Genomic DNA, 288358 nt, shown 5'->3' with positions numbered 1-288358 from the left:
TTGTAGACTACCGCCGAACACTCAAGAATGTTAATAGAATTGCTGATCACCAAATAATGTTACTTATGTATATAAATTGAGTACAATAGATAAATAAAATAAGTCTTTTTTATTAATCCAAAGTATCATGTATTTGTATCAATAAAGTTTATGTACATCCACCGCCAAACGCTTGCTCTCCATCGCCGAACATCTGTATACTACCGCCGAACACTTAAGAATGTCGGTAAAATGTGATTTATAATATAAGGAATTTAATGTGAATTTAATATATAATGATATCATTTAAAGATATAAGGAAATACATCTATGCTTTATATAATTGTATGAATGAGGATGTCTGCTAATACCACTTGTAATTTGGGGGGATTTTTAAGAAAGCAGAAACAAAAATTCATATTGTGACATCATTGCCCAGCTCAAACCATATGGAGGTATCCTCATATTAGCCAAATTTTGAATAAAAAGTAAATATTTAAACCCAAAGAAAAAAATAGCCTAGATTTGTTTTTAATGAAAAATAAAAATTTGAACCCAAAGAAAAAACAACAACAGCAGCCTAAACCTTTATTTAATCAAATAATAGAATTTTAAACCAAGGAAAAAGAGGGCAGTATAAAATAGTGTTCGAAGAAAAACATTAACAATTTAAACCCATGACAAATAGAAAAAAGAAAAAAAAAATAACAAAAACAACCTTAAAAAATTAACCTGCTTCTTGAAATGTACAGATACAAATTAAATGAACTAAAGATAAAAAAAAAATTATTACTAAAAGAAAATAGAAAATAATATTTTTGTTCTTTTTTTTTTAAATGAAAAAATAACTTAAAATCAAAGGACCAAACTAGAAAACAATATGAAACAGAAGAAACAAATTAATCTAAAAAGAAGAGAGATTAAACTTACTAAAGAAAAAAATTCTTTTCGAAAAGATAAAAAGTAATTTTAAGCTCGAGGACCGAAACCACAAAACATACATTCAATAACAAAGGTTTATTATTATACATCTGCTTATGTACACCATAGATATATAAGATATGTACAATGAGAGAGAGAAAGAGAGAGAGAGCACTAAAACGAAACTAAATCTACTAAACACAAACAAATTGATTTTTTTAAAATTAAGTTTTCTTTGTTGATACGTATTGATACATAAGAGTCAGATTGTATTTGGTTAACTGTTCTTATCGTGTCAGACACGACGCTCTACCAGTGTCCAGACTCAGCTCCCCTCATGCAATCTAACATGTATACCTACGCTATAGGTCCCAAGCCAAATGACTGAAACCACAAAACATACATTCAATAGCAAACGTTTATATACCTGCTTATGTACACCATAGATATATATGATATGTACAATGAAAGAGTGAATGAATGATATTGAAGAGTCGGATTGTATTTGGCAAACTGTTCTTATCGTGTCAAACACGACGCCCTACCAGGGCCCATACTCAGTTCCCCCATGCAATCTAACATGTATACCTACCCTATAGGTCCTAGGACCTCTTAAATTCTTAAACACTGTACAGCAAGGTCCATAATCAGAATCATCGTCGCGTACTCGTTCTTTCCACTCTGGGTCTTTTCCTCTGTGCAGGCTTCTTTGCCACGGATTTAGCTTTATTTACAACTGCATACTGTCAATTGGATGCTATCACCATTTGCGCCTTCCTTTTTCTAGATTGGTCTTTAATGAACTTGTCAAATATGGCATCCTTTTCTTCTTTCCCCTTACATCTCCAAACCTGGTCCGGAATAAGATAATGTCTCTCTGATGACAATGAGCAATAATCCCCGTGACCATGGAGACTACCTCTCACATGAAGAAACTGGGTGGTCACGCAGTCATGTAATTTGTTGATCAAGTCTGGAGTTGATTGAGGCTTCCACTTTACAGCAACTTTAAAAACGTGATTTATACTTTCCGAGTTGTTATTTGTCCATAGTGTTTGTCGAACTTCGTCATTGTCTCGTCTTGGTATATTGACAAAAGATTTTAAACGCGGTTGCGCTTGCTTATCAAAGTATTCTGCTAGTTTTGGGTATTTGCGCAGGTCGTCCTTCAATGTCGTTGGCTTTTCTTTAAAAAAAAATGGTGGTGTCTGCATCTACAAGACCGTCGGGTCCAAAAATAATGTCCATGATGCGCAAACGTTCCTTACTGTCAATTCATATCCTGTCTTGCATGTAATGCTTTAAATTGTTCTTTAAATGTTTAGAGCATAGTCGTCTGGTGGTGTTTGGAAATGCGGATTCAATGGCTTTGGTTAGCGGTTTTTCATCGTCTGATCCAAATGTCAAGTCCTCCTCAATTCTCAATTCTAGATAGTCTAATTTGAATTCTGCTGCCAGGAAAGAGAAGAAACTGTTGTACGCCCGGAAAGAGGCGTCCTTGTGAAGAAGTAGAGGTCCAATGAATATCGGTGGTTCTTTTGTATCTTTATTTGAGAACACGAACACTTTTGTAAACGAGTCCCGTAACAAAAAAAACCTCCCAAGATTGAATGTTCGATCAGGGCCTACTGTTCCCCCCGTTATGGAAAGAAAAGTCTTGATGGCCACCATTTGTTCCTCGGTATAGCAAATAATGGATGGTACTTGGTCTTTCTTGTGTATAATTTGTTGTACAAACGGGTGATCATTCAGCATGGCCAAAACGTGCAAAATGTCATCGGCGATGTTGTTTGATGACGTCGGAACAGTCTTCTTATGTTGTCTGGCTTTGGCATTTTTTATATGTCGGATGTCGCGCGATGCTGTCATTTGGGTCATTTATTTTCATCTGTATGAATATCTCTTTTGGTTTGATGCTATTGTATGACTGTATTTGTCGTATGACCGTTGGATTTGTCCGAATTTCTTCTCTGTCCGTCAAAATATATCTTCCAGTATACTCGAAAATAGCAACGTCTGACAATGAACTGTTGTTTGCGGCTTTAAACCTTCAAACATGTTTCTTGAAGATCTCATTTGATTTAAGCACGGTCTCATATCGATGCATTTCGACGATGTCATCGATCATGTGGATAACGATACGGTTTGTCCTTTGATGCGTTGTTTTATACAATACATGTTTTTCTTGGATACTGTCCGGAAATTGTCTCTCAGAAAATACAGCTGTACATGTCCTCTCCCTTTGGAACTCTCCCATACGCCACAGTCGTCATAATAAGTCCGTTTGTTGTCGCTGGTGCTACCGCGTATGTTGTTAACAAGAAACCATGAATGCAAGGTGAAGATAACGAACAGTGATCAATCTCATAACTCCTACAAGCAATACAAAATAGATAGTTGGGCAAACACGGACCCCTGGACACACCAGAGGTGGGATCAGGTGCCTAGGAGGAGTAAGCATCCCCTGTTGACCGGTCACACCCGCCGTGAGCCCTATATCCTGATCAGGTAAACGGAGTTATCCGCAGTCAAAATCAGTGTGTCAAGAACGGCTTAACAATCGGTATGAAACACGTCAGACAGCATTTGACCCAATGTGAGGTTGCATTGACGAACTAGATCGTTATAACGACCATAGAACCTGCGAAATGCGGACTTCAATCGAGACTGTTGAAATTCTTGCACCATCAACCTGTTTGTCAGCAGCTTACCTCGAATTTGATTTATTCCCAGGGGGACATTCATCAAAAACATACTGCCTCTTGTTGATAAATTGGAAAATTTCTTTGACAGAGAGAAACTTGCCATTTGGTAGTTTATTGATGTTCAGCGGTGCTCGAAAATTGTCACCATCTCCATTTGCCATTTTCTGGTCGTTGTCGTTGTGGTCCTGGTTGTCTGCATTATCGGGAATGGTGATGTCTTGTTGCTCGTCTAATGATGTGTCATTGTGGTCCTCGTCTGTATTGTCGGCTACGTCGATTTCTTGTTGTTCGTTGTTGAAAGTTAACCGGTCCTTGTTGCTGTTAATGGACGTTCTGTCAAGGTTGATCGTTTCGTGTGATTGTGGCGAAGCGTGTGTGTTTGTTATTTTAGGTGAACTATGAAAAAAGGAGCAATTGAAAAATCGGGGTACTTACTGCTTTTACACAGTGGCACGAAATGGTTTGGAGTCCATGTACTGCTTTTGTTGGACATATTTGCGGTATGTGTCCATAAAAGATTTACTTGTGAAACAGGGGTCCATACAGTTGTAGGTACAAAGTCGTTGTTGAGTTTCTGGTAGGTTAAGTCAATGGTGGCGTTGATTGGTGGGTATTTAGAACTTATGGTAATGACAAGGGCGTCTGCTGCAGCCAGAATTGTCCAAACCGATGATGAGGTTCCTGATTTAGCGCACGCAATTGTAGCTTCCTCTAATGATGGCGATAAAATGAAAAGGTCCTTAGCATTTGGTCTCGTTGAATATGTATGTCCGTTCCTACACATATCTATACACGTGCGCAACCTAAGCTCTGTAGCGTGAGATTCATTGTCATATAGAGATGTTGAAATGGTGTTAAACGGGCAATTTCCGTCTTAACGTTCCGTGGTCCGTCATTTGATGGTTGCCCATGATGGTGCGAGCAACGTAGTCAGTGTTTAATAAATCGGAGTCGTAGGTAACGGGCTCCGGAATAGAATCTTTTGGCATGATGAGGAATTCTCGTCGAGCGGCATATCGTAGTGATTGGTATCCACCCTGTGATGCCTGACAAATAAATACACAATCCTCAAACACAATGAGCATACGTTGAAAAGATTGCTAGATGCATACTTATCCCGTAACTTTTAGTTACCAATGTAAACGAGGTACTTGCGCAACTTTTCCTAAGTTATACTATTTAGGATGTTTAAGCAATATTAAAGTCAACTAAAGCAATACTACAAATAATTTGTTTTTAAACTTATGTTTTCCAATCATTAAATATAAATATGTTCGGTAAATCACTTTCATAAAATTATGATTACAGTGCTTGAACATCAATTGATAACTTTGTGCTGAGTTTCAAGTGATACAATATATGTATACTTAACATGTATGAAATGTATGTATGAATTTGACATGATGTACACTGTCATGTTATTTTGATATGCAACCTTCTGTTTGGTACAGGGCATTTCAATCTACACTATCTATTGTGCAATTAGCTTTACCAATTAACGGACTGACATAGATGAAATATAAACACGAACTTTTAACAGGGATTTACGCTGTTGTTGTATTTCTTATCAACGATCGTGAGTTACAATGGTATCATAAATTAGCTTCCGATAGGTGGAAAAACCACATATTTCTCTATTTTGTTAAAAAAAACCCAGTAATGTTGAAGGAATTACTGTTAGTAATACTGAAAAAAAAATCAATTGGTAGATGATACATCAATATATGGTATCTCTATGTTATCTTTGAACCCAAGAATTGCACCACCACTCAGCAATAACTTTAATGATATGGGAACTTGTAGTTGCATTGCATTTATTGACTCTAAAAGAGCAAATTCTTTGTACTCCGTACTGAAAATATTCAAAGAAAAAATGATAAGCATTTTCAGTTGGTTGACCACACAAATCACAAGTAGCATCATCTCGTAGAAATTGACTATGTAAGTCAAAATTTAGATTACTAGCATTATTTCTCAATTGGCAATGCCAGATGTTTGCATTGCGTTTACCATGATTAAACAAAAGTGGTCCCAATATTGACTTAATACATTGGGAGGCCTGTAAATGATTCCAACAAGAATTTTTTTTACCGTTTGTATGAATTTCAGTCCATATAATTTCTAAATCAGGGGAAAGCAAGTCATCTCGTACAACGTAAGCAATTTTGTTTGATATGTACAGAGCAACACCACCACCATGTCTATTTCTATCTTTGCGTATAGGATTATGATAATCTGGGATTTTTATATCTCCATTGTTTATTGTATTAACTAAATGGGTTTCACTAATACCAAAAATGTCATATCCAGATAGTTCAGCAGCAATAATATATCTTTGATTTCTCTAGCTAGATTTAAGATACACGAGGTCAGGCCATGGTCAATGAAGCCTATTCTTTTATTAATTTTAGAAATGATGCCTTTCATTTACAATCAATATGACTAAATCCATGCGTACATTTAGCACAATAATTCAACATTATCAAATACGAATAAAATATTATTCAATTCAATATGCAGATAAGAATATATATAATATAGAAAATGTTATGAATCATGATCTTCAAATTCTTGAAGAATTGTCAAATAACTGAAATTTAATCCTAATAAAACTTAAGTTTTATTTTTTACCAAGGCAAAGCATAATGAAATAAGACATAAAATGGTAGAATTGTTTAAAAAGCGCGGTATTTGTAGAATAAGGACATTTCACTGGACACCGATAAAAGGAATTTACTTCATGGATATACTCAGATTTATATAATACTGGCATACACTGTGCTCCATGATATATGTACATTATAAATGTAACAATAATAGTCAACTCCCCCTGTATTAGGCATGCTACTGGTCATGATGATTTGCATTTGCAGTCTATCTACGAACACGGGACACCACTGTCGTTGCTATTTTTAAGGTCCCTATATCAATTCCTTGAACTGAATGAATAAAGTGATTGGTTTATGGATTTTAGATCTTGCGTTATTTTGGACAAAATTAATCATTCTATTAATATCTGGATAAAGCGTATGAGTTTATGTAACGCCGGACATCGAAAAATGACGACATCTGCTTGTATATAACTCCGTTATTGCCCATAAAATACGTGTAAATTATATTTTATATAAGCTATTGCCATTATTTTCCTAGCCATTGATGTATAAGACTTTGATAATCTACAAAATATACATCTGTGTAAACACAGCGGAGGTATTTTCTTATGCACGTATGAAAGTAACACCAGTACCGTGCGCGAGGTCCATGATTTATCAGCATGCATTAGTATTGTCAGTATGTGTCAGTAAGTATTATCAGTATGTGTCAGTATTATCAGTATGTGCCAGTAAGTATTATCAGTAGGTGTCAGTATTATCGGTATGCGTTAATATTGTCAGTATGTGTCAGTAAGTATTGTCAGTATGTGTCAGTATTATCAGTATGTGTCAGTATTATCAGTATGTGCCAGTAAGTATTATTAGTATGTGTCAGTATTATCAATATGTGCCAGTAAGTATTATCAGTATGTGTCAGTATTATCAGTATGTGTCAGTATTATCAGTATGTGTCAGTATTATCAGTATGTGTCAGTATTATCAGTATGTCCCAGTAAGTATTATCAGTATGTGTCAGTATTATCGGTATGCGTTAATATTGTCAGTATGTGTCAGTAAGCATTGTCAGTATGTGCCAGTAAGTATTATCAGTATGTGTCAGTAAGTATTATCAGTATGTGTCAGTATTATCGGTATGCGTTAATATTGTCAGTATGTGTCAGTAAGTATTTTCGGTATGTGTCAGTATTATCAGTATGTGTATGTAAATATTATCAGTAGGTGTCAGTATTCGCGGGTATGTTAAGGGAGGTCATGCTTCATTCATGCACGTAAATTGCATAATTTTTAAAATCGGTCTTGCATTGAGAGAGGGAGCTACTAACTCTTAAAAACTATTTTGGTTGTTTACATGAGAACACTTTGTATCATAACAACATGACAAACATGCGCTTCCGTATGACGTCATTGCATGTTGTTATAAATAGATCATGGAGGTACCTTAATAGGAAATGTAACAGTAACACATTATCCCAAAATTCAAATATTGGTCTAACTGGCGATAATGACGGTAAAACACACATAGTATATCAGAATTACTGATAGAATCCTACCACTTTCAATAATAAAAATAATTATTGAACATTTAAACACGAAACCATCTAGCTCATGTTTTACATTTTGCATGATGCTATGTAGTTTTCTTTAAAAAATTTCTTAATAGAGGATTCTATCAGTAATTGCCGTGTACAGTAGTTTATGACCTTTCAAACGGTGTATAAAAAGTCTCTAAAAGTATGCGGGCTAATGTGCTACTTTTGCAGTTTTATTTCAGTCTGTGACAGAGGAAAATCGGATCGACATGCTAAATGGAATGTTTTCTCCGTTATACAAAATTGTCAATAAATTATATCAACATACCTTCATAATATCAATAAATTCTCAGCGCTTCACATATATATTCCATATACCCAATGTCATATATTTCAAATTCTCTACATTTTGTCAATATTTGCATGGCACACACAAACAAATTCATTGCATGTGTCAACGTCACTCGATGTATAGTCATGACGTCATCAGTTTACTTTGATATCGATCAGACAAAAATTACACAACAGCAGTATAGCATTTCGAATTTCGTTGGATCTTAGTAGCTGCATGGTTTATTTTATGCATAAAGAAAACTTAAATAAAAAATAAAAACGGAATTTAATATATACTTAGTGTTATACTTATTTCAATTATGACGTCACATTGTTTCGCGGATTTTATCCCAGTAAAAATTTTCATAACCTGCCTTAACGTACCCGCGTTATCGGTATGCGTTAATATTGTCAGTATGTGTCAGTAAGTATTTTCAGTAGGTGTCAGTATTATCAGTATGTGCCAGTAAGTATTATCAGTAGGTGTCAGTATTATCAGTATGCGTTAATAATGTCAGTATGTGTCAGTAAGTATTGTCAATATGTGTCAGTATTATGAATATGTGTTAGTATTATCAATATGTGTCAGTATTATCAGTGTGTGTCAGTATTATCAGTATGTGTCAGTATTATCAGTGTGTGTCAGTATTATCAATATGTGTTAGTATTATCAATATGTGTCAGTATTATCAGTATGTGTCAGTATTATCAGTGTGTGTCAGTATTATCAGTATGTGTCAGTATTATCAGTATGTGACAGTATTATAAGTATGTGTCAGTATTATCAGTATGTGTCAGTATTATAAGTATGTGTCTGTATTATCAGTATGTGTCAGTATTATCAGTATGTGTCATTATTATCAGTATGTGTCATTATTATCAGTATGTGTCATTATTGTCAGTATTATCAGCATGTGACAGGCAGTATTATCAGTCATTATTATCAATATGTGTCAGTATTATCAGTATGTGTCAGTATTATCAGTATGTGTCAGTATTGTCAGTATGTGTCAGTATTATCAGTATGTGACAGTATTATCAGTATGTGTCAGTATTATAAGTATGTGTCTGTATTATCAGTGTGTGTCTGTATTATCAGTATGTGTCATTATTATCAGTATGTGTCAGTATGTGTCAGTATTATCAGTTAGAGTCAGTATTATCAGTATGTGTACGTATTATCAGTATATGTCAGTATTATCAGTATATGTCAGTATGTGTCAGTATTATCAGTATTATCAGTTAGAGTCAGTATTATCAGTATGTGTCTGTATTATAAGTATGTGTCATTACTATCAGTATGTGACAGTATGATTAGTATGTGTCAGTATTATCAGCATGTGTCATTATTATCAATATGTGTCATTATTATCAGTACGTGTCATTGTTGTCAGTATTATCAACATGTGACAGGCAGTGTTATCAGTCATTATTATCAGTATATGTCAGTATGTGTCAGTATTATCAGTGTATATCAGTATTATCAGTATGTGTCAGTATTATCAGTATATGTCAGTATTATCAGTATGTGTCAGTATTATAAATATGTGTCAGTATTATCAGTATATGTCAGTATCATTAGTATGTGTCAGTATTATAAGTATGTGTTAGTATTATCAGTATTTGTCAGCATCATTAGTATGTGTCAGTATTATCAGTATGTGTCAGTATTATCAGTGTGTGTCAGTTTTGTCAGTATGTGTCAGTATTATCAGTATGTGTCAGTATTATCAGTATGTGTCAGTATTATCAGTATGTGTCAGTATCATTAGTATGTGTCAGTATTATCAGTATGTGTTAACATTATCAGTATGTGTTAGTATTATCAGTATGTGTCAGTTTTGTCAGTATGTGTCAGTATTGTCAGTATGTGTCAGTATTATCAGTATGTGTCAGTATCATTAGTATTTGTCAGTATTATCAGTATGTGTCAGTATTATCAGTATGTGTCAGTATCATCAGTATGTGTTAGCATTATAAATATGTGTCAGTATTATCAGTATATGTCAGTATCATTAGTATGTGTCAGTATTATAAGTATGTGTAGGTATTATCAGTATTTGTCAGTATCATTAGTATGTGTCAGTATTATCAGTATGTGTCAGTATTATCAGTGTGTGTCAGTTTTGTCAGTATGTGTCAGTATTATCAGTATGTGTCAGTATTATCAGTATGTGTCAGTATTATCAGTATGTCTCAGTATTATCAGTGTGTGTCAGTATTATCAGTATGTGTCAGTATTATCAGTATGTGTCAGTAAGTATTATCAGTATGTGTCTGTATTATCAGTGTATATCAGTATTATCAGTATGTGTCAGTATTATAAGTATGTGTCAGTATTATCAGTATGTGTCAGTATTATCAGTATGTGTCAGTATTATCAGTGTGTCAGTATTATCAGACAGTATTATCAGTATGTGTCAGTATTATAAGTATGTGTCAGTATTATCAATATGTGTCAGTATTATCAGTATGTGTCAGTATTATCAGTTTGTGTCATTGTTTCATTATTATCAGTATGTGTCAGTATTATCAGTATGTGTCAATAAGTGTTATCAGTATGTGTCAGTATTATCAGTATGTGTCAGTATTATCAGTATGTGTCAGTGTTATCAGTATGTGTAAGTATTATCAGTATGTGTCAGTATTGTCAGTATGTGTCAATAAGTATTATCAGTTTGTGTCGGTATTATCAGTAGGTGATATTCAATCAACGTTAATAACAGCAATGATAGATTGAAATCAACCGTTGTGAACTGTAAGATAAACTTACAAAATGTCGTTCAACCTAATAAATAATATCAATACAAGCCTTGTAGATATGAGAATACTTATATTATCAAAATGTAATTTTAAAGATTTTGATTGATTGCCATTGTTAATAACAGTTATCAATACTTTGTTATAGGAGAGAGTTGATGTTCATAACAGTTATTGATAACAATATTATTATGTTAATAATACTCTGTTGCAGGAGACAGTTGATTCTTATAATAGTTATCAACACTTTGTTGTAGGAAACAGTTGATTGTTATAACAGTTATAAATACTCTGTTGTAGGAGAGAGTTGATGTTTATAACAGTTATCAATACTCGGTTGTAGGAGACAATTGGTGTTTATAACAGTTATCAATAATCAGTTGTAGGAAACAGTTTATGTTTATAACATTTATTAATACTCTGTTGTAGGAGACAGTTGATGTTTATAACAATTATCGATACTTTGTTGTAGGAGATCGTTGGTGTTTACAACAGTTAGTCATACTCTGTTGTAGGAGACAATTCGTGTTTATAACAGTTATTAATATTCTGTTGTATGATACAGTTGGTGTTTATAACAGTTATCAATACTCTGTTGTAGGAGACAGTTGGTGTTTATAACAGTCATCAATACTCTGTTGTAGGAAACAGTTGATGTTTATAACAGTTATTAATACTGTGTTGTAGGAGACAGTTGGTGTTTATACATGAAAGAGTTTTAAATACTCTGTTGTAGGAGACAGTTGATGTCTATAAAAGTTATCAACACTCTGTTGTTGGAGACAGTTGATGTTTATAACAGTTATCAATACTCTGTTATAGGAGACAGTTGATATTTATAACAGTTATCAATACTCTGTTGTTGGAGACAGTTGATGTTTATAACAGTTTTCAATACTCTGTTATAAGAGGCAGTTGATGTCTATAACAGTTATCAATACTCTGTTGTAGGAGACAGTTGATATTTATAACAGTTATCAATACTCTGTTGTTGGAGACATTTGATGTTTATAACAGTTTTCAATACTCTGTTGTAGGAGACAGTTGATGTTTATAACAGTTATCGATATTATGTTGTAGGAGACATTTAATGTTTATAACAGTTATCAACACTCTGTTGTTGGGGACAGTTGATGTTTATAATAGTTATCAATACTCTGTTGTAGGAGACATTTAATGTTTATAACAGTTTTCAATACTCTGTTGTAGGAGACAGTTAATATTTATAACAGTTATCAATACACTTTTGTAGGAGACATTTAATGTTTATAACAGTTATCAACACTCTGTTGTTGGAGACAGTTGATGTTTATAACAGTTTTCAATACTCTGTTGAAGGAGACAGTTGATGTTCATAACAATTTCCAATACTCTGTTGTAGGAGACAGTTGATGTTTAAAACAGTTATCAATACTGTGTTGTAGGAGACATTTGATGTTTATAACAGTTATCGATACTCTGTTGTAGGAGACAGTTGATGTTTATAACAGTTATCAATACTCTGTTGTAGGAGACAGTTTGATGAACCACATTGGACAAGAGTTCAGTACACAGGATCAGGATAATGATGAGTGGAGTAGTGGTAACTGTGCAGTGGACTGGCACGGAGCTTGGTGGTACTCTGCCTGTGCTTACACCAACCTGAATGGACAATACAGAGAGTCTGCTGTGTCTTGTGTCCAATGTCCGTATTGGGTAGATTGGAAATCTCAAACAGCGTTAAAAGGGACAGTGATGCAGATTCGACCGAAGAATTAACATCAATATATACCTGCCTTAACAGATCTATTAACATCAATATATACCGCGCTTACATGTAACAGTTCTGTTAACAACAATATATACTACGCTTAACAAATATGTTAACATTTATATATACCGCGCTTAACAGATCTGTTAACATCAATATATACCGCGCTTAACTGATCTGTTGACATCAATATATGCCGCGCTTAACAGAACTGTTAACATCAATATATACTGCGCTTAACAGATCTTTTAACATCAATATATACCGCGCTTAACAGATCTGTTAACATCAATATTTACCGCGCTTAACATATTTGTTTACATCAATATTTACCGCGCTTAACATATATCTTAACATCAATATATACCGTGCTTAACAGATCTGTTAACAGCAATATATACCGCGCTTAACAGATGACGAAATCATGACCTGGACTTACTTATTTAACATCAGATATCTATAATGATGAGGGATAATAATGGACGGTTCATACAATGTGAATATCAATGAAATGATCATAAGTTTTACATCCTAAATGTTTATTAAGTAGTGGACAGTAGCACACTGTGTAGAATGACTGAGTTAACTGTATAATATACTATATATCATATATTTATAAGCATAAGTCACTGATTAATAAACTCTGACAAATGATCAACACATGCTATGTACTACATGGTCTGTATTAGCTTGATCAACACATGCATGTTTATGGTGTATTATTAATTCTCATGATAAATGCGTGTACATAGTGTAAACATGTATGTCATTAAATAGCTTCTTAAAGAAATAGTTTGTATTCCAGATAATAATCATCATAAATGTAACAGAGCAGGAAGGCAGATGTTGGTTTCATTAATTTATTCAGTAGAAAATAAAGGCATTGACCAACAATAACAGAGAAATAATATTACAATGACCAAATACAAAAGAGAAAACCCCGTAATTGAAATATGATAATTGTAAATTGTACCCACAGTAAACGTTTTAGAAGAATATAAAAAAAATATATATGTACATGCGTTCCGTAAATAATCTAAATTAAGATCTTACAGACTAATATAATCATTACGACTTTGAATGCAACATAACAATAAAGTAGAGAACTTTCAATCAAAACAATTACTTAGATCAGCTCTTTATATAGAAATAAAACATATACTTGAATATAGAAATAACATACCATAAGAAGCGGAAGATATCAGCTGGTAAGTCATCAAAACGTAAACGCAGTAGATTTACACACATACTGATAGACTATTATTGGATAAAGAAATATGAATTGACCAATGAAATCACAGAACCATTGAGATAACAGAAAAAAGAATTACTCAGCCAACTCAATCCAGATTCACAATAGAACTTACGGTAAATTGAATTTTAAGATTGTATTTAATAAAACGGTAAATGAAAAATGATAAAACGAATAACTACATATAGAAATTCATATTTATACTATCACATAAAGACATATCTTTTGATACTGGTACCTATTTTGCATTGTATACAGATGAGTTAACGTAACCCGAATTTTGTAGAGTTACAAAACGGATGTTAATTATTTTCAGGGGTGGGTGAGTCGGGGGAGCATTTAATACCCCAGAGAGTATTTCTCGCAATAGAGTCACGTGATCATACCAGTCACACAGTCCGTAACATTGACATTTTGCATGTTTTTGCCTTTAATGTCTTTACAAATTGTTATGGTATCCATTTTTCATGAATGCTATGCAGTTGTAAAACAATGCGCGGATGAATCTTAACTTATCATTTGTGAAATATTTTCCCCTCATTAATGCTCATTTATCATTGTGGTATCAGAGATGGGGCGATTACATTGTAAATGTAATTGATTACGATTACTTTGAAAATCTATGATTACGATTACGATTACACATATTTTGAAAGTAATTGATTACAATTACGATTACTGTGAAAAGTAATCATGATTACATGAGTATCAGAAGTCCATGTCATAAATATTTATAGTGAAAGGTAGATCTACTCAGATGAACTGCTTAATCTTCAAAGGATTTTTCCAGTGATCTATGTTTGAAGTATTAGTATAAACAAATCCACAGAAAAAATGAAAGATGCTAATTAACAATAGAGCACAGTATAGTGAACTACTAATTAGGAGTGAGCTCATACTCATTAAGTAACAATAGATCAATGAGATGTACAGTAAATGATACAGGGTATACTAGTTCAGATTATTAAGTTTAATTTAAACAGATTTAGACCTTAGTTGCTATTGAATACATGCAAATACTGTAAGTATAATATCATATAGATATGGATAAATCTTATGATGGCACACATAACATACATAAGCTCTAACTGTTATCTATTAAATAATTATTTTATTATAAATATAAAGTAATCATTGTAATCATTATTGTAATCATAAATTACGATTACTTTGCCAAAGTAATTGATTACGATTATGATTACTTTGCTTTAAAAACGAATGTAATCAATTACGATTACGATTACTTAAAAAAATGTAATCGATTGTAATCAATTACGATTACTGATTACGATTACCCCATCTCTGTGTGGTATGGTGATTTTCTTTCTGGTGAGAACAACATGATGCTTTTTGTTAGATTTTAGACAAATATTCGTGAGACTGGGTGTTTTAATTTTGCTCCAAGTCAATATTCAGGCATTAAATTGTAACAATGTAAGGGATATGCATTATGGTATTATCATGCTTTCTGTCTTTTTTCACACTTATGAATATCTAAATAGTCATTTATACATAATATGACATATGTAATTGTATAATATGTATTTCGTAAATAAATTGCTTCTGCACAAGTTCAACACATTGAGTATTCAGTATTTCTATATGACTTCAACAGGTCCAACTTTATACTGCATTAAAAGACTTCGTAAACCAGCACAGTTACTAGTATGTAGAACCCAGACTTCTATGATAATGCACACTATTCAGAGTTATCTGTGCCTGTGCGGGTTCCAAAAAGCTGATGATTGATTATTTGTAGTAAAGAGGAATAAGAAATACACACCAAAGCTAACAAAACTGGTATGGCCAGGGGTACACTGACACGAAATATCTTTTTAAAAAAAACGTTTTTAAAAATAAAACTCTAATCATTGGTGTTATATCTCGCTGTACGCGTGCTTGTGGTGTGTGTGTGTGTGTGTGTGTGTGTGTGTGTGTGCGTGCGTGCGTGCGTGCGTGCGTGCGTGCGTGCGTGCGTGCGTGCGTGCGTGCGTGCGTGAGTGCGTGCATGCGAGTGTGTCAAAATTAAGTATTTACGTTGGAATGTTAAAGAGGAGGTAGTTGTAACCTTTACACTAGTCCATGTGACAAGAGGTGACGCTGCATTGTAACCAGGAGATGAGCCTGGACCGTGTACATCTATTTCTTACTGAGATATCATCCTAAAGTATATCTAATACTCGGAAATGAATAATGATTAATAGTTCATAAATGCAACATATCACTGGGTTTTTTTTTAACTCATAAAGAAGCCCAGCATGTTCTTCTATAGTTAAAGCCCGAGTTGTCCCACAGTTTGAAACCAGCCTTTAACTAAACATCAAGTATGTAAACTATATACAAAATTTAATGTTACATCAGGTTTTCCTCTGAAATCAAAGTTTATTGATTCATTGATTAAATATTGTTTAACGTCCCTCTCGAGAATCTTTCACTCATATGGAGACGTCACCACTGCCGGTGAAGGGCTGCAGAATTTAGGCCTATGCTCGGTGCTTAGGACCTTTGAGCATGGAGGGATCTTTATCGTGCCACACCTGCTGTGACACGGTACCTTGGTTTTTGCGGTCTAATCCGAAGGACCGCCCCATTAAGTCGCCTCTTACGACAAGCAAGGGGGTACTGAGGACCTATTCTAACCCGGATCCCAAGTGAAAAAATCAAAGTTTACGATACTGTATAATTGTCAAAGACTTCAATGTTAGTTCTGAGAGAAAATCATTTAAACAAACTGTGATGGCATGAGCTGCCTCAAATGCAATCTGTGTTCTCCCCCTCTTTTGTACTAGGCCTGACATCACCCTCTGCAGATGTGTTACACTAACTGAATAGTAAGGTAAAAAGTAAAAACAAAAATGTGTTTATGAAAAACTGATGCCCCCCGTATTACAAAACAATGGAATTGTCACAGGTCAAAGAGTATCGTATCAATGGAATTGTCTTGTCACAAGGAGTATACATACCAACTATAAAGCTCTACCTCTTAGGATGTGAACGATATGCTTTAGATAAAAGGTGATTTAGTAAGTCGAAGATAACGAAGGTGATCAATCTCATAACTCCTATAAGCCATACAAAATATATAGTTGGGCAAACATGGACCCCTGGATACACCAGAGGTGGCATCAGGTACCTAGGAGGAGTAAGCATCCCTTGTCGACCGGTCACACCCGCCCTAAGTCCTATATCCTGATCGGGTAAACGGAGTTATCCGTAGTCACAATCAGTGTACCAAGAACGCTCTAACAATCGGTATGAAACACGTCAGACAGCATCTGACCCAATGATAGATTGAATTGACGAATCCGTTGAGAGGTATAAACTCTATATGGGGGCGATATTGGAATATTGCTACATAAATATGGGAAGTTGACGATGGAGAAGCTGAAATCATCCTGTTTGTCATATAGTTGAGTTGTCAGTTTCCCATTTATGTCTACTTTCAATAAAATATTTTCTTTCTAGATTAGTTGATATATCGAATTGACATCTGAATGAAAGTTCTCATTGTTAATAGACAAAACGTCGTAAATATATCTAAATGTCGAATTTAAGGCCACAGCAAGAGAGTTTTTTAATAAATCATGATTCATATGAATATAAAAACAGTTCAGCAAACAAAGGAGCACAATTCCTGCCCATGGGAATTCCAACAGACTGTTGGAAGACCTGATCACGAAAGACCAGGAAGATGTTGTCAATGAGGAACTCTAGCATATTTTTTTATTTCAACTTCAGAGTACTTGTGCGTGAAATCAGAGTGGTGTTAAAAGAAGACATTTTTTGGATGACTGATCACTAGATAGGAATATTTCCGTTTTCGTTTTTGTCTGTGATGTCAAAAAGTCTACTCTTTCATTTTCGTGAGGAATGGTCTTGTAAAGTGTTAAGATAATTCATTTTGAAGATTTCCAAAACTAATTTAAAGGTCAATGTCATGGTCACAAGGTTAACAAGCAATATATCATTAAAAAGGTATTTTCACAAGAAATGCGCACGCTGAATAAAAACACAGTTTACCAGTTTACCATTGGAAAGATATGGCTTATATAGGATTTTTCTAAAAGTATGTCTATGTCAATGTTAATTTCACCAGATCAAATTATTTTAGATGTCAATGAAAAAGTCTTGTCACAAGGAATATACATATTAAATACTAAAGCTATGTCTCTTATGGTGTAAAAGATATTAGCAAGATTAACGATTTTGCCACAGACATATCAAAAATTATATGCCCCCGAATCTTCGAGTCTGGGGACATAAATACAAACACGCATTCCGGGATTTTTGCAGGCAATACAAAGTCCCCTAGCGGTAGGATATTTGAGTCAAAAGTACGGAAAGCGTAACGAAACTCAAACTTGATCTGTAATTAAACAAGACAAAGTAACATCAAATTTCAATTGATTAATTTCATTGGAGAAAAATCCGGAAACTATTTTTTGCAATTCATGAAGGGGTACAATGCAGTCGAAAGTGGGTCAAGCGTAACGAAACTCAAACTTGATCTGTAACTATCCAAGACAAATCCATATATAAAATGTCAGTTAAATATCTTCATTCAATGCGGAAAAAAGTCCGGAATACCTCGAGCAGAATTACATGCAGACGAACGGACAGACAAACCGAGGGTAAACTAGTGGTCTCCTTAGACAGACAGACGGACGGACAGACAGACAGATTGAGAGTAAACAAATAATATCCTTGGGCAAAGCCGACAGGAGACACAGAATGCAATATTCTCTTGCAATTACACCCAACAGCAGACTTTTTTTTTTTACAAATCTTATTTTGAATTTATGTCTGAGAAGAAGAATGACACAGATTTCTAGGTTGGTGTCCTTTCCCGCGACACGGTACATCTGTTTTAATGCCATAACCGAAAGACCCTCACTTTTAAATGCGGAGGGGAATTTACTACACACGTTTACCTTTTAGGTTTGAACCCGCGATGAAAATGATTCAAGATGTTAGATCACTTTGCAAATATATATATTCTTGAATGCAAACACTGGTATTCTGGCTTCGTTATTGATTAAGTAATGGATTGAGATCCCATCAATTATAAAATATGTAAACGTACAAAGACGTTCTTAGGTGAAGTTAGACTGTCTGGATTGCCTTTAATACATAATTACCCCGACATAAACTGGACATTGATTACCTAGCAAACAGATTCATTCAATGCCATGAGGAATCAATGTTCAACACATTTAAGGGAGAGTTCAAATTCTCAATGTCGGAAAAAAATCGAAATTCAAATACCTACGTTGAGGGGAGTGTGAGTTTTGGCTACCGGGTTCTATATAGTAATTGATTTGCCACCCTAATCTGCACTGTGTTAACCAGCTTAATGCAATACACAATATGAAGCGGTAATGCTTGGATCAGACAAACAAAAATGTCAAACAAAGACTGTAAAACCGATTAGAAAATTCGTGCAAGATGTTCTATCTACTAAATTGTCACCGCCTGTCCATAAAAATTTATAATGAATTCCAAATACTAGTATATAAGTATTTTTTGGGAATACCGCCTGGTCATATAGATTGATAATAAAATATTAAATATAATCACTAGTTCGGCAACCAACAGGCTCTTTTCCTGCTAAAAATGAATATTCATCAATCTTGTATAAATCAAAGTGCATGCGCATTTATTAATATCCGGACCCACCTTCCGAACGCGATTGGCTTTGCAAAATCACGACGGTGTGTTGTATGTTAGCGTGACAGTGCGACGGCGTGTTAGGCTGACAGCGTGATGGCATGTTGTGTATTAGCTTAATAGCGCGAAGACGTACGTGTTGTGTGTTTTTTTTGGGACAGCGCGACAGCGTGTTGTATATTAGCGTGATAGCGTGACGGCGTATTTTGTGTTATTGTGATAGCGCGATGACGTGCTAGCGTGACAACACAACAGTGTGTTGTGTGATAGCGCGACGGCGTATTGTGTGTTAGCGTGATAGCGCGTTTTAAGAAACGCACTATTACGATTTTGCACATGGTCCTATCCGGACGCAATAAAAATTCAAGTTACTATACGGGAGACCCTGTTTCTCTATACATCTTTCTTCTCCGTGATGAAATTCTTGCAATTCTTATCAAACAAAATCGTGATATAAAAGGTATAGTGATTAATGATAAAGAACACAAAATATCCCAGTATGCTGATGACACCAGCCTTGGCCTTGACGGTTCCGCTAGTTCTTTGTAATGCCCTTGGCACATTGGAAATATGTGCAAAATTGTCTGGTTTAAATATCAACAGTGCAAAAACAAAAATTGTTTGGATAGGTTAAAAAATTCTTCAGAAGTCTTTCATTACTCCAAATAGAAGGTTGAGGGGAGGGGGGTACATTTTTCTCTACTTGGAAGAACTTTCCCTGTGGACTTAGAAGAGAATGTAGATATGAAGTTTGAAGAACAATTATCAAAAATCTCTGTAATTATTCAACAGGGGAAACGCTGTGTTCTTACGCCCATTGGACGAATCACTGTTACAAAAACTCAAATCACCCCAACACTTAATCATCTATTTATCTCATTACCAAACGCCAGCCAGCAAATAGTTTCTAGTTTAATATAACAATTGTTTATATTTATATGGGGGTTAAATTGTAATAAAATCAAATGTACAGTCGTCACACAGCATCAAACATGTAGTGGTCTCAATATGGTAAATCTTAAGAATTTCATACTTTCACTAAAATGTCCGTGGATCCAAAAGGGTTGTTAAAGGTAGCCACCCATGTTTAAGTATTTTTGAAAATAGTTACGGACATGATGTTGTACATAAGCTGCTCAGTACGGGTAATGATATTTGTTGAACTTTTGAAATGTACTTCAAACAATTTTTGGAAAAATGTTTTGGAGTCCTGGTTATTTGTTACTACAAAATGTTTGTCAATAGAACGACTATTTTTATTAAAGAATGATATGATGAAGGACTGACAATTATAAATGATTTTTTGGATAACAATGGTCTTTTTTATACTCGAGAAAAAATTACTGAAAAATATAAGATTCCTCCTATTTGTTTTTGAAAAATAATAGCATTATTAGTGCAATTTCAAAGTTTCTAAAAGAGATACAATTTTCGAGGGACGGATTCATAAGGTTACTACTCCAGAAATTTGCCAATATTATACAAAATACTTTTGTTGACAGATAAATGCAAAAACTTCCTACCTTCTCCATCGTCAACTTCCCACATTTATGTAGCAATATTCCATTATCCCCTGCATTTGGTGTTTATATCTCTCAACGGATTCGATACGCAAGAGCTTGTTCCTCTTATGGTCAGTTTTTAAAACGAAACAGGCTATTGACAAACAAGTTGATAGTGCAGGGGTTCCAACAGTCTCGTTTAAAGTCAGCATTTTGCAAATTCTATGGTCTTTATAACGGTCTAGTTTGCCAATACAACCTATCATTGGGCCAAATACTGTCTAAGATGTGTCATACCGATTGTTAGGCCGTTCTTGGCGTACTGATATTGACTACGGATTACTCCGTTTACCTGATCAAGGTATAGGGCTCATGGCGGGTGTGACCGGTTGACAGGTTATGTTTACTCCTCCTAGGCATCTGATCCCACCTCTGCAAAATTCAGGGGTTCCGTGTTTACCCAACTATCTATTTTGTATTGCTTATAGGAGTTATGCGATTGATCACTGTTCGTTTTCTTCACCTTTCATAAAATATTGATACAAATTGTGTAGAGCCGACTGCTTTTTCAAAATGGAATGATGAAATGTGATTGAAAGGACATGCAGATATGAGATTAAAGGATACATTCAAAGTGTGCTTTATAGTAACTATCAACTTTTCTATCCAGTGGTTACAGTATAGAATTTTACATAGAATAATGCCTGTTAAATCATATCTAAAAAATAAAGATTATAGATGATGATATCTCCACTCTCTGTAATAGCAAATGCGATATCATTCTGCATGTATTCTTCGTGTGCAAAAATGTATTAAATATTTGGAATGATCTTAGTCTACATATTTATGATACTACATGAAAACGTACAGGGTATAACGCCAAAATTTTTATTTTTATAGATGTACCTTTTACTCAAAAAAAACTTTTGTTATAAACTTCATAATATTGTATGCAAGGTGAAGATAACGAACAGTGATCAATCTGATAACTCCTATAAGCAATACAAAATAGATAGTTGGGCAAACACTGACCCCTGGACACACCAGAAGTGGGATCAAGTGCCTAGGAGGAGTAAGCATCCCCTGTTGACCCGTCACACTCGCCGTGAGCCCTATATCCTGATCAGGTAAACGGAGTTATCCGCAGTAAAAATCAGTGTGCCAAGAACGGCTTAATAATTGGTTTGAAACACGTCAGACAGCATTTGACCCAATGCGAGGTTGTATTGACTGACTAGAGCATTATAGCGACCATAGAATTTGCGAAATGTTGACTTCAATCGAGACTGCTGAAACCCCCACACCATCAACGTGTTTGTCAGTAGCTTACCTCGATTTAAAAACTGACTATACGCAGAACAAGCTCTTGCATATCGAATCAGTTGAGATATATAAACACCATATGCAGGTGAAAATGGAATATTGCTACATAAATATGGGAAGTTGACGATGGAGAATCTGAAATCATCGCGTTTGTCATACAGTTGAGTTGTCAGTTTGCTGTTAATGTCTACTTTCAATAAAATATCTAAGTATGAAGCAGAAGTGGACGACTCTGTAGTGTTTTCAAGAGTCAATTATAATGTTGAAAATATATTTCAGTAAAGAATTTAGCTGTTGATAAATTTCATTACCTCTGGGAACAGTGGAAAACTATTCTGGAAGTATGATGACATTGTATGTATGTAACATAGTATACATGATACATGATTTCTATAGATTCTAAAATGTGTGCTGTTTACATGCATAAATGTATATGACTTACCTTAACATACCTGCTTTGTTCTTTTTTCTCAACATGGGGTTCTCCGGTGTAGGCATACAGGATTTGTAACATAAAACGTTTCTGGTTATTTCTTCCTAGATCTATGAAAAAAAGTTCTAATGATTTATAGTAATGTACAATATTTGGGTTCTTGAATGTATATTTCTAATGACGGTAAACAAATTAATCACATAGACATTAGTGAAAGTCATTTAGCTAATACATATTTCTTTAAAGTTTTCATACCAACATCATGCAGTGTCATTACCATCACTACAAGCATTGGAAACCTCTGTGGTAAATAAATACATGAGCACGTATGTCCTACTTCTTAGGAAAATGGGTATATTTTTTGCACTGGTCTCTCATTCAGTATACTTTTATCTGCTAAATACACATAATATCGAGAACCCTTCGATTGATAGCCATTCACACTTGGTACACTTATAGCTCTCACATAGTAAATAACCCCTATTGATTTGAGGTAACAAGGTCAAAGTGAATGATCCACAACACAAGAAATGTTTTAATTAACCTCAAACTTGGTAGAGTAGTATTATATAAATAACCATAACATAGAAGCACTCCATGATCCCTTCTGATGAGGTCAAAATCAAAATTCCCCTTCATAGGAAAATATTGGTCACTCAGAAACCAGAAACAAAATCCGATTCAGTTGTTGCCCTAACTAGTATCTGAACCTACCTGACACTGATTTAGGATATCTGGAACACCTTCTCAACATCAAGTATAGATTTCTTGTTTTCAAATGTTTTCTATGCTGCTGTACTATTTTTACTCTTTCTAAATAGCATTAAATATCAAATGCGTAATATGATTACTAGGTCCTGAAGTGTGTACTTTAGATAAATGTTTTATGATAAGCAATGTTCAAACTCACAAAAACTAAAGAAATAGATATCAAGGAACGCGAGATAAGTAATTAATTGTGTCCTGAACATTGATGTATATCTTATTTTATTATAAGTCACTGCAAAAGCCCAAGGAAATACTTAAAGTGGTGACAGGTGGGAAATAGATCAGCTCAACAAATATCGATCAAAGGAAGTGAAAGTAAGAGACAATATTACAAAAGAAAAGTTCAAAGTTGAACATGAAGTCTACAAAATTGAATGCAAACGACATTTAAACAATTATCAACACATAAATGACAAATTGTCTAATTCTTATATGGTGTATATTCAAGTTATTTCAACTGAAAGTGCTCATGTACTTAAATTCGAAAGGAAAACAACTTATGAAAAAATTAAACTGTAATGGGTTGAAATGAGTAATGAAGCTATCTTGACATCTGAAAATACATGTATAATATGACACATCATAGAATAGCTTAAATGGTCTATTTTATGTAATTTTGGGCTTTTCACCAACCCCTTTTTGGACGGAAAAGGTAAAAAAAAAACACAAAAAAACCATTCACACTCATGAGTCACAACCTTTCCCTTCCCACCCATAATTTTTTTTTCTTGATCTGTTCCTCCTTTGTAATTATGTCCCTTACAAATGTATTTGTTTGCTTATTTTTTCCTTTATGCCGTGTTTGGGTCGTTTAAATGTATAATTTTAAGAATTCAAGCTTCAAAGCTTCAGAGAACTCATCCATGTACATACATATATAAACAGTTTAAAGAGGATCTAAAGTTACAAGTTGCAACTCTTAACAAATCTTACAGATAATGGAATGAAGTGATGAAATAATTTAGAATTCATTTTCAATTATCTTTACATAAACTAGTATTTAAATGGATTATGTAAAACACAGATTTTTTTCTTTGGATTTCTGAATAATACTACCTGTAATCACACAACAACATTGTGCCATAACCATTAGAAAGGCGTCAACTTATATTTTTTTTTTAAATGTACATAATTCAATTAAAATAATGCCTTTTCTAAATTATGAAAGGTGACGATATCAAGTTAATATAAACCACCTTTTACTCTATTAATGACACACATGTCTGCAATTTCTCTTCTCATTGTCTTGTTTTCTCTTTGAACAACCACTTACATGCAAGGTGAAGATAACGAACAGTGATCAATCTCATAACTCCTACAAGCAATACAAATTAGATATTATACATTGTACGACTGTAAAAAGGTACATCACACTAAAGGATTTTGTTCTACGCTTACAAAGGATTTATAAGAAAACCAGGTATTAAAAGTTATATTAAAATTTGAGTCATCACATTTCGGTTATTGTTTAAAATTCATAAATGTCCAGATGTTTTGTAAAAAATACCTGGGGAAATCTAACTGGAATAGGTAAATAATAAACGAACTTTCAATTCCGACCCAAATTTCTGCTATGCATAGTTTCTTGCATTTGCATACATATATGCGCAGGTATGTCATGCTTCATTTATGCACGTAAACTGCATAATTTTTAAAAACTGTCCTACACACAGAGAAGGAGCTGCTCACTTTTAAAAACTATTTTGGTTGTTTACATGAGAACATTTTGTATCATAACAACATGACAATCATGCGCTTCCGTATGACGTCATTAAATGACTGTTATAAATAGATCACGAATGTACCTTAATAGAAAATGGAAAAGTGACACACTATCCCAGGATTTAAATATTGGTCTAACTAGCGATGATGACGATAAAACACCCATAGTATATCAGAATTATTGACAGAATCCTACCACTTTCAGTAAGAAATAATTTTGAAACATTTAAACACGAAATTATCTAGCCCATGTTTTACATTTTGCACTGATGCTATCCAGTTTTCTTTAAAAGTTTTCTTAACAGACGATTCTATTAATAATTGCCGTGTACATACGTTTATGACCTTTCACACGGTGTATAAAAAGTATCTAAAAGTATGCGGAGTAGTGTGTTATTTTTGCAGTTTTATTTCAGTGTGTGACAGAGGAAAATCGGTTTGACTTGATAAATGGAATGTTTTCCCCGTTAAACAAAATTGTCAATGACTGAAATCAACGTACCTTCATAATATCAATAAATTCTCAGCGTTTCACATATATATCCCATGTCGTATATTTCAAATACTCCTCATTTTCTTTGACATAAGAATAAGTTAAGGTTAAAGTAAGGTAAATAAATGTTTCTATTATTTATTATCCAGTAAAGTTAAAAGAGTTATCGTTCTTTGTACATTCAGGATCTAGAGTAGATTAGGAGTTAGTAGCCATTTGTGAACATGTGAATGTATCCGTAATAAAACTGTTAGTTCCATACGAGTGTCGAATTCTTCACTGTAGTATTTTTCTTCAAATGTTGCTGAAATCTTCTTTCTGCTTTCCTTTGTTATGTTCATCCAACATAATGTGTAAACAATAATGCTCTTGACTTCTAGAAATAGTATAGCAAATAGGAAATGAGATGTGCATTTTCAATTAATTAATTTAAATCATGAAAAGAAAATCTATATAATCAGAGATCATTTCTGTGAATTTTAATTATAACAAGTTTATGGCTTCATATGATTGTGATAGCATCAGTTACATTTTGTAATATGATCAATTTGAAAGATTGCACATGGATTTTTTAAAGGCAGATTTTGAACACTCATGGACACAATGATTTTGCGATGTGTACATGCATATCTCTATACCTGAGGAAGTTCCTAATATGATTTGTAATACTAATTAGTATTTCTTCTGCAATTTGTTTAAATGTAAGTTACCATAGGTCGACCTTTACAGCGTGGCTGTTCGTTCTATCATGTTTACAGGGAAGTTAAAAGGCACAAAATATTGGAAAAAAATTCTAGTTCAAACGGAATTCAAACTAGACAAAATAAACCGGTCACTCAAGTTTAAGCCTACATCTCCATTGGGGTAAGAGTGCATTTTAATGCAACCCATATCTGTACACGTTGTTTTTTTCTAAATCTAGATAATTCATTATAACAATACTTCATGATAGTTCATGATATAATCCATACTATATTTAAATAGATTGATCACTGCTCGGTATCTTCACCTTTCATTATTACATGTCATATTTCGATTATATTTTGAATCAACCTAGAATAAAGACATATTTTGTCATACTGCTGACCAAAATTCCATACATGTACCCATTGTTAAAATAAACTAGAATGGTATATTTCAATCATTATCTAACAGTAATTATAGTACCTCAATATGTTTACCAATGTAATTTGAAATGTATCCAACAGAAAAGCCACTTTTGTCCAGATCAGTCTTAACCCAATCGACTCCTGTTAAACAATTAAAATTGTATGCATTCATTTTGGATGCAAAAAAATCTGTTTTAAATTCTTATTACATGATCTGTTGTATTTCACATACATCTAAGAGCAATGGTTACTCCTCTTCTTTGAAGGTTGATTGTATATTGTTTAACGTCCCTCTTGAGAATGTTTCACTCCTATAGAGACGTCAACATTGCCGGTAAAAGGCTGCAATATTCAAGCATATGTTCGGTGTTTACGACCTTTAAGCAGGGAAGGATCTTTAACTTGCCACACCTGCTGTGACACAGGACCTCGGTTTTTGCGAACTCATCCGAAGAACAGTCTCACTTAGTCGTCTCTTACAACAAGCAAAGGGAACTGTGGACCCATTCTAACTCTGATGTCCACGGGATTGAGAAAATGAAAAACCTGACAGATGTCAGTTGTACATTTGTATGAAATTGGCATGTTTTGCAGGAGGTGCATCAATTTAAATGTTTAAATCCGAGACTTAAACAAATTTTCTACAGTTATATCAGAGAAGAAATTATGAGCAAAATAGTTCAGTAGAAAATCATACAAAACCTGTAACTGTGCATGTGCAGTCAGAGAATCCATGGGCGATTAATTGAATCAGTGGAACAAGATATTTTTAAACCGTGGATAAATTAGTATTCTGTGGTAATGACAAATGTACCTAAGCTTCATAAAACATGCTATATAAAAGCACCTGATCCCACCTCTGGTACATCCAGTGGTCCGTGTTTGCCAAACTCTCTATTTTGCATTGCTTATAGAAGTTATGAGATTGATCACTGTTCGTTATCTTCATCTTTCATGAAAAAGAAAAAGGTTAAAAGGGATAAGATAAATTGATGAGACGAAGATGTACTTATATGTTTTGAATTCCCTCCATTGTTTACAATAGTGCATTATCTTTGACCCAGGCGCCTAAGACAGGAATGGGTAATTTTTACTGTAGTAATAAAAGTAGGGGTGATAAGGGTGGTATAATATATTCTCTGCTATTATTATTGCAAGTAAAATTACCAGTTCCTGTGGTGCAGTACAAAATTAAAATATGGCAATGTACATTGCATTAGAAACTGCACGGTGCCTCCTGCATTGTGTTGCGAATTGAATGGCATAATGACACATTTCGGGATTCTTTTCATCTTAATAAATCTTTATATCAATGCTAAAGCATGATAAACGACAAACGTTGTTCTACAGTAAAGTCGCTAATTACGGAGGGTCACCAGTTCCAGGTCACCTCGCGGGTATGTTAAGGCAGGTCATGCTTCATTTATGCACGTAAACTGCATAATTTTCAAAATATGTCCTACACAGAGAGAGGGAGCTACTAACTCTTAAGACTGATTCTATGTAACTATCAAAATTCAGTGGCCACGGTATGTCACAGATTTTTATGAAACTTTGTGTGTAACAATATTATGATAGATATAAAGCAAAAGGGACATGCAAAGGTTTGACTTAGCAACGGTTGCCATGGAAACCGATCCTCTAACAACAGCTGGACAAGATATGCACATGTATGTTATATTATGAAAAATCAAAAATTAAACGCTATTGTTTATAAAAACAACAATTGTAAAAAATATTTTGAGCTAGGTTCTAACTTTTAGAAAAAATTTTGTATTTATTTAATCCTTGGAAACAATAGAAATAATTATTTTTATGATGTATAAGGGTTTGATATATGTAATTTTTAGAGAGGGATAAAATATATTTGCCCAGTCATTTGGTGTAAACTCACATGCTAGTAAAATGTATTGAATCTTACTTTAAAAAAGTACAGAAACACATTTGTGGAGAAACCAAAGGTAAACACATAAACCAGTAGTTTCCTCTGGTGCACAAACCAAAATACACCAGAAAGAGTTATTGCCCTTTGTAACACTCTCTTGTATTGGAGATATGAACAGCCTTCATTTGTTTTCAGTATGGCAGGAGGTGGACATTGAGTTTTTATTCAATTTGTTCTTCAGAAGTTTATCAATATCAGATGCTCTTTGTTCACTTAATTCACTACCACGATCTTTATCTTCAATTGTGCTAAAGGATTCCGGTTTATTTCATGGAATACAAATCCGTTTGACCTTTGCCATTGTCACCGGACTCTAGCATCCAATCGTCTACGTATTCGTAGAAAAAGTAAATGTTGTGGAATTTAACGCTTTATTGCATCACATCCGACTAAAAAAATGACCAGGGAAACAGAAGGCTGACAGACATATTCATAGAAAATATGAAAAAGCCCTGCCTGTTGCCGTGTTGGAACTTGTATTGACGTAAGTATTCTATTTGATTTAGAATCCAAATTCTAAAGTAAAGGCTGAATAAAATGTATCAGAAAATTTGGCTTTTAGTAAACATATGAGAACCCCAATTTATTTTATACTGCCAGCCAGGCTAGTCAGCTATAGTGGTATACATGTAGACTGAACATTGTAAGTAATCCTGTCATTTACTGCATGGGTGTACAATATAGAATACTAGTTAAGTATGTCCCCAACCTAACATTCACTCAGGGAGTTTCCTATCACATTTACACAGAGTTCAGGATCGGTAAAAATTGGGGAATACTTATAAAATCATGTTTCATGTGGAAATTTTCAAAAGGACTAGGCTTAATTTATGTAATCCTAAGTGATGACCTCTCTCTCTCTCCCCCCCCTCTCTCTCTCTCTCTCTCTCTCTCTCTCTCTCTCTCTCTCTCTCTGACTGTCAAGTTTACAATAAAAACAAACATGTGAATGCCTGTGTGCATTCTAGATAAAGATTGTTAAAATCATATATATTGGTGAGCCAGGCTACTTTCAAGTTTGTTTACCTGTGGTAACCCCCACTAATATGTGATCGTTCTAATCTACAGAAGAAATCACACAAATACTATTATGATTTAAAGTTTTCTCATCTCTGTAACTATGAACTTTAGGACACTTGATTTGGAAAAATTAAATGATGAAAAATTGATGATTTTGAATTGGGTCCTGTAACTGGGCCCTCAAATTTTAATACATGTAGGTCCTGTCAACTGAAGTAAATCAAAAAATATTAAATGTAAATTGTAAATATTCAAATACTTTTGAATTCTTACTTTTTCATCCAATAATCACATATTTTGGCCAAAGTACATGACCACTATTTTATGTAATTAATGTGTGCTTTTCTGTGTTTCAGCTGTATGAGCATCATACTGTGCAACTCTCCTAAAGATGGAGTTGACCAAGTTGCTGACTTTGAGGAGGTAAATATTCAGCATTAATACATACACATTGAATACATAATTTGAAATTCAAATTTTGAATCCCAGTATTATAAATCCTAAAACAAATTAATAGATGTGGGGAATGTGGTACATTGGGTTTAGTTTCTTGGTTATAGAGCCTGCATGGAAACTGAATTCTCTAGAATAATCGCAGGAGACCATCCATTTTTTATGCGACATGATGACTTGAAACGTTTTCATCACAACTTCCTAAAAAAAATTTATTCCTTCACTTGATTAGCATACTCAAAAAGACTAGTTGTTTTGTTGTCAATGACGCACATATATATGTACACATGTGTATGAGCTCAGTATCATTTGTAAAAATGATTAATTCTAATTAGGTCAATGTTGAGAATCACTCAAGTGACCTACATGTTGCTATTTGTGTGCGTCAGTCATCATAAGACGTTAATTGAACATTAATATTTTTTCTTGATAACCACCCTTCCAATTCTTTTCAAATTTCTTTTAAGCATCTTTGGAACAAGGGGAATTAACATAGATTGTAAATCTAAGGACTCTGGATTGATGGTAGTTTTAAAAATGCTCTATACCAAAATTGAGAATTTTGTTTTAGAACCAGGGTTTGATTTCTTCAATTTTATGGAGAAAACTTTTTCAGATATACACTTCGTTAAATTGTAAAGTTGGGGAAGGGGGGGGGGGGTTATAAGTGTATTTGACATTTATTTGTGTCCAAATTATGCAATTGATACTGAGGATTTCAGTAGTAGTCTGTTTTTAAAACAACAGACATCTAGAATTAAGAGCACAATGAAAGCATACATGTGATAAGGAGGGGGGGGGGGGAGTGACTTCATAATAATGCCTGAAAATTCTTAACAAGTAAATTTTAACAAAAATTTTACATTAGAGATGCCAATTCAAGATAATTAACATGCTTTGTTTATTGGCATCTGGTGTACATTTAGCTACAAGTAGTGTTGTTCATTGTGAAACGATAAATTGATAATGTACATGTATGCGTTGGTTGTACATGTATATGTTTTAGGCATATCTTATTGCATGTTTTGTTGTGTTTGGTTGTCGAAAATATTGATAGAAATTAATAATGAAGAATTGCTGATATACTAAGGACATCATGATTCTGATCTAAAGAAATTGAGGACTAGTTAATATTTACATACTTTGTTACATCATGACCATACATTGCTTGCAAGAAAAACACACATGGGCCACATACATGTAATCAGTGACTAAGACATTTTGTTCAGTTATACTGTTTTCAAGTCATTACACTTAATTCTTAGAAAAATTCCTTAACTGGCAATTGATTGCAATCAGAAATTGCAAATTTTCTATTTATTCCTTACTTGACACCATCGAATGACAGTAATGTGATGCACGCTCCCTGTAATCAGGGGGAAATAACTAGTATACATTGTGAAAAATGTAGCTCATTGATTATTCATATACGTTTGAAATATTTTATGGTTATACAAGATTTTTTACAATAACTATTGAAAAAGACTCGAACACAATTTATGTTCATGTTCTGCATAAATCTTATTAAATCATTGACTCCGCAAAATATTATGACATCACAGGAGAGTGGAACTACCTTAAATAAAGCTGAATGCTTATGAAGGAAAAACAGAAAGGGGTACCAAAATTGCGAATTTCGAAAACACAGGGTTGTGAATGTGGGTCCAAAAGAGTCATATAGTGTATAACATGGATTTTGTAGCCCTTAGAGCTATAGTGATACTTTGAATTTTTTTTTAAATTTGATTAATACTCAGGTAACCAATAAGGTTTGTGGACATCTTGTTAATTTATGAGTATTAACACTATTAATAGCTCTTCAATACAGCATAAACAAATGAATACAAACTGTATCAAAACATAACATCCTTTAGGCCAATTCAACTTAATTAGTAAGATTATCATCCTGGGTCACCAAAAAGTATGGGGCAGACTGTGGGAAGATTTTATTTTTTAATTTTTATTTTCTGAGAAATATATTGATGACAAACGAGTTTTTGTCAACAGAAGTGCATAATTTAATGCCAGATATATAAATCTATGTTATTTCACAGATGATTTTTGAGGGACGGGTGGGCGGGCATGATAATCTATCAACTAAGTAATTAATTAAGTGGTAAAATTACTATTCTAGCATCATGAATGATCTTGTACATGTAAATTTAGTTTAATCAAATTGAATTAGGTGTGTACTGTATGAAAATGTGAAAACTTTTCAATATTTGTTCAACATATTTTTTAGAACTTGAAGAGCAGAAGATGCATTCCATGACTCTTATGTGATATAGAAGACAAAGAAGAGCTCTTGAGAATGGGGAAAAAAACTGCGAGTTTTACAGTCAATGAACACACCTCACGACACAAGTCCATCCTGATTCAGTAAACTATTCTTCTAAGGAAACACCATGACTTAGTTAAGATCAAGTTTTGGTGTCAGAAGACTAATGCAGCTAAAACATTGCAAAATTAACCTGCAAGTGTCTTATGTGACCCTGATCAATAAGGATTCATAACTGAACAGTTGAAGGAAAATCACTATTATAATGATTTTTTAAAAAAGATGACTGTGTTGTTTGGATAACATTGTGATCCATGTTTGTTGAATAAACAACTTTGCAAAAATGAGTTGTTCTGTGTTAATATTATAAATTTACTAATTACTGGTATGTCAACATAGATTACAGTAACACTGAACAAACTTCAATAAATTTTAAAGTTTCATGCAGTTTCTGCAGTAGAAAATGACACCTATTGATTTTCTGGTCCAAAGGTCACCAGGTGCAATACAATACTCTGTACGATTGATGTCTGACCAGTTTCTTCAGAACCCTTTGATTGATAGTGATATTTCATACAGGGGTTGGTCACTGGTAGTATATGGCCCCCATTGATTTTCAGGTCAAAAGATTAAAAATGGCACTCCGCGGCCGAGTGTTTGGAGCATAGCGTTCAAAATTACACGGCCTCAGTCGGCGCGGGTTCGAATCCCGCTCGCGCTGGTATTAAGTGAGAAAGTTTCCCAATTTACTTTTGGAAGGTCGGTGGTGTCTTCCCAGGTACATTGTATCTGGGTTCTCATTTTCATCAATAAACACTGGACACCACCAGAAAACTGAAAAATTGTTGAGTGTGACGGAAAATATCAATAAATCAATCAATTAAAAATGACTAGGTGCAATGTAGCTAGTACTCTATGCAATGGTGTCCCCCCAATATCTTGGGCCTGTTGTTCAAGTATGATATTTCATATGTTGGTTGGTTATGAATAGTAGATGACCCTAATGATTTCCAGGTCAAAGGTCAACAAATACAAGGCAGTACAATGAACAATTTAATGGTATCTACCCAATATCTTGAGAAGACTTTTTATAGTTATTGATAATAGTTTACATGACAATACAGTACATGTAATATAGCTCGTTTATGGAAATGATTGCAAAATCTACTTGATGTTTGGGGAGGGGGGGGGGGTCCTACTGGATTACAGTTTATGTTTACATGGTTTTTTTAAAATCACTCTAACTAATTTTTATTAATATGTTAAACTTCTCCATGTCTATTTTTGAAATATCAATTGCTCATATTGTTCATTTTAACTGAAAATGGTGTAGGTTGTATTATTTGTCATTAGTGTGAATTTTTGGCAAAATGCCCAAATCTACAGTTTTCGTACTACAATAGATCAATTGTACTACATTTCACCATTAATCTTTTTATATAAATTAGGAGTATTTGATATGGACATCCTTTGATGACAGTTGATTATGCTGTATGTATTTTCCAAATTATATAAATTCATCAACGAAATCCAACAAAACATCCCGTTTTGGCAAAATGCCCAAATCTACAGTTTTCGTACTACAATAGATCTATTGCACTACGTTACACCATTAATCTTTTTATATACATTAAGAGTCTTTGATATGGACATCCTTTGATGACAGTTGATTATGCTGTATGTATTTTCCAAATTATATAAATTCATCAATGAAATCCAACAAAAAATCCCGTTTTGGCAAAATGCCCAAATCTACAGTTTTCGTACTACAATAGATCTATTGCACTACGTTTCACCATTAATCTTTTTATATACATTACGAGTCTTTGATATGGACATCCTTTGATGACAGTTGATTATGCTGTATGTATTTTCCAAATTATCTAAATTCATCAACGAAATCCAACAAAAAATCCCGTTTTGGCAAAATGCCCAAATCTACAGTTTTCGTACTACAATAGATCTATTGCACTACGTTTCACCATTAATCTTTTTATATATATTAAGAGTCTTTGATATGGACATCCTTTGATGACAGTTGATTATGCTGTATGTATTTTCCAAATTATCTAAATTCATCAACGAAATCCAACAAAAAATCCCGTTTTGGCAAAATGCCCAAATCTACAGTTTTCATGCTACTACAGATCAATAACATTACGTTTCACCATTAATCTTTATATATATATTAAGAGTCTTTGATATGGACATCCTTTGATGGCAGTTGATTATGCTGTATGTATTTTCCAAATTATATAAATTCATCAATGAAATCTAACAAAAAATCACTTTTTGGCAAAGTGCCAAATTATAATACATTGGTACAGCGGTCAGTAACACACTCTTTACCATAGGTGGATATAGATATCATAAATAAGGAGGGAAGTTTATGGGGAATCGAGATTTATGGAGAAAATTAGTTGTCTTTTTCAATTTTTTATATACCACAAGGACAAAACATGGGCAAAACGGGCTGAATTTTGCAGTTCAATTAGCCCTCATAGACTGCTGTCGGTTTCCATGGCAACGGATGGTAGAAATTCGGTGGTGGGGTTGGAATTATGTAAGATGGTGCAAGTAAAGTTAATACTGTGAAAATCAAAGAAATCTGTGACATTGAGTGGCCAGACCCTATCTGATTTCTTTGATTTTTACATAGAATTGATCTTAAAAACTATTTTGGTTGTTTACATGAGAACATTTTGTATCATAACAACATGACAATCATGCGCTTCCGTATGACGTCATTAAATGACTGTTATAAATAGATCACGAATGTAACTTAATAGAAAATGGAAAAGTAACACACTATCCCATGATTTAAATATTGGTTTAACTAGCGATAATGACGATAAAACACCAATAGTTTATCGGAATTACTGATAAAATCCTACCACTTTCAGTAAGAAATAATTTTGAAACATTTAAACACTAAATTATCTAGTCCATGTTTTACATTTTGCACTGATGCTATCCAGTTTTCTTTAAACGTTTTCTTAACAGACGATTCTATCAATAATTGTCGTGTGCATTAGTTTATGACCTTTCACATGGTGTATAAAAAGTCGCTAAAAGTATGCGGCACAAAGTGCTACTTTTGCAGTTTTATTTCAGTGTGTGACAGAGGAAAATCGGATTGACATACGAAATGGAATGTTTTCCCCGTTAAACAAAATTGGCAATGAATGAAATCAACATACCTTCATAATATCAATAAATTCTCAGCGCTTCACATATATATTCCACATATCCATATATATTTCAAATACTCCACATTTTGTCGATATTTGCATGGCACACATTAACAAATTCCTTGCATGTGTCAACGTCTCTCAATGTATAGTCATGACGTCATCAGTTTACTTTCATATTGATCAGACAGAAATTACACGACAGCAGTATAACATTTCGAATTTCTTTGGATGTTAGCAGCCGCATGGTTTATTTTATGCATAAATAAAACTTACATAAAAAATAAAATCGGAATTTCATATATACTTAGCGATAATTATACTTATTTCCATTATGACGTCACATTGTTTCGCGGATTTTATCCCAGTGAAGATTTTCATAAACTGCAATAACATACCCCCGTATTCTGTGTTTTGTCTTAAATAAAACATAACACATGTATAAGTTATACCTATCGTATAAATTAATTAATAAACCCGTCTTGGGATTGTTTTATCAGTAGACTAAATTAAAGAAAAATGAGCAAAAACACCTCCATAAAATGCTTCTCTAAATATAAAATTTTTGACTTTTTAAGAAATGTCCTTTTTCAGACTTTTTAGCATTGTCTTATCCTTGTAAATTAAAATCGATTTAAAGAATATTCTTCAGTGTTTAAAAACCTCTAGAATGTGCTGGTAGAGAAAGGGCTATCATGAAAAAAAACCCAACCGCAATTCAGAGCATTTCAAATCGTTCTGGAAGTCGATTAATTGTTTCAAAACAATTACTTGATATTTATTGCCCTTAGATGCTTGAAAACTATGGCATGTCAAACGTTGCATTATTTGATCTTTTCCATTTGTATTGTATAAGTTTCCATTTGTATTCTATATTTTTTTGTTTGCATTGTATAATTTCCATTTCCATTGCAAAATCTTTCATTTGTATTGTATCCGAGGGATTGCTTATTTTGATTTGTTACGAAGGATTTCATTAGTTTAGCTCCCACTTATATTTAGCCGTCACCAGCTGCAGGTGACGTACCACAAATAGACTTACTATGCTACATGTACGCGCACAGTGGCGTAGCAGTGGGGGTTCTTTAACGTGTCAACGCCTGTCGCAACACAGGATGTCTGCTTTTAAGGTCACAATTATTCAAAAGATCCGTGATTCTCACTATTAGATAGCAATGCGTATGGGAACGTATTAACTATATTTACGTCACGAGTAGAACGAACATGCGACTTCACGGTTACGAACCAAGGGGTATATGACTGAACTACCGCGATCGGTTCCATATAAGGACTAGTTGAACATACATGAAGCTAGCAATGAGGAATCTTGCGCTGGGAGACTCCCCTTCCCTTCACAAATATGATATTTTGTATATAGATGTCGAAAAAAGCATTCATGTACGTTTTAGTTTGTCAAAACGCACTTGTTCCAGGGGACTTCCAGGGGCGGATCCAGGAATTGAGGTTAAGGGGGCGTCACTTTGTGAGGCAGGGGATCTGGAGGTCGCCTTGAGGCGGCTCCCAGTGACTCCAGGGCGAATCCCTGGTAGGGGTCAAGGGAGCGAAGCCCCCGGAAGCTCCTGGATTGTACAGATTTGATAGGGCTTGAAATATGTCATTTTTAATAAAAGGAAATTAGTAAAATGACGCAAATTTTAAGGGTTTCTGGAAAAAATTAAGTTCTTTCAATAAAGTAATTCAAGAAATCAAAAGATTTTTTCATTTATTTCTCCGGGAATGGAAGAAATTATTGCTTCTTTTATCGTTTAATACATTTTTCTAAACAAGATACCAAGATTTATCTTAAATTTGAAAATGTTGAGGGTGGGGGCGCCGGCTGAGACCCCCTTAAATCCACCACTGACTCCCCTGCATCCCCAACCCCTCCACCAAGGCTTCGAATTGGACTCACTGGGGATCTTAATTTCAGTTAACGCCCCCAAAATTTACCTGTGTGGTGATCAATGATAAGTCGCTGGTCAATCAAACTTTTAACAATAGAGCTTAGGTTGATTGACGTTTGCAGAGACCGTGGTCTACATCTACATGTACCTGAGAAAGATGTTTTGATAACAATCATGGCTAATGCTGACCAGCAGTCTTTAGATCTCAAAGAAAGCCCCAGTATACCTGAGTTTTGATAGCATTGACTCGCACCTAAAATATTTTAATGGCTAACGTCCCTTACACAATGCAATTTATCATCGTATTTTCTCTCTCCATCTATATACATGTATTATAGATTAAACAATCAGAAATCAAACAATAATATTAATAAAAAAACAAACAAACATAAGTTATGGAAATATTTTCTATTGATGATTTATTATGACTTTATATTTATAAAAAAGGAACAATTCTTTATTGGCGCAGCACATCAACATGTAATGGTTATATTTTCCATGCGTTAAAATGTTACAGTAGTAAAAAAAAATGCTTCTGTTTGTGATACCACATAGATAATAAATGACACAATCAGAAATCAAACAATAGTAAAATAGCATAAATAAGTTATTGAGATATTTCTATTCATAACTTATCACGGCTTTATATTTATAAAGGGAGAGAGAGAGAGAGAGAGAGAGAGAGAGAGAGAGAGAGAGAGAGAGAGGGTTTTTTTTAAAATATTTATAAAGAGAGAGAGAAATGTGTAAAACTGTAGCAATAATAAAGATAGATGAAATAATATGGCATGACAATAGTGTTGCATACGTATGACAATAATTACTAATTTAGTCAATGATTGAGAGTAAGCGAGAGAGAAGGGGGGGGGGGTAGACTAGCTATGTGTCAGCTTCTGTTTGAGATACCATCGTTACACAAACACTACGTACACAGAAACCCTAAAGAGAGAGGGAGGATGGGGGGGGGGGGTAATAGACTTCGTGTCAGCTTCTGTTTGGGATACCACCATTACACAAACGCTACAGCCACAGCAACCCTACAGACAGTCCATATTGAGGGGTATCTTGATCATTCTTCATTTGGTTGTACATGTACACAGATTTATTCATTCTCTCGAAACATGAATATTTTACCTGCTACACCCACGACACCGCGAACTCCCTGGGCACCAGGAAGTGCCCGGAAACGCCGGGTAATATTATATTTAGGAAATTATTTATATACAATATATAACAGTTTAATTAGAAGTTTTAAAAAGCACAGGTTTAGAAATGGGCTAAACCTGTTATCTGCAATACATAAATATGACCAAGTTTGAAGGTTTACGGGAAATAGAAATGCGGTATGCATGTAGGTAGAAATTTTGATTATTTTTTTTTTGCACAAATCAAGACACTAAGCATAATTCGTGATAACCTGAAAAGTTTCCTGTGTATATCATAAAAATATACACAACAACTTATCTCTCGGCCAGGTAAATTCCAGGTAAATAACACTGAACATGGATAAGCTCCGCCCACATTCACTGATCCGTGGAGAAAAGTACGGTGTTTTTTTTGGGGGGGGGAGGGGTCTTTAAGACAGTCCACAGACATCCAGCAATTTACTGCATCCTTTCGTTCAGAATTATCTAGATCAGCCAATGGTTAAATATGAGACTAGTTTGAATATACATTAGATGCATAAAAGCGATCAATTAATGGGTGGTACACTTAGTAAATACGGTACATTCCTGCAAAACGTGACTCCTGAACTTTACCTCCTCAAAATCTCGCGCATTACCAAATTCGATAAACGATAACTTAAGATTAATCCATTGATTAGTTGTAACAAACCAAATTCGATGTTAACAATTGGTGGGGACCCAAGGGCCGAACTAAGTACCCCGAATCTACTGAATTCTGACTAAATAAAAATGTGCATGCTTTTCTGGAGAGTTCTATTTTTTATTTTAAATTGATCGGGGGGGGGGGTGCCATTACTAGAGCTAGCTACGTATTTTTAAAAATAACTAGTCCTGCATGGACCTGGTCGCGGTAGCTCAGCAATATATCGCTTGGTTTGTGGGCGAGAGGTCGAGAGTTCGAGAACCGTTACTGTCATTGCCGCATCAAACCTAAGACATAAACAAAGACAGTGATTGCTCATTTGCCAAACACTCGGCATTTAAAGGTGAGAATCACGAGTCCTTCTGTAATGACCTTGAAAAAGTATTCCGTATCTCTGCACAGGCGTTGGCAAGTTAAAGAACCGTCATTGCTACGGCCCTGTGTGTTAAACATGTCTACATATATACATGTACTTACATCAGTGATGTTAACTAATGAAATCCTTCGAAACAAATCAAAATAAACATTCCCTGGATACAATACAAATGAAAAATTATACAATGCAAATGGAAAATATATAATACAAATGGAAAATTATACGATACAAATGGAAATTTTACAATGCAAATGAAAAATTATACAATGCAAATGGAAAATATATAATAGAAATGGAAAATTATACAATACAAATGGAAAAGATCAAATATTGCAATGTTTGACATGCCATAGAAAACGATAAATGGATCTTATTTAAAATACACCTTTATCATTTGTTGCATTATCAAATGTTGAATATTTCAAATGTTTATTTTAGTATGTTATCTGATATTCCTTATGAATCCCAAGAAAGGTTGAATAGAACCTCTGAATTGTTAATGAACTTCAATAAAAGAATTCGTGCGCTCATTTGAAGTACCTTACCTTAAGTGGACAGGAACGAAACTGAGATTACAAATTGTCGTTTACCTTAAATACATATTTATATTAATTAGTTTTTCCTTTCTTAGTAGTCCCACGATACCTCGAACGTGATTCCAGAAACTACGTAGATATATTACCTGCTCTTATTCTATGACCTCTACATGTATATCAGCAAAATATCTTCTTCTTTTTTAATTTACTGAAATTCGCTGTTTGGAACCGCCATAAAAAACCGGCTGCAATTACCACAATCAAATTCCTCTCTTGTATATTACAAATACTTTTTGAACTTCATCCCTTTTACTTGCTTAATCATAAATTAAAGCCAAATTTCCCTCTAGCATTTCGGATCCACCATTTTCACTTGCTTACTCAAGAATGATATGTCTAGCAAAATGTATATGACTAAATTAGTGTATATTTTTTCTCTATGACATTTGAATATGAAATAATTTCCTGATTTGTCTTGAAGAAAAAAATGATATGAAAAGCAATGTGGAATCCCTCTTCGATTCGTATCAAAGCTATTCTCTCCATAGGAGGTCGGCGATTCGTGAATACTGAGTCTCTGACTATCTAGGAGGACTTCGCTTCATACTCGGCTTAAATCCAACAGACAGATGTTCAACTCAATGGCGTATTGTGACATTTATTAATTGCATGCACTTTTAGAAAACGAGGGGCCATATTTTTTGCATGGTCACTGTCGGTCACTCAGACTACAAACCATATCTTATCCGCTCTATATCTTAAGATTCTTTTGATTGATTGACATCTAACTTTGAACATCAGTCTATCTTAAGAAATTATTGACCGCTATTAAATATTTCTTGATTTTAGGGAGATGCTAGATTTTTATACAGACAGGAAGAATTTTTTTTTCAAAGAGAGAAATGGTAGCCGGAGGAAAAATTGTTTTCTAAAAATTTTGACAAGTAAAATTTAAACCTAAAAAGATGTATTTTGCCCAAATTTCACGTGAGTAAACGCGTAATCGGATATTCTGTTCTTACCGTACATCAGGCTCAAAGCGGTTTCTGTCTGGTAAGTTTATTAGCTCAAAATTATTGCGATTGACGTTCTATTAGGGCATGGCGACCGGTTTGCGTTGAGCCGTAAAGATCAAAAGTAAGAAAAAATGCGCCGATGTATTCTATATTAAATATTAAGTTTACAAGTGTAGAATTTACCAATTATGTTGGGTATTTTGGTCACAATTTGTTTTCTATATAAATCCAACCCGATGTTTTCTGCAATTTATCAAACCTTTACTTACTATCAACAATACAGCATATGGTCAGTGTCCGTTGACACAAGTGTTGTCAATTCAGAAGCACTAATTTTGAATTTAAGGTATTTATTGTACAAAAAAGGGTAAAAATAGAGCCCTGGTAACCCTATGATTTTATGTTCTAAAATTAAAATATGGGTCAAGACAGATTAAAGATTTAGGTAATCAAAGGGAATAACTCATTAGAAATCAAAATATACCAAACATTGCAAAATTTGCTACATGAAAAATTCATTTCTTCAAAATTAACACAATATTGATTTTTTTATTGTCATATTATTGACTAGAAAACACAAAGCCATAAAAAAAGTATTGTTTCAAGAACACAAACTGCTTTCAGATGAAACTCTGGTCAATTTTTACAAGGAAACGTTAGTTTGAAACTTTTTATCCTCCCGAACACAACAGTTTGTCATTACAAATATGCATATCTGTATCGGATATATCTACATGTTATAGATTGACATACTATAAAATATTCAACATAATATTTCATCATGATCATAATTATGCAAGTAACATACATGTAGTAATTTCCCAATGGACAATATCACGTTGCTGCAAAAAATTCGCATAATAATAACAACATTTTGTAACACTTTACCTGTTCCAGTCACTCGAGGTTTTCTTTCACTGGTTTTGGAAGAAAATGCACACATCAATCCATCTTCCCCATCTCGCTCATGGATCAACTTGAGGTGAGAGTGGAGTACCTGACCCTGTAATGTTCTCTGCGAGACTTGTTTTTGCTATGCCTTTGCCAGTGAGGACATTAAAGATCCTATATTCTTTGATTTCTCAGCATTGAAAATTTCTTGCTGAAAATGGAATCACTACTATATAAATGCTTCATAATGTCCGAATCACAAATGTTACGTCATTTACAGCATTGTGTGCATTGTATTCTAACAACTCAAAGTGGCGTGCAAAACACCCCTGCCTGTAGCTTTTGATATTTTCTTTTTCAAAACACTTAGAGAGTCAACAAATGCTGCTACAGTTTCTGTAAATACACACCAAAGTTTACATTTGCTGATGGCACTGCATAAATTACGGAATTCAAAAACCCTCCCATTGTGTGCAACGAGCACCACATTATCGAATTGTTTCAGCCTGTTCAGGAATCTATCTAAAGCGCCCGTTATGTTGATGGTATCCACTTGCTGTCCCCTCACAAAAAGACATGTCCCATCAAACACAATACCAGTGGCCTTTTCTGCATTAGGGTCCATCTGTATTCTTGGAAGAACATATGCTGAAAATTGGTCCTTACTTTCCGAATCACCACATACTAACTGGGTGATGTGGGGCGTACTGTTCCTAGATACTGATAAAATATATGTAAAACAGATTATTATTTGTATTTACATCACTGTTCGTTATCTTCACCTTGCATATCGCAATTTTTTTTTATATCAAATATAATAATGGTCATTATTTTGATAAAAAAGTATTATAAAAGAAGAAGAAAACATACTCACTCCAGTTGTCTCTAAATCCATAACTATCAAATGTGGTCTGCAAAGCTGTACTGGAGGAAAGGAAGGCTTTATCACAGGATATGGCAATTTGGTATTATCTACATCATTGTTCAGTCCTTATTAAGCATGACTAATGAGCACATTGCTTTGAATGCTTGATTATTCCAAGAAACATATATGCACTAGCATGTAATAATGAATGAAAGGTGAAGATAACGAACAGCGATCAATCTCATAACTCCTATAAGCAATACAAAATAGATAGTTGGGCAAACACGGACCCCTGGACACTCCAGAGGTGGGATCAGGTGCCCAGGAGGAGTAAGCATCCCCTGTCGACCGGTCACACCCGCCGTAAGCCCTATATCCTGATCAAGTAAACGGAGTTATCCGTAGTCAAAATCAGTGTGCCAAGAACGGCCTAACAATCGGTATGAAACACGTCACACAGGATCTGACAAAATGAATACATGGTTATGTAAGTAAGTATACCTGATTGGTATGTTGACCCCTCAGTAGCTTTACACGCCCCTTTATCGATGGGCCTTTCCTGCTTGAGGACAATCCTTCGTTTGGTGTCTGTGAGCCTGGTTTTTGCACGTTTCTTCATTCTGTACGAATCAAGCTTGGGGGAGTACTTCACATTGAAATGGCCTGGTGAAAAACCATTTCGTTCAAAAGTCTGAAATTGATGAAACAGACATGCTGATTGATGCTTATACATAAAATTGAATGTAAACCATAAACACTTATATTTTGTTTCACATTTGATTTTGATTGTATTACGTAGCAATCCCGTGGGGATCCGGGTCAGAATACGTCCTCGGTACCCCTTGCTTGACGTAGAAGGCGACTAAATGGGGCGGTCCTTCGGATGAGACCACAAAAGCCGAGGTACCGTGTCACAGCAGGTGTGGCACGATAAAGATTCCTCCGCAATTAGGTTAAGGGCTTCCATAAGAAAATGTACAATAATCATGGAGTGAAAATGCACCTCAAATTCACAGGTATCATTACACTTGTTACGGTTAAACACCGAAACGATACTCCCCATATCTTGACTGTGACTGAACTTTCGTAAATTCCCCTCATGGTAATTTCCCGTGACGTCAGTTGAATATCACGTAACACTTTATTTTTGGAAAACAGCAAGAGTCCCTACTTGTGAACAAAAGTTCATGCGTGTAACAAGCTGAATTTGTATTGATATACTCAGAAAACAAATAAAAATCCTTAACATGAAAAGTGTTGGGAGCAAATGAATACTCAAACTAAACATTCTATAATTTAACAACATATCAACAGTCATCAGCGAATTACCGGGGTTGTCCACATTCTTATATATATCATACCGTTAATATACAAGACAGAAATTGTTCTCCGCATTTTTCAAACGCATAAATATATCTAGATTATATATCAGAAAAATTGATATTGTTTTTTATAGCAGATGAACCTGAACTTTGCTACTATTTCTGTAGTATGAGATTATTTATGAACATAATATGAATATCACCTTCGTGCATACCATATATTAAACATGGAGAATGATTTGATGCCATAAAGGAATAATATATATAATCATTTGACAAGATAAGTTTACACGTATACAGCTTATCACTTGATAACAGTAGTAAATAACGACAAAATATTATGACAGTTTCCCCGCGATACAACTATCAGAACATGTACGCTGTGACGTACTTTTTTATTGTGACGGCATATGGAGCGAAGTGCACAGAGGTACATTTATAACAGCACTGTGATTTTTCTCAGATAGCCTTAACTGAGCTGCGTCCCTGCCCGAAGGACATAAACGCCGAGCATAGTCCTAAATATTGCAGCCCTTCGCCGGCAGTGATGACGTCTCCATAAGAGTGAAATATTCTCGAGAGGGACGTTAATCAATATTCAATCAATCAATCAATATTACGTAGAAGATCAATCATTATGATATTTATAAGTGTTAGTAAAACAATACATATAACTTCTTTGACAGCAAAACTATAGGCCCATTGATAATCAAAAGTATGGTTTATTTTCATTTGTTTTCACAATGGAAAAGATATAGGGCTATGGAGAACTAAAACAATTAGATATTCAATGAAATTCCTACACAGAATATAAGACATTTAAAAGTTTGAATTTAAAATTCATTTACTCCCTTATTGCATGTAAATGTGTCGGAGTGGGCCTTTAGAAAGTATTAATAAAAATACTAACACAAAATAAATTAATGCACAAATGATGAAGAAAGAATGATCAAACAGACATAACCATAAAATCAAAGTAAATCATCCAAGAACCAGCCACATAAAACCATCTGAACAGCAACATCAACATGGTCTGCTACTTTCACACAAGTACTTCCTGCCCTCATTGATATAAGCCGATGTTGCCTTTACCCTAAAATCCAAACTGTCACTTTCCCCATAATGACGATGCTTAGGTGCACGAAGAGAGGCCGCTCTATTTGCATGTTCACATGCTTGACTACAACCGAAATCGGCATAGATGACAGCTTTTTCAATAACAGGTACAAACACATCTGTCGACTGTGGATCATGCAACGGAACTTTGTGGGGTAAACTTTTATGGAGATATTTCTAGTCCTTTGACCTTTTATAACCACAGAAGCTTGCATGACACTTAGAATGATCCCCAAAATGAGGAACTAATGCAATCAAGTTCTCTCTCATGTTTTGAACATTTCCCTGACTTTTTGCAAACACATGCTTCAAGCATTTTTTAAGGTAGGTAATCACTTGATTGTTAATCTTCACATTTTGGTTTCTCAAGCCATAAAATGTTTTCACTATATTGTTGACACAGTGATTTCTATCAAGCTTCTATGTAAGGGAAATGCCTAACTGACTTTTAGCACGTGTAATTAGCGTATTATCTCCAAAACCTCTATAAGCTGCATTGGTGTACCTTGCTTTGCCATTTCCTTCACAGCTTGAAGTCCAGCTTCACTTTCCATTAGCTTAGAAGAACCTTGATGATTCCAAACACACTTATGAGCAGGGGGTTTCAGCCCCGGTCGGTTTCTTCGCCACCATTTACGTTTTCCACATGTTCGATGTTTTACTACTGTTCGCAGTACTTTGTTCTGTTTGCTGATGAAATATAAATAAATTAAAAATTTTAGACAATGGTAAAATCTTGCCCAAGTCATACTTATCTACTTTGAAAGGCACTATCTTATCTACCATCTACAAATAGTGATATCAGGTTCACAGTAAGAGAGTTAGTGAGGTATAACCAATATATCTGGTTTCTGTGACTCAGTGGCTATTACCATTTATAATTTTTCATTCCCATCAATTGTTTTTGTCTCAAGTTTTTTTTATATATACATGTATATTGTTCAATTTGACTGTGATTCAGACACAAATCAGTCGCTCATCCTATACCAGATTACACAAGTTTCACTGAATATATTACCAGTTAGGCTATCAAATCCTTTCTTCTGTCACACATGATCTGCACATATTACCATAACACTCCGCTTCATCGGCATAAATTTAAGCTTTTTCTTAGGGGGAATCCACTCTACATGGAGAGGTGGAAGGACGCCGTTCCTTGGTTTGTGAGGACGTTTCGTATCGGATTTGGACTGGCTCCAACTCTCCTCGTCACTTGAATATTCACTTCAATATACATCAAAACTTCTTACCCCTTTCTTTCTGATATGCTGATTGGCTCTCTTTTCTCATACATTCTTCAGCAAATTTTTCAATCAATTCTCCTACTCTCCATTCCATAACCTAAAACGATTTAACATTTTGTATTACCTGTGAAGTGTTTGTGGTTTTTTTTTTCATTTTTCATAAGATATAATGGATGGACTAGTAAAATACTTTGCTGACTAGTGAACATGAATAGTTGTTAGTCCGATTCCGTACGTACTTGTGCTTGAAAATATTTATTTCAAATCCTGTGCTAATAACAATAATTTCTACTAGTATCATCATTCATACAAATCAATGCATTATGGATTCACCATGTATGGTAAATGATACAATGTCACATATTGCATAATGAATATAATAAAACTCATATTTTTACTAGCATATTAGGGGCCTCTGTGGCCGAGTGGTTAGAGCATCGCGCTCAAAATCACACGGCCTCTCACCTCTGTCGGCGTGGGTTCGAATCCCGCTCGCGCAAATAAGTGAGAAAGTTTCCCAGTTTACTTTCGGAAGGTCGGTTGTCTCTTCCCAGCTACATTGTATCTGGGTTCTCTCTTCCACCAATAAGAACTGGGCACCACCATATAACTGAAAAATTGTTAAGTGTGGCGGAAAACATCAATCAATCAATCAATCAATACTAGCATATTTATATGTAATACTTCAAATTACCTATCAAATTCATTACAAAGTCCTACCTTCAAGCTGCTTTCTTTTATCGAAGGTAGGTTCAGTGTTGTTAATACATTTTTCATTTTCTGTAGGCCTCCAACACCATCAATCATTGCTATAAAAATAGAATTACATCCTACAGTGTTTCAGAATAAATGATTCGCATCAATAGACATATAATTATTTTTTGATTATTCCATTTTTTTTAAATACATCAATGAAGTTATCTCCTCGATTATGAGTATTCTGTAACTTACAATGACTCATAAGCAAACAATATGATAAACAAAGCTTATAGGCGCTTTCCTGTCCCAACCTTGGTGTTGACACTGAAATTCGTCGTTCCTTTTGATCATCTCAACTTGTGTGTTGTTCCGTGTGGGATTCAGTTTAGAAATAAGCAATTTCCACACTGTATATACAAATACCCACCCAACCCAAGCTTCGTTTTGCCTTTAATGGATCTGTCTATTAAATACAACGGTCCAATGTGACATTTGGTGCAGGATTGAAGGCCTTTGACGAGGACAAACCAGAGGTGGGATCAGATGCTTAGGAGGAATAAGCATCCCATGTCGACCGGTCCCACCCGCCGTGAGACCTATATCTTGATCAGGTAAATGGAGTTATCCGTAGTCAAAACCAGTGTTCCAAGATCGGTCTAACAATCGGTATGAAAGAAGTTAGATAGCATTTGACCCAGTGATAGGTTGTATTGGCAAACTAGATTGTTATAACGACCATGGAATTTGCGAAATGCTGACTTTAAACGAGACTGTTGAAATCCCTGTACCATCAACTTGTTTATCGATAGCTTACCTCGATTTAAAAACAGACCATACGCACAACAAACTTCTGCGTATCGAATCAGTTGAGAGATATAAACACCATATGCATAGGATCGAATCGACATATGAATGAAAGTTATTATTGTTAAAAGTTAAAACGTCGTCTATATATCTAAATGTCGAATTGAAGGCCACAGCAAGAGATTCTTTCTTCTCAGATAGAAGTTTTTGAATAAATTCTGCTTCATATGAATATAAAAACAGGTCAGCTAACAAAGGAGCAGAATTCGTTCGTAATGGGAATTCCGAAAGACTGTTGGAAGACTTGATCACCAAAGAGCACGAAGATATTCTCAATGATGAACTCAAGCATGTTTTCTATTTCAACTTCAGAGTACTTTTGCGTGGAATCAGAGTAGTGTTTTACAAAGTAATCTTTTGGATAACTGATCACTAGATATGAATATTTCCGTTTTTCAATTTTGTTGACGAAGCTCACTGCGGAAGTGACCGGTCGACAGGGGATGCTTACTCCACCTAGGCACCTGATCCCACCTCTGGTTTGTCCAGGGGTCCGTGTTTGCCCAACTATTTATTTTGTATTGCTTATAGGAGTTATGAGATTGATTACTGTTCGTTATCTCCACCTTTCATGATGTCAAAAAGTCTAGTATTTAATTCATCGTGAGGAATTGTCGTGCAAAGTGTTGAAAAGTCATCATACGCTTTTATGTTGTTGATTTCAGAAACGTTTTGCGATTTCAAGTTTACTAAAAGTTCTTTAGTATTTATAGAATCCACATTTGATTAACACCACTTCTGGCATATGTAGTCGCACATTAAGTTTGAAATGTCTCCTTCACAGCTGTTAACATTTTCATGAGGAGCAAATATAGGGGCTTGGTAAGGGACTTACTGGATCAGCAATTTATTTCTGTTGTAAGGTTTGTTATGTAGTTTAGGAATCCTGAATAGGGTGTAACTCATATTCATTCGACCTGTTGCCTGTAATATCAAATGTGTCTAAAACTGGAGCATGGTTTTGAAGAATTTTATCTTTTGAAAGAGTAGTTGGAGTATAAATATCAATAGAAAAAATGGAATTAATGCTAAGTTCGTTCAAAATACAGTCGTAATAATGAGCCTTACAAACAAATACAATGTTGTCACAAGCTTTGTCGGCTGGAACCAAAACATATTCCCCATGTAACCTATCTAATTCTTTGATCATTTCTGGTTTATCAAACACAAAAAGATAAATAGCACGTACTTTTGTTTTAATAATCTAATGCGGCATCAGGAAAATACTAAAAGTATAATGTACGTACACGTACGTCACAGAGGATGGTGACAGTAAAAGTAACTGCGCATGTGTGACATTACTGTTTATTTGTATATTAACCAAGGAAGAATAAAACTAATGTTTTCCTTTATTTTTGACGGTGTGCCAAATATGCAAACTTGAATTGGTTCATTAGTTTCCTGATTCATTGCGTCGGGGTATCGTATTAACCAATGGAAGTAAAAGGCAACAATATTAGACGTTGTTAATAATAAAACAACCGTACATGTATATAAAGCGACTGTAAGTCAAACAGGAGATAGTGAGGACCTCTGTCTTTGACTGTGCGGTTTTCTGATCATTACTTAATTAGATCTGTGTTAATAATTGTGTTGGCTCGTTTATTGACAAAATGAAAGCCGTCACTATATTAATTCGCTGTTTTCTGTACATTATTTTGTGTACTTTGTCAAAAGCAGATGTAAAAACCCAACGCTACACGATGGACACTTCACTTGACAATAAAATGTCGAATGTCAGCCTCATGGCAATACATCATTCGGAATCCCTCGCTAAATGTTCTGCTATGTGTGATGAACTTTGCGCTTGTTTTGGTTTTAATCCCCAACAACAGAATTGCCGTGTCCATCAGTCATGTAACCCATCAGACATGACCGTTATTGAAACAGGATGGAGGAATTTTTATGCTAACGGTATGTTGTCTCACAACCCTCATTTTTGGGACTTGAACTTTTCTAGGCCTTTACGCAATCTGTTCATGAATGTATACTCTCTCTCTCTCTCTCTCTCTCTCTCTCTCTCTCTCTCTCTCTCTCTCAGTAGTGAATGGACTGAATTGTGAATGGTAGCGGAAATGTTTGAACCGATGAAATGTACCCTTGTTTCTTTTAGAACATTTGGGATAAATAGGATAAATATATATTTTGTTTTGTAAGCTCGATATTTCCTTGTCAATGATTTCCAGGCGATGATAAAGTTAACGTCTTCTCTATGTGGCTCCTTGTATTAGAAAAACGGAAAGCAAATCATGCAAAACCTTTGCATTCTCATATGTTATACAAAAAATGTTTGAATCGACAATCGTATCAACACATCTACATCAGTATATGCATTAACGAGTACTACAACCTAATATTATTATTAACAATTAATAGTTGATCATGTATTTTTGCAGGGCGTAAGAATGTTCTGAAAAGTAGCTGCATGGAAATTTTACAAAGTGACCCAACTGTGAAAGGAAAAGATGGGGTATATTCGATAAATGTCACTGATCAAAAAAAGACAGTGTACTGTGACATGACTACAGATGGAGGGGGCTGGACGGTGAGTACCTGGAAAATGAGAAATACACACCGCATGCATTTCTATGGAAAACGAAAATAACGTTGTAGTCCCTTATAGTCTTTGTTAAATATATGAAGGATCTGAGCTGTGCATCAACAATTGCCTGCTCGTTCTGTTAATCAAAATAATGTGTACTGGATATTGAAAAAATATAAATATTGAATAATTACTAATGGTGAAATAACCTGAATCGATGGTTTGATTTACATCCACTATAAATACGAATTATCTGAGAGTTCACAGATACGTGTCGGTAGCAGACACTCTAGTAAAGAGGTCACCTTACCTCATTGCCAGTAGTAAAGAAAAACCCAGAAAACTTAAATCTCCCTGAAACAATACTTTGAGGAAGTGCTCTTAGGTGGGAATTTTTGTTTTTATCACAACACACATTTCTATAACAGACATCTTCACTTGTTCATTAAACACAATGTGTTCATATTCTATGAATCTATACAGCTAAACACAACATTGTTATGGGTCGGAATCACCTTTCTAACTCCAGCAAAAAAAATAACTATACACGATTCAAAGATTTAACAGTTTATAGGAGTTATGAGATTGGTCACTGTTCGTTATCATCACCTTGCATACAAACATTTGCAGTAAAATATATCAATGGATAAATCCCAACATACAATAGGCTAAACAAAAACATAAAGCAATATCCGATGTTGATTTACCACTTACCGTTACGAATGTGGCTACACGTGAATAAGGCAGTCTGAAAGACTGTTGTAAAGTCGTCATTAAGCCCAGTCCTCAGTAATAGAATTTACAATGTAGTTCTATCAAATTGCGTATATACTACCGCAAAATTTACAGTATATTTGTGTAAAAATCGAAATAAGATCCCCGAGAATTCTAGTATGTTTTTGAAATTATACCATTGTAAACAAACAGTTTATTACGTCATCGTATTTGAACTCTCCCAACGATCATTATATAATAGAGCATTTAGCATGTGGTATGTGTCAATATCTAGTACAAGCGCATTACACAATAATATGTTCAAACTAAGTTGACCTGTACAGTTAAATGCATTATTTTCTAATTTTTGATCTTCGCACAGTTAAATCGGATAAGATTATTGTTTTCAAGTTTCAAAGAATTGCAACAATTTTATCATATGTTGAGATTAGTTATATAAACTATACTTTTACTAGTAAAGAGAAGACAGCCATGAAAATGCTGTGAACATGACGTGGAGACTTGAACATACATGTAGTACACTTCAATCATGTGATTAGTATCCTGCCTATATATAATATGCAGATTAGTCTCTCATACAGAGTAAAACCAATCTAGAAAGCATCTATTTTAACGACTTTCAACGTGTTCGGAAATAGACGACGATAATTCGTACTAAGTGATGAAGGCTTCATATTTCCATTAAGGAGGTACTCTACATCGTCATAATGGCTGGCTTCCTTTAAAAACATGGAGGAAAAAGTCAATATGAGCAGTATTTGACTTTTCGTTTTCAATTTGAATACCTAGCCGAGTAGCTCAGTAGGTTAGCATACTGACTGCTAAACTGTAGGTCGCAGGTTCAAGTCCAGCAGGGGTTTTAAAAAAAATTCTGATTATCTTATATTAAAACTGGGGTTTTTTGACAAAATAAAGTAGATTTGAAAAATTTCAACTTCAAAATATTTTTGTACATATCCTCCACTTTTCATCTACATCAAATTTCTCTGGTGTAACATACCTCCTTAAATACTGACAAGTAATACGCTATTTCACTATTTGCATTGATGCATATAGGTCTTGAAATGAACTATGTATACATTTGATTACCTCACAGAAAAATGGAATTGGTAGGTTATATACTTTGTAGGTTATTCAAAAACGACAGGATGGCTCAACAGACCTTTATAAGACTTGGGCAGAGTACAAGAAAGGATTTGGAGACCCATCCACAAACTATTGGATTGGTAGGATTACTATTCATGTTACATGTACATGTAGAACGATTGAGATAGAAAACAGTTTGACATTAAAATATCATTGGATCAATTTCCCTATCCATGTTAACATGGTCAATAAGTAAATCTGAGAATACTTATGATATCAGGAAACATTTATCTCCCCAAGACTGGTAAATTTAAGTTGATCCCTATTATATACAACGTACATATAGCAAATACGTACTAATGTATCCATGGTTTCCTGGAGAAAAAAGTGATTTTGCATAAAGGAAATGACTTAACGAAAGTGAGATATTGCAGGGCCAGGAAAGGTGTGTGTGACTACATTGCACGTTTCGTGTATGAAAGGTGAAGATACCGAACAGTGATCAATCTCATAACTCCTATAAACAGTATCATTTTAAGTCAACATTTCGCAAATTATATGGTTGTGATAACAATCTAATTTACAAATACAACTTGTTAAAAGGTCGAGTACTTTCTGATGTATTTAACACCAAATGTAAGCCTTTCTTTATATACTAAGTTTTACTATGGATTTCGGGGGAGCATGTCGAGGGGATTTGTTACCATTTTTCAAAGAAAAGAAATAGATAAGATTCTTTACTTGTGGTTTCATACTTTTCTTTTATACGTGTACAAAATAGTCAAATGAATTTGGAAAAGACTTATTAATCGATGTATAACAAAATGAAACAATAATACTGATAAAAATATAGCTACTTATATTAAGCAAATTACTAGTACTCTAAGGCGTTTTCAAGGGTATGAGGAGGAATGCAATAATAAGACACAACTAAATGAAATTAAATGACCGTATGCCATAAGATCTTACATTTTTTGCCCAACTATCTATTTTGTATTGCTTGTAGCAGTTATGAGATTGATCACTGTTCATTATCTTCACCTTGAATCTGTAAAATTATCAAAATGAAAAACTAAGAATAAGATCGACAGTTAAAGTTGTTTCAAAGTAGAGCACTATGCAGGGTATTAGAAATTAACGAAATAAAACATTAAGAAAATTTAAATATTTGTATTAAAAACGTCCATTGAAAAAACAAAGAGCAAAAAAAATAACCAAAAAAAAAAAAAATCACAGCTAAAACGTCTGGAAATGCAATTTCAAAATGTGGGGGTTTCAAAAGTCTCAAAAGAATGAAAACAATACCATGCAACAATTAATGTATTTGAATATCACTAATAACCAATCACAAAATCTAATATTCAAGATTGCGATTATTAGATATAAATGTTTAGAATTTATATACGAGAAGAAAATCTGACGCTTGCCGTTATTAACGAATGTTCAATACCTGACCATTAACCTTGTAGTGGGTACTTTTTGTAAGTTTGGAATCCAAAATGCTCTAAAATTTTAGAAGAAACAATTAATACATTTCATGTCTGTAGAATACTTTTTTTTTTTTACATGTTTCTATAACAAACTGAATATGCATATCATTTCTTTCCATGTACCAATGGTTTTTTTTTTATTTCTTAAACAGGGAACGATGCAATTCACACTTTAACAATGAACAATCAGGAACTACGAGTGGATCTTTTGAGTTTTGATGACGCGACAGCGTACGCCCTGTACTCCGCATTTAACATTGGAGACGAGAGCAGTAAATACCGGCTTACATTGACGGGGTATAGTGGAACGGCGGGTATGAATGTTTTGCATATCATCCTAACTCACCACAAAAAAAGACTTGGAAATTACATTAACAATACCTTACAAAATTAGATTTGATATGCAAAAAGCTCACATTAATTGGTCTTTAGAATTCATTGTATTGCTTTGCACTACATGATAGATGAAAGGTGAAGATAACGAACAGTGATAAATCTTATAACTCTTATAAACAATACAAAAAGAGGGTGGGATCAGGTGCCCGGGAGGAGTAACCATCCCCTGTCGACCGGTCGCACCCTCCGTGAGCCCTAAATCTTAAGGTAAACGGAGTTTTCCGTAGTCAAAATCAGTGTGTCAAGAACGACTTAACAATCGGTATGAAACACGTCAGACAGCATTTGACCCAATGAAAGGTTGTATTGTCTAACTAGTTATATTGGTATATCCATCATACAAAATTAATTATTTGATTGATCAGTGTTCGTTATCGTCACCGGTTACGTTACATGCAGCTCAGTGGTAGAACGTTTGCGTCGTAACCGGGGGGTCCAGGGCACTTATTCACAAAATATCTTACGACTAAGATGAAAAAAAGAATTCTGTCTGGTAATGAAATATTGATCACAAGGTCACAAGTATGTATTCAACTTTTATAAACCATGGATGTACTTTACATATTAATTAAGAATGTCTACAAGAAATGTAAAATAAGGAAATTACAGTGTTTGTAAATTTTGATCTTAGTCGTAAGATATTTTGTGAATAGATGCCCTGAGTCCAAACCCTGCTCGTGCAATGGCCGAGTCAAACCTAAGATGCAAACATAGGAAATTAGATTCTAATTGACTTTATATGTCAAAACGTATTTTTTAATAGCAATCAATGTTAATTTCTATAACAGATATTTCTTATATAAGCCTTGTTGATTTTGAAAATTCTTTTGGTGAATCACTGTGTAAGTTATATCCTTCATTTGATATCAAATTTTGCAGTATATAACAATTCATTCTCGAGAAACAGATTGAGTGTTTTGTGGATCGGATGAATTAGATGCCAGATATCGTACACCATTAATGGTCATCAAGTTTTACGAACTTACATTGAATACCAACTTTACAACATTACAAAATCTATGTATGTTTATTTTAAAGAGAGATGATATAGTCCTCCAAACCTTCCATGTCTCTTTCCATTATAACATACTTTGTATACATTGTATATGTAGATGCTTGTAAATGAGTTGACACTTCTTACAAATGTACAACAATTTATTGCTCCACAAACCTCATCTTCCCAAGGGTGGAAACTAAAAGCACAAATACACAAAGACATAGCACAAATACAATATAATAAATTCAACACACAAATATTCACTCACTTGAAATTGTATCTAAACGTTTCAAGCAAATTGTTTCACTACAGGTCCGCCATATTTTTACACGAAAGATAAAAAGTTTTGAAAATGCACAAAATAAACAAATTGCACAATTCAGACTTATGTAACACAGATCAATAACTATCTAAATATCAAAATAATGTTAAGACTAAATGTACGCACTGTTTAGGGTGCACAAACACCAAAGTCAGCGTTGAAAAAAGGCACATGTCGTGCTCAGGAAACAACAAAGACACAATAGAATATAAACCAATCCAGGATAAATTTCCAGGCCAATACCTCCCCCCTCTGGCTTCAGAGAAGCCAAAATATACACATAAAGAAGTTCACAGTATTTCTCCAAGCAAGTGTCAATAAACACATATTACTTGCAAGGGGCCATTGATTTCTCGGAAGCGAGTCATCCCGCATGAGAACGACGTCGTCTTTGTGGAACGTGGTGCCTTCAGCTGACCACTTCTGACGGATTTGTAAGTTCTGTAGGTATTCTGCCCGCCATCTAATCCACACCTTATCGGCCAGATGCTGCACACGCTTCCAAAAACTTCTGACGGCATCCTTTCAGCCAAATTCTGGAATGCTAAGATGAGGTGTTGAATCAGTTTTCTGCTGAATCAACATAGCAGGTGTGAGAACCTGAAGTGCTTCACGGTCGGTCGGCACTGGTACAAGTGGTCTGTCATTTAGGATTGCACTTACTTCCATTAGGAAGGTGGCAAGGATTTCATGTGTGAGAGGTGCTTTGTGGTTCAGAAGCAAACTATCTAAGATTCTTTTTGATGCACCAATCATCATTTCCCATGTCCTATCAAAATGCAAAGCATGGGGAGGATTGAAAATCCAAGTCATGTGATTTTCTTCAAGATATTTCCTTAATACAGAGCTCTCAACAACCTCTACTGGTATACCTAGCTCGTTGACGGCTCCAACAAAGTTTGAGTCTGTCTTTGGGCAAGACGACCATCAACTGCCATCCAAGGCTTCCTCTCAATTTGCGACATGTGACACAGGATTTAATATCTGATCGTATGAGAGTTTTGTCACCAACAACCCAGTATCCACCAGAACGCAGGGCACCCTCTGTCAACAGTCGTCCGTGATGAAAAACTTGGTGGTGGAATCTGCGCACAAGTAACCTGGTGGCGTAGTGGTTCTTAGGCATTATAATAGGGTGAATATTGATATCTCCTTGACTGAGCGTTTTGCTTTTGTCTAGTTTACCTCCTACACAGAGCACACCATTTTGGTCAATAAATGGAGATAAGGTAAGGAGTGGGGGTCCATTTGATAAGGGTTGTCCATTTTGAATGATTCTTATCACATCACCATATGCTTCTCTCTGTGTTGTCTGCATGACAAAGAGTTTTGCATTTTTGTCAGCTTCACTAGAATTTACAACACCGTGTTTCAAATGTTTGTAAATAACTTGTCTCGAGCACTTTACTCCTCGGACAAGGGATCCCCATGTTGAGAATCTTGATAATCTATCTGATCCAATCTTGTGTACAGCAGGTTTTATACCGTCTATTTCAGCCTTGTTGCATGCAAGTTCGGGTCGAATTTCACTGTCATTGCAAGATTCCTCTCATGGGTATTGCCCAGAAGAGTCACTTTCAGCTTACATGCCTTTTGACAACCGACTAGCGTCCACTGATCTTGTTGCTAGATCTGCTGGATTCTGGTTAGTGGGAATGTATGTCCACTGATTAGGCGCAGCCGATACATGAATCCGGTTCACTCGGTTCGATACATAAACAGAATCTACGAGTGGTGTTTGTCAGATAACCAAGGACAACTAGAATGTCCGTGTAGAATCCGAAATCCTGTTTGGATATATCCAGTTCTTCCCTGATTATATCAGCTAGTTCGACTGCAGCACACAATTCCATTCCTGGAATGGTGTTGCCTCCATTGGGTGCGAGTTTTCGTTTACCAAGAAGAAAGCTAACACTAGGTTCTAAATCATGGGATCCGAAGAGTTGGAGGTAAGCAACAGCTCCAATGTCATATTTGGACGCGTTCGAAACGATATGTACGATACGAGTGTTGGACATCTGGAATGAGCGTTTAGAATACTGTCTAGAGAGATAAACCTGATGTTTATAACAGTTATCAATACTCTGTTGTAGGCAAAAGTTGATGTTTATTGCAGTTATACATACTCTGTTGTATGAGACAGTTGTTTATAACAGTTATCAATACTCTGTTGTAGGAGACAGTTGATGTCTATAACAGTTATCTATACTCTGTTGTAGGAGACAGTTGATGTTTATAACAGTTATCAATACTCTGTTGTAGGAGACAGTTGATGTCTAAAACAGTTATCTATACTCTGTTGTAGGAGACAGTCATGTCTTTAACAGTTATGAATACTCTGTTGTAAGAGAGAGTTGGTGTTGATGACAGTTATCAAGAATACTCTGTTGTCGGAAACAGGAAAGTCCGGACGTTTAGACGTACACTAAGACTCATAGCCTAAGATGATTTAGGCCATTTTTGTAACTCTGCATATCGTTTAAATCTGCGCAGATACCTATCCATTTCATCTTTCCCATCACAATCTAGTTCGTCAATACAACCTATCATTGGCTCAAATGCTGTCTGACGTGTTTCATACCGATTGTTAAGCCGTTCTTGGCACACTGATTTTGACTGCGGATAACTCCGTTTACCTGAACATGATATAGGGCTCATGGTGGGTGAGACCGGTCGACAGGGGATGCTTACTCCTTCTAGACACCTGATCCCACCTCTGGTATGTCCAGAGGTCCGTGTTTGCCCAACTATCTACTTTGTATTGCTTGTAGGAGTTATGAGATTGATCACTGTTCGTTATCTTCACTTTTCATCCTCAAAAGCTGGGATTTTCGGTCCCTTAAACTTAACACTCACCTCATCGATACCCGCGGCTCTAAGTTTCTCTTTCTGGTGCAGTATTTCCATTTGTTGCTGATGGACTAGTTGCTGCAGTTCCATATCTTTCTCCTATTTCTCTCTCGTTGGCGTATATTTTATCTCTTCTCTCACTAGCGTATATTCTAACTCTTCTCTCACGCGCTCCCTGTCTGCCAGTCGCTCATCGCGTTGAATATCCTGCTGAGCTTTAACAAATTATCTAAGAGTATCCTTCTTGTAATCTAACGATTCTCCATAGTCAATAATCTCTTTCAAAGCCTCTGCCATAATGAAAGTTTGTCTAACAGAAATTTATACAGACAACAAAATAAAGGCTACTGACATAGGAAATTTCCCCAAATACCAGTCGATACACACCTGAGTTTAGTACATTGTAGCAAAACAGTACATACAACTTTATTTTACACGCGCGTCAAATTACATGAAACGCTAACAACTTACAGATACACAACTTACTGAGGTGTTTCATCAATTTGGAAATTTAATTATATCAGCGCTAACAGCCGACCCCAAGGTCCCGTTTAACTGTTGTCCAATAATCTACAAAATTCAGCAATTCAATGATATTTAACTAAACAATCAATCAACGAGTATATCAAGTTAATATAATACAAGTTAGAACTTCAAACCAAATTTCTATAGATGATTGAAAATTTGAATTTGATACAATCATACAGTGAAAAGTTCAGAATTGAAAATCCCAAAAGTTCGTGCTGGTTAAAGAGTAACACTATTGCAGGAAAACATTTCGTCCATTTCTTTAACTTCAGCACCAATGTACGTAGATATGACTCCTTCAAAAGTTCAAATTATACTCGGACGTTGTTAGACTCGTTTTCATCTTGAAAATCTGGACTTTGGTTCCTTAGATAGACCCCCTCCTGATAGATGTTAACCATATGGCTGTGGAGGATTATCTGCGTCCGTTGGATTTGTATCCCACCTCTGACACCATTGTTACAGGTTGACGGGGTTGGCTTCAGGATTGACAATCAAAAACACAAGATTTCAAACGTTTTCATTTTATATTGCAGACATTGTACATAGTCATTATCCACTGCTGGTTCAGGAATTCCTTACTAGCAATGTTCACATTTGGTCCGGTTTACGTTGAACACCAAGTACCATGGGTCATTACACCGGGACCTACATACACAATAAATACACATTAAGTGACACACACATTAATACAAGTCATTACTCACATAGTCCACCATACGTAAGGGAAATTATGTAATTACACGTTGCAGCGGTGCATTACTTAAATCTTGCATAAAATGCTTACTTCACAAATTACACACTCAGTTCACTGGAAATTAAACTGCATTAGCTGTAACTTACACACTTTAAAATCAGTATGAATTACATTCACATTATGATACTAAAAATACGAGAGTCATACGAATACGTTCTACTCACTACTATTTCCTAAATAAATACACACTATACAAACGAAATAATTTATCAAACACAATAATAAACACTTCGAAACAACAGTTATCCCGTAAAATCAACACGAGAAAATGTAAAAGTAAAATGCTTTACTCACCTCAGAAGTCGTATCTGTACGAATTTCTAACTTAAACTTAGGAGTTTGACAAAAAGAGAATTTGCAGGAACCCGTGCTACTGTATTGCGTGAAACACGGTCCAAAGGGAGTGAAATCCTAAACTCAGGTGAATAAATACAGGTATCGAGGGGTTCTCTGAAGGTCTTTGACTAGAGGGGTCCTCTACAGGATAACTGAAAACATACTGTACAAACATGTAATACCGTAAATGTGACATAGGAGATAGCTGATTTATAACAAGTATCCATTATCTGTTGTACGAGACAGTTGGTGTTCATAACTTATCAATACTCTTTTATAGGAGACAGTTGATGTCTATAACAGTTACCAATAATACTCTGTTGTAGGAGACAGCTTATATTTATAACAGTTATCAATACTCGGTTATAGGAGACAGCTGGTGTTTATAACAGTTATCAATATTCTGTTTTAGGAGACAGTTGATATTTATAACAGTTATCAATATTCTGTTTTAGGAGACAATTGATATTTATAACAGTTATCAATACTCTGTTTTAGGAGACAATTGATATTTATAACAGTTATCAATACTCTGTTTTAGGAGAAAGTTGATGTTTATTAGAGTTATCCATACTCTGTTGTAGGAAACAGTTAATTTTTATAACAGTTATCGATACTCTGTTGTAGGCGACAGTTTGGGGTACCACAATGGACAGAATTTCAGTACATGGGATCAGGATAATGACGTAGACAGTCGTCACTCTGCGGTCGACTTTCACGGAGCCTGGTGGTACTACTACGGTGCTTACTCCAACCTGAAGGGAGAATACGCCGGGTCTGCTGTCACTAGTCACACACACCCCGTCTGGTTCAGTTGGAAATCTTATACAACGTTAAAAGGGACAGTAATGCAGATTAAGCACAAGAATTAACATCAATATGTACCGCACTTAACATCTTTTAACATCAATATTTACCGTATTTAACAGATCTGTTAACATCAATATATATTACGCTTAATAGATATGTTAACATCAATATACAACGCGCTTAACAGAGCTGTTAACATCATATACACCGCGCTTAACAGATCTGTTAACATCAATATATACCGCGCTTAACATATCTGTTAACATAAATATATATAGCATTTAACAGATCTGTTAACATCAATCTATACCGCGCTTAACAGATATGTTAACATCAATATATACTGCATTTAACAGATCTAATAAGACCCCTGAATTAACGTCAATATATACCATGTTTAACAGATCTGATAAGACCTAAGAATTAACATTAATATATACCGCATTTAACAGATTACGAAATTATATCCTGGATTTACTTATTTTACATCAGATATATATGATGAAGAAGGATAGTAACGGATAATTCATCAATATGAATGAAATTATCAGGCATTTCCACAATCCAATGTTTTATTGAGTAGTGAACATTTATTAGTATAAGTCACTGATTATTAAACTCTGACAAATGATCTATGTAGTACATGGTCTGTATTAGTTTGATCAACACATGAATGTTTGTGGTGTATTATCAATTGTCATAATAAATGCTTGTAAATATTGTAAATATGTATGCCATTGAATGGCTTCCTAAAGAAATAATTTGCATTCCAGAAAATAATCATCATAAAGACTTCTTATTTTGATGCAAGGTGAAGATAACGAACATAACAAATTTTAAAAATAAAAACAATTATCAATTGTGAACAATTATCGTCTCATTAATGATGATTTATTATTGTGGGGTGGTGAATATATTTTTGTAGAGAACAATATGCCTTTTGTTAGCTTACAGAAAGATATCCGTGATACCGGTCGTTTTCATTTTCTTAATATTCAAGCATTAAATTGGTACCGTACAAGTTTTACATTGTAACATTGTAAGCGATAAAAATATATGATAGTATCATGCTTTCTCCGCTTTTTTCACACTAATGAATATCTAAATAGTCACTTATACATTATGATAGTATCATGCTTTGTCTTTTCTCACACTCATGAATGTTTAAATGGTAACCTATATATTGTATGACATATGTAATTGTATGATCTGTATTTCGTAAATAAATCGCTTATGCACAAGTTCAACACATTTAGTATTCATTATTTCTATTTGCCTTCAACGGCCCCGACTCTACTGCATTAAAAGACATCGTAAACCAGCACAGTTACTAGTATGTAGTACCCAGACTTCTATCATACTAGATTACTGCCACCTTGAGAACAGACTCCAAAATAGGTCTGAAGTTGTTGTTTTTCTTGGTCAATCTTGGGGGTGAGCTGGTTTGTAAACTCGTTAAACATGGCACGTGATATGCACACTATATATCTGTTTTACACACAGTTCCAGTCCGCAGCCAAGCCGCAATACCCCGTCAACAGCGGATATACAGCGCATAGATTGAATATATATGTATTGCATATGGAAGGCGAACGTCATCCGCAACCAAAATTATGTCTAACTAAAAAATCCTGGCAATGGAAAAACGTGTCTCTGGCAATAATTGCGGAGGTGTACAGATGTCAGCCGACTCATACAAGCGTGTTTCACGAATATTGTGGATGTTTAGCGAATACAAACCAATTTTGTGCTCCGCTCCCGTAATGTAGGAAAGAATAACGTAAAACGATATCTATTAGACATGACTGGGGCTATGAAATTTTAATTACTTGTGAACATTAGACATGACTGGGGCTATGAAGTTTTAATTACTTGTGAACATTCACTTTAATCAATAGAGATGAAGTAGATCCCAGACAAGATCTGAACGGTTGTTTGTGTGTTTTGCGTTTCGTTGATAATTTTTCACTCCTCTTCAATAAGTACGACACATTTAGACCTGTGCTCAGCGCTTAGGGCGGTATTACACGCCAGGTAACCGGGGAATGCACTATGACTATTAACGCCCTGACAGTAGCACAGTCAATATATACTAGTAGGCCAAGTGAATGAAATTCGAAAGATGACATGAACCCGTAAACCGAAGGTACAGTCCAGTGAATTATATTAAACAAAATATGTATCCCCTCTCTCACAATGAACGATAGATTTTGAGCTTTTTGAGTGATTCTTTACGCTTTATATATATTTTACGGGTTTTCTTTTTAATCAATCAATTTATTTATTGATTCAACTATATACTTTACAATAGACAGGGTATCAATAATAACATACAAGTTCAAAAGTGAAAGGTAAAGATAACGAACAGTGATCAATCTCATAACTCCGGTAAACAATACAAAATAGAGAGTTGGGCAAACACGGACCCCTGGATACACCAGGAGGTGGGATCGGGTGCCTACGAGGAGTACGTATTCCCTGTTGACAGGTCACACCCGCCGTGACCCCTATATATGATTATATGTTATCCTTGAATATCATTATCCTTGTCTGAAGTTGCATATCGCTTTGTTGTTATTGTCGAAATTCCGAGTTCCAATTCCCTTCACCTTTTCTTATAAATATATACTCGTATTATGAGCTATAAACCCCTCAAGTTAAAGACTAAAATTCAATGCATTGTCTAGTATAGATTGGTTGAGGTATTTAAAGAAAGAAAAATTATATCGAATCCCGCTATCCTTCAGTAGATATAGTAAGATCAAACTTGTTGATTTCTCAGAAACGTCTGATAATACGACGGTCGTCCGTACTGAATACCCGCTTACAAAACTCAAACTTTGCAGTGGTGGATTTAAGGGCGAGAGGGCGCACCTGGCACCACTAACCTCCTAAAAAAAATTAAAATTTAAGGTAACTTATGGTCTCTTGTTTAGAAAAAAATGATAAACGATAAAAGAAGCAAGCTTTTCTCCACTCCCAGAGAAATAAAATGATATTTTGATATATTGTTACTTTTATTGGGAGAACTTATATATTTTTATTACACCTCATTAAACATGACAGATAGTAGTAAACATGACTACTCAGAAGACATATTTCAAGCCCAGTAAAATTTATAAAATCCAGGAGCTTCCGGGGGCTTTGTCCCCACCCACCCCCCAACCTGGACCCACTGGGAGCTTTAAGGCGGCCCTTAGATCCCTGCCTCAAGACCTCCCATTCCTGGATCATCCCCTGATTTCCTTAGAACAAAGGACGGTGATAGTTAAATGCTTTTCTATTGTGAACATCGACTTCGCTCAATGAGGATGAATGTTATCCACTTATCCCAAAATGGCGTTTTGAATATTGGTATCCGAATACCCGACATGTAGCCATGTGGGTCCTTTCTCGTGACAACACCTGCCGCGACACGGTACCTCGGTTTTTAATGTCACATCCGAGAGACCCATGATTCTCACTTTCAAATGCGGAGCATTTGGGGCGAAGGAACACTTACTACCCACGTTTACATTTTAGGTTTGAAGCCGTTATAGGATCAATCTGATGCAAGATGTTACGTCAGTCATCAAATATATATATTCTTGAATGCAAACACTGGTGTTCTGGCTTTTTTTTTTATTGATTAAGTAATGAATTGAGATCCCATCCATTATAATATATGTCAACGTACAAAGACGTACTTAGGTGAAGTTAGACTGTCTGGATTGCCTTTAATGCATAATTACCCCGACATAAAACTGGACATTGCTTATCTAACCAACAGATTCATTCAATGCCATGAGGAATCAATGTTCAACTCATTTAGGGGAAAATTCAAATTATCAATGTCGGAAAAAAATCAAACTTCAAATACCTACGTTGAGGGAAGTGTTTAAAACTCCCGTCAGTTTTGGCTACCGGGTTTTATATACTAATTAATTTCCCACCCTACTCTACCCTGCGTTAGCCAGCTTATACAATATGAAGCGGTAATGCTTGAATCAGACAAAGAAAAATGTCACACAAAGACTGTAAAACCAATTAGAAATTCGTGCAAGATGTTCTAATTATTGGATTGTCACCGCCTGGCCATAAATATTCATTGTGAATTCCAAATATATAATTACTATTTGGGGACACCGCCTGGTCATATACATGTAGATTGATAATAAAATATTAAATATAATCCATGACTGTACCTGTGCCTGATTAACAACATCCATGACTGTACCTGTGCCTGATTCACAACATTCATGACTGCACCTGTCCTGTATACACAAGATATTCTATATCCATGACTGTACCTGTGCCTGACGAACAACATCCACGACTGTACCTGTGCCTGATTAACAACATCCACGACTGTACCTGTCCGGTATAGACAAGTTATTTTACATCCATGACTGTACCTGTGCCTGATTAACAACATCCATAACTGTACCTGTGCCTGATTAACAACATCCATAACTGTACCTGTGCCTGATTAACAACATCCATAACTGTACCTGTGCCTGATTAACAACATCCATAACTGTACCTGTGCCTGATTAACAACATCCACGACTGTACCTGTCCTTTATTCACAACATATTCTACATTGTATATCCATGACTGTACAAAACTAGGTACATATCCATATATGATATAATATGATTTAGGTATTATAACAGTTAATCAGATGATTACAATGTAATGGTGGCAGTTTGAGATAGTATTACAGAAAAATTGCTAATAATATACTGCCTACCTGATTCCGGATGACTGTATGGATAGTACATGTAAGTGTATAATGTAACAACTTTATCAGAGAGATAGTCACAGTAGCATTACCATAATGAAAGAACCTCATTCAGAATAGCTGAATAGATATCAAAGTCAAGCAGGAATCATACAATTTTAAATTTAATGAGATAAACTCTAAAACTCGCAAGCAATGAGGGCAATGTTATCAATCAACAACAATGTCGGGCTTTTTTGCCTGTGGACTAACTTCTCTGTTTTCTGAGCTGTAAATAAGATGAAAACTAGTTAGCCTTCATGTAGCCACTATGAATACAATGTTCTTAACTTTCAAACAATATTTGTTCAATACACTCAGATAAGATGAATCGTTGATACAAATGTAAACAAGTGCGAGACAATTAATATTAGATATAGAGATATAGTTATATTAGATTTATAATCTGAAACAAATGGTTAAAAAAAATAAGTGGCATAAGGTATAGTAATTGTAAACTTGTTACATATTTCGATTGCATTCTCTTATCGCTTTTGATGGAAGTGTCCTGCTAAATCAAGCACTATAGATATTGTCTTGGAAAATATGCCAGAGCCCAAGTGGCAAATCTGCACCCGCCTAATACTAAACTCGGGGAAACTACACATGCCTTTGTTAAAACCATTCTTTGTAAAGATATTATCCTTATTTTAGAGAGATAAATGTCACCTGTTCGTTGATATGTTTACTATCAAAAATAAAATTCCTAGACGAATTTTTAAATCCCTATGGTAATTTTGGAATTCTTACGGGAGAAATATGAATTCCTGCAGGATAATAGAATTTCTATTTTCAGACAGGAAAATTGAATTCCCCGTAGGAATGATTCTAAAATTCCAATCGGAGAAAAATAAATCCCGTAGAATTCTTAAATTCCTGCAGGAATTTAAAAATTCCCATGAAGATGTAAATATAAATAATTCACCTAGGTGCAGGAATCCTGAAATTTATAACTTATGTCCCCCTTGTTCTAAATATGTTTCATACCAAATTTGAAAAGAGTTGGAATGATAGTTATCAAGAAGGTAAAAATGTATATTGTTCACACATTTAATAACTGACCATTTTGGCCCCACCCTGATACCAAAAGACCTACCCCTGGTATCATCAAATTTACAATTTTGGTAAAGGACTACCTGTTCTTTCTAAATATCTACATTTGTATTTACTTTCAATTTAGTATCAATAGCACAAAAGAAGATGTTATTTAAGTGTTTTACACATAAACACTATATACCAAGTTTGGCCCCGCCCTGGGGTCAGAACCCCTACCCCGGGGATCATGACATTTACAATTTTGGTAGAAGCCTACATCACTATGCATTTAGTTTGTCTTTCACGTGTGTGGGTCTTGAGAAGAAGAGTTTTGAAAATTGGTCAATTTTGGGCAGTTTCTGTCCCGCCCCTAGGGCCTCAGGAGTGCTTGAGTCCTGAAATTTACAATTTATGTCCCCTTTGTCCGAATAATGCTTCATACCAAATTTGAAAAGAATTGGAATAGTAGTTAATAAGAAGAAGTTAAAAATGTTCAATTTTTACGGACAACGACGGACGACAACCAATTGTAAGAGTAAACTCAGGTGACCTAATAAATACAGAAGCCGATAGGTGCCAAGGTACAGAATTTATATTCATCTAACTGGTGTATGTCTTTTTTATAGCTTAATCTAACTGAGAGAGAGAGAGAGAGAGAGAGAGAGAGAGAGAGAGAGAGAGGAGTTGAATAAATGAACTGACGGCCGCTGCTTGATTTAACTGGCGGCCACCACATAAATTAATGATAAGTGGCCGCCGCCAGTTAAATTAAGTAGCGGCCGTCAGTTAATTTATATGGCGGCCGCCAGATAATAAATGGCGGCTATGGATCGCCATCCTACCCACAATTATTTATTTACACTACCAGTAAAATTAATTTTACTACAAGTAAAAATAATTTTACCACCAGTTAAAATAAAACACTGGTCAAAGCTACCCACAATTAATTATTTATACCACTAGTAAAAATAATTTTACTTGTAGTAAATTTAATAAATATATACATGTATTAAAATAAATAGTGAAAGAATCAAAGTCAAAAGTATGTAAGTATATCTGGAGAGGTTTAGATTTCAAACGTGTACTTGTACGGGTACTTGTATAATATTTACACGTACAGGCACTCGGTTTTTTTCTGTTGAGATTTTCATGACGTGTAGAATAAACGTGTACGAGGACTTCGCGCAGTTAATCATTATATGGATAACCATGTTACATGTTCAAAATACGTGTAAATGAAGCTAGAAATTCTATATAATGTTTAAAAGTCAAATTCCCATTCATCAATCGGCTAGTTTTTATCGTAAAAGCTACAAGTTACAAATTTGTACTTACGTGTGAATGCCTCTCCTCAAGTTATGAGGACGTGTAGAAACCTTGTCATCACCAAAAGTGATGACGTAATACGCGAGTTATTTCGGTGATTCCCCTTATACCAGTATACACGTACCCGTACACGTTTGAAATCTCAGCCACTCTATTATTTGTACCATTATCTTACCTTTACCTTTGTTACAATCGATTATCGTTACTTTTCTTTTCTTTACTAAACTGTTCGAAAAGAGTGGTAAATTCAAATGATATATATAATATTTAGCATTTTAAATCAAGTTTAATTAATTTGAATGGAAAAGTAATCTTTTGGGTTGATCAAACAAAACAAAAACTCAATTTTATCTAAATTAATTATGTAAGCCAGAGCTTAGATATTTCATGATGTAAATGTAAGCTTAAATTTAGAAGAAAAAGCGAAGTCATTACATTGGTTACCTACAACCCAAAACATAAAGGAGATCTAAATGCTTTCAGATATTTAATCAGCTTCTCAAATTAAAATTTCAAATTGCGATTCATAATTCATCTTAGATGCATCCTGTGCTTGTCTTCTACATATTATAAAGATAAATTATTAAAGAGTAAGAATGAAAACTATACTTACCTCGAGAGATTGCCAACCAGCGAAGACTAGGTTTGGTGATGCAGCTCGGCTAAGAATCGCAGGCACACTTTGCGACATCAAAGACAATGTCAATCTTCGAACATGTTTACAAAACGTTCTTTGAATCGATGCATTTTTATTTCACTGCGAGAGGCTGATAGCTTTTAGGTTTAACCATAATATAGTGTAAACTGACACAAACACCACGACACCAGTAAATGAATTGAAACAAATAGGCCTAAACTTAAACGAACAATAGGCTAATATATTTCGGATTTTTTAAATGTGCGTATGAATGAAGATGTAAATCTTACATCATTCTGCAATACACTTAAACAATATAAATCAACCAAATAATGGCAAATTCATAAACGGACATTAGGTCGTGAGCTGGATATTTTTTTTTTTTATTATTTCTCATGATTTTAGATGAAACATCTCGCCGATCAGCAAGATAAATTTTTTCTTTGATCATACCGTTACCATGTCTTTTTAAAGGAAATTGAAAATCTAAATGAAGTACAATAGGATTTAACATGTCTAAAAAATTTGCGAAAATTAGTACTCTGATGAAAAAATTTCTCAGGAATTTTTTTTTTTAAAGTTCCGTGTATATATAACTCTATTTAGAGGAGTATTATCCATTGTAGTCGTTTTCATTATAAAATTGATAATATGTTGTAAATGAAATGAACCATGATTAAAACATCGACAGACGAATTACAACCTGAGTACACACTACTGCTAATTTGATAGCCACCTTTGATCAGAGCGAAGAAAAAATAAGTCAGGAAGGTACAAAGGCATTGTCACTGGTAGGAACCGCGAGGGTTAGTAGCTTTTTTGAGAAAATTTTATTGAAAAATCTTGTTCGTCAGATATAACAATCATCCAAATACTCACTTTTTTTTACTTGGCCAACCCTTTATATTTCATTCTTCTTCATATCACAACCTTTGATTACTTATCCGTTATTTTTTTCTTGTCATACTTCAACCACCTACTTAACCCCCCCCCCCCCCCCCCCCCGAATATCCTTCCAAAACGCCTTCTAAAATTCTTGACAGGTACATAGTTACATCATCATTGTTTCAAATAATCTTGGATGTTTAGTAGCATACATGTATGCAGGAAAGGTGGGCAAAGTAATAAATGTATAGAGTGTCTGGTGCAAAGGACAGCTACAGTTATGAACGTCATTCTTATACCCCCCCCCCCCTTTTTTTGGGGGGGGGGTCATATTTCTTTTCATCATTTATTTATCAATTCTTTTGAGTGTCATTTAATCATTGAATTGTAGATACATGTAGTATGATTGCACTAATCATTCCCAATAGGTCTTTGTTAACACAATAAAATGCACTATTCTATCCCAAAATGTTTTCAACTGTGTTTTGATACATTATTACACCTAATTCTTTAATATATCAAAATTCTTTTGATCCAAGATAATAAATTATTTCTATTTTTTTTAATCCGCCAACAAAGTCGCTGGGTATTATCATATTAGTTTACAGTTGGTCATACATGTAGGTCAAAGGTAAACGACAAATTTAAGTAAAATTAATAACGATAACTTGGTTATGAATAGACTCATTGCTGTCCGTTTTGAACTGATGATTGTTAATGATTCTTATTGATTTTCACGGTCAAATTTCAAAGTTCAAGGACACTCTAAAAGATACAAATTTGTGAGTGAAATTTACATTTTGCTGAATCATGGTACATATACTTAATTTTACAATACCTATTAGACCCTAACAAGTTTAAGGTCAAAGTTCACAGGTCAAAATATCATCTTGAAATCAATTATTCTCTTTTTTGATTATTGCGTGTAAAGGTTTCTTTCTTAGTCAAGATTTTATATCACTGGTTTGATTAGTCTCAGAAATTAATTTAAGGCTAAAATAACAAAAATTAAATTTTCTCCTGCATGTACTCATTATTATCACTTTGCAAAGTGATATTTCAAAATATGATGATGAAATACAGTCAATGTTTGTATGATTTTAATCCATTTTGAATGGATTAACTTACCATATTAAATCTCCCTTTAAAGAGTGAATTAAAAACAATTCAGAATAATTTATAAATACAATATAAAAATATAGCAATTTGGTAAACAAACTTCAAAGATACTGAAAGGAAATTATGATGGGTCTCTAGGGACTCGAAGTCAACATTTGATGCAGCAACCTGAAAGGTTAACTTGTCTATAATGTATTCTGTTAAATAAGACAGTGATTAATGAATAGAATTATCTGAAAGCAACTAGCAACTCCTTAAATTTGATAATTGAAGAAACATTTCATTAAATAGGATTTAAAAAACTAATTATCTTTATGTATTCACGAATGTCTCTTTTCAATATTGTTCATTTAAGGTGCTGAGATTAGCAGTCATTTCATTTGCCTTGTGATTCCAACACATTTAACATGTCTTGGTTTTATGGCTTGTGAAATATATAGGACTTAATAATAAAAAATAAACAAATGAAAGTAAATACGATGAAGAAGCATGCTAATTAGATAAAGGGCAATGAGAAATACTCTAACTGGTCTCTTGGGTTCAATTATCAACACTGGCTGCATGCAGCAGCTTGTAGGGTTAAATTGTCTGTAATATATTCTGTCAAATTACAGTTTAATCAATTCATAAACATTCATTGATAGCTTTTTCTTAATTTTATTACCACTGTCCATTGCTGAAAAAGATATATAGATATATAAGTTACTGTGGGCGGGTAAAGAAATTGCCACGTTTGAGTTGCTTTTGTTAATATTTTCTAATATCATGTTTTCTTGTCTCCTCCTTAGTATCGTTTTTTATGCTGGTCTGTTGATATTTGGAAAGAAGTCACTTTCTTCCAGATTTCCTGGGGGAACCGCCTTGTCATAATGACACAGCCACAAGTGGACATACGGTACTTTCACTAATCATGCCTTTTCCAAATCTGCGCAAAAACTCATTAGAAGTTGTGCTATCATGATATTTAATGATTACTGGATCCCGTTCCTCACCTCTGTAATTTAAATTTAGTCCAGACAAATTGAATAGTAGAGTGCAGGTGATAGTCTGTTTGTTTAGTGTTGATACTGCGTGCATGATTCGTTTAATCAGTTTTGATGACTCGCTCTTGTAGGCAAACATTGTTAAAATACATTATTGATTAAACCAGCTCCGTAGATGATCTCCTTATACTACCAAAGTCTGCGAGTAGTTCATATGCATGGGACGTGAACTTGTAAAACTGTTTTCAGTTCAATCTTTCTTTTGAAAACATGAGATAATTAAATAAACAATCAAGTAGAATTATTAATTTCTTTTTTGCTTTCACCACCCATTCATACCCACACATGTAGAGGAATACATTTGTTCACATTCATTGTTTGAACAGTACTTTTTTGAATTTCAAATAGTTACAAACAGAAATTTATAGCTGTAAAAAAAAAAAAAGCTTTTCGATATTAACCATTTATCTCCCCCCCCCCTCCTTTATGAAATTTCCATATCCACGTTAGAGTCCCAAGTATCAGAATTGCATTGAAAAGAATATTATATTCATAGAACATGGTGAACAACCAAGGAATATATCCAGAACCACAATTTTCGCGGGGAAAGGGTGGATGTTCCAATCCCGCTCTATACAATGCAGTAAATTTATACACGGCAGCTTTACTACCTTGGTCAATGTTACTTTTGGCGATAATGGCATTCCATACAGGCGATTTATGCATAGAAATCAAATCAAATCCAAAAATTATACACGGGGGTATATATCCATACAGTTTGCCATACATATTTACTACGTTGAACAATCCGGAAAATCTTGCTCTGACACTCCGACTTTGACATTAGTGTGCAGGTACAGTCATGGATGTCCGGTACCAGCACTGACGAGTACAGTGTGGGATGTTAGCTGACAGACCCCACTCCTTTCATCACTCCAGATGGAAACTAGATTGAGGGCAACATATTTTTCTCTATTAGGAAGAACTTTCCCTGTGGACTTAGATGAGAATGTAGACATGAAGTTTGAAGAACAATTATCAAAAATCTCTGCAATTATTCAACAATGGAAACGGCGTGTTCTTACGCCCATTGGATGAGTCACTGTTACAAAAACTATAATCATCCCAAAACTTAATCATCTATTTATCTCATTACCAAACGCCAGTCAACAAATAGTTTCTAGTTTAATATAACAATTGTTTATATTCATATGGGGTTAAATTGTAATAAAATCAAATGTACAGTCGTCACACAGCATCAAACATCTAGTGGTCTCAATATGGTAAATCTGGAGAATTTCATACTTCCACTAAAATGTTCATGGATCCAATGGTTAAGTATTTTTGAAAATAGCTACGGACATGATGTTGTAGATAAACTGCTCAATACAGGTAATGATTATTTGTTGAAACTTTTGAAATGTACTACAAACAATTTTTGGGAAAATGTTTTGGAGTCCTGTATATTTGTTACTACAAATTGTTTGTCAATAGTACGCATATTTTTATTAAAGAATGATATGATAAAGGAGTGAAAATTATAAATGATTTTTTGGACAACAATGGCCTTTTTTATACTCAAGAAAAATTTGCTGAAAAATATAAGATCCCTCATATTTGTTTTTGGAATATAATAGCATTATTAGTGCAATTTCAAAGTTTCTAAAAGAGACACAATATTCGAGGGACGGATTCATAAGGTAGCAACGCCCGTATTTGCCATTATTATACAAAATACTGTTGTTGACAGATAAATGCTAACAATTCCTAGCTTCTCCATCGTCAACTTCCCACATTTATGTAGCAATATTCCATTATCACCTGAATCTGGTGTTTATATTTCTCGGCTAATTCGATACGCAAGAATTTGTTCCTCTTATGGTCAGTTTTTAAAACGAGAATGGCTACTGACAAACAAGTTGATAGTGAAGGGGTTCCTACAGTCTCCTTCAAAGTCAGCCTTTCGCAAATTCCATTGTCGTTATAACGATCTATTTTGCCAATACAACCTATCATTGGTTCAAATGCTGTCTGACGTGTTTCATGCAAGGTGAAGATAACGAACAGTGATCAATTTCATAACTCCTATAAGCAATACAAAATAGATAGTTGGGCAAACACGGACCCCTGAACACACCAGAGGTGGGATCAATTCTTAGGCCGTTCTTGGCATACTGATTTTGACTACAGATTATTCCGTTTACCTGATCAAGTTATAGGCCTCATGGCGAGCGTAACCGGTTGACAGGGGATATTTAAGCCTCCTAGGCACCTGATCCCACCTCTGACATATCCAGAGGGTCCGTGTAGGCCAACTTTCTATTTTGTATTGCTTATAGTAGATATGAGATTGATCACTGTTCGTTATCTTCACCTTTCATAAAATATTGATACATATTGTGTTGAGCCGACTGCTTTTTCAAAATGGAATGATGAAATGTGATTGAAAGGACATGTAGAGGTGGGGTTAAAGGATATATTCAAAGTGTGTTTTAGAGTATCTACCAACTTTTCTATCCAGTGGTTACAGTATAGAATTTTACATAGAATAATGCCTGTTAAATCATATCTGAAAAATATAGAAATTATAGATAATGATATCTGCACTCACTGTAATACAGAATGTGAAACCATTCTACATGTGTTCTTCGTGTGCAAAACTGTATTGAATATTTGGAATGACCTTAGTCTACATATTTATAATACTGCATCAAAACGTACAGGGTATAACGCCAAAAATGTTATTTTTATATATGTGCCAACAATATATTTTTCGCTGTTTCAAATGCTGCAAATCAGCATATTTACTTGGATTGATACACCTTTCAAAAATCAATTATAATGTTGAAAATATATTTCAGTAAAGAATCTAGCTGTTGATGAATTTATTCCCCCTGAGAACAGTGGAAAACTATTCTGGAAGTATAATACGTGACATTGTATTTATGTATGTAACATAGTATGCGTGTCCAGATTCTAAAAGTGTGCTGTTTACATGCATAAATGTGTATGACTTACCTTAACATACCTACGTTGTGCTTCTTTTTCTCTCAAGATGTCGTTCTCCGGTGTAGGCATATGAGATTTGTGTAACATAAAGCGTTTCCGGTTATTTCTTCTAATGATTTATAGTAATGTATAATATTTGGGTTCTTGAATGTAAGGTGAAGACAACGAACAGCGATCAATCTCATAACTCCTACAAGCAATACAAAATAGATAGTTGGGCAAACACGGACCCCTGGACACACCAGAGGTGGGATCAGGTGCCTAGGAGGAGTAAACATCCCCTGTCGACCGGTCACACCCGCCGTGAGCCCCATATCCTGATCAGGTAAACGGAGCCATCCGCAGTCAAATGTATATTTCTAATGATGATAAACAAATTAAGCACATATACGCTTCACCTTGCATATACATTAGTGAAAGTCATTTAGCTAATGTCTATTTCTTTAAAGTTTTCATACCAACATCATGGAGTGCCATTACCATCACTACAAGCATTGGAAACCTCTGTGGCAAATAAATACATGAGCACATATGTACCAATCTACAGTGCACATACTTATGACAGTGCAAGTCTGATTAATTATTGTCCTACTTCTTAGGAAATGGGTATATTTTTTTGCACTGGTCTCTCATTCAGTATACTTTTATCTGCTAAATACACATAATCTCGAGAACCCTTCGATTGATAGCCATTCACACTTGGTACACTTATAGCCCGCACATAGTAAATGACCCCTACTGATTTGAGGTCAAAATGAATGATCCAAAACATAAGAAATTTGGTAGAGTAGTATTATATAAATAACCATAACATAGAGGCACTCCGTGATCCCCTTCTGATAATGAGGTCAAAATCAAAAATCCCCCTTTATAGGAAAATATTGGCCACTCAGAAACCAGACACAAAAACTGATACAGTTGTTCCCTGACAAGTATCTGAACCTACCTGAAAATGATTTAGAATATTTGGAACACCTTCTCAACATCAAGTATAGGTTTCTTTAAACATTTCTCGTTTGCAAAAGTTCTCTATGCTGTTTTTTTCTAACTATCATTAAATATCAAATGTGTAATATGATTACTAGCGAGAGGGCGCTGCTAACTTTTAAAAACTATTTTGGTTGTTACATGAGAACATTTTGTATCATAACAACATGACAAACATGACAATCATGCGTTTTCGTATGACGTCATTGCATGACTGTTATAAATAGATCACGGATGTACCTTGATAGAAAATGGAAAAGTAGCACACTACTACTAAGATTTAAATATTGGTCTACCTGGCGATATTGACAGTAAAACACCCATAGTCTATCAGAATTACTGATAGAATCTGACCACTTTCAGTAAGAAATAATTATTAAACATTTAAACACGAAACCATCTAGCCCATGTTTTACATTTTTTAACTGATGTTATGCAGTTTTATTTATAAGTTTTCTTAACAGACGATTCTATCAGTAATTGCCGTGTACATTAGTTTATGACCTTTCACACGGTGTATAAAAAGTCTCTAAAAGTATGCGGAGTAGTGTGTTACTTTTGCAGTTTTATTTCAGTGTGTGACAGAGGAAAATCGGATCGACATGCTAAATGGAATGCTTTCCCCGTAAAACAAAATTGTCAATGAATGAAATCAATATACCTTCATAATATCAATGAATGCTTAGCGTTTCACATATATATCCCATATCATATATTTCAAACACTCATTTTCTTTAACAAAAGATTAAGTTAAGTTAAAGTAAAGTACGTGACTGTTTCTATTATCCAGTAAAGTTAAAAGAGTTATCGCTCTTTGTACATTCGGGATCTAGAGTAGATTAGGAGTTAGTAGCCATTTGTGAACATGTACATGTCTCCGTAATAAAAAAAAAATTAGTTCCATACGAGTGTCGAATTCTTCACTGTAGTTCTTTTTATTTAAATGTTGCTGAAATCTCCTTTCTACTTTCCTTTACTATGTTTATCCAACATAGAACATAGAACATATTTTATTTTCCAATTAAGGGCCATCAGGGGGCAGCATGAAAATACATGATACAAATAATGTACATATACATGTACAAGTAAAGAAAGAAGTGATTAAATAACACATAGCTATATACAAATCAGTGTCATATATTATTTAAAATAAATTTTCCAGTTATATTTAGAATAGATGGCTCTTCAGAACATAGTATGTAAATGAATTTTAGTTCATCATTGAGTTTAGCAAAAACAAAATTAACTGTTTTTTCTATAGTACCATAAAAATATTTTCTTTCATGAACAAACTTTTCACATTTAATAAAAAATGAATCTCATGCCCTAATAAACCGGAGTTGCATTTGTTACATATTCGTTCATTCCTAGTAATACCAGAATACCTACCAACTTCAATCATTAATTTATGAGCTGATATCCGTAACTTACAAATAGATCTTCCAATATCAAAATTTTAAATTTTATTAAAATAGTTCTCAAAACCAAAGTGCTCCTTAAGTTTAAAATAAGTGCCCAGTTTTCCATCAATTAATTTATTTCGATTATTGTACCAGGTTTCAGTGTATTTATCACATAGTAATTTCTTTACAATTTTCTTAAATCTATACCGACTAAAATCTCTTAACGGATATCCAATTTTAACATATTCTAAAGCTTTTTCTAATAGTGAGTACCATGACAGTTTGTTGTTGAAATGTGAAGAATTACTACATATATAAGCATCCTTAAGTAGTTTAAATTCAATTTGGTTTTCAAGCCTGTACCAATAACAAATGATTGATTTCAAAATATCATGATGTAGAGGGAATCTCCCCAATTCTGATAGTACAGCAAAATTTGTACTTTTCTTATGTACACCAAGAATACATTTAGAATATTTTGATGAAGCTTCTAACAGTGAAGTGATTTAAAAAGTTTGTCTGGATCAAATGGTGATGATTTTAATTTATTCCATGAACCTATGTATCCACCCCATATTTCAGAATTAAATAATAAAATTGGTTTTATTGTGTGGTCAAAGAGATGAATACTTCTTTTAATTCCTGGTGCTAAGCATAAAAAATCTTTTTTTCAATTTATAAAAACCTTTGAGGGCTGTGTTATATAGTTCAGATTTAACGGTACCAAAACTGCCAGATGCAGAAGAAAAGATACTCAAGTACTTATAATAAGGCGTACATTCAATATGTTTGTTCTGGAATTTAAATTTACACTGCAGTATTCTCCCAGCCTTGTTAAAGACAATAACTTTTGTTTTCTTAACATTGACATTCAAACACCAATCATTACAGTATGTTTCTAAAATATCTATTCTCTGTTGTAAACCCTCTGCTGATGTTGACATTATTACTATATCGTCTGCATACATCAAACAATTGAAATTTTCTTTTTGACGTGATACAGTATCTATACATTTTTCGAGATATAATGGAAAATCATTGATGAAGATTTTGGACAGATAAGGACTTAAATTATCCCCATATCTTACACCAAGGTTAATCAAAAATGGATCAGTAAGAATATCTCCGATTCTAACACATGCTTTAGAATTCCTGTACATATCCTTGATAATGTTGTAAAAATAACTGCTAATATTATTATTCAACAGTTTAAGTTTCAAACCAATGTGTATTATACTATCAAAAGCCTTACGGAAGTCAATGAAACATGTATAAAGCTTATTTTCTTTGGTATTGCAATATTTATCTATCAAGGTTTTTAAGATAAAGACATGATCAGCAGTTTTTGCATGTTTTGTAAATCCTATTTGGGAATTAGATTATTCTTCCGAAAGTACAAATCTAATCTGTTATTAAGTATAGAATTGAAGAATTTACCGATGCAGCTTGTTATAGTTATGCCTCTATAGTTTGCTGGTCGTTAAGGTCCTCGGCTTTATAAATTGGAGAGATATAGCCATCGGCCCATATTTTGTGGTAAACCCCATTTTTAAAACAGGTATTGAATAGTTTTCTCAAACATGGGATTAAGTACTTTTGACTACATTTTAGCATTTCATTTGAAATTAGATCAGGCCCAACTGCTTTACCTAACTTGAGCTTTGCAAGTGCATTTATTATTTCTTTATCTTTAATTTTAAAATCAAGTTTATTTAATATGGCTTTCTTTTCTTTTCCCTGTAGAATATGTTCTAGCTCATTAAGTCTATTCTGAAATGTGTTATCAGTATTAGAGTGCAAATTTCTAAAATGGTTGACCCAAGTCTCAGAATCAATTTATGAACATGAAGAGTTCCCAGTTTTTGTTGATCCCTTGATATCATTTACCAGTTTCACGTAATGTTTAGGGTTGTTAGATTTCATCATATCAAGTTCATTTAGCATCAAGTTCATAAATAGCTTATATTTAGTTTTCCTGGATTTGTTGTACAATCTGTAAGGGAATGTAGCATAAAGTTTTCCAAGCGAGATCAAGTTTGTTCTCATTCTGTGTAAATCTTTATCAACCACTTATTTCTTTTTTTGCAAAATTTCTTTTTGTTGCATTGATTAGGTTTATACAATGACATATTTGCCACAGTGACAAAAATATTGGTTAGATCCCGAGCTTTGATATTCTTTTACATCTGAACAAAAACTTATTTTCAAAAAGTCATTAATTTGTTTTTAGATAGCTGGTAAATCAAGTGCCTGTTGGAATTTAACAGCAGAGTTTTCTGTCCATTTGTATTTAAATGGAGCTTTATGCCATTTTTCACTTGTTGAAAAGTTTTCATTGAATCTAGCTAAGATTTCAAATGATATTTTGCAATGGCAGTCAGAAAAAGTGGCTGAAAATCAGATGCTTTGAAATATAATATCTGATCTAATATATCTTCACTTGCAATCAAATAATCTACGGTACTTTGACCATGAACATCAAAACATGTAAACTGACCAAATAAGTCACCCATTGTTCTACCATTTACAATTCGCATTTGATTACATGTACTTATAAATAAATCAACAAGTTCTTGTCCTCAATCATCAAAACTTTTATCAAGGTTACTGCAACTTTTAATCTGAACATCAGGCTTGTAGGAATCAAACAATGGAAGATTCCTTGTGCTATCCTGATTTATAAAATCAACTAAATTTGAGGTCCTTGCATTCAGATTCCCCAGTAATAAGATATCTCCTTTTTGTTTATCAGTAATGTCATCCTTTTCAATACGTTCTATTAAATCATTACCAAGTGTTCTTGAATAACAAGAGTTGGCTGGAGGGATGTACGCTGCAAACAAATAAATATCATCTTTAAGATTAAAAAAATCCTTTCCTATCTTAATCCATTGAAAATCTTTGTATACACCAGGTAAAATGTTGATATGTTCTTTCGAAGATTTTCTTCGAAATATACCTAGCCCACCATAATATCTTCCATTCGCTGAGACTTGTCGACAGAGTGAAAAATAATTGAAGTCATCAGTATTGATATCAGCATCATATCCAACATGTGTCTTTGCAAAGATAACAATGTCAAAGTTTTTGATTTCATGTACAGTTTTCATCCTCTAACTTATGTATATTGTGAGTGTTAACACCTCCTATATTCCAATAGCATAATATAATACTGTTTTTTGTATGACAGTGGAAGTACTGTGACGTTTCATAATTCATGCAAATCTACAAATTATGCAAGTCTATGGTAATAATATTTGTTCAATACTGTATATATGTATACAATAAAAGAGAGAAAAAAGAAAGAAAAAAACAACCTTCAAGTATTCTCAAATGACAAGTGTTGAAATTTCAATACAATATTCCAAAAATAACACTGGAGAAAAGAATCGTAGTTTAACGATTGGCCCATCTAAGTTGACCTCTTTGATGTTGACCTTTTGGTTTGTAGTAGTCACCTGGTGGTTTGTAGTAACTATTGCTGTTCCAGTATTTACTGGTTGATCTTGGTTGACTTTTGATATCAAATACCTTATGTATTGCATTCTTAATATTGGAAGCTATCAATGAAACACCTCTGTCTGACAAGTGAAATTTATCAGTTTTTAGCAAATTATTCACTGACCTGGGTCCATGCCACATATTCAAATTGTCCGATATGTATACGTCCTTTTTGTCCATATAATCGCGTTTCAACAATTTCAGAATTCAAGCGAGCTAGACGACTGTCCGAACGTGGGGTGGTGAGCGACACGACAGTCTTTATGTCTTTCCATTTAGACTTGATGGTTTGGATCACATCCTGTAGTTTCCTCACTGTGTTGCTTGGTTCACTGTTCTTTACTTCATTGGTTAATGGGTGCAGGATGATTACATCTGGTTTCTGACTGGTTTTGTTGATAACCTCCTGAGTCTGTTCAATTGTATAAGTTATGATTTTCGTTGTGTCAACATTCGTCGAAAGTTTTTCAGCATTTATACCCGCTATATTTCATGTCTCGATGAGGAGTGTTGTTGGTTTACTTTTAGCTGGTTTCTCGTAACCATCATTAATTTGTTCGGTTTGCCGACTCGACTTTGTAGGTATACACATATTAGAAAGTTGGGATTTTAATTCCAGGATTTCTTGAATTGTGAATCGATCTTCTCCTTCATTTTTTTTTTCAATCTCGGATTTTTCTAGATTTGATTCACTGAGTTTATCTTTCATAGTCCTGTTCATATGGTCCATTTCTTCGATTCTGTGCTCTAGTTGATATCTCATCGACTGTGATTTTGATCTATCAATCATTCAATAATATGTAAACAATAATGTTCTTGACTTCTAGAAACAGTATAACAAATAGGAAATGAGATGTGCATTTTCAATGAATTCATTTAAATCATGAAAAGAAAATCTATAGAATCAGATAACATTTCTGTGGATTTTAATTATAACAAGAACAAATTAAAACAGTTTATGATTGTGATAGCATCAGTTTATCTGATCCATGAAAGGTGAAGATAACGAACAATGATCAATCTCATAACTCCCATAAGCAATACAAAATAGAGAGTTGGGCAAACAGGGACCCTTGGACACACCAGAGGTGGGATCAGGTGCCTAGGAGGAGTAAACATCCCCTGTCGACCAGTCACACCCGCTGTGAACCCTATATCCTGATCAGGTAAACGGAGTTATCCGTAGTCAAAATCAGTGTGCCAAGAACGGCCTAACAATCGGTATCATTCTCCATTTTACAAGGTGATCGTTCTCAAAGTTCTGGAATATATTCCTATAAGATCAAGAGGAAAACAGTGCATGGATATATGAGATTCATCTTCCTTTTATTCTCTCATGAGAAAAACAATTGCTAATTTGCTAGGCATGGTCTTAATTCAATGTATTTTTAAACCTTATGGACATGTTTCTTCTTGTGGATTCGATACACTCTTTATGAACTCGTTTATCTTGTTTTACCATTGCTGAATTGTCATTCCAAAATGAATCACCATTACTGATTGCTTATTCAGGCAGTTACTGTTTTAAGATCACCTTAACTAAGCTTTTCCCACGCACCATTTGTCAGTACTATCGGTACTTTGATTGATAATATACATGTATCTTACCGAATTGTATTCCTATGATATGGTACTATATAATTTTTCCATTATTGATCAATTGATTGATTGAATATTATTGAACGTCCCGCTCGAGAATTTTTCACTCATATGGAGACTGCACAGGAAAATACAGTATAAAATCACTTACAGTTAATAATGTGTTCATATGAAAATCTATAGTGTTTATATGTAAAACATCTAAATGATATCTTCTTCACCATTACCATTACCGGTGAAGAGCTATAAAATTTTGTCCTATGTTCGGCGCTTACGACCTTTGAGCAGGGAGGAATCTTTATTGTGTCACACATGTTGTGACACGGGGCCTCAGTTTTTGCGGTCTCATTCGAAGGACCGCTGCATTTAGTCGCCTCTTACGACAAGCAAGGGGTACGGAGGATCTATTCTAACCCGGATCCTTATGGAAAGTACTCTCACCTCGCCAGCTAGAGATGAAATAAGAGGTTAAACGTATCCCTGCTTTCAACTTTCTCAGACACCAGCTTCTTCAACCAATGTTTGATGCTAACCGATGGACCGCTTAAAATTGTATCAGTCAATCCGAAGGACTACATCAACAGGGAAGATAATTCCATCTATATGTGGTAACTTTCCCAAGGAACTGAAATACCTTTTTTATCATTTAATTTTACATTTTCCATGCTTTTTCATTGATTGAAAAATTATTGGAATATTGTATCCAACAAAAAAAGGCCGGAACTACTTTCTATTGGAATGTTGGGGATTTCTCTGGATGCTTTGTATTTATATAAAGAGATTAGGGAATCCTGAAAAGAAAAACTTAACAATTCTATCGATCAATATAAATTTATTAAACAAAAACTAACAAATATCAAATATAAATAATGATTAATTATGCAAAATGAAATAAACATGGCTATTTGAGGACACCCCCTAATATAACAACACACGTCTGCTTCTGCCACAGGGGGTATATATATCACTCTGATCAATCATATAACGGCTTATTGATAGAAATTCAGAGGCCTGTGGCTTCTGCAATTACGGGCTGAGAGTTAAATGTATTTAATCGGGGATGACAATAGTCCAGGTTGCACCTTGCGACAACGTCCTTCATATCATGAACCTAAATACCAGATACACTGCACACTGCCTCAGAGATACTGCAATATCGTAGCCCTTTAAAACGACTATGGTTTCGAACTCCGGCATAATATGTTCTTCCATAATCCTGCCAGGCACAGTAAATATCAAAATCATAAAAAATCCAGGAAAACGTCAGATATTTCGGACTAAATGTGTTTATGAGTGGGCACCGAAACGAGGCTTCCGTACGACGTTACAACAGCTGTGACGCCTTAGGAATTCACTGATAAAACTCGAAAAACACTTTGTAACACTCACTAGTCCACCTGAAAGCCGTGCTAACCCCCACAAGAACCCTACCTGACATCCTATAATCTTGATTATGCACGTGCCCCACGCTTTCCGTTAGTACCGACATCGAACTTTGCACTTAATTCCAGTTCCACTCAACAAAATTCCTGCAATTTTCTCCCAATAGGACTTATCTCTAACTCATCCTTTTTAAACCGCATTATTCAGTCCATAAGAAACCCGTATGCTCAACAGTAAACAACAGTTCGTGGAAGTCGCCATTATGTCTAACAAATTTAGCTTTTTTTAAAGTTGAGTATTCACAAATTACTACGGCCATCTCGAAATGACATAGAATGTAGTCCAAGAATAACTCGTTAATTCAACTCAAATCAAATAATGTGTTATCATATAAACTCAATGTTTCAAAATATTAAATGATAAGGAATGAATTTTTTATTTTTTCGTTGGATGAAGGAATTCCACGAAAAAAAGACGGAAAACGTTTGCATCATGCGCTACGCGCAATGATGCAGTTTTCCGTCTATTTCCCCCGTAGAATTCCTCCATCCAAAAAAACAATAATCAATTGATTTCTTAAATCTCCATGGTTACAAAGTTTGGTCAAACCATCTGTTTTGCTTCGTTAGGTTTCTTTTTGTTTCGGCAGATCTGATTTCGTTTCGGCAGATTTACGTTCGATTTCGTTTCGCATTTTACAGGTACTCCAAAAAAGTAGTTTATTATCAACAATTTTGATAAAAGACTACCTTCTCCTTCTAAATATTCATTTAATTATAGTATAGTATTAATAGCAGTGAAGATGTTATTTAGATGTTTCACATATAAACACTATAGATTTTCATATGAACACATTATTAACTGTAAGTGATTTTATACTGTATTTTCCTGTGTGGAAAATGTAAACCTTTGTTTCAGTTTTAAAATGAAGAAATAAAACGCGAGTATTTCATATCATTCCGGAAGGCGATTACTCATTGGTTATCCACAGCCCCTGGGTGCTCCAAAAACACGAACAATTGATCTCGTTTTAAATGCTCGTTTATTAAAGGTTGCATTTTAAATTTTTGACTTTTTCTATGTTACATAAAATTTTCCCCATGGATTCCAAGAACAGTTGGGTAAAAGATTAGAACCTCTGAATTGTTAATGAACTCCAATAAAGAAATGAATAGTTTCGTTTGAAGTGCCTTAACAAATGCACAAGAACAAAACTTTGATGACAAAATGTTATTCTACCATTAAACATTACATTGATTAATGTTTCCTTACCTGACATTCTCACGATATCGTGAGCATGAAAGTGATACCAAAGACTACGTACATCGAGTACTTGTTATTTTACCATTAGATGATTAAGTTAAGTAGTGTTTCCTGTCCTAGTAGTCACACGATACCCCAGAAGTGATACCAGAAACTACATAGATGCATTGCCTGCTCTTGTTTTATGATCTCTATGTCAGCCAAATATTCTTTTTTATTTATTTACTGCAATTTAATGTATGGAACTAGCACAAAACCGTCTACAAATACTACTGCTAAATTTCTCTTGGACTTTACATGTAGATTTTATAATGCTTGCATATACTTAAATTATGTTTAGCAAAATGGATATGCCCGAATCAGTGTCCACCTTTTTTATAACATTTTGATATCAAACCATCTCCTGAATTTTCTTTACAACACACAATGAAAACCAATGGAGAATTCCTCTTCGTAGCGAAGTTTTTCCCTTCACATTAGCTCGGTCATTCGTGGCCTGTGACTCTAACTTTTGGACACTGAGCCTCTTACTACCTAGGTGAACTTCGTTTTTGCGGGACTTGCAATCCAACGGAGATATTTTCAAATTTTATGAAGGTTTGTGACATTTTAACTCTACCCAGCACTAACTTTGGTTTCTGCGAGGTTCAGTGTGGTAGCAATATGGCAGTCTTATAATGATACTGCTCATATGTCAGTTTTTCAACAATGAATGAAAGATGATGATAAGCAACAGCGATCAATCGCATAACTCCTATAAGGCATACAAAATAGAGAGTTGGGCAAATGTGATTGGCTGGAGTATTATATGTAACATAGAAGTAAGAAAGGATATTAGGATATTTACCCTACGTTCTATGCACTTGCTCGGGTGTAAACCGAAGGAGCCCCTGATTACCTCTGTATGAAAATTCAGTTAAGTCAGATAAAACTCGAACAGATGTCAAAACTTTGATTTACCATATATTTACATTGTTCTGCCAGTAATATCACATGGAGTAAAGAAATCAAGGTGACTAAATATTTGGAGGAAGAGTTCCGAAAAACGGTATATAACATGCCCATCACAAGCTTATTTAGCTTGTTTTCTTAAGTCCTCAGTTGTAAATCTTTACTGAAGGTAGTCAACCTCCGATAAACTTTCTTTTGTATCTTATTTTAGAATTTTTTAATTTTTAATATTTATCATAATAAAGGGACTTAAGTTAAAAACCATGCCATCAGATAGATAGACAAACCAACAGATATGTTTGTAAAATATTTCCTCAAAATTATCTATCATCAACAACTTTTAATTTTTGTTTTGATATCAAAGAAAATTAGAAAATTCTTCAAAATCAAAATCCTTGCAATACGCACAACTTCAATGGGATTTTTTTCTCTTTTTCAAAATCATAACCTATTGATGTGCTAGAAGAGTTAAATTGATAAAACATGCATCGGCTTTGCCATATTTCCTCAAAACTCACCGAGTTCAACATCCTAGAATTTACTCAAAAACTGGCGAACATCAACTTTCTTCTCCATGCTCATTTTCAATACCCATACAAACCCTATGTAAGAAAAGAAAATATTCCCATGAAAACTCTAGTAGGAGTAAGATATGTTCATTTTTTATGAGAAGGATCACTGTTATCTTCATTTCCACGCACAAATCATGTACTCTCTATACAATATTTAATCAAAGCTGACTAAATTCAACAACCTGCCTGCATACTTTTCTCCAGACGAAAACCAAAATGCTTGTCATATGCACATCTTCAATACCCATACAAAAACCGTATAATAAGAATGTCCTCGCTCGATCGACAGTTATGTGACTTCATATAACATTTAATTTCAAATAAAACAGAGGAGGTCAAAATGGATCAAGTTTGCAATATGATCTAGAGTGACCATAATGAATTTTCAACTAGATATGAGAAAGAAGAGACCCATGGAACACAGCGCTCATGTGAGTCGCCTTAGACCTGCTGTTCTTGATTTATTTTTAAACAATATTCTTCATCAATCTTCCTTCCAATGAAAGATTGTGTCCCCATGTACCGTTTTCCTACCCTAGTCCCAAATGATCACAACATCATCAAAAATGACTTCACCTAATACAGATTCCTCAACACCAACATCATTAACATGATTTTTCTATTCTACATAGCATCGAGGTTACATGGTCATATCTGATCGCATCATATGAAATATCGTGCCCTAAGAAATCTACTTACAAAATATGAAGGTTCTACCTTTAATAGTTGAGGAGATATTTGAGAAGTCAAATTTTTATTAATAGTGGGTTATATTTCCAGGTCAAAGTCACAGAGCCAAATATCAAAATGAAATGTGGAGATAACAAACAGTGGTCAATCTCATAACTCCTATAAGGGATAAAAAATTGAGAATTGGAAATACACGGGTCCCTGGGTATACCAGAGGTGGGATCAGGTGCCTAGGAGGAGTAAACATCCTCTGTCAACCGGTCACGCCCACCGTGAGCCATATACTTTATTCAGGCAAACGCAGTAATCCGTAGTCAAAATCAGTGTGCCAAGAACGACCTAACAATCAACGTGAAAAACGTCAGACATCATTTTACTCAATGATCATTATAACGGTCATAAAATTTGCGAAATGCTAATTTTAAACAAGATTGTTGAAACCCCTGTAACATCAACTTCTTTCTCAGTAGCCTGTCTCGATTATAAACCCATATAAAGGCCTATCCATAAAGAATTTATATGCAAAATAAAAAGGTTCTACCTTGAATAGTTCAGGATATATTGATTAGGGCAGGTTATCTAAACAGTGGGACATGGCCACTAGATCAATGACAATTGCAGTACACGGTCTTGTCATAAAGAATCTATATAAAAATATGAAAGCCCTACCTTGCATAGTTCTTATGATATTTACTTAAACGTATGTTAAATTCCAAGGTTGAAAGGACGTAATATAAATAAAAGGTTTTGGCATAAGAAATCTATATACATGTACTCTGTATGAAAGATCTACCTTAAATAAAGTCCAGGAGATATTGGATAGACCCAAGTTTCAAAAAGTAGGTCCGACTCCAGGGTCACACAATACATATGTGAATAAAATATGAAGCATTGAGGCCCGAGATCAGACATATTGGTGCATGATGATGAATCTGAATTAGAAAAGTGTGGGCAAAAGAAGGGAAGGAGGTTAACAGTCCCCAAAGCTATCAGTATACACATAGAGGAGTGTGATTACTGATGTACATTGCTGTATTGGTATTTAAAATGTTTCGTTCATGAAATAGTTCTTGATACGATAATTTCGATTAACATTTTATTTCATTCGGTCTATTAGGAATGGTGGTTTGGAGGTCTTGACAAAAATACAAAGAACTCTTTGTATGTTAGATACAGCATTTTCATGGAAGCCGATAGGTGTAGGGGTAAATAAGTATTATTTCAAATTGCTACCAACAATTAATCCATATGTTGGCTGACAATTCAAAAACTGATTACTGCATTCTTTTGAGGTAATAATTTTAGGCCCCCTTTGAAAATAGATGGATCATATGTTTGTACCTGTCGGTGGGTCGGTCTGTAGAACAGGACCAAGTCTTCTTCGGTCAAAAAACCTGAGAACCCTTTGCTTGAGAGATATCAAACTTCGTACACTGGTGCATCTTAGCGAGTAGAATTTGATTTTAAAGCCACAGGGTCAAAGATAAAGGGTCAATTCACTATGGACATAAGAATTATATTGTCTGTTCAATACCTTGAATTATTTTGACAGTTTTGTGAATTACCTGATACATGTGTATAACCTTTTTTCGACGGGCATACATATTTTTCAAGCATTTCTTGGTTTTAGAAAATGTTTGGCTAGTATGCAGACAGGAAGAATCTTTTTTTAAAGAGAGGAGGGATAGCGGGAGGAGAAATTGTTTTCTAAAGTTCTTAACAAACAAACAGGTAAAACGCAAAAACTATCATTTGTCCAAACTGCATAGTATTATATAGATGAATCTTCGACCTTTCGTTTATGAATTAATTCAATTTTCCATGCTTACCATTCAATACTACCACCAAAGATGTGAGATGGGGACAATCAACCAATCTATGTGAACATAAGACACTTCGCATGTGAAAGTAACGGCAAATCACCGCTGTGAAAAATGGAAAGGGGACAGTGAATGGTACTTTGGTATATTTAGCACGCATAAAGTATTTTCTCGTGCGCATACATCGATCTGTAGACATTTTTTATCATGAAGGTTCATATAACTTTTAAATTTGACAGCTGGGACGACATACTTTGTTATTGTCTTTCAGAAAAATGAAAGGAATTTCATTGGTGGAGGGCTGGTCAGGTGAAGGGATACAATCCGTAATGTCTCCTCACACACAACGTGACAATTGTGTTATCTCCCTACAGACGATTAATTTGGCGCATTAGAGATAACTATAATAAAAGTATATCAAAAATATGCGGGAGCATTACTCATTAACTTCTAATGGCGACGTCCGTGTCAACATTAAAGGTCACAAATAACACGTGAGAAGATGGATACTCCCAATCTAATGCAAATTTGCTTTTCACTCGATGGTTACTTTTTTGGTTTATGAAATACGTTACGAAATTTTTACGCTCTCCAAAATAAAACTCAGCTCTCAACTGTGAGAAACGTAAGTGAACTATTTTAATTTTTAACCAGAAGTCTTAAAAATATAGATCTTTTTCACCAGGGGATGCTTACTCCTCCTAGGCACCTGATCCCACCTCTGGTGTGTCCTGGGGTCCGTGTTTGCCTAGCTATTTATTTTGTATTGCTTATAAGAGTTATGAGATTGATCACTGTTCGTTATCTTCACCTTGCATGTTAGACCACGGTACGATTTGGTTATTATAAAATATCGAATTCGATTACAAGACTATTGCGCAACTTTAATTTGCCTTTGCTCTTTTTATACTGGCTTTAGGAGACCGATGGTTCGGCTTCATATCTCATATTTTGCGTTTGTGGTGACCGCCATGCACGAAAATGTTTCCCTCATATAAACACGTCACTAGCTTTATGTACGTCTACAATATATTTTCCAATGCGGAAAAAATATACCTGTGTTTCAATTTTAAATAGAGCTCAATCCAGAGCATTTCAATTGTTTCAATATAATCACCTAATGTCCATTGCCCCTAGATGCTCCAAGTCACGATCAATTCATCTCAAATTTAAATTGCACATTTATGAAATGCTGCATTTTTCAAACTTTGACTTTCGGTATGTTAAAGAATATTTTCCCCGTGGATTCAAAAAATATTGGTAAAAGATTAGAATCTCTGAATTGTTTATAAACGCCAATTAAAGAAATGAATATTTTCGTTTGAAGTACCTTTCCATGTGGACAGGAACGAAACTGAAATGACAAATTGTAATTGACATTAGATAATTATATTGATTCGCGTTTCCTTTCCTCGCAGTCTCATGATACCACGAACTCGATGTCAGAAACTGCGTAGGTACATTACCTGTTCTTATTCAGTATATCAGACTGTCAGCTAAATATTTCTTTTTCATTTAATGCAATTTTCTCTACAGAATCAGCAACAAAGAGTTCAAAATCACCATAGCCAAATTCTACTTTTGATTATTACATGTAAGTTTTACATTATGACCCCTGGGTCGAGGCCTCTGCTGGTGGACTGTTAGTCCCCGAGAGTCTCTACAGCCCAGTAGCTAAGTACTTCGTTACTAGCTTGAAAATACGGATGTATATTTAATTGCTGTTATAAAATTTAGAAATTCATTTCAAAATTAAGGATTATCTCCCTCATGCATAGCTCTTATCCTTGGGCGAATTTGGCTCCACTTTTTTGGCACGCTGGTTTTGGCTATATTTAGCTCTAAAACTTCATAGTTATTTCGGATTTCAAACATTTCGGTTGAGCATCACTGAAGAGACATTATTTGTCGAAATGCGCATCTGGTGCATCAAAATTGGTACCGTATAAGTTTTACATGTAAACTTTAGAATCCACAACTGTTATACGCTTACCCATCAATTATGTCTGTGCCAAAACCAGTGTCCATCTTTTCTCTATGCCATTTCAAAATTGAATTATCTTCTGAATTTTCTTTAAAAGATGATAAGATAAGGAATGTGGAATTCCTCTTCGTACCAAAGCTTTCTTCTTCCCAAAAGCTCAGTGATTCGTGACCTGTGACTCTAACTTTTAAGTACTAAGCCTCCAACAATGATAGTTTCAACTCTTATGACGTATTGTTGCATTTGAATTCTACCCAGCACGAACTTCCCTTCTACGTGGGTTAGTGTGGTCTTTTAATGGTACTGCAGATGCATCATTTTTCAAAGTGAAGATAACGAACAGTGATCAATCTGATAACTCCTATAAGCAATACAAAATAGATAGTTGGGCAAACACGGACCCCTGGACACGCCAGAGGTGGGATCAGGTGCCTAGGAGGAGTAAGCATCCCTTGTTGACTGGTCACACCCGCCATGAGCCCTATATTCTGATCAGCTAAACGGAGTTATCCGCAGTCAAAATCAGTGTGCCAAGAATTCAAATGTATTCAAATGATAAATATGATTGAATGCAATATTATGCATGGAAGCAAAAAGAATACTAGGATTCGTAACCTGTTTTATAGGTACCTATACCGGTACGAACCGAACCCGCCCGTGATCATCTCTGTATCAAACTTCTGAGCATTTAAATGAAAGGTTAAGATAATGAACAAGTGATCAATCGTATAACTCCTATAACCAATACAAAATAGATTGTTGGGTAAAAGCTGACCTTTCGATATCCCATAGGTGGGATCAGGTGTCTAGGAGGATTAAGCATACCCTGTAGACCGGGCACACCCGCTGTGTACCTTATATTTTGATCAGGTAAACGGAGTTATCCGTAGTCAGTTTGCCAAGTATGACTTAACAATCGGTTTTAAACAAGTCAGACATCATTTGACTCAATGATATGTTGTACTCGCAAACTAGATTTTAATAACGACCATAAAATTTGTAAAATGTTGATCTTAAACGAGAGTATTGAAACCCCTGCACCATCAACTTGTTTGTCAGTAGCCTGCCTCGATTTAAAAGCTGACCATTTGCTGAACAGGCTCCTGTGTGTCGAATCAGTTAAACAATGTAAACACCATATGCAGGTGATATTAGAATATTGCTATATTCGAGTTCACATGGATATATCAAATTGACATATGAATAAAAATTAGAATTGTTAATAGATAAAACATCGTAGATACATCTAAATGTCAAATTGAAGGCCACAGCAATAAAATTTTTTCTAACGTATAATTTTTTTAATAAATTCTTCTTTATATGAATATAGAAAGCTCAGCTAACAAAGGAACAGATTCGTGCCCACGAGACTGTTGGAAGGCCTGATCACAAAAGACCACCAAGATATTGTCAATGAGGAATTCTAGCATATTTTCTATTTCAACTTCAGAGTACTTGTAAGGTGAAGATAGCGAACAGTGATCAATCTCATAACTCCTACAAGCAATGCAAAATAGATAGTTGGGCAAACACGGACCCCTGGACACACCAGAGGTGGGATCAGGTGCCTAGGAGGAGTAAGCATCTCCTCTTGACCGGTCACACCTGCCGTGAGCCCCATATCCTGATCAGGTAAACGGAGTTATCCGCAGTCAAATCAGTGTGCCAAGAACGGCTTAACAATCGGTATGAAACACGTCAGACAGCATTTGTCCCAATGTGAGGTTGTATTGACGAACTAGATCGTTATAACGACCATAGAATTTGCGAAATGCTGACTTCAATCGAGACTGTTGAAATCCCTATACCATCAACTTGTTTGTCAGTAGCTTACCTCGATTTAAAAACTGACTATACCCAGAACAAGCTCTTGCATATCGAATCAGTTGAGATATATAAACACCATATGCAGATGATAATGGAATATTGCTACATAAATGTGGGAAGTTGACGATGGAGAAGCTGAACTCATCCCGTTTGTCATACAGTTGAGTTGTCAGTTTGCCGTTAATATCTACTTTCAATAAAATATCTAAGTATGAAGCAGAAGTGGACGACTCTGTGGTGTCCTTTATTTCGAGCTCACAGGGATATATCAAATCGACATATGAATGAAAGCTATCATTGTTAATAGACAAAACGTCATCGATATATCTAAAAGTCGAATTGAAGGTCACAGCGAGAGATTTTTTCTTCTCACGTAGAAGTTTTTGAATAAATTCCGCTTCATATGAATATAAAAACAGGTCAGCTAACAAAGGAGAACAATTCGTGCCCATGGGAATTCCAACAGGCTGTTGGAAGACCTGATCACCAAAGACCACGAAGATATTGTCAATGAGGAACTCTAGCATATTTTTTATTTCAACTTCAGAGTACTTGTGCGTGGAATCAGAGTGGTGGTTAACAAAGTAAGTTTTTGAATGACTGATCACTAGATATGAATATTTCCGTTTTCCGTTTTTGTTCAAGAAGCAACTGTCTATGATGTCAAAAAGTCTAGTCTTTAATTTATCGTGAGGAATGGTCGTGTATAGTGTTGAAAAGTCATAGGTTTCAATGCTATTGATTTGGGGAAAATTCTGTGATTTCAAGTTTACTAAAAGTTCTTTAGAATTTTTTAGAGTCCACATTTGATTAACACCACTTCTGGCATATGTAGTCGCACAGTAAGTTTGAAGTTTCTCCTTCACAGCTGTTAACATTTTCGTGAGGAGCAAAGATAGGGGCTTGGTAGAGCACTTACTGGATCCAGCAATGTATCTTTGTTTGTAAGGGTTTTTATGTAGTTTAGGAATCCAGTATAGGTACGGTAACTCATATTCATTCGACCCATTGACTGGAATATTAAATGTGTCTAGAACTGAAGCATGGTTTTGAAGAATTTCATCTTTTGAAAGGGTAGTTGGAGTATAAATTTGATTACCAAGAGTGGAATTAATGTCAAGTTCGTTTAAAATACAGTTGTAATAATGAGCCTTACAAACAAAGACAATGTTGTTACTAGCTTTGTCAGCTGGAACCAAAACATAGTCCTCATGTAACCTATCTAATTCTTTTATAACTTCTGGTTTACTAAACACCGAAGGATAGATGGTACGTACTTTTGTTTTCATGTGTCTAATGCGGGATTTTAATATCCCTCTTATGCTTTTAAGCCATTCTGACAATGTATCAAGTTCTTTTTCATATTTAGCCCATCGTCTGGCATAATCTTCGACAAAACTCATAATAGAGATGAAGTTCTGTCGCCAATTAAAAGACCGAGGTTCTCTGTATTTAGGACCTTTAAGAATAAGTGATTTGAGATCCTCATTTTCAACTATATCAACATCACCAGTAATGACATGTCCAGCTGGACTGTAGTTGAAAGAAGATGAAGAACAAGAACATGTTGGTGGATTACGTATAAGATGGTCTATATCTAAGCACTGCAAAGTTTGTTTATAATTAAAAAGTTTGGATGCAATAGTAGAAGTATAGCTGTAGGAAATACAGGGTGTATACTTGAACTTGAAATAAGTTGGAATACACGACTGAACCCTTTTATGACGAAGAATGTTGCTTATGTTGACGGCATCTATTCCTTTGTTTGTAAATTTGAGCTTAAGGAACTGACGGCATGATTTGGAAGGAATATCATCCATGGTCCATGCTGGTTTATAGAGCCTGTGGTAGGCATCCATAATCATAGAGTTCAGTCTATATTCAGGTGTTGAAAATTCCAAGTATAGACTAGCCATAGCTTCTTCAAATAACGTATGTAAAACCCTCAATGGAATAGAGTAAAGTTTTGTACGAATATGATGTGGACCCAATTCTCTGTTGACGTGAGGCAAAAGTGAATCAAACGTGACATCATCTATACTTGGTCTTTTATATGAACGATGTCCGTGACTGCGTTTTCGTCTTGTGGAATCAGAGTTGTTTTTAACAAAGTAATTTTTGGATGACTGATCACTAGCTATGAATAATTTTGTTTTCCATTTTTGTTAAAAATTAAAAATTGTGTACCTGCTTCACGATTGAGAAGCTAAAGATATACCGTTTTCCCTAAAGTTGAGATGTTAGGTTGTTGTTAAAATCCATAATTGATCAGATATCTAAGTACAATTCAGATATGGAAGACCCCGCAGTGTCGTTTTTTTTCGAGTTCACTGGATCATTTTGAATCGACATGTGAATGAAAATGAATATTGTTAATAGTTAAAAAGTCATCAATAAACTTACTTTTTTAAACGCCACTCTGATTCCACGCACAAGTACACAGAAGTTGAATATAAAAAAAAATGTGCTAGAGTTCCTCATTGACAATATCTTCGTGGTCTTTGGTGATTAGCTCTTTCAACAGTCTGTTGGAAATCCCATGGGCACGAATTGTGCTCCTTTGTTAGCTGACCTGTTTCTATATTCATATGAAGCAGAATTCATTCAAAAACATCTACCTGAGAAGAAAATATTTTTCGCTGTGGCCTTCAATTTGACATTTCGACATATCGATGACGTTTTGTCTATTAACAATAATATCTTCCATTCATATATAGATTTGATATATCCCTGTGAGCTCGAAATAAAGGACACCACAGAGTCGTCCACTTCTACTTCATACTTAGTTATTTTATTGAAAGTAGACATTAACGGCAAACTGACAACTCAACTGTATGACAAACGGGATGATTTCAGCTTCTCCATTGTCAACTTTCCATATTTATATAGCAATATTCCATTATCACCTGCTTATGGTGTTTATATATCTCAACTGATTCGATATGCAAGAGCTTGTTCTGCCTATAGTCAGTTTTTAAATCGAGGTAAGCTACTGACAAACAAGTTGATAGTACAGGGGTTTCAACAGTCTCGATTGAAGTCAGCATTTCGCATATTCTATGGTCGTTATAACGATCTAGTTCATCAATACAACCTATCATTGGGTCAAATGCTGTATGACGTGTTTCATACCGATTGTTAAGCCGTTCTTGGCACACTGATTTTGACTGCGGATAACTCCGTTTACCTGAACAGGATATAGGGCTCACGGCGGGTGTGACCGGTCGACAGGGGATGCTTACTCCTCTTAGGCACCTGATCCCACCTCTGGTGTGTCCAGGGGTCCGTGTTTGCCCAACTATCTATTTTGTATTGTTTGTAGGAGTTATGAGATTGATCACTGTTCGTTATCTTCGCCTTTCATTCATTCGACCCACCGACTTGGACACCAATTGTGCCTAAAACTGAAGCATGGTTTTGAAGAATTTCATCTTTTGAAAGGGCAGTTGGGGTATAAGTGCGATTACCAAAAGTGGAGTTAATGCCAAATTTATTTTTTAAAAACAGTTGTAATAATGAGCCTTACAAACAAAGAAAACGTTGTCACAAACTTTGTCAGCTAGAACCCAAATATATTTCTCATGTAACCTATCTAATTCTTTTATAACTTCTGGTTTACTAAAACCAGAATGATCGATGGTACTTACTTTTGTTTTAATAGGTCTAATGCGGGATTTTAATATTCCTCTTATACTTTTAATCCATTCTGACAATGTATCAAGTTCTTCTTTTTCATATTGAGCACATCGTCTTGCATAATCTTCGGCAGAATGCATAATAGAGATGAAGTTCTGTCGCCAATTGAAAGATCGAGGTTCTCTGCATTTAAAACATTTTAGAATAAGTGATTTGAGGTCCTCATTTTCAACTATATCAACATCACCAGGTGGACTATAGTTGAAAGAAGATGAAGAACAATAATACGTAAGTGGATTATGTATAAGATGATCAATATCTAGGGACTGCAAAGTTTGTTTATAATTAAAACGTTTGGATGCAATAGTTGAAGTATACTTGTAGGAAATACTGGATGGAGACTTGAACTTGAAATAAGTTGGAATACATGACTGAACTTTTGTATGATGAAGAATGTCGCTGTTGTTGACGCCATCTATTCCTTTGTTTGTACGTTAAAAATTGAAAATCCCGCCATCTATAGAGATTGTCATGATGGGGAACTCTTTAGTATTCAAAACCACAAAAATCAATAATTTTGACGTCACACCGTCTGTTCTGGTTTTGATGAGAAAGATGTGCATGTGGAAGATTTTACGAATAAATAGGTTGATGCCTTCCTGTCAAGCAATTGATTTGACTAATGCGAAGGGGAGATGTTGGGTTTTTTCTCTTGAAATTCCTGACCCAACCAAGTCACCTGAAAAGAAAAAACTATATAAACTTTAGATCCATCATTTGCATCATGACAAGTTGAGGTTTGAGACATTTGCATGAAAAAAAAACGTGTACCGTCTACCTGGTCTACGACTCGACCGAACGTCTTCTTTTCTTAATTTCTTCTTGCGAAAAAATGGGCTCAAATCTATACAGCTCCAAACTTAACTGTTCGTGACTTGTCGTGTTTACAGTGCTACTGGTGAAATAAACCGGAACAGACGGTGTGACGTCATAAATTAAACTTCAATGGCCGCTCTTTTCGCGGTGAGTAATTTAAGATATATGATTGATTAATATTGATTTAATCGTTAAACAAGGATTTTTGTTGTTAAAGACTATCATTCACGATATCAGTAAGTAATACTTTAATCATAAAATCAACATTGTGGTTAGGGTTGCGTTTCCCTTTAAGAAGAGCATAATAGGGTCCATATTAAAATTAAAAGAAGAAAACGCAAAAAAAAAAATGAAACACATTTTTACTAGAAATATTAGAACATTTACTATGTTTTTCTTTTGCATAAAAGATATGGAAAATATTATTCCAAAAGTAAATTTGTAACTTTGAAAAATAATGATGGACATCTAGCGTATGTCATGAAATTCTAAAACTAATTTATGTTGGTTTTAGGATGACGAACAGACAGACAATTCGTTAGCATAACCATTAAACAATTGTCTATCGCGTGACTGTAAATGATTTCCCTATTACTTTATGAATTGTGCAATTTACAGAAGTGTCCAAAATGCTTTAAACATTGTAAAAGTGATTACGCCTCTTCAATTTCTAAACTGTGATAATTCATATTACAATTTTATGAAAATATGCAAGTGATATTGATTAATATGTCTACTGCGAGATGTGAGGCATCAGTGGAACACTAACTATGATGATAAATGTACATACACGTCACCGAAGAATAGTGACAGTAAAGGTGACTGCGCATGTTTGACAATATTCCTTATTGATATGCAAACCCAAGAGTAATAAAACTAAACGTTTGCATTATTTTTTACTGCGTGCCAGATACGCAACTTTAATTTGTTCCATTAGTTTTCTGATTCATGGCGTCAGGGTATTGTATTAAACAATGGAAGTAAAAGGCAACAATATTAGACGTTGTTAATAATGCAACAACCGTACATACATATAAAGCGACTGTAAGTTAGACAGGAGATAGTGAGGAACTCTGTCTTTGACTGTGAGTTTTTCGGAACATTACACAATTTGATATGTGCAATTAATTGTGTTGGCTCACTTACTGACAACATGAAAGCCGTCACTATATTACTTCGCTGTTTTCTGTACATCATGCTGTGTACTTTGTCGAAGGCAGATGTAAAAACCCAACGCTACACGATGGACGCTTCACTTGACAATAAAGTGTCGAATGTCAGCCTCATGGCAATATATCATTCGGAATCCCTCATCCAATGTTCCTCTATATGTTGTGGTGAACGTTGTGCATGTTTTGGCTTTAATCCCCAACTACAGAAGTGCCGTATCTATCAGTCATGTGACCCAGCACACATGACCATTATTGAAACAGGATGGGAGAATTTTTTTCCTGACGGTACGTTGTCTCATAACCCCCTCAATTTTAGGAGTTGAACATATATATATATATATATATATATATATATATATATATATATTAATAGAAGTACTGATTGAAAGGTGAAGTTAACGAAACAGTGATTAATCTCATGACTCCTAAATAAGCAATACAAAAGAGAGAGTCGGGCAAAAACGGATCCCTGGATATATCATAGGTGGAACCAGGCGCCTATCAGCCCTGTATTCTGATAAGGTAAACATAGTTCTCTGAGAACGTTTGAGACAATTTGGGTAGAATTACTCCTTGTTTTGTTAAATCTAGGTTTCCTTGTCAAGAGTTTCCAGGTGATTTTAAAGTTAACGTCTTCTCTCGGTGGCCCCTTGTGTTTGAAAAACGATGTTGTGTGCCTGATACTGTCATCATCAGTTGCCCAGCAAATCATTCAAAACCTTTTCATTTTGATATATTATACAAAAATGTATGAGTTGATAATCGCATCAAAATACGTATATCAGTATGTGCATTAATTAGTAATACAGCCTCATATCGTTAGCAGCAATCAATAGCTGATCATGTTTTGTAGGATGTGGGATTTCTCTGAATAGAAGCTGTATGGAGATTTTAGAATGTAACCCAAACGTGAAAGGAGAAGATGGGTTATATTCGATAAATATTGATGATCAGGAAAAGAAAGTGTACTGTGACATGACTACAGATGGAGGGGGCTGGACGGTGAGTACATAGAGATCAAGAACACAAACTGCAAGAATTTTTATAGAAAGCTAATATAACGCTGTAATCTTATGTAGTATTTGTTAGATATGTCAAGTATCTGAGCTTTTTATCAAAATTTGTCCGCTTTATAAATCGAAATATTGAGTAATTAAAATTGAAAAAAAAAGGTAAAGATTGAATAATTCTAACAACAGTATAAAAACCTGAACCATTAGTTTGGTTTACTGTGATATATCCTGAAGTTTGTATTCAGCTTCCTCCGCACGGAACTTTGAGGTAATTGTTTGACTGTCTATTGTCCAATCACAACATAGTAGGCGGAGCCAAGGCATCAGCGCAAGATAATCAAGATAATCAGCGCTGTCTCGTAGGAATAAAGCAGTTTTATAGGGGTATCGCGGTCGTGTTAATTTTTTTATGACTCCATGGAAGACAAATTAAAACAGCTAATGATCAATAAATCTAGATTTTATACATGTACATTTATTTTTTTTCATTCAGCAGTTCAATGCTTACTGCATAAAATATGCCTGTTGATTTTCATTATTAGAATGGGCTAACCAACGTTGAAAAACAAAACATGCATAGTAGCAATATTTTTGGTAAATCTTTGCGATTCTTGTGGAGCCTGCAAAGTAGTAGTTGGAGTGGGTGTCGCGGTCGTGTAAGTTATTGATGAATCCATGGATGTCTAATCAAAACTTTTTTTCTGGTTGAACGTGGTTCAACCCCTCCCCCCACCCCCAGTCTGGTTTGGTTTGGTTTGAACATATTTTATTGTAACTGAATTTACAAAGGGATTGAGTACAATATCTTAAAAATTAGAACGCTCTTTCTCATATACATGTATATACATGTATTAACAATCTATTTTGGTATGCATGGTAAAACAGGCATTGTAAATATAAATATTATCTAGCGCATGTTGATCGCTTACAGAAAAAAAACTAAGTAATGAGATATGGTCTATACTGATTAATCAAATCGATCATTATGTTTGAATAAAGCTTGTATGATAGTAAACAAATATTCGCCTTCACTATTACTCAGGGAATTGTCGCCCCAAAGAAAGATATGAGTATTGACAATATGCAAGTTATTGTTTACCATTAAAAAGAATATATCTGGCTTCTTTATACCTAGGACATGTAAAAAGAAATAATATTCATTCTCAATTGTTCCACAAGTACTTAAAGGACTATTAATGATGTTACAACGGAATAAATCTGATTAATATACAATTGTGCTTAAGCACTGTATGAATAATATTTAAACGACGGTTTCCACATGCGAAGTAAAGAGATGGTGGATTTTCTTCTTTCTTTTTTTTTTAATTTATTCATAAATATCCCCAGAGATTCACTTCGTTTGATTTCAACAGTTGGAACAAATGAAGTTTTATAGATTTGAAGTTTACATTTAGGTACATTGTAGTTTAGTGCATTTTCTGTGTTGTAGTGTGAAGTATTCAAATTCTGGTCCACTTCATACATTGTTTTTAATCGTGTTGTTTTCCTCCTAACGTGAAACAGTTCCCAACCCGTTTCCAAATAAAGAGATTCTCCTGATGCTGATAAAGTTAGTCCTGTAACTATTTTTGCTATACTTAATTGAAATTATTCTAACTTTTCAGATTCGTTTTAATTCATACATCTTCGAAAATCTTCGAAAATCTTTTTTTCAATGCGTCAATCAGCATATTTTTATTTTATTTTATATGTATCTTAAAGAGCATAATGGTAATTTCAATTATGTCGATTAAAGTTCTGAAGTGTTCGCCCTAATTTCAACTTTAACATCATATTTTTATTAGACCATATCGTATGTACTGATTCCACCCCTGGGACGCAGTCTCTCTCTCTCTCTCTCTCTCTCTCTCTCTCTCTCTCTCTCTCTCTCTCTCTCTCTCACACACACACACACATTGATATCGAAGTTAGTTGTGTCTAGTATTTACAGTGTACGCTTTTGCATTTGGGGTCCCTAAAGTAATTTTCTGTACTATTTTATTAGAATATTTGAATAATTCAGTGTATATATGTTGCGTTTTTCACATGCAATATATCCATAAAATTAACTTGGTCAATGCTCCATACGTAGGCATTGTCATGCATACTTCCGTTTCAACACACGAGTCGGAGAGATTATGAAAATAGGCGATATACCCAAAATCATTACAAACATTTAGAAACCAGTAAATGATAAGATTTACTGAAAATAGAGCTGCCATTTTCATTTATGATGCATGATTTTCTTCTCTTTTTTAACTTTGGTAAGCGCATTCTGATAAAAAGAAACATTAAACGCATATCCAATGTACATAATAAGAATTGAACTGATAAATAAGTAAATGTATAAGATTTAAATATGTTGGCCAACAGCTGTTTTAATCTGCCTCCCATGGATTCACCAGAAACTTACAAGTAACCCGACTGCAAAATTATGTTTTATTCACACGGCAGCGCTGATGCCTTGGCTCCGCCTATTACGTTGTGATTGGACGATAGTCAGTCAAAACAATTAGATTAAAGTTTATTGAGAAAGATCTTGACTCCAAACTCCAGGGTATGGAATAGTCGGTGATGTCACCGATACATGGCGGTAATAAACACTAAAGTAGAGTGGTCAACTTATCGGCAATATTAAAAACAGAAAACTTAAATCCTCCAGAAAGAAACTTGTGAGGAAGTGCTCTTTGACGAAAAAATCGTTTGTATCAAAACGCGCAGTTCTAAAACAGACATCACAGATTTACACATTCAAAACAATGTTTTCATGTTGTGTTGAGTTGTACAGTTCAATACAACATTGTTATGGGTCGGAATCACACTTTTCTAAGTCCAGCAAAAATCAATTACACATGATTCAAAGATTTCACAATTCATATACAAATATTTATAGTGAAATATATCAATGGATAAATATCGAAACAAAGTAGGCCTAATCGAAGTTCACAAAGCAGTGTCCAGTGTTGATTTACCACCTACAAGGAACCTGAATCCATGCACAAGAATAAGCCAGCAATGGAATATATAATGCCATTCTATCAAGTTGTCTATTACCACAAAAATAACAGTCTATTTGTACAAAAATCGAAATAAGACCCTAGAAAATGTTAGGTTTTGCAATTATACAATTCTAAACAAGCTGTATATTATTACGTCACCGCATATGAACTTTACCAAATATCGATTTAAAATAGAACATTTAAAATATTTTTATGTATCATGTGTCGATATCTAGTAAGAACGGACTACACTATCATATGTTCAAATTAAGTTGACTTGTACGGTCAGATGCATTATCTTTTAATTTGTGTTGTTTGCTCAGTTAAACATGATAATATGTTGAGTTTAGTTTGATAAACTATGCTTTCTTAGCTAGTAATGAGAGGACAATCATGAATATGACGTGGAGACTTGAATATAGTGCATTTCAATCACGTGATCAGTACCCCGCCTATCTATAGTATGTATATTAGCCTCCCGTGTAGAGGAAATAAAGATATAGAAAAGTCTATTATGAACGACTTTTAGCATGTTGGGATATAGACACGAGAATTCGTACCAATTGATGACATGACGGCTTCATGTTTTCTATAATAACATAAATATGAGAAGTAGTACGCTATTTTACACACTTTGAAATGAACTTTACACACATTTCATTAGGTGTCATCCATAATTGTCAACCATTTTCCAAAGTGTGCAAAAAACACGCTCGGGGTGAGGGGGTAAAAAATCGACAATTTTACCGTACGCTCTTTTTTCCCATCCGGATTTATTTTGTATCCGCGGAGTTCGGTTTTATTTTATCGTGATTTCATCTACTATTGGCTATAAAAACATAAAAGTATTGGTCATGTTACAAAAGTGTAATGCCTATAAAAAAAAAAAAAAAAGACGACAAGATAAGACAGAGACACAAGATTTGCACTTTTATAGAACATTATATCATTCATATATAACAAGAAATAGGGGTACCAATATTAAAGAACACATTGTTTGAACTAAATTGCTCATAAACGTGATTGTCGATCTTCTTGTTGGGAATTTGAATATGGTTGATGTACACTTTTTGAGGGGGTGGGGGGTCTCAAAAAGTGTGCTTTTTGCACACTTTGGAAAATGGTTGACAATTATGGATGACCCCTTACCTCACATTATATGAAATTTGTATGTTGTGTATTATGTAGGTTATTCAAAAACGACAGGATAATTCTACAGACTTTCAAAGAAATTGGACAGATTACAAGAACGAATTTGGAGACCCATCCAAAAACTACTGGATTGGTAGGTTTGCTATTTATGTTACATGTATGTTATGAGATTGATCACTGTTTGCTATATCCACCTTTCATGTAGAAAGATTGAGGTAGGAAAGAGGTTATTGGGTAAATGTCGCCAATCATGTTAGCATGGTCAACAAGTAAATCTAAATATCCGTACGATATCAGGAAATATGCGTATCCCCAAGTCTGGTAGATTTATGTTGGACCCTATCATATACATGTAACATGGTATACGCAGATTTGTGCTCCTGTATCCATGGTGTATTGGAAAAGCAAATAATTTTGCATGAAGGAAATGGTCTAATGAAAGTGAGATATCGCAGGGCCCAGAAAAGGGGAATGATTACATTTCACATATCATGTATAAACAGTCTCATTTTAAGTTAGCATTTTGCAAATTCTATGGTTGTGATAACAATCTAATTTACAAATACAACCCGTTAAAATGTCGAGTACTGGCTGATGTATTTTACACCAAATGTAAGCCTTTCTTTATATACTTAGTTTTACTATGGATTCCTTTGTTTACCTGACCAATATATGAGGTTCACAGCAGCTGTGACGGGGAAACGGGGATGCTTACTCCCCCATGGTGCCTGATCCCGCCTTTAGCTACAATATTGCTCTTATCCAGCATTCAGACAGTCCAAATCTTGGTTATCAACATAAAATGAGTTATATTTTCAATTGTTTCATGGGAATATTTGTATATTGATATGACCAATTAGTGGGACTGATTCACGATTTTTCCATAAATTTTATTTTTCACTTTAAATGATCAAAATCTACAGTCTAATATGTTTAGATGGTTTTACACAAAAATTAAAGTTATCATTACAGAAGCTCATTTTAGAGAGTTTATTATGTTTTGAAAACTAAGATGTAGGTGTGTTATTGTTTATGAAATTTTCAAAATAAATGGATATTGATCCAAGTTTATCATTTATTTCACATCTCAAGTATACTTTAGGTAAAATGTGTCATTTAAAAGTTAAAATTTGGGATTGTACAAAATAAAGATGCTTTCAATTACAAAATCAATTTTTCACTGGTTTGTTTGTTTCCATAAAAAGACTCGAGTCTTTGTTTACATAACACAGAACCAAAGCAACATTTTTAACGTCAAAATTGAAATATATTTCTTTCGAAAAACGTGAACCAGTCCCTTTACTTAAGATCTTGCTGTTCTTGAGAAATTCAATTTAAAAGATTTTCCACTATATCTCCATTTTATGCCTGTTTCTTACTATCACGCCATCTGTTACGAACGTTGCGCCACGATTGACCAGATTAAAGTTTTCTGGAATTCCGGGTGTTGATACGAGTAAATACATGCAGGGAATACTTACTCCACCTAGGCACCTGATCCCACCTCTGGTGTGCCCAGGGTCCGTGTTTGCCCAACTATCTATTTTGTATTGCTTGTAGGAGTTATGAGATGTATCACTGTTCGTTATCTTCACCTTTCATTCTTGTTTGAATTGTTGCGCTTTGATATGAAAATGTCACGATAAACAGGTGACACGATTTGAACACTGTTCAGATACGATTACAAACGTTCTGATAAGATTTTCCCGATCAAGTTCACGATTGGACCTCGATCTTATACGATCATAACGATCCGAATTCCCAATTTGGGACGATCATGTACGTGCATATACGTTCGTTTACGTTACGATACATTAATTACGAACCGATGTTGCGATAGCATACGATTGTGATCGCGATGTTTTTCACGATCAGGATCGAGATGATTAATGTTTGAGCTACAAATGGATCCCTGCAGGTATATGTACAGCCCGACTGACCATTGAATTCACTTCTTTAACACCCAGAAAGTAAACAATAGAACCCACACCACTGAAAATGGCGACAATTGAGGTTGATGACAACATCGCATTGGCAGCATTACTGTATGCTTATGTTATAGCTATCGTGACAGATCGTGGGACATCGCAACGCATCGCAAAAAAACGTGGTGTTTGCTTTGTAAAAAACTGACAAGAATCGTCACGATTTTTGAGCACAATTAGATGCGATATGCTGCGATTTATTACGATCCAATACGACCATATGCGATTATAACGAGTGAAAATTAATCGTGTTGATCGTATAAAAAAATTGGCTGTCAAAAGACGATTGTCACGACTGACGCCAAGATTTGGTACGATCAGCACGATTATTTCACGGTCAAGTCTACGATTTCAATCGTGCCGCGAAACCTGATAGTGGAACCTAACATAAACGTTTGACCCTTGTTGTCGCCCCACTCATTTTCTGAGAGTCATGATTTGTACAAATGTAATCTAATATCTTAAAGAACGCTTTCACATAGGTTTTGTGCTTTTACTGGTCCAGTGATTCTCGAGAACATTTTTAAGGATGTTATCATATTTTCACAATTTCTTGACTATCTCCCTTAAAGAAAGGGAAGACAATTCCATTGAACAATTTCGAATCTCCTTTACCCAATGATTCTGATATATCTGTTGGAATAGGCCCAGTGGTTCTGGAGGAGGAGTCAAAATAGGTAGAGTTTACAGAGAGAAGGAAAACAGGTGACCAACTAAGCTCACTTGAGATTTTGTCTCAATGATCAAAACACATATTAAACCTAATGATACATGTACCTGTAGGAGTAGAATTCTGATGTACTACTTTTGTATTCGACTTGGGTAAATGTAACCCTGTTTCGTAATACCACATATATGTAACCAGTCATTGCTTAATGAAAATAAATATTTTCAAAAAATAATACTTTATTTCAAGACGCTGACTAACTGATTAGTACACGCACAATACTTTTTAGAACCTCCAGATGACACATACAATTATATAGAAAAATAGTCAATCAATAATAATAATAATAAAATTCATAAAGCGCCTTATATAAAACAAATTACTATAAGGCGCTGTACAAGGGTAAGCAGAAAACTGCAACAATAAAACACGATTAAATGATCTCAAATGACAGTATGGCATAAGATCTTACAGCTGTAAAATTTTCAAAATAAAACACTTCGATCAAGTTCGATAGCTAAAGTTTTTTATATAGAGAATTTGAAATCAACGAAATAAAACATCAAGAAGATTAAGATATTTACTTCAAAAATGGTCATTTAAAAAAAATTATACTTTGTAAAACGCTAAACAGTCGGGGAAAGCACTTTTTTAAAAATTGGGGGTTTAAAACAGTCTCAAAAGAACACAATATTATGTAACAAGATTCAGCCTATATCACTTGATATAATTGAAGAGTATTAACAATCACAAATCTGATATTCCAGATCGCTTTCAAAAAACATAAATGCTTAGAATTTATATAAGAGAAGAAAAATTACGCTTGCTTGCTTAGAGCCGTTATTAACGAATGCTCAATGCCTGATTAAGTACATTATAATGGGCACTTTTTGTAAGCTTGGGATCCAAAATGCCCTAAAAATCTAGATTTAAAAAAAGAAGCATTTAATTTCTGTAAAAAGTTTATTTTGCATTTCTCTATAGCAAAATGATTATACCTATCATTTCTTTCCATGCATTATTTCCTAAACAGGGAACGATGCAATTCACTATTTAACAAACATAAATCAAGAACTACGAGTGGAGCTGTTGAGTTTTGATGACGAGAAGGCATACGCCCTGTATTCCACATTTCAAGTTGGAAACGAAAGCAGTAAATACCGGCTTACAGTGACGGGGTATAGTGGAACAGCGGGTAAGACTGTTTTACATATCATCCTAACTCACCACAAAACAAAACACATTCAAATCACAGAATATCATAGAAAATGAATTTAATATCTCAAACACGGTCAATGAATATGCACATTAATTGGTCTTTAGAACGTTGTATTGCTTTGTACCAGATAATAGATATATTGGCGTAACCATCAAACACAACGGATCATTTGATTGGTCACTGTTCATTATAGTCACCGATAGCGGTACCTAGCACAGTGGTAGAACGTTCGCTTCGTAATAAAAGATAAAAAGAGTGCTCGCTTCGTAGCCGGAAGGTCTGAGTTGAAGTCCCGCTCGTGTCATGGCCGAGTTAAACCTGAAATTAGGTAGGTATTGCTCTTACGCCAAACGCGCGTGTTGTGGCACGGTATGTAACAACGAGACGATACATGTATGTAACAAGTTGTAGTACAGCGTATCACGAATTGCGACAACATGCAACAACTTTATTTCTCTTACATAGCGTCGCCATTCGTGATACGATATGTCACAAATTGTTACATACTATGCTGCGGATTTCAACGGTACGTCACAAATTGTCACATACCGTGCGGGGACTACACCTTTTGGGGGGATTCCGGGAAAATAACAGTCTTGTAGATTCCTTTTATCCATTGGGTTTGTGAGTAGATAGGTATGTGTGACTTTCATGTGAACACACATTTAATATTTGTCTCATTCTGACCTGATGATGATAATAAGTCTGCGGTTATAACGACCGTCATTGCATAACCCCAAAATTATTCTTAGGGACATATCTTTTTGGTACCTTGTGTATGTCTATCTGTTGTGTATCAGTATGTCTATCTGCTGTGTATCAGTATGTGTATCTGTTGTGTATCAGTATGTCTATCTGCTGTGTATCAGTATGTCTATCTGTGTATCAGTATGTCTATCTGTGTATCAGTATGTCTATCTGTTGTGTATCAGTATGTCTATCTGCTGTGTATCAGTATGTCTATCTGTTGTGTATCAGTATGTCTATCTGTTGTGTATCAGTATGTCTATCTGCTGTGTATCAGTATGTCTAGCTGTGTATCAGTATGTCTAGCTGTGTATCAGTATGTATATCTGCTGTGTATCAGTATGTCTATATGCTGTGTATCAGTATGTCTATCTGTTGTGTATCAGTATGTCTATCTGTTGTGTATCAGTATGTCTATCTGCTGTGTATCAGTATGTCTATCTGCTGTGTATCAGTATGTCTATCTGTTGTGTATCAGTATGTCTATCTGTGTATCAGTATGTCTATCTGCTGTGTATCAGTATGTGTATCTGCTGTGTATCAGTATGTCTATCTGCTGTGTATCAGTATGTCTAGCTGTTGTGTATCAGTATGTGTATCTGTTGTGTATCAGTATGTCTATATGTTGTGTATCAGTATGTCTAGCTGTGTATCAGTATGTCTATCTGTTGTGTATCAGTATGTGTATCTGTGTATCAGTATGTCTATCTGCTGTGTATCAGTATGTGTATCTGCTGTGTATCAGTATGTCTAGCTGTGTATCAGTATGTCTATCTGTTGTGTATCAGTATGTGTATCTGTGTATCAGTATGTCTATCTGCTGTGTATCAGTATGTGTATCTGTGTATCAGTATGTCTATCTGTTGTGTATCAGTATGTCTAGCTGTGTATCAGTATGTCTATCTGCTGTGTATCAGTATGTGTATCTGTGTATCAGTATGTCTATCGGTTGTGTATCAGTATGTCTATCTGCTGTGTATCAGTATGTCTATATGTTGTGTATCAGTATGTCTATATGTTGTGTATCAGTATGTGTATCTGTTGTGTATCAGTATGTCTATCTGCTGTGTATCAGTATGTGTATCTGCTGTGTATCAGTATGTCTAGCTGTGTATCAGTATGTCTAGCTGTGTATCAGTATGTCTATCTGTTGTGTATCAGTATGTCTATATGTTGTGTATCAGTATGTGTATCTGCTGTGTATCAGTATGTCTATCTGTTGTGTATCAGTATGTGTATCTGTTGTGTATCAGTATGTGTATCTGTTGTGTATCAGTATGTGTATCTGTTGTGTATCAGTATGTCTAGCTGTGTATCAGTATGTGTATCTGCTGTGTATCAGTATGTCTATATGTTGAGTATCAGTATGTCTATCTGTTGTGTATCAGTATGTGTATCTGTTGTGTATCAGTATGTGTATCTGCTGTGTATCAGTATGTCTATCTGTTGTGTATCAGTATGTGTATCTGTTGTGTATCAGTATGTGTATCTGTTGTGTATCAGTATGTTTATCTGCTGTGTATCAGTATGTGTATCTGTTGTGTATCAGTATGTCTATCTCCTGTGTATCAGTATGTCTATCTGCTGTGTATCAGTATGTCTATCTGTTGTGTATCAGTATGTCTATCTGCTGTGTATCAGTATGTCTATCTGTGTATCAGTATGTCTAGCTGTTGTGTATCAGTATGTGTATCTGTTGTGTATCAGTATGTCTATCTGTCTGTCTGTCTATTTTCCTGTTTGTGTGGTTTGTTCTCCTAGTCCATCAAAACTGGCAGAATTTTAGCATAGACTCGGATATGAAGGTGGGTGTGTCTATTATCGTATATTAAACTTAATCTTTCATATTCCTATCTACCACAACAATTTACAAAACCGGAAATTACGTAAATTCTATATTACGAGGTATACAGTCTTACAACTCGTCAATTATTGTAATGTGGGATCACATTACAACCAGTTTTTGAAATAATTGATGAATGAGAGAAGTTTTAACATTGTTATTAGTCCCGTACCTGTTTGTAAAACTGAAGGGGACTATAGCTTTCTTCTCCATCTTTCTGTCTGTCCCTCTGTCTGTCAGTCTGTCCCATATTAGTTTTCCAGACTTTTTTCCGCGTTATGCTTGCGTGGATTCATTTGAAACTTGCAGTGTAGTTTCAGAGTGGCACACTACAGATCAAGTACGAATTTCGTAATGATGGACAAGTTTTGAAGACATTAAGTTCTATATTTTACGTTTTTCATTCATGGGGATCGGGATTGTGTTCCGATGGAAATGTGGTAAAAGTAGGACGTCTGAATAGGGGCAGTCAACGAACCTCGATCGTTGATTTTCTATATTAAAAAATGCATACTTCATTAATTTGACATTTCAAGCTCATTATTCACAAAAGGAACATATCATTTCAAATATATATCAAATCTGTTAATTACGCTAGTACTTTTGTGCAGTCAGTGTGCGAGATCTGATGCGTCGGCAGTTCTCAATTTACCGCATTCCTGCAGTCGCGGGTATATTCAAAATCGGCCTTCAAATAGTTGATAGTAAGTAGTATTTTGAATTACTTTATACGTATTTAGCATACAGATTAATAGAATCCTTCATTAGTACGAGTGTGGGATAGGGAAATTCCACCGAGGGGACAAGATTCGCAGTCTAGGACGAGGCTTTGCCGAGTCCTAGACAGCGAATCTTGTTCCAGAGGTGGAATTTCCCTACCCCACACGAGTTAATAATGAAGGATTATTTTTCTCACATTTTATCTACAGTTTAGTGCACAAATTTAGGAGCTTTAAGAAAATTCTGAATTATCAAAATCCTCATTTGAACTTCGATGCAAAAACTAATTAGATAGGCAGAAAGATCATACCCGAAAATGGTTTACACTGAAAGTGTAAACTAAAAACCCCAAGGTTGTCCAACAGAAAGCTATATACATTAAGATTTAAAGATAACAATGTAAAATATTTTACTTCACCGTGTAACGTAAATCTTCACCGTGTAACGTAAATCATAGAAAATATATGACGTCACAATCCAATGACGTCGCAGCAGTGCGAGACAGAAAAATCTCACATGGCTGTCTCACATGGGTAAAGTCGATCTCACACTGGTGATAATGTGAGAAATGAATGTTATATCGGTGTGGTGTTTTGTGTCCCATATGCACGATTATTTAAATATTCCCTCTACATATTTTGTTCAAAGGCTACTATTTCATCCCTGATAAAAATTGCATGCGTCAACTGTATGAACAAAAAACAAAATTAGATGAATTCGACACTGGTAAGCATGGTGACTTGGTACCAATATATCGGATCACAGTTCAAGGTCAAACAACATCAAATGTACATTTCCTCGAATATTAAGTACAGTCGTCAATGAATGGGGACGCCGGTAGGGGACATGTATTGCTTATGCAATACTTTCAGAATACTTGTTGTAGGGTTGCTTCTATAGCATTTATCATTAATGGGTGTTAGCATCAATATGTGTCCATAAGTTTTATCTATATAATATCAATGAGGCCGTCTCCATATGCGTGAAAAATTCTTGAAAGCGACATTTAACAATACGCAATCAATCAATCAATTGCAATATTTGTCAGTATTGTTAGTATGTGTTAGTAAGTATTATCAGTATGTGTTAATAAGTATTATCAGTATGTGTGACTAAGTATTATCAGTATGTGTTAGTAAGTATTATCAGTATGTATCAGTGTTATCAATATGTGTAAGTATTATCAGTATGTGTAAGTATTATCAGTATGTGTGAGTATTATCAGTATGTGCTGGTATTAGCAGTCGGTATTATCACTATAATTTAGTATTATCAGTATGTTTTAGTATTATCAGTATGTGTCAGTATTATCAGTATGTGTCAGTTAGTATTATCAGTATGTAAATAGATATTCAACCAATGCTAATAATAGCAATTATAGATCAAAATCAAACGTTGTGAACTGTACATTAAACTCGATGTTCCACAACAAAATGTCGTTCATCCTAATTAATAACGCAGGCCTGAAGGGCATGAGAATAGATATTATCAAAAATGTAATTTTAAAGATTTTGATTGATTATCATTGTTCATGGTTATACTCTGTTGTAGGAGACAGTTGATGTTTATAACAGTTACCAATACTCTGTTCTAGAAAACAGTTGATGTTTATAACAGTTATCAATACTCTGTTGTAGGAGACAGCTTATGTTTATAACATCTTCAAAAACTCTATTGCATTTACAGTTGATGTTTATAACAGTTATCAATACTCTGTTGTAGGAGACAGTTGATCTTTATAACAGTTATGAATATTCTGTTGTAGGAGGCAGTTGATGTTTATAACAGTTATCAATACTCTGTTGTATTAGACAGTTGATGTTTATAACAGTTATCAATACTCTGTTGTAGGAGACAGTTGATGTTTATAACACTTATTAATACTCTGTTGTAGGAGACAGTTGATGTTTATAACAGTTATCGATACTCTGTTATAGGAGACAGTTGATGTCTTAACAGTTATTAATACTCTGTTGTAGGAGACAGTTGATGTTTATAACAGTTATCAATACTCTGTTATAGGAGACAGTTGATGTTTATAACAGTTATCATTACTGTGTTGTAGGAGACAGTTGATGTTTATAACAGTTATCGATACTCTGTAATAGGAGACAGTTGATGTTTATAACAGTTATTAATACTCCGTTATAGGGGACAGTTGATGTTTATAACAGTTATCAGTACTCTGTTATAGGAGACAGTTGATGTTTTAAGAATTATTAATACTATGTTGCAGGAGACAGTTGATGTTTATAACAGTTTTCAATACTCTGTTGTAGGAGACAGTTGATGTTTATAACAGTTACCAATACTCTGTTGTAGAAGACAGTTGATGTTCATAACAGTTATTAATACTTTGTTGTAGAAGACAATTGGTGTTTATAATAGTTACCAATATTCTGTGGTAGGAGACAGTTGATGTTTATAACAGTTTTCAATACTCTGTTGTAGGAGACAGTTGATGTTTATAACAGTTACCAATACTCTGTTGTAGAAGACAGTTGATGTTCATAACAGTTATTAATACTTTGTTGTAGAAGACAATTGGTGTTTATAACAGTTACCAATACTCTGTGGTAGGAGACAGTTGATGTTTATAACAGTTATCAATACTCTGTTGTAGGAGACAATTGGTGTTTATAATAGTTACCAATACTCTGTTGTAGGAGACAGTTGATGTTTATAACAGTTATCAATACTCTGTGGTAGGAGACAGTTGATGTTTATAACAGTTATTAATACTCTGTTGTAGGAAACAATTGGTGTTTATAACAGTTATCAATATTCTGTTGTGTGAGACAGTTGATGTTTATAACAGTTATCAATACTATGTTATAGGAAGCAATTGGTGTTTATAACAGTTATTGATATTCTGTTGTAGGAGACAGTTGATGTTTATAACAGTTATCAATACTCTGTTGTAGGAGACAGTTGATGTTTATAACAGTTATCAATACTCTGTTGTAGTAGACAGTTGATGTTCATAACAGTTATCAATACTCTCTTGTAGCAGACGGTTGATGTTTATAACAGTTATCAATACTCTGTTGTAGGAGACAGTTGAAGTTTATAACTGTTATCAATACTCTCTTATAGGCGACTGTTGATCTTTATAAAACTTATCAATACTCTGTTTTAGGAGACAGTTAATGTTTATAACAGTTATCAATAATCTGTTGTAAGAGACAGTTGATTTTCATAACAGTTATCAATATTCTGTTTTAGAAGGCAGTTGATGTTTATAACAGTTTTCAATACTCTGTTGTAGAAGGCAGTTGATGTCTATAACAGTTATCAATACTCTGTGCTAGGAGACAGTTGATGTTTATAACATTTATCAGTAATCTGTTGTAGGAGACTGTTGATGTCTATAACAGTTATCAATACTCTGTTGTAGAAGACAGTTGATGTTTATAACAGTTATCTATACTCTGTTGTAAGATACAGTTAATGTTGATAACAGTTTTCAATACTCTGTTGTAGGAGACAATTGTTGTTTATAACAGTTATCAATAATCTGTTGTAGGAGACTGTTGATGTTTATAACAGTTATCAATACTCTGTGGTAGGAGACAGTTGATGTTTATAACAGTTATTGATATTCTATGGTAGGAGACAGTTGATGTTTATAACAATTATCAATAGACTGTTGTAGGAGACAGTTGATGTTTATAACAGTTATCAATACTGTGTTGTAGGAGACAGTTGATGTTTATAACAGTTATCAATACTCTGTTGTAGGAGACAGTTGGTGTTTATAACATTTATCGATACTCTGTTGTAGGAAACAGTTTAGAGTACTGCAATGGAGGGAAGTTCAGTACACGGGATCAAGATAATGATGAGAGGAGGGTTGGTAACTGTGCGAATCATAGGCACGGCGCCTGGTGGTACAGGGACTGTGGTACCGCCAACCTGAACGGGAAATACGCCGGGCCTGCTGTGACAGGTCATCATTACCTGATCTGGGCTAAATGGAAATTCCTTACACCGTTAAAAGGGGCCCTAATGCAGATTAGACCCACGAAAAAACATCCATACATGTATATATACCGCGCTCAACAGAGCTGTTAACATCAATATATACCGCGCTTAACAGACCTGTTAACCTCAATATATACCGCGCTTAACAGATCTGTTAACATCAATATGTACCGCGCTTAACGGATGACGAAATCATGACCTGGACTTACTTATTTTTCATCGGATATCCATGAAGAAGTGGACTAATAATATATGGTTCATACAATGCGAGTATCAATGAAATTATCATGAGTTTTACAACCTAACTGTTTATTAAGTAGTAAACAATATCACGCTGTGTAGAATGAGTTAACTGTATCTATATTTATAAGCATAATTTACTCATTAATAAACTCTGACAAATGATCAACACATGCTGTGTACTACATCGTCTGTATTATTTTGATCAACACATGAATGTTTGTGGTGTATTATTAATTGTCATGATAAATGCTTGTACATAGTATAGATATGTATGTCATTGAATATCTTCTTAAAGAAATAGTTTGTATTCCAGATAATAATCATCATCAAAACATACATTTTGATTGAGGAATCGTGCACAGATACGCTAACATAACCTGAATTCTGTAGTAGAGTTACGAAACGGATGATAGTTCTTTTGGAGGGAGGGGGGGGGGCATTTGATACCCCCCAGACAGTTTTCCTTTCAATAGAGTCACATGATCATAATAGTCACATATTCCGCATCATTGACATTCCCCATCTTTTTACCTTTAATGTCTTTACAAATTGTGATGGTAGCCATTTTTTCATGAATGCTATGCAGTCGTGAACAATGCGCGGATGAATCTTAACTTACATAAAATGTCTATTATAGCGAATGCAAGATTTTCCATGATAGAAAATTTATCAATTGTGAACAACTATCGTCTCATTAATGTTGGTTTATTATTGTGGGGTGGTGAATATATTTTTGTAGAGAACAATATGCCTTTTGTTAGCTTACAGAAAGATATCCGTGATACCGGTCGTTTTCATTTTGCTCCAAGTTAATATTCAAGTATTGAATTATAACATTGTACAATGTAAGCGATAAAAATATATGATAGTATCATGCTTTCTCCGCTTTTTTCACACTAATGAATATCTAAATAGTCACTTATACATTATGATAGTATCATGCTTTCTCTGTCTTTTCTCACACTCATGAATGTTTAAATAGTAACCTATATATTGTATGGCATATGTAATTGTATGATCTGTATTTCGTAAATAAATCGCTTATGCACAAGTTCAACATCTTTAGTACTCATTATTTCTATATGCCTTCAACGGACCCGACTCTACTGCATTAAAAGACATCGTAAACCAGCAAAGTTACTAGTATGTAGTACCCAGACTTCTATCATACTAGATTACTGCCACCTTGAGAACAGACTCCAAGATATGTTTTAAGTTGTTGGTTTTTTTGTGGGTTTTTTTGGTCAATCTGGGGGGTGAGCTGGTTCCCCAATTCGTCAAACATGGCCGGGGCATTCTCGTGAAGTTGTGAAAGGCACGTGGATCTTCATTACGCAGCTCCGCCTCTGGAGCAATAACTGGAAAAGTTGATTGTTATGTTGTTGGAGAGCAGCAACTATCACACGACGTCTTTGGGAATTCATCACTACATCTGAACTTCTCCACAGCTGCACTGGCAATGACGGGCAAATATGTCGATTTCTGCCATTTGTATAGTACTTTGGGTTTATGTGAAATGTTTGTTATCCACTCTCAAATTGTCCGCAAATCAGATGCAAAGCAGACGCAAATCAGATGCAAAGTAGACGTGATACAAACGCAATATTTTTGGCCAATCAGTATGCATTCGCTACAAATTATTTGAGTCCGTGATGTGCACGTGATATGCACACTATACATCCGTTTTACACACTGTTCCAGTCCGCAGCCAAGCCGCAATACCCCGTCAGTTGCAGATAACGGCGGATATACAGCGTATAGATTGAATATATATGTATTGCGTATGGAAGGCGAACGTCATCCGCAACCAAAATTTTGTGCAACTCAAAAATCCTGGCAATGGAAAAACGTGTCTCTGTGAATAATTGCGGAGGTGTACAGATGTCAGCCGACTCATACTTTAGCGAATATAAAACAATTTTGTGCTCCGCTCCTGTAATGTAGGAAAGAATAACGTAAAACGATATCTATTAGACATGACTGGGGCTATGAAGTTTTAATTACTTGTGAACATTAGACATGACTGGAGCTATGAAGTTTTAATTACTTGTGAACATTAGACATGACTGGAGCTATGGAGTTTTAATTACTTGTGAACATTAGACATGACTGGAGCTATGAAGTTTTAATTACTTGTGAACATTAGACATGACTGGAACTATGAAGTTTTAATTACTTGTGAACATTCACTTTAATCAATAGAGATGAAGCAGATCCCAGATAAGATCTGAACGGTTGTTTGTGTGCTTTACGTTTCGTTGATAATTTTTCACTCCTCTTCAATAAGTACGACACATTTAGACCTGTGCTCAGCGTTTAGGGCGGTATTACACGCCAGGTAACCGGGGAATGCACTATGACTATTAACGCCCTGACAGTAGCACAGTCAATATATACTAGTAGGCCAAGTGAATGGAATTCGAAAGATGACATGAACCCGTAAACCGAAGGTACAGTCCAGTGAATTATATTAAACAAAATATGTATCCCCTCTCTCACAATGAACGATCGATTTTGAGGTTTGTGAGTGATTCTTTACGCTGTATATCTATTTTACTGGGGTTTTTTAGAGAGGGTATCAATACTAACATACAAGTTCAAATTACTTCAAGTGAAAGGTGAAAATAACGAACAGTGATCAATCTTATAACTCCTATCAGCAATACGAAATAGAGGGTTGGGCAAACACGGATCCCTGGACACACCAGAGGTGGGATCAGGTGCCTACGAGGAGTAAGTATTCCCTGTTGACCGGTCACACCCGCCGTGAGTCCTATATATGATTATATGTTATCCTTGAATATCATTATCCTTGTCTGAAGTTGCATATCGCTTTGTTTTTATTGTCGAAATTCCGAGTTTCAAGTTCCTTCACCTGTTCTTATAAATATATACTCGTATTATAAGCAATAAACCTCAAGTTAAAGACTAATATTTATAATGCATCGTCTAGTATAGATTGGTTGAGGTATTTAAAGAAAGAAAAATTATATCGAATCCCGCTATCCTTCAGTAGACATAGGAAGATAAAACTTGTTGATTTCTCAGTCAACTCTCGATAAACCGCCACCTTTCGTTCTTTTGAATTTATGGCGTTATAACATTTTGGCGAAGAATTGAATTTCCGCCATATTGGGAAGAAAGAGTTACTTTTCTTGTATATGTAAGAGTTATCTATCCTTTATGTACAAACGTAATGTAAAAATATTCTCGTAATTATTTTTCCAAATTTCTCTAACATGATTAAAATAGTTTTATCAATAATAAGGCTTCATTTCAAAATAAGATGCATATACACAGTATGTTTCAAGTTATTTAAGTAAACTTTGTCCAGTATCGGTATTTAATAGCGCACCGCGAGGCTGTTTCCTGGTAGGTGAGCCGTCATTAACTGGACGAAGATCAACGAGTATTTCTAAGCCAAATGTTTTGCAGCCGAAATATCACTCATTGTCTTGCTTTTTATGGACTTTTTCCATGAAACAATAGAATAATTGGAGATTTCCTGTTGTGTACATTTCGGATGGTTTCCGTGGTATGCAATAGTTTGTTTATTTTCTTAGAAATTCAACAGAAACCTCTTTCGTGGCGAAGCCATATAGCTAATCTGTAATATTTTTCAATGAGGTAAAAACAACAAGACTACGGTTCATGTTAAGTAATTATCTTGTTTATTTAATACTAGGTACCTCCTGTCCAGGTGTACGCCGGAGATCGATAATGACCAATTTCCCGCATCACTGATCACGTGCAGTATGGCGGTTTATCGAGATAATACACACTTTGATATAGACTTTTGTAATAAAAAGACCATGGCAAATGGCGATAGCGAATTTGGCGTTTTAACGAGAATTTTAAGTAACAGGTAAAACGTTCTTAGAAAAATGCGGCGTTATAACAATGGCGACGAATTGCGTGGCGATAATTCGAGAGTTAACTGAAGTAAGGTCAAACTTGTTGATTTCTCAGAAACATCTGATAATAAAAACGGTCGTGTGAACTGAATATCCGCTTACAACACTCAACCTTTGCAGTGGCGAATTTAAGGGCGAGGGAGCGCACCTGGCACGACCACCCTTCCTCATAAATATTCAAAATTTAAGGTAACTTATGGTCTCTTGTTTAGAAGAAAATGATAAACGATAAAAGAAGCAATCTTTTCTCCACTTTCTGAGAAATAAATGATATTTTGATATATTGTTACTTTTATTGGGAGAACTTATATATTTTTATTACACCTCAAACCTCAGAACTTATATATTTTTATTATACCTCAAGCCCTGTAAAATCTATAAAATCCAGGAGCTTCCGGGAGCTTTGTCCCCACCCACCCCCCACCCCCAACCTGGACCCACTGGGAGCTTTAAGGCGGCCCTTAGATCCCTGCCTCATGACCTTCCATACCTGGATCCGCCCCTTTATTTCCTTAGAACAAAGCACGGTGATAGTTAAATGCGTTTCTGTTGTGAACATCGACTACGCTCGATGAGGGTGAATGTTATCCATTTATCCCAAAATGGCGTTTTAAATCTTCGTATCCGAATACCCGACATGTCGTCATGTGGGTCATTTCACGTGACAACACCTGCCGCAACACGGTACCTCTGTTTTTAATGTCATATCCGAAAGACCCGTGATTCTCACTTTTAAATGCCGAGTATTTGGCGGAGGAGCATTTCCTACCCATGTTTACGTTTTAGGAAATTTGAAGCTGTTAGAAACTGATTTGAGATGTTAGATCAGTTAGCAAATATATATATTCCTGAATGCAAACACTGGTATTCTGGTTCGTTATTGATTAAGTAATGGATTGAGATTTCATCAATTATATGTGTAAACATACAAAGACGTACTTAGGTGAAGTTAGACTGTCTGGATTGCCTTTAATGCATAATTACCCCGACATAAAACTGGACATTGCTTATCTAACCAACAGATTCATTCAATGCCATGAGGAATCAATGTTCAACTCATTTAGGTGAGAGTTCAAATTCTCAATGTCGGAAAAAAATGGAAATTCAAATACCTACGTTGAGGGGAGTATTAAAAACTCCTGTCATGTTTGGCTACCGGGTTTTATATAGTAATTACTTTGCCACCCTGCGTTAACCGGTGTAAAACAATATACAATATAAAGTGGTAATGGTTGGATCAGACAAATAAAACAGTCAAACAAAGACTGTAAAACCGATTAGAAAATTCGTGCAAGATGTCCTATCTACTGAATTGTCAACGCCTGGCCATAAAAATGTATAATGAATTCCAAATTTATAATTACTATTTGGGGACACCGCGTGGCCATATAAATTGATAATAAATATTAAATATAATCACTAGTTCGAGATCCAACAGGCTCTTTTCCTGCTAAAGATGAGTATTCATCTATCTTGTATAAATCGAAGTGCATGCGCATTTACTAATTTCCGAACGCAACTTCGGAACGCGATTGACTGTGCAAAATCTCGACGGTGTGTTATATATTAGCGTGACAGCGCGACGTCGTGTTGTGTGTTAGCACGACAGCATATTGTGTGTTAAGAGTGATAGCGCGTTTTAAGAAACGCGCTATTACGATTTTGCACATGGCCCTTTCCGGACACCATACTTTACAAACTTCTGCAGAAAAACGCAAGTTACTATGCCGGTGTGATTCGGTTTTCTAAAATACCGTATAGGGTGGTCACGTAGGGTTTATTTAATAAATTCTTCTACTCTTTGTGTAACGTAAAGACTGGTGATAATGTAAAAGTAACACTACTGGGCTTGACATTGGACTATAATTTTGAGTGGAGCGTCATGGACGTAATGATGGAGATGCCGGGGCGTTTGTAAAAACAGGAGATGGATTTTATTGTGTCAGGGCCACACCTTTGCGTATTGTTTTCATATTTGAGGGAGAACCCAGCCAGGAAAAACAGAATTTCTTTACAGATGGATAAGTTGTCCAGAAAAAGCAATAACATTCAAACTACAGGGCTTGGATTTCTCGAAACAATCTCAATCTTAAGTTTTGAGTTTTCTTTCATTTGAGTAGTCAAAATTTGGGTACAATCTCAGACTTAAGTCCAAGTTCTGACTTAAGTTTATTTCGAGAAATCCAGGCCGGGTTAGTGACTCGAATTTTCTCAGATATATCATGATGTTGCACGGGTGTAAAGAACATAGATCTAGACTAGTACCATAGACAATGATCTGTGTTGATCAAGTGTACATACAACATCTTCAGTGAAATACTTCGTGCACAGATTAAAGATTGATTATCGAAGATGTTGATTTTTAAGTAACTAAGTATGATATACATGTATATAGAGAGAGACAGATTTACCCTGTATGTCTCTGATATAGGTATATAAACCTGATTTAGTTTTTAAAATACATCTTGAAATTGTTTCTAAAATCCCATTACATGTAGATCAGACTTCTGCATCTTTGGTGGTATGGGAAATAATTGTTAACACCAAACAATTGATCATTAAGTGTCATGTTAATCATCTTGCTCAGGTACATTGTTAAAACTCACACATGTAAGTTTATCAGTCATCTGGGGAATAATAAGTTAACGCCTTATGAGTTAACTCCCGTTATGGAGACCAGCAATCCACTGTTACTTGCATACATGTGCAAAGAACGATAACTCGCACGGGATGCTCAATATTCGGTACCTAGTTTTACCTCATCACCAGAGCATGCGCACTACGGGTGCTTTCTTTTGGAATCTGTTGTCATAGGAGTTTGAAATTTCATCAATAAAGTCAATAAAATTCACTTGATTGACCAAGCCATGAGTTATGCGCTAGCATAGCGAAGAGGAATGAAACACCGTTTTGGAGAAATCTCGAGTTTCGTTTTGAACGCCGCGCAATGAATATAACTCGTAAGTATTTATCACCAACAACATTTGCCTACTTAAATTTGCCTCCTAACCCCTTTCTAATGCTGTCAGTATCCACTTTATTCGATACCATGTAAACATTGACTTTACCGAGGGCCCATTGCAATACGTCACATTCATTCCGGGCCTGACATTTTTGTATTTCAATGATTTCGCGCACATGCAACTTTCTACACAATTATCGCCCTTTGTTTTAAATCTGAACATAGTTTCTGACCTCAAAATATAACAATTGACATGATTGAGGATTTAATATGCTATGATTTATTTCATTAAAAAAATATGTGGAAGGATTAATAGCATTTTATTATTTTTTTTAACTTCAAATTGATAGAGATATGGGACCTTCAGAAATGATAAAATCTACAAACAACTGTCAGGGTCAAGTTAGTCCATTGACCTCGATCCCTGACCCTAGAACATGAAATTGGTATTACAAAAGAACCAGATCTGATAGAGATATGGGATGAAATGATAAAAGGGTGATGAGATCTACAAATTGCTCCAATGACCTTGACCTCTGACCTTGAACATACAAGCTCATGTAATTTTAGAACCGGAATTCATGGATATATTGGATCTTCAGAAAGGATAAGAGGATCATAAGATTTACAAACTAATAGCCAGGTCAAGTAGGTCCAGTGACCTTGACATCTGATCTTAGATCATAAACTTAAGGATTACTTAAGAACAAGGCCTGATAAAGAGATAGGATCTTCAAAAATAATAAAAGGATGATTGGATCTACAAATTGGTATCAAGGTTACGTGGGTATGTTAAGGCAGGTCATGCTCTATTTATGCACGTAAACTGCATAATTTTTAAAATCTGTCTTACACAGAGAGAGGGATCTACTAACTCTTAAAAACTATTTTGGTTGTTTACATGAGAACATTTTGTATCATAAAAACATGACAAACATGCGCTTCCGTATGACGTCATTGCATGACTGTTATAAATAGATCATGGAGGTACCTTAATAGAAAATGTAAAAGTAACATATTATCCCAAGATTTAAATATTGGTATAACTGGCGATAATGACGGTAAAATACTCATAGTATATCAGAATTACTGATAGAATCCTACCACTTTCAATAAGAAATAATTATTGAACATTTAAACACGAAACCATCTAGCCCATGTTTTACATTTTGCATTGATGCTACATGCTATGCAGTTTTCTTTAAAAGTTTTCTTAACAGACGATTCTATCAGTAATTGTCGTGTACATTAGTTTATGACCTTTCAAACGGTGTATAAAAAGTCTCTAAACGTATGCGGCATAATGTGCTACTTTTGCAGTTTTATTTCAGTCTGTGACAGAGGAAAATCGGATCGATATGCTAAATGGAATGTTTTCTCCGTTAAACAAAATTGTCAATGAATGATATCAACATACCTTCTTAATATCAATAAATTCTCAGCGTTTCACATATATATTCCATATATCCCATGTCATATATTTCAAATACTCCACATTTTGTCGATATTTGCATGGCACACATAAACAAATTCCTTGCATGTGTCAACGTCACTCGATGTATAGTCATGACGTCATCAGTTTACTTTCATATCGATCAGACAGAAAGAGCAAGGTACATTAAGGCCCAAATTTCGCCACAAAATTAAGATAAATTTAAAATGTGGTTTCACTTGGTTTAATCATTATGATTATGCACTAGGGCATTGGCCCTGATGATACATGTGAAAATTAGTCACATAATATGTTCTGTGACGTCATTTTCCTTCTCTCCGATTGACATGATTTACCGAAATCGCCGAAATTAGCCGTTTTTATGCCTTTGAAACCATTTTAAAAATAGAGCACATGCAATACCAAAAAGATATTTTGTGTACAAATTAATCATGTTGAAAGTCAGTAATGAGCAAAATTTCGACTTGGTTGGTAAATGAGCAGACTATTAAATTTAACGTTTAACCATTTCCCGCGTTCATCTGTAATACAAATTTCAACGTTGATGGTGTTCATATCTACAACAACAGTATAGCATTTCGAATTTCGTTGGATCTTAGTAGCTGCATGGTTTATTTTATGCATAAATAAAACTTAAATAAACAAGAGGCCCAAGGGCCACATCGCTCACCTGGGTCACCTTGGTCATTGCATGTAACACCGTAGTCCCTATTATGGCCCCAAACCTACCCCTGGAGGCCATGGTTTTTGCAAACTTGAATCTACACTATGTCAAAAAGCTTTCATGTAAATGTGAACTTCTTTGGTCCAATGGTTCTTGAGAAGAAGATTTTTAAAGATTTACCCTATATATTTGTATGTAAAACTTTGATTCCTATTGTGGCCCCATCCTACCCCAGGGGACCATGATTTTAACAAACCTGAATCTGCACTATATCAGAAAGCTTTCATATAAATCTCAGCTTTTCTGGCTTAGTGGTTCCGGGAAGATTTTTAAAGATTTTTCCTATATATTTGTATGTAAAACTTTGACCCCCTATTGTGGCCCCATCCGACCCCCGGGGGCCATGATCTTAACAATTTATAATCTGCACTATATCAGGAAGCTTTCATATAAATCTCAGCTTTTCTGGATCAGTGATTCTTGAGAAGAAGATTTTAAAAGATTTTTCTTATGAATTTGTATGTAAAACTTTGATGCGCCCCCCCCCCCCCTTGAGGCCCCATCCAATCCCCGGGGGCCATGATTTTAACAAACTTGAATCTGCACTATATAAAAAAAAAAACGAAAAAAAAGCAAACAAAAAAAACTTTGACCCCCTATTGTGGCCCCATCCGATCCCCGGGGGCCATGATTTTAACAATTTAGAATCTGTACTATATCAGGAAGCTCTCATATAAATCTCAGCTTTTCTGGCTCAGTGGTTCATGGGAAGAACATTTTTAAAGATTTTTCCTATATATTTGTATGTAAAACTTTGATCCCCTATTGTGGCCCCATCCGACCCCAGGGGGCCATGATTTTAACAATTTAAAATCTGCATTATATAAGGAAGCTTTCATATAAATATCAGCTTTTCTGGCTCAGTGGTTCTTGAGAAGAAGATTTTTAAAGATTTTTCCTATATATTTGTATGTAAAACTTTGATCCCCTATTGTGGCCCCATCCGACCCCAGGGGGCCATGATTTTAACAATTTAGAATCTGCACTATATCAGGAAGCTTTCATATAAATCTCAGCTTTTCTGGCTCAGTGGTTCTTGAGAAGATTTTTAAAGATTTTCCCTATATATTTGTATGTAAAACTTTGATCCCCTATTGTGGCCCCATCCGACCCCAGGGGGCCATGATGTTAACAATTTAGAATCTACATTATATAAGGAAGCTTTCATATAAATCTCAGCTTTTCTGGCTCAGTGGTTCTTGAGAAGAAGATTTTTAAAGATTTTCCCTATATATTTGTATTTAAAACTTTGATCCCCTATTGTGGCCCCATCCGACCCCCGGGGCCATGATTTTAACAATTTAGAATCTGCACTACCTAATAAAGCTTATCTATAAATTTCATCTTTTCTGGCCCAGTGGTTCTTGAGAAGAAGATTTTTTAATGACCCTACCCTATTTTTACCTTTTCTTGATAATCTCCCCTTGGAAGGTGGCCTGGCCCTTTATTTTAACAATTTAGAATTCCCTTTGCCTAAGGATGTTTTGTGCCAACTTTAATTGAAATTGGTCCAGTGGTTGTTGAGAAGAAGTTGAAAATGTGAAACGTTTACAGACGGACAGACGGACGGACACCGGAATACGGGTGATCAGAAAAGCTCACTTGAGCTTTCAGCTCAGGTGAGCTAAAAATAAAATCGGAATTCAATATACTTTGTGATAATATACTTATTTCAATTATGACGTCACATTGTTTCGCGGATTTTATCCCAGTAAGGTTTGCAACAACAGGGAAATAACTCTGGATATACCTCAGTGCACTTCGCGCTTTATGACGTCATAATGAAAAAATGCATCACGTCATAGTTGAATCGAGGGAAAATGTCATAATATTTACTTGTTATCTACTAGCGGTGTCAAGTGGCGTGTGTGTAACCCTCTATGACAAAATAATAATAATGTTTCTCAAATGATCATTTATACATTATTTTCTTTGATATTATGAAAGTCTACAAATTTTTATATATACATATATAGTATGCAATGCGCTACGGTTAATTTCCATTAAAATTATGTTGTGACCATGTAATCTCTGCGAATCTTGCTCAGTAGGGAAAGTAGGATTTATTTTGATGCTGTTATAATCGATCATTGTTTGTGAATAGTATCCTCAAAGACAAGGTTCGACATTAAGAATCTAGAGATTTTTATGACATTCACAAGCATTTTTAAAAATAAACCCGACAAAACTCTCTAATTACATGCACTTCATATTTCAATGCTATAACATCTACATGCGCTGATAGAGCGATTTATCGCATGAACTTTGAAATGTAGAAAACGCGACTTATCTGATCATGTAAAAATAAAAAAAGGGGTCTTCTCTAGTACATCTTAAAATAGTCTTAATTTTGTATGAGGAACATTTGCATAACGTCGACAGATTCATTAGTGTCATTTTTACTAACTTTACTAAATATCATTTTTGGGCTGGAATTGTATCTTATTCATGAAAATGCTTAATGCACTCTTCAAAAGTTGTACAATTATAAAACAAAGTGACCAATCGCATAAATGAAATAATTATTTTTAATCTGTTACCATGGAAACAAAGCCCGGTGGGTAGTAATTCCATATGCTTTCTTAAATATTTATGGTCCAAATATTATTTTTAAAGTAAATTTTTTCTGACGTAGATCTTATAAAGCTGTTCAATATACATTTTTGTTGCCATGACAACCAATTTAAATTTTATTCAAGATATAAAAAGTGCTATTTTTTTATGTTTTAAAATAACACCTTTCCACCAATTAGTATAATCTTATAGATAATACTCTTTTTAATAATTATACCAGCTTTTTACCCCATAAGTTTGCCTAGTGTAGTTTTTATACCACTAGTATTCCCTTTTGTACAAAGATCCCGAAAATGTAAAACATCACAAAAATAAGCCCATCTGGTCAAAAAACGACACGGACGATTGTTTTTAAAAAGTCAATTTTAAAAGATAAAGTCCTACTTAACATACTGATATGCAACATGTCTTTGTTCGCAACATGTCAAAATGTCGCAAACCTTACCTTAACGTACCCGCGTAAGTGACTCCAGGGGCCTTAACTTCTGACCTTTTACATAGTCTGTTATAACTTTAGAGCTACATACATGGAATCTCCAGAAATGATATTAAGAGGTAGTGACCTACAACAAACCAGTATTTACTGTGACCTTGACCTTTGACCATGATTATAGAAATTGTATAATTTTAGAATTTGGGACTGATAGAGAATAGGATCATCAAAAATGATGAGAGGGACCTACAAACTAGGATCAAGATCAAGTGACACCAGGAAGGAAATAAGCTGTTTGTTTGTTTGTTTGGTGGGTTTTGGTGTTTGTTTTTTTTTGTTTTTTTTTTTAATTAAAACATCCAAGTCCTCGTGGTCTGGATTTTTTTAAATGAAGTTCAAATTGGCATAGACTTTATAATCGGTAGATTATAACCATATATTGTTTCTTGTTGAATCTTTGAAAATACCATGTGACAATAACAAAGAAATGTGCCTTGAATCAAGTTTGATTTGTGTTTTAAGTAAGTTAGATATATGCCAAGTATACTATCTCAACTTAAATCAAAGTTATTGCTTATTTGATAGCATCTGTTCATTATGTCATAAATAAAACTTTTCCCCGCCTATGCTTACTCCATAACAAAACAGCTAGTTAACCAGTTTTGTCTTTACTGATTGATTGAATGTTTGTATATATGCATGATTGTTTGACTGACTGACTGACCGACCGTCTGAGTGACTGACTGACTGACTGACCGACCGTCTGAGTGACTGACTGAACGACCGTCTGAGTGACTGACTGAACGACCGACTGACCGATGAAAAGCTACAATAAACATATAAAGAAAAAGTAAATATGATGTACAATACACAGAAATATTAAAGTTACGAAAATCTGAAAAGTATCTAATTTGCAATACATTTGACACAAGAGATAAGCATACATATAACTTAAATTATATAGAAAGATAGGTTTGCAAATATTTAGCGAGCATATGCGAAAGAAATAAAATAACAAGCCACCCTGAATTTCCACGAAATATACTGTCATACTTCACACTCATTTTAGAAGAAAATAAAAATATAATTCCACAGCAGGAATAATAAGGAACATTATACAATGTTTATAATGACAAAAATATAGAATACTTACATTGTGGGCAGAGAAAAACAACTGTAACAAGACAGTATGACTGTACAGAAAGGAGGGGAGGAAAGCTCTGCGTGCTGCACGCATGGAAGCATCAGCGATAATAACAAAAGAAAAAATCTGAGCCGTGCCGGATAAAAAAAATTCCGGTTTACAAGTCGGTACATCGCCTTTTTTTTCAAAAAGAGCTTGTTAACTGTTAAATTTCAGATTTTTGCTTAGAAAAAGGTGTGCCCATCCGTCGAGCAAAAAGAAATTAACATATAGTTTGTACCAATAAAAGCTAATTTTAAAAATGTATTTGAATATGAATTTCCTCAACGCATGGGCTGTATGTTTTCCGAAAGGAAACCTCTATGAATTTATGATTTGTGTCGTTGATTTTGGTATTTTTTGATATTCTTTCATGACTTCACACTTCTGTCATGTAACACGAAGCAATTTGAACCAAATTAAACGTACATGTAGATTGGGTTTGCTTATATGCAAGGTGAAGATAACGAACAGTGATCAATCTCATAACTCCTACAAGCAATACAAAATAGATAGTTGGGCAAACACGGATCCCTGGACACACCAGAGGTGGGATCAGGTGCCTAGGAGGAGTAAGCATCCCCTGTTGACCGGTCACACCCGCCGTGAGCCCTATATCCTGATCAGGTAAACGAAGTTATCCGCAGTCAAAATCAGTGTGCCAAGAACGGCTTAACAATCGGTATGAAACACGTCAGACAGCATTTGACCCAATGATAGGTTGTATTGAAGAACTAGATCGTTACAACGGCCATAGAATTTGCGAAATGCTGACTTCAAACGAGACTGTTGAAACCCCTGTACCATCAACTTGTAAAATTTTGTCAGTAGCTTGCTTCAATGATATTTAAGAATAAATTTAATTTTTGAAAATGCACGAATATATAAACAGCTACACTTCACACCGGCATACGTGTACTTCATTAAGTACGTTAGTGTGCTATCAATTCTCTGTTATATACAATTTTCACTCTGGTCAACTACGAAAACATCAGAAATTGGCATTCGATGAAAACATCGGAATTGATATTCTATGAGAAAGCGTTTTAGTTAAAAGTATTTTCATGTTCTTCAGTTCAAACGTGATGGGGACTGTTTAATGGTGAACGGTAATGCGTATGGATATCTCTTCTTCAATTTGAACATATCAAATTACTTCTTTTTTTCATTTGAACATTCTGCGGTGCGGTGGCCTAGAAGTTAGAGCGTTCGGGTGTTGCTAAAACGCGGAACGGAAAGCGGAACAGAATGGAAAGCGGAAAATATTTTAAGCAATGTTATGAGGAGGTCAGCATTTTATAACATCAAAAGGCTTATTATGAACAAGGGAAGCAGAAATGATAGAGAGAACAGGAAGTCATTCTCAGAATCCACCATTTCATATTAATATCTTATATTGATTCATTATGTATTTTGAAACGGTGGATTTTGTGGGTGAATGTACTAACGTACAGGTGCTTGCTTAATATTTGTCATAGTAAGTTTTAATAAAAATATTAAGCACGTGCCTGTTGGTACCATCTCTTTCCCCGGCTTTGTCACACACACACACACACACACACACACACACACATCGGATTTTGACAGTGTGTTGATTCACAAATGAAGAAAAAAAGATAAATATACTTGTTGTGTTCAAGATCAAGCGAAACTATCTAAACATTGCGGAACAAAAGTTCGGGAATTCAAACCAAGACAAAATGTGATGGTTCGTGATTATCGCACCCCGGGTCATCGATGGATACCAGCAGAAATTGAGGCACAAAGAGGACCACTTTCATATACGGTAGATCCAGGATTTGGTACAACTTGGCGTCGGCACACAGATCAACTTCGTACAGGATAATGTACAAAAGAACCAGAAGTCGTAATTTCTGCTCCAGTGACACCAACAGGTGGCAATATTCAAGCTGAGGAACGATCTCCGAAAAAGATCTCAACTGAGAAAGAATCCGCACCAATCGCAAAAGCTAAAACTCCGGAAGAACGTTGTTATCCTAAGAGAGAAAGACGTGCACCAAATCGCTTAGATTTGTAGGGTCTGATTACACTGTGTTGAGGAGCACAATAATCTCCTGTGTAATCAGAAGAACCCAGGGTTCTTCATTTGTAAATGTGTTAAAAATTTAGATTTTATTTTGTGTAAAATCATTACATTAATGTAATTCACAAGAACCAAAGGTTCTTTTCATAGTTCATACTTTGAGTCATGTTGCAAGGTGTTCTTCCTTCAGTTTTGTGCAGTATTATAAAAAAAAAACTTTCAGTCGCAGGACAATGAACATTTACTGACATTTTTAGAAACTTAAACTCAATGAATATGTAATGAACCACTTTGTAAATGATGGGGAGGATATGTTATGTATTAGATCTATCCGGATTCTCGTACTATGTAATTCATATTTTAGTCATCTTGTGTATGAGTATTGACACATGCTTTTGGGTAATAAAAGTAGTTCCATGATGGCTGAAACACGTGTTTGTATATTTAGACTGCGCGCTCCGCTTGACCGTTTGTTCTTAGATGATATGGCGCCGATGTAATGTGTTGGATACCATTTTGCGCCAGAAACGTCTGGAATTCCTCTGAAATGAACTGATGTCCATTATCTGAAACAATCTGTTTTGGCAAACCATGCTGTGAGAACAAAATGCGCAATTTCTCAATAGTGGTACTGACTGTGGTAGATTTCATCGGGTAAATTTCCAACCATTTTGAATGTGCGTCGATAATAAGTAAACACATGGAGTTCAAAAATGACCCAGCAAAATCCATGTGTAAACGTTCCCAAGAATTGTTCGGCCAATCCCAAGGATGCACTGGTGCTGCTCGCGGCATGTTGCTCGTTTTCTGGCATCCTGAACATGATGAACATAAGTCTTCGATATCTTGATCCAGTTTGGGCCACCATACGTATGACCTTGCGACATATTTTGTTTTGACCATTCCGGAGTGTCCTTCATGTAAGTTTTGTAACATCCTCTGCCTCAGTGATTCAGGTATGACAACACGATTCCCCAACATAAGACAATCTTGATGACAAGATAGTTCCTGAAATCGGTTGCGATAATGACACAATACTTGTTCCGACGTCATCATTTCCTTGACATCCATGAAGGCTTTATCACACAGTGGCGTCCATTTCCAAGTCTTCTCCCCTTGTAGTAGTTCATTCAATGGTCCAAGCACAGTAAACAAATTGGGTAGGACGGACCTGTAGTAGTTAACTAACCCAAGAAATGAGCGAAACTGCTGTAGGTTCTCAGGTTTTGGCGCATTCGACACAGCATTCACTTTGTCTGGTGACTTCTGAAGTCCCTACTCTGAGATCATGTGACCACAATAGGTGACTTGCTCCTTGAAAAATTCACATTTGTCAAGATTTGCCCGTAGACCGAATCTTTCCAAACGTTCCAATACTGCTTCTAGGTTTGCCAAGTGTTCCTCATCCGATTGTCCACTGATGATCATGTCGTCCAGTTTGCATGATGTGAACAGTATTCCTTGTAATACTTGTTCAATGGCACGTTGCCATATGGCTGGGGCATTAGCTACTCCAAACTGTAACCTATTGTACTGGTATAGACCTTTATGTGTATTGATTGTAAGTAGTTTCCTACATGACTCATCTACTCGTTTTCCTCCAGACAGTGTAGCGAATATGTCCTGTATTCTCGGTAATGGATACTGATCGACTTTAAGAACGGGGTTGATCGACACCTTATAGTCTCCACACAGACTTGTCCATTTTTCTTTACGACTGGAACTACAGGTGATGCCCAATTACTGTGACTGACAGACGTAATTATTCCATCATTTTCTAAACGTTGAAGCTCCTCTTCCACTTTCGGCTTTAACGAGTAAGGCACTGGTCTCGCCTTATGAAATTTGGGCTGCGCGTTGTCTTCTAAATATGACTTCGCCACAATGTCTTTCAATTTCCCGATTCCTTTTTCGAACACTGGTTTGTGTCTAGCAAGTATTTCTTGTAACAGAGTCTCTGTATCCTGTCCTACCTGGTGTAACTTGTGTACCTTGATTTCCTATCAGTTAACTTTGAATAGTAGTAGTCCGTCTCGGCCAAATAGCGCTGGTCCAGTCTGTTTCACTACTATGAGGTTCATGATGTGCTCCTGTTGATCTAAAGTCACAGCTACTTCGATAGTTCCAAGTGGAGCTATGTATTCATTTGTGTAAGTTTTTACTTTCACCTTTGTTTTTCTCAAGGGAATGTCACTGAAATGTTTTTCTGTAGAAGTTTTCCGGAATGAGCGACACTGCCGACCCTGTATCTAGTTCCATTGGCAAAGTATGTCCATTTATCGACAGATGTAAAATAATCCGGTCAATTTTGTTGATGTTGTTGATGCTATGAACATGTAGTAATGGTTCAAATAAGTCATCATCCTGTCCATCAACATATTTCACTCTGGTTGGACCATGTTTTCTCGCGACATCTTTCTTTTTCTTGATGCATGCCTTCTCAATATGACCCTTCTTCGAACAGTAATGACAAACTGAATGTTCATGTCGACACTGTGCCACACTGTGATCACCTCCACATCTCCAGCAATGTTTAGCAGTTTTTGTCTGTGTAGATGATCTACTGTTAGTCTGTTTAGGCTGTGTTTTACTTTTCCCCTGTGCTCTAGTTCCCAGTTTGTGTACTGTAGCAGTAGATGCTCGCTGTTCCCTTAATTCAACGGCATCACCTCCTGCAGTTTCCATAGCGTGCGCAATTTTCACAGCATTGTCAAATGTAAGAGTTTGTTCTGCCAGTAATTTCTTCTGTGTCCCTTCATTACGAATTCCACACACAAATCTGTCTCTCAAAGTGTCGTTCAGATTATCTCCAAAATTACAATGAATAGACAGCTTCATAAGTTCAGCTACATATGTCATAATTGTTTCACTAGAACGTTGATCACGTTTATGAAATCGGAAACGATCGGCGATGACCGACGGTTTCGGGTTTAGGTGATTGTTCAAATGATCAAGAATTTCTTGGTATGTGAGCTCTGCAGGCCTCTGGGTGCTAACAATGTTTTTCAACAATCCGTACGTTTTAGCACCCACAATCGCCAAGAATGAAGGAACTCGGAGTGCATTCGGCACCCCTTTTGCTTGAAAATAGAGATCAACACGTTCTGTGTATACTTCCCATGTCTCGATAGACTCGTCAAATGCATTGATTTTACCGATTGATCTGGCCTGTATTTGCTGTTGATTTGCATTAGGTGCATCAACCTCAGGGTTTTCACCGTTTGCAACGATTTGATCGTCCTCCATATCACTGATCTGTAATGTCTATGGGTATAATTATCCCCTAGTATTCCATCCTCGTCGCCAAGAATGTTGTATTCCGTCTAAATATACACACACGTTTTTCAGCCATCGTGGAACTACTTTTATTACCCAAAAGCATGTGTCAATATTCATACACAAGATGTGACTAAAATATGAATTACATAGTACGAGAATCCGGATAGATCTAATACATAACAATACTGAAAAAGACTTGAATTATAATTGAACCCCTTTCAAATTGTATTACTTTATTCTGGTTGATACCCTAAGAAAAGATTTTATGAGCCTACCCGATGAATCAAGTTCCCCTCCCCTACATTTATCATTCTAATTCTTAAATTCCGTTCCGCGTTTTAGCAGAAGGCCGGGTTCGAATCCTGGTCGCGACAGACCTAAGTCGTTAAAACAGGTAGTGACAGTACCATCGCTAAACGCTCGGCATAAGGTGTGAATGTCATGGGTCCTCGCACAGGCAATTGCATCGCTTGGGGTTGAATTTACTATCTAAAGAGTAATGGTATAGAGCTCTTTATATGGGGTACCCAAGTTAGCCGATGTAAAAACAATAAACAAATTGATATAATATTTTACATTGTATTCTAATATATTCATACATAATCAATCTACATTACTACCGAAGTTCATCCCGAAATTTCGTATACTTCCCAAGATATGCAGAAATTAATTCGGAAAAATGCCTATTATTTTTTGGTCGACTTTTAGCTGATTTCATGATACACTACGAGATTTTTTTTTCTTTAACCTCAATTTTTTTTCAAATGACTTTGACGAACTTTAAACGAATACAATTAAATTCTCTCGAGCTTCCTACTCTTTTCAAAGTGGAATGTAAACCCCGTAAATATCAAATTAAATTGCAATTTCTGTAAAATATAAGCAGCAGTATTCCATTTCATCAATACGCTGTATTGAAATGCAATGTTAGAGAACTAACTACAATGTAAATGTAATATTGCCAGCACAAGTTATCATATTGCAGATAAAAGAAAATAGTAAAACAAAATTGGAAGTATCAAATTTGCAACAATATTGAATATAACAAAAGCGCATATTGATATTACAATTCATTATATCACCTCGTATTACATGCAAAAACAGTGTACTTCATTTTTGCAACCGAAAGCCGCATACAAATTAACTTTAAATGAAATAATTTATTGTTTGATAATTCAATTCTTATTGTATTCTAGTCTCTGATTGGTCAAATTGAAATTAAGAGCCGCAGGTTATTTTTGTATATCCTGGTCTGGTATGGGGACTCGCCCCCTGACAACCAATGGTCGGAACTTTTTTCCCTCTCTAAATTCACATCACAGCACTAATTGGATCTTCTATAGAATGCAAAGTCAACGTTTGCAATAAGATAATTTGGTTTAATACACAGATTGTTTTCTTGTTGTCAAGCAAGGCGTATAAGATTTACTTGTATGCAAATCACTGTTGGAAAACATCTTAGTCTGTATGATGATAGCATTAAATATGATATTATTAAAATATATTACGCATATACACTACACTGTTTGTAATACTAAGGTTCAACCCCAATCTGGGGTCAGAACCTCTACCCTGGGAATCGTAAAATTTACAAATTTTGTGGAGGCCTTCTTACTCTACATCACTAAGCAATTAGTTTTTTCTTGCACATGTACGGTTGTAGAGAATATTTTTCAAAAATGGTCAATTTTGGCAGTTTTTGCCCCGCGCCTAGAGCCCAAGGGGTGCAGAGGTCCTGAACTTTCGCTTTCTGTCCCACTTGTCCAAAGATTTGGAATGGTAGTTGTCAAGAAGTTGAAAATGTTCAAATTTTAGCACATTCAATAAATGACCATTTTGACCAAACTCTGATACCGAAACCCCTACCCCTGGGATAATCGAATTTACAATTTTGGTGAAGGACTACCCCCTCTTTCTAATATCCTTTTAGTTTTAATTGAATATTAATAACACTAAAGAACTAAAGAAGATGTTATTTGAATGTTTTACTACATATACACCATATACCAAATTTGGCCCCGCCCTGGGGTCAGACCCTCTACACCAGGGATCATGAAATTTATAATTTTGGTAGATACTTTCCTCCTCTACTTCACTATGCATTCATTTTTCCATAACGATATGCGGTTGTAGAGAAGAAATGGTTTGAAAATTCGTTAATTGTTGGCAGGTTTTCCCCGCCCTTAAGGTCCCAGGGGTGCATATATTTAATTGCTGTTATAAAATTTAGAAATTCATTTCAAAATTAAGGATTATCTCCCTCATGCATAGCTCTTATCCTTGGACGAATTTGGCTCCACTTGTTTGGCACGCTGTTTTTGGCTATATTTAGATCTAAAACTTCATAGTTATTTCGGATTTCAAACATATCGGTTGAGCATCACTGAAGAGACATTATTTGTCGAAATGCGCATCTGGTGCATCAAAATTGGAACCGTATAAGTTTTACATCCTACAATTTAAAATTTCGGGCCACTTTGTCCCAAAGATGCTTCATATTTGAAAGGGATTGAACTGGTAGTAATCAAGACGAAATTAAAAATGGTCTATTGTCCAATCATTTAATACTGATCATTTTGACTCCACCCTGATAGGAAAACTTTCCCCCATGAAATCATCAAAGGGCTACCTATTTCTTCGAATTATCCCTTTAGTTTTAATTTAGTACCAATAGCATTAAAGAAGTTGACATTTAAGTGTTTTACACATAAACACTATATACCAAGTACCACCCCACCCTGGGGGTCAGAACCCCTACCCCAGGGATCATAAAACTTACAATTTCGGTGTAAGCCTTCCTTCTCTGTATCACTATGTATGCATGTACCGGTACGTATATGTTTTCTAGCACATGTGCGGTTGGCACTTAAGGGGCCCGTTTTACAAAAGAACTTACGATAAAGTCGCAAGTCTTAACTTGTATTATACAGTTATTACTTTAAATGAATGAATTAAAACTTTTCTGAGGCTAAATTTTCAATATTTTCTTTTTAAAATAGTTTGCATTCCGGGTTTCAGTATGTAAAGTTTGTCGTAAGTCGTAAGATCTATTTACAATTCCACCTTGCACACTTGACCAATCAAATTAAGGCTTTCGCTAAAATGAAATGTTTGATTTTACATCAGAAAATACTTAGTATTTATCATACGTATGTCAATAATAACCGAGAAGCACGGGAGAATAATCTAAAGAAGATGGCGGCGACCATGAGCGATGTCAGAACACCACAGAAAATATATCTTAAAGATATTGAAACTCAATGTATAATATTGAAGATATTTCTTTGGTCTTCCTTTAACGCTGATATTTGAAAGTCTTACAAACCAAATACACTTCAGTACAGCGATTCCTGATCGGTCCTTGGTTTATTGTTAAGCTATTGTTATTGGTCGAATATTTCTTGCATTATTCATGAGACTGGGGTCAATAACATGACTGTTAGATCCTTCTCCAATGCAACGGTTATAAAAGATCTGTTTTAGTTAGATTGGTTATCCTTTCAGAATCGCGGGTAAAAGGCAGTTGTGCAGATTATGCATCTTTCTAGACTTATTTCCCGCAATTTCGGACTACACAGCAAGTAAGTTATTTACATGTGTGTCGTTAGTTTCCTATTCCATTATTAGTCCCCTACCGGTTTCTAAAACCGAAGGGGACTATACCTTTCTTCTCCCTCTGTATGTCTGTCCCTCTGTCTGTCAGTCTGTCCCAAATTGGTTTCCCATACTTTAAGATAAGATACTTTGGTTTAATATACAGATTGTTTTCTTGTTGTCAAGCAAGACGCACATGTATAAGATTTACTTGCACGCATATCACTGTTGTAAAATATCTTTCTGTGGATGATGATCGAATAGATTAATGATTTACCAGTGCCCATTGCCATGTTCATTTTGAAAGTTGGGTGTTGCTTCATTGCTTGATCCGCGTTTCAACATAGCAAAAAATAACCGTCACATTTTATATCAGATGACGTCAGTCACGTTTACATGTGGATTGCGATTTTTCACTTGCTTATACATATTTTCTTGTATCGGATTTACTATTAGCGACAACGTTGCATGCAAGGGTACGTTTTCATGAAGTAAGAATTTTCAAAGAGCTAAAAGCCGTAAATTATCTACTGATATTTGATGACTTATTTTGAGTAAGCCTAAATAATGCAATTCCACGTATTTTCTCTGTCAGAGCTGAGCTAGCTGAGCGATTTCAAAGTCAATGTTTTAAGGGTAGCGAAATACGCATTGCATGCATAGCCTACACATATTTCTGTCATGACAAACTTCAAACTTCACGTTCATTAACTACGTTTACAATATTTTGATAAAAAGGCTCTGTAGAACTAAGATGGCTGCCTTCACAGCTAGACACTTCGTCCTTGTTGCTAAGTGAATCACTGAGAGGCTCAATTGACTTGCATTGTTAAGAATTGATATGCATTCTGACAAATGAAAGTTAGTACCTTTGTATTTTGCATTAAATTATCAGAAATGACTTTAATTTTGGGACTTATTAAACAAGTGTAATCTTGTTGAGGTCAGTATTTTTTTTTATAATCCGCTACGCACATCTTCGATTTCTACACTGAAAGGGATTTATAAATCGAGGCAGGCTACTGACAAACAAGTTGATGGTGCAGGGGTTTCAACAGTTTTGTTTAACCCTTTCTCTACCGGTACATTTTAGAGGTTTTTAAAGACTAAATGACAGTATTTTTAAATCGATTTAAATCTGCATGGATCACGATTTGGGGTAGGCAAACAACATATAATTTTGTTAGGAATCGGACAGGGAACAATTTCTTATAAAAGTTGTCAATGTATCCCATGACCTCAAAGAAGTCTACGGGGTCAAAGGTCATATAAGTGCACATTTTTGCAATCTTTTCTCTCTGAAATATATATATTACGACCCCTCTCACTAGATTAGAGTCAAAAATAGGAAATTCTAAATGTATGAGCTAATGTGCCTTTTAAAATACTACAAAAACAACACAATCAAACTAATCAATTTTATTGACAAACAAATAATTTTGGTTGCTAAGTAGCAACACTCATAGTACAATTTTGACCATAATTTGCCTTTCTGCATCCATTCGACACAATTTAAACGTAATTACATTCCATGATGATTAGTAAATGTCACATTATTTTAAAAATATAATCTTTAGATAGATCTTAATCATTTTAAAAGGTTTTTAGCAAAAAATGTGATGAAGAGAATTAAGGTCAAAGGACATCAAATGGAAACTTCGTACTTTATATACTTGTCCATCATTTTCTAATAATATGACGTTTTGCCATTATGTTCCATTAAATAGAATAAGTATTGCAACATTAAAACAAAGATCTTTCAATTATTGTTAATCTAAAATAATCTATTTTTTTTATTCAATTATATTTGGTTGCTAAGCAACAACACCTTATCAAATGTTATCAAAAAGTACTAACCATTTTTCCTCTCCAAGTTCAACATAAACGAATGTTCAAGTACTTACTTTCAATCACTAGATTTAAATGTACCTGCATCATATTTAACAAAAGTGTTTTTATATTCAACCTCTTGAAACCTATTTCTAGACATAATTCTTGATAACGAGTTGTTCCGACAGGGGCATGCGTTGACCAATATCTGTCTATCGACTGGAACTTCACAGCAGGCGTGTATAAGATAATGAACAAAAATCTGGAAAAAAAGTATTTCTTAATACTTAGTCCTAAATACTAATGTATTGTCAAAGCTTTTGAATACTCAAATTGGCTCTGTAAATGTTTTCAATAATCCCTCTGAAAAGTATGCATTTAATTACTTATGAAATTTTATCAGAGGTAATTGTAGTACAGATTTAATAAATGAGTTACATTCACAGCCAGATTAATTTTGGTAAAGGTAATCTTTTTACTATGCATTTTATTATTCTTTTGAAACTGGAAATAACTGCCACAATATCGGTTTTTAAAACTAGTAATACCTGTACAGTTCCTCTTCAGTGAGAGGCTGCAAACTTCCTTGGGAAGTATATGGCAACCCTTCCCCCTAGATATGACTATCTCAGCATAATGGTTGGTGGCAACACAGATGGAGAAAACCAAATCTTCTGTCAAAGACAGCTTCATAAAATCTGCAGTTTTCCGAATAATAGGGCCCCATATCTGAAAGAAAATTGCAAATAAAATCAGTATTGGCCACCATACCTTAAAACGTGTCCTACCTTATAATTTTTTTTGTATGTATGCGATCCCTAGTTATGCAGCAAAAACAACAACAAAAAACAGTAGAATGGTACACACATATCAGTGTACCATAATGCCATGATTCCATTTGTGAATGTATTATCTGGATTTATTTGAATGTTAACCAAATTTATACTGATTTAACCCTATATTCAACCTCAAAGAGTCATACCAACTGAAAGCCAGGTTGTCACCCCGAATGAAATGCCACAGTTCTTGGATCAGGTGTCCCTGTGTCCTCCACATCAGCATACTTCCAATGCATGTCTGGATTTGCCAGTAGACTGTCGCTAGCGGATGATACCTGGGGACTTCCCACTAAATATTGGGATGCCAATACCCTTTTTAAAGAAGAAAAGAAATTACAATTAAAAATTGTTGGTTTATGTTTAAAAAGCAAAATATAAGTTTCACGGTAGCATGGAACAGTTTCGCACTTAAATTTATTTACTCAAATTTATTTAAAGATAAGGTAAGGAATTACATACATGTGTTAGAAATGAATCGAATATTTCATTATACATTGCGAGAGTAGCAGAGTGGGTAATGAAAAAATATATATGTATCATGTAGGTGTCTGCATTATGCCTAGCATATACATGAGGGCAAATACTGAAGAAATTCAGGTTAAAACCTACAGGGTCCAACGAAAATACTGAACCTCTGAGGGAAAGTGAATGACCCCAGATATAAAAGTAGAATTGAATTCAGTTATATGGTGGCACCCAGTTTTTTATTGGTGGAAGAGAGAACCCAGATACCTGGGGAGAGACCACCGACCTTTCGTAAGTAAACTGGGAAAACTTTCTCACTTACCGGCGCGAACGGGATTCGAACCCGCGCCTAGAGAGGTGAGAGGCCGTGTGATTTTGAGCGCAATGCTCTAACCACTCAGCCACGGAGGAGGCCGGCAATAAGGGGACACGTGCCCATTAGCTCATAGCATACAAGTACCAGCATGTATGGATCACATGTAATTTATGGTCATAAGCTACTAAGTGTATATAAAATACATGCATTTGGATAAAAGAGAAATCAATATGATTTTTCATTAGCCTGTCATAATCACTTTCATTGATGTTAAACCCCCCTCCCCCATTTTGGCCCAAACACACATTTTGTTTTTATTTCTGTTACAGAATAAAGAAAATAATTCAAATTATGATTATAAATTCTATTATTACAATAATACAAAGTGTGTTTTCCTAACAGATTGTGTTTTCTTTTCATAGAAAGATAAAAAAAAATTTATAAACATGGAAAAACTTGGAAAATAGCCTTCTCACCAGTGGTCATGAATGCCCAGTCTGATTAAAACCACCCCATCCCATTATACACTAAATCCACCCCCTTCTTACACTCGCGCGTCAGGTAAGGAGATAATTCTGGGAAAGGGGGAGGGGGGTAATCAAACTGATCAATGCCGGACCCGGACAGGGTGTTATTCACTTGGTTTAAATATCATATAATATAAATATTTTCTTTCGTGGAACGACAAATTATGGCATCAAATCGCGGTTAACTAATCGTGAATTTTTCATAACATGACAAAACCGCATTTTTTTTTCTTTTTAGTCGGCCTATGTGACTACATCAACTTACATGTACGTATTTATATTGAATGCATGATCGTTTGGGTCATCCTGCAACAGGAGATCCAGGGCATCTTCTTCTGACATCAGTCGTTTTAAAGATGTAAAATACAAGCGTTCGCTGTGACAATCACGGTGAAGCTGTGTTGTTTTCGTTGAAACGGAAACACGTGTGTTCTCCGTGCACACTTTCAGAAAACCCCGCGAGGCCCGCGATCCGGATCACGGAAAAATAAAAGTATATAGGCTATATATAGGCGAACTTCTTTTTTGTTTTCTTTCTTGGGCAGAGAAAAAAATTATTACTATTCCGAACAAATATAACGTTTATATCTGAATTTGAAGTACTTTATTTATCTTTTTTAAAATTCATTCTGCCGATGTAACATTCTCAATAGGTGTTTTATGAAGTTACATGTAGGTTGTGTAACTGTTTATATACCAATATTGGTTTTATGCTTTTTTTAAAAAGCAGAGATACCTGGCTGATTATTTCATACATGTATGTATGTTGTTTTATTGTATCAAAAGGTACTGAATTTACTAATAGAGGAGAATACAAATAGTTTTCACCACTTTATTGTGCGACGCGCGTCGATTGCTGTTAGCGACGTCGATTTGTCGCTAATTTTTAAGAAAACCGCGCAGCATGTCTCAATTTCATTTTATCGTAATATAAAAACTACCGAGAATTATAATATGAATAAGGGTCCATCAAAAAGAAAATTTCCTCTACTTTTACAGGCTGTATTTACTTTTCTCTATTTCCATATATAAATATAGATAAAACGCCGATCTGTTTAAACATTGAGAAATAAAATCGTAAAAAAATCGTACATGTGCAAAAAATTGCTATTTTCTTATAACTTTGCCAGGCATTAAAAATAATCATTATATGTACTGAAAGCAGGGAATATATGCTTTTCAAAAATATAAAAAAAAAAAAACATTGCATTCATAGGGAAAATTAAAAAAATGATAGCGAGGGGGGAAATGGCCTTGCGACAAAACGTTGTGTCATATTTAGACGAAGTCATCTTTCATTCTAAATGCTTGTTTTAATTTTATGGCTTTATTTACTCAATTGATTTTTACATAGTTAAAAAATATAGAAAATTTCCAAAAATATGATATATAAAACATATATATTACGTCCGTAGTTTCAAAGATTTATAGACACTCCTTTTGTGTAGCCCTGTTTTTACGCGCTATCGGTCATATTGACCGATACGGTAGAGAAAGGGTTAAAGTAAGTATTTTGAAAATTCTATGGTCGTTATAACGATCTAGTTTGCCAATACAAGCTATCATAGAGTCAAATGATGTCTGACGCGTTACCGATCATTAGGCCGTTCTTACCACACTGATTTTGATTAGGGATAACTCCATTTACCTTATCAAGATATAAGACTCACGATGGTTGTGACCGATCGACAGGGGATGCTTACTCCTAGGTACCTGATCCTATCTCTGGTATATTCAGGTGTCCGTTTTTGCCCAACTCTCTATTTTGTATTGCTGATAGGAATTATGAGATTGATCACTGTTCGTTATCTTCAACTTTTGAATGACACATTTTACATAAAGTATACTTGAGATGTGATATTTATAACAAACTTGGATCAATATCCATTTATTTTGAAAACGTCGTAAACAATAGCACACCTAAATCTTTGTTTTCAAAACAAATAATAAACTCTCCATTGTGAGCTTCTGTCATGATGAATAACTTTATTTTTATTTTTATTTTTTTGTGAAATCTGCTAAACATATTAGCCTGTAGATTTTTATCATTTAAAGTGAAAACAAAATTTGGGGGGAAATCGTGAATCAGTCCCTTTAATATCTACTTTCAATAAAACAATCTAAGTATGAAGTAGAAGTGGACGACTCTTTCGTGTCTTTTCTTTAGAGTTCGCTGAGATATATCGAATCGACATATGAATGAAAATTATTATTCTTAATAGATAATACGTCGTCGATATATCTAAATGTCGAATTGAAGGCCACAGCAAGATATATTTTCTTCTCACGTAGAAGTTTTTGAATAAATTCTGCTTCATAGGAATATTAAAACAGGTCAGCAGACCACAAAGATATTGACAATGAGGAACTCCAGCATATTTTTAGTTCCACTTCAGAATACTTGTGCGTGGAATCAGAGTGGCGTTTAACAAAGTAATTTTTTGGTTGTCTGATCACTAGATAGGAATATTTACGTTTTCCATTTTTGTTGAAGAAGCAACTGTCTATGATGTCAAAAAGTCTAGTCTTTAATTTATCTCGAGGAATGGTCGTGTAAAGTGTTGAAAAATCATACGTTTTGATGTTGATTTGAGAAAAGTTTTGCGATTTCAAGTTTACTAAAAGTTCTTTAGAATGTTTTAGAATCCAGATTTGATTAACACCACTTCTGGCATATGTAGTCGCACAGAGACTTTCCTACTCTACATCACTATGCATTTAGGTTTTCATACAGATATGCAGTTGTAAAGAAGAAAGCGTTTGAAAATTTGTTAATAGTTGGCAGTTTTTGCCCCGCATTTAAGGCCCCAGGGGGCGCAGAAATTCTACAATTTAAAATTTCGGTCCCCTTTGTCCCAATCATACTTCATAATGAATTTGAAAGGATTTAGAATAGTAGTAATCAAAAAGAAGTTAAAAATATTCTATTGTTCATGCATTTGATAACTGACCATTTTGGCCCCACCCTTATAGCAAAATTCCTACCCCTGAGATCATCAAATTTGCAATTATCGTAAAGGACTACCTACTCCTTCTAAATATTCCTTTAGTTTTAATTTAGGATCAACAACATTAAAGAAGATGATCTTTAAGTGTATTATACATAAACACTATGTACCAAGTACGACCCCGCCCTGGGGTCAGAAGCCCTACCCCAGGGATCGTAAAACTTACAATTTCAGTATAAGCCTTCCTTCTCTATATCACTATGTAAATATGTTTTCCTACACATGTACTGTTGACAATTTTTGGCAGTTTTAGCCGAAAGCCCCAGGGGTGTATTAGTTCTGAAATTTACAATTTCACCTTTCACACTTGACCAATCAAATGAAGGCTTTGCTAAAATTAAAATTGTGCCTTTATATCGGAGCATACTTGGTATTTATCATACACCTATCAATGATAACCGAGAAGCACGGGAAAATAATCTAGGAAGATGGCGGCGACCATGAGCGATATTGAAACGCCACAGAAAACATATCTTAAAGATAATGAATGCATCATATTTAAGATATTTCTTTGATCTTCCTTTAACGCTGATATTATGAATTCGTTGATTCGTTTCATTGATCGACGCCATTTTTTGTTAACTTACTAACCGAATACACTTCAGTAAAATGCTTCCTGATTGGTCCTTGATTCTTTGTTAAGTTATTGTTATTGGTCGAATATTTATTGAATTATTCATGAGACTGGGGTCAATAACATGACCTCAAATGCAATGATTTCAGATCCTTCACCAGTGTAACGATTAGAGAAGATCTGATTTGAATTAGATCGGTTGTCCTATCAGTATCGTGGGTAGAAGGCAGCTGTGTAGATCATGCATCTTTCTAGACTTATTTCCTGCAATTTCGGACTACACCGCAAGTAAGTTATCTACACGTGTTTCGTTATTTTCCTATTCTAGTAATAGTTCCCTACCTGTTTGTAAAACCGAAGGGGGCTATAACTTTCTCCTCCATCTGTCTGTCTGTTCCTCTGTCTGTCCGTCTGCCCCTATGTCTGTGCCGTGCGGGTGGACACGATTGGTCGCCAATTTTAGGCCATACCCGAGCACGAATGGTCGCCACCCAGGCCCAACTCCAAAACCCCAACTTTGCTTGTATCCTCCTCCTCCAACACCTATTCCCCTTCCTTCTCTTTCTCCCTTCTAATCCTCATCCACCTTCTCCAAATCCTTAATCAATTTTTTCCGGTTTGATCAAATCGAACGAGTCTTTTGAATTGACAGGTACCGGTAATAGCTATAAGGAGAATATGGCGCTTTCTAATAGCCTTCGATTAACAGTCTTATTCTGATTCGAAACAGCTCTTCAAACATTCGACATGTTTTAAGTGTGCAGAGAATAGGCCTAATCTTGCATTTGATAAATGTGACGTGAAAGGGAAGGCCTACAAGAGGAGCCCCTACAATCATCCCATGCAATCTATCTCTCTCTCTCTCTCTCTCTCTCTCTCTCTCTCTCTCTCTCTCTTCCACGCCAAATTCAATAACAGAGACACTGTGTTTCTACTACACACATTAAAAATTAATGGCTCTATTTTGAGAGAGCCAATTTCATGTTTGAAAAATGGTTCATGCCTATGAAGTTGCAAATTTATAGATTTGCTTACTCCACCTGTTCAATTTGATGCGTACTTTGTAAAAGTAGCTATTTCGTATTTTTTACCCCATTCTTATCGCTAGTATAGTAGTTGGCTTAAATTCCTTCTTCTTTTTTTTTTGTTCATCATGATAGTACTGATGGATTTCTTTTTTACATTAAGTTAACTTGGTAAGTGGTAAAGTGCTGTTCATGAATATTATGTTCACAAAAATTAGAACTGCACGCAGTGTTGATTATGCCGAATCTAAAGATTTCATTTTGTTTTTCAAACTATGATAAAAGGTAGTACTTGCTTTGTATTTCACTCTGTGTGCTAATGTATATTTGTGTGCGTGTTTGCGCACTCATACTTGTCAGAATGTATGTCACGCCATATTTAAATTTGCTCCTTTATAAATGTATATTATATAATATATGAGATATCTTCTATTTTAAATAAGATATCTAATAAATCACATAAGATATCTCATATAATTTGCAGTTGATAATATATCTCATAAAATATATAAGATATTTTTAAACTTTATAAGATATCTCATAAACTTTATAAGATATCTTGTATATTAAACAAAATATCTTATAAAGTTTATGAGCTATCTTATAAAATATAGAAGATATCTTATAAAATCTTTGTAAGTTATCTTATAAAACTTGAGATATTCCATATGTTTTATAAGAAGATATTTCAAAAATGAATTTTTATAAGATATCTCATCAACTTTATTAGATATCTTATAAAACATATGGAATATCAAATATGTTTTATAAGATATCCTATACATGTTATAAAAGTAAATTCATATTGTTTTGCGTCAGAATTACCCAAAAGCAGATTTACTATCAAAGGCAGTCAAACAAGTAATGACATTTATTTGCTATTATTGGAAGAAAATCATAATAATAACAACAAAGTACTAACTTACAATAGGTGACCAATAAACAATATCCATGCCGAGCTGAATCTGTATACAAAACAAATCATAAATCGGCTGTTAATTTCCAACGAAATTCCTAAATCCTAGTCCCAGTTATAGAATAATCCAAAATGCCTAAAGTGCTTGTCTAACCAGAGCTTATCATCGGGTAAATTCACATTGTATTCATAATCAGAATGAATTTTCTGGTACATTCTTGAAAGACACAGTTCGTCATCTTTCTACTACGTGATCAACATCAAACTCTAGAACAATCTAGGTCACAGGTGTCACTCAAGTGCAAGTATTACACAACAATATAATACTTTATGTAGTTTAAAACATATCTGATAAGAAATCATTTAATATGAAATATCGTACAAAAATATAAGATATCTTATAAAGTTTAAGAAATATATTATAAAACATATACGATATCTTATATTTTTACAAGATATCTTATAAAACAAATGACATATATCATAAAATGTCTTTTATAAGATACCTTATAAAAGTTATAGAATAACTTAGAAGAGTTAATGAGATATCTTAAATCAAAAACGTTAATAAGACATCTTATAAAGTTTATTAGATACATAATATACTATATAAGATATTTCGTATAAAAAACATATTAAGATATTTTATGTCTTTTATAAGCTGTCTTATAAGATTTATGATTGATTGATTGATTGATTTAATATTGTTTAACGTCCCTCTTGAGAATATTTCACTCATATGGAGACGTCACCACTGCCGGTGAAGGGCTGCAAAATTTAGGCCTATGCTCGGCGCTTACGGCCTTGAGCAGGGAGGGATCTTTATCGTGCCACACCTGCTGTGACACGAGACCTCGGTTTTTGCGGTTTCATCCGAAGGACCGCCTCATTTAGTCGAATCTTACGACAAGCAAGGGGTACTGAGGATCTATTCTAACCCGGATCCCCACGGAATTATAAGATTTATGACATATCTTTGAAGAGGAATAAATGTAAAAACGGCGTGCCATAAAGATGGTATGTAAGAGTATTGTCTTGTTAAAATGTTGCAACTCATGTGTTTGCGAAATAAATTCCCATCAATTCCATCCAGTAATGCCCAGATTTTTTGTTTGTTGGCTTTGTATCGTACTTGACTTGTGTAACAAAAGTGTGTACGTATGTGCGTATGTAATGCAAAACAAACTTTATTACACATGAATGCACACATACGCATGCATACGTGCATATATATACACACATGTACATATACGCACATGCATGTACACATACACGCGCGTACACACTCACACCATCGCTCAAATACACACAGACAAGCACGAACGAACATAAACACACATCCTTTTTGCAAAACAAAAGCAAAGTTTGGGATTTGGGACAGGGGGCTACAGTGGCGACCATTCGTGCTCGGGTATGGCCTTGAATTGACGACCATTTGTGTCCACCCTCACGACACCTCCTACGTGTTCTTGTTTTTTTTTCTTTCAACTATAGTCCAGCTTGACATGTCATTACTAATGGTGTTGATATACGTGTAGTTGAAAATGAGGACATCAAACAACATGTTTTTAAAAGGTCCTAAATAGAGAGAACCTCGATCTTTCAATTGGCGACAGAAGTTCATCTCTATTATGAATTCTGTCGAAGATTATGACAGATGATGGGCTAAATATGAAAAAGAAGGACTTGATACGTTGTCAGAGTGGATTAAAAGTATAAAAGGAATATTAAAATATTAACAATTAGTAATTTTTATTTACAATTAATAATTATACTAACTTACGGTAGGTGAACAATAAATCCAAACAGAATTTACACACACAAAAATAATAATTCAAAAATCGTAGTTCCCAGTAAAATAATCCAAAAAGCATGTAAAGTGTCTAACCAGAGCTTTTTTGTCAAAAGAATTTCAGTGTATTTATAATAGGAAGGAATTTTCTAGTACAATCTTGAAAGACCATGAAGCAACCATTACGTAATCTCTCTACTAAAACTAACATGTTTAGAACGATCTCGGTCACAGGTGTCAATGACAAGTAAACAAAACTCTCTAGAATAATTTAGTTTAATTTAGTGCAAATAGCAATACACAACACATTAAACCACCATAGAATTTCCGAAACGATTACTTTAAACGTTACTATTAAAATCCCTGTATGATCATTTTATTTGTCAGTATTCCAATTTCAGCATTGTATTAAAGTCCACATTCTATTTTCACTTCCTTTTTGATCATTCCCTGTTGACCAATTGCTCCAGACTTAAGCCCTCTATCTTGATTAGGTAAATGGATTATTAAGTCTTACTAGTAGTCAAAATCATTATGTAAATATTATTACAATGGTATTAAATCAATCCTCCTAGGCACCTGATCCCACTTCAGGTGTGTCCAGGGGTCCGTGTTTGCCCAACTATCTATTTTGTATTGCTTGTAGGAGTTATGAGATTGATCACTGTTTTACTTATCTTCACCTTGCATCAATCAGGAGTAAAAAACAAACATTCTACCTAATGACAGGTTTTATTTGCAAATACGATAATCATAGCGACCATAGCATTTGCGAAACAATTACATTAAAGTTGAAATCCCTGTAACTTATTTGTCTGTAACATTTTTTTCTGGAAACACCAAAAGTGGAATCAAGTGTCTAAGTGGAGTAAATATCCCTGTTGACCAGTCACACATTTCTTTGTTAATTCCTACATTCAATGTGAACGTTAAGATTGTGATTTTAATCAGTTCAGCATTATATTAAAGTTTACATCCTATTCTCATTTCTTTCTTGAGAAATCTCCCTCACTAGAGATTTATTGTAATTACAGGACAGAGAAATCCATGGATATTTTTTGGTCAGCACTTGCATATGTAATTCTTATCATTCGTGAAGCAAACCCAGCACATGAAGATCATAACATTGCGCAACAGGGAAGCGATTTTGGTTTCAACTCTACACATGTATTATTCCAAACCATTCTTCTTTGTGGGACAGATTTAATCTGTAACAAGTCTTTGCTGAATGTATTCGACATCCCAATCCAGTCAGTATCAGCTAAAGCACGATGTGGGAACTGTTCCTGCGATTGCTTCAACTTCACACCCGCAATCAATTGCTGCCCCGATATCATCTTTCAACATGGGCTTCTGGAATGCAAGGATGTACAAATTTTGTCCAACACATTTGACTTCAAAGAAGTTGTTGTCTCCTGTCCAGTCGGAACAAGCCCAAATTTATTACAGGAGTGTACAAAGGAACGCTCTACTATTGATGTACTGTTTCAACCTCCAGTAACTAGTGCTATAACAAACATTTCATATCTGAATAAAGAATGTGGTGCATGTAATCATGCAACCAACTTGAAAAAATGGAATATCACGTTCAGATGCTCAAATGATGTAGATTTGAATTACCTATCATCCTACCAAGAAATAGTAGATATGGCAAATGTGCAAGAATGTGATATTATATTTAATCCTCCCAATTCCTTGCAAAATTGTACCACGTATTTGCAGTCAAAAATATCATTTTGCAATTCCACAGGATCATGGCTGAATTATGATGTGCAAATAGAAAGAGCTTGTCATAGCTCCTATGTTGCTGTGATAGGTGTGTTCAAAAACATTTTTTGTGCTATGTGCAATCCACCAAAATTTAAAGAGGGATTCCTGATTGACGAATGTGACAATTCTACCAGCATATACAGGGAAACATGCCGGTTTCTCCCGTTTCAGGAAGCATCATTTCCTTACAAGAATTACTTTTGTTTTCTTTGCAACCATGGTGACAACAATACATTGTACTATAAAGATACTGACCTCATTGAATCACCATCTGAGTCATACCTACCTGTAGAAGAATATCCATTTCAGTTTACATTTACATTTGCTTATAATGCCGACGACATTAAACAGTACATGAACAGACTCTTAAAAACACCGAATCTAAATGAAACCGTTTCCAAGCCATCAACGGAAGAAACTATATATAGACGGGAAAACCAATTTCAATGTTCAAAAGCATTTGAAATTGGTGATCAATCAAGATTTTCAACACACATTAACTCAACTCCGGCCGAAAATGCATCTAGCTCAGATGTGAATACCTTATCTTCTATTAATATAACAAATCTAATTCGAATGAGTTTCGCGTTTTCGAGACATGGTACCTGTACACCAGGATTATTGCCAAACTACACCATTCCTCTGCAGAAACAATGCTCCTGTACTGTAGGATGTACGTCAGATTGTTGTGATGATTTTGCCTTAAAAGTTCCGTGGACTTGTATTGATGGTCGTTACCATAGAGATGGGAATAAGAAAGATTTTTTGGCGATTGGTGGATGTATGGAAGATCCAAACATGGAACATCTGTGCAGCGGTGACAAGAGCTATGAGTTTTTTCAGGCATTTCCTGTTACCTCAAAACACGGATATAGAGAAAATTACGTTAATTTCTTTTGTTATTTGTGCAACAGAAAGACAAATAAAAGAAATTATGCCAATGTCACTGAATATGTTACGAAAGAAATCGAAGTATGGCCTTTGGTTGTCCTTTGTACTGTATACGTAAATCACAGGAACTTCCATTCACTCCAAAGTCTGATTGAATATGTCAACCGGATCTCATGTGTATTGGAATTTTCACCACCTGCCAATTCTTCTAGATGTAGTGAAAATTGTAACGAAGACCAAACTGAAATAGTTGAAAAATGTAACAAATCTGGAACTTGGTTCACGTTTAATGAAGAAATCCTATATGCATGTGAAAATTCGGATTCATTTCGATTTCCCCGAATCAAGCTGGATAACACCATTTACAAAAATAAATTTTGTACAATTTGTAATCCTTTCAAAGGAAATTTCGCAGACAACTGCTATGGTGATTTCCCTCTACGTTCAAATATTAATCAAGCGTGTAACGAATTTCCGAGCATAAACGTTTGCCATCCATACAAAAATGTGTTTTGTGAAATGTGTCATAATGATGGCATTGAATCGTACTGTTATGAAGAATTAGATGCTAACACTTATTCTAAAGTTATTGTGGATCCCTTCTATCCTGAGTTTCCTTATTATGGGACTTTCAGATCAACTTTCACCTTTTCAGCATATGACACTTCCGACACTGTTATTAACGAGCCAAACATAAAATGCAAGGAATACCAGATCTTTGATGATTATCAGGTAGGTAGTTCTTATATTCTAACAATAACATAAACACACAGGAAAAGATCAGGGTGTTTAATGAAATCATTAAACATACATAAACGTTTGTTTTATCAGACATTATATAGACTGATTATATGCTACACAAGCATAGCTTACAAATAAACTTCATAGGCACCAGTTGCATGATTACAGATGACATAGGAATAGCAAATATAGACCTCACTATTGTCTATGATAACAAGACGCATTACTCTAAAAAAAATTATGTTTGTCATAAATGAAACAAGTGGTTATGTTTACATTCAAATAGCTGCTAGCGGATAAAATGCAAAAATAAAGTGTTCTGAAGTACAAGTAAGTTGTCCTCTGATTCACTAGATCTGCTCAGTGAATATTCATTAAATCAGAAAATCAGAACGATTACACTTGATTACACTGACAGACATTTTCGAAACTCGATAGCGATGAAAGAGAATATATCGTTACTAGCTTGAAAATACGGATGTATATTAAATTGCTCTTAAAAAATTTAGAAATTCATTTCAAAATTATGGATTATCTCCCTCATGCATAGCTCTTATCCTTAGACGAATTTGGCTCCATTTTTTGGCACGCTGTTTTTGGCTATATTTAGCTCTAAAACTTCATAGTTATTTCGGATTTCAAACATTTCGGTTGAGCATCACTGAAGAGACATTATTTGTCGAAATGCGCATCTGGTGCAACAGAATTGGTACCGTATAAGTTTTACATCTAACACTTTGATTTCAATGCTTACCGTTATCATGAAAATTTTAATTTTGTTTTTCACTTTCATTTATTTACAGAATACTTGCAAAAATTTGACATGCTTTCCTGGGAAGCTCCTGCGAAATGACACCTGCGTATCTTTCCTAATGGAGTCGTCTAATTTACGTTATACTTTGGCCTTGAAGCTGGAGTTTATTAATCTTGCACTAATTAACGCAACGGTTAAAGAATCAATAACCAAAATACGGGATTACATTTCCCATAATATCCATACCCTATTCAACACTTATGTCTTTGTTGAGGATTTCATATCAATGAGTAGAATCGGCTGCAGTGATGCATTTTCGAAGAATGGAGAAGTGTTGTTGTACTTAAAAATGTTCATAAATGACACTGTTAATAGAGATGAGATGGAACATAAACTACTCAGTTTCACTGACAGTCGTGTTGATTGGAATTTGTCAGATATGTTAGCACAAGATTGGAATGGATCTATTATGAACATCAGGGTTTCAAGAAGTCTGCAATCCTTATTCTTGCCTTCGTTTTTGTGGAAACTTGACAAAAAGACCCACTGCTTTGTTCTGGAAGAAAACCTGAGCCACGGTCCGGCAGTCTACAGAAATGTGTTGGTAAACCCGTTGTTGACATGCAAACAAGTTATTGTGAAGGACGGTGACTTTGGGGTGGGGTGGACAAACATAGCAACGAAATATTCTTTCCTAGGTTTCAGTATTTCTCCTCATCACTTTGCCTCGGCCGACAATGGTGGGGTACGGGTGTGCGCAAAAGAAATACCATTCTACACAAACAAAGGGACGGCATCAAAAAACGACCTGTCACCGTTATCAATCCTAACCCTCGTTTGCATCATCATTTCTTTAATCTGCTTGATCATAACATTTGTGACATACTGTATGTTCTCAAGTCTTAGAACCCTGCCTGGAATGAATAACATGTGTCTGGTCGTTTCTCTGTTTTTAGCGCAGTTGCTCATGATAATAAGACCCTCTTTCCGATCAAAATGGTTATCCATAGTTTCCGCATTGTCGCATTTTTCTTGGCTCTCCACGTTTCTTTGGCTTCAAGTCTGTTCCTTTCATATGTTTCGTGTCTTCAGTGCAAAAGGTCAATCTGAATTCAATGGACTGCAAAGTAGAAAAATTCTTGTTCAATATTCAGTTTACGCATACGGCATTTCTGCAGTTATAGTTCTGACTAATATCGCCATCACGTTGATCGTCACGATTGGAGAAAATACGGGATATGATAAAACATCCGCTTTGATGACGTATTCATTCGCATTCATTGCCACTCTAATAGCCCCGTTATCACTTGTTTGCGTGACAAATATCGTGTTTTACATTTTCACTGCGTATAAAATATATTCTACCCCAAAAATAGAGTCGACAACCGGAAGTAAGGTTCATTTTGGTGTGTATATGAAGTTGTTTACCTTGACGGGGCTTTCTTGGATTCTACAGATAATAGATACATTTCTGGAGATGTCTATTTTCTCGTATCTTGTTGCTATCCTCAACGGCTTACAGGGTTTGTTTCTAATGATCAGTTATGTATGTAATGGGCGAGTTTGGAGGATGTATCTTAAAGCGTGCTTCAAGACGCCCTCCGATTGGAATATCCCAAACGTGAGTTCGAAAACAAACACGACGAACATATAACTCGCTGTAAGAAATCAAATTTTGAGCTGTTTATATATTTTTAGTTGATGGCGATTGTCCTGAATGCTTGTCATGCACACATCTATAAATTCTCGTAATATTGTATGCATCTATTGCTTCTCAATCAAGGATATTCCACGTGTTGTTGATGATTTAATTGATGTTTTGAGATTTCAGTCGTTTTGAAATTTTTATTGTTGAATTAGATATATCCTGTGTGGAGAACTTTATATTGATTGTGTTTTTAACTTACATTGCACTTCTCTTATTATCTTAGTATTGGTTCATCATGTTAGAAAGTAGGAGGAGTTAAGGAAAATGGGCTTTTCTTATGTACTTTGACGGTATAATTGTTGTATCTTTCAAGGGTAGAACTTGGTTTATATTGTACAATTCTTTAGATATTTCCTAATTCCCAATAAAAGAAAATAAACTATATCATGTATTGACGTGTTCAATATGAGTAATACACAAATTCACGAAACAGCAATGCATTCCATGGATATACGCAACAGCATTCCACACGTCTCACATGTGTTATATCACATATAGGAATAGTGCAATATTGAAATTTCGTCCTTACATTGAGTAAAGAATGTCTAGGATACTAAACGATTTAAGCAACAGGGCAGTTCAGTTACTGTTAGCTTGAAACACCCAAAAAGACTGTGGCAAGATTTGCGAATGTCCACAAAAGTGCAATGCTTCGTCTCTACATACGATTTATATTGTTTGGTACAACGGTCTACCGCCGGAGGTAAAGAGGCCTCGTCAGGTTCGGTTCATGAGATTGCAGCATTTGTGCAACTGGTTTGTAACTGCATAAAAATCCAGATGATACACCGGGGAAACAGAATCTACGAATGAACCATTTTCGCTCATGTGGCATCAGCTGCGTCACGTTACAGTGGGAATATCCTTAATCGTCATCAACATGACGTTAAACTCAAGTAATTGCGACAAACTGCAACGATGATATCGTGTACGTTTTTATGAGGATACAAGATCCACGCTTTACCGCTCTCTCACTAATGGAACACATGTTAGATCGACACATTCGAACGCACCCAACTCCAACGGAGACTATACTTGCGTTTTCTTCAGACACTTCTGGAAAGGTGGCAGAACATTATAAAACAAACCAGGTAATGGACTCTATGCATCCACTGTAGTAATATCCAATGAAAGGTGAATATAACTCCTATAAGCAATATAAAATACATGTAGAAAGTTGGGCAAACACGAACTTCTGTATATACCAGAAGTGGGATCAGGTGCCTAGGAGGAGTAATCATCCCTGTTGACCGGCTCGGGAGATATTAATTAGGTCAGATTTTTAACGAAAGTAGGACAAGGTAACAAGATCAAATATGATTGTACCACAAGGCCATCCTGTCATCAATAATCTATATATAAAATATGAAAGCCCTACCCTTGAATAGTTCTGAAAATTTTTGATAGATTACATTTTCTCAGGCGTATGTAAAATCTCAATGCCACATGTCAAAGGTTACTAGAAATTTATAGACAAAATAATATGGAATATGTATCTTAAATAGTTCTGGATATATTGAATAGATCAGTTGGGTTTTTTTAAAAGCGGGTTCAACTCCCAGGTCAAGGTCAAAAGGTCAAACTTTACAAGACAAAGTAATGCATATACAAAATAGTTCCGTATTTATTTAATAGATAATGTTTTAAAAGTATATCAAACTCCGAATTCAAGGTCACAAGGCCAAACATCTTCGTGACTTCGTGATATGAAATGAACTGTCATGTCATAAGAAATATTGTATTGTTTATTGATTTTAAGTCTCACGGCTCATCAGCATAATACACATTCAATTACAGAGTAAAATAAAAAAAATGTATATAATATGAAAAGTGGAGTGAATAAGAACTATACATACAAAATAAGAAAGATCTAAAGTCGAGATATTGAATAGGTCAAAGTTTTATAAAAAGTAGGTTAAACTCCAGGTTAATGTCACAAGATCACAAACAATTCAATCACATGAAAGGTCTTTCCATAAAGAATGTTTATACAAAATATGAAAGCCCTAGTTTAAATCGTTCAAGAGATATTTTTAAACATTTTCCCTATATATCAGCATATAACACTTCGATCGATCGCCTATTGTGGACACACCCTACCCCCGGGGACAATGACTTGCACAAACTTGAACCTACTCTATGTCAGGAAGCTTTCTTCTAAATGTCCACTCTTCTGGCAGCGTGATTTTTGAAACGAACATTTTTAAAGGTTTCCCCTTAATACTTGTATGTAAAACGTTGATCCCCCATTGTGGCCCAACCCTATCCTCAGGGGCCATGATCTTTACAAACTCTAATTCGAGCTATTCTGGCCCAGCGTTTCTTGAGAAAATGGTGTGATGAGTTTCCCTATATAAACTTATATAAACTTTGATGGACTATTGTGGCCCCATCCTACGCCTGGAGGCCATGTCATTTTAACAAACTTAATTCTGCACTATGTCAGAAATTTGGTATGTAAATTTGAAGTTTCCTGGCCTAGTGGTTCTCAAGGACAATATTTTCCCATTATGGTTTTAACACACTTGCATATGCACTATGTCAGAAGGCTTTCGTGTAAATGTAAAAACAAAATTGATCCATTGGTTCTTGAGATGAAGATATTTGAACATTTTCCTTTTATATTGGTATGTAAAACTTTTATTCTCTATTGCGACCCCACCCTACATTCGGGGGCCATTATCTTAAGAAACTTGCATCTGCACTATGTCTGGAAGCTTTAACATAAATATAAACTTGTCTGGCCCTGTGGTTCTGAAGAAGACTTTTTTTATATTTTCTAATATATTTGTAAAACTGAGCACCAAACGTGATCCATCCTTTCCCCGGGGCCATATTTTAACAAACCTGAATCTGCACTATGTTAGGATGCTTTCATGTAAATGTAAACTTTTCTACCCCAGTGGTTCTTGAGAAGATTTTTAAATATTTCCCCTTTCTTTCACCGTGCAAAAGATGGTAATTGACCCCACCCTATTTTTGTATTTTCGCGATTATCTCTACTTTCAAGTGGACATGGCCCTTAATTTGAACAAACGTCAATTCCCTACACTCAAGGATGTGTTTTGCCAAGTTTAGGTGAAAATGGCCTAGTGCATTTGGTTCTGGAGAAGATGTCGAAAATGTGATAAGGTTATAGACAGACGGACAGTCGAAGGACAACGGGTGATCTGAAAAGCTCACTTGAGCTTACACCTAAGGTGAACTAAAAACCAATTTGTACAGTACTGCAGAATGTACATAGATTAATGGTGCCGGATAGCAGGGTTCCTCTATCTGAGTCCCGTCCCTCCTGTAATTAGTTTAATAACTGGATAACCATCTGATTCGCTAGGTCGTATTTTTAAAGCTATATCGTATCTGTTAATTACAATAAATCCCCTACCTTTAGACCATATCACAATATTGATTGCATGGATGAAGGATTTGTATTTTCCATGCACCAGTTAAAGTGAAAGGAAAGCAAAGGAAATGAAATGTTTTAAATGTTTATAGAATATGTCATTGAATTGATATATACCAAGCCAAAATGAACGTATTCATTGTAATTTTGTACATTCCTAAGACTTTTCCTCTTATGCGCCCTTGTCATGGAGCATAAAACGTTTCCGACTGAGTATTTTTTCCCAGATCTAATCAAATGATTTCAGGTGATTTATGGAATTGTGATACTTTATTTTTTCAGCTACAAGTAAGGATGGATATCATAAAACATCGAAAATTTGAATCGTCCAGTTCAGATTTCGACTAGTGTATGGCTGTGGGTGTCATAAAACTGAATGACTTGTTGATTGATTAATTGATTATGATATATTGTTAAACATCCCGCTCGAGAATTTTTCACCCGTTCGGTAAAGACAGTCGCTATAATTGCTGAGTTCAATAAACAATCGTTAGATGTTGATATCATCAGTTAACGACCGCCGAGGTGAATCTGGCGGGAATAAAAACATGCAGCCGATTCATCTGTCGGCGATGCCTGGTGAGCTGGAACAGGAATATGAAAGACAATCCGCATATCTCCAGTATTTATTACGGAAACAAACAGGTTGAAATTATTCTATTCTAATTTGACAAATGATAGCTGTTTCACGGTAGAATACCAAAGGGAATCCATAAATATAATTAAGATTGTTGAATATATTGAGAACATTATTATCATCGGTTTAAATAATTCTAATTTTAAAAATAATAGACGTTTAGAAACCGCTAATGCAACAATTAGCCTTAATGATGCAGACATCATTAAGGGGTGCAGTTCCAACACTTAATGATACAAATTATCGCAATAACGGTCTACAGTATAAACCGTTAACAATATAACGTAGACAATCCCCCTAATGATAAAATTTATCTACTTGCAGTGCCATTGCGACATTCAATGATAAAGCCACAGGTCAAAACAACAAGATATGGCATTACATGTCGCAATAGCAACGTTTGATGATACTTTCAATCAGAAAATGAAATTTAATTTTCATTTTTAATAATTTCGTTGACAATATTTTTTAAATCATTATAATGTTATCGACAGTCGTTTTGCCTTATATAGATACAGTTTTTCCAGTTTAGAACAAAAACACTGCACCAGTAACACCGGTACTACCGTCAATTCTATCTATAATTATAAGAATTCAACCACGAGAAGAGAACACTGAAAGTAGGAATCCAACATGACATTTTTTCGTGGTTTTTCATTTATTTTTTTTCCGATAAATTATATGGTTTTTCTTATATTATAATTATTTGCAATGGTTTCCAAAATTTTATTAATTATGAGTATCGCGATTTCAACATTTCAACAAAGTCCAATCATTTCAGTAAGGCTTATATAGTGGTAGTGTCTGTTTTAGAACTAGAGACAAACTTGTACACTGTACCTGTACAACATGATGTCACATACAGCTTCCATACCCGTCTGTTACAAACATAACTGACAAAGATAAACAGGCCTTGCAAGCCGTTGAGAATGGCAACAAAATACGAGAAAGCTGACAACTCCAAAAACATGTCCACCATTTGTAAAACCCAGGACAAACCAGTCAGGGTAAACAACTTCACATACACGCCGAAGTGAATCCTATTTCCGGTTGTGTTTTCAATTTTTGGTGAAGAATAAATGTTATATGCAGTGAAGGTATAAAATATGATATTTGTCACAGAAACAAAAGCTATGGGGGTTACGAGAGTTGTAATAAATGCAATTTTGTATGTCATTAAAGTTGACATTTTGTCGTATCCTGTGTTTTCACCATTAGTAACTATCAATGAAATAGAAACGTTAGAGGTAACAATAAAAAGAGAAACACCAAAAGCATACAAAACGTATTGGACTATCAGCTTTCTCCCTTTCCCTCCCAGAAATTTTGATCGACCTTTGGCATTGAAGACACGAAACATATGAAAAGAACAGACCTGTAACCATAGAAACGTTGACAGCCAAGAAAAATGCGAAAGAACAGAGGCTGCAACCAGAGATGATGAATGGAAATAGGGTCTGACAATCATAAGGAATTGTGCCAAAAAGAGAGATGCTACCAAAAACATATTGTTAATTCCTGGAAGGGTCCTCAGACTGGGAAACATGCAATACGTTATCAGGGTTAGAATCAAGCAAAGCAAAGAAACGATAATGCAAATCAAAGTAACGATTGTCAGAGATGAAAAGTTGTCATCTAATTCTTTTGATTTTAGTTCCTTGATATAGGATATGCTCCCAGCACATACTCGAATTCCATCATTATCTGAAGTGTGATGAAAGGACGGCGCCAAACTCAAGAAAGTATTTTCTGTTAGGGTGTTTTCCCAATCGAGTTCAGTTTCGTTTTCTTTTAGAAGAACTTGTGGACAAGTTAATAAGGGGCTCACAATCACATTTGCAAACATGGAAGCCAGGTAGTCTTCTTCGACATTTGCAACAAAACAGTGGTTCGTCCTCTTTAAATTCGACATGAGGGTGGACTTCAAAACAGGCTGTACAATTCTGGAAATCTGTATGTTTAACTCGATGGTATTTCCAATCAACGCTGAATTATTTGACAGATTCCAGATAAAAGACGATTCTGTGAAGTCAATCAATTTCTGCTCCAATTGATCACGATAAACATTCTTATCAATGAAAATCACTAAGTACAAATACACCTCACTAACATTAAAAAACATGTCATCACAGCTTACTGAGCTCATTAATGTGATATCTTCTATGAAAAAATCGGTACGGAGTAGTTGTTTCATTTTTGTCGTTACGTATTCTTTCATTCCTTCCATAGACTCTTGGACGGTTGCATTAATCATAATAAAAGTAGACAACTTAATCTTTACGGCAAGCGTATACCGTAAATTTGATGTCATTGGCAACAGTGAGACACAGGTTTCATTTTGAAGTAGCTTGCCAGGAAAGCATGTCAAATTCCAGCACGTTTGCTACAAAGAAAGGAGAAGAAAGGTTTTAGTGAAGTAGAACAATAACTAGCTTTTGGAGGGTTCTGTTTGTTAGTTTTACTTCCCTCCGAGAAATATTATTCATGTTCAGAAATCATTAGCTGCAGGTTAAGTATCACAAATTTTGACCTATGATTATCGCTAAGTGTCATAGCCGTGAGTGTTCTTTGGCTAGTTGTATTCGGTGCGTCGGCGCGCCCGCTCGTCAATAAAGGTCAATGTTTTCCAGTGAAATGATGCGGTAATAAACACTCAAATGAACTTGATTTTCATTACTTTTGAGCTTTATCGCTTGTTTTTTTTTTTTTTTAACGGAAATACCTAACTCGAATATCGAGCCCAATCAAAAGTTCGCAATATGTTTCACACACTAAATTTTTCCAAAGTCAACAAACTAATGATACTTTTTATATTTTAGCTATATATATATATATATATATATATATATATATATATATATATATATATATATTGCCTTAAATTGTTTATATTTATAAGAGAAGTCATAATTTTAGGTGAGAGGATACATCATACAGTGGTTTCCACTTTTATGACAAATATTTATTTGCTAAATAAATAAATAAATGAGAGTCCCTCCCTAGTGTTTCATGTTAATCACACGTCAGACTTTTATCAATGTATATAATTCATACTCAAATTGTTGAAATAATATTTTTTCAATATATTTACCTTAATTCTTGCCGGGGCCCACTTGAAGCCAGAACCCCCTCCCCATTCGCTCCTTCAGTACAATTTCTCCAAATGCCATATTAATCGAAACCGTGCATACAAGACTCTAGTTTGTACTTCATATATTCGGAAGGGTGTGATAAAATTCCCGATACAGTGGCCAGTATTTGTAATATAAGTGAATGGATTTTGATTATACATTGACGTACAGTTATAATAAACCCATGTTAAACCACAAGCCTTAGGGTATGGATTATGCAATTCCAACTTCATTCCCACCTAATTATTTCTTTTATCAGGGATCAACACATCTACTTTCTTTTTACTTATATTTTGTATATGTACATTAAAGTTTTTCATCTCTGTTGGGTATTAGTAAGGATCTCTTTGGCAGTGAATGCTATTATTTTTCGCTAAAAACTTGATTTTTACTAATATGGGGATGCTTACTCCTCATATGCACCTGATCCCACCTCTCGTGTGTCCAGGGGTCCGCGTTTGCCTAACTATCTATTTTGTATTGCTTGTAGGAGTTATAAAATTGATCACTGTTCGTTATCTTCACTTTGCATGTAACCGAGACTATTTTTAGATAATCCTTAATGTATATTTACAATTCAAAAGTAATGAAAAAAGGTGTGTCGATCCCATGTTAGGGGGTGTGTTGCATGGCCCATGCCCCAAATGCCTATTTATATATTAGAATATTCCTATTTCAATCCCACCACGTGCGACTTCCTTTGAAATATTGAACCCGAAGCGTACTATTTAGAATAAGCTATACATTTTCTTCACAATACAACTACCCTGTTCTCTACCGTACTAAGGCCTGTTGCGACTCGGGACCTCTGTTCATGAGGTCATATCCGAACTATCAGTATTTCTCTATTTGAAATGCCAATTGTTGGCAAAGGTGAAATCACCGTCTTTGTTTACGTGAAAGGTGAAGATAACGAACAGTGATCATAACTCCTATAGTTTTAGATTTGAAGTGGACATTGCATGAGTGGGGGCTCGAACTCATAGCATCCTGGTTACAAAACAAATGATCTACCACTGAGCTGCCGAAACCGGTCCTGAATATCAAATAAATAGCTACAATCTACTTTCTTATTATGAATGGGTTATTTGAACCATTGTCATATGCATGTTATAACGCATAATCTATAATTGATCTTTGATCATTGGTTTTTATTTCGTCTCTTCAAGAATTTTGCATATCGAGACGTCAAGAGCTAAAGGTGAAGTTTAACAAATATAGACCTCTCCATGACTCTCATTGCAGTGATAGTTCTTTTTTGTGCTGATCCCTGCTTTGAAACAGTATTTCGATTTCTAAGATATTTTCCTAAATACACATGCTTCTCACATCTGTATGCTGAGGGTTTTCCGTAGGAGCAACCGCTACCTAATTACGTCTTACGTTTGACACCATGTAAGGCTTAAAATAATGACCTGCTGTCAGGAAACTAATGGGTTAGAAATTGATTGATTTGATTGCTTTACGTCTTGTCGGGAATTTTCCACTCAGATTGAAACGTCACCAGCTGTAGGTGAAGTACCATATATTTAGACCTATATTTAGCGCTCATGGTTGTAGCAGTGAGGGATCCCTATTGTGCCAACGCTTGGCGCGACACGGGATATCCGTTTTAAGGTCATATTCAAAAGACACTTGATTCTCACTTCTAGATGCCGGGCGTTTGGCTATGAAGCAATCACTACCTATTTTAACAAGTTATGTTTGTCACAATTAATGTATATATTTCCCGATTATAGCTCCATAGATGTTAGGATCTTTCTCAAGTTAAATAATTAAATACCTCAATGTGTTTCCATAGTATGCGAATCGTTCACCAGCTATGCTTGTACATTTAAATCCCGTGCAGTTAGTTTGGGTGTAGCAATTGCCGGGTGCGGACGTGTTTATTCGCATTGATATTCATGTATTTTATCTAGTAATAGTCATCAAGTTTTGATACCTTGTGACCAGAGTCCACTACTTCTGAGGTAAGTTTACTCATTACTTCAATAGTTTTATTCCACATTTATTCCTAAAATGGCCAACGTACAAAGTTCTTTACAATTTATATTAGAATTTACTGTGATAGTTCTTATGAGTATACAATACATTCATATGATATTTTATTTCAAATGTATATGTATTTACCTAAACGTAAATGTAGAGTGTATATGCAGTAAAATGCAGCATGTAAAGTGTATATGCAGCAAAATGCAGTGTGTAATGTGTATATGCAGTAAAATGCTATTCAGTATAGTATAGTATAGTGAAGTATGCAGTAAAATGCAATGTGTAAAATGTGCCTGCAGCAAAATGTAGTCTGTGTAAAGTGAAGTAAAGTAAGTGTTGTATGTGTACTGTAACAGTATATCTGTATCTAAACTGTTTTTACAAATTTTATCGTTACAGATCCCTTCTTCATTTGACTCCTATTTGAAAAACGGTAAAGGATGAACATTTGTGTATAGCTTGAGTGTATTAAAACAGTATAAACCTTAAAACTCGTCTTCATAGTTTAATGCCTGGCGGCCATCCTGCGACAATGTTTGACATGGCACGGGTGGGTCTCGATTAATTGTATCTTATATAGCATCCCTCTCCAGAATTCTTTCAGTCATATGGAGAAGCTACTAGTACCGGTGAAGGGCTTTAAATTTAGGCCTATGCTCGGCGCTTACGGCCATTGAGCAGTGAGGGTTCTTTAGCATGTCACACCTACTGTGACACGGGACATCCATTTTTAAGGTCATCACCGAACACCCGTGACATTCACACCTGAAGCCGACTGTTTGGCGATGGAACTGTCATTACCTGTTTTAATGACTTAGATCTGTCGAGGCGGTGATTCAAATCCCGACCTTCCACATGCGGGGCGAACGATCTAACTCTAGACCACCGCGGCGGTCAAGTGGGACTCGATCTCAAGACCTCCCGGTTACGATTAGACATTGAACCAACGGAATGATGATGATTATGATGATGATGATGATGATTGTGAACACCGACGTTTACCTCAAACTCGTTGAGTATCTGGGTATGTTGACATGTTGCAAGTTTTTTCTCTTCATTGACAATTGACGGAGTATCATAGGATCTTAGACTGAACGATGATCTGAACGTCCAAAAATTCTGGGTGATAGGGGGAGGAACGGATGGGATCGGTCCTGAAAAACCTGTTCTACTATCTTCTTTGATCTTTACTTCTTGATAACATTGAGACTCAGAGATATTATTCATACACATTTCGCAGAACACATTCTCAAACGGAAAACAAGCATTGATGATCGGGAATTCTTGACATGCTTTCACAACATTAGCGTTCGAGTCTTCCGGAACGCTACTGCAGTTGTTACGCAATGGAGTTGCTTGAAAGGGATTGCAGATCTTGCAAAATTTGTTTTTATAAACAATATTGTCGACTTCGATAGGTGGAAATATGTATGTTCCCATATTCTCACACGCTTTAATGACGTCTTTGTCAAAATTATCCCAAGTTCCGGATACATTACATCTTATGACAGCGTTAACATCATCTTCGTAACAGGCATCACTGCATTTAGAAGCACTGGTGTGGGGTAAAAATTTCAGCACACACGACCTCCTGTTAAAATATGCAATCAGATTTTGTAATGAATGAAAATTTCTGTAATTTATAAATGTTTTGCACTCAACGTTCAATGGCCAAAGTTCAATTTCTTGTGTAAAGTTTCCAGTGATGGTAGTTTGCTTTTTATGGTTAAAGTTTTTGTTACACAAATAACAGAACACGTTTACATATGTTTCTTTGTATCCAGTGTTTGATGTCAAAGGAAACATGTGATATATTTGTGAGGTGACATTCCTCGTGCACAAATCATCTAAGTCCTTGTCGTCGATGCATCCTCCAATCGCTAAATAATCATTGCTATTCCCATCTCTATGGTAACGATCATCAATACAAGTCCAAGGAACTTTTAAGGCAAAATCGTCGCAACAATCTGACCTACATCCCACAGTACAGGAGCATTGTTTCTGCAGAGGCATGGTGTAGTTTGGCAATAATCCTGGTGTGCAGGCACCATATCGCGAGAACGCAAAACTCTTTCGAATTAGATTGGTTATGTTGGTTGGAGGGACTCCAATAATTGAGGATGGATCTTTCATGTATGAGAGGGAAGGTCTTAGAAATGGTGGGAACCGTGGGGCATGGAAGTTGCCTTGTCCCATTGGGGGGAGCATGTTATCAGATTTCGGTGAACACTCTACCTGATCTGTTTTATGTTTGTAATGCTCTGTAAACAGTGGCAAGGTCTTGTGATCTGCATTGGACGTCCTGAAGTATTGATCGATATAGTTATTTAAACTAGTATAATTATAAGCAAATGATATTGTGAATTGGAATGGATATTCATAGTTCTTGTTATAACTTTCGGATGTCCATTCAACATCAACGTCAGCAAAAATTACGGTATTGTTAAAACTTTGTTTGCAAGCAAAGCAAAAGTAATTCTTGTATGGAAACGAAGCTTCTAGAAATGGAAGAATTGTGCATGCCGTTTTGTTTACGCTGGTGGTGTTTTCACACTCGTCAACCAGGAATTCCTCATGAAATTTAGGTGGATTACATATGGCACAGAAAATGTTTTTGAAAATGCCCATTGGATGAACATAAGTGCTAAGGCATGCTTGTTTTACCTGCTCATCATAATTATGCCATGACTCTGTAACATTACAGGATGTAATCTTCCCATTTAAATCAAAGTCACAATCTGAAAGCGGCGCTGTGGTACTAGGTATTATGCTACATTCTTTTTCATATGCCAGGTCTATCATTTCTTGGTAAGATGAAAGGAAGTTGAAATCTGTTATTGTTTTGCATTGAAACTTCACACTCCATTCTTTCCAGTAAGTTGCTTTATTGCATATTGCGCAGTACTTATTTCTGTATGAAACCATTGTTACGTCACTAGCTACTGGAGGATGAAGAAGGGCGTCTACATCAAATCGATCCTCTGTACACTTCCCTGATAAAGTTAGGTCTGTTCCAATTGGACAAGAAGCCACCACTTCTTTGATAGTATCTCTTTTATCTAACAAAGGTCCCTTCGATAACACTTTTACATTCTTGCATTCTGGTAGCCCATGTTTGAAGAAGATATCGGGACAACAATTTTGACGAAATACACAATTGTCATTGCAGAAACATTTGCCACACCGAGTGCTGTCAGATTTCGATATGTTTGGAATGTCCAACAAAGTGAGCAAAGATTTGTCGCAGATAATATTAGGTCCACAAAAAAGAACGCTTTGTAAAACTATTTGCGATATGTTGAATAGAAAATCGTTCGGCAACATCAAATTGTTGTTTTTGTAGTTCCTTGCCTGTGTATCCTGGTTAATGGCAATCAAAAGGGTTAGCAGATACCAGATCACGGTCATCTTCCTTTACAAATCTGTAACTACAGTTAGTCATTCATTAGGATGTCATATTCTGAACAACATTTGATATAAAATGTGGAAATAAAAACTTATCAACTTGTTGAAATTTTTTATTCATACAGTTTACGAATTTTTAACTTTGTCTGCAATAAGAGTTGGATGATACGTTACATTCCTTCATTTGAAGCAAAAAACGTTTTAGGATCAGTTTAAACTTTCTATATTAAGACACGGTCTGTTTAATTTTGTTAATCTATACAAGATGGAAATTTCACCAGTTGATTAATTACTTTATTTTACATTTTCAAAGACGCAACACTCCTGCTATTGTCGTATGTATTAATGCATATCTTCAAACCTTGTTACTTTTTACCAAATAGTGAAATAACCAAGCGTTTTTGATTCAATACAATTGATGTTAACTTACATTTTCGGTGTACTCCGAGAGGATTGATAACACAAAACTGTCCGCTTAAAAACAAAGTGCCGTGTGCAGTTTCCTATAAACGTGATGATGGTGAGTAGTTGATTGTGTATGGGGCATTGCATAAACACAGTGCTGAATTCATTGGTGCAATTTGATGTCATATTATATAATTGTAAACTGGAATCATCTAATTATATTCTCACAACTATATAGACAATTGTCATTTGTTATCAGAGTATGCAGTGATATCCTGGTAAATGTTCATTTGCTTTCTGAAATAAATCATATAATAGAGATAATAGGCATTACTGAATTTGGTAAATTACATACAGATTTGTCGATTTAGTGTATTGTATATGTAGGCTAGTCTGATAATCCATGAAAAAGCACTGTATCGAATGGAGTGATGCTGATAAGTAACGGCGACTTTGTGTTTCGTAACTATAACGTGAAAAGGTGGAGATAACGAACAGTATCCTATAAAGACTACAAAAATAAGATAAGGGCAAACACGGACCCTTGGACATACCAGAGGTGGGATTTGGTGCGTAGGAAAAGTGAGCATCCCCTGTCTACTGATCACACCCGCCACGAGCCCTACAATCTTGATATGGTGAACGGATTACGCCATAGTCCAAACCAGTGTTTAAAGAACGGCATACCAATTCCTTAAAAAAACACGTCAGACAGCATCTCACCCAATGACAGCTTGAATTAGTAAATTACATTGTTATAACGACCACAGAATTTACGAAATGCTGACTTTAAACGAGATTTTTGAAACCCCTGTAACATCACCTTATTTGTCAGTAACCTGCCTGCTCGTAGTTTAAAACCAGTTTTTGAGAAGGAAATAAGTAAGTTTTCATTATCCCTTTTAATTAATTTTTTCTGTATTCTTGCTGACTTTAGATTGTGAAATCAAATAATTTACGGCAGTGCAATAGATGCAAAACCACAATAACCCAATCATCGCAGATTATATATACAAGTTTATAACCACCAATCTTCAGAGATTTTACGATAAAATGATACAATACTAAATTTTGTATAGCGCCCTAATCAATTTAAAATTTCTATAGCGCTTCGAATTAAAAGTATATCATTAACAAATTTAGAAACCATGCTTGTTGAAAGTTTGTTACAACCATATTGATGCATTTTCTAATCCGAAGAAAAATGGTTGTATGCTAAAAAACTTGATAGATATAATCTTACACCGTCTCTTTTGGATGGACTGTAAAGAATACCTACATATACAAAACTTTATATATAGAAAGTACTTGGCACACTAATTTTGACTACAGATTACTCCTTTTTCCTGATCAAGATATAGGGCTCGCGGCGGGTGTGACCGGTAGATAGGGGATGCTTACTTTTCTAAGCACCTGATCCCACATCTGGTATGTCCAGTGGTCCGTGTTTGCCCAACTCCTTATTTTGTATTCCTTATAGGAGTTATGAGATTGATCACATTTCGTTATCTTCACTTTTCATTATAGACACCTACTACAGGAAGTGAATTCATATTGGAAAATGAAGTTGAATCTTTAACTACTAACTTTAATAAGGAGGTCACTTTGTTAGGGTTTGGCAGGATAGAGAATCATTGAGAAACTTACAAGTATCTATATTGTATTGCTTATAGGAATTATGAGATTGATCACTGTTCGTTATCTTCACCTTTCATACAATAGGTACAAAAATGTGGATTTAAGGTAATGGATTGAAAAGAGGAATCATAAACGATTGAAATGATTCCCACCATCGTCACGATAGATAAGGAGTCGGGAAGTTATATGTTCGTGCATATTTAGGTCCCTACATGAAGAAGTCACTGTACCATTTTCCAAGAGTTCGGCAATGTGATTGAACCGTATCAGGGAGGTATTGGCAGGATAAAGAAACCTTCCTATCAGGACCATGCTCTGGTCGACGAGTGTGACTTTTCACCAGACGCTGTATGAGTGAAATATTCTTGAAAGCAACGTGAAGCAACATACGGGGACGATATATTGAAATGTCATGAAATTAGTCAATCGAGGGCTTCTTTTTATTAGATCCAACATTCCCAAACATACCATACTTATTAAATATAAATCATGTATTTGGCATCTTCTGAAAATTATGGGAGACATTCAATGTAGTTGAGGTCTGGGAGTCTAAATCTTAGATATACAGTGTTCGACGTGTGAAAAGTGAACAAAAAAGAATCTGATCTATTTGCACAAATATGGACATTACGGACGGTGCCTCGGGCACCAGAATCTTGTCACCTCATATGGAGTATCCCAGGCATCAGTCTCATCACTTCATAAAAAGTGCCCCGGCGTCAGTCTTGTTACCTCATATGACGGTGTCTTTAACTTTGTATTCCGTATGAAAGGTGAAAATAACGAACAACGATCAATCTCATAACTCTTATGAGCAATATGAAATAGATAGTTGGGCAAACACGGACCCCTGGACACGCCAGCAGTAGGATCGGGTGCCTAGGAGGAGTAAGCATCCCCTGTCTACCGATCACACCCGCCGTGAGTCCTCTATAGGAGTTACGAGATGGATCACTGTTAATTATCTGAACCTTTTCAGTTGACATCACATGCCAATATCACCGGTCATTCTGAAGAAAGTCTCCATGACTATTTCATGACTGTTACAACATGTTAACTGTCAAGCCCGGATAGTCCTCGGAAATAGGATATCACAATATGCCACTTTTGGGGGGAAATCATAACTAAATTCAATATGAAAATAAGCGATATCACAACTCTGAATCAATTTCATCCAACATCGTCAATATGGGTGTCTTTTATTGAAAACTTCTCGTCAGAACCTGCCTCCATTTGCAAATGATACAGCTGTACACCAAGTTAAAAGTCAAACTTCGATGCTTCATCAGATATTTTATTGTAACCATTGTATCCTGTGCTAATGTCGCACTACTCTAGTTCTAATGACAACGATTCGATGTATGTTTATTCCTACGCATATAGTATCCACCTTTTTCTCAAAGGATTACATGTATAAATTCTTGTATATGAAGATGTATAAAACCTCGTACCGCATTCGAACGCTCTAGACCACGCACTGTGTCCTTATTGTTTGAACATTCAATAATGGAGATGTTTATGCCATACACCAGCAGACGAATACAAAACGGTATGCCTTATAAGGTGGGGGGTCACGGGGTCAAAAGTTTGGCTTATCTTAGCAGTTTCAGTTCATGTCACCAAATATTTAATGGCTAAATGCACCAAATGTGTCTGTAATGATAATTTATATTTTCCCAAGAAAGATAACTCTGTGTTACAATTGTTTTATACCAAAGGTACAGTAGCATTTTTCAGCTTGGGAGATAACCAAATAACTCTTTTCCAGTTGTGTCTGACTTCAATGAAATGTTTTACAGATAAGTTATTAACGCTACACTGCTTATCCATTTCATTGTTTTGAAACTCCATAATTTTTACAATAAATTACGCTAAAATTATATATTTATATATTTGAGCTTAAGAAAGGGTATATTTTACAAACGCGGACAAACTTGCTATATGGTACTGTTCCAAAGGTTCGGCTTCGTAACATGGGATGATACGGAACATCGGACACAGTTATGTGCATCGACGATTATTTCATAAGACAGAGAAACTTGCAGAAAGATTTTCTAGAAATCATCTCAATGCAATCAAGAGACAATCATGATCTTATTTATGTGTTAAACATAGCATACAAGAAATACTATAATCAACCCATTCAAGGAAATGATAAGATATAATCTATGTACAGCATACAAACTCATAATTTAGGCTCACATTCTTGTTGTGTCTGTATTTGAAGACAGAGTTGACGATGGTAGAAAATCGGAAAACTTGCAGCAAATGTCTAAATCTTTTACCGTTTATCTTGCGGTTATTGCGGTTGATATTTTTTTTTAAAAAATGGAAATCGGACATAATTATCGACTGAAAAGAAAATCCTCAGCCATCTCTGAGAAATTGTGTCGAGAAAAAAAGGGGAAACTCTATTTAAAAAGTGAAAAGTCTTTTTTTTTCGAATTACTTTCCTGTTGTCTTTATTCACTTCCGGTCATGAGCGGAAGAGCTCCAGTCGAATAAATATTTCATTCTACACCTTAATAATTCTCAACTAATCATACTTTTAACTTTCGACAAAAATACCCATGTTTGAGACAACTTCCGGTTTGTCGGTCAGCACTTCCGGTGGACATATTTTACATGAACAAGACCTAATCATCATCCATATTAGCCCCAATATCTGTCCAAAAAAAAAACTTCAAAAAATTACATTTTTTAAATCGCTTTCTGTGATCGCAATAACAACGCTTGATGATACTTTCAATCAGAGAATGGAATTTAGTTTTCATTTTTAATAATTTTGTTGACAATATTTTTTAAATCATTATAATGTTATCGACAGTCGATAGATAGATACAGTTTTTCCAGTTTAGAAGAAAAACACTGCACCGGAAACACCGGTACTACCGTCAATTCTATCTATAATTATAAGAATTCAACCACGAGAAGAGAACACTGAAAATAGGAATCCAACATGACATTTTTTCGTGGTTTTTCATTTATTTTTTTCGATTAATTATATGGGTTTTTTTATATTATAATTATTTGCAATGGTTTCCAAAATTTTATTAATTATGAGTATCGCGATTTCAACATTTCAACAAAGTCCAATCCTTTCAGTAAGGCTTATATAGTGGTTGTGTCTGTTTTAGAACTAGACACAAACTTGTACACTGTACCTGTACAACATGATGTCACATACAGCTTCCATACCCGTCTGTTACAAACATAACTGACAAAGATAAACAGGCCTTGCAAGCCGTTGAGAATGGCAACAAAATACGAGAAAGCTGACAACTCCAAAAACATGTCCACCATTTGTAAAACCCAGGACAACCCAGTCAGGGTAAACAACTTCACATACACGCCGAAGTGAATCCTATTTCCGGTTGTGTTTTCAATTTTTGGTGAAGAATAAATTTTATATGCAGTGAAGGTATAAAATATGATATTTGTCACAGAAACAAAAGCTATGGGTGTTACGAGAGTTGTAATAAATGCAATTTTGTATGTCATTAAAGTTGACGTTTTGTCGTATCCTGTGTTTTCACCATTAGTAACTATCAATGAAATGGAAACGTTAGAGGTAACAATAGAAAAAGAAACACCAAAAGCATACAAAACGTATTGGACTATCAGCTTTCTCCCTTTCCCTCCCAGAAATTTTGATCGACCTTTGGCACTGAAGACACGAAACATATGAAAAGAACAGACCTGTAACCATAGAAACGTTGACAGCCAAGAAAAATGCGAAAGAACAGAGGCTGCAACCAGAGATGATGAATGGAAATAGGGTCTGACAATCATAAGGAATTGTGCCAAAAAGAGAGATGCTACCAAAAACATATTGTTAATTCCTGGAAGGGTCCTCAGACTGGGAAACATGCAATACGTTATCAGGGTTAGAATCAAGCAAAGCAAAGAAACGATAATACAAATCAAAGTAACGATTGTCAGAGATGAAAAGTTGTCATCTAATTCTTTTGATTTTAGTTCCTTGATATAGGATATGCTCCCAGCACATACTCGAATACCATCATTATCTGAAGTGTGATGAAAGGACGGCGCCAAACTCAAGAAAGTATTTTCTGTTAGGGTGTTTTCCCAATCGAGTTCAGTTTCGTTTTCTTTTAGAAGAACTTGTGGACAAGTTAATAAGGGGCTCACAATCACATTTGCAAACATGGAAGCCAGGTAGTCTTCTTCGACATTTGCAACAAAACAGTGGTTTTTCCTCTTTAAATTCGACATAAGGGTGGACTTCAAAACAGGCTGTACAATTCTGGAAATCTGTATGTTTAACTCGAAGGTATTTCCAATCAACGCTGAATTATTTGACAGATGATTCCAGATAAAAGACGATTCTGTGAAGTCAATCAATTTCTGCTCCAATTGATCACGATAAACACTCTTATCAATGAAAATCACTAAGTACAAATACACCTCACTAACATTAAAAAACATATCATCACAGCTTACTGAGCTCATTAATGTGATATCTTCTATGAAAAAATCGGTACGGAGTAGTTGTTTCATTTTTGTCGTTACGTATTCTTTCATTCCTTCCATAGACTCTTGGACGGTTGCATTAATCGTAATAAAAGTAGACAACTCAATCTTCACGGCAAGCGTATACCGTAAATTTGATGTCATTGGCAACAGTGAGACACAGGTTTCATTTCGAAGTAGCTTGCCAGGAAAGCATGTCAAATTCCAGCACGTTTGCTACAAAGAAAGGAGAGGAAAGGTTTTAGTGAAGTAGAACAATAACTAGCTTTGGGGGGTTCTGTTTGTTAGTTTTACTTCCCTCCGAGAAATATTATTCATGTTCAGAAATCATTAGCTGCAGGTTAAGTATCACAAATTTTGACCTATGATTATCTCTAAGTGTCATATCCGTGAGGGTTCTTTGGCTAGTTGTATTCGGCGAGCCCGTGCGCCCGCGCGTCAATAAAGGTCAATGTTTTCCAGTGAAATGATGTGGTAATAAACACTCAAATGAACTTGATTTTAATTACTTTTGAGCTTTATCGCTGTTTTTTAAGGAAATACCTAACTCGAATATCGAGCCTAATCAAAAGTTCGCGATATGTTTCACACACTAAATTTTTTCTGATGATACTTTTTATAATTTAGCTATAGGCCTATATATATATATATATTGCCTTAAATTGTTTATATTTATAAGAGAAGTCATAATCTTAGGTGCGAGGATACATCATACAGTGGTTTCCACTTTTATGACAAATATTTATTTGCTAAATAAATGAATAAATGAGAGTCCCTCCCTAGTGATTCATGTTAATCACACGTCAGACTTTTATCAATGTATATAATTCATACTCAAATTGTTGAAATAATATTTTTTCAATATATTTACCTTAACTATCGCCGGGCCCCACTTGAAGCCAGAACCCCCTCCCCATTTGCTCCTTCAGCACATTTTCTCCTAATGCCATATTAATCGAAACCGTGCATACAAGACTCTAAATAGTACTTGATATATTCGGAAGGGTGTGATAAAATTTCCGATACAGTGGCCAGTATTTGTAATATAAGAGAATGGATTTTGATTATACATTGACGTACAGTTATAATAAACCCATGTTAAACCACAAGCCTTAGGGTATGGATTATGTAATCCCAACTTGATTCCAACCTAATTATTTCTTTTATCAGGGATCAACACATCTACTTTCTTTTTACATATGTTTTGTAAATGTACATTAAAGTTTTTCATCTCTGTTGGGTATTAGTAAGGATCTCTTTGGCAGTGAATGCTATTATTTTTCGCTAAAAACTTGATTTTTACTAATATGGGGATGCTTACTCCTCATAGGCACCTGATCCCACCTCTCGTGTGTCCAGGGGTCCGTGTTTGCCTAACTATCTATTTTGTATTGCTTTTAGGAGTTATCAAATTGATCATTCTTCGTTATCTTCACTTTGCATGTAACCGAGACTATTTTTAGATAATCCTTAATGTATATTTACAATTCAAAAGTATTAGAAAAAGGTATGTCGATCCCATGTTTGGGGATGTGTTGCATGACCCATGCCCCAAATGCCTATTTATATGTTAGAATATTCCTATTTCAATCCAACCACGTGCGACTTCCTTTGAAATATTGAACCTGAAGCGTACTATTTAGAATAAGCTATTCATTTTCTTCACAATACAACTACCCAGTTTTCTACCGTACTAACGCCTGTTGCGACTCGGGACCTCTGTTCATGAGGTCATATCCGAACTATCAGTATTTCTCTATTTTAAATGCCAATTGTTGACAAAGGTGAAATCACTGTCTTTGTTTACGTGAAAGGTGAAGATAACAAACAGTGATCAATCTCATAACTCCTATACTTTTAGATTTGAAGCAAACATTGCATGAGTGGGGGCTCGAACTCATAGCATCCTGGTTACAAAACAAATGTTCTACCACTGAGCTGCCGAAACCGGTCCTGAATATCAAATAAATAGCTACAACCTACTTTCTTATTATGAATGGGTTATTTGAACCATTGTCATATGCATGTTATAACGCATAATCTACAACTGATCTTTGATCAATAGTTTTTTCCGTGCTGATGCCTGCTTTGAAACAGTACCTCGGTTTCTAAGATATCTTCCTAAATACACATGATTCTCACATCTGTATGCCGAGGGTTTTGCGTAGGAGTAATCGCTACCTAATTATGTCTTACATTTGACACCATGTAAGGCTTAAAATAACGACCTGCTGTCAGGAAACTAATGGGTTAGAAATTGATTGATTTTATTGCTTTACGTCTTGTCGGGATTTTCCACTCAGATTGAAACTTCACCAGCTGTAGGTGAAGTACCATATATTTAGACCTATGTTTAGCGCTCAGAGCCGTAGCAGTGAGTGATCTTTATTGTGCCAACGCTTGGCGCGACACGGGATATCCGTTTTAAGGTCATATTCAAAAGACACTTGATTCTCACTTCTAGATGCCGGGCGTTTGGCTATGAAGCAATCACTACCTATTTTAACAACTTATGTTTGACATGGCACGGGCGGGTCTCGATTAATTGTATCTTATTTAACATCCCTCTCCAGAATTCTTTCAGTCTATGGAGACGCTACTAGTACCGGTGAAGGGCTTTAAATTTAGGCCTATGCTCGGCGCTTACGGCCATTGAGCAGGGAGGGTTCTTTAGCGTACCACACCTACTGTTACACGGGACATCCGTTTTTAAGGTCATCACCGAAGACCCGTGACATTCACACCTCATGCCGACTGTTTGGCGATGGAACTGTCATTAAATGTTTTAATGACTTAGATCTGTCGAGGCCGAGATTCACATCCCGACCTTCCACATGCGGGGCGAACTCTCTAACTGTAGACCATCGCGGGGGGTCAAGCGGGACTCTAACTTAAGACCTCAAGGTTACGATTAGACATTGAACCACCGGATGATGATGATGATCATGATGATGATCATGATGATGATCATGATGATGATGATAATGATGATCATTGTGAACAAAGATGTTTACCTCAAATTCGTTGAGTATCTGGTTATGTTGACATGTTGCAAGTTTTTCCTCTTCATTGACAATTGACGGAGTATCATAGGATCTTAGACTGAACGATGATCTGAACGTCCCAAGTTCCTCGGGGAGAAGGGGGGGATGGGATGAGGTTGTGAAGATCGGTCCTGGGAATATAGGTAAAATAGTTGTACTATATTCTTCTTTGATTTTTACTTCTCGATAACATTGAGACTCAGAGATATTATTCATACACATTTCGCAGAACACATTCTCAAACGGAAAACAAGCATTGATGATCGGGAATTCTTGACATGCTTTCACAACATTAGCGTTCGAGTCTTCCGGAACGCTACTGCAGTTGTTACGCAATGGAGTTGCTTGAAAGGGATTGCAGATCTTGCAAAATTTGTTTTTATAAACAATATTGTCGACTTCGATAGGTGGAAATATGTATGTTCCCATATTCTCACACGCTTTAATGACGTCTTTGTCAAAATTATCCCAAGTTCCGGATACATTGCATCTTATGATAGCGTTAACATCATCTTCGTAACAGGCATCACTGCATTTAGAAGCACTGGTGTGGGGTAAAAATTTCAGCACACACGACCTCCTGTTAAAATATGCAATCAGATTTTGTAATGAATGAAAATTTCTGTAATTTATAAATGTTTTGCACTCAACGTTCAATGGCCAAAGTTCAATTTCTTGTGTAAAGTTTCCAGTGATGGTAGTTTGCTTTTTATGGTTAAAGTTTTTGTTACACAAATAACAGAACACGTTTACATATGTTTCTTTGTATCCAGTGTTTGATGTCAAAGGAAACATGTGATATATTTGTGAGGTGACATTACTCGTGCACAAATCATATAAGTCCTTGTCGTCGATGCATCCTCCAATCGCTAAATAATCATTGCTATTCCCATCTTTATGGTAACGATCATCAATACAAGTCCAAGGAACTTTTAAGGCAAAATCGTCGCAACAATCTGACCTACATCCCACAGTACAGGAGCATTGTTTCTGCAGAGGCATGGTGTAGTTTGGCAATAATCCTGGTGTACAGGCACCATATCGCGAGAACGCAAAACTCTTTCGAATTAGATTGGTTATGTTGGTTGGAGGGACTCCAATAATCGAGGATGGATCTTTCATGTATGAGAGGGAAGGTCTTAGAAATGGCGGGAACCCTGGTGCTTGGAAGTTGCCTTGTCCCATTGGGGGGAGCATGTTATCAGATTTCGGTGAACACTCTACCTGATCTGTTCTATGTTTGTAATGCTCTGTAAACAGTGGTAAGGTCTTGTGATCTGCATTGGACGTCCTGAAGTATTGATCGATATAGTTATTTAAACTAGTATAATTATAAGCAAATGATATTGTGAATTGGAATGGATATTCATAGTTCTTGTTATAACTTTCGGATGTCCATTCAACATCAACGTCAGCAAAAATTACGGTATTGTTAAAATCTTGTTTGCAAGCAAAGCAAAAGTAATTCTTGAATGGAAACGAAGCTTCTAGAAATGGAAGAATTGTGCATGCCGTTTTGTTTACGCTGGTGGTGTTTTCACATTCATCAACCAGGAATTCCTCATGAAATTTAGGTGGATTACATATGGCACAGAAAATGTTTTTGAAAATGCCTATTGGATGAACATAAGTGCTAAGGCATGCTTGTTTTACCTGCTCATCATAATTATGCCATGACTCTGTAACATTACAGGATGTAATCTTCCCATTTAAATCAAAGTCACAATCTGAAAGCGGCCCTGGGGGACTAGGTATTATGCTACATTCTTTTTCATATGCCAGGTCTATCATTTCTTGGTAAGATGAAAGGAAGTTGAAATCTGTTATTGTTTTGCATTGAAACTTCACACTCCATTCTTTCCAGTAAGTTGCTTTATTGCATATTGCGCAGTACTTATTTCTGTATGAAACCATTGTTACGTCACTAGCTACTGGAGGATGAAGAAGGGCGTCTACATCAAATCGATCCTCTGTACACTTCCCTGATAAAGTTAGGTCTGTTCCAATTGGACAGGAAGCCACCACTTCTCTGATAATATCTCTTTTATCTAACAAAGGTCCCTTCGATAACACTTTTACATTCTTGCATTCTGGCAGCCCATGTTTGAAGAAAATATCGGGACAACAATTTTGAAGACATACACAATTGTCATTGCAGGAACATTTGCCACACCGAGTGCTGTCAGATTCTGATATGTTTGGAATGTCCAACAAAGTGAGCAAAGATTTGTCGCAGATAATATTAGGTCCACAAAAAAGAACGCTTTGTAAAACTATATGCGACATGTTGAATAGAAAATCGTTCGGCAACATCAAATTGTTGTTTTTGTAGCTCCTTGTCTGTGCATCCTGGTTAATGGCAATTAAAAGGGTTAGCAGATACCAGATCACGGCCATCTTCCTTACAGATCTGTAACTACAGTTAATCTTTCATTAGGATGTCATATTCTGAACAACATTTGATATCATAAAATGTGGAAGTAAAGAAATTCAATCAACTTGTTGAAATTTTCTACTCATACAATTCACGAATTTTTAACATTATCTGCAGCAAGAGTTGGAAGATGATACGTTACATTCCTTCATTTGAAGAAAGAAACGTTCTAGGATCGGTTTAAACTTTCTATATTAAGACACGGTTTGTTTTGTTAATCTATACAAGATTGAGATTTCAGCAGTTGACTAATTACTTTATTTTACATTTTCAAAGACGCAACACTCCTGCTATTGTCGTATGTATTAATGCATATCTTCAAACCTTGTTACTTTTTACCAAACAGTGAAATAACCAAGCTTTTTTTATTCAATAGAATTGATGTTAACTTACATTTTCGGTGTACTCCGAGAGGATTGATAACACAAAACTGTCCGCTTAAAAACAAAGTGTCGTGTGCAGTTTCCTATAAACGTGATGGTGGTGAGTAGTTGATTGTGTATGGGGCATTGAATAAACACAGTGCTGAATTCATTGGTGCAATTTGGTGTCATATTATTTAATTATAAACTGGAATCATCTAGTTATATTCTCACAACTATATAGACAATTGTCAATTGTTATCAGAGTAATGAAGTAATATCCTGGTTAATGTTCATTTACTTTCTGAAATAAATCATATAATAGTGATAATAGGCATTGTTGAATTTGGTAAACTACAAGGCAGATTTGTTTATTTAATGTATTTTATATGTAGGCTGATCTGATAATCCATGAAAAGACATTGTATCAAATGGAGTGATGCTGATAAGTAACGGTGTTTCGTAACTGTACCGTGAATAGGTGATAATAACGAACAGTCTCCTATAAAGACTACAAAAATAAGATAAGGGCAAACACGGACCCCTGGACATTACATAGTCCAAACCAATGTTTAAAGAACGGCATACCAATTCCTTTAAAAAACACGTCAGACAGCATATCACCCAATGGCAGCTTGAATTAGTAAATTAAATTGTTATAACGACCACAGAATTTACGAAATGCTGACTTTAAACGAGACTTTTGAAACCCTTGTAACATCACCTTATTTGTCAGTAACCTGCCTGCTCGTAGTTTAAAAACAGTTTTTGAGAAAGAAATAAGGAAGCTTTCATTATCCGTTTTAATTATTTTTTTCTGTATTCTTGCTGAATTTAGATTGTGAAATCAAACAATTTACGGCAGTACAATAGATGCAAAAGCACGACACCCCAATCATCGTAGATTATATATACAAGTTTATAACCACCAATCTTCTGAGATTTTACGATAAACGATACAATACTAAATTTTGTATAGCGCCCTAATCAATTTAAAATTTCTATAATGCTTCACATTAAAAGCATATCATTAAAATTTTTAGAAATCATGCTTGTTGAAAGTTTGTTACAACCATATTGATGCATTTTCTAATCTGAAGAAAAATGGTTATATGTTAAGAAACTTGATACATATACTCTTACACCGTCTCTTTTGGATGGACTGTAAAGAATACCTACATATACAAAACTTCATATATTGAAAGTATTTGGCACACTAATTTTGACTACAGATTATTCCATTTTCCTGATCAAGATATAGGGCTCGCGGCGGGCGTGACCTGTAGACAGGGGATGCTTACTTTTCTAAGCACCTGATCTCACATCTGGTATGTCCAGTGGTCCGTGTTTGCCAACTCCTCATTTTGTATTCCTTAGAGGATTATGAGATTGATCACATTTCGTTATCTTCACTTTTCACTATAGACACCTGCTACAGGAAGTACAATCATATTGGGAAATGAAGGTGAATTTTTAACTACTAACTTTAATAAGGAGGTCACTTTGTTAGGGTTTGACAGGATAAAGAACCTTTACTACTATGTCCATGAGAAACATATAAGTATCTATAGTGTATTGCTTATAGGAGTTATGAGATTGATCACTGTTCGTTATCTTCACCTTTCATACAATACTTATCATTTCCATTACTGGAACTCTTCAAATTAAACGCGCGTAAAGTCGTGCTACCGGGACAACATAATGTAAACATTACTTAGGCATACGTAATATAAATTATGGTATCGAATACATATTATAACCGACTGCAAACCACAACACTGATTAAAATTCTAACGTCAAATTTAGGAATTGATTATTCTTACAAGAAAACAGACGAACTTATTAAACTATGTGAGGGAGAGAAGGTACTAAAGTTGCCAAATCTGACCGATATAAAACATCAATTGCAAGAACTGTGAAGGGAAAAACCTATATGCACATCCAACACAAGAACTTTTCATGTAATTAATGGAATTAATATGTTTTAAAGGTATTATGTCAGACTATGAAGACATTCTATTTTATCATACAATTAGGACAGGTTCATATGGCATGGACTTTGAAATCGTACACGTACCCCCCCCCCCCCCCTCGCCCGCCCTTCCTCAATTTCCATATTTTAAAACAAGTTATATATAGGTCCGTGTTTGCCCAACTATCTATTTTGTATTGTTTGTAGGAGTTATGAGATTGATCACTGTTCGTTATCTTCACCTTGCATATATGCCAAATTACATTTTTTTAGACGTTTATAACACTAATTAACACAACTAATGCGTTTCAAACTGCATCTAAGCTATTTTGAAAATTACAAAATATTGATGGACTTAGGACAGAGAACATTGTTGTTCGGAAATTTTAAAATAGGTGTGGTGGAGTTTTAAAAAACATGTAACATCTTTAATAAAATAGTGTTAGAATATTTGAAAAATGCAGTTTGACCAATGATTATTTTATCTAAAATACACCATGTATTTTAACTCTTAAAGGGGGGAGGGTACTATGAACGTTTCGTTTATGTCCCAGTAATTTCGCACTTGCTCGCGAGACTTGTGCATTTTCTTACCAATGACACACAAGAGTCATAAAAGCGCGATAACTCTAACGAGCTGGTAATGAGAAGTATAGGTACAAAAATGTGGATTTAAGGTAATGGATAGAGGCAAGGTGAAGATAACGAGCAGTGATCAATCTCATAATTCCTACAAGCAATACAAAATAGATAGTTGGGCAAACGCGGACCCCTGGACACACCAGAGGTAATGGTTGAGAAGATGAATCCTAAACGATTGACATGATTCTCCCCCATCGTCACGATAGATAAGGAGTCGGGAAGTTATATGTTCGTGCATATCTGGGTCGCTGAAGAAGTCACTGTACCATTTACCAAGAGTTCGGCAATGTGATTGAACCGTATCAAGGAGGTATTGGTAGGATAAACAAGCCTTCCTATAAGAATCATGCTCTGGTCGACGTGTGTGACTTTTCACCTGACGCTGGTAATGTCCCTGTATGAGTGCAAACTTCTTGAAAGGAACATGAAACAACATACGGGGACGATACATTGAAATGTCTTGAAATTAATCAATCGAGGGCTTGTTTTTATTAGATCCAACACTCTCAAACATACCATACTTATTAAATATAAATCATCTTCTGAAAATTATGGGAGACATGTAGTTGAGGTATGGGAGTCTAAATCCTAGATATACAGTGTTCGACCTGGGAAAAGTGAACACAAAAGAATCTTATCTAATTGCACAAAAAAGTACATTACGGACGCTGCCCCGGGCACTAGAGTCTTGTCACCTCATAGCACGGTACCTCGGTTGTCAGAGTTTTGTCACATCATATGGAGTATCCCAGGCATCAGTCTCATCACTTCATAAAAAGTGCCCCGGCCTCAGTCTTGTCACCTCATATGACGGTGTCTTTAACTTTGTATTTCGTATGAACGGTGAAGATAACGAACAGTGATCAATCTCATAACTCCTATAAGCAATATAAAATAGTTAGTTGGGCAAACACGGACTGTTGGACATGCCAGCAGTAGGATCGGGTGCCTAGGAGGAGTAAGCATCCCCTGTCTACCGATCACACCCGCTGTGAGTCCTCTATAGGAGTTACGAGATGGATCACTGTTAATTATCTGAACCTTTTCAGTTGACATCACATGCCAATATCACCGGTCATTCTGACGAAAATCTCCATGACTATTTCATGACTGTTGCAACATGTTAATTGACAAGCCCGGATAGTCCTAGGAAATAGGATATCAAAATATGCCACTTTTGGGGGAAATTATAACTAAATCCAATATGAAAATAAGCGATATCACAACTCTGAATCAATTTCATCCAACATCGTCGATATGGGTGTCTTTTATGGAAAAATTCTCGTCAGAACCTGCCTCCATTTGCAAATGATACAGCTGTACACCAAGTTAAAAGTCAAACTTCGATGCTTCATCAGATATTTTATTGTAACCATTGTATCCTATGTTAACGTCGCACTACCCTAGTTCTAATGATAACGATTTGATATATGTTATTACTACGCATATATTATCCACCTTTTTCTTAAAACGAGAAAAAACGTTTCTCACGGGATTACATGTATGAATTATAGTATATGAAGATGTATAAAACCTCGTATCGTATTCGAACGCTCTAGACCACGCACTTATTGTTTGAACATTCAATAATGGAGATGTGTATGCCATACACCAGCTGACGAATACAAAACGGTATTCCTTATTGGGTGTTTTTTCATGGGGTGATAATGTTGGCTTATCTTAGCAGTTTTTTGTTCATGTCACCAAATATTTAATGGCTAAATGCGCCAAAATGTGTCTGCAGTGATAATTTATATTTTCCCAAGAAAGATAACTCTGTGTTACAATTGTTTCATGCCAAAGGTACATATAGCACGTTTCATCTTGAGGATAACGAGGAAAGTCTTTTCCAGCTGTTTCTGATTTTAATGAAATGTTTTACAGATAAGTTATTAACGCTACACTGCTTATCAATTTCAATGTTTTGAAACTCCATAACCTTTACAATTAATTCCGCTAAAATTATATATTATATGCCTAGGAGCTAAAAACAACGCTGGAGTTTACAAATGCGGAAAAATTGCTATATGGTACTATTCAAAATGCTCATCTTCGTAGCATCGAAGGACACGGAACATCGCACTCAGTTATGTACATTGACGATTATTTCATGAGACAGAGAAACTTGCAGAAAGATTTTCAGAAATCACATCAATGCAATCAGGAAACAATCATGATCTTATTTATGTGTTAAACATAACATACAAGAAATACTATAATCAACCCATTCAAGGAAATGATAAGATATAATCTATGTACAGCATACAAACTCATAATTTAGACTCACATTCTTGTTGTGTCTGTATTTGAAGACAGAGTTGACGGTGGTCGAAAATCGGAAAACTTGCAGCAAACATTCTGGTACATTATCAATACTCGTTCATTACAAATATAACTAGCAAAAATGAATAACCCTTGCAGGCCGTTGAGAACTGCAACACAATACGACAAGACTGAGATATCCAAAAACGTGTCTATTATCTGCAAAACCCAAGACAGTCCTGTTAGGGTAAACAGTTTCACATACACGCTAAAATGAATCCTGTTTCCGGAGGTCTTTTCTAATTTCGGGGTGGAATGAATTTTATAAACGGTTAACATATAAAATATGATGTTCGTGATACAAATTAGAATCAGCGGGACGATAAGAGTGACAATAAATGCCGTTTTATACGTCATCAAAGTTAACATGTTGCCGTATCCTGAATTTGCCCCATCAGTGACTATCAACGAAACGATAATATTAGTTGTGACAATAAATGTGGAACTGCCGAAAGCGTACAAGGCATAGAACTTTGCTCTTTTCTTACCTTTACTTCCGGAAAATTCTGATCGACCTTTTGCATTAAAGACACGGAACATATGAAATGAACAGACCTGAAGCCAGAGAAACGTGGACAGCCAAGAAAAATGCGACAACGCGGAAACTATGGTTAAGGCTGTTGATTTGACAATCGGTCTTATTATCATGAGAAACTGCGCTAAAAACAGAGACACAACCAGACACATGTTGTTAATTCCAGGCAGAGTTCTGAGACTTGGAAACATACAATACGTCACAAATGTTATGAACAGGCAAATTAGAGAGATAATCAAGGAAACGACTGTAAGAATTGTAAGAATGAAATCATCAGTTTCAGATGTCATCGGTTGTTTTGTTTCGATACACTTGCGGAGTTGACCACTATCTGTGGAAGGAAACTTGTAATGGAAAGAAGGGGTATCTAAGAAGGGATATTCGCCCCCAGCGTTTACATGATCAAGTCCAGATTCGTTGTCCTTCAAAATGAATTGTGGACACATCAGCAATGGGCTCACATACACATTCTTATGTATTTCAGATCGATAACTCTCAATATCTTTAATGATAAAGCAGTGGCTGGTCTCATTAGGGTTCTGCAGAAATGAAGGCAAGGAGAGAGACTGATGATGTCTTGAAACTTTAACTCTTAACATCCATTCTGGTTTTCGTTTGTTCGACAGATCCCAGTCAGCTGTTGATTCAGTAAAGTCGACTAGTTTCTGTTCCATTTCATCCCGATTAACAAGTCCGTCAACGAAAATTTTCAGGTATAAAAACACTTCCTTCACCGCAGTAAATGGTTTCTTGCAGCTGACTGAACTCATTAGTCCAATCTTTTCGATGAAAACGTTGGTACTGAACTGCAGTTTGATCTTTTTTGTAATGTATCCCCGTATTCTTTCTATTAATTCTTTAACAGTTGCATTGATTACTGTGGAGGTAGAAATTTCAATCTTCACAGCTAGAGTATATCGTAACTTAGAGGTAACAGCCAGCAGTGACACACAGGATTTATTTCTTCTCACCTTGCCCGGAAAGCATGTCAAATTTCTGCATATTTGCTGTAATAAAACGATATATTGTTAATGAGGAGAAAAACACAGACACTTTCGATCATCATACATAGAAAAGCATGACATTGATTGAAGAATCAATTGACTGGTTCATTATATATTTTTTTTAGTTTTGTTTGATTTTAAGATTAGTCATAAGCTTGTTATAAAATATATTTGCTGCCAACATCTTTTACAGACACAGACAAATGTGCATGATCATGATTTACTGAGATGATAAAGTAGACATATCTAAAATTAGTAATAATGATTGTGTGGTGATCCCATACCTCATCTCTTAAATGTAGTGGGTATTCTCATTGTTATAGATTAACTACGTCAAATGATTATAAAGTTCTTCAGATTTAACAGCATTATTCTAATTTTAAAGCTAAATAGATTTTTCACATTCCCTCATTTCTTGAGTGTCGAAAAGTTATAAAAACAATTGCAATTTTGAAACATATTAAGCACATTTCCTTATAATAAAAGAACTGCATTTACCTGTAAGTCATCAAAGACTTGATTATCTCGACATGTTGAAAGATGTTTGTTTTCAGTGACGGCGGTGGGGTCGTCATATTCTCCTAGACCGAATGTGGATCTGAACGTCCACAAATTCTCTGGAGGAAGGGGTTGCATGGTCGTCAAAAGCGTAGGTACTAAAGTTGTTAAACCTTTATCAATTTCTATTCCCTGATAACATGCAGATTCAGTGCCATTGTTTAAACACATTTCGCAGAACACATTCCTGTAGGGAAAACAAACATTGACATCTGGAAATTCTTGACAGGCTTTCACAACGCTGGAGTTCTCGGGAAACTCTCGGCAGGGTATATTTGTATGATTTGATTCAAACGGATTGCAAATTGCACAAAATTTATTTTTAAAAATTGTTCCATCCAGCTGAACGGAGGGAAATCTAAAATTTTCTGAATATTCACATGCATTAAGGATGTCTATGTTGAACACGGACCAAGTTCCAGATACGTTGCATCTTCCTACAGTGTTAAAATGTTCATAATTACAGGTTTCCTTGCACTCTGATGCATCAGTGTGTGGTACGAAACCCATTACGCACGATGTTTGGTTAAAATACTCTATTAGATGTTGTAACGAATAAAAGTTTCTGTGATTTACGTAATTGCTGCATTTAACTTTCAAAGGCCAAACAGCGACCTCTCGTGTAGCTTTCTCAAGGATGTTCGTATATTTTATGCCATTCATATTTTTGTTACATAAATAGCAGAAAAAATTAGCATAACTTTCCCTGTTTCCGTGTCTCGCCGTTACTGGAAATATCTGATAAAAATGCAAAGTATTGTTATCAGTGCATAAACGTCCAATTTTTCTATCTGCAGTGCAGTTACCTACCGTCAAATATTTTTTACCTTTACCGTTTTTATCACAAAGGATTTCAGAAATACAAATCCAGGGAATACTTAAAGCAAAATCGTCACAGCAATCTGACCTACACCCTACAGTGCAGGAGCAAGGTTTCTGTAGAGGAATGGTGTAGTTTGGCAATAACCCTGGTGTACAGGTGCCATATCGCGAAAACGCGAAACTAATTCGGATTAAATTGGTTATGTTAATTTTAGGATATGTTGTGATCATATGTAATGGGTTCAGTTCAGATACAGGTGATTCCATTTCAATATTTTTGTACGGTTTGCTTTGTTCTCCTGGAAATTCCTTGTCTACTAATGACCAGTTTCTCTGTATAATTGGACATTTTAATTGATATTCGTTTCTAAATGTTTCTTCTTTTCTTGTTGGTTCTGATATTAATTGCCCTAGATTGGACTCCGAATTCATTTCGCGGATGTACTGTTCAACATTATTCTCACTGTAAGAAAATGAAATTTCAAACTGAAATGGATATTTCTCATTCGCTTTATATGTTTCTTGGGCCGATTTGTAATCAATATCAGTATAGTATCTGGTGTTGTCCTCGTCGTGGTTGCAAGCAAAACAAAAGAAATTTTTGTATGGAAAAGAAGCCTCCTGGATTGGCAGAACAGAACATGCTTCCTTATATATGCTGGTAGAATTGTCACACTTGTCAATCATGGCACTCTCTTGAAATGTAGGTGGGTTACACATTGCACAGAAAATGTTTTTGTAGATGCCAATTGGAGCATCATAAGAACTGAGACACCCCTGTTCTATCTGTTCATCGTAATTAAGCCATGATCCCGTTACATTGCATGATGCCAATTTTCCATCGTATTTCCTATCGCAGTCTCCATTTGAATTAGGAGAATTGTACAATATACTACATGATTCTTGACCTGCCAGATTTAGTATCTCTTGGTACGATGAAAGAAAGTTGAAATCAACCGATCTTGGGCATTCAAACATTGCATTCCATTCCTTCCCATTAGTCTCCTGATTGCAAATAGCGCAGTATTTATTTAGGTAGGATACCTCTCTTGTATGACTAGATACGGGAGGATGAAGCAAGATCTCCACATTAAATCGATCCTTTGTACACTCCCGTGATAAATTCAGGCTTGTTCCAACTGGGCAGGAAGCAACCACTTCTTTTAAAAACTTTTCCTTTGATAAAATATTTACATCCCTGCATTCCCGTAGCCCATGTTTGAAGAAAACATCTGGACAGGAATTTTGTAAAGAGTAGGGAGATGGGTAATCTTCACGACAGGAACAACTCCCACACCTTGTCTTACCTGATCCTGATCCGTGTGGAATGCCGAACACAGTTAGTAAAGACTTGTTACATATTATGTCACTTCCGCAATAAAGAGCACTTTGTAAAATTAAGTGTGATACGTTAAACATGAAGTCTCCTCTAAACTGCATCGGAATATTTTCCTCATAGTATATTTGCTTTGTTTTTCCAACAATTACGATCACAGAGATTGATATGTACCAAATGAAGTTCATCGTCTTGATTGATCTGTAATTGGAAAAACCTTTCTTCAGTACTGTATTTCGAAAAAAAAAAATTATAAAAAGCACTTTGTTGAACGTAGACAGTTGTTTTAAGGGATTCCTTGTATTTAGGTAGATTTACATAGATCATTACAGAGTCATAATACTGTATAAATAAACTTTAAATGAACTATAGTTCATAGTATTCATGTTACATGGGTTTTTATTGCATTTTGATCCAATTCTGTTGACATTTCACCGCCAGTTTTCACGTGGTCAGTTTTTAAATCGACGCAGGCTACCGACAAACAAGTTGATGATACAGGGGTTCCAACAGTCTCGTTTAAAATCAGCATTTCGTAAATCTAGTTTGCCAATACAACCTATCATTGGGTCAAATCTTGTATGACGTGTTTCATGTCGATTGTTAGACCGTTCTTGGCACACTAATTTTGACTACGGATAACTCCGTTTACCTGATCAAAATATGGGACTCACGGCGGGTGTGACCGATCGACAGGGGATGCTTACTCCTCCTAGGCACCTGATCCCACCTCTGGTATAGGCAGGGGTCCATATTTTTCACATCTCTGTTTAGTATTCCTTATATTTCATTTAAGGAAAAGTGCAATTTCCTGACGTTGACAACAGGTATATATGTGCTATTTGATGAAAACAAATTGATACCGCGAAATACGTATTTCATCATTTTCATTTATTATTAAGTTATGATATTTGAAGAATCAACAATAAAATTTAGGATTGAACCTATAATTCTAGAGGGGTGGACTACCTTGATTTAATGTTTTACGTAAAATTATACATTAAGTATTCTTGTAAATTGGTGTTTACATAGAATCAAATCTGAAGTTATTCTTGTAAAATTGTGTTTTATTTCGAATGAAATATGGAGTACTTCCTGTAAATTATTGTTTTACATGGAATTCTACATGAAGTTATCCTTGTAATTTAAAGTTAAAATTAAAATTGAAGTAATCCCTCTAAACACAATGTAAGTGTTCAGTAAAATGACGTCATTCCTCTACATACAATGCAAGTGTTCAGTATGCAAGGTGAAGATAACGAACAGTGATCAATCTCATAACTCCTACAAGCAATACAAAATAGATAGTTGGGCAAACACGGACCCCTGGACACACCAGAGGTGGGATCAGGTGCCTAGGAGGAGTAATCAACCCCTGTTGACCGGTCACACCCGCCGTGAGCCCCATATTCTGATCAGGTAAACGGAGTTATCCGCAGTCAAATCAGTGTGCCAAGAACGGCTTAACAATCGGTATGAAACACGTCAGACAGCATTTGACCCAATGCGAGGTTGTATTGACGAACTAGATCGTTATAACGACCATAGAATTTACGAAATGCTGACTTCAATCGAGACTGTTGAAATCCCTGTACCATCAACTTGTTTGTCAGTACCTTACCTCGATTTAAAAACTGACTATACCCAGAACAAGCTCTTGCATATCGAATTAGTTGAGATATATAAACACCATATGCAGGTGATAATGGAATATTGCTACATAAATGTGGGAAGTTGACGATGGAGAAGCTGAAATCATCCCGTTTGTCATACAGTTGAGTTGTCAGTTTGCCGTTAATGTCTACTTTCAATAAAATATCTAAGTATGAAGCAGAAGTGGACGACTCTGTGGTGTCCTTTATTTCGAGCTCACAGGGATATATCAAATCGACATATGAATGAAAGCTATCATTGTTAATAGACGAAACGTCATCGATATATCTAAAAATCGAATTGAAGGTCACAGGGAGAGATTTTTTCTTCTCACGTAGAAGTTTTTTTAATAAATTCTGCTTCATATGAATATGAGTATATATGAAATCATTCTAAATACAATGTAAGTGTTCAGTAAACATGAAATCATTCCTCTAAATACAATGTAAGTGTTCAGTACAAATGAAGTCTTCTCTTTAAAAGTGTTCAGGAAACATGAAATCATCCCTCTAGATAAAATGTAAGTGTTCAGTAAAAATGAAGACATTCCCCTAAATACAATGTAAGTGTTCAGTAAAAATGAAATCATTCCTCTAAATACAATGTATGTGTTCAGTAAAAATGAAATCATCCCTCTAAATACAATGTAAGTGTTCAGTAAAAATGAAATAATCCCTCTAAATACAATATAAGTGTTCAGTAAAAATGAAATAATCCCTCTAAATGCAATGTTAAGTGTTCAGGAAACATGAAATGATCCCTCTAGATAAAATGTAAGTGTTCAGTAAAAATGAAGTTATTCCTCTAAATATAATGTAAATGTTCAGTAAAAATAAAATCATTCCTCTAAATACAATGTAAGTGTTCAGTAAACATGAAATCATTCCTATAAATACAATGTAAGTGTTCAGTACAAATGAAGTCCTCCCTCTAAATACAAAGTTAAGTGTTCAGTAAAAATGAAGTCTTCTCTTTAAATTAGGGTTGTCAAATTGATCAAAAATTAGTAACCGGTTACTCGGTTGTCTTTCCGATCGAGTACTCGAGTACTCGATCGTGATTCAAGAAAAAATTCAAAATCTTAAACATAGTTGATACTACTTGTTGTCTTGTGTCATTGTGCCTGTTGGTAACTATGTCTATGCTTCTGTTGTGTGCTTTATATGTGATAAGTATGTTTTAATGCTATGCATAAGGTAATAAATATTGTAGGATACGTTTTAGTATTCCTGACTTCTGTTTACACTAAATTGTCAAACTACCACAGCCAGTTTGACAACATTAGCCTCTGAAATCCCTTCCCTTTGACTATTAGCAGCGGTATATAATCCAGAGCAACCATGTCAACAATTGCGTGTGTTATGTCTTCCGATTGTTTGCCTAATAGATTTCTTGTACGCGGAGAGTTTAGAAAATTAACCACAGACGGTTGTTTCTCTGGAGTTCCTTCAATATCACCATGTTTTATGTGCAAATGATTCAGCATATTTGTTGTACCTCCCGTGAACGTTAATTCAACTTCGCAGAGTTGACATTTTATATATTTTAAATCGCCGGTCCGTTTAAAATGTTTCCATACTTTAGAGGACGGAGGCATTTTTGCTACTAGTCCACGCTTTTGTTTTATTATTGAATTAATTTGAACTGTATTTAAGTTGAATCATGGTATGCCCCTGGCTATAAACAAAGCGATGTGCTGCCACCGACAGAGGTGCTAATAACTATAATTGTTGTCAAAACAGGACAGGCCTTTAATTCAGTCTACATGTATACATTGTAGGTAATTGAGAGAACGGTGCTTGAGATAACGTACGATGATCTGCGAAAATAGAATGAGTGAAACAAAACAAAACATACAAGAAATAAACAATTTTTGTTTAAGTACTCGGTTACTGATTTTAGTAATCGATACTCGGACCTTCCGGCGAGTACTCGAGTAACCGGTTACTCGTTGACAACCATACTTTAAATAAAATGTAAGTGTTCAGGAAACATGGAATCATCCCTCTAAATAAAGTGTAAGTGTTCAGTAAAAATGAAGTCATTCCTCTAAATACAATGTAAGTGTTCAGTAAAACTGAAATCATTCCTCTAAATACAATGTAAGTGTTCAGTAAAACTGAAATCATCCCTCTAAATACAATGTTAAGTGTTCAGTGTAGAAATACATAAGAAACTATCACAGAATTAAAACATATGTAGAGCGAATGAGATAAAGAAGAAATAAATTGTATGTATTACAAATTGGTGAAATGTACCCAAAAAAAGTATCCATTACATCATTTCATATTTACGTAGATATTAAACTTAATGGAATAAAACTTGTTTAATTCTGTTTTAGGTCAACTAGATTTTTTTATTTCTCTAAATCAAAATAGATGGGAGAAGGTCAACTTTTTTTTACACTAGAAGCTTACAATCTATTGGTAAACAAGAAACCCAATCACCATATGCTTTCCTCGTGGATTGTTAGCATCTGTTGTACGCCTCTATATTAAACAAATCTTTGCATAAAATTCTTAAACCAAATAACCATTCTTGCGCAGAATTAGTTCATTCCACTAACAAACATGAGTCAAAATAAAACATTGAAGTTACTTACTTTAGTTGCATACTACAGGACACGAAATAACGACGACAAAATAGCCATCAAGTGTCGCGTGCAGCTTCCTCACACACCAGCGATAAACAACGGCTAATTGTACGACAAGTAGTTAGGAATCCATTTATAACCGTGTCTCGGTATAAATGTACTAACTGTGTAAACTCCAATATTGAATAATATTGACATTATTAACGTTAAAAAACGTCGGTGATCACTGTGATTGCACGATATCTTGTGCGGTTGGGTAAAGAAATGTCAATTGTGATAAATCTGTTTTAACAATTGCCTTTTAGATGCCTTGTAGAATAGTGAAGTACCAGTCTTGGTAGCGGCCAGTATTGCAAGTGAAAAACTTGCTCTGAGTTATCGTATGATAAAGTCGGAGTGACCGTCGATTCATTAATAGAGGACGTGTGACATGTTAAGCGTTGCAGTCATTATCAGCGCCCCATCTATCTGTGGTGGTGTTAGAAAGCGTGAATGAGGAAATGAGAAACTGTTTTCATCGTTTCGGTACAATAATTTTTCATTAAAAACATGTATAAGAGTTCTGAATATTTTTAAAAGAAATAATAAGTAATAATAAGTAATATAAGCTGTTATTAGTACGTTTCATTTTTATTCATTGTTAATGAGATATCATTAATTTACGATATTTTATGAAGTTTTTGTTATACATACTCCGGTCAGCTCAGTATAATCTGTAACGCTACAACTCCGATATTCGTAGGGAAAAGTAGTCCCGGAGAATTGACACTGTACAGAGTTAGCACGGAATGGTAGTGTGCAAGTTATAAAAGCAATTCGCTATGACTTTCCGGATTGTTGTAAAAATACGTTCCTATCTCTTTTCTCTGATTTATTACCCGTCATTTCATTTATCTTTGGTAAAACAAAAACAAATGCACTGAAAATTAAGTCGAAAATGTGCCATATCTGCCTACCTTACACGCTAAATTGTACATATAGTTTTATCTGTAGATAAAGGACGCCACATACATGTATTGCAATTCGTGTGTCCTCTTGGAAATCATATAGAATATCTAAACCTTTAGCGGCGGATTTCATACTTTGCATTAAAATTATCTTGTTTCGATTTATATTTCCTTGATTTTCCATTTCCACAATCCATTTGCACAATTCTTATTCATGTTGCGTAATTTTCATTTATTATTTTTCCATCTCCATTCCCTGTCATCCATTTGTATTACGTTATTTCATTCTAACATGCCTTTATTTGTTTGTATATTGTTTTAACTCCATTCGAGAATTTTTCACTCATGTAGAGACGTCACCTGATGTAGGTTCTGACCAATGAGTGGCGCTCTGGGGCGTAGGGACTCTTTTCCGTGTTAACGCCCACCGCGACAAAAGATCTCCAGTTTTAAGCGTCCCGTGGGGATTCGGGTTAGAATACGTCCACAGTACCCCTTGTTTGTCTTAAGATGCGACTAAAAGGGGCGGCCCTTTGGACGGGACCGCAAAAACCGAGGTTCTGTGTCACAGGAGGTGCGGCACGTTAAAGATTCCTTCATACTTAAAGGCCAAAAGCGCCAAGCATAGGTCTAAATTTTACAGCCTTTCACCGGCAGCGTCTCCATATGGTTGAAAAATTTTCGAGTGCGACGTTTGATGTGGCGTCGAGATGAAACATTTATTCCATGTATCCCGATTCCAAAAAACAATCAAAACTACAAGACTACAGCGACCGTTGCATTTTTTTAAATTCTGAAATGTTTCCTCAGTAACTTAGAGTTTCTTATTTCCATTCTATTTTTAGATTTGAAGTACATGTAAGTAAGTAGGTAAGTAAAATTTATTTAAAGTCGGTACTACATACATTTGGCAAGTCAACACAAGGTTTGTAGAGCTCTCTAACTGACTATTCTGTAATGTACTCGGAGTATAATTTCTTTTACATGTGCATTTTTTTTTACTTGTATTCACTTTCATTGCTCAAATACCAGTTATACGAACATTTCGGGTGCCTGACACAGGCCATTGAATCGTAGCATTGTCCAATAGTACATTTATTGCATGATAAATTCTAATTACTAAACAAACTGTTAACTAGAAACCAATTAATGATAAAATAATCAGCACAAGAGGTTAGACCCCACCGCTGAGATGAGAATAGAGCCACGTGCGGTTTGCTATACAAATTGTGATCGATTGTTAATCGATATAGAAAAAAATATAGATCGTGCGTCTCGTCCAGATCAGAAAAGTCTTACACAGATTTTTTAACCGATCATCTTTTTTAAGTACTAGGCGCTTAATCATTGTACCAAGTTACAGTCAATGTTTGTAAATTTTACATGTCCCGATCTATAGCTGTATCATAAATCCAGCATACTTTGTATATATATATTGGAGAATACAAATTAATTTGAAATATTCGTTTGTTGGCCTGGGGACTCATCTCATTGAAATCTTGCGTAATAAAGCAACTTAAAATTCCCTCGGGCACAACACAATTGAAAATTCATCGCATACATATAGGAAATTATAGAATAAAAATGAAAACTTTGAAAACCCTCAACTGTTTTGTATTTTTTTCATCTGTATATCCCTGGTAATATTACAATAGGCTTTAATGACACGGAAGTATTTTTGGAACTTTTTATCTTAATCTATGCCTTTTTAAGTTTACTAATCCAGGAGCTAAAACGTCTGCAATCAACGATCAGGCGATGAGTTCAAGTTTTGAAAAAAAGGCATGAATTACTTAGAAATTAAATGAAAATAAACCCCGAAACCCTGAAATGCTAGCAGAGATAACGAACAAAGAATTTCCCCTCAGCACGACTTTTGTGTATGGTTTACATTAATACCTGCTACTTTTATGCGAGAGAAGTCGTCACTGTAATTTATTTATTTACTATTTATTTCAATTTTTTTTCGAAATGTCAACCAGAGAAAAATAAATGAAAATGAAGCGAATGATAATAATGTTCTCAATATATTGAACAATCATAATTATATGTATGGATCGCCTTTGGTATTCTACCGTGAAACAGCTATCATTTGTCAAATTAGAATAGAATATTCGAAACCTGTTTGTTTCCATAATAAATACTAGAGATATGCGGATTGTCTTTCATATTCCTGTTCCAGCTCACCAGGCGTCGCCGACAGATGAATCGCCTGCGTGCATGTTTTTATTCCCGCCAGATTCACCTCGGCGGTCGTTAACTGATGCTATCAACATCTAACGTTTGTTTAATGAACGAAATTTTATCAATGATATTAGCGACCGTCTATCCCATCAACAAGTCATTCAGTTTTATGACACTTGTAACCGTACACTAATCGAAATCTGAACTGGACGATTCAACGTTCCGGTGTTTTACGATGTCCACCCTTACTAATAACCGAACAAAATAAGGTACATATGTATCACAATTGTATCTATTTTCACTATTCATTTGCAGTTTAGGCTTGATATGTCGACATTGGTATGATAAATTTAAAAGTGATCTGGACCGGTACAGTGTCCTCTCCTATTTAGCAATCTCCATAATCACGATTCTATTAAATGTTAGCAATCTCCATATTCACGATTCTATTAAATGTTAGCAATCTCCATATTCACGATTCTATTAAATATTAGGCATTTCCCACATTCCCTGTAAAATCTTATTTAAACGAGGTAAAAAAAAAAAATCCTACCTTCTGTATCAAACTCCTTTGCAACTAGTTACCTTTTGGAATATGCTTTGCAAAATATCGTCATCTTTCACCTGTGCCAAAACGATATGTACACACGAATGGCTTTCTTCCTTCTGAAATACTATGCACATCACGGGCGATTTCAAGGTCACAATGTAATATTAAGATTACTGTAGTGCACATATGCGACTTGTATACTATCAACGAAAACTGAAAAAGAATCCTCTAACAAACATATTTACATATAGATTACACAGCTTGAACACTGGACAATGCCGGTAGTGAATAGCGAGAAAATATTATGACATTTTCCCCGCGATATGTACAACTATCGAGCCGTACCTCGTGACGTACTATTATGTTGTGACGTCATATAGTGTGAAGTCCACTAAGGTAGGTTTTGATTGTTGTTTTAACTTTATTCGGCGTCGGGACACCTTTACCTCACTGTGTACATTAGTAACAATGAGGGACGGGCCTCGTGTAAGGAGCGAAGATGGCTTATTCGTAGATTCAGTGTCCCCGGTGGGTGTATCATATGAATTTTTATGCAGTTCTAAACCAGTTGCACAAGTGGTGCAATATCATAAACCGATCCTGGCGATGCCTCTTTACCTCTGAACATTCAGAGTACTTACCTCAGCCTTTTGAGTGTTTCAAGCCTACAGTAACTGAACTGTCCTGGTGCTGGAGTCGTTTACTAGCCTAGACATTCTTTACAAACAGATGTGAGACGCGTGAAATGCTGTTATGTATCCGTGGAATGCTGTTGTCTGTATCCGTGGAATGCTGTTGTGTGTATCTGTGGAATGCTGTTGTCTGTATCCGTGGAGTATTGTTATGTGTATCCGTGGAATACTGTTATTATGTATCCGTGGAATGCTGTTGTGTGTATCCGTGTGTATCCGTGGAATGCTGTTGTGTGTACCCATGGAATGCTGTCGTGTGTATCCGTGTGTATCCGTGGAATGCTGTTGTGTGTATCCGTGGAGTATTGTTGTGTGTATCCGTGGAGTATTGTTGTGTGTATCCGTGGAGTATTGTTGTGTGTATCCGTGGAATGCTGTTGCGTATATCCGTGGAATGTTGTTACGTGTATCCGTGGAATGCTGTTATTATGTATCCGTGGAATACTGTTATTATGTATCCGTGGAATGCTGTAACGTGTATCCGTGTGTATCCGTGGAATGCTGTAACGTGTATCCGTGGAATGCTGTTGTGTGTATCCGTGGAATGCATTGCTGTTTTGTGAACTTGTATGTTACTCATATTGAACACGTAACCACATGATAGGATTTTTTTCTTTTATTGGCAAATATCAAAAGAATTGTACAGTGTACACTAAATTCTACCTTCAAAACTCACAGCAATTCTATCGTACGAGTGTAAGTATATAAGAAGTTGTCATTTTCATTGACTCCGCCCATGTTCCTACATGATTAACCAGTAGTAAGACAATAATACTAAAAATCACATCCAAGATAAAGTCCTCCACACAACCAATCAACCATAAAAAATTTCAAAGCCACTCGATCAAATCTTAGAACCATGATTCAAATAACAACAACAAGCAGAATATCCTTGATTTATCAGCAAGTATATGAAATACTAGGAAAATTGACAAATGTTATGTGTGCTTAAAACACGTTTAGGACAATCGCCATCAACTGAAAATATATCAACAGTTCAAAATTTGAATTTGTTTTACAGTGGGTTATATTTTCGTGACGTCTGTTTTCGTACTCGCTTTTGAGATATCCCGATCGGAAGGCGTCTTGCAACACGCTTTCATGTACATCCTCCAAACTCGCCCATTACATACATAACTGATCATTAGAAACAAACCCTGTAAGCCGTTGAGGATAGCAACAAGATACGATAAGATGGACATCTCCAGAAAGGTATCTATTATCTGTAGAATCCAAGACAGCCCCGTCAAGGTAAATAACTTCACATACACACTGAAGTGAACCCTACTTCCGGTTGTCTTTTCTATTTTGGGGGTAGAATATATCTTATACGCAGTGAAGATGTAAAACACAATGTTTGTCATGCAAACAAGTGCTAATGGGACTATAAGAGTGGCAATGAATGCCACTGAATACGTCATCAAAGCGGATGTTTTATCATATCCCGTATTTTCTCCATTCGTGACGATCAATGTGATGACGATATTAGTCAGAACTATAACTGCGGAACTGCCGTATGCGTAAATTGAATATTTGATAACAATTTTTCTGCTTTGCCGTCCAAGAAAGTCAGATTGACCTTTTGCACTGAAGACACGAAATACATGAAAGGAGCAGACTTGTAACCAAAGAAACGTGGAGAGCCAAGAAAAATGCAACAAGGCGGAAACTATGGATAACCATGTTGATCGGAAAGAGGGTCTTATTATCATGAGCAATTGCGCTAAAAACAGAGAAACGACCAGACACATGTTGTTCATTCCAGGCAGGGTTCTAAGACTTGAGAACATACAGTATGTCACAAATGTTATGATCAAGCAGATTAAAGAAATGATAATGCAAACGAGGGTTACGATTAATATCGGTGACAGGTCGTTTTTCGATACCGTCGTTGTCTTTGTGTAGAATGGTATTTCTTCTGCGCACACGCGTACCCCACCACTGTCAGACGAGACAAATTGATGAGAGGAAAGACTGAAGCCTAAGAAAGAATATTTCGTCCCTATCTTTGTCCAAGCTACTCCAAAGTCACCGTCCTTCACAATAACTTGTTTGCATGTCAACATCGGGTTTACCAGCACATTTCTGTAGACTGCCGGACCGTGACTCAAGTTTTCTGCCTGGACGAAGCAGTGGGTCTTTTTGTCAAGTTTCCACAAAAACGAAGGCAAGAATAAGGATTGTGGACTTCTTGAAACTCTAACGTTCATAATAGATCCATTCCAATCCTGTGCTAACATATCTGACAAATTCCAATCAACACGACTGTCAGTGAAACTGAGTAGTTTATGTTCCATCTCATCTCTATTAACAGTGTCATTTATGAACATTTTTAAGTACAACAACACTTCTCCGTTCTTCGAAAATACATCACTGCAGCCGATTCTACTCATTGATATGAAATCCTCAACAAAGACATAAGTGTTGAATAGGATATGGATATTTTGGGAAATGAAATTCCTTATTTTGGTTATCGATTCTTTAACCGTTGTGTTAATCAATGCAAGGTTAATGAACTCGAGCTTTAAGGCCCAAGTATAACGTAAATTAGACGCCTCCATCAGCAAGGAAACGCATGTGTCATTTCGCAGTAGCTTCCCGGGAAAGCATGTGAAATTTTTGCAAGTATTCTGTAAAAAAAAAAAAAAAAAAAAAAAAAAAGGAAAGTGAAAACAAAATTAAAATTTTCATCATAATGGTAAACATTGAAATCAAAGCGTTAGATATGTTCTATCAAAGACATCGAGAGTATTCGTTCTGATTTTCTGTAGTGAATCAAAGGACAGTTTACTTGCACTCGAGAATGCTTTATATTTACATTTCATCCACTAGCAACTATTCGATTGTAAACATAACCACCTGTTTTATTTGTGATATATACAAAAATTATATGTTTAGAGTAATGAGACTAGTTATGAAACAGTGTAGATAATAGCGAGACCTATACTTGCCATTCCAAAACTAACACACTATGTCATCTGTAGTCGTGCAACTGGTGCCTATGAAGTTTATTTGTAAGCTATGCTTGTGTAGCATATAATCAGTCTATATAATGTCTTGTAAAACAATCTTTTATGCATGTATAATGATTTCATTAAACACTGTAACCTTTTCCTGTGTGTTTATACTAGTGTAATCATATTTTTTAAAAATATGATAAGAGATGCTAAATTCACGTTTTTAAATAACTCCGCTTCTTCATCAGAAATTGACTTCAGAATGGTGTTAAATCTTTTAATATCAAACAGAAATTGACTTCAGAATGGTGTTAAATCTTTTAATATCAAACAGGAATTAAAGGAGAAGTAACACTTGTCATTTTACGTTCGAAATTTTTTTCCGTCCTTTCTTATAACATTTCAGAAGCTTTTACTATGATTGCATTTGGGCACCCTTTATATGTTAATTCAGTTGCAGTCTTTGTTATGCTTGCATTGGGCACTCTTTATCATGATCAAATCTGGACAATCTATATTCGGGTTACATTTTAAGTCTTTACTATGATTACCTTTGTTATTGGTATTATATTTGGACAACCCTTGTTCTGATTATATTTTGGAGCATTTTTCAATTATAACATTTGAGCAGTCATTGAATCATCACGCAATATGTATATGAGCTACATGTACCTACCTGATAATCATCAAAGATTTGGTATTGCTGGCATTTTATGTTTGACTTGTCAATACCAGTGTCGTAAGTGTCATACGCTGAAAAGGTGAAAGTTGATCTGAAAGTTCCAACATAAGGAGAAGGTGGTAGAGTGGGACCCGGAATATCTGTTAAACCTCCGTTAGCTTCTAATTCTTCATAACAATACGATTCAATGCCACCATTATGACACATTTCACAAAAGACATTTTTGTATGGATGGCAAACGTTTATGCTCGGAAATTCTTTACACGCTTGATTAACATTCGAATGTAGAGAGAAATCGCTGCAGTAACTATCTGCTATATTTCCTTTGAAAGGATTACAAATTGTACAGAATTTATTTTTGTAGATGGTGTTATCCAGCTTGATTCGGGGAAATCTAAATGAATCAGAATTCTCACATGCATATAGGATTTCTTCATTTAAATTGGACCAAGTTTTAGATTTGTTACATTTTTCGACTATTTCAGTCAGGCCTTCGTTGCAGTTTTCGCTACATCTAGAAGAATTAGCAGGTGGTGAAAATTCCAGTACACATGAGCTCTGGTTTACATATTCAATCAGACTTTGGAGTGAATGAAAGTTCCTGTGATTCACGTATACAGTACAAAATACAACCAAAGGCCAAATTTCGATTTCCTTTGTAATATTTTCAGTGACATTGGGATAATTTCTGTCAATTGTCTTTCTGTTGCACAAATAACAAAAGAAATTAACGTAATTTTCTTTATATCCGTGTTTTGAGGTAACCGGTAATGCCTGATAAAAATGATGGGTCTTCTCACTGCTGCACAGATGTTCCATATTTTCATCTTCCATACATCCACCAATCGCCAAAAAATCTTTCTTATTCCCATCTCTATGGTAACGATCATCAATACAAGTCCACGGAACTTTTAAGGCAAAATCGTCACAACAATCTGACCTACATCCTACAGTACAGGAGCATTGTTTCTGCAGAGGAATGGTGTAGTTTGGCAATAATCCTGGTGTACAGGTACCATGTCTCGAAAAAGCGAAACTCATTCGGATTAAATTAGTTATATTAATCGAGGATAAAGTATTCGCATCTGAGGTAGATGTATCTTCGGGCGGAGTTGGGTTAAAGTGTGTTGAAAATATTTGTCCCCCTAGATCGCCAAATTCAAATGTTTTTGAACATTGAAATTGGTTTTCCCTTTTATATGTATTTTTTGCCGTTGAAGGCTTGGAAACCGTTTCATTTAGATTCGATGTTTTTAAGAGTCTGCTCATGTACTGGTTAACATCATCGACATTATAAGCAATTGTAAACTTAAACTGATATGGGTATTCTCCTTCTTTTACGTATGACTCAAATGGTGATTCAACGAGATCAACATCTTTATAGTGCAATGTATTGTTGTCACCATGGTTGCAAATAAAACAAAAGTAGTTCTTGTATGGAAACGATGCTTCCTGAAACGGCAGAAACCGACATGCTTCACTGTATATGCTGGTAGAATTGTCGCATTCGTCAATCAGGAATCCCTCTTTAAATTCTGGTGGATTGCACATGGCACAAAAAATGTTTTTGAACATGCCTATTGCAACGACGTAGGAGCTAAGGCATGCTTTTTCTATTTGCACATCATAATTCTGCCATGACCCTGTCACATTGCAAAATGAGATTTTTTCACGGATATGCATCGAACAATTTTGCAAGGAATTGGGAGGACTAAATCTAATATCACATGCTTGCACAGTTGCCAGATCTACTATTTCTTGATAGGATGATAGATAATTGAAATCTACTTCTTTTGAGCATCCGAACATGATATTCCATTCTTTCAAGTTGGTTGCCTTATTACATGCACCACAATTTTTATTCAGGTATGAAATATGTGTCAAATCACTGGTTGTTGGAGGTTGAAGCACTACGTCAATAGTAGATCGTTTCATTGTGCATTCCTGTGATAATTCCGGGCTTGTTCCGACTGGGCAGGAGGCAACAACTTCTTTTCTGTCAATTGTTTTGGACAAAATTTGTACATCCTTGCATTCCAGAAGCCCATGTTGAAAGATGATATCGGGGCAGCAATTGATTGCGGGGGTGAAGTTGAAGCAATCGCAGGAACAGTTCCCACATCGTGCTTTAGCTGATACTGACTGGATTGGGATGTCGAATACATTCAGCAAAGACTTGTTACAGATTAAATCTGTCCCACAAAGAAGAATGGTTTGGAATAATACATGTGTATAGTTGAAACCAAAATCGCTTCCCTGGTGCGTAATGTTATGATCTTCATGAAATACTGGGTTTGCTTCACGAACGACAAGAATTACATATGTAAGTGCTGACCAGAAAATATCCATGGATTTCGCTGACCTGCAATTACAATAAATCTCTGGTAAAGGAGAATTCTCAAGAAAGAAATGAAAATAGGATGTGAATTTTAACATAATGCTGAACTGATTAAAGTCACAATCTTAACATTAAATGTAGGAATTAACAAAGAAATATGTGACCGGTCAACATGGACATTTACTCCTCTTGGACACCTGATCCCACTTCTGGTGTCTTCAGAAAAAATGTTACAAACAAATAAGAAGATGTTACAGGGATTTCAACTTAAGAGTAATGATTTCGCAAATGCTATGGTTGTTCTGATGATCGTATTTGCAAACAAAACCTGTCATTAGCTCGAGTGTTCTCTGAGTCCTGGTTGTTTTATACCCATTATAACAATATCTACATAACAATGTTGACTACAAGTAACAATTACTTCATTGACTTGATCAAGATAGAGGGCTTAAGTCTCACTTTCATAAAATTTATAAATTTATCAGTTTGATCACTGTTTCTTATCTTCACTGTTTACATTGTAGAGGTTGATCACGTTCATAATCTTCACCCTTTTCATTTGAGAAATGTTTCAAAATGTTGTCAAGAACATTACAATGTAAAACTTATATGATACCAATTTAATGCACCAGATGCGCATTTCGACAAATAATGTCTCTTCAGTGATACTCAAGCCGAAATTTTGGAAATACGAAATAACAATAAACTTGTGAGAGCTAAAAGGAAAACTAGAGTGCCAAAAATGGAGCCAAATTCATCCAAGGATAAGAGCTATGCATAAGGGAGATAATCCTTAATTTTGAAATGAATTTATAAATTTTATCCCAGCAATTAAATATAGAACATGTCATTATTTAACATGAGGTCACAATCAGTTGTTATTTTTCACTGTAGTAAAAATATCCTTTTTATTCAATGGATAAATTATAATATTTCATTGTTGAAAATGTAATGAAATAGAAAACTAACGAAATGATAGAATAGCAAACTAACGAAATAATAGAATAGCAAACTAACTAAATAGAAAACTTACTTGCGGTTTATTCCGAAATGGCGGGAAATAATCCTAGAAAGATGCATGATCTGTACAGCGGCCTCGTGACCGCGATACTGAATGGTTAATTGTGTGAACTGATAGGACGATCAGTTGTGATTGTCTTTGATACAGTACCTCATATTGCTATTCAAAATCGTTATCTCTTCCCACGTGAGCAATTGTTTGTTTGTCAGGTATGACACAAGATAGAGATATCCCGAGAACGCATCACAATGTAACTCAATAAACAGAGGACGAATTACAGTTTTGGTAAATGGGTATATATACCTATATATAAAGATCTATGTTTTACGAAATTAAGTAGAAATTCACGCTTATTTTCTTTAGCTACCTGAACAAAAGGCTCAAGTGAGCTTTTTTAATCGAAATTTGTCCGTTGTCTGTCGTCGTCGTCGGCATCCCAAAGACGTCGTTGAAAACTTTTCACATTTTCATCTTCTTCTCCAGAACCACCGGGCCAATTTCGACCAGACTTTGCACAAAACATTCTTAAGTGAATGGTATTTATTTTTGTTCAAGTGAATGGCAATGTCCCTCATCAAGGGGTGATAATCACGAAAATTTGCAGAAATAGTGTGAGGTCTATCAAAAATCCCCCAAAAAATTAATTTACATGAAAGCTTCCTGACATACCGCAGATTCAAGTTTGTTCGAATCATGTTGTCTAGGGTAGGATGGGGCCACAATAGGGGATCAAAGTTCTGCATGTAAGTATATCGAGAAAATCTTTAATAATCTTCTCAAGAACCACTGGTCCAGAAAAGTTCTAATTTACATAACAGCTTCCAGATATAGAATAAATCCAAATTTGTGTAATGGGTGGTTCCCGGCGGTAAGATGGGGGCAACAATAGGGGATTAGAGTATTGTGAGCTGATATATATAGGAAAAATCTTTAAAAATATTTCTTGAACTATTTAGGAAAGTGCTCTCAAATTTTGTATACAGATTTTTTTCTGAAAAACTTTTGATATGATGCAATGGTGTATGATCTTGTGATATTGACCTTGACCTGGAGGTTTGACCTACATTCAATAAAAAAAATTACCTATTCAATATCTCTTGAACTATTTCAGATAGAGTTTTCATATTCAGTATGTACATTTCTTATGGGAAGGTATTCCTATATCATGACCTTGTGACCATGACCTTTTCCAGAACAGCAAGATAATGTTAGTCATATTGATGTTGAGGTATCTATGTGAATTCATTTTCATTTATGTTGTGATCCTTTCGGGCTGGGATTGGGATCACAATATGGGGTCAAACATTTTCATGATTGATGAAAAATCTATTTTAAATCACAACAGTTGAACCATAGCATGACCAAGGTGACTCGAGCGAACGATGTGGTTCATGTCCCTCTTGTTTTTCTTGTTTCTTTATATTAAGGAAAAGTAAAGATAACGAAAAATGATCTATCTCATAACCCATATAAAGAATACAAAATTCGAGTAGGGCAAACCAATTGGATATACCAGAGATGGGATCAGGTGCCTAGGAGGAGTAAGCATCCCCTGTAGAACGGTCACGATCGGCTGAACAGAGTAATCCGTAGTCAAAATAAGATGGTAATGACACTGGTATGTACAGTGGTCCATGTTTGTCCTACTCTTATTTTTTGCAATCTTTATGGAGTTATGAGATTGGTCACTATTCTTTATTTTCACCTTTTCAGAATAAATGATACAAAATAAAGACCAGGGCAAACAAGGAGCAGGTGCCTAGAAGAGTAAGCATCCCCTGTTAACCGGTCACACACACTCTGAGCCCTATATCTTGATCAGGTAAATGGAGTAATCCTCCGTCAAAATTAGTATATGGCATTTTTAAGTTCGGAGAGATGATCGTATATAATAAAGCCCAATAAAACTATCAAAAAGGTCTCTTGTGTATTCGGCTCATGGCAAGTCAATCGTAATACAATCCTGCATTCTGAAAACGTTTTATTTCTGGTGCACATAAAAAATTTCAATTAGTACTACAATAAACATTTACGTCGGATTGTTGGTCAATTTGATACTACATCTAATTTAATGGGTCCTTTAAATCGAAATAAGGAGCAGCAAAAATAGAGTAAATTTATCACGTTATTGTGGATGACCTACAGACCGTCCGGTTTTCCCCAAGCGTCCCCAACCGAGAATATAAAAGATCTCTATTAATGCCAACAATGTAAAATGGCTTTTGAATAATTGATTATATCGCTTTAATTGTTCTTAAAATGTGTTTGTTGGTGATGGATTTAAACAATTCCATTAGTGCGAGAGAGAAGTTGAGAATTTCTGGTGATTGCTTTTCATTGATAAACTATGTGTCCTTTATACTCTAAATGGTGCATGATCAAATCATCTCATTTTAATTGGTGTCACTTGGTGCATTAGCACGACGTTGATCTTGTACAATCACGGGGTTTTTTTTCAAACTGTTAAACATTGTATGAATACACGCATGTGCTACTCCTCGTTACCCACCCCGAAATACGCCATTCAATTTCTCTGTTTCAGGGTGCAATTCAACTCAGAGCACTAAACAAATTGGTGAATCCATTTTCCGTGCTTCAAGTTATATTTACCGGTACAGTGTATTTGATTTTTCCGTCTTAAAACAGAGGAAACGTTTTAAGGAGATTTTATGCGAAGTTTTCAACACGAAATAAAAATATTTAAGGTATCCTACAGACATCAAAAGCTGGCGACCTTGGCCTTTGATTACTGACCTTGTATTTAGATCCCTAAAGCTGAATATTTCAAATAATATTATAGTACTCATTCGCCAATTATTTCTTACCAATGTAAACAGAGAGAGAGAGAGAGAGAGAGAGAGAGAACAAAACCACGACATATTTTTCAGCGTAAATAAAATACTTGTCATGTTCGATTCATTGTTAGATTCATAACAAATTCAATCTCGATATAGAGCATCCGTAAGTGGTAAACTAGATAAAGAATTTTTACAATCAATGCTTGGACCATACCCGCTACTGATGGATCGAAGTCTGATGTTTAATTAGAGGCCAAAATAAACTACAGAAAAACCTCTGCAGTATAATTACGTTTCGACAATAATAAAAAAAAAATGTCTACGAATTTCAAACATTTTACTCATGTTACTTAATACAAACTTTGGTACTGAGATTAGACACGCATCTTTTGTCTAAGTTTGTTTGCTTCAAATAAGGTTTTAAGAATCTGAATGTGAAGAAAAAAAAGAATTTACCCCTTTCAAAAAAGCACAACAGAGGGATTATTTGAAAAAGATCCACATGATTAAATGAACAACATATGTAAAGAAAGCTTGTGTATAAAAAATGAGAAGCATATGAAAGTGCAGTCATCACGAAAAACTTGCTTGATCACCGGCTATTCGACACTGCAAAGTACGATTACATGTATTTACAAACTGGGAGTAACATTTACCGGCCATAACAATGTACAGTGTATATGAATTACATTTTCGATTTCAATTCTTTTTCACATAGTTTTATACACTATAAAGTCTCTCTCTATCCGAGAAAGTTTTTTAATCAAAAGCATAAAGAGTACCTAAATTCGAATATTACTATTCACGACAGAAGACGAAAGGAAACAAAAACAGATGCAATCTAAAATCAATTGACCAGAACATTAGCATTGATACAATACGTTTTACATCCCGTCGAGAATGTTTCATTCATATTCAGACGTCACGAGTTGTAGGTAAAATACCACAAATTTAGATCTATGTTTAGCGCTTAGGACCGTGTCATGGAGTGTTCTTGAACGAGAGAACGCCTGCCACGACAGAGAAGGCAAAACACAGACACCAGAGGCGCCATCAAAAGCTTACCGGTCAGATTCCCTTGTTCCCTTCACAAATATGGGAGGTAGATGAGAAGCTGTAGGCATTTAAATTGTCATTACGTTGTGTTATGAGTTTGCCGTTGACGTCTATGTTTAATAAAATATCCATATATGCACAAATATCTGTTTTGTATAGCTTGTAGGAGTTGTTAGATTGATCACCGTTCGTTATCTTCACTTTTCATGAAGCAGATATGAAATACTTTTATCATAAATTTATGTTGTTTTTCATTTTGAATTTACTGAGATGTATTGATTGGACATATAAATGAAATTGATATTGTTAATAGATTAAAAGTCTTCGATATAAGAAAGCCACAGCAAAAAGTTACGTCTTCTCGTGTAAAGGTGTTTAAATAAAAAACATGTCAGCTAGAGTAGCACACATTGTGCATATAGAATTCAAACAGACTGTTAAAAAACCTATAATCGCCAAAGGCTACGTAAATATTTCATTGGAGATATCCAGCATCTTTATAATGAAAAATAAAAGTAATGAACAGTGATTAATCTCATAAATACCGTAAAGAATCCGAAATTTAGAGTAGGGCAAACACGTACGCCTGGACATATCAGTAAAAGTGACCTCGAAATAAAAGACACCACAGAGTCGTCTACTTCTGCTTCACACTTACATATTTTATTGAAAGTAGATACTATAGTATTAACGGCAAACCAACAACTCAACTTTATGACAAACGGGATGATTTCAGCTTCTCCATCGTCAACTTCCCATATTTATTTAGCAATATTCCATTATCACCTACATATGGTGTTTATATCTCTCAACTGATTCGATAAGTAAGTGCCTGTTCTGCATATGGTCAGTTTTTAAATCGATGCAGGCTACTGACAAACAAGTTGATGGTGCAGGGGTTCCAACAGTCTCGTTTAAAGTTAGCATTTCGCAAATTCTATGGTGGTTATAACGATCTAGTTTGCAAATACAACTTATCATTGGGTCAAATGCTGTTTGACGTGTTTCATACCGATTGTTAGACCGTTCTTGGCACTCTGATTTTGACTACGGATAACTCCGTTTACCTGATCAAGATATAGGGCTCACGGCGAGTGTGACCAGTCGACAGGGGATGCTTACTCGTTCTAGGCACCTGATCCCACCCCTAGTGTACCCAGGGGCCCATGTTTGTCAAACTCTCTATTTAGTATTCCTTATAGGAGTTATGAGATTGATCACTGTTCGTTACCTTCACCTTTCATATTGCCCTGTTCCATTTTTATTAAAGAAATCTTTGATATCAAAAACTTTGGTCTTTGATTTATCGTGAGTAACGCATAATTGGTCCTAACGGATACATCATTTTTATGTATGCCCTCATCCATGTTTTGCATTGCTGGGTAGGTGCCAATATTTACATACTAAGACTGGATGTGAGTGGTTGATATACCTGGAAGCGGGAAACAATTACAGTTTTCATTACTGTTGGATTGATTGAATACTGTTTAACGTCCCTCTCGAGAATATTTCACTCATATGGAGACGTCACCACTGCCGGTTCAAAGTGCTACAAAATCTAGGCCTATGCTCGGCACTTATGGTCATTGAGCAGGGAGGGATCTTTATCGTGCCACACCTGCTGCGACACGGTACCTCGGTTTTTGCGGTCTCGTCCGAAGGACCGCCCCATTTAGTCGCCTCTTACGACAAGCAAGGGGGTACTGAGGACCTATTCTAACCCAGATCCCCTCGGGAATTTCTGTTGGACGAACAACAAATTCTTGTATAGATAGATAGATTCTTTATTCCAAATCAGGAACCATCCAGACAATACAAATAATATGCTTAGGTACACTTATACATTATTACAAACAAACTTTGTAAAGTACAATTTGTAGCATAGTATTTCATTCATACATGTAACACCGCTGGATCGTCTTGATCACACAACAATCCTAATGTAAAGTAGGGGAAAAGTCGCGCGCGCACACGCACACACACATTAAACTATAGAATTGTAAATTGAACTACCATGAATCACTAGTGTTTGGCTTGCATTATTTACAAGTTGTTTCAAGTAGAGGATCCATGGTGTGTATTCTAATATCTATATCAATGTAGAAACAGTTCCGGATAACAGTGATCAATCTCATAAATCCTATAAAAGATACATTTTTGAGAAGAGTAAACATGGATCTTTCAGAGGTGGGATTACTTGTAATATGAGGAGTGTTTCAATATGCTTAATGAAAAGGTGAAGATAATGAACAGTGATCAATTTCATAACTCTAATAAGGAATATACGAGGCCCTCGTAAAATTAGGAATTAGGCAAACTCGGACCCCTGGACAAACCAGAGGTGGAATCAGGGGCCTAGGAGGAGGAGGAGTAAGCATCTCCAGTCGACCGGTCATACCCGCCGCGGGCCCTATATATTCATCAGATAAACGGATTAATAATCTGTATGTAAAGAACTAGTGAAAGATTGTAGATCTATAGGCAATTCAGATCATCAAAACAACCATAGAAATTGCGAAATGCTGACTCCAAACGAGACTGTTGAAACCCCTGTGACATCATCGTGTTTCTCAGTAGCCTGCCTCGATTTCAAAATTGATCATCCGCAGAAGATGTCAGAATGCTGTTGTCAGAATTTGAACACTTTTAAAAAACATTGAAAAACATCTTTTTAGACTTGCATATTATCAGTATTATATGTGGTTAAATCTTTATGGTTTCTTTACCATTATTTTAACATGACTTTTTCAAGTGTATAATTGTATATTTATTTCAAATATTGTATTTTATATCATTTGATTGTACGGCGTGGAACTTTTTTCATGCATATCATGTTTTAGATTTTAGTAATTTTACATCACATTATTGATGTTTTTCTAGCATTGTTTTGATATTATCTGTCTTAATTAATGCTATTATAATTTCCTTTTACTCCGTTTATAACATGCTGTATCATTTTTATTGTGTGCAGCGCTTTAGAGTGATTATTTATAGTCATATAGGGCGCTATATAAATAAATACTATTATTACTATCTAAATAAATATTATTATTATAAGATGCTCTAGCAAATATAATCTTTTGAGAGACATAAACGCACGAGCAGGTGATAATGGAGTATTGTTACACGGATATGGGGAATTTTATAGATATATTACTTGTCTAGCTAGTTCAACGACAGAAGAAAACACTTCAATAATTTCACAGTTAAGAAACCACGATAATTCGTTTTCAACATCCAAGTGAGCAAAGTTACAACAGTGTTTTGTGTACTAAAGTAATATTCATTATATCCTCTCTGCATGCAATATAATTTAGACACTCAAAGAAATTATGCTTCTTATCTTCTCATCTCAAATCTTGTATGACATCCTCCACTTCTTCATTTATATTATGGTACCAAATCAATGTCTTGATATGAGGACTTGAAGTTTTCTGGTATTTCTTTCTGCTACACTCGATATTTCCAAATTCTTACTGGAAAAAGAAATAAGATTTACCATTGCTATCTGCTGTGAGAGTGGATGATAGAAGTGCCTGTCTGAATTTTGTATGTTTATTTCATGTACTGAATCACTTTCACTGTTCCGTACGTATGTAACCCAACCCACAATCTTCCCATAATATCCACACTCAGCGCATCAGGACGAACTAGTCCACACTTGGACACGCATCTCAGGAACTGTCCGTTCTGATCCAGGATGTGTAGACAGTCATTGTTGATATCTGTTACAATGATCTGACTCATGGAGTCTGTCACTATATGTCCAGGATCAAATGACCTCTTCCTCCTGGCTGGGGTACCGTCGTATCGGAATCGGACTCTTCCTGAATTGTTCACCGCGACCACAGTGTTAGCATTACTATCAGACGCCACGATGTCTCCATTGTTGTTATCCACCACACACAGTGGGTATTTCCCACCTTTATAGATTGGTTTTCCATCTTCATCTCTATCTATTTCCTGTTTCGCTATACTAGTATGTCCCTGATAACGGACAATTTTACGCTGGCTAAAACCAGTAGTAAACATACTGACCAGGATGTCCCCTGACTTAGAACAGCATAATGTGCCTGGAATCCAGCCCTGTGGTGTGGTCATCAGTTTCTCTGTTCTTTCGTGTCTGACAATGTTCACAGTGCTCTTGTTGGCATCACTGTATACCAGTTCTCCCTGCCTGGTCACTGTGATGTCATCAGGCCAGGTTTTACATGTGGTGGTGACAGTGTCCCGTACAGACCCGTGTATGTCAACACGTCTTATGGTTTTATCTTTACCACTAACCCAGGCTTCATCCACTCCCACACAGGCAACATTGTATAGAGGATTAAATCCAGTAGGAATGGTTGTAATTGATTTTATTTGGTCTAACAGACTGGTTAGTTTAGTCTGTGATCTACTGTCCAATTCAGCCACTGTATTGCTTTCTGTTTCTTCACTTCTCTTCTTGTACTGTGGATCAATAGCAGATTCAATATCTTTGGTTTCTTTTTCAACTTCCTTTTTCTTGTCATGAAAACGTGCTGGCATATTCTTGACTTTGTGACCATTATGGGGACCAAGTAGGCATTTCTGGCAAACTGGTGCATCACATTGTTGGCAGTAGGCCCCATATTTCTGACTGGGGTGAAATTCACACCCTGGAACAGTCACCTTTCTGTCTCTGAAAGGAACGATGTCATGTGGTAGAGAATCGAGCTTGTCCACGTGTTTACTAACACAGTCCACACACAAACTGACCTGACAATTGATACAGAATTGTTGGGTTGGTTTAGTACAGAGGTCACAGGTGATGACCTCCTGTGCTTGAATGGTGGGCGTGGTCATTGTGCGTCCCTGTCAAAATAAATTAAAATTCGTTCAAAATTGTAAGGAGGATTGTATGTAAAATTGTTACATTTATTCATTTAGGATAATCTGAATGAGTGTACCTAGGGCAGTTTGTTTTTGTTTTTTTGTTTTGTTTTTTTGTTTTTATTTTTGCTATAAACATGCACTTAGCATTGTTTTTCAAAGTGGGCGGAGCGGAGGAGTAGCAGCCAAAGAAGAAGTTGATTTCACAACAATTCGAAAATTCTTTACAGTTAAAAACTAAGAAAAACAACCTGAAATGCCCAGTTCTGTGCATTTTTCACCATCCTAATCCTAAATCATGGAGGGAGGGGGGGGGGGCAGAAAGATTCAGCCTTCAGTACACAGGTTCAATCCAAGGAGCGGATCCAAGAATTTTTGAAAGGGGAATTCTACCATTAATTTTTATTTTCAAAGGGGGGGGGGATTCCACCCTCAAATTATATCTGAATCCCGGATCCCCCCTTCTGGATCCGCCACTGAATTCATTGGTCCATCCTGACCTTTCAACTACCATTCTTTACTGTTATTAAAATGTGGTGGGGCGCAGACAACCAATAAATCTAACTTTGAGTGCATGAATAATATATTTTGCTTGTAGAAATAACGGGTATGTTATCAAAACGTTGTTACGTGCCTGGTATAGTACAAATTAAATGATACACACGACTCTACAGAACAGGTAATACAGTTAAAATCATGCAGGGCTTATTTCTTATATATGATACACACACGACTCTACAGAACAGGTGATACAGTTAAAATCATGCAGGGCTTATTTCTTATATATCTTTATATCTGTAATTCGAATTCTTCAATTCTTGTCTATATCTACTTAATATGCAAATTTTGATACACATGTATTGATTTCAAGAATTCGAATATCTGATATCAAGATTATGTATTCTTCTAAGAAATGTTTCAGTTATAATTTCTAGATATATATATTTTTAACTTTGTGTACTGTTTATTCTATTTCTTTTAATATTTTATACCGGACACTGATTTTTTTTTAAAACACAATTTTACCTAAATATATATATATTTATATATATATTTATATAAATATATATATATTGTATAAATATATATATATAAAGCACTAAAATGACCAACGACACGAACAACGAGATTGTCAAATTTTCGGAACGACCCGTCCCTTCTTCAGGACAAACGAAAAGAATTACATAATGTGGTCAATATCAACAGAGCATAATAACAAAAACTACATATAAATACATCTAGCACTACATGTACACTAATCTACAAACGTATTTACAACGCAGACTACATGTTTTTGGTCTTTAGGCTTGCCAATCAATGTTAAAAGAGGAGCGAATTAGGACATGCCTTATTCGTCCAAAGAGCTGATCCAAAATTTTGGAAATATATAAAGAACTTTAGATATAAAATAATTTGAATAACTACCGTGATCTACCTGTCCGTCTCATCACCGCCCGAACTGCTGTTGGTGAACATAAAATCCGTGGCCTCGCCCCGATATTCGCCAGCCTGGGAAATACTCTTTGGAGAATTTTTCTTCCTGATTTGTCAGTCACGTGGTCCAAGTGCATATATCTTATTGCTGAAAGCTGTACATAATGCGCAGAACCCTACACCACCCCACTCGTGATTCAGCGGCAACACTTTATATCTTATTATGTCTTGTTTATCTTGTCGGGGAGTTGGTTTTTTTTTTTTTTTAGGGTAAATTTTTTAAAATTATTATTTTATCGTCATTTCTTATTATTGTTTTTATTTACATTTTATTTAATTTTCGGGTCATTTTACAACGTTAAGAAATGACCCATGGTAACTTCCCCGTATACAGTGGTTCCCGTGGGTACACGTATTCAGTACCCCTTGCTTGTCGTAAAAGGCGATTAAATAGGGCGGTCCTTCGAATGAGACCACAAAAACCGAGATCCCGTGTCACAGCAGATGTGGCACGATAAAGATTCCTCTCTGCTCAAAGGCCGTAAGCGCCGAGCTTAGTCCGAAATTTTGCATCCCTTCACCGGCAATGGTGACGTCTACATATGAACAAGCGGGACGTTAAACAATATATAATCAATCAGTCTATGGACAGTGGTCAAATTTTTTGCTACACCGGCAGCAGACCTGTGATGATATGTATTGTCGGCGACCGATATGCAGATACCCTTACGGTGTATATTGCGACCGCCGGCACATATTGCCGAGATTACCCATTTTACAATTCAAGACCGTCGTCGGCGATAAAATGTACACGGTGATAATATGTACCGACAAAATTGTTTGACTTCTATGATTTGATTCACTGGAAATTGTTTAGGGTCTAATTATTAGGTAGTGAATTTTATTTTATTTCGGTAAGAATAATGCTATAAGAAAAACGTTGGTACCATAGCTTAAAAGAGATTTTTTCACTCATATTGAGTTGTAGGTGAAGCAGCACAAATTTTGACCTATGCTTAGTGCTTGCGGTCGTAGCAGTGAGGGTTCTATAACGTACCAGCGCCTGCCGCGACACCTCTGTTTGTAAGGTCATATCCGAAAGACCCGTGATTCATACTTCTAAATGCCGAGCGTTTGGCGAAGGAGCAATCTCTACCTATGTTTACGGGCTCGAACTCACGACCTCCAGGTTACGAAGCGAACGATCTACCACTGAGCTACCGCGATCTCGAGAGATGTATACTACATAAGAAAGTGAAAATAGAAGATGTATCTACTTTAAGGTGGGTCGATCCTCATGTGACTTATCAATATTAATGGTTAAAATGGAAAAACTGTATTGATTTCCACTCAATATGGTTTAATCTAACCAATAACCAAAGAAAATGTGTATGTTGCCACCATTTTAAAGATGTCAGACATACTAAAACAGAAGCATATATCAACATAAAAAAAATCGCACATTTTCGTTCAACAGAATGATGAAAATTAATAAAAACTTGTTGAAATGACAGATTTTAAATGTCCACAGTTTAAGAAATCTGATAATTTATAGATATATAAAAAATAATTGTGGGTATTAGTGAAATCATTATGTCATAGATATGCAGTAGAGGAAATTCCAGCATAGGAGTTATTGCCCTTGACAACATTTTTAAAATTATTAATAATTGATTATCTATGGAAAATAAACACTTTTTCAGCATCAAAAGTTTACTAATTTTTTTATTTTATTCAGTGAATAAAATTTCTGTGAAAGATATATTTCAATCATGCGCAAAATTTAATTAAATAAAGATTTTGCAAAAACCTCTGACGTCACATGAGGATCAATCAACCTTAAGCATCTCTCCGGCACTAGATAGTGGTTCGTTTCTGGTTTCTTCAAACCAAAGTAGCTTTGATCCATAGCACTACATTGTACAGTACTTCCTTTTCTACATATTGAGCAGTTTCTTATCGATAAATTCAAATCATTTCTAGCTAACATGTTGTTGTGCATTCAAAAATAAATCAAACATAATTTTGCATATGATAGACTTAAAGCCAGCTTTGTCATCATTGAAATTGCTATATTTGCCAGTCACTAAATTAAACTAGCCTGGAGGTTATAAAACTTTTATTGAACTCAAATTCAGCCATGTTCGTTTTGAGTACAACTCTGAGCAAGAAAAATACTTGAAAAATCTTGAGCATGTACTCCATTTGAGTGTGAGAATGATTTTATAAAATTGTTAAAACCTTCACTTTTGAGTATGAGTACGATTTCGAGCACAGAGTTTGAGTATGAAAATGTGCTCAAAAAAGTTTTATATCCTCAAAGCCTGTTATACGAAATCTGAGTACAATTTCAATGAACATGTATTTTTTATCATAAATATATTTAAAGAAAACATCTATGAATAGCAATTTTGCAGTAGTACTTTCCCTTTAGTTACATAGCCCAACATCACCACCACCTGGTAGAAAGTTTATCATTTGAACTTAACATACAAAATTCTGTCAGTGCAATAAATTAGACTGGACACTAAATGACCTATTCTTCATTTTAATATCTAAATGTAGATGATATAAATAAACAAAAGTACATGTACATAAATATCACATCACTATGACTTTTTATGGTTAATAAAACACTTTGCCTACATATTTTTCTTGCAATTACCTTCAAAAACCAAACATTTGTCTGCAACAGATTTCATCTTAAAATAGAATCTCACCATCCTGACAAAGCTTGATACTGAACTTAATCCCTTTGATATATCTTCATTGTATTATGCTCAGATAAAATCTACTCTGAGCCTTTCCCCAGGTCACTAAATAATTCTCCTCTTCAGAAAATTATCACAGCAACTGATCATAAGTGTTTTAAGTCATTCTCAATTCCATACATTTTTGACTTGAGACTTTTCAGTTCTCCCATCAGTTTCTTGGATCGACCTGCTGTTGCCTTCACGTTCTTTAGAATCTGCAAATCTAAGTCATCCGGGCGTTTGATGTCCATGTCCTCAGCAAATCCCATTGTCACCTGGAATAAAGTTGGAGGTTCGTTAATAACAAAACAAGGTTTCTCTTATCAGTAACAAAACAATGTATTTCTTATCAATATCAAAACAATTTATCTCTTATCAATATCAAAACAATGTATCTCTTATCAATAATAAAACAATTGATCTCTTATCAATATCAAAACAATGTATCTCTTAACAATATCAAAACAATTTATCTCTAATCAATATCAAAACAATGTATCTCTTAACAATATCAAAACAATGTATCTCTTATCAATAATAAAACAATTTATCTCTTATCAATATCAAATTATCTCTTATCAATATCAAAACAATTTATCTCTTATCAATATCAAAACAATGTATCTCTTATCAATAATAAAACAATTTATCTCTTATCAATATCAAATTATCTCTTATCAATATCAAAACAATTTATCTCTTATCAATATCAAAACAATTTATCTCTTATCAATAATAAAACAATTTATCTCTTATCAATATCAAAACAATATATCTCTTATCAATAATAAAACAATGTATCTCTTATCAATATCAAAACAATTTATCTCTTATCAAAACAATGTATCTCTTATCAATAATAAAACAATTTATCTCTTATCAATAATAAAACAATTTATCTCTAATCAATATCAAAATAATGTATCTCTAATCAATATCAAAACAATTTATCTCTTATCATAAAAATAACACTGCTTCTACAACCCTCTAACACTGGTCTGTGACAAGAAAGATAACCAATTCTATTTTGGTAAGATGTGCTTTTTTAGAATAATAATCCATGAATTTTCATTCAATATGTTTTTAAATTAACATAATATCATTGATTCTAATGTAGGGGGAGACAATTTCTATTCCTTTCATGGTAAAGATACATGGATGTCCGTACATTCTTCATGAAAAACAGAAACTCTAAATTCTCTAATTAAGAATAACCACACCTAAACAACCAAATCAAACCCTCCAACAACACACATCCCAACAACAACAACAACCTCCCCCAACAACAACACGCTTATTTCTTTCAATGACAATGCGGCCCTACAAAAATCCATGTTTCTATAGCATTTTATGTATTTTTCATTTCATTTCAAGCCAGAATGATCACTTGGTGTGTAATTTAGACATGTATGAAAAAAAAATCAGTTAAAATTCATATTGGTCAAGTTTTAACATGCTCCCCTGAAAAAGTTTACTCGAAAAAGCTGCAGCTAATATTGTTTGATGTAAACATTTTTCTATAATGTAACTCCGCTGAGAGGGCACCTGCTGAAAAACTACGAGAGAAAAAAGTCCTCTAGAGCCTCTCCCCTACCTTGTATAGCTGCCTTTCTACATCCTTTAGCCTTGACCTGAGGTTCTTGATGTCATTTTTGAAGCCCTCCACCTCTAGATTGCGTCTCCTCTCGAGGTCCTGGTACCTCTGGTTCATCAGCTGTAGACGTTTGGTCATTTTATCGCTACGACCCTAACATAAATAGAAATTACACAAAATTCAAACCCCTACACAAAAAGAAAGTCATTTTATCGCTATGACCCTAACACAAATAGAAAGTCATTTTATTGCTACGACCCTAACATAAATAGAAATAACACAAAATTCAAACCCCTACACAAATAGAAAGTCATTTTATCGCTACGACCCTAACACCAATAGAAATAACACAAAATTCAAACCCCTACACAAACAGAAAGTCATTTTATCGCTAAGACCCAAACATAAATAGAAATAACACAAAATTCAAACCCCTACACAAATAGAAAGTCATTTTATCACTACGACCCTAACACAAAAAGAAAGTAATTTTATCGCTACGACCCTAACACAAATAGAAAGTCATTTTATCGCTACGGTAATCCTAACACAAATAGAGAGTCATTTTATCGCTATGACCCTAACATGAATAGAAAGTCATTTTATCGCTATGACCCTAACATGAATAGAAAGTCATTTTATCGCTATGACCCTAACACAAATAGAAAGTCATTTTATCGCTATGACCCTAACACAAATAGAAAGTCATTTTATCGCTATGACTCTAACACAAATAGAAATAACGCAAAATTCAAACCCCTACACAAAGTTTAAGTTTCTTAGTATGCCTGTATTATACATTATCTGTAACAAGAGACACAGAATAATTGATTTAGTCTTTGATTTAGTCAATTCTACTATGACAACAATGAGACATAGGACTAATGACTTAGAATGTGTATAGTACTCACGTAACCTTAAGTAGAACTATTACAAATTTCTATGTAATATAGGAAAAGTCAAATAATTTATCTAAAGACCTAAACTAAAACTGCCATTACAGGACTATGACCCTCCACAGGAAATATTTAAAATGGGGAACCACTGAATATTGAACTCTGCACTAGTTTACTTCAAAACAATATCTGACCAGATTGTTTCAACACTAGACAAATACAAATTGTTCATTAGCAGGTCTCTGTTACTTACGTGTTACAGAGAGATTTAGGGTAGGACATCATTTGAATTAATGAACCTCCGTAGATTTTGTATTTCAGGGTTATATCCAGAATTTAAGAATTTGTGTTCCAAGTGACAATGACCTTGTCTAAATTCTCTAAGTCAAAAGCAATCCATTTATCAAGTATGAAGTTTACTTACAAATACACTAACAATATATATATATATATATATAATGTTGCATGATAGATTAAAAACATGTTTACTTTGAATCACCTAGAGTATGAAAACAACAGTCATTTACCTTAAATATTTCCCTAGTGACGTCCCCTTCCTCTCGTATCCGTGACAACTCGTCCTCCAGTTGTATCACTTGTTCTCTGTACATCTCGGCCAACTTCTGCGACTGAGTCAACTGGTATTCCAGAGTCTGTCAATCAAATTTTTGTACAATCAACATCAAATTCTCGTAAAATCATCAACATCAAATTCTCGTAAAATCATCAACATCGAATTATTGTAAAATCATCAACATTGAATAATTGTAAAATCATCAACTGGTATTCCAGAGTCTGTCAATCAAATCATCATAAAATTATCAACACTGAATCATCAAAATCAAATCACTGTCAAATCATAAACGTCCAGTCAAATCACTGTCAAATCATAAACGTCAAGTCAAATTACCAACAAATTATCAACGTCAAGTCAAATTACCAACAAATTATCAATGTAAAAATATCAACATCAAAAACATGGAAACCAACTACATCTTTTTCAAAATGAATGGGTGTTATTTTCCTTGAGTCTTATATATATACCACTGCATATGCACTTGCATATATAATTTATGACATCTTATTTTATTACAAAATGAAAGAGTTGACATGCTGAAGTTTTCAAATCACATAATTCTAGAAAAAAATCACATGATTTAAATTACATTTATCAGAGGAGATGTATGAAAATAATGTCACATCAATGTTTTTTGTGACTGTGTGTTAATATTTTAGTAGACAAACCTACATCAAAGTTTGTGACTGTGTGTTAATATTTTACGAGTGGGACAGACCTACACCAATGTTTGTGACTGTGTGTTAATATTTTAGGAGTGGGACACACCTACACCAATGTTTGTGACTGTGTGTTAATATTTTAGGAGTGGGACACACCTACACCAATGTTTGTGACTGTGTGTTATTGTTTTAGCAGACACACCTACACCAATGTTTGTGACTGTGTGTTAATATTTTAGGAGTGGGACACACCTACATCAATGTTTGTGACTGTGTGTTAATATTTTAGTAGACACACCTACACCAATGTTTGTGACTGTGTGTTAATATTTTAGGAGTGGGACACACCTACATCAATGTTTGTGACTGTGTGTTATTGTTTTAGCAGACACACCTACACCAATGTTTGTGACTGTGTGTTAATATTTTATGAGTGGGACACACCTACACCAATGTTTGTGACTGTGTGTTAATATTTCAGGAATTAGGCATACCTTCATTTCTTCCACACAGCCTGCCCTGTCCAAGGCTCCATCTGACATGTTTAACACAGGGTCCCTGTTGGGGTGCAGCTGAAGCTTAACTTGATCTAGGTCCCTCAGAAGCTTGTCTTTCTCACCCATCCACTGTCTTTCGTTAGACCGTCCCTGGTACCTCAGCTCCAGAAAGTCCTTGGTACTCTCATACAAAAGATCCTGTGTTTTGTGTAATCTGAATGCACACCAAAACCAATGTTAGTGAATAACAATTCTACAACTGTTTTACAAATGTATGATTTTTATTCAAATCAACTAGTATTACTATGTATTCTGATGCACTTTAATTTCGTTTGTAAAATTCAGCCTGTGTACATTGTTTATGAAATTTCTGGGTTTCTGGAGATCATTTACAGTGTCTGACATCTCCACTATTTTTTTTATAACTTTAACTTGGTTATAGGACAATTATTTAAAAACAGAATTTTATGACCCAGAATCAAAGATTTGGGGACATCTTGTTTTTCACAGTTTGTCTGTGGTAAAAACATTTTATACTGTTTAAATGGCCTTTTAACTGCAAGGAATTTTATATTCAGTGTGTGAAATCCTGATGACAAGTCTTTATATGTTGCTATCCTTAATGACCTTATGACCTTTGACTCAGTCATCAATAGCTCTAACATTGCTTACAAGTTTAGAACTACACTGTACATGAGTGCATGATATTTTAAACCTGAAAGGATATAGAAATGGGCTGCTATATGCCATGCAGTCATTAACACGTTTTCTATTTGCTCTTTTGCTGACACTTGATTTATTGTGTACCAAAGGCATCAATACAGGAACATTGATTTGAACAAGTCTGTAAACAGATGTACTTCAAACAATATGCCCTTGAGTGTGCCAAGTCCAAATATAGCAAATTTTACCTTGACCTTAATAAGTCGTATAACAGTGACCTTGAATTTTCGTTATAGTTTGAATATCTTGATAAAAAGACAAAAGGACACCCACTTAAAAACAAGTTCAACCTCCAGGGCATAAAATACAGTTATCTTGGAAATTACATTGTATATCCAAAAGAAAATGTGAAATATAGATTTAGTAATCCATGAAAACTGGACCAGAGTAAATTTTTTTTTCTTGCATGCTTTGCTGCTGCCATGATCACTGACTGATCAGCCTGGCTTACTTCTCAGTGAGTGTTGCAATTTTTGCCTCGTCCCTTTCCATGCGGGTCTGCATCTCCTCCTCCTTCACTCTCCTATCCTCTATCAGGGCCTCCACTTGCTCCTTGGCCAGCTTTGTCTGTTCCTGTAGTTGAGCCTGCAGGGCCTCCACTTGTAGCACCAAGGACTCGTTATCGTGTTTGTATTTCTCCTCCGGGATGGCCTCGATAGAGCCTCGGCGGTCAGATTGAGACACAGGTTTCTTCTTTATACCTAAAATCAATATATTCACAGCATTTTTATTTTTAAAAATCCAAGGAACAGATAGATATGGTATAAAATCACTTACTATATTTCAATTGCCTTTATTTCAACAAGTTTTTCTCTGACAGCGAGATTAATATAAGTCTTTTGGCTTGTTTCTCAATCTATTATAAGACATTGCTTGTAAACTTTATCATCAAATTACGAATAAATATTAGTTTAAACTAAGTGTTCCAATATTAACAAGGCATAACTGTGCTGTTTGTCCTCTTTGTTTGTGTATGGTATGCATACATGTTAAAGGGTATTCATGGGCATCTTATTTTGTGATAACAAAGCTTTTGAGAATTTGCACATTAAGGGGATTTACAGAATATCCTGCATGTACTTTATGCTGTTCAGGTACAATATGAGGGGGGGGGGGGGGGGGGGGGGGGAGGAGGAGAGAGAGCGATGAACTACCCCTGTTCTGCTGGCTGTCAGCAGCACTCTGTACATGTATAATGTTTTTTGAGGGGGGTGGGTGGGGGGAGAGAGATGGACTACCCCTATTCTGCCGGCTGTCAGCAGCACTCTGTACAGGTATAATATTTATGAGGGGGAGGGAGGAAGAGAGATGGACTACCCCTGTTCTGCCGGCTGTCAGCAGCACTCTGTACAGGTATAATATTTATGAGGGGGGGGGGGGGGGGGGGGGGGAGGGAGGAAGAGAGATGGACTACCCCTGTTCTGCCGGCTGTCAGCAGCACTCTGTGGTCTCTTGTTCCTGGTTTTCTGTTCTATGATGGCTTTAGCGGGAGGCTCCTTCATGAAATATGTGGTCTCACTGTCCGGTGTACTGGACAAACTTAGCAACTGCTGAATCTTCTTCTTGTCCTCAAGTTCTCGAATCTGAAATGTACAACATCTCTCTAGTTATCATAAAACCTCATCAGTTCTCAAATCTGAAATATATATTTGCAATTATGCATCACATCTTACTAGTTCATGCCTTAAAAACAAGTCTTAACCAACAACAGCACTGAAAAGCTGAACAAACTTCGACCTCCACCTATAGTCCTGGGCATCGTGGCCATAAAAACAAAATGAGACATCTAATTATTGCATAAACACCACACGACAAACACTGAAACAGTTTGATACAATTATTATCAGAAATTGGCCATTGATTTTTCTGAAAGTGTCCGATTCAATGAAAAGTGTACATTATGCCTATATACTGTGTTAATTAGGAATCAAAATTAGTTTTTCTCATCTACTCCTGAATGACATCGAATTCCATGGATGTCTGTACTTCTGAAAATTGCAATTTTGATCTACCTAATTTTACTTTTTTGTGAATATTTAGCACTTAATGAATAAATGGATAAGTCCAGCTAACTTAAACTTTATTTGGATTACCCAAAGAAAGGCCACGAGTGGAAGAGATTACAACTCCTGCCAATTCTGAGAATCGAATTTGGGTTGTAGTGGTGAGAAGCAAGTACATTAACCAATACACTACCCGGACAACCCTAATTTCAATTACATTTGCAGCCAAAAAAATTGAAAGTAATCCAAGCTTTGAATCCCTTAATCGTTACCTTGAGTCTGTCGTTTTGAATCCCTGAATCGTTACCTTGAGTCTGTCGTTTTCAGAGTAGAGCCGTAGCACATGTTCTCGTTCCTGGAACAGATAGACCTGCATGTCGCTGAGGGCCTTTTGTAGTTCTACAATCTCCTCCTCTCTCTGGCGAAGCTCCCACTGCAACTTGTGCTGTTAGAATCATAAAGGAACTTTTAATGGGTTTTTTTTTTCTCCATAGTTTTTTATACAAACCTCAGTTCTTATTTACAACCACAACTATTTCCATTTAAATCACGGAAAAATTTAATTAAGGATAAAGATTATATATTTTTGTTTAAATGGATACGTTATTCCATGAATATTAATTATTCGAGCAAAATGAAATCAATATATATTGTTTATTAATAGACGATAAATAATGTATTTGAATATGAATTTGCTCGACGCATGGGCTGCATGTTTTCTGAATGGAAAACCCCCAGAATTTTTTTTATTTTTTTCATTGACTTTGGCATTTTTGGCAATTTTATGCAAACTTCACGCTCTTGTCATTACAGCATGAAGTAATTTTGGATCAAATCAAATGTAGTTTGGGTTTTCTTATATATTCTCTTTTGGAATGGCAGATTTCGGGACTCCTATTGAAATCATCAATTTTCTGGGCCAGATGACTGTAGAAACTGTATCTGGTTCTTTCCATGCAGAAATCTACACTGAAAATTGTACATAAAATCTGGCATACAGGAGAATTTTCACACATTTGAGCATGAATTTCCTCCACATAAAACTTGGTTATGTGTACCTGTTCCTCATATGTGATACGATACTCTTCAAGTTTGCTGACCATGTGATCATGCTCTTCGTCATATTCCGCGATTTTCTTTCTATAATATTCCAACAATTCTCGGGAGGGGCGTAAATGGCCTGTAAAAGCATACAAGCACTGTGACATCAGAATCTCTTTGCAGCTTCATCAAGCATGCAGTATAACAGAGACATTAAGGTTCCGATAAAAAGCATTTGACACATTATAAACTCTCTGAAAATGATAAGTACCATCTGTTTATCAAAGACCAAGCAATCATAATCATAAATTTACAATCACTGAATCTTTTCTCTTATATTCACATTCACTGAACCTTCTTTCTTATATTTGCATTCATTGAATTTTTTATATTTGCATTCATTGAATCTTTTCTCTTATATTTCTTTAAAATTGGCATTGCTTTCATCATAGACAATTCATGTTTGTTACAAACTAGTTCGATCTGGGTTTTTTTTTAGTACCACCTGCCTACGTAATCATTACCAAATATGGAGTGTCGCCAAAGTCAAAGGTTGCATTAAATTTTCTGTTTTCAGTAACAAAATGGTTAACGATATGATATTTCAGTACTTAAATCGAATTTACATTTTTAAAGAATACTTGAAAATATAAACAATAAAATATCTTTCTTTGTTGTTTTATCAGGTAATGAAGGTAGCAACCATTGCAGGAAAAATGTTCATATCCTATCATTATACGCGTACACTGACCTAATCTTTCATTGATGTTGGGCAGACCCCCTTCACTCTTTCGAGGTTGCTTCGATTCTTCAGGGTTCATTTTATGGTTGATCACAGACACATTCTTTTTCTGTCTAGGAGATCCCTTATCACTGAAAGTAGATTTGATAATAAACACAAAGTATTGATCTTGGAATCATTGACTAGAGCTATTTTAAATCATACAAACATCTATCTTGAATTACTTTCCGAAGTTTCATAATTTCAAATTCATTAAATGACATAAATAATATCTGTACAGTCATCTGACTCTCTTTCCTTCTCTTTCTCTGCATTGAAAGCAAGGTACCTCATATTTCCTTTTCAGAGTTGGACATACATCTGCAGTACCATGGTATGTTGTTTCAAGGAAGAATTAAATTACACACTCATCTGAAAGAAATATAAATTATATAAATATATATAGATAGATATATCAGTATGTGTGTATATATACATAAATATATATTTATGCATGCATGTATGAAATAAATTTTTTTACTTCTTGGTTTAAATATTTTCTAAAAAGTTTTTCACTCATCTAATGGAGCCCCAGCTAAGAATTAATATACATGTACATGCATTTCCTATTTTGCTTAGTAGATTATTAATTGAATATACATTCATTACTGCATCAATCTGCATTTTGACAGAAATCTCTTAGCTTTTATGATTGTAAAGGCAACCATAAGCAGCCCAGAAGTTACAGAATACTCTTTTGTTTTTTTAAACAAATAATTCAAATTTACGCATACACTCAACTGGTTCATTTGACATTTAATTATAAACATTCTTCATATTGCATAAATAAAGTTGCCATTTAGTCCCACAATATGACGTCACAATACATTTGGCTATTCCATTTCCATTTTGTTGCTACGACAATACATGTACATGTATATCGGTCTGTGTCATACAAAATTCATATTTTCTTAAGAATTATTCATCAAGTAACATCAAAAGTAATTTTCCTCAATAATTTGGGACAGTTTATGCTACTTTATACACAGTTCAAAAATTTATGGTTTATAATGCACAAACTGCCCCAACTTACTAATGTAAATATATTGTATAAAATGAGAAAAATTCACTTTCATCCATGGTCAGACTTTCGATTTCCAATGGCTTCGAAATATCCAACTTGATTTACTGTGGGATTTACACATGTAAAGGTAAAATATGTATGTTTCATTTTAATAGGGAGTTAATAGGATGTCTAAAACGAAAAATTGAAGCAGGCGAGAAATTCAGTTTAACCCATTTTAAAGTGTACAGTTTGACAAAAAATTATAAGTGAGCATCAGACCATAAACTGATACAGCTTAGATAACCTTTCCAAATAGTCGGAATAAGGGTCCATGACAACTTATCGACAAGTCATAAAATGGACTTCTCATAGATATGACAATTTATCAACACTCATCGAAACTAACCAAAAATAATGAAAAATTTGTTTAATAATGTTTTATAACTCAATAACTTAGACAATAATCAATGTTTCAATAAGAAATTATAGTATATGCAAACCCTCATTGTATTTTAGATAGATTCCATTTTTTACCCTTCAAGAAAATGAAGAATAATTTTTTATTTGTTTCTTGTAATTTCCTTCTTGTGGGGAAGATCGATCTCTTCACCATGCACGAGGGAACTTACAACCATATTCGTTCTGGACTGTTCTCCTTAACGGGATGAAATAAATTTGTATATGTCGGGGTGCGATACACAGGCCAAGCGCGAGAAGTGCCTATGCCACCCTTCCAGTTGTTGTGCGGGGTCATTGCAGGGTTTGACATTTACTTTTTTGAGCACTAGACCAGTCGGGCTACTTCAAATGATTTTTACTAGACCTGACCTTACATCCACTAGCCCTGACCAACTTTCCAGAAAAAAAAAAAAACCTGATTGTTTCTCCATATTTAGATACTTAATTAAAATGACAAACGTTAAGTTTCAACTATAACGTATTTAATTGTCTTAAAAATTATTTAGTCTCGTTATTCAATTTGATGCTTTTATTTTCAAACGCATTTTCTGTTTCTTTAAATTCTACCCGGCACAGAAATTCTTTAGTCATTTTATTAGAATAAAATGCCATCAAGCGCTTTTTTAAAATTTCTATTTCATAAGCCCTGCTTTGTTTCTTCCCAACCTATTTCTTTTTTCTGAATCTCTCGGGACATCTTTCCTTGAGGACGAAAAGTCGTATTTGAATATAGAGACATTTCCGCACATGTGTCAACACCGAAAAATGGCTTTTTACGATGTAATTTATTGATTTTATAGACGCTTTCTTATCTTCAATTAAATTAAACTGTTGTTTTTTTCAAATGAAAATAAATTCAGTTTATATCTATTTATCCGCAACATAACTTTACACACATTAACATCGAGTAAATTTCGTAAAACATCACTTCCGACAGCGACTATTTATTAGAACTAAAAATAGAGATTATGTCATCACGCAGTTCAAAGTTGCTTGTTAACTCTTCACAGTGATTTTATTAGTTAAGAATGAAATATCTTATTGTTTATAGTAAAGTTTCTTGTTTATTTTGTCAACATGACCAGTCGGACTAGTAAATCGACAATTTACCCGACCGGAACTATCATCTAGTAGACTCGGTCGGTCGGATGTGCCTTAGTGTCAAACCCTGCATTGGTTAAAACGTATTCATATACATGTTGATTTCAGCACTCGATGGAGTATCTGGGTTGTTCGTTTTTCATGTTTGAAACTACTTTTGTGATGACTGATGAAGGGTGTCTAGGGTGACAGTAATGAAATTCAACAAAACAATGAAATTCAGAACAATGAAGTGTTCAAATCTTTCTCTCACTATTATTTTTATTCAATACAAGTGACATTGATGAGTTGTCTTTCTCCGACTTGTCACGTCGTTGAGTTTTACTTTCAATTAGTCAACTTTCAGTGAATTGTAACCTTCGGAGGGTTGTCATTCGATGAGTTGTCCGGTACCATCGGAATATCAATAACAAATGAACACTGATGAATATAGCTTTAACGAGCTCATAACTTATTAGATAAACTTCTAATAGCAATACAATAACGATCATAATCTTAAACAAACTCATAACTTATAAGATAAACTTCTATAATTTTAAGATAAACGTCTATAATTTATCCTTACTATTCGATTCTGCATTTTCAAAGTACTCCTCATTTTGACAAATTAAACAAGTCCAAACCTGCGATGTTTCTAATTTATCAGAGGTTACAATGATTTACGCAATATATCGTCTACAATTTAGAATAATCTGATCTGCCTATCAATATTTTGTGTCAGTATATGATGCATCGTCTTCTCTCATGAGGCCTACCACAAATAAGGCATACACTGATCTCGTTGTTGTTATGAACTCTCTCCGGACGCCATTTTGAAAATTCCGCTTCTAGTCCCGCAGACGGAGTGCTCTGTTTCAAAGTTCATCTCAAAATTTAATCTGACGATGTATTTCTAAACAAATGAAAGACAATCAAGTATATGGTTTTGATATGAAATTGCAGTTTTTATTCCTTTATTTTTGTTGCGAACCTGAACGGTTTTAAATGACCAATGACCTTGTTTGATTATATTCCTACGCTTTATACGTTTTCATACAATTTACCATTGCATTTCTCCTCTAATTTATCATTGTTTTTTTATATATGATATTACTTACAGATAATTGGCGCTCATTTCGAAAATTTATTGAGTTTTCATGAAAAATGGACCCATAATTTAGTCCTATTTTCCTCAGCGTAAAGTCCTTGTAAAGGAGTTCCTGGGCAATACACATATTGCATAGTGTTGGCTATATATGATGTGTAGAATTTTATTTCTGATTGTGTAGCGTTGTTAAATGGCTTAGGCATCTTGATTCCTTGGAAGTTTATGGACGCTGTGAAGTGTCGGTTATGGATGAACCATACATTAACTTCATTCCTCCCCCGGAGGCACCAGTTTTCACTCCCACTGAGGAAGAATTCGCTGATCCTTTGGGATATATTGCTAAAATAAAACCTATTGCCGAAAAAACAGGAATATGCAAAATTAAACCACCACCGGTTTGTTATCTATTACCTGCTTCCATATATATTATTCTTTGTTTAATGTAGTGAATGCAAGATGATGAACTACGGTTAAGTTAGGATACGTGCATTGTAATGGAGCAAACATGGCGACGCATTGTTTGACCGTAGGACTTGACAGATGCTGCAAAAGAAAAAAAAAGTCTAGCTATTGATATCAAATGCATAGTTTTTCCTCTGTTATGTCAAATTAGGAAGACAGCTTTTAAATTGTGGCAAAAGTTGTTCATACTTTATGATAATTCTCAGTTTCATGAAATTTGCAATTGCCAAATATAGAATACCTCATTAGCATAGTGATTTTTTCCCTTTTTTTAAAATTTGTCTTAAAAAGGAGTAGGGATTGCTGTTCCCCAAATTCAAGTGCTTGAAATGCTTTTCTTTTACATGAAAATGTTTGGATATGAGACTGACTAGTTTGTTGATTATGCAGATGAAATGAGAAGAAAGTAACGAATTTAACAAAGATTCAATGCATTTATGTATTATTAAAACAAGCTAATGCAGTTATGATGAATAATCATGAATTCAAAAGATAATCAGAAAGTAAGGCATCAAATTCTTTCTTTTGTTTTTAACACTTTGAACAAATCTCATTAAAAGTGCCAAAATTTAAATGTTTACATTTCTAATTAATTATTTACGAAGGAAATTTTATTTGACGAATTTATATTATTAATGGCATAAATTGATATAAATGAAAATGAGTCAAACTTTTAAGTAAAGGAGTTTGAAGATGGTAAATTCATCAGTAGGTTTGGAGAATATTTATATTAGGCCTAATTTCTAATTATTAAGTGCTAAAATTAATTTAGAAACTAATTATGGATTTTCATGTTCATATTTGAAAAAGAATTTTTGTATTGCTACAAAACTATTGAGTGTTTCAATCTGCATACATTACCTCAATGCACTGCCTATTATATCACATCCTGAAAAAAGGTCAAGGATGGATAGTTCTTCATCTTCATCACCTTGATATTTGTCATCTAATTAAAAATTAACAGAAATTAAAGAGTATTCGGGATTTATATAGCTTAACATAAAAAAAATCCTCCTGGTGAGACTTGGGCTATGAAGAAATTAGTAAAGTTCAAATCCAATATGGCTGCCTGTGTCATTAGGAAGCCATGTTCTTTTGTGTATTAGCCATTTGGGTGTTTCTACCTGGGACATTTTAGTGATGAGGATGCCGTTTGTTTCAGGATTGGCAACCACCATTCGCAGTGGATGTGGATAAATTCAGATTTACACCAAGAGTTCAGCGTCTAAATGAACTGGAGGTTAGTCAGTCTTTTTCACTCTCAGTATTAAGTTTTAACATGTTCAATGCAGACCTAGTGTTTTGGTTTAATGTATTTTAAAATTTCATAACCTTCATAAAGTGTTATGGATAATTATCAAGAATTTGTTAACTTAAAAGTCTATGTTTATTAGATTTGGCAGATAGATTTTAGGTTGCATAATTTTGATGAAATAACTTTTTGAGAAAAAATATAAATCACGTACGAGAATGCTTACTTTTATTTTCTGAGCGGATCAATAATTTGTTTGTTTTTTTTGGTGGTGTGTTAACTCACAATAAGTCCATCAAGAGATTTCTTTAAAATTCCAAATTATGGTACTAGTTACTGCCTTGAACAGCCAGATCTACGTACTCGCTTATTTCCGATAATCATCATATTGTATACTTCAGGCATTTACTCGGATTAAACTAAACTTTTTGGATCAACTCGCAAGATTCTGGGAGTTACAGGTAAGACAATAATTCTCCTTTTTTCAACATTTAGTAGCTTTTTAATTTTCAAAATGGCAATTTGGAGTTGAGGTGTGTGTTTAGATTTTTGAATTTAGGTCTTTCAGATTTTTTGAGTACTTTGTCCCTTTATAGTACTATAATTTATATTTACAGGGCTGTTCATTAAAAATTCCACATGTTGAGAGGAAGTTACTGGATTTATACAACTTGTACAAGGTAATTCTCGTTTAAAGTATTGTAAATGTATATTAGATTGTGTATTTTTGTTCATTCTCTCTGGTTACGTTGTTTTTAAATATTCTGCTTGCATTCCGTGATACTGTGATTGTTCTGCGTGTTCTCACATTATGAGAAAGGTCAGAAGCAGAGGAGATGCATAAAATCAAACAAAAATTAACATAAAGAGACTTAACCAAGTCTAATAAAAATGGCATGTAATGCATTTTCTTTTTCATCATGCTTATGTTACACAGCGTGGTGTTTTAAAGGTGTGAAAACTTGATATTGTTACATTTGCATTGGCTTTTATGAAATAACAATTTTTGTTAACTGTTTTAAGTTGAACTGAGAGAAAAAGAATAGAAATTAAAAAAAAAGGTGTATAGTATACATTTGTTTTTACAAAGTTTCATTGTAATATTAAAAACATGACTCATGGCCTTCTTCACTTTTGTAGACTGTTGAAGAGGAGGGTGGCATAGAATATGTCACAAAGGAAAGAAAATGGAGTAAAATTGCACAAAGGCTGAAGTATCCTCCAGGGAAAGGGGTGGGGGGATCCCTGCGCTCTCACTACGAGAGAATCCTCTACCCATTCTACATCTTCAAGAAAGGGGATGCTTACCCGGCAGAGGTAATACAACAGCGGCCCAGAATTTGAAAAAAAGGCATCTGTAGTAAAACAAAAATGTCAATGGTAGTACGTGAAAAGTGGCAAAAATAAAATTGTTTTTAAATCAAATTTGTAAAAATGATGGGACAGACCTAATTATTGTCAACAAATTGCATAATATACTTTCAATATTTTCTAGTCTCATTCATGAAAATCGTAATAGAAACCCTAACCCTCACCAACATCTTGGCGGAGGCTTGTGATTGGCTAATCTGCAGCCTCCTCCAAGACGTCAAAAGCAAGATAGGAAATCCAGATACCTGATATAGTCAGATTTTACAATTATTGTGATTATTAGATTAGATTTGATGAACATGTATTTTGCTTCAGAAACCTAAACCAGATCTGTCTACAAATTCTGAAGAAGATGACAAATCCGACAAGGACTACCGACCACACGGCATAGCAGCAAAAACTGCAGCGGGGGGATATACTCGCAAGAACAAGAAAGAACGAGCACAGAAACAGGTTAGTGGGTCAGGAGGAAGGCTGGCAGTCAGTGGCTCTGTCTACAGGTCTTGAGTCTTTGTCAATTTTACACTGATTCTCTGTGATGTACTTAAAATCGAATTGTTTTCTCTGTAGTTCTCGGTTCTTGTATTAAATCCTTCTATCTAGATAAATGCATTTTATACTTGTTTGTCTAACTTTCCTGAATTGCTTTGACCATTTGAATATGTACATGAATAAGCTTATGCAGTGTTTGGAGAAATCTAAACTAGCCTTTTGTTTTCAAGCTTCCCCCTGACACAGAAGAAGTCCCCACAAGCGTAGTGAGTGCTGCTTTTTGAGATTTCCCCCGCATTGTACTGAATGTTATTTTTAGCTTCCTGTCACTTTAGCAAGGTGAAGTGCAAGGCTGAATTGTCCAATGGGATAGACATTGGGTATTTGTCCATAGAATGTATTTTATTCATGTATGTTACAAGCTTGGAACATTTTAGTAAGATACACTGGGATAGGCATTGGGTATTTGTCCTTGCAACATACATGAATAAAATACATTTTATGTTTTGTACAGTTCTACATACATGGCTATGAATGGATATTCGCTGCTTATGAGGGTACTTTGAGCATAATTTTGAGCGACATCCTGGGGAGGAAGTCCATGAACTAGGTTAAATTAATGGTGTTATCCCGCAGAGGGTGGGACAAATTTGATTTGATCTTTTGATCAGCAAGGCATATTCAGATTTGCTTGTGATGTTTCAGCTAAAAATAACAACAGGGCGGCCCATCTTCATTTTGTAGTGTAGCTATTAATGCACTTTAGTTAACATCTAATGGACTGTTATCATCCTTGATCCTTAATTATTTGGATGGTTAATTGGTTTTGGACATTTTGTATGTATGTGTGTGTGTGTGTATATATATATATATTTATATCTTGTGTTTCAAAAGATTTTCCTCTTTTTCAAGAATTTTTCTTAACCGTAAAATAGATTGAAATCGGGGAATGGCTACATGTGTTTTAGAGAGAACTTCTTTATTCGAGGACAGTTGCACGTCTTATACGATGTGACTTGGAGTTTGGACTGTGAAGTGTAAACTGTCCTAACTTACGTTGTATCGTATAACATGAGTAGAAATTACTTTCATTTCTTATGTTTTAATGTTACTCAGTTTTTAACAATACATTTGATGTGATTTGATGATTAATTATAGAGAAGTTTAGAATTTTATTTGATGTGGAGAAATATTACTGTAGCAAACAAAATGGAAGCAGAGGAGCTAGGCATATTATGACATCAATTCCGGTATGCTTTATACGGAACTTAACATCAACTCAGTTTAATGTTAATACAGACCAATCCTATTGAATTTTACCCGTGAAATTGAATTATACAATATGTTATACACGCTTATACTACCTGTAAAGGTTCCACGTACACGAATGTTAAATACTTCAGAAAATACTTCAGAAAATTGTGTAGCAGAGGAAAATGTTTTGTATGCTGTTTTTTACAGTGGTAGATTATTGCGGCACTGTTTTATATGAAATCATCAAATGTTCACAAAGTGTTCAGTTTTCATCAATGTAGAAATATTGTTCTTTTGATATCGAGGTCTTCAGATACCAGCCATATCAACGTCATGTATTTGTCATTTAAACTTGTGTTCTGACAGTTGAAAAAAAAATTGACATTTTCTGGTTATAAAACTTGTGTTGTTACAGTCGAAACCTTTCACTTTTCAATTGTCGAAAATTTAACATTTCGCAGTTACAGGTAAACAATGATAGTGCAAAATTCAGCAGTTTCCTGATAATGTTTTATGAACAAAGATTCCGCAGAAGAATTTTGATGATGGTGTGTTGGTGCCCAGGCATGAATTAAATGGCTTACTTTGTCATTGTCAGCATCAGATTGTGAGTGTGTTTTGTTTTTGCAGGACAAAATGGACATTGATTACAATGTCAATTCTGAGCTGAAGAAATTGCAGTTCTTTGGAGCGGGGCCGAAAGCTGCCGTTCCGCAGGCAGATGAGGTCAAAGGTAATGTCAAAGGTTTAATTTTCTGATATGATATCAAGAGTTAGCAGTTGTCTTCAGTTAAATGTGAACTTGTGAGTACGTTGTCTTCAGTTAAATGTGAACTTGTGAGTATGTTGTTTTCAGAGGAGAAGGTGGAGCCTATAGAGAACGGAGGAGGTGTAAGCACCAGGCATAAAAACCCAGGACCTGGAGCATACACAACAGTAAGTCTGGGAGTATACATAATAGTAAGTCCGGGGGGCATACACAACAGTAAGTCTAGGAGTATACATAATAGTAAGTCCGGGGGGCATACACAACAGTAAGTCTGGGAGTAAACATAATAAGTCCGGGGGGCTTACACAACAGTAAGTCTGGGAGTATACATAATAAGTCCGGGGGGCTTACACAACAGTAAGTCTGGGAGTATACATAATATTAAGTCCGGGGGGCATACACAACAGTAAGTCCCGGGGGGCATACACAACAGTAAGTCTGGGAGTATACATAATAGTAAGTCCGGGGGGCATACACAACAGTAAATCTGGGAGTATACATAATAATAAGTCCGGGGGGCATACACAACAGTAAGTCTGGGAGTATACATAATAGTAAGTCCGGGGGGCATACACAACAGTAAGTCTGGGAGTATACATAATAATAAGTCCGGGGGGCATACACAACAGTAAGTCTGGGAGTATATATAATAATAAGTCCGGGGGGCATACACAACAGTAAGTCTGGGAGTATACATACACTGTAATAGTAAGTCCGGGGGGCATACACAACAGTAAGTCTGGGAGTATCTGGGGGGGCATACACAACAGTAAGTCCGGGGTGCATACACAATAGTAAGTCTGGGAGTATACATACACTGTAATAGTAAGTCCGGGGGGCATACACAACAGTAAGTCTGGGAGTATCTGGGGGGGCATACACAACAGTAAGTCCGGGGTGCATACATAATAGTAAGTCCGGGGGTGCATACACAATAGTAAGTCCGGGGGTGCATACACAACAGTAAGTCTGGGAGTATCTGGGGGGGGCATACACAACAGTAAGTCCGGGGTGCATACATAATAGTAAGTCCGGGGTGCATACACAATAGTAAGTCCGGGGGTGCATACACAATAGTAAGTCCGGGGGTGCATACACAATAGTAAGTCCGGGGGGCATACACAACAGCAAGTCCAGGGGGGCATACACAACAGCAAGTCCACAAAACAAGTAAGTCGGGGGGGGGGGGGGGGGGGGGGGGGCTCAAAAATAGGGATGTTAACAAATTAGTATACTACATAGTAAATAATATCTACAAGTATGTTTTGTATATATCAGATTGGTCAATATTGGTGTTGCATAATATCATATTACGTGAATTTTGATTTGTGACCTAAAAAGACGAATGAAAGTAAAAAAGTAACACTCTTCTGTTTTAAAGGTGGACTTGTACCTGTGCCACATGTGTAACCGTGGTGACGGGGAGGAGTACATGTTGCTATGCGATGGGTGTGACGACGCATTCCACACATACTGCTTAATCCCGCCCATGCCTGAGGTCCCTAAGGGGGATTGGAGATGCCCTAAATGTGTGGCAAAGGTGAGATGCACAAAGAAATTCAGTTCTAGGATCAATCCAGATGTTACTTTAGCAGATATTCATGTATGTATAATGTAATTATGTCTCCCCTTCTCAGAAGAGGGACATATTGTTTTAGTGTGAATTCTTATTCTTCTTCCGCTTCTTCTTTCACTTCTTCTTCCACTTCTCATACAAAGTTTGTCCAGGCCATAACTTTCTAGTCTTTTTGAAATAGGCCTTTGATATTTGATATGTTGATAAATTTAATTTACTATCTTATGTTCACAACAATGTTCCCTGTTTGAAGCACATACACATATAGGCGAATGTTATGTACCCTAACTCTTAATTTCGTATTTTAAAGATAATCCCTAAATGTTTTGTTTTTTTAAACTATGGAAAATGGAAGGGGAGACATCAGTTTAAAGTGTGCTAAAACAATTCTTCCTAGTCTGTTTTATACCCCATTATAGTGCCCAAGAAATGCATTGTTTTGTCATGTCGCCAGCAGTAGGTACATTTGTATTAAGTACAACATAGATAGAATGATGTTTACTGTGTCAGAATGGGATAGTAAGGACTTGCTGTATAGTTACCTATTTTAGTTAATGTCTTTGGTCTGGTAAGCAAGAGTGATGATCTGTGCTTGCACTGAAATATGGAAACCTTGATTAAGTTTGGCTTTTCTTGTGTGACCAGGCCTGCTGCCGACCGATGAACCCGTACGGATTTGAACAAGCCAAGAAGGACTATAGTCTTCAGAGCTTTGGAGAAATGGCTGATCAGTTCAAATCCAACTACTTCAATATGCCTGTACATGTAAGTTTTTATGTTTAAAGTTCCTGTACGCATGTGCTGTTGATGTATTGATGAAGTATCACCACTGTTTAAAGTTAGCGTTTTGTAATCAAAACGAGCTCCTAATGATTTTTTTTTAAATTCGAAGCTTATATGTAGATTCTCCTCTTTGTTACATGTATATGAGTGTTAGATGAAGTCTCTTGAGGAAGACTATTTAGAGGTTGGAACATGGGCTTAATATGCTTGTCTCATCATTGTGTAGGGTTAAATAAGGATCTCTTCTTTCCCTGATAAAATTCATTTAAATTGCAAACTAATTTTGGGAGTAGGAACATTTTACTGCAATCATCTATTCCAATTATTTTTAAACAAAGAGTTTTACCTGTTTTACATTGAATCCTCAGAAATTGCTCCATTTCCTAGGGGATATAGCTAATGCCATGAAAAATGGAGAAAAAGCAATATTCTATTTTCATTGCTCAAGAGTTCAAAGACGGCAATGTCATGAATCAAAATGCACCACAGTTTACGCAAAAGTACATGTATATAATTTTTACAGGAAAAACGGTCTGGTGAAAACACAAATTTTACCAGATCAAGCAATTTTTTACCAGACGGAGCTTTTTCCAATAACATTAAATTTATGGAATATCAAGCAACTGTAACAAATTCAAAAGTTATCAAATAAGATTAAAGCAATTATGTAGTGTATAATGTGATTTATTGCACTGAAGGAAAGTAATTTAGGACTGTTCGGTGCAACGAAAATTTCACTACCATTCAATTCAATTTCAGTTCGGTTTAGATTTTATACACACCGAAAACAACAAATATGACATCCAAATGATGTGCAGAACATGTGGATTTTTATCAACAGAGATTTAAATCACTACTGTGTTGGAATTTAGTATTTTCACCACTCAGATACCAACAGAATATGGTCTGGCAGGTCATTGCAATTTATCTTTACATGACATGGTAACATTTTTGTCAGTGCTGGGGTGAAATCAACATTGTAAATAATGACACAGATTAGCAAAGCATATCTTATAGCCCACGCAAGGAAGTTGAAGAGGATATAATCAGTGATTTTTCTACATTTTTAACACGGGTCCTGTGGCTTTCGAATTTGGAAAAATTGTCGACATTTCAGTCAAATTGGTAAAAATCAATTTTATCGTAAATTGGTTTTAAAATCATATCAAACATTATATTATTTTTATTTTACACATCGAATTTTCTTTAACCTTCTAAAATTTTCATCTATTCTATCCAGATCATCATTACCATAGCTCTTTGTTAAGTCTTATGTATATAATTCACATCGAATGTTGATTTTTTTCAAATACGTTTTCCTTTCACAATTCTATTATGGGGAAAATGCAAGCTAAATTGGGGGGAAAATTGGCCATTTTTAGGAGGGGAAAGGGCCGAAATTCGGACCCAAAATGGGGCTAAAAAAAATCACTGATAATGTTTTTGACCCATCCGTCAATCCTTTTTTTGTCAGCGCAACTCCTCTGAGACCGCTCAACAGAATTTCATGAAATTTTGTAGTTAATAAGGACACACTGTGTAGATGTGCATATTCCCAGGAAATTCTGATTCAGTAATTTTTCTTGGAGTTATGCCCCTTTTGAACTTAGAATTTGGAGCCCATCTGTCCTGTTCTTGCAGTAATGCACAGCATTACCATTCATTATATGAGACATTGTCAAGCAATGTTGGAGCGTGGGGTATGTGAGCTTGCTTACTTTGCTTTCTTTCATTATCATAGAGGAAAACATTCTAATTCATGCAAATTTACGAGGTTTCAAATTCTTAGAATTTCATAATTTGTTTTTAGAAACAATGAGAAGGGAAAAAATGACAACTGGATTGGTGCTTTTTTTTTTGCTTTTTTTTTTTTTCCATCAGACACTCGGTCCTGTATTCGGATTTTTTCGACCGGCCCGACCAAAAACACTGACGGTCACATAGAATGCACAAATTGAATTCCTCCATATATACATGTACATATACCTGTAGATCATTTAAGGTAGTACTCTACATCGTCATAATGGCTGACTTCCTTTAAAAACATGGATGAAAAAATCGATATCAGCAATATTTGACTTTTCCTTTTCCATTTAAATACCTAGCCGAGTAGCTCAGTAGGTTGGCACATCGACTGCTAAACTGTAGGTCGCGGGTTCTAGTCCAGCAGGGGTTTTAAATTTTTTTCAGATTACCTTCTACTAAAACTGTATTTTTTGACAAAATAAAGTAAATTTGAACATTTTCAACTTCAAAATACTGTTGTACATGTCCTCCACTTTTCATCTACATCAAATTTCTCTGGTGTAGCAAACCTCCTTAAATTTCATTTCCTATTTCTGATAGCAAATTTTTTAAGTCGCAGAGTTTCAGGAATATTCTGGTCTGAAGGTTTTGACCACCAAAAATTCTTTCGGACATAAATAGGGTAGTGGAACATTTTAATGATCAGATAGGATCGTCTGTCGAGAAGTTTTCTATACATGTGAACTCTTTCATACATAGTCAGCAAAAGAGCATACATCTTGGAATTTATACCACCTATCATGAGAAGGTCGGTGTGGACTCTGTTACTGCCTAACAAATATACATATGATATGCAAGTTTCTAAATGACTTTGTATGCAGGGATTTTAGTAAAGAAGGTTGAGAGTTTATGTCATGGGAAGATTGGGATACTTTGAGACATTCAAAGTCTTGTCGTGGCTGTATCGTAATTTGAACGATAAAGTTCTGTGGTGTGTAGTTTGCTGTAGTGATGTGGTTGATTTTCTGAAGATGGTGCCGTGCGAGTCAGTGGAGAAGGAATTCTGGCGGCTGGTGAACTGTATCGAGGAAGACGTGTCAGTTGAGTACGGAGCAGATATCCACGCATCGGAGATGGGAAGCGGATTTCCCACCAAAGACACAAAGGACATGTTCCCAGAAGACGAGGTGAGTATTGGAGAGAGAGAGAGAGGGGGGAGGGGCATAACCCCAGATGAGGTGAATGTTGCTTTTTTGACATATTATGTTGATGTTAATGCTGTAGTTTAATCTTTTTTAAAGATCAGAATGCATGTTAAACTCTGAAATATACGGATTGGACTGTAAGATTTTGTGATTTAAAGTTTTCACCACACGTAAAAGAGAATGAGATACAAATGTGTCCTTGTCTCTGTAGGAATATATCAATTCTGGCTGGAATCTGAACAATCTCCCTGTCCTGGAGCAGTCGGTACTCTGTCACATAAATGCAGACATCTCCGGAATGAAGGCAAGTAGTAACTCTATAATGAGGGTATTGTGGAAACTTATGTCAGAAATGTCTAGTTAAGTGATTTAAAGATTTCTTTCTTATCCTGGTAACTGTTTCTCTGTGGTAATGCAGAACTATTTCTCTGTGGTGATGCAGAACTGTTTCTCTGTGGTGATGCACAACTATTTCTCTGTGGTAATGCAGAACTATTTCTCTGTGGTGATGCACAACTATTTCTCTGTGATGATGCAGAACTATTTCTCTGTGGTAATGCAGAACTATTTCTCTGTGGTAATGCAGAACTATTTCTCTGTGGTGATGCACAACTATTTCTCTGTGGTAATGCAGAACTATTTCTCTGTGGTAATGCAGAACTATTTCTCTGTGGTGATGCACAACTATTTCTCTGTGGTGATGCACAACTATTTCTCTGTGGTAATGCAGAACTGTTTCTCTGTGGTGATGCAGAAATATTTCTCTGTGGTAATACAGAACTATTTCTCTGGTGATGCAGAACTATTTCTCTGTGGTGATGCAAAACTATTTCTCTGTGGTAATGCAGAACTGTTTCTCTGTGGTGATGCAGAAATATTTCTCTGTGGTAATACAGAACTATTTCTCTGTGGTGATGCACAACTATTTCTCTGTGGTAATGCAGAACTGTTTCTCTGTGGTGATGCACAACTATTTATCTGTGGTGATGCACAACTATTTCTCTGTGGTAATGCAGAACTATTTCTCTGTGGTGATGCAAAACTATTTCTCTGTGGTAATGCAGAACTGTTTCTCTGTGGTGATGCAGAAATATTTCTCTGGGGTGATGCAAAACTATTTCTCTGTGGTGATGCAGAACTATTTCTCTGTGGTGATGCAGAACTATTTCTCTGTGGTAATGCAGAACTATTTCTCTGTGGTGATGCACAACTATTTCTCTGTGATAATGCAGAACTATTTCTCTGTGGTGATGCACAACTATTTCTCTGTGGTAATGCAGAACTATTTCTCTATGGTAATGCAAAACTATTTCTCTGTGGTAATGCAGAACTATTTCTCTGTGGTGATGCACAACTATTTCTCTGGTGATGCACAACTATTTCTCTGTGGTAATGCACAACTATTTCTCTGTGATAATGCAGAACTGTTTCTCTGTGGTGATGCAGAAATATTTCTCTGTGGTAATACAGAACTATTTCTCTGGTGATGCACAACTATTTCTCTGTGGTGATGCAGAACTGTTTCTCTGTGGTGATGCAAAACTATTTCTCTGTGGTGATGCACAACTATTTCTCTGTGGTGATGCACAACTATTTCTCTGTGGTGATGCAAAACTATTTCTCTGTGGTGATGCAAAACTATTTCTCTGTGGTGATGCAGAACTATTTCTCTGTGGTGATGCACAACTATTTCTCTGTGGTAATGCACAACTATTTCTCTGTGGTAATGCAGAACTATTTCTAACCAACAGGTTCCATGGTGCTATGTGGGGATGTGTTTCTCAAGTTTCTGCTGGCATAACGAGGACCATTGGAGTTACTCCATCAACTACATGCACTGGTAAGAGTTTACATGCACTAGTTAGGGTTACTATGCACTGATACAATGTTACCAGACATTTTGTCTGTGATAAGGTGTTCAAATACCATTGAATATGTTTGATGTTGTCCAGAGGGTTCAGTGTTGCCTGCCTTTCCTTAAAACTCTCTTAGTTATTTATAAAAAGTTTCTTTGAAGCTGAAAACTAATCAATCCTCCCAAACAAAGGTTAAATAAAGGTAGTTAGCAGTTATTGTGCTTGTTTTGGTGGATAATTTACAAGAGTTACCCTACATTAATGTCTGGGTTTCAGGGGGGAACCTAAAACTTGGTATGGTGTCCCTGGCTCCATGGCCGACCTTTTTGAGGATGTGATGAAGAAGAGCGCCCCAGAACTGTTTGAAGCCTCCCCGGATCTTCTGCATCAGCTGACCACCATCATGAACCCCAACATTCTCATGGACCACGGAGTTCCCGTAAGTATCTGAACCTTCCCTGCCATAGAGATCAATAACCAGTTATTGGTTGTACAGTAAAGCATGCTTATAGCTAAGTGCTTGGGACGAACAATTACAGTATAACACGCTTATAGTGTAGTGCTGGGGGGGGGGGATGAACAATTACAGTAAAATATGTATATAGTGAAGTGCTGGGGGGGGGGATGAACAAATACAGTAAAACACATTTATAGTGAAGTGCCGGGGGGGGGGGGGGGGGGGGGGGGGGTGAACAATTACAGTAAAACATGCTTATAGTGAAGTGCTGGGGATGGACAATGTTGATTTGTTACAAATGAATTCGTTATATGCATTAAGTTCATTATATGTTTTAAAACTACATGGAATGAAAATTAATTTGCTGTAAGTGTGAACTCATTATAAGTGTGTTCACTGTAACCATGTTTTACTGTATTTAATTCATTATAAATGTGTCACTGTAACTATAAGCATGTTTTATTGTAATTCATGATTTCAATGAGATAAATATATGGGTAAAGCTGGCTTATTAAGAATTCTTAGAAACATGTGTATTAGTGATGGGCAATCGGACAATTCAATCGATTAATGATTGATTATAATCGCAGTTGTCATTGAAGTGGGGTTTTTTTTCTCTCAAAATAGATAACAAAATCTGAACATATGGAAGCAACATTTAAATTTTTCTTTGTTCCTTTTGTTCACGGGTAAATGAATCAGAATTTCAATATATCAAGTAATGGAATTTATTATATTCATTATGTCTGAAAGTTATCAGTCATACTCCTTTATCTGACTGTTGAATGTCGTTGAACTACCATAAATTCTCCTGCCATTTTGTTTGCTTGTTTTTTGATCAGGTTTGACATACAGAAAAGAAAATTTGAACAAAATTGAATTGATTGCCGGATTTTTATTTTGGTCAACGATGTCGGCGACTATTATTTTGTAATCGATTAGTAGCATTATAGAGCTCTAAACGACCGACAATCGATCATTGGGGACAATCCTTTCATCACTAATCTGTATTCCATTCTGTATAATACATTCAAGTATGGATGTATGTTATGAATCTGATGGGGCATGATTAACATTTTATTGTAACCTAGATTTCCTTACAGGCAAGTTCCTTATAAGTGAGCTCTACTGTACCTGTCAGTGAACAGCCTGTGTGTGGCCTGTTTCAAACATGATCTTTTAATGCCCTACCATGAATATAGCCAGGGCATATAGTGTTTGTCATGTCTGTCTACCATTCTTGGGAGTTTCATCATGCTTTGTGTTTAGCTCAGTTTTAAGAAAAATATTCAAAAATATTTTTTCAAACCTTATGCTGATACATATGAGTGATATCTATTCAACTGCGTCAATGTTTTTTTTTATTTTGACCTTTCCTTTGACCTTGCTTCGTATTACTAGATATGCAAATTAGTGTGACTGAAGGACAGATGAAAGGATGGAATACGAACGTGACAAATACTATGAGCCCCGGCCATATTTATGTCGCACTGGGCGGGGTATTCATGTCCTGTGGACATATTTCTAGTTATTTTAAGCCCTTGCTTTCCATCCGAATGTGAAAACTTACATGTTCACATGTGTTGTGTAAGAGACAGAATGATGTGTCAGAGCAGGTTCATTAACTCACAGACACTGTCTTCGAGAAGTATATTGATTTCAATGCCAGGGGTCAGAAAAGTTATTTAAGATATTTTTCTCTAGATTGTCCGCACCAACCAACATGCAGGAGAATTTATCATCACTTTTCCCAGAGCCTACCATGCTGGATTTAACCAAGGCTATAACTTTGCTGAAGCTGTCAACTTCGCTCCTGCTGACTGGGTAAGTTCCGGAAGTTAGGATTTCTCGGTTCCTGATCCATATGAGAGCAAAATGTTTGTACATGTACATTTTATTTAAAACTTTCTTTGTATTGTTCTTCGTTTAGTGTATAAAACATAGAATTTAAAACTTTCCTTGTGTTGTACTTTGTATTGGGTTTTTCAGCTTCCCATGGGGCGTGCTTGCATTGAACACTACAGGGCATTGTGTCGTCAGTGCGTTTTCTCTCATGAGGAGTTAGTATGTAAGATGGCAGCTGATCCTGATAACCTAGATCTGATTATTGCAGCCAGCACACACCGAGACTTGCTAGCTATCGTGGAGGATGAGCGAAAGCAACGCAAAACACTGCTAGAATTGGTAAATGACACAGACACTGAACGCTGTATCAGATTAGTTTGACTAGATTGATATTCTAAAAGCCCTGCTTAGGAATAGACTCATTATGTGTATGATATTGAACACTGGGCAGAAAATATTGGTACAATGTGTTCCTTTAAAATGGGCTCTTGAATGATTAAAAACTGATTTTGAGTAGAGTGATTTTCGTACCCTTCAAGTAGTGTATCTCAGAAGGGAGAGGATGGCAATCAAACATTAAAAGATTCATGAAATTATTTTTTGAGTTTTCTCATTTTGATAATGTGGATGCCCAGGGACTGTACAAACTTGTTTTGTGATTTACAGGGGACGAAGGAAGCTGAGCGTGAAGCGTTCGAGCTCCTCCCCGATGACGAGCGACAATGTGACTTCTGTAAAACCACCTGCTTCCTGTCGGCTGTCACCTGTCCCTGCAAACCAAGTAAGTCGTCTGTCATATAGATTTGTCATCACTGCATGGGGTTCGCTTTTGTCTTTATTTGTAATTCGTATGTGATTTGTTGTTGTCTATACCTGTGATTTTATAATTTCAACAGTGAAATAATATAATTTTCCCATTCAATTAATGAAAATGATATTTTCGCAGTGTGAAAATAACTGATTCCGACGTCGTATTGTGTATTAATATACATCCCTTAAGATTTGAAATGAACATGTTCTTAAAGCAAAGAAAATGTAATAAACAGAAAATTCAATGCGTTTTACTTGGATATTGGATTTATTTCACTCGTAAAGAATTTTAAAAATATATTTTGACTCATCCTTCGCATAAGATTAAATCCTGTCTTACTCATGAAGTAAATTCCATATCTAAGTTCGAAACACTAAACATCCGCTATTTAAGCAATTGAAAGGGAAAAAAGACCACTTTTGATCTGTGGATCCTTGTAATATTAACTTGTCCATTTCTGATGACTGTTGTAGATAAAGTTGTGTGTATTCATCATGTGGACAGACTGTGTGCTTGCAATCCATCACAGTACTGTCTGAGATATAGATACACGCTAGACGAATTACCCACAATGCTTCACCGTCTGAAGGTCCGAGCGGAGTCGTTTGACAACTGGACGACTAAGGTCAGAGCCGCGTTGGAAGCTGAAGAGGATGAGAAAGTGGGTGAGTAGATGGAAGACACAAGAATTAAATGGTTAAGAGCCTCATGAAATGGTTCTGAGACTCAAGCTCTTTTCGACATGTACGACCTTGAAATCACTGAGGGAGGAACAACACACCCAAGGAATTTGATATGGATGAAAAGTGGAGGATATGTGCAATAATATTTTGAAATTGAAAAGTTTCAGATTTACTTATTTGGATAGAAAATGCAGTTTTAGTAGAAAGTAATCTTTAAAAATTTAAAACCCCTGCTAGACTCAAACCCGCTCTCTACTGATCAGAAGTCGACACCCTGAGCTACCCAGCTAGATGATTAGATTTAAAAGAAATATACAAATATAACTGATATTTATATTTTCATTCATGTTTTGAAAGGAAATCAGCCATTACGAGGATGTATTGTTCCTCCTTAACCTAGAATGTCAGATTGTTAGAGGATTTGAATTCATAGAAAATTTTTAAATCTTTTAATGGACTAAATGTCTGGTTAAAGTATATTATTTTATCAGATCTACCACGGTTTTATCAGACTGATATTTTCCGTAAACTAGAAGTGGATAATTTTGTCAATGTGTGTGGGATCTGTTTTAGATCTGCCTGATTTGAAGGAATACATTGCTGAAGCAGAGGAGAAGAGATTTCCGGATTCCGAGTTGATGCAGCAGTTAGTGATGGCAGTCAATGAAGCAGAGAAATGTGCAAACGTAGCAGCTCAGCTTGTGTCCAAGAAAGCTAGAACCAGGTCAGTGAAGGTTCACAGGTTAAAGGTTACGTTGACTGTCTATTAAAGGTCAGGTGGAGAAAAACCATCTTTTTTCCTTCTCTGGATGTTGTGTAGGCTGAAATGTTGTGGAATCCGTACCCTTATTCGAACACACAGACTTTCAATTTTATCTTGATAAATATTCTCAGACACTGTATTTTGGATATTGTTGAATCCAGAAAAACGTACGATAGCAAACATACATGTACCTGAAGTAGACAAGTTCACTGTACATGTTGGTTGTACATTGTTGTACATCCCACTCGACAATCTTTCACTCGTATAAAGATGTCACCATTGCCGATGAAGGGCTGCAAAATTTAGGCTTATGCTCGGCGTTTACGGCCTTTGAACAGGGAGGGATCTTTATCGTTCCACACCTGCTGTGACACAGGGCCTTGGTTTTTGCAGTCTCATCCGAAGGAGCGCCCCCTTTTAGTTTGTGCATGTTGTATCAGACCCTTTTGCAGGAAGTAATGAGTAAATTTAGGATCAACACATGAAATGAAAGCGATTCAATTAAGAAAGAAAATGACCAGATAACACCAAAAACCTACAAAGACCAAGGTGGCAAAAGTTTGGGATAGCAGTCAAGGGGGCATAACTCTTGTATGGTTGATAATTCTTTGTTGTACACATTCCATTGGGAGGTATATTATGTTAAACAGAATCGGTACATAATGTGCATGTATATTTCATGCGGATTTCTTGTGATGGACCAGCACATCAGGAAACCTTTGGAAGAGCTTTATTTATTTTCTGTCAATTTGCACTGAATAAAAAATTTTGAAACTTAATTTGTGAATTTCAGAAATCGCCACAATGATGGGAAATACATTGCCAAGCTAAGTCTAGAGGAACTGAATTGTTTCTATGAACAAGTGGCCAGCCTGGCCTGTGTCATCAAGGAGGCCAAACTGGTCAAGGTAGGCAGCGGTGTGATGGCTGTTCAATATTAGCAAACAAATCGTGCATATGTTGTTGTTGGTTTTTTTTAAATCAAGTGTCCACAAACGAGTAGAATAAAATGTTGGATGGGGATTTTCTTCTTACAATGGAAATGGGGGTGGGGTTTACTTCCATATGTAACATTGATTGGGTATGTAAGTGGGTGTGTTATGTCGGTGAATGTGTGCTTGCATATTTTAGTACTACATTCTCACATTCTGAGAGAAATCCCAATTGCTTCTGCCTGGTAAAGCTGGGTTTTGTTTGTGAATGCTCATTTCTTCTGTCTGTAAACAGGAGCTGCTGGACAAAGTCACTCAGTTCCAGAAGGATGCGCTGGAGGCTTTGGATGCCGAGAGCCCGGACTCCGAAAAGCTGGAACAACTGATCGAGTTCAGTGTCACACTAGATGTGGACCTCCAGGAAATTCCAAGACTCAAGCAGGTCAGGAAAATCTCTAGCGGTTTTTTTGTAGACTTGACTGTGATTTTGTCTTAGGGCTGTTCCAGAAATGATCAAATGGGGGGGTCGGGCGACAAATGATATTTTTTTGTGTGGGTGGTCGTATTTTTTCATATTTTAATTTGTCCGTGGTTGGACTGTTAAAAAAATATTTATTATGGGTAGTGGGTAGTTTCTATTGTTTTATTTTGTGCCACGTGGGTGTTGAGTTTTCAGAATATTTTTATTGTCGCTCTTGTCGTGTTGGTTACAAAATGTTGGAAGGAAAATTGAAAACGTGCTTTCGAAATGCTGCTTTCGAAATCGGAAATCGGAAGTAACATAGAACTATTCGAGTTGTCGCTCTTTGCAGCGCATAACTTTCCATTACAGCACTCTTCAAATTAGAGGCGCGTTTAGAAGGGTCCCTATGGACGTGATGGCGGCGAACTCTGTTCTGTAGATTATTACAGTTTACAGTGCATCGATTTTGGGAATATTTTGAAACCAATAGGTATTCCGTTTTCTAATAAAAATAGGCAAACCTTAGTTGATTTATACGAGGGTACCGATGCGTTATATTTATCAGTCGGTGTGATGGTGATATAGAGGCCTCCGGGCGCGGGCTCCATTAGAAGACGAACGATTCGTGGAAAAACATATCCATACCCATTTCATGATAATAGCATCGTTTGGACTCCCAATCTTTCCAACATTCCCGCCATAGATGCCTTTGATTGTTGATGTGACATCGTTTCTTCAGAACTACTGTGATACAATGTCGCACAGGCATTACCGCGTCATTGACTAGAATGTTTGTTCCGAAAACCTCGCGAGATTTGTACCGTTTTCATTTTTAAAAATATTTTTGTGGTGGGTCTGTTTAGTTTTTTTTTTTTTTTAGATGGGTCATTGTAAAATGAGTTTATTAATTTGATGGGTCATGGGGTAATTTTTTATTTTTTTTTATGGGTGCTTGGTATATACAAAATACAAAAGGTGCCTCCCGACCCCCCCCCCCCCATGTATTTATTTCTGGAATAGCCCTTATTGGATATAAAGAAAATTTGTTAAAAGTAAAGTATGCCTAATTTTCCATTCATGTAAATTATCATTGCATGAAATGAAAATCCACCAGTAAATGAAGTGTTGGCATTGCAAATTAAAAATCTGCCGAAATTTCACGACAACAAAACGACCCGATATCACGCTGCTGTGACCTTATTCTACTGCGACCTCTGTTGAAGCAATTTTCAAATACTGAGATTTTAGATCTTGCTTTATGACAAAATAATTGTAAATATTGATATTTTCATACACAGTCAGCCCTTCTTTTTGTTTCTGTGGAAATTGTGAAATCTTGAACAAGTTCTATTATTGGGCTCAGATGTTGTTGTAATATGTGTATTTATTCTTGCAATTTACAAATGTTCGTAACTTACTTGAAAATTCACTACGAAATCTTACACCGATCACTACTGAACGTGGAAAATTCTTCCAAACAGGTGTTGCTGCAGGCTAAATGGCTTGATGAGGTTAAACTGACCCTTCTCGAGGACCAACAGCAAGTGACCTTGGAGTCTATGAGGAAACTGATGGAGGCAGGGGTGGGGCTGGCCCCTCACCCTGCCGTGGAGAAGGCCATGGCTGAATTACAGGAACTACTGACCGTCAGTGAGAGATGGGAAGAAAAAGCCAGGATCTGTTTACAGGCCAGGTAAGGGGGAGGATCAAAGTGTTTCTTAAGGATTGGGGTGGAAAGTGGAAAAGCTCATTTGGGAAATTGAAAATGTTTTTTGTTTTTATTAATTAATATAATTCCAGGATTAGTATGATTAATCTGTATTTTTCAGAATCTTGTCCATCTTTCCATCAGTCTGTGACAAGAAGTTTAACTTGTCCATAACTTTACAGATACTTTTGTTTGTGACATGTATAATGTATAGTCATTGTGAAAATGCCTTTCTTCTGACACCTACTTGAACTAATGTCTCCAAACAATAAATGAGAGTTGCCCATCTTCCGCATGCTTCAGTCGAAGATGATTTGTGAGAAAAGATGATTTGTTTATTGCAGACCACGTCACGTCATGGCAACATTAGAGGCCATCATTAATGAAGCGAAGGGTATCCCAGCATTCCTTCCTAATGTCAGCGCCCTCAAAGACGCCTTAAAGAAAGCCAAGGATTGGACTCAGAAGGTGGAGACAGTTCAGGTCAGTTCCCTAAAGGTCATTTCCACCTCCTGCTGCCCTCTCTAACATTGAACGCCATGTGCTGTACACATACATGTACATTCCAAAAATTCTCAGATCGGGTCGGTTCAAAATCTTATAATTCGGGTTTGGGTATTTCAGTACGTGTCAATATAGCTATTTTAAAAGTTTAATATATAAGTTAAAATCAAAAACCTTTTTATGCCCCCGAGATCGGAGTTCACGGGGGGCATATTGTTTTTGTCCTGTCTGTCATTCTGTAATTCTGTCTGAAACTTTAACCTTGCTAATAACTTTTGAACAGTAAGTGATAGAGCTTTGATATTTCACACGAGTATTCCTTATGACAAGACCTTTCCGTGGGTACCGACATTTTTGACCCCTTGACCTTGAGTGTTTGACCTACTTTTTGAAAACTTCAACCTTGCTAATAACTTTTGAACAGTAAGTGATAGAGCTTTGATATTTCACATGAGTATTCCTTGTGACAAGACCTTTCCATGGGTACCGACATTTTTTGACCCTGTGTCCTTGACCTTGGGAGTTTGACCTACTTTTTGGCCGGGTTGCACAAAGTGCAAATCCGGTCTATAGTATGGTGAAGTGCGGGCGGGCGGGCGGCCGGTTGGGGAAATTTTGTGAAATCAACTCCTCCTACAGTTTTTTATGTACAACCTTGAAACTTTGCAGAAAGTAAGTATATATATTGAAGTTATGCACTAGGTTTTTTGAAGTCTGACCTTTGTCGAATATGGGCGCTACAGCAAAAAGTTGTTACTAAAAATAGAGTTCAACTTGAAAAAGGTAAATGAGATTATCTTTTGTGGTTAAATTTAGTTGCACTACCTCTGAGGAAAAATTCAATTATATATGAATGTCAAATTTTCTGGGCATGAGTTGTAAATTTGCAATATAAATAGAGAAATTCTGTTTCTTTATCATATAATCATATACAATTCAAGCACCTGAAGTTATTGTTCATTTTAGTTATTATTACTTAATAGTACATATATCAGCAGTGCTCCAAGTTGCGAGTAAAACGGTCGCATTTGCGACCAGAAAATCAATTTTGCGACTAGAGATTATAATTAAGTCGCATTTTCGCGAGTGAAGAAAATTTGGGCAACCAGTAAAATTTTAGAATCGGGATCGGAAGTCTGAATAAATATTTTTAGTCTCGGTCAGAACAATCAAGATGGCGGGAAAACGAGGTTTAGAGCACTTGGGATTTATCAATAGTAAAAAACAGAAGCCTCAGCCTTGTACATGTAACAAAGAAATTCAAGAATCACACGGGGAAAGTTCTGCATCAAAAGATGGCGTATCAATGTCTAAAGAGAAATGCAAAAGTAAAGGAAGAACCCCAGTCCTGAAATGGCGGAGGAAATTTTCGTGATGGCAAAATGTTTTGCAGAATTTGTGAGGCCAATAAGCCAGCAACATCCACAATTTCTAGACATCCATTGTCCTATTTCGCCATGACCGAGTGTACATCTGTCATACATGGAAATGTGACTATTCACGGTAACAGTAAGAGACATGTCGTTGTCCGTGACTGCATTATTAGCAGTAAGTCGAGCGGGGCAACAGATAACTACCACCAAATAAATCCCTACCCAAATTATTTACTCTAAATATTGCAACCCGGCCAATTGAGTCTTTGACCCATTTTTGAAAACTTTAACCTTGCTAATAACTTTTGAACAGTAAGTGATAGAGCTTTGATATTTCACACCAGTATTTCTTGTGATAAGACCTTTCTGTTTGTACTAAACCTTTTGACCTTGACATTTAACCTACTTTTTAAAAAATTTACATTGGTCATAACTTCTAGATGGTAAATATTAGAGCTTTCATATTGTACATGTGCATTTCTTGTGACAAGATCTTTCTACTGGTACCAAGATATTTGTCCTTCTGACCTTGACCATCTTCGGAATTGGCCATTATCGGGGGCATTTGTGTTTCACAAACACATCTTGTTTTGTATTTTGTTACAATAACTACTCACAAATGTGGACTGATTTAGACTCGACATTCATGCATTGTCACTTCTACTCATTTCCATTCCATGCATTCGTTGTTTTGTCATTGACAATGTTGATCCTGTGGCGTATTTTGAATGTGTCTGACATAACTTGCATACTGTTATTGTTTTGTCCAGAATGCCATCATTATACCCCCCGCAACAAAGTTGTGGGGTGGTATACTGGAATCGGGTTGTCCGTCTGTAGACGCAATGGTTTCCGGGCTCTAAAGCATTATCCTTTCCACCTACCATCACCATATCATATATATGGACTACCCATGGGATGAAGATGTTCCCTATCGATTTTGGGGTCCAAAGGTCAAGTGCACTGGACATTGAAGTAGCAATATGGTTTCCGGGCTCTAAAACGTTATCCTTTCCACCTACAGTCACCATATCATACATATGGACTACCCATGGGATGAAGATGTTCCCTATCGATTTTGGGGTCAAAAGGTCAAAGGTCAAGCACACTAGACATCGAAGTAGCAATATGGTTTCCGGGCTCTAAAGCGTTATCCTTTCCACCTACAGTCACCATATCATACATATGGACTACCCATGGGATGAAGATGTTCCCTATCGATTTTGAGGTCAAAGGTCATGCGCACTGGACATCGAAGTAGCAATATGGTTTCCATTTAAATTCTTTAACGGCTTTTTTCATCACATGGAACACCCTTTGGGAGATTGGAGTAAGCGGGGGGTATTCTTAGTGAGCATTGCTCACAGTACCTCTTGTTTATCAATTGATCAAAATACAGCCACATTTGAGGATTTTTCTGCCATTTTGTTTAAATGGATTTCTAAAATAATCATTCCAATCGGAACTCCTCGAATGTCTCGCGCACTCAACATAGATCTCCGATGTAATACGATGGCATCCATGAGTGAATTTGATGCATTGTCAACTATGACATCACAGCTTACTGCACTACGTTACGTACGTCATAGCTAGCAATGCATCAAATTAACTCATGGAGTTCCGATTGATAATGATTCTATTGTAAAAATTGAATCCGAACCGAAATACGGAAACAATGAACCGAACCCAACCCGAACAACTCGACCCGAACAACTCGACCCTCAATTTTCAGTTATATCGAGTACCCATTGCTGCCCTGATTCATACAGTAAAACCTGTCTTGATCCAGAGGCTGTGTAATCCAAAATGTTATATAAACCCTATATTTGCGTTTTGAATTATATTTTATGAATACTGTTTCTTTATGGCAATAAGCACATCCTTATAATACAAGTTTCACTATCACTGAGTCCTCAGAAACTCTGCTCTTTTCTTCATACATGTGTTTCTCAATTTGTGTGTACAGAATTCCGACTCTTACCCCTATCTGGATGCCCTGGAGAGTTTAGTGAACAAAGGCCGACCCATCCCGGTCCGTCTGGATCAGCTTCCACAGGTGGAGTCTCAGGTGGCAGCCGCCAAGTCATGGCGTGAGAGAACTGCAAGGACTTTCCTAAAGAAGAACTGCACTTACTCACTGCTAGAGGTAGAGTTTTTCTTATAGAAGATAACAGAATTTTTTTTTACGTACCTTAATATGTAATGGTTAAATCTGCACCAATATGAATAGCTTTTCTGTTTAACTACTGATGATTGAATTGTTTTTCTCATGCCGGTAAGTGAGAAAGTTTCCCAGTTTACTTTCGGAAGGTCGGTGGTCTCTTCCCAGGTACATTGTATCTTTGTTCTCTCTTACACCAATAAAAACTTGCCGCCACCAGATAACTGAAAAATTGTTGAGTGTGGCGGAAAACATCAATCAGTCAATCAATTGATCAAGAATATTACAGAAGCATTAGACTTCATTTGGGGTTCATTTGCATCCCTTTACCACATATTTATACAATTAATGCACAATTCATTGAACATTTCAATGTACAGAAACCATATATCAGTGAAACTGATGTGCTCAGTGACAATTGTTATCAGCTAGTCTTAGGTGAGAACCTCGTTAAGTTGTTAGAACTTGTGTGTTCGAGCCCTTTGTATATTATATATGCAATGAAATATGTTCAAATCAACTGATCCCTGTTTAACTGTAAACTTTCTGCAATCGAAAGATCTACTGTTAAAATAAAAGCTTTAATAAAGGGCTGATTAATGCCATTACCGTAGAAGTCAATTTTTAGTGAGACACAAATTTAGCATTTTTTTCATTTAAAATGGGTATATATCTAACAAGAGCTGATTTTGGTGACTTTATAATTCCGGGATAGATAAATATTACCTCCGATATGGAATAAATTGTAAGCGATATTTAATTTTAGCAATCTCATCACTCTCGCTAATAATGCCATAATTGAATCCTAGATAAAAATCCCACTTACATGTATGTGGTATTTGAATGAACTTTACATGGTATGAATTTTTGTGTGAATGTTCCCCATTAAATGACTCCCTCCACTGTACGTGTTGTCCCCATTAAATGACTCCCTCCACTGTACGTGTTGTCATTAAATGACTCCTTCACTGTACGTGTTGTCATTAAATGACTCCCTTCACTGTTGTCTCCATTAAATGACTCCCTTCACTGTTGTCTCCATTAAATGACTCCCTTCACTGTACGTGTTGTCCCCAATAAATGACTCCTTCACTGTAGGTGTTGTCATTAAATGACTCCCTTCACTGTAGGTGTTGTCCCCATTAAATGACTCCCTTCACTGTAGATGTTGTCATTAAATGACTCCTTCACTGTACGTGTTGTCATTAAATGACTCCCTTCACTGTCAGTGTTGTCATTAAATGACTCCTTCACTGTACGTGTTGTCATTAAATGACTCCTTCACTGTAGATGTTGTCATTAAATGACTCCCTCCACTGTACGTGTTGTCCCCATTGACTCCTTCACTGTAGATGTTGTCCCCATTAAATGACTCCTTCACTGTAGGTGTTGTCATTAAATGACTCCCTCCACTGTACGTGTTGTCCCCATTAAATGACTCCCTTCACTGTTGTCTCCATTAAATGACTCCCTTCACTGTTGTCCCCATTAAATGACTCCCTTCACTGTAGATGTTGTCCCCATTAAATGACTCCCTTCACTGTTGGTGTTGTCATTAAATGACTCCCTTCACTGTAGATGTTGTCCCCATTAAATGACTCCTTCACTGTAGGTGTTGTCATTAAATGACTCCCTTCACTGTAGATGTTGTCCCCATTAAATGACTCCTTCACTGTACGTGTTGTCATTAAATGACTCCTTCACTGTAGGTGTTGTCCCCATTAAATGACTCCTTCACTGTAGGTGTTGTCATTAAATGACTCCCTTCACTGTAGATGTGTCCCCATTAAATGACTCCTTCACTGTAGGTGTTGTCATTAAATGACTCCTTCACTGTAGGTGTTGTCATTAAATGACTCCCTCCACTGTACGTGTTGTCCCCATTGACTCCTTCACTGCAGATGTTGTCCCCATTAAATGACTCCTTCACTGTAGATGTTGTCATTAAATGACTCCCTTCACTGTACGTGTTGTCATTAAATGACTCCTTCACTGTACGTGTTGTCATTAAATGACTCCCTCCACTGTACGTGTTGTCCCCATTAAATGACTCCCTTCACTGTTGTCCCCATTAAATGACTCCCTTCACTGTAGATGTTGTCCCCATTAAATGACTCCCTTCACTGTACGTGTTGTCATTAAATGACTCCTTCACTGTAGGTGTTGTCCCCATTAAATGACTCCTTCACTGTAGGTGTTGTCATTAAATGACTCCCTTCACTGTAGATGTTGTCCCCATTAAATGACTCCTTCACTGTAGGTGTTGTCATTAAATGACTCCTTCACTGTAGATGTTGTCATTAAATGACTCCCTTCACTGTAGGTGTTGTCATTAAATGACTCCCTTCACTGTAGATGTTGTCCCCATTAAATGACTCCCTTCACTGTTGTCCCCATTAAATGACTTCCTTCACTGTTGTCCCCATTAAATGACTCCTTCACTGTTGTCTCCATTAAATGGCTCCTTTCACTGTAGGTGTTGTCCCCCAGAGCAGACATTGGAATCTACAGCAGCAGTAAGAAAACGAAGAAGAAAATCAAGGAGGAGGGAAGAGATCGCCGTGACAGCGAGAATAACAACCAATCGGATTACAGAGTGGACGAGCAGAGGGACCCGGCAGCCATTGTAAGTACTTGTATGATTTTGTGATTTCAAACTCCTGTATTCATTGTAAACTACTAATGTGATTTCAATCTCCTGTTCTCATTGTCAGTACTTTATGTGATTTCAATCTCCTGTTCTCATTGTCAGTACTTTATGTGATTTCAATCTCTTGTTCTCATTGTCAGTACTTTATGTGATTTCAATCTCCTGTAGTATAGTTGTTGTGTGTTCATGTATATATACACAGATAAAAACACTGTCATCGAGAAATTTGATAAAGGCACTGTTGGTCGAGAAATTTGATAATGGCAGTGTCAGTCGAGAAGTTTGATGAAAACACTGTCAGTTGAGAAATTTGATGACACTGTTAGTTGAGAAATTTGATAAAAGCACTGTCAGTTGAGAATTTGATAAAGGCAGTGTCAGTCAAGAAGTTTGATGAAAACACTGTCAGTCGAGAAATTTGATAATGACACTGTCAGTTGAGAAATTTGATAATGACACTGTCGGTTGAGAAATTTGTGCATCATTTTTATCGGGCTTCTTTCTTTTTTTCAGGTTGCTGCATTCAAAGTGGCCGAACAGAGGGAGGTGGAACTGATGAGGGAATTAAGGGACCGTAACTGTGCCAAGCTTCGCCAGCCGCATGGAGAAGCAAAGTACTGTATCTGTCGTAAAGAAGGGGCGGGGTTCATGTTACAGTGTGAACTCTGTAAAGACTGGTTCCATGGTGAGTAGCATATAAATGTTTTAGTGTGGTGCCCAGCTCTATTAATGCACAGTAAACCAAGAATTCATTCAAGAATCAAGAATGGGAAATGCATTGGTGACAAGTAATGTTTTTGAGCGAGGCAACATACATGTAGGCATGGCTAGTGCATTAACCTTGCTACAACAAATTGTAGCGAGAAAGAAGTGCTTGTGAATCTGGCTGACATTTCTTGCTTACAAATTAAAGTTGGTGTGCAGCAATGGAAATTGTAAAAGTTTAGGTTTGGTTAGAAACTGCTGTTTGCTTTTTGATTGAGAGATACATAATTATGTGTATTGTTCTCCGTAAACAGCAGAAATTGAGACAACTTAATCAAGCCGTGATCTGATCTCGTACAGACACGGTTCAAGCAGTGTGTTACAGAAGTATTGTGTTTTGTTTACTATGAGTAGGTGTGTACAGACAGAAACATTTATAAATGTATATATTGACTTAGTCTGCAAGTAGCTGGGAAATTGAGAAGCTGTTTTTAAAAAAAACATGTCAGTTTAACGACATCCAATACACTAAATAAAAGTTTTTGTCCATAAATTTCTGTCAGTCTGATGTACCTTACCATTACAAAAATGATGCAACCAGAATATACACTGTATGTATTGGTTTAAGGAATAACACGATTTCTCAACCTACTGTAAAACTTAAGAAGGATAAGTTGGGTTTGAACCACCATCACCAGCCACGCTTACTGATTCCATGATTACATGTACCTACCCCATGTCAAGCTGAGTGTATGATCAGTGAAACCCTCAATCAAGTCTACAGCTATAGAATGATTGCAATCTGCCATAATAACAGGCTATGCTTGCAAATTCTGTTTCAATAAACTTATTTTGATTGGCTTTTGTGTCAGTTTTTCACAATCAGCAATCCTCGGATTATTCCACTACGAGCCACACGATGATCTCCTAGTGTTTTATTGTTTCCATCCAAAAAAATTATGGGAACTCCCTGATTGTATACATGCATGTAAATATTCATAAAGTCCTGGGCGTTTTTAAGCATACAAGCATGGTTATGTAATCGTGTGAACCGAGACAGTGGGTGTGGTTTGCGACAATGGATTTGAATATAAGACATAGCTCCCACTTCTCGATCATGCATACAGAATATCCATTAGGATGATGAGGATAATAATAACAATTCTGGAATTAGGATCAAATCAAAAATGGAGATTCACAGTGTATTGGGCTTTGTCAAAGACAAATTAAATTTCTGATTAATGTTGCACATAAATCTTGTATTGTAACATCAAGAAAGGATTATACCTAATTAAGATTGTATGAGCACGTACAAATCTGGCTGAAATTTGTTGTTTACAAATTAAAGTTGGTGTGCAGCAATGGAAATTGTAAAAGTTTAGGTTTGGTTAGAAACTGCTGTTTGCTTTTTGATTGAGAGATACATAATTATGTGTATTGTTCTCTATAAACAGCAGAAATTGAGACAACTTAATCAAGCCGTGATCTGATCTCGTACAGACACGGTTCAAGCAGTGTGTTACAGAAGTATTGTGTTTTGTTTATTTTAAATTTGTGTGTAGACATACAGGCATATCATGCATGCATATTGTCTGAATGCAAATATTGACTAGAAATGGGTGGTACTTGTATATTGAAGAACTGTCAAAAGATATTTCAGCTGAAAAACGAGCATACATTGTACATGTAGACATTTAGAGGGGGGGGGGGTAAATGTTGGATATTTTTCCTGTATTATTAAACGTTGGATGTTTTTCCTGTTCTATTAAACGTTGGATGTTTTTCCTGTTTTATTAAATGTTGGATATTTTTCCTGTAGGAACTTGTGTCCCATTACCAAAGTCAGCTAACCTTAAGAACAAATCTCAGCAGGCTGCCGCAGTACAGGCAGCAAAGGATCTCAAATTTCTCTGTCCTCTCTGTCTGCGGTCACGGCGACCACGTCTGGAGACCATTCTGTCTCTCCTAGTGTCCCTTCAGAAACTCCCCGTCCGTCTGCCAGAGGGTGAGGCCTTGCAGTGCTTGACCGAGCGCGCTATGGCCTGGCAGGATCGAGCTCGCCAGGCACTGACCACCAGTGAATTGGCCTCAGCTCTCGCCAAACTCAGCGTATTGAGCCAGAGAATGGTCGAGCAGGCAGCGCGGGAGAAGACGGAGAAAATCATCAATGCGGAGTTGATGAAGGCGGCTAATAATCCAGAACTGCAGGGACATCTTGCCAGCGTTACCCAGAGTGCATTTGGTGGAACTTCTGCAGTGGTAAATGGGAAGCAGATGGAGTCAGGATTTCTGGATTTGGAAAACTCATTGTCACCGCCCATGTCACCGGAACAAAACTCAGAGGATATACAGATGGAGATTGAGATTGCAAGCACCAACCACAGTGGGATGTCCGAGCATGCCTACTCCTCAGCCTCAAAGGGAGGGTCCAGTAAGTGGAATCCCGTACATTTAAACATAAATGCAATCTGCTTAAAACTACTAGGAGAAATTTTTATGTTAAATTCAGATGCGTTTATGAATTTTTTTTTAATTTCTTAAGCTGTCTGCAGCAAAGTGATACTGTGTACATGTATGTGCATTGGACCTCGCAAGCAAAACTCTTGTTCCATTCACTGATGTGCTCTGTATGATGTATAGTGAATGATTTAAAATGAATCGAGAAACATTGCAGTATACACTAATTGATGTTTACAAGATTACTACTAGTTAAGGAGGAATACTACAGAGGAATTTGATATGGATGAAAAGTGAGGGATATGTACAACAATATTTTAAAATCAAAAACTTTAAAATTTATTTTATTCGGTCAAAAAATGCAGTTTTATTTGAAATTAATCAGAAAAAAGTTTAAAACCCTCGCTGGACTTGAACCTGTGTAGATCAGCAGTGGGCATGTTAACCGACTGAGCTATGAAGCTAGGCAATCAAATTTTAAAAGAGTATACAAATATTGCTGATATTTGTATTTTCATTTGCATTTTAAAACGAAGTCTGCCATTATGACAATGTAGTATGCCTCCTAAAGTTTTTTTTCCGATACATTTCACATACTGTATGAATACTTTAGTGGTGTTGATCGTGAAGTTGAGGTAATTATAACACCTGTATTGTAGATGCTTCCCCCAGAAAACACCAGAGGAAGTCCCCCCTGGTGGCTCGGTCAGGACTAGAGGCCCCAGTCCTGGAACTCTCCACCACGGCTAAAAAGCAGCTGGAGGAACTGATGATGGAGGGGGATCTGTTGGAAGTGTCCCTGGATGAAACCCAGCACATCTGGAGAATCCTACAGGCGTGTCAGCCCCGGGGGGAAGGGAAACTCCTAGACATAGACATAGGGGACAAGGTATCACTCATAAAACTGTTTCTGTTGGGGTATGTCAATTACATGAGGGGAATATAAGACTTGGGTCATATTTATAAACATATTTTAGATAAACTTGGTTTATTTCCTTCTCTGGAGAATAGGGCCAGAAAGAATTCCTCTCCATTCTGTCCTTTGTTCTGCTATCTGCTTGCCTCTGTCCAGGTCTTCAATCTATTTCATTTCTCTCTGTCTGCTGTTTTCCATGTTTCTTTAGGTCTGCCTCTCTTGCACTTTCCTTCTTAATTATTAGTATCACGTAAACTTAAAGCTGTATGACTCGATGTTCATGTATTATTTTTGTACATAATTACTTTAGAGCAGATTAATTACTTTATAAAGTTATTAACTTTCCCTTAATTACATGCTTAAAAACATCTGCATGTAAAAGAAAACAGTGCGAATATTATTTAGAAAGTAAATATAGTGGCTACATATTTAAATCACCCCATAATAGATGTCTATAAATAAACCCACGCGCGTCAGGGGAATCCCAACATGATATATTAACTCATACGCAACTGTCTAGTTTTAAGGCTGAAAGAGCGTAAAACAACGAATTACTAAGAGGTATTTGATATTTTTATTTCTATTAAACTTATGGTACGGTACTGTTATAACAAAATACACAGCTCTATACAGATAAGACCACCGATGATCTGAAAGTTTGAACTGGTCACGTGACTGTCACTTGAAATGGCAGGGTGACGCAGTTATTTGTAAACATCGATTTAAAATCAATTATTTGGGTTAAAACAGGAGAAATAATTTATGATATGTCGTACAGTCTCATAACTACATACGTGCGATGATTTAATAGCGTTTTTACAAGATGTGAAAAAATATTGTAATTCGGACCATACAGCTTTAAATTAAAATTGATTTAATACTTTTTTGTGCATGGGATTAATTTACGCTATGTACACAGGTATTAACTTTGAGCAGATATTTGTCCCAGTGTACTTAAAGTACATTTTACACATACAAATTCAATCCAAGAAATCCATGTAATTTTTTACCAGTGGATTAAACAGATATAGCTATTTCACTGAATTATTGGGAAAAAAGTATGTTTACTGTATGTCAAACTGACACAGACTAAATATGAATTGTAGATTTAAATCTAATTGATAAACTTGCTAGTTAAATTGATGTAAATTTAAATCTAATCTATAGACTTTACTTAAATTGATTTAAATTTAAATCTAATTGATAAAATTTATGTAAATTTAAATCCAAATTGATAGACTTTAGTTAAATTGATGTAGATTTAAATCTAATCGATAGACTCGGGTAAATTGGTGTAGATTTAAATCTAATTGATAGACTTTAGTTAAATTGATGTAGATTTAAATCTAATTGATAGACTTTAGTTAAATTGATGTAGATTTAAATCTAGTTAATAGTCTAAGTAAAGTTGATGTAGATTTAAATCTAATTAATAGTCTAAGTAAAGTTGATGTAAAATTAAATCTAATTTTCAGACAAAGTTAAATTGATGTAGACTGAATTGTACACTCTTGATTTAAAAGTAACTTAAAAGTAACCTAAAAGTAGTACTGAAGTAACCTAAAAGTAACGCTGAAGTAACCTAAAAAGTAACACTGAAGTAACCTAAAAGTAACGCTGAAGTAACCTAAAAGTAACGCTGAAATAACCTAAAAGTAACCTAAAAGTAATGCTGAAGTAACCTAAAAGTAACACTGAAGTAACCTAAAAGTAACACCAAAGTAACCTAAAAGTAACGCCAAAGTAACCTAAAAGTAACGCCAAAGTAACCTAAAAGTAACACTGAAGCAGACTTTTCAGTCAAATTGATACAGACTTTAACAAATTACAGACTAAGGAAAACTGAGGAAGTAGAACTGATAGACTAGGTGAAATTGATGCAGACTTTAATCAATTTAATGCAGAATTAAATCTAATTGATACAATTTCAGTCAGATTGAGTTGTTATTCAGTTCCTTCCGTCTGCAGTGTATCTCGTGGAAGGACAATATGCAGGTTCTGGTACTTGTTAGGAATAAGAAATACATGCAGTCTGAAGCACACAAGTGACTATCTTCTTACCGCTCATAAAACCAATCCAACGAGAAGTCTAGTAAAACATTCTGTATTTACATTGTGTGCATGCATCATGAATGAATGTTGTGTGTGTTTTGAGAACACAGACAAACTTTGTCAGAAGATAAGGCTTCTTTTTATACGCCCGTCTTAAGACGGGCCGTATTATGTTATGGCCTTCATGTCCGTCCGTCTGTCCGTCCGTCTGTTAGCTTTTTCGTGTCCGGCTCATAACTTAAATACTATAAGGCCTAGAATAATCAAACTTTGTCAGTTGATACATCTTGGGTAGAAGGTGTGTCGCACATTAAAACCAGGTCGCTGTGACTTTTAATTAAGAAGATATGGCCAAATATGGTAAAACCCTGTCCGGCTCATAACTTGAAAACTATTTGATCTAGAATCATGAAACTTGGTCAACTTATGCATCTTAGGTAGAAGGTGTGTCGCACTGTACTTTAAGGTCACTGTGACATTTAGTTGAAGTTATTTTTTGAAAAAAGTATGTTATAATTGGTACAATCCCTACTCATATAAGAGTTTTGTAGAAAACCTCATTCAAAAATGTTACATCAAGAAAACACATATTTTTTTTATGATCTACTGTACAGCTTTTTTTAGCCTATGTAAAGTTTCCTTTGATTCTAACAATAACATGAGAAATTCCACTTGTCCCATGGGAGTAGCATGCAAAGGGCATTTTGACAAGACTAATTAATGAGTTTTGTGTAGAACATCTCTGATCAACATGATCAAGCAGGTGTTATCTTTATCTCTAGGGAATTGGGCAGAGAGATCTTAGCCTCTTAATTGCAGATATACCAGAAATTATTTGTGAAAGTGAATTTGTTTGTTGTGGTTAGTCTTTATTTTCAAAATTAATTTGACATTGTACTATATAATTTTTAATTTTTTTTCTCAGCAACCTATATGCAGAGTATCATTTCTCACTAAGACAACAAATGGTTGCAATATGTATAAAGGCCTATTTTAATGATTAGTATTTTGATGTTTTGTTATGGCTGTGGCATTGTTCAGAAAAAAGATATACAATGAACAAAGCTGCAGATTGGGCATTTGTGTAAACCTGAACAGATGAAATAGTATTGCAATAACCATATTAAAAATTGTTAATTCAAGAAACTACACATTCTTCATTATATACACTGTACTATACAGCAGTATATAACAAACAAATTATTTCTTTTGTGTCAGTAACAAGAGAAATTTCCCTTGTCCCATGGGTGTAATTATCAAGCAATTCAGGAGGCATTTTGCTAACAGAAAAATTGCATTCTGTCAAATTACAGATTAATTAATGAGTTTAGAAGATTTCTGTTACAGCAATCTGATCAAGGAGGTGCTATCTATATCTCTTGCAATCGGGAATTGGGCAGAGGAATCTGGCCTTCTAATTGATCTGTCAAATTTTAGAACAGTTCTAATTGGTAGCCATTACTTTGAAAGTTAATTTGGTATAACGTTTAAGAATTAATATGATATTGTAAAATATATTTTTATTTTATATCTCAACAACAAGGTGCAGATTGTCATGTCTCACTAAGATGACAGTTTTACAGTCTAAGAATAAACATAATGACTAATATTTGATGTTTTATTACGCTGTGCATTGTTCTTCATTCCTTAAAATACAATGAGCAAAGCTGCAGATGTGCATTTCTCAAGTCTAACACAACCAGTTGAGAAATATATGATGTATTATTTTTTTCTAATTAATAACTACACCATAGGAGATGCACCAGTGTTTGAAATAACCGTTTTTAATCTATATTTATTTATATTGACATCACCATGCATATTTTACTTCTATACTTGAAGATTTGACAAAGGCAGATACTGATATATGTATTTTTTGATATGTTGAATAAATCAACCTTTTTGAGTACTCCCATTTATTGTACAAGTTGTTTGCTTGGATAAAGGGCTATCTTGCACTTTAATCATTTCATTGAAACCATTTGGGAAAATGTTTTTATATCCTTTTAAAAATCATTAAGCTTACATTATCAATATTTGAAGCAATGTCACATGAGGCCATAAAGTGGGTAAGATTCTTAAAGGAAGGTTGACATTTGGTTCCATGCATACCTATCTCTTCATGGTGATATGTTCATGTTAACAATATGTGACGGGCGTATCATGTGCCGTGGCGGTGCACTTTATTTTTTAATGCAACAAAGTATTGGATATCGTTTTCTTCTTAACAGGGTCCTGAAAACATTGTGCCAAAAGAGAACTTTGAAAGAGAGAAAATGGTTGTGAAATTCAAGAAAGAAAAGGATCCGGAGAAGAAGAAGAAAAAACGCAAGAAAACTGAGGAGGGAGCAGATCTATCAAAACCAAAGAAAATGAGGGAAGGATCCGAAGGGGTGGAGAAAGCAAAAAAGGTCAAGATCAAAAAAGAGAAAGGAGAGAAGGAGAAGAAGCTGCTGAAGGAATTCGAACTCCAGAAAGATCAGAGTAAGTTACATATACTCCAGAAAGATCAGAGTAAGTGACTCGTACTCCAGAAAGATCAGAGTAAGTGACTCGTACTTCAGAAAGATCAGAGTAAATGACTCGTACTTCAGAAAGATCAGAGTAAGGTACTGGTAAAATAATAAGTCACTACTAGGTGGGACATGCTTGACTGCTCAGGACAGCCATGGTTCTTTTTGAGAACTGTGGTGATTGTCATCTATCTGTAGCAGAGATTAACTCAGTCTACTGGAGCGAGACGGTCATTTAATGACTGTGTGGTTCAATAAGACTGTTACACGTCTAGACGGTCATCTAATGACTGTGTGGTTCAATAAGACTGTTACACGTCTAGACGGTCATCTAATGACTGTGTGGTTCAATAAGACTGTTACACATCTGGACGGTCATCTAATGACTGTGGTTCACATCTAGACAGTCATCTAATGACTGTGTGGTTCAATAAGACTGTTACATATCTAGACGGTCATCTAATGACTGTGTGGTTCACATCTAGACGATCATCTAATGACTGTGTGGTTCAATAAGACTGTTACACATCTAGACGGTCATCTAATGACTGTGTGGTTCACATCTAGACGGTCATCTAATGACTGTGTGGTTCACATCTAGACGGTCATCTAATGAAGAAGAGTAAGTCACTCGTACTCCAGAAAGATCAGAGTAAGTGACTCGTACTTCAGAAAGATCAGAGTAAGTGACTCGTACTCCAGAAAGATCAGAGTAAATCACTCGTACTTCAGAAAGATCAGAGTAAGTGACTCGTACTCCAGAAAGATCAGAGTAAGTGACTCGTACTTCAGAAAGATCAGAGTAATGTACTGGTAAAATGATAAGTCACTACTAGGTGGGACATGCTTGACTGCTCAGGACAGCCATGGTTCTTTTTGAGAACTGTGGTGATTGTCATCTATCTGTAGCAGAGATTAACTCAGTCTACTGGAGCGAGACGGTCATCTAATGACTGTGTGGTTCAATAAGACTGTTACACATCTAGACGGTCATCTAATGACTGTGTGGTTCAATAAGACTGTTACACATCTAGACAGTCATCTAATGACTGTGTGGTTCAATAAGACTGTTACACGTCTAGACGGTCATCTAATGACTGTGTGGTTCTCATCTAGACAGTCATCTAATGACTGTATGGTTCAATAAGACTGTTATACATCTGGACGGTCATCTAATGACTGTGTGGTTCTCATCTAGACGGTCATCTAATGACTGTGTGGTTCAATAAGACTGTTACACATCTAGACGGTCCTCTAATGACTGTGTGGTTCACATCTAGACGGTCATCTAATGAAGAAGAGTAAGTCACTTGTACTCCAGAAAGATCAGAGTAAGTTACTTGTATTACAGAAAGATCAGAGTAAGTAACTCGTACTCCAGAAAGATCAGAGTAAGTGACTCGTACTTCAGAAAGATCAGAGTAAGTGACTCGTACTCCAGAAAGATCAGAGTAAGTGACTCGTACTCCAGAAAGATCAGAGTAAGTGACTCGTACTCCAGAAAGATCAGAGTAAATGACTCGTACTCCAGAAAGATCAGAGTAAGTGACTCGTACTCCAGAAAGATCAGAGTAAGGTACTGGTAAAATGATAAGTCACTACTAGGTGGGACATGCTTGACTGCTCAGGACAGCCATGGTTCTTTTTGAGAACAGTGGTGATTGTCATCTATCTGTAGCGGAGATTAACTCAGTCTACTGGAGCGAGACGGTCATCTAATGACTGTGTGGTTCAATAAGACTGTTACACGTCTAGACGGTCACCTAATGACTGTGTGGTTCAATAAGACTGTTACACATCTAGACGGTCATCTAATGACTGTGTGGTTCAATAAGACTGTTACACGTCTAGACGGTCACCTAATGACTGTGTGGTTCAATAAGACTGTTACACATCTAGATGGTCTTCTAATGACTGTGTGGTTCAATAAGACTGTTACACGTCTAGACGGTCATCTAATGACTGTGTGGTTCAATAAGACTGTTACACATCTAGACGGTCATCTAATGACTGTGTGGTTCTCATCTAGACGGTCATCTAATGACTGTGGTTCAATAAGACTGTTACACATCTAGACGGTTATCTAATGACTGTGTGGTTCACATCTAGACGGTCATCTAATGACTGTGTGGTTTAATAAGACTGTTACACATCTAGATGGTCATCTAAAGACTGTGTGGTTCTCATCTAGACGGTCATCTAATGACTGTGTGGTTCAATAAGACTGTTACACATCTAGATGGTCATCTAATGACTGTGGTTCACATCTAGACGGTCATCTAATGACTGTGTGGTTCACATCTAGACGGTCATCTAATGAAGAAGAGTAAGTGACTCGTACTCCAGAAAGATCAGAGTAAGTGACTCGTACTCCAGAAAGATCAGAGTAAGTGACTCATACTCCAGAAAGATCAGAGTAAGTTACTCGTACTCCAGAAAGATCAGAGTAAGTCACTCGTACTCCAGAAAGATCAGAGTAAGTCACTCGTACTCCAGAAAGATCAGAGTAAGGTACTGGTAAAATGATAAGTCACTGCTAGGTGGGACATGCTTGACTGCTCAGGACAGCCATGGTTCTTTTTGAGAACTGTGGTGATTGTCATCTATCTGTAGCGGAGATTAACTCAGTCTACTGGAGCGAGACGGTCATCTAATGACTGTGTGGTTCAATAAGACTATTACACATCTAGACGGTCATCTAATGACTGTGTGGTTCTCATCTAGACAGTCATCTAATGACTGTGTGGTTCTCATCTAGACGGTCATCTAATGACTGTATGTTTCACATCTAGACGGTCATCTAATGACTGTGTGGTTCTCATCTAGACAGTCATCTAATGACTGTGTGGTTCTCATCTAGACGGTCATCTAATGACTGTATGTTTCACATCTAGACGGTCATCTAATGACTGTGTGGTTCTCATCTAGACAGTCATCTAATGACTGTGTGGTTCAATAAGACTGTTACACGTCTAGACGGTCATCTAATGACTGTGTGTTTCACATCTAGACGGTCATCTAATGACTGTATGTTTCACATCTAGACGGTCATCTAATGACTGGTTCACGTCTAGACGGTCATCTAATGACTGTGTGGTTCACATCTAGACGGTCATCTAATGACTGTGTGGTTCACGTCTAGACGGTCATCTAATGACTGTGTGGTTCAATAAGACTGTTACACGTCTAGACAGTCATCTAATGACTGTGTGGTTCTCATCTAGACGGTCATCTAATGACTGTGTGGTTCAATAAGACTGTTACACATCTAGACGGTTGTATTATGATCCCATTCTAAAACAAAAGGTCAACTCAGAATTGTAGTTCAGTCTGAGTCTGATATATTAAGAAATACAGCTGTGCACTAATGATTTCCCAGTCTATTATTAAACATATTGATGGACTATACATTACAGAGCACATAGTAAATATTGAAATAAGATAAAATAATTGTTAATTTTTACTGTGTACTTTGTAATATATTGAATTAACGTGATGCTCCAATCAGGTCTCTAACTAAAGTATTGTCATAAATGAAAGAATAATCCCAAAACCTGTTATCATCTATTTCTTTCTTATTTTGATGACAGTTATGTCGGAATCCACAGTGTCAGACATAGAGAAGATAAAACTATTGGTAGACATTAACACAGAGAAACTCAAGAAACTAGAAAAACCCAAGAAAAAGAAAGTGAAAGTGAAAAAAGAAAGTGGGACAGAGGAAGTAGAGAAGAAGAAACGAAAGCCAAGGAAGAAGAAAGAGAAAGAGTGTTTGGTGATGATGGAAGATGATGGAGATGATGATAATGATGATGATAACTGTGCTGCCATCAAATGTCTGAAGCCCACGGGTCAGTATTTTAGTCGATATGCCGTTAAAATTCACATCGGCATTGTCAGTTAAACGTGTTATGATTTAAGAAGTTATACAAGGTAAATGAAATGATCTTTTGATTTTGATGCATGATGTTTTACTGTAGGGGAGGAGGTGAACTGGGTGCAGTGCGACCGTTGTGAGGAATGGTATCACCTTCTGTGTGTCGGACTCGGGGCAGACGAGGTGACAGAGGATGAAGAATACGAGTGCTTCAAGTGTAAAAACCAGGACAGCTCGCTCGCTTATCTACACAGCTCGGTAACGGCAGAAGAAGTGGTGCGGAACAGCCTTAGAGAAAACATTACCATCAGTACATCGTCAGGGCTGATGACGACTCGCGAGGCAGACCTTCCGTCTGTATCCGAGGTGGAACTCAGTCCCCAAGAGAAAACAAACAGTGGCCCTCAAAAAATAGTTCGAACTCAGTCACCCATCAAAATTCAGGAATTCTGCTCTCAAAAGTCTCTTGCAGGTAAATTGTCAGAGAGGGGTGTGAAGTTGTCAGTGATTGAGAATGAAGACCTGGTGAGTTCTGTGATATCTAGTGAGGACTTGATTGAGGAGGAACAGGTTCCTCTTGAGGAGGAGGAAGAGGAGGAGGATGAGGACAGTAGCGATGACCTCGGTCAGAAAGTCAGTGGGGAAGCCCCCTCCCATTCAGTCATCGTGGCAGATATCATGGACGGGATGATGACCCAGTTGGAATCACCTGTGACAGTAAGCATGTCCAGCGTGGAAGAAAGCGAACCAGTGACAGAAGAGACCAATGAACAAACAGCAGATGAAACGTGACCTTTGAACTATTGTGTGTATCTTGTCAAGCTGTCTAAAGTGTTTGTGCATCTGTCTTCTTGTGTACAGAAACTCTACACAGAGAAGGAGAGAGACATTAATTGCTTGCCTCAACGGATTAAATTTCCAACAAAAGGTTCTGCTGTGAATCTTCATTTTACAAAACTCATGTCATGTTCTGACCTTTGTATTTCACATTGAATTTCATATGAATCCTAAGTAGTGAGGTGCACAAGATGTCATTCTTCATCAGCATCACCATTTAATGACATCGTTTTATAATGTGCATCAGCTGGTCGTTAGTGTACAGTTTTGGGTGTTGATCATTTTGGAGTGCAATGTTTTCATGAGAATTGTCAATTTCACCATATGTTTTGTTTACATGTAGGTCTGTTGTTTTTATTTATTGTACATTTTTCTTGTGTAAATAAGAGTTTTGTTTTCAATGTTTATTGATTTCCGTTGTACACGAGAGATGTACGTTTATATGTATTTTATAATTAGTTTAATATCAGTCAAGTTCAATTTTTACAAAGATATATTGTACATGTAGTTTATAATTTTCATTGCAAGATTAGTTATGATTGCAAATAGTATTGCTGCATATTTTTAAAGTGCATTGCTATTACTGAAATGCAAAAAAAATTCTATATGAATGACTGAAGACAATACCACATTTGAAAGACTTAAAAAAAACGAAATTGAAACAAAACCAAACTGTCATTTGTGACACATTAGTTAGATAGTGAATGATGCCATTTTGTGCATTTTTGAATGATAGTCTTTCCCTGTGGTCTGTAAAATGTAGAAGTAAATATTCTGGCACTAATCACTCATTTGTGAAAATAAGGTGAAATACATCTACAGTTGGAAGTGCAGTTGTTTTTTTTAAATTTAGCAGGGGTTTTTGTTATTGTTTTTATTTATTTATCTTTTCTTTTTTATAAGGGGTTTGGTTTTTTCTTTTTCTTTTTTTTTTTTTTTTTTTTTGTTGCATAAAAGAGTAGAATGATAAAAAAAAAAGGTAATGAAATAGAATAATCTAAATGTACAGTAAATGATTTATGCCACAATGCGTACTTTTACATAATCGTAGCGACTGTTCTAATGATGAGTGATCATTCTGATTGGAAACTTCGAACTGTTACATTCAGTGGAACAAGTTTGAAGTGTTTTGTATGAGATGTAATTTTGAATGAGTTTGTGAAACATTGTGTAAATGAAGAGAGGCAAACACCCAACATTAAAAATTACGTCAAGTCAAATGTCCTTTCTTCATCATTTTATATCAGATTTGTGTTTCAGAAGAATCCCATGTGCTTGAGATTTTTTTTCTAAGTTGTTGCTTATTAAAACAACATTGTATAGAAAGTGTTGTGTATCGAGCATTTTGATTGGTTAATGCACTGAGGATTGAAGTGACTAAATAATCAGTAGTGTTGTGTATCGAGCATTTTGATTGGTTAATGCACTGAGGATTGAAGTGACTAAATAATCAGTAGTGTTGTGTATCGAGCATTTTGATTGGTTAATGCACTGAGGATTGAAGTGACTAAATAATCAGTAGTGTTGATTTGGACTTCATGTCGAATGATGTGCAACACGACTTAGGAATCGAGCATTCACAGCAATACAGACTCCGCAATCAAACATTCATAGCAACACAGACTCAACAATCAAACATTCACAGCAACACAGACTCAGCAATCAAACATTCACAGCAACACAGACTCAGCAATCAAGCATTCACAGCAACACGGACTCCCCAATCAAACATTCACAGCAACACAGACTCAGCAATCAAACATTCACAGATTCTGCTATCAAACATTCACAGCAACACAGACTCTCCAATCTAATTCACAGTAACACAGACTCTCTAGTTGCCCAAAAGAATTAAAGAAAGGGTAATAATTCATTTAGAAATTATTGGGTTAATCAAAGTGAAGTAAAATTGGTCTAAATGTTTGCTTGAATGTACAGTATGTCAGTAAATTTCAATATTCTATAAAGGTTAGCATTTAAAAAAAAAACGTACTAAGATTTAAACCTTGTTTAGTGAGCTAAGAAGCGTTTCAGAAACACGTATGCCCCCTGTGGTGCAAAATTATCAGGGTTATACACCTGTATCATTTGATTGATAGTAGTAGGAAAACAATTTATGATATTGAGTGGACAGTAGTATCTTCCCAGTCCAGAGTGTATTGACCCGTGATCATGTGACTTCAAAATCAGTAGAATGTACCAGTGTACCAAGTTTAATGTCAATCAAGCAAATGATTCTCAAATTATAAGAGACATATTAGGCCAAGTAAAATTAATTAGTAGATTATCATTCAAACTTCACAAAAAAATGGGGCGGGTGGGAGGATTTTATTTTTTATTTTTCGCCATGGTATTCTTGACCTCGAAAATGCCTTCTCTCATTGAGAAAAGGCTTTATAAATCATAATTACATGTGTATTTGGGTTTCTAAAAGGCAAAGTGAAACAAAAGTACGTTTACGATACCGGACTGGACATAAAAATATCCGGAAATCGTAAATTTGAAAAATAAAAAAAAATTGGGGCGGGGCGATTTTCGAGGGGCGGGCAGGAATGATAATCTACTAATTAATTTTACTTGGCCTTACTATGTCTAGTTTGACAATGTGAACCTAAAATCAATAGGGTTCGTCTACTCCTTACAGTGTACCAAGTTTGATATCTGTCAGAATAAGGGTTCTCAAGATGTTGAGTATCGTCCTATGTCAAGCATTTGACCACGTGGCCTCAAAATCAAGTTTGACCTTTCAATTAAGCAAATGATTCTCCAAATATAGGATAGAAAATATTACTATGGCCTTTGAGCATGTGAACCCATGTTTCCTAATCTGATCAAAATCGGACATTTAACCAGCTCCCAATTTGAATGCATAGTGACATGAAATCGGGAGTGGATCAAAGGTCTTATCTTAATCAGATTGACAGTTTCCTATCCAAACCTGGTAAATCATAATTAACCCCCCCCCCCCCCCCTCTTGTGACCCCATCTTAAAACATGGTGTAAACTTGATTCTTCTCTGTGGGAATAATATGCTTCATATTAATTTTATACATAGTAGCCTACTCTTTTCAAAGAATGTTTTAGCAGGGTTCTCCATCACTTCACATTTTACCGTGTTGCAGACTGCACGCGAAGCGTTTCATGACATTCAGAAAATAGTACGTCACAACCCTCTCTGTTTTTGATACTGTATCATATATTATATTATTAACAACAAGGGGGGGGGGGGGGGGGGGGCAGACAAACAAAAAACAACAGCAACAAACCACAGAAATTATTAAACACTTCAATGGTTTACACAATATATATACTCATCAATCTTGGTCTTGGGTTTTTCCACATGCAAAGCTGCTGTGAATATTAATGATTTAACTTAACTATATTCAAAATTAAGTGGCTAGAACCATGCACTGTTCCATTCACACCTAGTATCGAGGGAGCTGTACTCAATGACGTAATATCACCACTCTGAGACATGGATCGACATCACTGTCCCCCACTATTCAGTTTCAATTCTTTATTAACTTTTAAGCTATACAGCTTATCAGTTTACATCAATCATTAATGAGAGTTTATATCGGGAAATGAACTATACACATGACTATCATAACACAATCGTACTCAAGTCCGCTCTGACGTTGTAAACTATAGACTTGCTCAAGTCTCTATGTTTAATAATCAGTCAATCAGTGTTCTCTTTAATGCTTTTTAATAATGCCAAACATGTTTGGTGACATTTAAGTATGGTAGAGAGTAGATATTTGGACTTCTGGTGATAAAGTTATGAAAACAACAGAGACTTGAGCAAGTGTAGTAGTAAACAATAAAACTTCGTTCTCGCCAAACGTTCGGCATTAGGTGTGAATGTTCGGAGATGACCTTAAAAACGGATGACCCGTATCACAGTAGGCGTTACACGCTAAAGAACCCTCACTGCTCAATGACCGTAAGCGCCGAGCATAAGCCTAAATTTGAAGCCCTTCACCGGTCTTGGTGACGTCTCCAAAAGAGTGAAAAATTCTCTAACGAGACGTTAAGCAAGATACCATCAATCAATCGTTGCCTTAGTTTCGTTCACGATCGGCGCAGATCTTACTGGCGTGTTTGTTAATGTTTTTTTTTTTACTGTTTCGGGAGAAACATTGTACTGTGTCGGAGCCGCACAGTAAAAACGTCGATGGAGAGCCCTGGTTGTTAGCTCACCTTAGCTGAAAGTTCAAGTGAGCTATTCTGATCGCCTTTTGTCTGTCGTCGCTATCTGTCTGCCCGTAAACTTTTAACTTCCAGAACCACTGGGCCAATTTCAATCAAACTCGGTACAAATCATCCTGGGTTGAAGGGGATTCAAGTTTGTTCAAATGAAGGATCATGTCCCCTTCAAAGGGGAGATAGTCACGAAAATGCAAAATAATAATAATAAATTTATATTTTAAAGCGTCAACTCCACATCGTTGTGAATTGCCGTCTCAGTACTATGTCCCTGACGGTAAGCACTTTGAAATGGCTCTAGTAGATTATTCTCACTGAGGTAGGTTTGTATCTGTGCTGCTACAACCTTCTCAATCAATTTGGATAGATATGCAAGGTTAGACACTGGCCGGTAGTTCTTTGGTATGTCAGGGTCGAGTGAAGCCTTCTTCAGAAGTGGTGTCACAATAACCCCTTTGAAAGATGTTGTTAAGAAACCACTCTCAAGTGACTTAAATTATTTATAATAGAAATGATGACGGGAGCAAGAGTTGTGAATTCTAAAAATAGGGTAAGGTCAATTAAAAATCTCAAGAACCAATGGGGCCAGAAAAGTTCGAATTTATATGAAAGCTTCCTAACATAGTGCAGATTCAAATATATTAAAATCATGCCCCCCCCCCCCCCCCCCCCCCCCCCCCCCCCCCCCCCCCCCCCCCACGGTGGGGAGGGGGGTAGGGTAGGGCCACTATAGGGAATTAAAGTTTTAAATGCAAATACATGTATATGGGAGTAACCTTTAAAACTCTCCTCAAAAACCACTGGGCCAAAATAGTTAAAATTTACTTCAAAGCTTCCTGACATAGTGCAGAATCAAGATTGTTAAAATTATGGCCACCGTGGGTAGTGTGAGACCACAATGGGTGATCAAAATTTCACATGCAAATAAATAGGGAATATCTTTAAAAAAATCTTCTCAAGAACCATTGTGCCAGAAAAGGTCAAATTTACATGGCAGCTTCCTGACATTGTGCAGCTTTATAAATTTGTTAAAATCATGGTCCCCAGGGGCAGGATGCGGCCACAATAAGAGACCAAAGTTTTGCATACAAATATATAATGAGACCAAAGTGGGGGATCAATGTTTTGCATGCGAGTATATAGGGGAAATCTTCTCAAGAACCAACCCTGCGGTGGTCTTAAAGGTAGAGCGTTCCCTGCATGCGGAAGGTCAGGGTTCGGATCCCGGCCGCGACAGACCTAAGTCGTTAAAACAGGTGATGATATTCCATTGCCAAAACATTCGACATCAGGTGTGAATGTCACAGGTTCTCGGAGATGACCTTAAAAACGGATGTCCCTTGTCACAGTTGGTGTAGCACGCTAAAGAACCCTCGCTGCTCAATGGTCGTAAGCGCCGAGTATATGCCTGAATTTGAAGCCCTTCACCGGTCTTGGAGACAATATAAGTGAAAACTTCTCAAGAGACCATATAAGTAAAAACTTCTCAAGAGGGACGTTAAGCAAGATACAGTCAATCAATCTATCTCAAGAACCACATGCCCAGAAAATGAAGTTTAGATTTAAATGAAAGGTTCCTGACATAGTGCAGATTCAGGTTTATTAAAATCATGGCCCCCCGGAGGTAGGGTGGGGCCACAATATGGGGATCAAAGTCTTATTTTTAAAAAAATTCAAAATCTACTGGGTCAGACAAGTTCAAATTTTAATGGCAGGTTCCTGACACAAGAGTAGATATAAGTTTGTGCAAATCATGATGGGGGGGGGGGGGGGGGGGGGGGAGCAAGTGATATATGCTGACACATAGGAAAATTTGTTAAAAATATATCTTGACCCTTTAAAGCTAAAGCTTTCATATTTTTGTATTTACATTCTCTACGAATATACCTTTCAAAAATTTCTACCCGAGAAGAAAAATATCTTGCTGTGGCCTTCAAATTGCGATATTTAGATATATCGACGGCGTTTTATCTATTAACAATAATTTTCATTCATATACTGATTCGATATATCCCTGTGAACTCGAAATAAAAGACACCACGGAGTCGTCCACTTCTGCTTCATACTTAGATATTTTATTGAAAGTAGATATTAACGGCAAACTGACAACTCAACTTTATGATAAACAGGATGGTTTTGGCTTCTCCATAGCCAACTTCCCATATTAATGTAGCAATATTCCATTATCACCTGCATATGGTGTTCGATACGCAAGAGCATGTTCCGCTTATGATCAGTTTTTGAATTCGAGGCAGGCTACTGACAAACGGGTTGATGGTGTGTGGGTTTCAACAGTCTCGTCTGGAGTCGGCATTTCGCTTTAGTCTATGGTCGTTATAACAATCTAGTTTGCCAATACAACCCATCATTGGGTCAATTGCTGTCTGACGTGTTGCATACCGATTGTTAGGCCGTTTTTGGTATACGCTATTTTGACTACGGATAGCTCCGTTTACCTGATCAAGATATAGGGCTCACGTCGGGTGATGACCGGTCGACAGCAGATGCTTACTCCTCCTATGCACCTGATCCCACCCCTGGTGTGTCCAGGGTCCGTGTTTGCCCAACTATCTACTTTGTATTGCTTATAGGAGAATAGCACACTTCAAACCTCTACCGGTCCCGTGGGGATCCGTGTTAGAATAGGTCCTCAGTACCCCCTTTACTTGTCGTAGAAGGCGACTAAATGGGGCGGTCTTTCGGATGAGACCGCAAAAAACCAGAGGTCCCGTGTCACAGCAGGTGTGGCAAGATAAAGATCCCTCCCTGCTCAAAAGCCATAAGGGCGAAACATGGGCCTAAATTTTGCAGCCCTTCATCGGCAATGGTGACGTCTCCATATGAGTGAAAGATTCTCGAGGGGGACGTTAAAACAATATTCAATCAATCAAGCCTCTACCTGGACCCTACCCTAAACCTAGGTGTCATGGAGTACACAAACTTTGAATCTACACTTTAATGGGATGCTTTCTTGTCAAAAGAATATTCTGTCCGTGTTTGTTCTTGAGAAGAATATTCTAAAGGAATTTTTCTATATGTAAAACAATGAGCAGTGTTCAAACTGCTAAGCAAGCGATGGGCTGAATACAACAAATCTATCCCAAAACACAAAAGAGTTCTAACATGGCAAAATCAATAAAGAAAGATAACTCTAAGTATATACAGAACACTATATATTCTTATTTACAACTTTAGACCCTCGTGCACACACTTTGGCCTCAGGATTCGTCATTTGAACAAACCTGAATCTTCATTCTGTAAACAAGTTCCAAAACACTACACATATACACCATATCTGTATTATAAATAAAACTTTAAACACCCATCATAACATCACCCAGAATCCAGGGGTCGTGATATGAACAAGTTTGATTGTACACTACATGAGGATATTCTTACATATCAATTCGAGGTTCTTCCTCAGATGTATTCCTATGTGAAACTCTGAACACTTATTGAGGCCCCATCCTGACCCCAGGGATTAAGAAGTAAACATTCTCCCGTCTAAACTATGTAAGGATGTTCACATATCTGTTGTACACATTGTTCCCTTGTAATTCTTGTGCAAATAAACTTAAACCTGCACTAAAGGAAGACTTTAGTGAGAAGACTATTATAAGAAAGTCTTAGAGTATCTTTACATACTGTATTCCTATATACATCTCTGATCCTCTCTTGAAGTTCTGTCATGGACCATTATGTTGGGAACTTGAATCGTCATTGTACAAATATCCAAGGGAGCCTTTGTACAAGTTTTGGTTTTAAATTAGTCATCTTTTAATGAAAGACAGCAGAAATGAGCAAGCTCACATACCCCACGCTCCAACATTGCTTGACAATGCCTCACATAATGAATGGTAATGCTATGCATTACTGCAAGAACAGGACAGGCAGGCTCGATATTCTAAGTTCAATAGGGGCATAACTCCCAGAAAAAGTTTTGAATCAAAATTTTCTGGGAATATGCACATCTACACAGTATGTCCTTATTTTAAAACTACAAAGTTTCACCAAATTCTGTTGAGCGGTCTCAGAGTTTTGCGCTGACAAGAACAGCCTTGAAAAACAATAGGCATCTTCCTCTCATCATGGTGATTAAATGTTCCAAGCTGCAATATTCTAGTCCCAATAGTTTGGTCTGTATTCTACCTACAAAGTTTTCCTATTGACTGATACTACAACCTTGACCTTGGAAAAACAATAGGCATCTTCCTCTCATCAAGGTGTTAAAATTTACCAAGTTGTAATATCCTGGAGCTTACGGTTCATTTTGCATTTTGCCTACATGGTCCAGACAGACGGACGACACTATACCCCAATTCGTCACCTTTGACGAGCAAATAAAAAGACAAAATCCGTCTTTTGAACAAACTCAAACTTTCTTTACCCAGGGATGCTTCCTGGTAAGCTTGGTTGAAATTGGTACAATAGTTCTTGAGAAGATGTTCAAATTGTGAAAAGTGAACAGACTACGAAGGAATGAACAGACATTGGACAGATTTGATCAGAGAAGCTCAATCGAGATTTCAGCTTGTGAGCTAAAGAAGAGCGAAAAACAAATTCTAAGCAAAGAACCACGAATCGTGTAAAAGTAAACTCAACACTCTGGTGAGCTGAATTTTTAAATTTTTAATGTTCCTGATCTCAAACATACAATTGTTATAGATACACTGTACATATGCGGAATCAAATACAATAGAAAATGAAGATAATTTATGCTTAATGAGATGCCATTCACACCCTACATACAGGTTCTCATAGTCAACACTTTAATTGTGTTCAGATAAAATCCCCTCTGTAAGGTGTTTCAGTCGCCCTAAGTTTACACCTCCATGGGGGCGGGGCCATCTCATTGCACATCGCTGCCTCTCTGTAAACACTCCCAGTTCATGTCTCAGTTAGTGTCCATTTCTTCAGCCCCTCCTTCTTTAGCTTCATCCTCTGCAACAGACAACAATGCACAATCATTCTGTTGCTATGAAATGCAGGTTATTACATTCAAACTAATCATTTAAACAATACAATGCTTCTTTGCTGTTTTATTGGGTGATGAAGGTAGCTAGCATTGCAAAAAAAAAAATCATAACCTGCATTAATTAAACAAAGACCGACATTTATTGTTTTTATATATATTTTCTGTATTTTTTAAAATATAGACTAGATTTAAGCATTAGAACATCATATCTTTGACCATTTTGTTACTTTACTTGGAACAGCCAATACACCTTTAAGTTTGGCAATGCTCCATATTTAGTAATGATTATACAGGCAGATGATGCTAAAAACAAGAGTACCGCAAACGGTACAATATACGCCCGTCAGACAGTGAAATTCAACAAACGGTACAATATACGCCCGTCAGACAGTGAAATTCAACAAACGGTACAATATACGCCCGTCGGACAGTGAAATTCAACAAACAGTACAATATACGCCCGTCGGACAGTGAAATTCAACAAACGGTACAATATACCCCCGTCAGACAGTGAAATTCAACCTGGAAGCATATTGTGCACTCTGAATTGATACAACACACATTCTGAATAGAAAAGCCTTAAAGTGGGTCATGGTGCACCAATCCATCTGACATGTGAACTGATTATGTTTTAAATTTTCACTGAGAGTGAGGACGTGACAAAATGTTGGTGCAATATCTATTTATGATGATAAAAGGTCCAGGAAACCATTTGATCTACTTTTAACCCTAAAGTAGGTCATGGTGCACCAATTAAATTAAGTTGAAATGTAAACTGATTATGTATTTCTCTGAAAGGGAGGTTGTAATTAAATTTCAGGGCAATATCTGTGACCATACCAAAAAAAATTCTGGAAAACTGTTTGACCTACTTCTACCCCTAAAGTACTGTAGGTCGTAGTGTGCCAATCCAGCTGAAATGTTAACTGCACTTGTCTTCATCTGAGAGGAAGCCTTTGACTAAATATCAGGGCAATATCTGTATCCGTAATGAAAAAAAGCTCAGAAAACTGTCTGACCTATTTTTAGTCCAAAAGTAGGTCAAGGATGGACCAATCCTGCTGAAATGCAAACAACTGAACTTTTATTCCTCTGAGAGAAAGCCTTCGACTAAATATCAGGACAATATCTGTATCCGTAATGAAAACAAGCCTGGAAAACCGTTTGACCTATTTTCCCCAAAAAATAGGTCAAGGATGGACCAATCCTGCTAAAATGCAAACTGAACTTGCATTCCTCTGAGAGGAAGCCTTTGATTAAGTATTAGGGCAATATTTGTATCCGTAATGAAAAAAAGCACAGAAAACTGTTTGATCTATTTTTTCCAAAAATTAGGTCAAGGATGGACCAATCCAGCTGAAATGCAAACTGAACTTGTATTCTTTTGAAAGGAAGCTTATGTGTAAATTTCAAGGCAATATCTGTATCTGTAACGAAAAAAAGTCCGGAAAACTGTTTGACCTACTTATAGCCCTAAAGTAGGTCAATGATGGACCAATCCAGCTGAAATGCAAACTCACTCTTACAATTCTTGAGGGAGGTATTGTGACCAAATTTCAAAGTTGTACATGCATCAATTACGGAAAAAAGTCTGGAAAACATGACCCCCGATGGACAGACACACGGGCAGCGCCAGAACATAATACGTCCCGTCTAATGACAGGCGAATAAAAAACAGATTGAACAAGTTTGCAAAATTGTGTATTCATTGTCGCAGATGAAAGCAATGTCAATTTGAAAAGAAATATAAGAGAAAAGATTCAGTGAATGTAAATATATTGCTATAAATGTATTACACTCCTGGTTCTGTTACTAGGTAATTGTATTACACTCCTGGTTCTGTTACTAGGTAATTAGAGAGGATATACATGTGAAGGAGTGTGCATGTTTACACACTAGAGATGCACGTTCACACACTAGAGATGCACGTTCACACACTAGAGATGCACATTTACACACTAGAGATGCACGTTCATAGGACACAAATGGTATGGTAAGGCCAATCCAATGTTTAGTCAAGGTCATATGGAAGCACAAGGTCAAAACCTTTGAGCAAGGTAGTAACGTTCACAGACACCTGAAGTATGGATAGTATGTATAGATCTGATGTACATACCCACCCACCCCCACCCCCTACCTAATGAAAAACATAAATATAAAACCAATAATTTATTGAAAATGTGATTTCCCCATTGATCACCTTGAAGAGTTCATAAATTATTTTATATAGTCAGTTTCTACTTTCTATGAACTCTTGTGAGATACTAATTATATATAACATATATATTAGTATCTCACAAGAGACCATCTCAAACTTACAGACTGACAGACAGACACGTCATACAGGACATAATAAAATTCCTTCCAGGCAGTGCTCTCATTATAACATATATTACAGGGGACCGGTATACACAGCAGTCTGTTTCATAATCTAGGCGTCAGTGAATCATTCCATTAATAAAATACACATCACAATCTGAACATAAAATCTCCGAACAATTTCAAAGATAAAGTACCCCTCCCACAAAAAAATTCAAAATTAACATATTTCATTTGTGTCAAGATGTTGTACACTATAGATAATATCAGCTGTCACACTGCAGGCCTGTATCTAACGTGCTCTCATAAAAGGAGGCGATTCCTGCACATCTGCTACATGATGCCTCTTAAAGCACACCAGACCTTTCAGTCACAGACTTTAGACTTCCTCATCTGCTGATGTCTCCTCCAATATTTCACATCAGAGCAGAGTTTGGCTCTGAATATTCAGAGCTGTTAAATGACATGAACATTCACCAATTATCAGACATCTTACCGTCTAAAATGTTTTCCAATTCATGGATGGCTGCAATCAAAACATGGAACTGCTTTCTTCTCAAATCCAGCTGAGAACAAAAGAAATATGATCTCATTCAAAGCACATTCAGGTGACACAAGACACTGAATTCTAGTCCTACATTACAGGAATAACAATTTCCATGACACAGACCCTGAGTTCTAACACATCATAAAGGTTGACTGCCTTTCTAAACACATATACACTAAAAACAAGTATCAACAATATATCCCTTGTCCTTTTAAATCTAATACTGCCTAGCCAAATAGCTCAATGGTTTACATGTGAAGAAGTTGATCTTTAGCTTAATGGGTTAACATGTGAAGCTGTTGATCTGTAGCTCAATGGGTTAACATGTGAAGATGTTGATCTTTAGCTTAATGGGTTAACATGTGAAGATGTTGATCTGTAGCTCAATGGGTTAACATGTGAAGATGTTGATCTGTAGCTCAATGGGTTAACATGTGAAGATGTTGATCAGTAGGGATGTTAATTCTTTTCTCGCTCATACATTTATCTCAGTTTAAGGAAGAATAACACATCAGAGAAATTTGATATGGATGGAAAGTGGAGGATATGTACATGTATGATAATATTTCAAGAAGTTTTAAATTTACCTCATATAGTTAAAAAATACATTTTCAGTTGAAAGTAATACGGGGAAAAAATCAAAACCCCTACCAGACTCGAATCCACAATCTACAGACCAGGAGTTGACACATAAACCTACTCAGCTACCCAGCTAGGCAATTAGATTTAAAAGGAATATACATGTACATATATTCTTGATGTCTATATTTTCATTAAGTTCCAAAAAGGAAGTCAGCCATTATGTTGTATTATTCCTCCTTAAACTGAACTACAGATCAAATTTCACAACAGCAAACCTGGCAAGATTTTTATTTATTCTAATTACAAACTTTAAATCTAATATCATAATATTCATTTTTCTTATCATGATATTCATATTTTGGTATTGACCATAAATTAACATCACTATAGAGACCTCAAAATACATTAAACACTGGTGTCACGAATATTAGAACAACTGTCAACACAGTACCTATTGCTACCATGAACATTGTTGTAAGTACAGCACTGTTCCTATTGGTACCATGAATATTCATGAAGCAGAACACAGTATCTACTGGTACCATGAATATTCATGAAATACAACACTGTATTTACTGGTAACATGAATAATCATGAAGCATAACTGTACCTACTGGCACCATGAATATTCATGAAGCATAACACTGTACCTACCGGTACCATGAATATTCATGAAGCATAACACTGTACCTACTGGTACCATGAATATTCATGAAGCATAACACTGTACCTACTGGCACCACGAATATTCATGAAGCATAACACTGTACCTACTGGTACCATGAATATTCATAAGTACAACACAGTAGCTATTAGTACCATGAATATTAATGTAGGTATAACACTGTGCTGACTGGTACCATGAATATTCATTTAAGTACAACACACTACCAACTGGTACCATGAATACTGATGTAATTACAACACTGACCTTTTCCTCTAGTGATTTCTTCTGTTCCTCCAAGCTGGACACATCTTTATCTAAACCCTGTAACTGTCTACAACCAACAGTTCAATAGTTAGAATAAACTCAATCTCAAGAAGTTCAGATCTTTTTTTTAAATCTTAAATATCTTAATGAATAAAAACATATTGTTTACTGATAATACAGATTAGTATTAAAAGTCAAACAGTTTTCTACAATCTTGATACATGTAAGTACTACTTTTCACACACAGTTGAACTTCTGCATCTTGAACATTGATATCTTGAATAATATGGATATGTTGAAGTGACATGGAAGTCCCTCCTACATTTGTTTTATGTATTTTAACCTCAATATCTTGAACCCTCAGATATCTCCAAAAAAAAATTTCATGGCCCCATCGAGTTCAAAATAATGAGGTTTGACTGTAGTTAATATACACATGATTATTACTGATAAACAAGAGGCACTGTGAGCAATGCTCACTAAGAATATCCCCCGATTACCCCAATCTCCCAAAGGGTGTTGGTAATAGGTATAAACTACCTCTTTTCTGAGTGTAAAAAAACAAATGGCATGACAAACTGAACCATATTGCTACTTCGATGGCCAGTGCACGTGACCTTTGACCTTTTGACCCCAAAATCGATAGGGAACATCTTCATCCCATGGGTAGTCCATATGTATGATATGGTGACTGTAGGTAGAAAGGATAATGCTTTAGAGCCCGGAAACCATTGCGTCTACAGACGGACGGACAGACGGACAATCCGATTCCAGTATACCCCCCCCACAACTTGTTGTGGGCGGTATAACAATAGCATCATAAAGTGAAATGGTCAGACAGCAGACTGACAGAGGATATCCCCCCCCCACCCACCCCCCACTCCCCAAGTAAACTCAGTAGGTACCCATATCAAAAAATAATTATACATAAAAGTATATTTTTAATCTATTATTAATACAGTCATTTTTGTACAGAAAAAATATATTATTTTTGTATCACAAAAAAATGGGTAACTCAGCATCTAACTTAAAAGTGAAATGGTCAGATAGCAGACTGACAGAGGATATCCCCCCCCCCCCCCTCCCCCGAGTAAACTCAGTAGGTAGTCTTAAAAATACCTGACTAATAAAACCAGGGTCCTGGGTTCGAATCCCGGTCCAGCCACATACAATGAAAGTCTGTAACTACATTCATTGTTAATGAAGTTAGACTATTTATTAGGTTGGAATTTCGAATCACAAAATCACTTCTTAAGAAACATACATGAAATAGACAGTTTTTATGTTGTCCCAAGATGCTAGGATTTAGTATAACATTGTAAAATCTTCGGCAAAAATATGATTAACCCCTGGATATTTAATGTTGATTACGATAATCATCCTATAATCAGCAGCGGACCCTTGACTGCCCCAGAATGTCCTTGTGTAAATTTTCTGGTCTATTAGGGGATTAGTCATGCCTGACTTATCATTATTTGACAGATCTCACCAGATCAAAGCCATTGATAAACAATTAAGTAGTGTTTATTCATAGATTGCACTTAATTAATCTCTATAAATTTTACTTCTACAAACAGCTTGGGCATCATACATAATTTTCACAAAATGTAAACTTCATTCATGTTATCACAGCCTTAATTAACTATTCACTTAATTTCACTGACACCAGAAACATGAAACATCGATGACTGCATATTTGAAGTTATTTTTCAAAATAAAAATAGGACTAAATAAAGGGTTGTCAATAAAAATGATGTTTTCTTTTATCATTTTATGTAGAAATGTTGAATGCAAACGCATTCATTTTTGGGTGAAATTTACATGTACGCACTATGTAAGGAAGCGAAAGTTAAAAGAAAATGGCAGAGACAAAGGCAGATAACCCAAGCTCATCTACATATCTGCATCCTACACCAGAAAAGAAGAAAAGAGAGAAAACGAAGACAATTGGACATTTAAGACAACCTGTAAATAAATTCAAACGTAAAAGTCCTTACCACAAGGTAACACAAGAAAAATCCCCCCCCCTCCCCCCCTTATTATCGGATATACAATTTGGAAATGTTCTTATTGGATTTCTCTGGCAACTTTTATTATGTTGACACCGGCATTACTTATGGTATTACTTTACATTATTCTATAACGTTGACCCTATAGTATTATATTATTATGTTGACCCCGGTATTACTTTACATTATTCTATAACGTTGACCCTATAGTATTATATTATTATGTTGACCCCGGTATTACTTTACATTATTCTATAACGTTGACCCTATAGTATTATATTATTATGTTGACCCCGGTATCACTTTACATTATTCTATAACGTTGACCCTATAGTATTATATTATTATGTTGACCCCGGTATCACTTTACATTATTCTATAACGTTGACCCTATAGTATTATATTATTATGTTGACCCCGGTATCACTTTACATTGTTCTATAACATTGACCCTATAGTATATTATTATGTTGACCCCGGTATTACTTTACATTATTCTATAACATTGACCCTATAGTATAATATTATTATGTTGACACCGGTATTACTTTACATTATTCTATAACGTTGACCCTATAGTATAATATTATTATGTTGACACCGGTATTACTTTACATTATTCTATAACGTTGACCCTATAGTATTATATTATTATGTTGACACCGGTATCACTTTACATTATTCTATAACGTTGACCCTATAGTACAGGTAACTCTCGAATTATCGCCACTCAATTCATCGCCATTTTCGTTATAACGCCGCATTTTTCTAGGAACATTTTTCCTGTTACTTAAAACTCTCGTTAAAACGCCAAATTCGCTATCGCCATTTGCCACAGTGTTTTCATTACAAAAGTCTATTTCAACATGTTAATTATCTCGATAAACCGCCATAGGTGCACATGGTCAGTGAAGCAGTAAATTGGTCATTATCGATCTCCGGCGTACACCTGGACAGAAGGATCCCAGTAATTGCTGTACATATTGAATAAACAAGAAAATTACTCGAGATGAACTGTAGTCAAGTTGTTTATACATCATAGAAACACATTTCAATTTAGCTATGGCTTCGCCACGAAAGAGGGTCCTGTTAAATTTCGATGAGAAAAAATCATTACGTACCAAGGACATCATCCAAAATGTACCCATCAGGATATTGCAAATCATTTTTTTTGTTTTATGGGAAAAGTCTATAAAAAGAAGGACAGTGGGCGACATCTTAGCAGCAAAGGATGCAATTCTTGCAGACCCTGACCCAATCTCTGAAGGCTCGCCTGCCAGGAAACGGCACCGCAGTGCACTTAATACTGACTTAGAAAAGGCGTTGTTTATGTGGTTTACGCAAGTCAGGACAAAAGATAACTCTTACATATAAAAGAACGGTAACTCTATTTCTTCAAGATGGCAGTAATTCAATTCATCGCCAAATTCGTTATAATGCCATGATTTCATAAGAACAAAAGGTGGCGGTTTATCGAGAGTTGACTGTATTATATTATTATGTTGACCCCGGTATTACTTTACATTATTCTATAACGTTGACCCTATAGTATTATATTATTATGTTGACACCGGTATTACTTTACATTATTCTATAACGTTGACCCCAGTGTTATGTTATTTTATTACGATGACCCTGGTATTACATTATATTATTATGATGACCCTGGTATTACATTATTTTATTATGATGACCCTGGTATTACATTATTTTATTATGATGACCCTGGTATTACATTATTTTATTATGATGACCCCAGTATTACATTATTTTATCATATTGACCCCGGTATTACGTTATTGTATTACATTGATCTCAGTATTACATTATTTTATTGATCCCGGTATTATGTTATTTTATTATGTTCACCCCCCTCCCCCCCCCCCCCCGGTATTACATTATTTTATTGCTCCCCCCCCCATTACACTACTGTACTGTGACAACGTAAGAAACGGTATTTCACAGTATTTCAATCTCCTTATTTGCACTTTTCAACCAATGTGCAGAAAACATTTAACTATAGTTATAATGTATCATAAACAGTCATCAAAAATAGAATAAACCGGAGAATAGCGAGTCTTACTTCATTGTTTCCTGTCTATCTGGGTGTTGCTGTATCACTCTTGCTAAAGCATCATACTCTGAAAAATATCCACAATTACGTTGTACGTTTACTGGAGAGAGACTAAACAGACATACAACAAACAATATATAATTTTAATACTAGTGATGTTTCAATGTTGTAATCGAAAATCAGCTTCACTGTTGGCTCAAAAAAATCGCTTCATTACAAAAATATGTTTACAATTATAAATGTTTAGTTCTACTTCAAAGCAATTTGACTAACCGATTAACAAGAATATGTGAGCCACAACTTCAGGCATACATATATATATCTACCTTGTCAATTTTTACGTATTCGCTTTGCTTGTGATCTATATATGTACCTTGTCGATTTTTACGTATTCGCTTCGCTTGTGATCTATATATCTACCTTGTCGATTTTTTCGTATTCGTTTCGCTTGTGATATATATATCTACCTTGTCGATTTTTTCGTATTCGCTTCGCTTGTGATAATTCATTTTTACATTCAGCAATCTTCTCCGTAGCATCCTGAATCTTTGCTTCTGTAAATATCAAAATACAAACACATGAGCAAACAAGAGGTC

The 288358-nt window shown here is 35.6% G+C and overlaps 12 protein-coding genes and 3 long non-coding RNA genes across 21 annotated transcripts in view; 7 read left to right on the top strand and 8 right to left on the bottom strand.

The window, feature by feature from the left end:
* LOC130048551 (fibrinogen C domain-containing protein 1-A-like) overlaps positions 1-15421 on the top strand; it is a 22405-nt gene extending 6984 nt beyond the window's left edge. Inside the window, exon 5 of the mRNA XM_056145416.1 lies at positions 12353-15421. Within this exon, the coding sequence (XP_056001391.1) occupies positions 12353-12600 (248 nt within the window). The 3' untranslated portion in view covers positions 12601-15421. The remainder of the gene's footprint in view (positions 1-12352) is intronic.
* A 13695-nt stretch (positions 15422-29116) lies between these two features.
* LOC125650698 (uncharacterized) lies at positions 29117-32720 on the top strand. Its single transcript, XR_007361064.2, has 3 exons — positions 29117-29290; positions 30183-30249; positions 32522-32720. It is a non-coding gene; the product is annotated as an uncharacterized LOC125650698 (long non-coding RNA).
* A 17410-nt stretch (positions 32721-50130) lies between these two features.
* On the top strand, positions 50131-62491 carry LOC125657251 (ficolin-1-like). Its single transcript, XM_056145417.1, has 5 exons — positions 50131-50325; positions 50808-50956; positions 52818-52914; positions 54417-54578; positions 61078-62491. The coding sequence occupies exons 1-5, from the start codon at positions 50139-50141 to the stop codon at positions 61320-61322; spliced, it is 840 nt and encodes a 279-aa protein (XP_056001392.1). The 5' UTR covers positions 50131-50138; the 3' UTR covers positions 61323-62491.
* Positions 59240-60638, bottom strand: LOC130048552 (uncharacterized). Its single transcript, XR_008797335.1, has 2 exons — positions 60409-60638; positions 59240-60005 (listed from the first exon to the last, which is right to left on the bottom strand). It is a non-coding gene; the product is annotated as an uncharacterized LOC130048552 (long non-coding RNA).
* Positions 62492-98751: 36260 nt separating the features above from the next.
* LOC130048796 (fibrinogen-like protein A) lies at positions 98752-130341 on the top strand. The gene is made up of 6 exons (XM_056145854.1): positions 98752-98965; positions 99534-99682; positions 103881-103977; positions 107530-107691; positions 114810-114974; positions 130136-130341. The coding sequence occupies exons 1-6, from the start codon at positions 98752-98754 to the stop codon at positions 130339-130341; spliced, it is 993 nt and encodes a 330-aa protein (XP_056001829.1).
* Positions 130342-153209: 22868 nt separating this feature from the next.
* On the top strand, positions 153210-154514 carry LOC125656270 (G-protein coupled receptor Mth-like). The gene has a single exon (XM_048886888.2). It carries the CDS (start codon positions 153210-153212, stop codon positions 154512-154514), a length of 1305 nt encoding a protein of 434 aa, XP_048742845.2.
* Positions 154515-156295: 1781 nt separating this feature from the next.
* On the bottom strand, positions 156296-167668 carry LOC125655602 (uncharacterized). The gene is made up of 3 exons (XM_048885940.2): positions 167567-167668; positions 164734-167159; positions 156296-160991 (listed from the first exon to the last, which is right to left on the bottom strand). The coding sequence occupies exons 2-3, from the start codon at positions 167137-167139 to the stop codon at positions 159396-159398; spliced, it is 4002 nt and encodes a 1333-aa protein (XP_048741897.2). The 5' UTR covers positions 167140-167159; positions 167567-167668; the 3' UTR covers positions 156296-159395.
* LOC130048550 (uncharacterized) lies at positions 162346-164222 on the top strand. Its single transcript, XR_008797334.1, has 2 exons — positions 162346-163709; positions 164131-164222. It is a non-coding gene; the product is annotated as an uncharacterized LOC130048550 (long non-coding RNA).
* Positions 167669-170460: 2792 nt separating the features above from the next.
* LOC130048549 (uncharacterized) lies at positions 170461-179627 on the bottom strand. Its single transcript, XM_056145415.1, has 3 exons — positions 179545-179627; positions 176688-179133; positions 170461-173889 (listed from the first exon to the last, which is right to left on the bottom strand). Exons 2-3 carry the CDS (start codon positions 179112-179114, stop codon positions 172291-172293), a joined length of 4026 nt encoding a protein of 1341 aa, XP_056001390.1. The 5' UTR covers positions 179115-179133; positions 179545-179627; the 3' UTR covers positions 170461-172290.
* A 3845-nt stretch (positions 179628-183472) lies between these two features.
* On the bottom strand, positions 183473-193047 carry LOC125656950 (uncharacterized). The gene is made up of 3 exons (XM_056145414.1): positions 192960-193047; positions 186487-188905; positions 183473-185991 (listed from the first exon to the last, which is right to left on the bottom strand). The coding sequence occupies exons 1-3, from the start codon at positions 192968-192970 to the stop codon at positions 184411-184413; spliced, it is 4011 nt and encodes a 1336-aa protein (XP_056001389.1). The 5' UTR covers positions 192971-193047; the 3' UTR covers positions 183473-184410.
* A 4896-nt stretch (positions 193048-197943) lies between these two features.
* LOC125655115 (adhesion G protein-coupled receptor E3-like) lies at positions 197944-201169 on the bottom strand. Its single transcript, XM_048885283.2, has 2 exons — positions 200957-201169; positions 197944-199953 (listed from the first exon to the last, which is right to left on the bottom strand). Exons 1-2 carry the CDS (start codon positions 201167-201169, stop codon positions 198349-198351), a joined length of 1818 nt encoding a protein of 605 aa, XP_048741240.2. The 3' UTR covers positions 197944-198348.
* Positions 201170-207439: 6270 nt separating this feature from the next.
* Positions 207440-214722, bottom strand: LOC125655015 (uncharacterized). Of its 2 annotated transcripts, none has more exons than XM_048885128.2 (2): positions 214455-214722; positions 207440-213011 (listed from the first exon to the last, which is right to left on the bottom strand). In XM_048885128.2, the coding sequence occupies exon 2, from the start codon at positions 213000-213002 to the stop codon at positions 211731-211733; it is 1272 nt and encodes a 423-aa protein (XP_048741085.2). In that variant the 5' UTR covers positions 213003-213011; positions 214455-214722; the 3' UTR covers positions 207440-211730. The 2 variants fall into 2 exon arrangements, with proteins under 2 accessions (XP_048741085.2, XP_048741086.2); XM_048885129.2 differs by having other exon boundaries at positions 214465-214722.
* A 2273-nt stretch (positions 214723-216995) lies between these two features.
* LOC125655596 (coiled-coil domain-containing protein 77-like) lies at positions 216996-229537 on the bottom strand. Of its 3 annotated transcripts, none has more exons than XM_048885935.2 (11): positions 229312-229537; positions 226280-226362; positions 225961-226082; positions 225227-225348; positions 224476-224613; positions 223580-223748; positions 222617-222866; positions 221440-221656; positions 220234-220359; positions 218811-218963; positions 216996-217491 (listed from the first exon to the last, which is right to left on the bottom strand). In XM_048885935.2, exons 2-11 carry the CDS (start codon positions 226282-226284, stop codon positions 217321-217323), a joined length of 1473 nt encoding a protein of 490 aa, XP_048741892.1. In that variant the 5' UTR covers positions 226285-226362; positions 229312-229537; the 3' UTR covers positions 216996-217320. The 3 variants fall into 3 exon arrangements, with proteins under 3 accessions (XP_048741892.1, XP_048741893.1, XP_048741894.1); XM_048885936.2 differs by having other exon boundaries at positions 229122-229372; XM_048885937.2 differs by lacking the exons at positions 216996-217491; positions 218811-218963 and adding an exon at positions 219047-219139 and having other exon boundaries at positions 229312-229523.
* Positions 229538-229734: 197 nt separating this feature from the next.
* On the top strand, positions 229735-271336 carry LOC125655592 (lysine-specific demethylase 5A-like). 4 transcript variants are annotated; one of them, XM_056145412.1, is made up of 32 exons: positions 229735-230038; positions 231268-231345; positions 231759-231818; positions 231975-232037; positions 232498-232674; positions 233044-233181; positions 233451-233486; positions 235105-235207; positions 235331-235410; positions 236625-236783; positions 237465-237584; positions 240380-240535; positions 240765-240857; positions 242305-242393; positions 242686-242848; positions 244571-244690; positions 244856-245050; positions 245378-245492; positions 245996-246187; positions 246779-246929; positions 247762-247876; positions 248196-248342; positions 249845-250056; positions 250416-250554; positions 253915-254094; positions 256586-256735; positions 257273-257444; positions 259284-259895; positions 260581-260810; positions 265121-265373; positions 268993-269253; positions 269383-271336. In XM_056145412.1, exons 1-32 carry the CDS (start codon positions 229889-229891, stop codon positions 270069-270071), a joined length of 5598 nt encoding a protein of 1865 aa, XP_056001387.1. In that variant the 5' UTR covers positions 229735-229888; the 3' UTR covers positions 270072-271336. The 4 variants fall into 4 exon arrangements, with proteins under 4 accessions (XP_056001387.1, XP_056001385.1, XP_056001388.1 ...); XM_056145410.1 differs by having other exon boundaries at positions 236625-236846; XM_056145413.1 differs by lacking the exon at positions 233451-233486.
* A 7598-nt stretch (positions 271337-278934) lies between these two features.
* Positions 278935-288358, bottom strand: part of LOC125655597 (THO complex subunit 7 homolog) — a 26089-nt gene continuing 16665 nt past the window's right edge. The window contains exons 4-8 of the mRNA XM_056145409.1: positions 288230-288316; positions 287772-287829; positions 283680-283746; positions 282116-282185; positions 278935-279266 (exon numbers count right to left, since the gene is read on the bottom strand). Coding sequence (XP_056001384.1) covers positions 279220-279266; positions 282116-282185; positions 283680-283746; positions 287772-287829; positions 288230-288316 — 329 coding nt within the window. The 3' untranslated portion in view covers positions 278935-279219. The remainder of the gene's footprint in view (positions 279267-282115; positions 282186-283679; positions 283747-287771; positions 287830-288229; positions 288317-288358) is intronic.

The sequence above is a fragment of the Ostrea edulis genome, chromosome 7, assembly GCF_947568905.1.
Source record: "Ostrea edulis chromosome 7, xbOstEdul1.1, whole genome shotgun sequence".
In the NCBI taxonomy this organism is placed as follows: Eukaryota; Metazoa; Mollusca; class Bivalvia; order Ostreida; family Ostreidae; genus Ostrea; species Ostrea edulis.
Note: the sequence above shows the minus strand (reverse complement) of the source record. Positions and strands in the feature narration are given on the sequence as shown.

Bases quoted from the DNA above. Each gene is read 5' to 3' on its own strand.
- LOC125657251 (XM_056145417.1), top strand. From the start codon at position 50,139: ATGTCGAATGTCAGCCTCATGGCAATACATCATTCGGAATCCCTCGCT. The intron at 50,957-52,817 runs GTGAGTACCTGG...TATACTTTGTAG, and splicing joins CAGATGGAGGGGGCTGGACG to GTTATTCAAAAACGACAGGA. The intron at 54,579-61,077 runs GTATGAATGTTT...ACTCTGTTGTAG, and splicing joins GGGGTATAGTGGAACGGCGG to GCGACAGTTTGGGGTACCAC.
- LOC130048796 (XM_056145854.1), top strand. From the start codon at position 98,752: ATGGACGCTTCACTTGACAATAAAGTGTCGAATGTCAGCCTCATGGCA. The intron at 98,966-99,533 runs GTACGTTGTCTC...CATGTTTTGTAG, and splicing joins GGAGAATTTTTTTCCTGACG to GATGTGGGATTTCTCTGAAT. The intron at 114,975-130,135 runs GTCATCATTACC...GTTGTGTTCAAG, and splicing joins CGCCGGGCCTGCTGTGACAG to ATCAAGCGAAACTATCTAAA.
- LOC125656270 (XM_048886888.2), top strand. From the start codon at position 153,210: ATGTTCATAAATGACACTGTTAATAGAGATGAGATGGAACATAAACTA.
- LOC125655602 (XM_048885940.2), bottom strand. From the start codon at position 167,139: ATGACCGTGATCTGGTATCTGCTAACCCTTTTGATTGCCATTAACCAG. The intron at 160,992-164,733 runs GTAAACGTCGGT...CTTTCTTTGTAG, and splicing joins AGATACTCAACGAGTTTGAG to CAAACGTGCTGGAATTTGAC.
- LOC130048549 (XM_056145415.1), bottom strand. From the start codon at position 179,114: ATGGCCGTGATCTGGTATCTGCTAACCCTTTTAATTGCCATTAACCAG. The intron at 173,890-176,687 runs GTAAACATCTTT...CTTTCTTTGTAG, and splicing joins AGATACTCAACGAATTTGAG to CAAACGTGCTGGAATTTGAC.
- LOC125656950 (XM_056145414.1), bottom strand. The intron at 185,992-186,486 runs GTAAATGCAGTT...GTTTTATTACAG, and splicing joins AAGTCTTTGATGACTTACAG to CAAATATGCAGAAATTTGAC.
- LOC125655115 (XM_048885283.2), bottom strand. From the start codon at position 201,169: ATGTGTCATAATGGTGGCATTGAATCGTATTGTTATGAAGAATTAGAA. The intron at 199,954-200,956 runs GTAGGTACATGT...TTTTTTTTACAG, and splicing joins AAATCTTTGATGATTATCAG to AATACTTGCAAAAATTTCAC.
- LOC125655015 (XM_048885128.2), bottom strand. From the start codon at position 213,002: ATGACCACGCCCACCATTCAAGCACAGGAGGTCATCACCTGTGACCTC.
- LOC125655596 (XM_048885935.2), bottom strand. The intron at 223,749-224,475 runs GTAACGATTCAG...TGTACATTTCAG, and splicing joins CTGAAAACGACAGACTCAAG to ATTCGAGAACTTGAGGACAA. The intron at 218,964-220,233 runs GTAAATGACTGT...TATTTATGTTAG, and splicing joins TCACTAGGGAAATATTTAAG to GGTCGTAGCGATAAAATGAC.
- LOC125655592 (XM_056145410.1), top strand. From the start codon at position 229,889: ATGGATGAACCATACATTAACTTCATTCCTCCCCCGGAGGCACCAGTT. The intron at 236,847-237,464 runs GTATGTATAATG...TTGTGTGACCAG, and splicing joins TTACTTTAGCAGATATTCAT to GCCTGCTGCCGACCGATGAA. The intron at 245,051-245,377 runs GTAAATGACACA...TGTGATTTACAG, and splicing joins GCAAAACACTGCTAGAATTG to GGGACGAAGGAAGCTGAGCG.